General features: G+C 42.3%; 4 protein-coding genes, 2 long non-coding RNA genes and 1 pseudogene across 11 annotated transcripts; 5 read left to right on the forward strand and 2 right to left on the reverse strand.

Moving 5' to 3' along the window:
- Window positions 1-1,777: 1,777 nt before the first annotated feature.
- On the reverse strand, window positions 1,778-25,783 carry ap5z1 (adaptor related protein complex 5 subunit zeta 1). Of its 2 annotated transcripts, none has more exons than XM_010904418.5 (18): window positions 24,981-25,783; window positions 24,393-24,530; window positions 23,702-23,885; window positions 23,456-23,618; window positions 23,206-23,315; window positions 22,936-23,110; window positions 20,108-20,146; window positions 19,409-19,549; window positions 18,037-18,074; window positions 17,637-17,799; window positions 17,331-17,509; window positions 17,092-17,234; window positions 13,551-13,669; window positions 12,953-13,080; window positions 5,619-5,716; window positions 4,758-4,890; window positions 2,247-2,443; window positions 1,778-2,084 (listed from the first exon to the last, which is right to left on the reverse strand). In XM_010904418.5, the coding sequence occupies exons 1-18, from the start codon at window positions 25,028-25,030 to the stop codon at window positions 1,832-1,834; spliced, it is 2,451 nt and encodes an 816-aa protein (XP_010902720.1). In that variant the 5' UTR covers window positions 25,031-25,783; the 3' UTR covers window positions 1,778-1,831. The 2 variants fall into 2 exon arrangements, with proteins under 2 accessions (XP_010902720.1, XP_034151219.1); XM_034295328.1 differs by having other exon boundaries at window positions 24,368-24,530; window positions 24,981-25,778.
- On the reverse strand, window positions 25,491-25,591 carry LOC114840443 (annotated as a pseudogene).
- Window positions 25,784-25,961: 178 nt separating the features above from the next.
- card11 (caspase recruitment domain family, member 11) lies at window positions 25,962-126,302 on the forward strand. 4 transcript variants are annotated; one of them, XM_029123434.2, is made up of 27 exons: window positions 25,962-26,040; window positions 49,531-49,726; window positions 52,192-52,329; window positions 53,390-53,566; window positions 54,061-54,209; window positions 55,871-56,050; window positions 65,349-65,495; window positions 66,557-66,682; window positions 67,453-67,527; window positions 67,832-67,951; window positions 73,058-73,216; window positions 73,589-73,667; window positions 82,201-82,340; window positions 91,916-92,022; window positions 95,031-95,092; window positions 98,206-98,329; window positions 98,408-98,609; window positions 101,325-101,451; window positions 101,704-101,831; window positions 102,733-102,848; window positions 104,915-104,999; window positions 120,617-120,709; window positions 121,140-121,257; window positions 122,215-122,397; window positions 123,964-124,088; window positions 125,086-125,201; window positions 125,281-126,113. In XM_029123434.2, the coding sequence occupies exons 2-27, from the start codon at window positions 49,534-49,536 to the stop codon at window positions 125,483-125,485; spliced, it is 3,474 nt and encodes a 1,157-aa protein (XP_028979267.2). In that variant the 5' UTR covers window positions 25,962-26,040; window positions 49,531-49,533; the 3' UTR covers window positions 125,486-126,113. The 4 variants fall into 4 exon arrangements, with proteins under 4 accessions (XP_028979267.2, XP_034151185.1, XP_028979268.2 ...); XM_029123435.2 differs by lacking the exon at window positions 25,962-26,040 and adding an exon at window positions 48,756-48,775; XM_034295294.1 differs by lacking the exons at window positions 123,964-124,088; window positions 125,086-125,201 and having other exon boundaries at window positions 122,215-122,444; window positions 126,031-126,302.
- A 6,398-nt stretch (window positions 126,303-132,700) lies between these two features.
- LOC105030522 lies at window positions 132,701-135,300 on the forward strand. Its single transcript, XR_829598.4, has 4 exons — window positions 132,701-133,295; window positions 133,871-133,950; window positions 134,469-134,574; window positions 134,933-135,300. It is a non-coding gene; the product is annotated as an uncharacterized LOC105030522 (long non-coding RNA).
- A 2,009-nt stretch (window positions 135,301-137,309) lies between these two features.
- chst12a (carbohydrate (chondroitin 4) sulfotransferase 12a) lies at window positions 137,310-169,881 on the forward strand. The gene is made up of 6 exons (XM_034295432.1): window positions 137,310-137,436; window positions 142,168-142,531; window positions 147,630-147,785; window positions 152,110-152,289; window positions 160,961-161,269; window positions 167,565-169,881. Exons 2-6 carry the CDS (start codon window positions 142,193-142,195, stop codon window positions 167,799-167,801), a joined length of 1,221 nt encoding a protein of 406 aa, XP_034151323.1. The 5' UTR covers window positions 137,310-137,436; window positions 142,168-142,192; the 3' UTR covers window positions 167,802-169,881.
- An 8,819-nt stretch (window positions 169,882-178,700) lies between these two features.
- LOC114839982 lies at window positions 178,701-182,416 on the forward strand. Of its 2 annotated transcripts, none has more exons than XR_004576399.1 (9): window positions 178,701-178,903; window positions 179,621-179,800; window positions 179,896-180,325; window positions 180,418-180,637; window positions 180,723-180,908; window positions 181,022-181,117; window positions 181,301-181,358; window positions 181,570-181,704; window positions 181,900-182,416. It is a non-coding gene; the product is annotated as an uncharacterized LOC114839982 (long non-coding RNA). The 2 variants fall into 2 exon arrangements; XR_004576398.1 differs by having other exon boundaries at window positions 181,304-181,358.
- Window positions 182,417-262,336: 79,920 nt separating this feature from the next.
- LOC105009251 (claudin-23-like) lies at window positions 262,337-265,179 on the forward strand. The gene has a single exon (XM_010868677.4). The coding sequence runs from the start codon at window positions 262,483-262,485 to the stop codon at window positions 263,287-263,289; it is 807 nt and encodes a 268-aa protein (XP_010866979.2). The 5' UTR covers window positions 262,337-262,482; the 3' UTR covers window positions 263,290-265,179.
- The last annotated feature ends 679 nt before the right edge of the window (window positions 265,180-265,858 follow it).

Genomic DNA, 265,858 nt, shown 5'->3' on the forward strand with positions numbered 1-265,858 from the left:
TATGTTACATGTATGAAGGGGGGACTGATAGAATATGGGCATGAGAAACTTAACATAATGCATAAGTGCTGACTAACGCTGAACAAAAGGCAATAGATAAGATGTGGTGGCCATTACTGATAGGCCCCACACACCCTGTCCACACCTCCTACTAGGAACTGTCCATATGACTGTTATAGATTCTATCGATAGACCCATGGACCATAGGGTAGGTTGGAACATACCATACAAGTGTACCATGTACAAGCGTACCATTTCTGATTGGAGGATAATAGACTGTGTAATGGTTGGCTACAAACACTGACCACCTCCTATGTGTATTGGCATAAAAGACTGTTAACTTTATAATTATTGGAGAACATTTAAGAACTATGGAAGATCAACATCTTGGACTCATGCTGAATAAAGATTCTCCCCTGACAACCGATTGCATTAATTTTGTTCATGGATCAAAAGTGGACAGAATCTAACAAGGGTAAGGTCTGACGATGGGTCTGAGGATTTAATCCCAGTACCTAACAGCAGTCAGGGTACCGTTGGCCTAGCAGGTGGAGGTCTGTGTAACCCTCCAAGGATATGCCTCCCCAGACCACCACTGACCCACCACCAAACCGGTCATGCTGGATGATGTTGCAGGCAGCATAACGTTCACCATGTCATCTCCAGGACTTTCACGTCTGTCACATGCTCTGTGTGAACCTGCTCTCATCTGGGAAGAGACCGGGGCACCAGTGACAGACCTGCCAATGGCGGTGTTCTCTGGGGAATGCCAATCGAGATGCAGTGTTGAGCTGTGAGCACAGGGCCCACTAGAGGATGTCAGGCCCTCATGCCACCCTCATGGAGTCTGTTGATGACAGTTTGGTCAGAAACATGCACACCAGTAGCCTGCTGGAGGTCATTTCGTAAGTCTCTGGCAGTGCTCCTTCTGTTCTTCCTCACACGAAGGAGCAGATACTGGTCCTGCTGCTGGGTGTATGCCATTGTACTGCCCTGTTCAGCTTTCCTTGTGTAACGGCCTGTCTTCTGGTATAGAGACTGTACTGGGAGACACAGCAAACCTTCTTGCGAAGTCACATATGGATGTGCCATCCTGAAGGAGCTGGACTACCTGTGCAATCTGAATGGGCTGCAAGTACCACCTCATGCTACCAGTAGTGACAAGGACACTAGCAAAACACAAAATTTAGAGACACAATCAGTCAGGAAGGATAAGGAGAGAGCATTTGTCTGTGGCCACCACCTGCAAAACCATTCCTTTTTTGTTGTCTTGCTGTTGCCTCCCCAGTGCACCTGTTGTCACCTTAATTTACACCAAAACAGGTCACTTTCGCTTCCAAACTGGACAGAGTGATAACCCTAAAGTTTAACTGATTTGGTCTTATACTGTGATTACGTGTTCCCTTAATTGTTTTGAGCAGTGTATATCTAGAGGTCTCAGTCATTCCTGTCTAGAATATATATAAATAAGTGGTTGTCAGTACTTTCTAGAGTAACAATATCTAGATCCTTCTAAAATAATATCTAGGTTTAGTCAGTTCTGTCTCTAATGACTAGATCTATTTTCTTCACTCAGGAAATAAGATTTTTATCAGAGATTATATTTTATATTTAAAAACAAACATCTAAAAAACATTTCTCTCTTTATGATACATAACGTATGCAGGGGTGGTGGTTCAAGTCCCTGTTCCACCACTCAGTTGTTTCTACTAAATCCCTCTACACAATCTGATGTCTGCATTATGATAAAACTTAAAATGCCTTAATAAAAGTCTTATTGAAAGCATACATTTCTTTATTAAGGTCAATGGAACTGTGTACCATGTGTGTTTCAGTTGTGTTTCAGGGGTGTGTGTGTAAGGCTAGTGAGACTTCTGAGTCGAGGTGGCAGAGCTGTGTTGGTATCTCCGTGCCAGCTGGGGGTGGTGACAACAAGAGGCGGGGTTAGAACACTTAACGCCACACTCGGAAGCTTCAGTAGTGACCATAACTCCTCCCCTCTGGTCACTATGGCAACAACATCTTCCTCACTGTGACACCAGGAGATGGCTCCACTACGAAGCTTAGAGAGAAACAGAGACACTCTGCGCGCGCATGCACATCCACACACACACACACACACACACACACACACACACACACACACACACACACACACACACACACAGCGTGTTATTTGGTGTCAGTCAGTCAGTCAGTGTGTGTGTGTGTGTGTGTGTGTGTGTGTGTGTGTGAGAGAGTTTTACCGGGGTATGAGGTCGTGGGAGCGGGAGGCCAGTTTAGCAAGCGTGCTTAGTAGAGAGGTGACGACTCTGGGGGAGGGGCATCCAGAGGAAGTAACCTCAAAGAGAACGGCCTCCAACGCCTCAAAACAGGAAGTAACAAGATCCACGGAACACCGAGGGTCAGATGACACAGACAGGTACTCACCTAGCACCCACACCTAACAAACAAACAAACACACACACAATCAATTACACCTTATTTGAACCAAGCAAAATACATACCCATACCTCAACCCTCACCTGCTATGTTTGTGCCAACTGGTACAGAGGCAGTATTTAGGGTTAGGACGGCTTGCCAAGCTCTTTTGGTTGCCTCAGGGAGTGGAGTGGAGTTGCTAATGCGCCCCAATTAATGGCTTTGATGGTGAATGTCAGAGGCATAAATAAAGACAGTGTAGGCAGTGCAGTCACATTGGGACCTGTAGTGTGGGGGGGCCCGTAGACACCCTGGGCCCTCCAACAACACATAGGGCGGAGAACCGGCTCATTTGCTACCTTGGAAATACGCCTCTATTCAAAGAACTCGCCCTAAATTAATGATGATGCCATTTGCTATATATGCCCTCGAAAAGGCTAACCCTTCTCCATCACAGTTTGCGTTTTCTTGGGTAAAACAGTCACTAGCAATCTAACAAAATGTTATGCTTATTGTACATAAACTTTAAAAACTATAAACAAACGACAAAAACAAATGAATTAAATGAGTCATTTATTTTATTTTTTTAATTTATAGATAGCAGTGATTATTGCTGGGTAAAAGGTACAGTCAGGTCCGGAAATACTTGGACACAATTTGGGCTCCGTACGCCAACACCATTGATTTGGAAAGAAACAACTGGGATGCAATTTAAGTGCAGACTTTCAGCTTGATTTCCAGAGGTTGAAAAAATTATTGTATTAACAAATTAACACAATTATATATTCTCAGGCAATGACTGCTGGAACACATGGACATCAAATGCTGGGTTTCCTCCTTTGTGATGCTTTGCCAGGCTTTTACTGCAGCGGTCTTCAGTTGTTGTTTGTTTGCGGGTCTTTCTGCCTTAAGAGAAATGCATGCTCCATTGGGTTGAGATCAGGGGATTGACTTGGCCATTGCGGAATGTTCCACTTCTTTGCCTTAAAAAACTTCTGGGTTGTTTTCGAAGTATGTTTTGGGTCATTGTCCATATGTAAAGGGAAGCGCCATCCAATCAACTTCACTGAATTTGGCTGAATCTGACCAGAGAATATATCCCTATACGCTTCAGTATTAATCTGGCTGCTTCTGTCACATTGTCAATAAACACTAGTGACCCAGTGCCATTGGAAGCCATGCATGCCTATGCCATTACACTGCCTCCACCGTGTTTTACAAATGATGTGGTATGCTTCAGATCATGAGCTGTTCCAAGCCTTCTCCATACTTTTTTCTTCCCATCATACTGGTACAGGTTGATCTTAGTATCATGTGTCCAATGAATGCTGTTCCAGATCTGGGCTGGCTTCTTCAGATGTTTTTTGCCAAAGTCTAATCTGGCCTTTCTATTCTTGAAGCTTAAGAATGGTTTGCACCTTGTGTTGAACCCTCTGTATTTGCTCTTGTGAAGTCTTCTCTTTATGGTAGACTTGGATAATGATATGCCTACCTCCTGGAGAGTGTTCTTCACTTGGCTGGATGTTGTGAAGGGGTTTTTCTTTACCATGGAAAGGGTCCTATGATCATCCACCACTGTTGTTTTCCTTGGACGTCCAGGCCTTTTTGTGTTGCAGAGTTCACCATTGCGTTCTTTGTATCTCAGAATGTACCATACTGTTGATTTATCTCCCTGATATATTTTCTTTTTTGAAGAGTAAGGATGGCCTGTTTCACTTGCATTGAGAGCTCCTTTGACTGCATGTTGTGGGTTCACACCAACAGCTTCCAAATGTGAATGCCACACCTGGAATCAACTCCAGACCTTTAACCTGCTTAATTTATGAAGTATAACAAAGGAATAGCCCACACCTGTCCATGAAATAGCTTTTGAGTCAACTGTCCAATTACTTTTGGTCTCTTGAAAAAGAGGCTACATGTTAAAGAGCTGTAATTCCTAAACCATTCCTCCAATTTGGATGTGAATACTCTCACATCAAAGCTGAGAGACTGCATTTTAAGCTCATATTCATTATTTAACTGGAATATGTTGAATTATCAAAACTTGTCAGTTTCCAATTATTTCCAGACCTAGCTGTATGTTGCCCAAAAATCAGGTCCAGAGGTGGCCCATCAGGCCTTCTCTGCTGGCCCAGTGCTGTTAGAATCAGAAAATTATATTTTTATAATACATTTTCATGTATTTTCATTAATGCTATATGTATTTTTCCTGCCCATCATGACAATACTGTCAAATTAAGTATATTTAAAGTCGCTCAAATCAGACAGAATTAAAGCACCTGATCCTCCGGAACAGAAAGAGGCTTCCGGTTTGGCTGGTTCCTGTGTGTTCTTACCACATGTGTATATAGTTCCTCCTTGCTATGGACATTAGCTGTGATTCCAGCAAACTCCAGAAGCTCCCGGGATTGGTCCACAACAAGTGAGGGGTGGTGCTTACACAGCCTCAGCAAATGATAGCTGAAAACGCTGGGATGAGCAAGCCAAAGAGAGAAATGTTAGGAAAGAAAGATACTTACAGTGAGGGAAGAAGTATTTGATCCCCTGTGTATTTTTACATTTGCCCACTGACAAAGAAATGATCAGTCTATAATTTTAATGGTATGTTTATTTGAACAGTGAGAGACAGAATAACAACAAAATAATGTCAAAAATGTTATAAATTGATTTGCATTTTAATGAGTGAAATCAAAAAGATTTCTGGCTCCCAGGTGTCTTTTATATAAGCAAGGAGCTGAGATTAGGAGCACATTCTTAAAGGGAGTTCTCCTAATTATAGACTGATAATTTCTTTGACAGTGGGCAAACGTACAAAATCAGCAGGGAATCAATTACTTTCACTGTATTTGTATGTGAATTTTCCTTTTTAACTTTCAGCTTAGAAAGCTAAACTTTCCTTGCTAGCTTCCAGCTGAAGCAAACATCAATTCACTACTTGAGTGTGACTCTAGTGATAGAGAATGGTTCTTGTATTCAACATTATGATTTGCTGTTTATGCAGGCACCCTGAGCCACTGTACACTGATGAAGAGAGCATGACTGTCGAAACGTTGGTCTTATGACATTTTCTTTTTATATGCATTTGAGTTTAGAGTGTGCAGCTTTTTCATTTATTTTATACCCTGAGCCACTAGAACACAAGACCAAAAAATGGTGAAAATGGTGTAATTGGAGACAGCGTGGTACAGTGTACTAACCGGTGTATCTCCTCCGGGTAACTGGGGATGTTGAGCAGCAGACTGCTTCTCTCAAGCAGCACCAAAACCAGCTGGGCCAGCAGCCTCTTATCAGATATCTTCACACACACAAAAAACACAATTAGATTTTACTATAATTTGTCTATGGACTTCCTTGACGTTCATGGCTTGGTGTTGCTCTGAGACAAGTGTCAAGTGTGATTTGAATAAAATATTGAATACATTTTTTTCAATCAATCAATCAAATGTATTTATAAAGCCCTTTTTACAACAGCAGTTGTCACAAAGTGCTTTACAGAGACACCCGGCATTAAACCCCAAGGAGCAAACAACAGTAGTGTTGAATTTCAGTGGCTAGGAAAAACTCCCTAAGAAGGCCGAATTTTAGGAAGAAACCTAGAGAGGACCCAGGCTCAGAGGGGTGACCAGTCCTCTTCTGGCTGTGCCGGGTGAGATATTAAGAGTCCAATTGGAATAATTAATACATTTCTCTGGGCTTAATCCAGAGGCTATTTGATTTTAGACTAGGTGAGAAGTATGACCAGGTGGAAAAGGACAGGGACAGCAACAGGCCCCCCAAACCAGGTAATCCGCAGGTGTGGACCAGGACCTCATCTCCTCCTAAAATTTAAAACTGGAGGAAACTGAGAAAAGTTAGAAGTGCATTCCTCATATCCCCCAGCACAATAATATAGCAGCGTAACACCTTGGAACTGAGACGGGGGGGTACGGCGACACTGTGGCCCTACCCGGGGGAGGCCACAGTACACTTCAACTGTGAGAGACGGAATCTAAAACAAAAATCAAGAATATCACATTGTATGATTTTTAAATAATTAATTTACATTTTATTGCATGACATAAGTATTTGATCACCTACCAACCAGTTCGAATTCTGGCTCTCACAGACCTGTTAGTTTTTCTTTAAGATGCCCTGCTGTTATCCACTCATTACATGTATTAACTGCACCTGTTTGAACTCGTTACCTGTATATAAAGTCCACACACTCAAGCAGACTCCAACCTCTCCACAGTGGCCAAGACCAGAGAGCTGGGTAAAGACATCAGGGATAAAATTGTAGACCTGCACAAGGCTGGGATGGGCTACAGGACAATAGGCAAGCACCTTGGTGAGAAGGCAACAACTGTTGGCGCAATTAGTTCAAGATGACGGTCAATCTCCCTCGGTCTGGGGATCCATGCAAGATCTTACCTTGTGGGGCATCACTGATCATGAGGAAGGTGAGGGATCAGCCCAGAACTACACGGCAGGACCTGGTCAATGACCTGAAGAGAGCTGGGACCACAGTCTCAAAGAAAACCATTAGTAACACACTACGCCATCATGGATTAAAATCCTGCAGCGCACGCAAGGTCCCCCTGCTCAAGCCAGCGCATGTAAAGGCCAGTCTGAAGTTCGCCAATGACCATATGGATGATCCAGAGGAGGAATGGGAGAAGGTCATGTGGTCTGATGAGACAAAAATAGAGCTTTTTGGTCTAAACTCCACTCGCCGTGTTTGGAGGAAGAAGGATGAGTACAACCCCAAGAACACCATCCCAACCGTGAAGCATGGAGGTGGAAACATCATTCTGTGGGGAAGCTTTTCTGCAAAGGGGACAGGACGACTACACCGTATTGAGTGGAGGATGGATGGGGCCATGTAACATGAGATCTTGGCCAACAACCTCCTTCCCTCAGTAAGAGCATCGAAGATGGGTCGTGGCTGGGTCTTCCAGCATGACAACGACCCGGAACACACAGTCAGGGTAACTAAGGAGTGGCTCCGTAAGAAGCATCTCAAGGTCCTGGAGTGGCCTAGCCAGTCTCCAGACCTGAACCCAATAGAAAATCTTTGGAGGGAGCCCCGAAACCTGAAGGATCTGGAGAAGGTCTGTATGGAGGAGTGGGCCAAAATCCCTGCTGCAGTGTGTGCAAACCTGGTCAAGAACTACAGGAAATATATGATCTCTGTAATTGCAAACAAAGGTTTCTGTACCAAATATTAAGTTCTGCTTTTCTGATGTATCAAATACTTATGTCATGCAATAAAATGCAAATTAATTACTTAAAAATCATACAATGTGATTTTCTGGATTTTTCTGTTAGATTCTGTCACTCACAATTGAAGAGTACCAGACTTCTACATGCTTTGTAAGTGGGAAAACCTGCAAAATCGGCTGTGTATCAAATACTTGTTCTCCTCACTGTATGTGCACACACACACATACACTCACCTAAAGGATTATTAGGAACACCATGCTAATACTGTGTTTGACCCCCTTTCGCCTTCAGAACTGCCTTAATTCTACGTGGCATTGATTCAACAAGGTGCTGAAAGCATTCTTTAGAAATGTTGGTCCATATTGATAGGATAGCATCTTGTAGTTGATGGAGATTTGTGGGATGCACATCCCGTTCCACCATATCCCAAAATGCTCTATTGGGTTGAGATCTGGTGACTGTGGGGGCCATTTCAGTACAGTGAAATCATTGCCATGTTCAAGAAACCAATTTGAAATGATTTGAGCTTTGTGACATGGTGCATTATCCTGCTGGAAGTAGCCATCAGAGGATGGGTACATGGTGGTCATAAAGGGATGGCCATGGTCAGAAACAATGCTCAGGTAGGCCGTGACATTTAAACGATGCCCAATTGGCACTAAGGGGCCTAAAGTGTGCCAAGAAAACATCCCCAACACCATTACACCACCACCAGCAGCCTGCACAGTGGTAACAAGGCATGATGGATCCATGTTCTCATTCTGTTTACGCCAAATTCGGACTCTACCATCTGAATGTCTCAACAGAAATCCAGACTCATCAGACCAGGCAACATTCTTCCAGTCTTCAACTGTCCAATTTTGGTGAGCTTGTGCAAATTGTAGCCTCTTTTTCCTATTTGTAGAGGAGATGAGTGGTACCCGGTGAGGTCTTCTGCTGTTGTAGCCCATCCGCCTCAAGGTTGTGCGTGTTGTGGCTTCACAAATGCTTTGCTGCATACCTTGGTTGTATCGAGTGGTTATTTCAGTCAAAGTTGCTCTTCTATCAGCTTGAATCAGTCGGCCCATTCTCCTCGGACCTCTAGCATCAACAAGGCATTTTCGCCCACAGGACTGCCGCATACTGGATGTTTTTCCCTTTTCATACCATTCTTTGTAAACCCTAGAAATGGTTGTGCGTGAAAATCCCAGTAACTGAGCAGATTGTGAAATACTCAGACCGGCCCGTCTGGCACCAACAACCATGCCACTCTCAAAATTGCTTAAATCACCTTTCTTTCCCATTCTGACATTCAGTTTGGAGTTCAGGAGATTGTCTTGACCAGGACCACACCCCTAAATGCATTGAAGCAACTGCCATGTGATTGGTTGATTAGATAATTGCATTAATGAGAAATTTAACAGGTGTTCCTAATAATCCTTTAGGTGAGTGTATATACATATACAGGTGCTGGTCATATAATTAGAATATCATCAAAAAGTTGATTTATGTCAGTAATTCCATTCAAAAAGTGAAACTTGTATATTATATTCATTCATTACACAGACTGATATATTTCAAATGTTTATTTCTTTTAATTGTGATGATTAACTAATGAAAATCCCAAATTCAGTGTCTCAGAAAATTTGAATATCACTTAAGACCAATACAAAAAAAAATATTTTTAAGAAATGTTGGCCAACTGAAAAGTATGAACATGAAAAGTATGAGCATGTACAGCACTCAATACTTAGTTGGGGCTAATTTTGCCTGAATTACTGCAGCAATGCAGCGTGGCATGGAGTTGATCAGTCTGTGGCACTGCTCAGGTGTTATGAGAGCCCAGGTTGCTCTGATAGTAGCCTTCAGCTTTTCTGCGTTGTTGGGTCTGGCATATTGCATCTTCCTCTGCACAATATGCCATAGATTTTCTATAGGGTTAAGGTCAGGCGAGTTTGCTGGCCAATAAAGAACAGGGATACCATGGTCCTTAAACCAGGTACTGGTAGCTTTGGCACTGTGTGCAGGTGGCAAGTCCTGTTGAAAAATGAAATCTGCATCTCCATAAGGTTGGTCAGCAGCAGGAAGCATGAAATGCTCTAAAACTTCCTGGTAGATGGCTGCGTTGACCTTGGACCTCAGAAAACACAGTGAACCAACACCAGCAGATGACATGGCTCCCCAAACCATCACTGACTGTGGAAACTTTACACTGGACTTCAAGCAACAGGGATTATGTGCCTCTCCACTTCCTCCAGACTCTGGGACCTTGATTTCCAAAGGAAATGCTAAATGTATTTTCATCAGAGAACATAACTCAGCAGCAGTCCAGTCCTTTTTGTCTTTAGCCCAGGCGAGACGCTTCTGACACGATCTTGTTCAAGAGAGGCTTGACACAAGGAATGCAACAGCTGAAACCCATGTCTTGCATACGTCTGTGCGTGGTGGTTCTTGAAGCACTGACTCCAGCTGCAGTCCACTCTTTTTGAAACGGTTTTGTTTCACAATCCTCTCCAGGGTGCGGTTATCCCTATTGCTTGTACACTTTTTTCTACCACATCTCTTCTTTCCCTTCGCCTCTCTATTAATGTGCTGGGACACAGAGCTCTGTGAACAGCCAGCCTCTTTTAGTAATGACCTTTTGTGTCTTGCCCTCCTTATGCAAGGTGTCAATGGTCGTCTTTTGGACAGCTGTCAAGTCAGCAGTCTTCTCCATGTAGCTGACAGAACTAGACTGAGAGACCATTTAAAGGCCTTTGCAGGTGTTTTAAGTTAATTAGCTGATTAGAGTGTGGCACCAAGTGTCTTCAATATTGAATCTTTTCACAATATTCAAATTTTCATTAATCTAAATTCATTAGTTGTCAGATATAATCATCAAAATGTGAAGAAATAAACACTCAAAATATATCAGGCTGTGTGGAATGAATTTATTATACAAGTTTCACTTTTTGAATGGAATTACTGAAATAAATCAACTTTTTGATGATATTCTTATTATATGACCAGCACATATATATATACACAGACGCACACACAGACAAAAATTAAGAGACCACTGCAAATTGAATGCTTCTGTTCTTCACTCAAAACTTTACTTATCAAATTTTTTAAGAGCTGTATAAATATGTATTACAACGGGGGCCTTAGGCAGAGACTGGTTGAGGCCCCAACATCATCAATTTTTGACCTTATTGTCCTTGTCAAAGCCATTCTGACAACATTCTGAACATACCTTCCCTACCTATTTATTGTTGAATGGAACTGACACTTCTAAAGACACTTGCATTGTTGCCCCTTCCAGTAGAGTGAATCAATAAATTATTTTGAAACTATCTGAAGGGGACATATATCGCCTGATACGGGTGCATCAAAAACACTTTGAATATCATGGAAAAGTAGATTTTATTTACGGAAATAAGTGACACCTTCATAAAGCACTTTGTGACAACTGCTGTTGTAAAAAGGGCTTTATAAATAAATTTGATTGATTGATTCATATATTCTAGATTCATTACAAACAAAGTGAAACATTTCAAGCCTTTTTTGTACTGGATTTTTTATTTCCATGCACTGTAAGCTATAATCGTCAAGATTGAAACCTCAAAATATTTGAATAAAAAAAATGTACAATACAGAAATGGCACAGCTACAAGTGTCACATTCCTAGTGTCGAGCCACTCCTGAACCAGAGACAAGTGTCACATTCCTAGTGTCGAGCCACTCCTGAACCAGAGACAAGTGTCACATTCCTAGTGTCGAGCCACTCCTGAACCAGAGACAAGTGTCACATTCCTTGTGTCGAGTCACTCCTGAACCAGAGACAAGTGTCACATTTGAGACAAGTCAGAAGCATCTTAACGGGGCAAGAGAGAAAAAGAACGGGACCGTTTCATCTTTAAATTAAAGTACATTTTACATTTCATTTGGAAATTAAGGACCCAGAGTCTGGAGGAAGAGTGGAGAGGCACAGAATCCAAGTTGCTTGAAGTCCAGTGTGAAGTTTCCACAGTCAGTGATGATTTGGGGACCATGTCGGTCCACTGTGTTTTATCAAGTCCAGAGTCAATGCAACCGTCTACCAGGAGATTTTACAGCACTTCATGCTTCCATCTGCTGACAAGCTTTATGGAGATGCTGATTTCCTTTTCCAGCAGGACTTGGCACCTGCCCACAGTGCCAAAACGACTAGTAACTGGTTTGCTGCCCATGTTATTACTGTGCTTGACTGGCCAGCTAACTCGCCTGACTTGAACCCCACAGAAAATCTTCGGGGTATTGTCAAGAGGAAAATGAGATACACCAGACCCAACAACACAGACGAGCTGAAGGCCACTATCAAAGCCACCTGTGCTTCCAGAAGACCTCAGAAGTGCTACAAGCTGATTGCCTCCATGCCACGCCGCATTGATGCAGTAATTCATGCAAAAGGAGCCCCGACCAAGTATTGAGTGCATAAATTAACATACTTAGGAAACCTTTGCTTTGAGTTACTTAGCTGATTAGAGATCTTCTCAGGTTGACATTTCTGTATTATAAATTTTTTTACTGGATTTTTGATTTCCATGAGCTGTATGCCAATACCATCAAGAATAAAACAAAAAGGCTTGAAATATTTCACTTTATGTAATGAATCCAGGGGCAAAAATCTGAAAATCCAACTTTGGAGGGGACAATTACATTACATTTTTTAAAGAGCAATTCTTGAGGGGGACACCAAAAGTAGTGCTGTAATACTGTTTTAGTTTGCACCATCAGTTTGCTTGCTACTGTAGCTCTGCAAATTCAGCTATTGTGTGTGAACCACACAAACATAAAGCAAACTGACTGACTTAACCTCATGTTAGCTACATGCATTGAGGGCCATTCAGACATTAGACATGAACACTGTCACCTTTCCAGCTAAGGAACACTACATACATAGCCCTGCCAGCTTCTCTGACTCCAATTCAAGCAGCTGTGAACACTGGTTGATGTTTCTGTAGCTGGCTAGCAAACGTCAGCTAACCGCTAGATAAAGTGTGACCTGTAATTCAATGCAGCAAGAATAAAGGCTGGTGACAGTTAGAAATGTGTTTTATTTTACTGAGTGGTAGAAGTAAAGAAATGTCTAACATATCCATTGTTTGAAATATTTACTAAAAGTCAACCATCAACGACAGAGTAGAATTCATGCCTCAGCAAACCGGCGCTGTTTTGGCGGCACGTGGACGATCAACAGCATTTTAGGCAGGTGGTCATAATGTTTTGGGTCATCAGAGTATTCATCAACAAGTAGGTGATTTATCTATTCCATCTCTTTTGTGTATTTGACATTATGTGAGCAAAAGTGTGCGTGTGTGTGTGTTACCGTAGTGATAGTGTTGAAGTAGACATGCAGCAGCACTGGAACGCTTTGAGCTGATTGGACAACTCTGGGCCAATCAGCAGCCTCCATCAGGAGGTCATGGAGCACACTCAGTCTGTCAATGGTATCACCTAGGGAGAATATCTGTATCATTATTATTACTAGTAGTAGCCCAGGGTTGGGTTGGTATAATCAGTATTATTACTAGTAGGATTATGAGGTACTGTATAGTTGGGTTGGTTTATTCAGTATTATTACTAGTAGTATTAGTACTTCATAGTTGGGTTGGTTTAGTCAGTATTTCCAGAAGCCCACTATTAAACTGGCTTGTGACAAGTTATCTTTGATGAAATATTAAGATACATACCTAGTATGAAAGGTCAAAGTGAAGATTACTAAACAAGCATTAACTTTCTTCATAGGTCATGTCTTAAAAAAAGGTATACTTCTAATACTTTTCAAGATTGTTGAAGCTTTTTAACATTTGGACAAACTATTTCCAAAAATGCTGACCCCATTTCAAGATTTTGTAGGCTATCCTACTTGTTTCACACTGATAGAGAGACATAAGGACATTATCTACAGATCTCTGGAGTATTACCAGACCCCGCCTCTCGCCGCAGTAGGAATAGAAAAAGGCCTCGATAGGCGGGGCTTCGGAATGCTTCCAGCGATGTCAGACCACGCCCCCCTGGCTCAGACACAGGGAAGCATGCAGACCTGAGAGAGACAGACACAAAACAAATATAATTGTTAATATTATGTTGAAGCATTGTGATTTTACTTTGGCAATATGTACACATGAGCATCATGTCAATCCAAAGTGAATTGAAACCAGGACACAGACAGAAAGACAGACAGAAAAAGAGAAATAGGCAGTTTTCAAAAGAAAGGAAATGTGTTATGCAGAGATTTAAATGCAAGAATGGGTTCTGAATCAGAAACCATAGACCAGCATGGCAATAATCATGTGTTTGGTCAGACCCCTTTATGCATCAGACCACCCCGAAAACAGAAATAATCTTGACTCTGTCACAAATAAAAATGGTAGGTAGCTAGTGAATCTCTGTCAAGCCTCAAATCTGTACTTTCTTAATGGGAGGATCAAAGGTGACTCATATTTTTAGACTCCACAGTCCCTGGGGTCTAGTGTAGTTGACTATGCAATCAATGACATGGACCCCTCCACTTTCAAGGCATTCACTGTCAGGAAACAAACTCCTTTCTGATCATAATCAATCATAATATATTTCTAAAAATGATTGGACAACCACAAACTAAACCACACTAAATGATCCCTGTAAGTGGTCTATAAACTAAACCACAGGTCTTCAACCCTCTCCAGGGGACCTCCCAGTCTACTAGATGCATCCCAGAGCTAGCAAACCGGAATCAACTTATTAACTAATCAACAAGCCCTAACCTGTTGAATGAGGTGAGCTATTTCAGGGCTAAAACTAAACTGTGAAATGGCTGGGGGGCCCAGGAGAGGGTTGACCTATGAACTAAACCATACATACAGATGGGCTCCTGATAGTCGAGAAACATATATTACAGCTCTTAAGACAAAACCACTTACCAACAACATTCTACCGTTTACAAATAAAAATAATCTATATAGTTCAATCAAAGAGGGTGTAAATATGGCTGTAGCTGATATGATAGATGGCCTGGGCCCGGTCTCCCGGTAACGTGGCATTTACGACGGTTGTGCCACGTTATGGATGTTTGGAATGGAATCAGGCCAATTTTGTGGTTTGGAATGGAATTAGCCATGCATACGTTTTGAAAAATAGTCTATTCCTTGCATTTCGATATAGCTTGATTACTTATCAGAAACATAATATCGCAGGCGCTGTATTCTACTACTAAAGTTGTGCTGTGAGGCATGTCAAGGTGTTCTTGGGCATATTGTAAGTAGGCTTTTTTGTGGCATTGGCACAGTAAAGACTTCTTTCTGGCAACTCAGCCATGCAGCTCATTTTTGTTCAAGTATCGTCTTATTGTGCTCCTTGAAACAACCACACCGTGTTTTTTCAGAGCAGCCTGCATTTCTCCTGAGGTGGGTTTTCCTTTGTATCCCGAACAATTCTTGCAGTTTTGCCTGAAATCCTTCTTGGTCTACCTGACCTTGGCTTGGTATCAAGAGATCCCCGGATTTTCCACTTCTTAATACTTGATTGAACACCACTAACTGGCATTTGCAAGGCTTTGGATATCTTTTTATATAACTTTCCATCTTTATAAAGTTCAATTTTCTTGTTATGCAGGTCTCATGACAGTTCTCTTCTGCTCCTCATGGCTCAGTATCCAGCCTGCTCAGGTCATCCATGTAAGAGCTAACAAACTCATTGACTATTTATAGAAAGACACTAATTGCAATGTAAAAAGCCACAGGTGTGGGAATTTCACCTTTAAATGCCATTTTCACCTGTGTGTCACCATGTGTGTCTGTAACATTCTGTCAAACATTCAAGGGTATGTAAACTTTTGATCAGGGCCATTTGGGTGATTTCTGTTATCATTATGATTTAAAAAGGAGCCAAACAACTATGTGATAATAAATGGCTTCATATGATCACTATCCTTAAATAAAAGACAGTTTTGTTGCATGAGCAGTCATATTTTCAAAATCAATGCCATCATTTCACAATTTCTGCCAGGGTATGCAAACTTATGAGCACAACTGTATTTCAGCAACAATAGGAAAATTCAAAACTCAAAGTAGTAGTGAAATTTTGGTTGGACGAAACTGTTGTATTCAACCAATGGAGTGGATTTCAGCCAATCAAAAGCATATCTCTGGAAATCAATCACGTGACACCAAATTATCAGTTCCTTGGCTAGCTATATAGACTATACTTAAGTCACATAGCAATCAACACATGATTGTTTAACTGGGAATATATAAAGGACAGTTGGAAAAATCTATTTTAATTGTTTTGAATAAAAATGGAACGCAAGAGAAAACAAGCATTCAAAGCTGAAGAAATCTTCTTCTTGACGAGGTAGAGGCACCAGCACCTCTCCATCAAATACAGTAGCCTACATCGGGAGGTTTCAGACTTCTTAATTAGTGCATTTCTTGTTTTACGTGTTTATCTTCATTCTCAGTTGACAATTGCATTCACATAATTTTTCTATTGCTTTCAATTAACAGTTTGCAATCACTCCTTGCATGTGGAGGGAGGCACTATTTCACAAAAACACTAAAGTGTCTGTTATGATGGAATAACGAGTGGTCTGGAGCACTTGTTTAACGAACCATGTTACGTGCCACTTGATTATGCTTTTGGGAAACGCACTGATAAAATAACGAGGCACTTACGTGCATCTTATGATCATGTAAGTGCTTTGCTATTAAGAAACAGTCAGACAGGCACCTGGGCTGTTAGGGGCAGCAGTCAGACAGGCACCTGGGCTGTTAGGGGCAGCAGTCAGACAGGCACCTGGGCTGTTAGGGGCAGCAGTCAGACAGGCACCTGGGCTGTTAGGGGCAGCAGTCAGACAGGCACCTGGGCTGTTAGGGGCAGCAGTCAGACAGGCACCTGGGCTGTTAGGGGCAGCAGTCAGACAGGCACCTGGGCTGTTAGGGGCAGCAGTCAGACAGGCACCTGGGCTGTTAGGGGCAGCAGTCAGACAGGCACCTGGGCTGTTAGGGGCAGCAGTCAGACAGGCACCTGGGCTGTTAGGGGCAGCAGTCAGACAGGCACCTGGGCTGTTAGGGGCAGCAGTCAGACAGGCACCTGGGCTGTTAGGGGCAGCAGTCAGACAGGCACCTGGGCTGTTAGGGGCAGCAGTCAGACAGGCACCTGGGCTGTTAGGGGCAGCAGTCAGACAGGCACCTGGGCTGTTAGGGGCAGCAGTCAGACAGGCACCTGGGCTGTTAGGGGCAGCAGTCAGACAGGCACCTGGGCTGTTAGGGGCAGCAGTCAGACAGGCACCTGGGCTGTTAGGGGCAGCAGTCAGACAGGCACCTGGGCTGTTAGGGGCAGCAGTCAGACAGGCACCTGGGCTGTTAGGGGCAGCAGTCAGACAGGCACCTGGGCTGTTAGGGGCAGCAGTCAGACAGGCACCTGGGCTGTTAGGGGCAGCAGTCAGACAGGCACCTGGGCTGTTAGGGGCAGCAGTCAGACACGTACCTGAGCTGCAGGGTGAGGGCAGCAGTCAGACAGGGCAGGTCCAGGAGGGAATGCAGCAGCTCCAAAGCAGTACCAGTTGTCACCAGAGAGGGCAGCACATCCAAATAGTCAGATACCAGACTAGGACTGTCCCACGCTAGAAACTAGAAACCAAGACATGGTCAGACACTAGGCTAGGACTGTGCACTGCTTGGAACTAACAGATACCAGGCAATAGGAACAAAAACAAAGCATGTTACCTTAAGAAGGTTAGGAAAGTAACGGCTGTAGAGCGGTACAGACGTCTTTAGCAGCAGCTGATTGGCTCTGATGAAGGTCAGCATCTCATGGGCCAAAAAGGGCTGGTTGAAACATTCTGCTGGAAGAACACCCCAGACACATCTCCACACACACTCACTGTCCACGGCTGCAGTCTCTCCTACTCACACACAGAAATTAAAATACATTTGTTTAGGTGCCTTAATCTCTCTGTATCAAACAGTCCCCAACTCTTCCTAACAGTGCTACTTTTGCAGCAGCTTGATGGTGTAGTATTGCTCGCTCACCATGGTTGAGGTAAAACTGAGCGATGGGAAGCAGGACTCTGCTGTAGGAGAGGTCAGAGCTCAGACGACCAAAAAGTGCCTTCACACATGGGAAAGCTCGGTACACGAAGCCCGGATCTCCCAGACACACACTGTCCAGGATACACACTGCCTCCACCAGACACTGATATACACACACATCACAGGGTTATTTCAGCATTAACGCTATGTTGTTTGTTTGTTAGAGTTATTAGTGTTCACATTTTAGTCATTTAGCAAATGCTCTCATTCAGAGGGACTTACAGTTAGTGAATATATTTTTACATAGCTAGTTGGGACAACACAACCAGATAGTAGTAAGTACATCATAATCAATACAGTAGCGATCAGCAATAACAAGGTTGTGTGTCTTGTAGCTCACCGCTTTCTGCAGCTCTGTGTCAGCTCTCTTCAGCGCCTCTGAGAAACAGAAAACAAAATGTACACTTAGATGTGTGTGGATGTTAGAAGGTATGGAGTAAAGGTTAGTGGAGGTGGGTGGAAACTAGGGCTCACAGTCTAGGATGCAGGTTGGAGGAGGTCAGGGTTTAGGGGGTCCGCGGTGGGGTCTGATTGTAGGTTGGAGGAGGTCAGGGATAGGGGGTCCGCGGTGGGGTCTGATTGTAGGTTGGAGGAGGTCAGGGATAGGGGGTCCGCGGTGGGGTCTGATTGTAGGTTGGAGGAGGTCAGGGATAGGGGGTCCGCGGTGGGGTCTGATTGTAGGTTGGTGGAGGTCAGGGATAGGGGGTCCGCGGTGGGGTCTGATTGTAGGTTGGAGGAGGTCAGGGATAGGGGGTCCGCGGTGGGGTCTGATTACCAAATTTCCTTAATCGACAGACGACAATGTAAATAATCAATTAATTAATCTTATTTAAATTATGGACATATTTGACACATGGACATATTTGACACTATGCAGACCAAATAATATGAAAACAAGCACAACGGTCATAAACCTGCTTGCTGGATTAGAAATGGAAACAATATATTTTAAAACAAAAATAGTTAAAAGATCAATGAAAAATGTAATTTTAAACCTAGGTCTGTATTTAAAAATAAATATATATATCAATGGGCCTCACCATTTTGGGATGAGTATGCCTACTATATTTAAATGAGGCCGACATCACCCTCTGTGGATATACCATGAATTGTTTATACAACCATGTCAAATATAAAGAAACGATACACAAAAACAAGACTTTTTCAGTTATTAAAAAAACTATTTAAAATGAAGTGTCTTTGGCCTCTTTAGATTACTAAATTACGGCAAGCTGATCTGTTTTCCAAACAAGCCTACTGTTTTTTTCTCTTCTAAAATGCTCAGGGGTAAGTCGAGAGCGCATGGGGGGGTAAGTTTAGTGCAGCAGCTGAAAACACCCGCTTGGACGGCCTATTTATTAGGATCATATTATTATTTATTCATTGATTATTATTTCCAGCCAACATCGATATCATGCATGGTCCTTTGAGAAGATTGTTGGTCAAGTAACCCATCATTGGGGTAGTCGTTGTGTTATTTCAACACAGTATTTGCAGTGAACATTATCATTTTTTAAATCAAAGTGAACACAAGCCACGTTTATTGTTGCTTGCTTAATCTTTTATTGGATTATACCGCTGTAGATTATTCATGGTGTTTCCTTATTTACATCTCGTTCTCAATTAATACTAGTTAATACTTGTTATTGGCGTAATAATTAACATCCCTAGTATGGTGGAGTTTCCAGGTCGTAGGATGTTTGGTCACTTACTACGATCACTCTGCTCTACAAGCCGCTGACAGTACTCAAGGCTCTTCTCTCTCAGACGTTCTTTAGGAGGAAGTACTCTGCTTGAAGAGGACGTGGCTGAAACCATGGAAACCACCGACCCGTCCACCTCAGACCTGTCCTCTGGGGTGAGGGAGAGGTCAGAGCTTAGAGGTCAGGGCTTAAGGTAAGATGCGAGGTGACCTTTGGGTTGACTAGATAAAGGTCTCCATTCAAAACAGTCAACTAATACTGTTCATCCATTACATATAGTAATCCCAGTGTTGCTAATGCTGCTAATGTTAATGGGCTAGCAAAATAAGTGTAAAAAGTACATTGGCAAACACTAGCTAGAAAAACAACCAGCTTGCTAACCAGGAAGATGTTGAAGGAATAAGCAAATTCTTCCTCTGCACACAGTTAACATTCCATGGTAAAATTTGTTTCATATTTCCAGATTGAACAGTAATTCACTAGTAGCTCTGTTCAAGCTCCATTCCCATATTTAGGGACTGGGGTAAAGAAATAAACAGCTAGCTATTTATTCACTTGTTTTTAATCAATAAATCTATTATATTCATTTTTTTCTGTAAGTCTTCTGTAACCATTATAGACAAAGTTAAGCATCATCCAGAGACCCTGTGTATAGAAGATAGTTATTGATTAGGTAAAGAGATTGATCAGTAGAAGACAGCTCAGTACCATGAGAGAGGGAGAGACTGATCAGTCTGTTGTCTGTAGCTGGCAGGAAAGAAGAGAGGACAGATCATTAGTATTTTAATAATAACTAGCTTTGAACTTTACAACTGAAGTTACTGGGGCTTGCTTTTACGCTTTCAAACTAAGTTTCTTTTGTACGGGTCTTTTGTACGGCAAACTTTGAACAATAATATGCTTTTAACCATTCATGGTCCGAAGGGGATTTCGGACGGATTTCACTACTTGGACATTTTGGGTCCTAGATTCATTTCTGTAACAGATACCATGGAGTATTGCATATCTTGGTATTTACACCACCCTCAGCTACAATAATAACACATAAAAACAGACTTCTGGGTCCCCATTTAGAAAACTCATCAGTTGGAAAGGCAAAAAAAGATTCCTGCCAGCATGATAAAATTTGATTTAAAGCATTACGAAGTTTTGTCTCATTGGTATTCCCTGATAGTTCCATGCCTTTACTGTCATATTACATTGCATTGGGTTGAAACTAATGAACAAAATAAATAATAGAAGGTCAAAAATATAGGCACCCCCAAAAATTGGGTTCTTCTACCTAGTAATAAAACATTATAAAAGAAATTAGAAAAAAATAAATAATTTCAGTTGTGTAATGACACCAAACGGCCACCAGCAGCACGAGATCTGTAGTGCAGTTTGGACTTCTATTATTTATAAAATCTGAGTTTTTACAAACTTTTCCCCAAAAACCTCAAAACATCCTCATACTATGTTGACAGATTTTTTTTTTATATATCATATTTATAATACAAACGATGTATTACGGTTCAATACATCATATATAGCAATGTACACCTTTGTGATCCCTACAGTCTTTACACATTAGCCTTTCTAAGATGGATGGTCAATGTTGTTGTCTGGTGACAAGTTTTCCTCCTGCAGGCTGTGGTCCCCATAGCAACCCAAACAATACACGGAACGCTTAACGAAGGTGGCTACATACAATACGCATTGAAACCGGACAATTACAGCGATTAAGTTTTCATAAATTTTTATGCAAACGAGCACAGTGCGGCATCCGCGGATTGAGACCTGGAAGGGTTTAAAGTAGCTACTATGGCGACTAAGTCATATGCAAGTGTTTGAGTACCGTCAACATCCACACAACACATTGTGTAAGGCACCAGGGTTGCTTGTTTCGGGTCTGACTGTAAATGTTGTACTTACAATGAGCCTTATTCTGATTTCTTATCTTGATGGTCCCAGAGATAAAGCCAAGCCTCGTTTTGTTTGATAAAATCAGTATTTATAATAGAAAACTATAAATGTTCAACTCGGAGCAAAACTATTCATGATATTCAAAACCCTTACTAGGTTTAAGACAGCAGTAATTGGTATTTCTGAAAAGAATAGAGTCTCTAGCCTGTAACCAGACAGTTTATCCTTCTGCGTTGCCTATATGCTTCGCACCACGTCAGCAAAGACACCCAGTCTGGCACTGATTACGCACAAGCGCATGTCTTTGTTACCATGTATCTTCCTCAAATGACGATCAATGGATTTGAAACAAACTAGGTTGAGAGCACACAAGCCACACTTTACAGCAATTGTTGAACGATCACTGTTAGATGCACACACAGGACACACCAACAGTGCGCACCACCCCAACTAAATCTTCAACCAAAGACGCATAGCTGTCGCTGCTCACGAAACTATACTCTTCATTCAAATGGCTACGCCTAAGTGGAAAAGCAACATTGGAGACCAATTTGGACTAGATTTTTGATAGAAATCATGGACTGGGAGTCAAGTCTTTTGGTGAGTACATTAAGACAGATTACCACCTCCTTGTGGCGCCTCCTGTTAGTACCTTTATGAAGGGAAGCTCATTTTCCATCATGTATAACATTCCTGGGAGTGTGTAACCCTTATATTAATCACCTTTACACTGTTGTATGTTCTGTGTAGGTATGAACTTAAATTCATAATGTGTCCAAAGTGTCCAATTTGGCACAAAGTGGCCAATCTGTAAAGGACACTTTGGGCTTGCTTTACAAATGAGTAAGTAGATCACTGAATTTTATATGAAACGGCCTGAAACTTCACCCAGATCCTGATGACATCGAGTGGATCAAGTGGAAAATTCCTCCAGATTCCTAATCCTTCCCCAATGGACTTTTTTGGTTTGTTTTATCTTCTGCCAAATCAATTGTGTTATACTTTCCTGCATTAATTTATAATTCCTACAAACTACAGAGTGTTTCCTTTCAAATGGTACATGTTTCTACTATATTCAGGTCATGAGCTACAAGCATTTAGATTTGGGTACATTATTTTAGGCAGACATTTACTTTTTTGCACCTCAACTAACAGGTTAAATCACTAAGTTTTGTTCTGATTTATATACATTTAAAAAAAAAATCAGATTACAATAGGCAAGAATTTTAGGACACCCAGGATCTTTTACATTTTTCGCTAAGTAGTATAGAAAGGTGTTAAGGTAGGTTGTTTGCGACAACTGTGGCTTTTTAAAAAGTCATTAGTGTTAACAATGGAACCTTCAGAATTCCAAAGAATTCCCATTTAAGTCAATGGAGTTAAAAGTTTAATAAAAAAAGTTTCTTTTTTTTAAAAAGTATATTGTATACAAGCCACTTAATCCAGAACAGTCTACATGTTTTGAAGTTTGAATGATGTTTCCAGCTTAAACGGTGTAGGAGGACTAGCTTTCTAAAAAATGATAAGTAGTACGTTGAAGAACTAACCTGGGGCTTTTTGCTGCCCAAGCCCCAGTAACAATCACATCTTCATGAAGCACAGAGGAGACGTCACATTTAAATCTACGTTACCAGTGTCTGTGCTGGTGTTGCCGTCAGTTCCATTATGGTATGTAATCAGCCAATGGCGTAGCAGAGAGAAGCTGTAGAGGTTCATCCATTGGTCTTCTGAGAAGGATGGACTCACACATAACACGGTGAAGAAATCGCCACAAACACACCCATCCAGCTCTGCCACTGTTCCTGGCTACTCACAACCACACACACATTTACCAAAGATTAAGAAAATGTGGATATTTTATCACGGATTTGCACTGATATGGTTGGTTGATTCATGGTCACCTGACGTATTCGTGGGCTTGCAAAAAACCCTCCAGATGAAGACATTCCCTGTTGGAGGCTAGCGTAGCGCAGCCATTCAACAAGCTTCTTACTAAGAAAGATCACATGATCTACAATAACAAAGAAAACAATCAGGGGATGGTTTAGAAAGCAGTTAGGTAAGGTTAGGCAAAGGCTATGTTTAGCGTAAAGGTTAGGTTTATAGGTTCTGAATGAAAAAATTCCTGACAACATGGAGTGTGTCCGCTACCCTCAGTAAGACTGTCAGGGCTGTAGGTGATGACTGTGTTCACAATGGGAAGACAGTGTGTAAGCCCCAGGGTCTGGGTGGGGGAAGGGCTTTCTGCAGCTCGTCCCTCTAGACTTCGAAGGAGGAGTGAGGAGAGGGCTGACAGGTCTTCTTTACACCCTGCCTAAAAGAGAGAGTGTGTTTCAGTTTATTTGGGGTGTGTGTGTGTGTGTGTGTGTGTGTGTGTGTGTGTGTGTGTGTTTCTACCTGTGACAGCACAAGGGCAGCGGTATGGCTGTTTAAAGGGCAGTAGTCCTGTAGGGTGTAGATCTGCCCCGGGCCAGAGGGGGGCAGTGCTTCTCTAAGCACAGCTGAGGTCAACACCGTCATCTGTTCCACAGAAGAAGACACACACAGGGACAGTAGACGACGATGCAGCTCCACTGGCAACCTCAGGAAAACAAACAAGTTACCATATTACCATGACAATACCTTATTGAGACCATTCTTGACCATGACAACATGTTACCATCATAACACCAGACTAGACACTTGCAATCATAGGTACAGCAGTGTGTGGTGAATGCTTTTGTTCTCGCTGAACACCTGAACATTCGAAAATGGTCTTTACCCTCTTCTGTACTAGATAGAAAAGCAGATAGATCGACACACAGACAGGTTGGCAAATAGTCTTAAATGTGGGTATAATTCCTGGTGCTAGGGTTTAGTGTACCTCCTGGTGCAAGGGTTTAGTGTACCTCCTGGTGCAAGGGTTTAGTGTACCTCCTGGTGCTAGGGTTTAGTGTACCTCCTGGTGCTAGGGTTTAGTGTACCTCCTGGTGCTAGGGTTTAGTGTACCTCCTGGTGCTAGGGTTTAGTGTACCTCCTTGTGCTAGGGTTTAGTATACCTCCTGGTGCTAAGGTTTAGTGTACCTCCTGGTGCTAGGGTTTAGTGTACCTCCTGGTGTACTTGGTGGACGCCAATATTAGGTGTAGTCTCTGGAGAGAGTCAATGACATCATGACTGTGTTCTCTAGCAGTCAGCTGCTTGGTGATTCTGCTGTAGAACTTCTGGAGCTCCACCTCTCCAATATCCCTGGCAACAACAAGAGCACAACTGTTACTTCCATAGCTCCAAGCCCTCCATAACAACTGTGGATATGTAGTAAAAATAGTCAGGAACAAAGACAAATGTTATTCGGGGGGAGAGAGTACATAATGTGCTCGTTAAAACATTGCAATGATCAAATTCACATTCTGTGATTATTCTTAACCTTCGATTAGTAATGTAATGCAAGATATACTGACACCTTCATTGTGATAGTAACGGACTGTTCTAGACAGCCAGTCCGTTGTTTCGTTTGTCTGCCCTCAACCCAGACTCTCAAAACAAGCGAGTGTAACTCGGTTTTTCGTAATGCACTGGACAAATGTTTACGCCAAAACAAGTAGACAGGAAGCGAAGGACGACGGCCAAAAGTATGCTGAGGATTGTCCTATCCTCACTGCATTGTGAACATGGCTAGCTACTAGTCCGGGGTCTTACCTTGCCTGTTTGATTAAACTCTCTGTTCCTACGGAATACATAGCAACCATCAGCAACACAGATGATCCGTTCCAGTTTACAACAGTCGGAAAAATATCCGACTGAAAATCACGTGAAGCTTCTTCTTGAATTTTTATATGACCGTTGTCAACCAACGTTTCAGGTGCATTACCGCTACCAACTGGACAGGAGTGTGGACCACAGATTATGCAAGTCTATCTAGCGAACAATCCTATTTCCCTTAAGAAACGGAAAACACAATTAAACACTACATTACCTGAATTTGTTGTCAACAATATTCTTATATCTAACTCTACCAATCCATACCTCCTTAATTATATTAACAATCTCTCCCGTTCCCTACCATACCGCAGTCACTGAAATAGAACATGATCTACGGTTTCTGATTTCTCTACGCAGTGATCGCAATTTCCTGTTTCATGTTTACCTATTCGTTTCAATGTATTATTTGGAATTGTATGTCCCATTCTCATCCTTGCAATTATATTTTAAAATATGGAGCGCTTCACGGATTTGTGTGTTCGCTCATTGAAGGGCCATGCTAATCTACTCTGTATCGATCCAATTTTAGTATACTATGTGTTGCCGAAGCGAGCCCAATTACGTGAGTCCTCTAGTTCCGCTTTTACGATAGGTTGTGAATGAGTCTGTGCAGGCACAACATTGTCACTCATATCTGAAATCTGATAGCTCTGATACAGAATGATGTTTAAAACAAGCGTGTTTACATGCAAACCTGAGAACTAAAGTAGCACATGATTTCTTTCTAGCCTTTTTGACGCCCCAGTGCTCATGCACTTGTTATTTCTATCCTCATCCCGCGTGTGAGTGTGAGAGGTGACATTTTGGGACTATATATTCACTTCTCAGTCCAGCTGATATGAGATCAGATCCCTCCCTCTCTCGCTCTCTCTCGCTCTCTCTCTCTCTCTCTCTCTCTCTCTCTCTCTCTCTCTCTCTCTCGCGCGCTCTCGCTCTGATCTGAAGTTGATGCCTGGAGGACGGAGTTCTACAGAATTTAGTTCATCGCTTCTGTCAGGTAATTTATTTATTTAGTTAAATGTCTTGAATTAATGTAGGTCTTTAAATGGTTTTCAAGGGACACGAATACAAATATTTAAATTGTTTAATTTAGTAATCGCAATTTTTCCGTTTTAAAGAGGAGAGGGGAGAAAACTGAAAGACTAAACTAACCGCGCAGAGTTAGATAAAAAAGAGGATGCCATTTCTGTGGTTTTACACTACTACTACTTATCCCTAATACTTAGTAAGTTTAGAATGATACCTATACTTATACATCCATAGCTTAGTCATTATACAATGGCGCCTACATACTTATACATACATGGCCAGTGATGCAGTCACATATTTTAACGATTGTGATAAATAACAACTCACAGCATGGCTAATTAAACTTCGGTTTAGTTTTAAGGTTAGTTTTATGGTTTCCATTAGGAATTACTAGTTACTCCAGTTAAATCCAGGACTGGTTTCTTGAAGCAATAAAACTAAAGCTAGACGTTACACCATTTATTCTAAAATGTACCCATGATTGGGGACCTACAGCATATTTGTTGTATCACTGGTAAATCCGTACGTTGTAGGCTCAGATTAAGACATACACTGATTAATATCAAGCAGGTCAAAGACGTTCAGTGATGGGTTTTTAATTTCCCCTGATTCGTATTTTATGTCCCAATAATTTTTCAGATATGCCAGAAATCTTTTGCCATTTCTGATGTAGTAAGTGGGGTGTTATGATGGGACTTGCAACTTGTGCAACTAGTTCTCAGTTGCTTAGCTCCAGCCACATCTGGAGATCCTAACATAGGGATGAGTTTAGACAAGTTCCAATATGAGCATGTCAGATACAGAACACAAGCTGTCTTAAAGCTGTTTTTGGCATATGAGCGTTTTAACAATTGCATGTTTTCCAAAATGGCTGAAGCTGTAACATGCATTTCCCGAAACCCATGGCAGAGAGAACATTTGCTATTTACCAGTGCTTGTCTTGAGAAGAAAAAGGTTTCAGTAGCTGACTGATGTAGACCAGATCTGTCTGATGTAGACCAGGATCTGTCTGATGTAGACCAGGATCTGTCTGATGTAGACCAGGATCTGTCTGATATGGTCCAGGATCTGTCTGATGTAGACCAGGATCTGTCTGATGTAGACCAGGATCTGTCTGATGTAGACCAGGATCTGTCTGATGTAGACCAGGATCTGTCTGATGTAGACCAGGATCTGTCTAATGTAGACCAGGATCTGTCTGATGTAGACCAGGGTCTGTCTGATTTAGACCAGGATCTATTTTTACTGTATTATGAATGTGTTGTAGGATAAGGAGCAGGTCCATGTTGACTGGATTATGAATGTGTTGTAGGAAAAGGAGCAGGCCCATGTTTACTGGATTATGAATGTGTTGTAGGATAAGGTGCAGGCCCATGTTTACTGGATTATGAATGTGTTGTAGGATAAGGAGCAGGCCCATGTTTACTGGATTATGAATGTGTTGTAGGATAAGGAGCAGGTCCATGTTTACTGGATTATGAATGTGTTGTAGGAAAAGGAGCAGGCCCATGTTTACTAGATTATGAATGTGTTGTAGGATAAGGTGCAGGCCCATGTTTACTGTATTATGAATGTGTTGTAGGATAAGGTGCTGGCCCATGTTTACTGGATTATGAATGTGTTGTAGGATAAGGTGCAGGCCCATGTTTACTGTATTATGAATGTGTTGTAGGATAAGGTGCTGGCCCATGTTTACTGGATTATGTATGTGTTGTAGGATAAGGTGCTGGCCCATGTTTACTGGATTATGAATGTGTTGTAGAATAAGATGCAGACCCATGTTGACTGGATTATGAATGTGTTGTTGGATAAGGTGCAGGCCCATGTTTACTGGATTATGAATGTGTTGTAGGATAAGGAGCAGGTCCATGTTGACTAGATTATGAATGTGTTGTAGGATAAGGTGCAGGCCCATGTTTACTGGATTATGAATGTGTTGTAGGATAAGATGCAGACCCATGTTTACTGGATTATGAATGTGTTGTAGAATAAGATGCAGACCCATGTTTACTGGATTATGAATGTGTTGTAGGATAAGCTGCAGACCCATGTTTACTGGATTATGAATGTGTTGTAGGATAAGGTGCAGACCCATGTTGACTGGATTATGAATGTGTTGTAGGATAAGGTGCAGACCCATGTTTACTGGATTATGAATGTGTTGTAGGATAAGGTGCAGACCCATGTTGACTGCATCGTCCCCCACTGATAAAGCTTGAATCTATTTCATGACACTTGGATAGTTTGTGGGAGATTGTGGGAAATAAAGTCATGATTATTACTCAAAACACATGTCTACTGGCTACTGGGTGTCTAGACTTGGCCCGTGAATAGATGCTCTTCAAGCCCCCTTCCTGGCTCATCACAGTCACTTCTACCCGCAGGCCGGCTGAACTAGGCTGGCCTAGTTTTTCTTTCTTGTTCTTCTCCTATAGCTGATGTTTAGTCTACAATGAAGTTGGAGTATTCCCAACTTAATCGGTCAAACACCTCCTAACCTCTACTGGCATGCATAGGTCAAATTCAAAGAATTGTGGCAGGTAAATTTGAACAACTAGGAATCATAATATGATTCCCAGTTGTTCAAATTTCTACAATGCTATTCATTGCAGATCTAGCCTTCATTCTGATTTGATTAGAGCTGGGTAATAATTCAGAAAATATTGAGTTTTTAAAATAATTCAATATTGAAAACAACATAATCCTTGATGTAGTGATTTTGTGAATTTTGATTTATGCATATCTGATACGAAAAGCTTTTGTCAACTTAATTGTGTAAGTGTGTTCACATAGTCCCATTTTTAAACATCTGACCAGACAACTAGAGGGCAACTAGAGGGCAACTAGAGGCCTATTAGTGGCTCACCTACAAGGTTACAGACATGGCCATGTAACATGGTTCACACACAGCTATTAGTGAAGGAGTCTGTGGAGAGTTAGTGAAAAAGTTTCTACAGATGAAGAAATTGTCACAGAGATGGGACCTACCACTTCTGTAATATGTTTTTATTTTAGAAAATAAAAATCTGAACAGGAAAAAACCTGAGGCAACTTTCACAAGGGCCAAATTGTTATGGACTGACTACTGGGTCAGAGCATCTCTGAAACAACAAGACTTGTGTTGTGCTCCTGGTCAGCAGTGGTGAGTACCTACCATCAGTGGTCTGAGGAGGGACAAATCACAAACCAACGACAGGGTGTTGGGCACCCAAGGAGCATTGATGCCTCAGGGTAATGAAAGCTATCTTGTCTGGTCCGAACCAACAAAAGGTCTACTGTGACACAAGTCACTGAAAAATGTAATGATGTTCACAGGAGGAATGTGTCACATTACAGTGCATCACACCCTGCTGTGTATGGGGCTGCGTAGCTGCAGATCGGTGCCCATGATGACCTGTGAGTACTGTTGAAAGCGCCTACAATGGGCACACAAGCGTCAGGACTGGAGCTAGTTGGAGCCATGGAAGAAGGTCATCTGGTCCAATGAGTTCCATTTTCTTGTACATCATGTGGACGGCCATGTAGGGGGGCCGTTTTTCCAGGGGGAGCGTTGGCACCAGGATCCACTGTGGGAAGACAACAAGATGGTTGAGGGACTGTGATCCTCCGTGCAATGTTCTGCTGGGAAGCCCTGGGTCCGGGCATTCATGTGGATGTCAATTTGACCTGTGCCACCTGCCTAAACATTGTTGCAGACTAGATGCCCCTTCAGGGCAATGGTAGCAGGCTCTGGTACACCCCTGTTGGCAGTGGCCTCTTTCAGCAGGATAATGCACCCTGCCACACTGCACTCATTGTTCGGGAATGGATTGAGGAACATGAAGGGTTTAAGGTGTTGCCCTGGCCTCCAAATTCCCCAGATCTCAATTTTATTGAGTATAAACTTTGAAACTTGTAGGATGTGCTGGACAAACTACCTCAATCCATGCTGGCTCCACCTCACAACTCACAGGACTTGAATGATCTGCTGCCTGATGCCAGAAACCATAAAACACCTAGTAGAGTCCATGTCTCAGCGTGTTGGCACTGTTTTGGTGGCATGCATAGGACCAACAGCATAAGGCAGGTTGTAGCGGTGATTATTATGAAAAGGAAAACATTTAGTATGTTTTTGTTCAGGTGTTTGTTCACCCTGCTGATAGACAGAGTACACGGTAGAAGGACCATTCCCAGACCAATACATATCAGGAGAAGAGACTGTCTAGAGTGCAGCCTGTTCACCAAACTGTAAGAGAAGAGAACAGCTAATACACTGCCCTACTCACCACTATAACATAAACACATACCTCATACAATAATTGGTTAGATGGTAACACTTCCACAACAGACATCAAATAACCTGGTTAATAAATTGTATTAATTATAAAGCACAGTAACATATAAGGCACAGAAATGGTCTTGATGTATGAGGACTGCAAGTGTCCCAAAGTCTCTTGGCCAATATGATCAATATTCACCCCCCGAATGTATTCACTACATTCAAAGTTATTACCCAAAATAAACCAATAAATTCCTTAAACGTGGATACACATTATTTCCCATCATAAATCAATTAAATCCAATACATCATGAATCAGAGTTGTCCCAGAGCTTCCAACAGTTTGAACCTCTGGAAGAACTACAGTTGTGAGGTTATAATGGCATGTGTATCACACAGAGTGTAAAAAGATAGAAAGAGAGAGAAAAGTGTGAGTCTTTGAAGGTTATCCCGCCTGGCCATAGAGTTCTTTGTCCCTATTATCCCAGTCTTCTGTTGCTTGTTTGTCTCTTTGTTCTCTGGACACCAATCTTCTTTAAATTCTTCATATACTGGTATAGGAAGTCCTTAGCAGAAAAGCTGATCATTCAAAAGATGCCATTATTAGCAACTCCTTAAACTGACTCAGACAAAATTACAAATTATATCTTCATAGTGTTCCCCACACTGGAAAAAGTCACCACATCCAGCAACAGTCCCTACCCTAACCCCTATAAGTCTGATCAGCTGGTGATAACTTATAGGGTTGTTTTTAAAGTAACAGCGCACAGGGAAGGCTCATCAGTGCATATGATAATTATAATAATAATTATATCTAGTGAAATGACAGTCAGATTTTTCACCTTGTTCTAGGATTCATTTTCAATCTTTTGGTTACAGGACAGATTAATTAACCGCTAGACAACTGAAATCTTTAACATGAAGTAAGCGATGAAAGAAACAATACTGAAATTTTTACATTGTCTTAAATGAATCAGCATGGTTTGTGATTTTGGGTGATTTGGAAATGTATATACTTTGTAGCCTGATGAGCCCCAACTCTTTTTTTGAGGTCCTGAAATGTATATGGAACTGGTAATATTGTGTGTATTTTATATGACAGGGCACCTCTAGACCACCTTGAACAACTGACACTGAATTTGTCACTTTGAAAGAAGTCATTGCCCTACAGGTTCACATCCATTTTCCAACTTGTGTTGTTTATGTTTGACCTGTGTATTAAACAAGCTAGTTTATTTATGTAGCACAATTCATACACAGAAGCAATTCAATGGGCTTTAGAAAGAAAACAAGTATAAAAACAGTCAGATTGTTACAATTCTCTAACCATCCTCCAGGGGGACTCTCCACACCGGTATCTCAATCCTTGCACTCCAGTGCTTGGATAAACTCGTCAGTCCTTTTGTGAGATAAAACCCTACATTGATGTTTAAACAGCAGCACAAGAACTTGCATTATCCATCAATACTAGATTGTTACATTTACACAGAGGTTATTCCTCTGATAGGACTTTCAGAACTTGCATTACAGAAAAATAATTTCATGATTGGTTAAACATAGAAAAATAGAAATAGAATAAAAATGAAAAACAAAAAAAACATCATAATAAGAAAATAGAAATAGATAAAAACAAATACTATAATAAAAAAATTAACATGGCATAAGTAAATAGAAATAAAACCAAAATAAAAACATAATTGGTAGATTCCGTAGTAGATTCCATGAAGAAGCTATAAAAGCTGTAAGGCTAAACAGTGTGGTTAAGTTTAAGGGCTCAGTCAAAGATGTGTGAAAAGTCTCCTTCACCATTCATGTCAAAGCGGTCATCAAAACAGCATTATATCATCTTAAAAATATTGCCAAAATCAAGGGCTTGTTGTCCCGTAAAGACCAAGAGAAGCTCATCCATGCTTTTGTCTCTGATAGGGTTGACTACTGTAATGACCTCTTAACTGGTCCGCAATCAGGTGTTGGTTAGTCTCATGTTAGTTGTTAGTTGGTCTTATGTCACTGGTTAGTTGGTCTTTTCATGTCAGTGGTTGGTTGGTCGTATGTTAGTGGTAAATGGTCTTCATATGTCTGTGGTTGGTTGGTCTTATGTTAGTGATTAATGGTCTTAATATGTTAGTGGTTGATCTATGGTCAATGATTGGTTGGTTTTCTGATGTGTGTCTGTGATCATCTGTCCAAAGCTGCAAAGGCCTTTTCTCAGTAAATGTGGTGGTATAATTGGTCATTAGTGATATGCTGTTGGAACATTATGTCGGAGTGCACAGTGAAGAGACTCTATCACTAATCCAGTGGATAATGATCTGATGTTTACTGGTTCTGGGCAGATGAATGGAGTTGATTACTTTTCCTATGGGATTGACCTAAGGGGTTGTTCAGAGCAATGGCTTCATCCACCCTCCCTGTGCTGAGATCACCCATCACTGTATGGACCATCATATGCGATGCAGTTCCTAGTCTTTGTTCTGTTGGAAATCTATGGGAAGACTTAGAAGTTTGGTACAAGATCTTCCTAAATGTCTCCATGGGAATGTACCTGTCTTACAATCTGCTATCAAGTTATTTTCCATTGGAGTCACACAGCATGACAGCATTGTCCTCTATCTGCTGTTCGGTCTGTGCGCTGCGGGAGTCTGGAGTGATGCTATCAACAGGGTAGGAGGAAAGCTTTTGTGTGATGTTTGTATGATACATGAACTTACCCATCTTATCATGTTGAGCTTCTGTTCCGCTATTCTTACTTCATTGATGTGCCAAGCAGTTCAATTAATAAACTGACTCTTCTGCTTGGCACCTTCCTCCACATGACATCTCCCTTCCTCCACATGACATCTCCCTTCCTCCACATGACATCTCCCTTCCTCCACATGACATCTCCCTTCCTCCACATGACATCTCCCTTCCTCCACATGACATCTCCCTTCCTCCACATGACATCTCCCTTCCTCCACATGACATCTCCCTTCCTCCACATGACATCTCCCTTCCTCCACATGACATCTCCCTTCCTCCACATGACATCTCCCTTCCTCCACATGACATCTCCCTTCCTCCACATGACATCTCCCTTCCTCCACACGACATCTCCCTTCCTCCACACGACATCTCCCTTCCTCCACATGACATCTCCCTTCCTCCACACGACATGTCCCTTCCTCCACATGACATCTCCCTTTCTCCACATGACATATCCCTTCCTCCACACGACATCTCCCTTCCTCCACATGACATGTCCCTTCCTCCACACGACATCTCCCTTCCTCCACATGACATCTCCCTTCCTCCAAATGACATCTCCCTTCCTCCACACGACATCTCCCTTCCTCCACACGACATCTCCCTTCCTCCACACGACATCTCCCTTCCTCCACATGACATGTCCCTTCCTCCACACGACATCTCCCTTCCTCCACATGACATCTCCCTTCCTCCAAATGACATCTCCCTTCCTCCACATGACATCTCCCTTCCTCCACACGACATCTCCCTTCCTCCACATGACATCTCCCTTCCTCCACATGACATCTCCCTTCCTCCACACTACATCTCCCTTCCTCCACATGGCATTTGCTTATAGTTTGTAGAAAAGTACTCTTTATTGCACTGTATTTTGTTTAGGGTTGGGTATAATTTCAATTTAATTGATTCCAATTCTGCTTATCGAATCTGGTTCTTATCGAATCATAGTTCTGATTCAAATATTTTTTGAGAGAGAGCAAATACAACATATTTCAAGAAGGAAAATGTCCCTAAATGTTATTCTTTGCACATTAAGGCTGTCAACGGTGACAGGATTCAGGACAGTGTCTTTTTACCTTCATTTATAAAAAAAGAAACCAGGCAAGCCTAGTTCAGTGGGCCCGCAATAGCAAGTGTTGCCCACACAAAGGCCTGTGTCGTTAACCATTACACTACAGAGCTGTACATTTGCTGGGTGTAAGTATAGCCTCTTCTGTCTATCCTGAACAAATCATCTTTTGCCACTGGCCGTTTTAACAGTTAATTGGCCATTCGTGAATTACATTGATAACATTTCTTACTAAGTTTACCTCCACCACAAATAGCGTCTATGTATGGCGTTTGCCACTGGCCGTTTTAACAGCGTATTAGCCAGTAATAAGCTTTACCGGTATCTAAAAACGTACTGGAAAAGTCATAAGAATTTAGCAATTGCTAGCGAGTCTCCCAAAGCTATTTCATTTCATGGCATAATACATTTTTGTTTTCTTTCATGGGATAACAACTTACTTTTTTCTTTAATTCGTGAATGACATTGATACAATCACTATCAATAAAGGAGAAAAATATAACCTAAACGAAGGAGACTCAACTGTGGCAAACAGATGTACAGTAACCCCTTTACCACATATCAACCACTTTCTCCTTCATGGCCCTTCATGTCAGTCAGTCACTCACTCATTCACTCAGTAAGAGACATTCGCTCTTCTTGGCCGGCTCCGCTTACACGGCCTGGCAAAAGAGGAACTGACATAACACCTCATCTGTGAAACATGGCAAAGGGGGTGTTACGTTTTGAGCACTGAAACAGGAACACATCTTCATTAATGAGGTAAGCTCTGACAGCAGCAGCAATGAGAGCAGCAGCACTGACACATCTTTTCTGCTCAGACACGACCAAATTACTATAAACTTGAATGCAGTCGGTCATATAAACACAAACACTGCCATAGTTACCAAGGCATTTTTTACGCCCAAAAAGGTGGACAGCCCAAGTGAATCACCTGATTTGAATCCAGTTAAGTCAATGTCAACTTTATTTGTTAAGCCCATTTAAAACAACTGACGTTGACCAAAGTGCTGTACAGGACAAAATATCAAAGTATACAAAATATGAATAAAAAATTACGTAGATACACATAAGACACAGACAAAATAGCAGCACAGACATTTAATGCCCACTCAGCTAAGATTAAAAGCCAGAGTAAAAAGGTGCGTCTTTAGCAATGACTTAAGTGTTTAGTCTGGGCATTTTGAATATGCAGTGGTAGGCTGTTCCAGATAATGGGACCACCCACCATGAAAGCTTGATCCCCTCTAGTTTTTAGCCTGGCTTTTGGGACAACTAGAAGTAACTGGTTAGCTGACCTCAGTGCTCAGGCTGGAGAATGACAATGTAAAAGCTCAGACAGATATAAAGGGGCCAATCTATTTACATCTTAAAGACATTAAAACTCTTTAAACTCTTAAAACCTGAAACGAACAAGAAGCCAATGGAGGGAGGCCAAAATGTATGTTATGTGCTCCCATTTTCTTTTACCGGTTAAAAGACGAGCGGCGGCATTTTGTACTAACTGGAGCTGATTTAGGCTTTTCCACCCCAAGGTACAAGGAATTACAGTAATCCAGCCAAGACATAATAAATGCATTGATAACTTTCTCAAAATCCCTCAGAGGAAGCTAGATTTCACTAGTGCTCCAGTTAGTACATTTCACTAGAAGCTAGATTTCACAAGTGCTCCGACTGGGGACTCTATCGTTCTACTGGGGGACTTCAACGCCCACGTGGGCAACGACAGTGACACCTGGAGGGGCTTGATTGGGAGGAACGGCCCCCCCATCAGTGCACGTGGCACCAGGACACCCTAGGCCGCAAGTCGATGATCGACTTTGTTGTCGTCTCATCTGACCTGCGGCCGTATGTCTTGGACACTTGGGTGAAGAGAGGGGCGGAGCTGTCAACTGATCACCACCTGGTGGTGAGTTGGATCCGATGGCGGGGGAGGAAGCTGGACAGACTCGGCAGGCCCAAGCGTACTGTAAGGGTCTGCTGGGAACGTCTGGCCGAGTCTCCTGTCAGAGAGATCTTTAACTCCCACCTCTGGCAGAGCTTCGACTGGATCCCGAGGGAGGCTGGAGATATTGAGTCCGAGTGGACCATGTTCTCCACCGCCATTGTCGAAGGGGCCGCTCTGAGCTGTGGCCGTAAGGTCTCCGGTGCCTGTCGAGGCGGCAATCCCCGAACCCGGTGGTGGACACCGGAAGTAAGGGATGCCGTCAAGCTGAAGAAGGAGTCCTATCAGGCCTGGTTGGCTTGTGGGACTCCTGAGGCAGCTGACGGGTACCGACAGGCCAAGCGGGCTGCAGCCCGGGTGGTTGTGGAGGCAAAAACTCGGGCCTGGGAGGAGTTCGGTGAGGCCATGGAGAAGGACTATCGGCTGGCCTCGAAGAGATTCTGGCAAACCATCCGGCGCCTCAGAAGAGGGAAACAGTGCCCTATCAACGCTGTTTACAGTAGAGGTGGGCAGCTGTTGACCTCAACTGAGGATGTCGTCGGGCGGTGGAAGGAGTACTTCGAGGATCTCCTCAATCCCGCTGTCACGTCTTCCATTGAGGAAGCAGAGGATGAGGGCTCAGAGGTGGACTCGTCCATCACCCGGGCTGAAGTCACAGAGGTGGTCAAGAAACTCCTCGGTGGCAAGGCACCGGGGATGGATGAGATCCGCCCTGAGTACCTCAAGTCTCTGGATGTTGTGGGGCTGTCTTGGTTGACACGCCTGTGCAACATCGCGTGGCGGTCGGGGACAGTGCCTCTGGGATGGCAGACCGGGGTGGTGGTCCCTCTTTTTAAGAAGGGGGACCGGAGGGTGTGTTCCAACTATAGGGGGATCACACTTCTCAGTCTCCCCAGGAAAGTCTATGCCAGGGTTCTGGAGAGGAGAATACGGCCGATAGTAGATCCTCGGATTCAGGAGGAACAGTGTGGTTTTCGTCCGGGCCATGGAACACTGGACCAGCTCTATACCCTCTACGGGGTGTTGGAGGGTTCATGGGAGTTTGCCCAACCAATCCACATGTGTTTTGTGGACTTGGAGAAGGCATTCGACTGTGTCCCTCGCGGCATCTTGTGGAGGGTGCTTCGGGAATATGGGGTCCTGGGTCCTTTGCTAAGGGCTGTCAGGTCCCTGTACAACCGAAGCAGGAGCTTGGTCCGCATTGCCGGCAGTAAGTCAGACTTGTTCCCAGTGCATGTTGGACTCCGGCAGGGCTGCCCTTTGTCACCGGTTCTGTTCGTAATTTTTATGGACAGAATTTCTAGGCGCAGCCAGGGGCCAGAGGGTGTCAGGTTTGGGGACCACACAATTTCGTCTCTGCTCTTTGCAGATGATGTTGTCGTGTTGGCCCCTTCTAACCAGTACCTTCAGCATGCACTGGGACGGTTTGCAGTCGAGTGTGAAGCGGTGGGGATGAGAATCAGTACCTCCAAATCCGAGGCCATGGTCCTCAGTCGGAAAAGGGTGGCTTGCCCACTTCAGGTTGGTGGAGAGTGCCTGCCTCAAGTGGAGGAGTTTAAATATCTAGGGGTCTTGTTCACGAGTGAGGGAAGGATGGAACGGGAGATTGACAGACGGATCGGTGCAGCTTCTGCAGTAATGCAGTCAATGTATCGGTCTGTCGTGGTGAAGAAAGAGCTGAGCCGCAAGGCGAAGCTCTCGATTTACCAGTCAATCTTCCTAAAATTCTGCCTTCTTAGGGAATTTTTCCTAGCCACTGAAATTCAACACTACTGTTGTTTGCTCCTTGGGATTTAAGGTCAGGTGTTTTGTAAAAGCAATTTGTGATCTGCTGATGTAAAAAGGGCTTTATAAATACATTTGATTGATGATTGATTGATTAACAAACGCTCTGCTATAAGAGGCTAGAGGGCCTAGGGTACCAAAAGGATCACCCAGCAAGTTACCTCGTCCAAACATAAGAATCTCTGTCTTACTTTCATTTAATTTAAGAAAGTTTAGAGACAACCAGATTTTGATGTCCTTTAAGCAGTCTAAGATAGGCTTTACAGAGTCTTTTGGATGTTGTTTTCATCGTTGGGAAACAATGAAAGGAGATATTGTGTTTCTTAAAAATGGACCTCAAGGGCAACATATATTGTGAAAAAAGAATGGGGCCTAAAATGGAGCCTTGGGGGACCCCACAAGTGAGAGGTGCCGTGGTCAATGAAAAGTGGGCTAAGTGGACCGAAAAACTCCTAACAGTCAGGTATGACTCAAACCATTTCAGGACAGTTCCTTTGATGCCAATGGACTGTTCAAGGCGTTTCAAGAGAATCCTATGATCCACCGTGTCAAAGGCTGCAGACAGGTCCAGAAGCACCAGAATAGCTGGGCTAAATGAGTCAACAATTTCAAGGAGATTGTTAAAAACTCCTAAGAGTTCCGTTTCAGTACTATGAAGTGGCTTGAAGCCAGACTGAAACTTTTCCTGGATATCATGATTTCCTAAAAACATTGTCAATTGGTTAAGAACTACTGTCTCTAGTACTTTCGAGAGAAAAGGTAGCTTAGAGATGGGCCTAAAATTTGAAAGAACATTTGGATCCAGGTTTATTTTTTAAAAAGAAGCTGTACTACAGCATGTTTAAAAGAAACATGGCAAAGGGGTGTTACGCACCCAGAAATAAGGCAAGTATTAATCAGAATTTGAATACTGGGCCCAACCATATCAAAAACATATTTTAAAAGATGGGAGGGAATGGAATCCAAGGGACAGTTTGTGGGGCGCAGGGGACAGTTTGTGGGGCGCATTATTAACAGTTTGTTATAAATGAAAGTGACACAGGCTCAAATTTGTTTAGAGCAGGAATCTTTCCAATAAAAAATGCTTTAAAATCCTCACACAGTTTGGCTGATGGAACAATACAAGCTGCGCTACTGGGGTTTATCAGAGAGTTAAGAGATTTGAAGAGAACCTGAGGCCAATGATTATTGTTGAAAACAAGGTTTGATATAAATTGTGCTTTTGCAGCTTTAACAGCTCTCTGATTGTTATTACAGCAGTCATGTAGCTTTCCTTGGGAAACCTGAAGTTTATCCTTCTTCCATTTTCTTTCAGCTCGTCTAAGTGAATGTCTGAGAGTGCGGGTACTGTCGTTTAGCCAAGGCTCTAAAGATGGCTTTTCGCGTTTAGATTTGAATGGTGCAACAGAGTCTAAGATCAGTGCAAGTGGACTGCATGAGAGTAGTAAAATCATCAGTGCTAAGAGCATAGCTGTCATCTAGATTACACAACATTGAAAAGCATTAGAAAAAAAAAACGCAGTTAAGGTTAATCGCACGCAATTTACATGCAGGAACACAATTTTCAGCCTTAGAGCAGGGAACTATGACAGTGATCAAAACAGGCAGGTGATCTGATATACAAATATCACACATTTCAGTGACGTGGACACATAAACCGTAAGACAACACAAGGTCCAGGGTGTGCCCTTTATCATGTGTCGGACCAGTCACTGACTGAACGAGATTGAAGGAGTCTATAAGACTCATAAAATCCTTGACCAAAGACCTATTTTCACAGCAAACGTATATTAAAATCACCGACAATTAAAAAACTATCGTAATCCAACATAATCGCCGCCAAAAAGTCAGCGAAGTCCGTAAAAAAATCCTTATTGACTAGGTGGACGATATACCACCGCGCACAAAACGGGAAAAAGATGGTTGAACTCAAACAGTTGCGAAACTGTCAGAAGGAGTCTGTCGGCATTTGAAAGTGGAATTTAATACAGATGCTAGCCCTCCACACCTGCCAGTAGTCCTAGGGGAGCTGAGGAAATTACACTCCGGAGGAAGAAGTTCTGAGAGAGGAGAAAACTCACCAGCATGGAGCCAGGTCTCCGTCAAAAACAAAAAGTCCAACTCACGAGTAGTAAAAAAGTCACTGAGTAGGAACGTCTTATTTGCTAGCGATCTAGCATTAATCAGAGCCATGCGCAGCTCACACTCCCCACTGATCAGTGAAGGGGCACGGTTCAGAGGACGAAGGTTCCCGTGATCCACGCCGCCTCTGCTGGCCCGTGTTCGCCGGATTGGGGGAGCCTCGGCCAGTAGACACAGAATGACAGGTCAGATCCAGCGAGGTCTGGAATCCAGTAGACACCTGACTGCAGGAATACGGTACCATCCACCGCCAGGATCAGTCGCATATGAGGATATCGGGTACGTTTTTAGTCTCGCCAGCACACCTCCCCGCTCCCCCCCCGTCTCTTCAGGCGTTTCTTAAAACGCTTTTTACGAGAGTAGACCACACAGGTCTACAGGTAAATTAGATGAGAGGGGCAGGAGATCTGTAATCTGCTCTCCCAAGTCATGCTTTAGCAGCAGCAATTCAACTATGTCTCAGATGCTATAAGAGCTTGGCGATCATAAACAAATAACCAGAGACATTAGAACAACAAATAGTTATAAACAAAGCAACAGCAAACACAATACTAAACCGACAATTCGCCGTCTTTCTTTTTCCTGTGTGTGTTTTAGTGTGCCAGTATGCGTATCACATGCCAAACACAGCACTGAAGACAAACATGCCCTAAAATATTTTTGTATTGTATTGTATTATAATTTTTGCTCAAACAGCAGTCAATCAATCTCAAATATTACAGTACCTGTATAACCAACAAATCAATACATGGACTTCTCCTACTTACCTCGCTGAAATGATCCAGCCATACATACATACACATAATTGTACCTAGAATCTCAAAACAAACAGCCGGAGGCAGGGCTCCACTACTGTGGAATGATCTGCCAATTAAGGTTAGAAATGCAAACTCAGTGCAAACGTTCAAGTGTCTACTAAAGACTCATCTCTACAGCACGGTCTATGATTAAGTGTAGTCTTCTGGTCACCTTTACGCCAGGGGCGTAAAGGTGACCAGAAAGGCTTGATACTGTCCACCCTTGCTGTCTTACCACTGGGATGCCCTCCCTCCAATGCCATTTTGGCGTGCAGTCATTGGCTTGTTGTTGTCTCTCTCTGTTGCGCACTTGTGCAATTGGGCTGTACTCTGCTGGCAATACTCTGCCCTCATTCAGGGTGGTTGCGGTTGTTGGGGGTCCCTTTGATTGATGCCTGGCAATGTAGGTGGATTGATTTCCTGCCTGTTAGGCCCTGTCCGGGGCCTCCCCCAGATAGGACCACAGTGTCACAGGACCCCCCCGTCTCAGCCCTAAGGTTTTACGCAGCTATATTATTGTGCTGGGGGAGTAGGGTCAGTTCTCCTATTCCACTATAAATCCTTGTAGATCTAAGGAATGCATTCTTTATATGTTCCCTGTCTCCTGCCATTTTAAACTTAAGAGGACATGGTTTCTTGGCCATCACCTGAGGAGTACCAGGCTTGAAAGACCTGATGCTGTCCCTGTCCAAAGTCCTTCTGGTTGTGTTGCAGATCAAGACGATACCTGACGATTTCAGCTGCCACTCTGCTGACCCCCCCCCCCCTCCCCGTGTTGTCCCTGTCCTTGTCCATCTGGTCATGCTTCCGACCTAGACTAAGTTTAAATAGACTCTGGATTCAGCCCACATACATTTATTAATTATTACAATTTGTACTCTTAATATCTTCACCCGGGCACAGCCAGAAGATGACTGGTCACCCTCTGAGCCTGGGTCCTCTCTAGGTTTCTTCCTAAATTCCGGCCTTCTTAGGGAGTTTTTCCTAGCCACTGAAATTCAACACTACTGTTGTTTGCTCCTTGGGGTTTAAGGCCAGGTGTTTTGTAAAAGTCACTTTGTGACAACTGCTGATGGAAAAGGGCTTTATAAATACATTTGATTGATGTATACCCACCCAGCAGGACCCCCCCTCCCCAGAACACACAAAAATACATTTATTTGAAGTGTAACTGTAATACTGTCTTAAGTTACACAAATATATTTTTTATTTAAAAGAACTGTAATACTGAAGTAAGTCACACAAATACTTATATTTAAAAGCAGCACCAATGCCATTGCATAACTGTCGCTGTCCTGGTTTTAAGAAGACCAAAGTCTGTCCTTATTGTAGTGATACATACTGGCTGTTCAGTGAGTAGATAAGATCCAAAGTGATTTATTTCCCTCATTGTAAATGTTTCAGTGAACTCTTTTGTATTCCGCCAACAACCTTACCACTGACCTACAAAACTCTCTCTAGAGTATTCTGATATTGCCAGTTGAAAAGACAAACTCAGCAACTACAGGGTTTGGATAGACTCATCAGAAAAGCATTTGTAAAGGGACTGTGAAACCAAATTACTTGACATTTAATAATTTTATGATTAAATTAATCAGGTTTATGTCGTTTATACGTTTTCACACTGTTAGCTCCAAAGATCAACTTATTATTAAATATTGTATTATTAAATATATTAAATATAATTTTAGACAAATAACAAAATGACCAATGCCATGATGATAACAAACAAAAACAATGACTCACAACACAGTGTACTTAGGGGCAACTTAAATAGGATCCCCAATTAGAAGCAATGCCAGGCATCTGCCTCTAACTGGGGACTAACAAAACTAGTGATGGCCTTACGAGGCTTCATTACCGTTCTTCTAGCAGCAGGATATTACACTAGCAGCGCTAACTCAGATTTCCTTTTTCAAAATAAAAGCCATCATTGAAATATATATAAGGCAATATACTTAGCAATCTAGACTGTTTAATGTCCAATATTGTTTGTGTCTGTTATTTCTTACAGACTATATTGTTAACAATATTACCGTCTCAAGTCTCAACAAACATTCCTTTTATTTTTTGTCAACTTTGATGAAATTATTGGCATTTACAGAGATTGATAAATATATATTCTTCAATGTTTAAAGGTGCACTCACATCACATGATCATCTACATAATATGTCGATCCAGCTAAAAAGTATCACCTCACAAACCAATCATTGGTTATGACAAAATAAGATTGACAACTACTAAAAAACAGTTCTTACCCTTCCCTCAACAACCTGCTGCACACCTGAACCTCATTTTGATTGTGATTGGTGGTGAGACAAGGGGAGATTACCCTTTTAGAACAGTGTTTTTGACAAAGCATGGTATTTTAAATGGTGTGATCATGTGACCAGAGTGCACCATTAATATTATTTGTAAAAATTCACTCTGAAGGGAAAAACAACCTACTTAGCTGTACTTAGTGGCTGTTGTTAAACGAGAAAATGAAATAGGCAAGCATATTTCTGCCAGCCCGCGATTAGAAGGGATGAATGTTGTCGCCCCTGGCTGGATTCAATCTGCGATTTCCTATGTGACAGACTGTCTTTAACCACTACTCTATTTAAACAGTGGGTACTGTTGCACGTGGTACGTGTGTAGAGAGATGTCTGTGGTGTCTGTTTACTTCTGCATTGTTAAACCAATTAGTCGAAACTCCATGGTTCTCAGAACTAGTTCCCTACTTTAGCTAACATCCAAACCAACAACAGGTATAACATGATCACTACATTATATTCAACACGTTCAATTAGAAAGTGATTACTGTGGATGGTTAGCTAAAAGCTGTATAGTAATGAAAACAATTACTCCAATCACTCCATGGCTGGTTCCTGTACGCTATGTGGACTATGCTATGTTCGCCAAAATTCAGAAGAATGTGTTCGTTGTCGGGGCAGGTCGTCCATCGCAATATAATCATAAGCAGTTTTACTTAAGGCTTACTATAATTTAGCTACTGAAACTTGTAGCCAGCGACGTTTTAGTCCAGCTATACAGTACCTACAGTGAGGGAAAAAAATATTTTATCCTCTGCTGATTTTGTACGTTTGCCCACTGACAAAGAAATTATCAGTCTATAATTTTAATGGTAGATTTCTGACCAGTGAGAGACAGAATAACAACAAAAACATCCAGAAAAATGCATGTCAGAAATGTTATACATTGATTTGCATTTTATTGAGTGAAATGAGTATTTAACCCCTGTGCAAAACATGACTTACTTTGTGGCAAAACCCTTGTTGGCAATCAAAGAGGTCAGTGGTTTCTTGTAGTTGGCCACCAGGTTTGCACACATCTCAGGAAGGATTTGTCCCACTCCTCTTTGCAGATCTTCTCCAAGTCATTAAGGTTTCGAGGCTGATGTTTTGCAACTCGAACCTTCAGCTCCCGCCACAGATTTTCTATGGGATTAAGATCTGGAGACTGGCAAGGCCTCTCCAGGACCTTAATATGCTTCTACTTGAGCTACTGCTTTTCTGCCTTGGCTGTGTGTTTTGGGTCATTGTCATGCTGGAATACCCATCCACAACCCATTGCCCTGGCTGAGGGAAGGAGGTTCTCACCCAAGGTTTGATGGTACATGGCCCCCGTCCATTGTCCCTTTGATGCAGTGAAGTTGTCCTGTCCCCTTAGCAGAAAAACACCCCCAAAGCATAATGTTTCCACCTCCATGTTTGACAATGGGGATGGTGTTCTTGGGGTCATAAGCAGCATTCCTCCTCCTCCAAACACGGCGAGTTGAGTTGATGCCAAAGAGCTCGATTTTGGTCTCATCTGACCACAACACTTTCACCCTGTTCTCCTCTGAAACATTCAGACGTTCATTGGCAAACTTCAGACGGGCCTGTACAGACGGGACCTTGCGGGCGCAGGATTTCAGTCCTTCATGGCATAGTGTGTTACCAATTGTTTTCTTGGTGACTATGGTCCCAGCTGCCTTGAGATCATTGACAGTATCTTCCTGTGTAGTTCTGGGCTGATTCCTCACCGTTCTCATGATCATTGCAACTCCACGAGGTGAGATCTCGCATGGCGCCCCAGACCGAGCGTAATTGAGAGTTCTTTTGTGTTTCTTCCACTGGCAAATAATCACACCAACTGTTGTCACCTTCTCACCAAGCTGCTTGGCGATGGTCTTGTAGCCCATTCCAGCTTTGTGTAGGTCTACAATCTTGTCCCTGACATCCTTGGACAGCTCTTGGTCTTGGCCATGGTGGAAAGTTTGGAATCTGATTGATTGATTGCTTCTGTGGACAGGTGTCTTTTATACAGGTAACAAGTTGAGATTAAGAGCACTCCCTTTAAGAGTGTGCTCCTAATCTCAGCTCGTTATCTGTATAAGTCACCTGGGAGCCAGATATCCTTCTGATTGCAGAGGGGTCGAATACCTTTTTCACTGATTAAAATAGAAATCAATTTATAACAGGACCACAGTGTCACTGTTGCATTGACATGCATTTTCTGGATTTTTTTGTTGTTATTCTGTCTGTCACTGTTCAAATAAATCTACCATAAAAATTATAGGCTGATCATTTCTTTGTCAGTGGGCAAACGTACAAAATCAGCAGGGGATCAGATAATTTTTTCCTTCAATGTATAATGAAAACAATGACTCCATTCACTCCATGGCTGGTTCAATTCTTTAGAAAACAATGACAGTTGAATAGCCAACCACTATGCTAATCCACCACTTACGTGGTCTAGCAAAAAGAAGCATTTAAGGGCAACTTTATTTACACTGTCTTTCCCTGATTCCATGGGACTTCTTTAGGGGTGAACCTTTTTCTCAGGGGTGAACCTTTTTCTCAGGGGTCAACCTTATTCTTTGCATACTTCAATAATGCACTTGCTGCTGTGGACTCCCTTATCTACCTTTATGCAGACAACACTTGTCATTCTTATCCACTTTTATGCAGACGAAAATGTGTCATAAATGAAGTTATCATTCTTATCTACCTTTATGCAGACGATGTAAATTAAGTTATAATATTCAACATACCAGTATGTTTATATTTGGTCAGACCGTTCATTCTTTCCACACCGGCATCAGCCACCTCCAGACTGAAATCATATCCAGATTTGGTTTCCTGTTTCACAGTAAAGTCTCTTTCACCCACACTGCGAAGTCTGAAATATCATTCTACGGGTCCCGAATAACATAATTTAAAGACTTGGCTTGGATGAACGAGACGTAGTCTTGTGACATCCACTTGGTCTCCATTGCCCCCTAAAACACTCTACTGTCATCTTTCCACTAATAAACTGGAGGCACCAGTGTGAGGTACTTGATCTATCTCAATGCAGCTTTCTATTGGGTTGGGAGATGCTGAGGAGTGAGGTGAGGTAGAGGGGGATTTTCCCTAAGAGGGATTTATAGATAAGTTGGTACCCGTTAGCCTGGCATAGAATGCAGTGAAGGCCTCCATTCCTTTCAGGTTTCTGCAGCCAATGACTGGAATAAACTATTACTTTCAAATTAGACATTTTCCTCCCTCCTGCCTGCTAAACACCTTATCCATCTGTTCTGTATGTAATGTGTCTTCAGATTGAGTTCAAGCCCCTTTAGTTTCTCCACATTTTGTTTGTTTGTAGTAATTTATAGTAGATTGCATTAGTTGTTTGTCCAGAAAGTGAAGGGGTTTGGAGAAAGTGAAGGGGTTTGAATACTTTCCAAATGCACTTTGTATCTATCACAAATATACATATATGGTATAATGTATTGATCTGTTGGGTATTTCCTTGTACTTAGTGTTTTGACTGTATTTATGTGTAAATGACAAATGGTTCACCGTTGACATACCTGGTAAAATACGGGTGAAATAAAACAATCAGCAGAATGTAGTGTTCAATATTGTCCTGTTGTGGGCTGTAGTAGTGGTCAGCAAAATCTGATCTGGGGCACCCTCTCCCTTAGCAGTCGGGGGCTCACTAGTGGTTTTGGGGCTCCGTGTGGTTCACTATTACAGACTATTAGACCATTACAGACACTATAGACTACTGCCGACCACAACAGGCCACTTTAGACCATTACAGACAATAGACTACTGCAGACCACAACAGGCCACTATAGACCATTACAGACACTATAGACTACTGCCGACCACAACAGGCCACTTTAGACCATTACAGACAATAGACTACTGCAGACCACAACAGGCCACTATAGACCATTACAGACACTATAGACTACTGCCGACCACAACAGGCCACTTTAGACCATTACAGACAATAGACTACTGCAGACCACAACAGGCCACTATAGACCATTACAGACACTATAGACTACTGCCGACCACAACAGGCCACTTTAGACCATTACAGACAATAGACTACTGCAGACCACAACAGGCCACTATAGACCATTACAGACACTATAGACTACTGCAGACCACAACAGGCCACTTTAGACCATTACAGACACTATAGACTACTGTAGAACACAAAAGACCACTACTACACACCACTACTACAGACACTGTAGACTACTTCAGACCACTACTACAAACCAGAACAGGCCACTATAGACTAATGGTATGTAGTAGTGGTCTTTGGTGTCTGTAATAGTATGTGGGCATTATGGTTAGCGTAGCCACTGAACAATTAATCATTGTACACACATACACATACACACCTATATACACACACCCATACACATACATACACACACACACACACACACACACACACACAGAGGTGGAATTAAATCCTGGAACTACAGCCTGTGACTCTATTTTAGCAGGGTTACAGGGTTTGAATTAAAGCCTATTACTAGTGTAGGGTTAGAACTAAAGCCTGTATCTAGTGTGGGATTAGAACTAAAGCCTGTATCTAGTGTGGGATTAGAACTAAAGCCTGTATCTAGTGTGGGATTAGAACTAAAGCCTGTAACTAGTGTAGGGTAAGAAATAAAGCCTGTAACTATTGTAGGGTTAGATGTTACTAGGGTAGGGTTAGAACTAAAGCCTGTATCTAGTGTGGGATTAGAACTAAAGCCTGTATCTAGTGTGGGATTAGAACTAAAGCCTGTATCTAGTGTGGGATTAGAACTAAAGCCTGTATCTAGTGTGGGATTAGAACTAAAGCCTGTATCTAGTGTGGGATTAGAACTAAAGCCTGTTACTGGAGCATGGTTAGAACTAAAGCCTGTTACTAGTGCAGGGTTAGAACTAAAGCGTGTAACTAGTGTAGGATTAGAACTAAAACCTGTAACTAGTGCAGGGTTGGAACGAAAGCTTATTACACTGTTGGTGCAGGGTTACAGGCTTAAAACTAAAGAATGCTGCTGGTTTGTGGTTTTGTTGAGATCTAATCTTCTGCCCCTCTGCAAAGTGAGATAGAGAGGATGGGAGGGAAGGAGCGAGAGATAGACAGAAGAGAAAGAGGGAGAGTGAGACATTGAGAGAGAGGCAAAGACAGTGCGAGAGAGAGAGAGAGAAGACAGAGTAAGAGAGAGAGAAAGGGTTAGAAGTTAGAACCATATTTAAGTAGGGGGAGGTAGTCTTGAAATGAAGCAGTAAAAGGAGGAAGTGAGGAGTATCTTTCTGAGTCACACTCCAATTTAAGACAAGAGGAAATGTGTGGGAGGGTTACAGGCAGGGTGTGTGTGTGTGTGTGTCTGGATGTTTTTGTTTGTCTGTCTCTAGGTGTGAATGTGTGTGCCAGTGGACAGTTCAGTGTTGTAAACTGACTTCTCAGTGTTTGTGTCAGTTTGTGTGTGTAGAAAGCTTCAGGGGAACAACTGTTCTTTCCTTTCTCTGACAAACACACCACATAGACCTTTGCATACAGCTGTTATCTGTCCGTGTGTGTGTTAAGGCTGATTTGCATAGCTGTATAGAGCCTAGTTATAAAGCAGCTCTGCTGTGGCCAGCCAGACACTGGGTGTATGCAAACTGCCCCGAGACACAAGGACCTTTGGTGTAATGTTTACTTTTTTCTTTTTAAATTATTTGTATTTATTTAATCTTTTTTACTTTTCATTTGCTTTGGCAATGTCAACAAAAATCTCAAATGGCAATGGCTGACCCTAAACCCCAGAGAAAGTCAGAGAAACAGAGAGGAAATAGAGGGAGATAGGGAGAAAGCTAAAATGTTTCCTTTTGTCTTTTCACTTTTGATATTTATTATATCTTTATTATTTTCCATTTGCTTTTATAAATGTTTTTCTTGCAAATTAAATCCTGGAGTGTTTTGAGGGCAGATCAGCAGATTTTTACAACTGTTTAGGGATTCCTTTCAAATACTGGGCCAACATGCTAACCAATTCAGATACTGGGCCAACATGCTAACCCTTTCAGGTACTGGGCTAACATGCTAACCAACTCAGGTACTGGGCCAACACGTTAACAATTTCAGGTACTGGGCCTACATATTAACCCACTTAGGTACCCCAGAGACACAGCAGACACCGCTTGCGCTGGAGGGAGCTGGGCACCAGTGATGTGCTGGGAGGTTTTCCCTACCCGTTACAGGGCCTTCTGGTCAGCTGTGGAGAAGCTGCTAAACCAAACTATGGCGCAGTTTGTCAGAATATTCTCGATTGTGCAGCAGTATAAGTTCACAAGGATTGCTAGGCTGCTGGACTATCTTTAAACCTTTGTTTGTATTTGTTTGAATCGCTTGAATCTCTCAAGTAATTAATATGATGTGTGTGTGTGTGTGTGTGTGTGTGTAGGTGATGGAGAATGGGGCGGAGGTGGAGGACACAGAGGCTCTGTGGGAATCAGTGGAGAATAACAGGAACCTCCTGAGTCGCTACATCTCCCCTGGGAAACTGACTCCCTACCTGCGCCAATGCAAGGTCTTGGATGAACAGGATGAGGATGAGGTGTTAAACTCCCCCCTGCTGGCATCTAAGGTCAACCGCGCAGGTAGTATTTTATTGTAGATTTATTGAACAATCAAATTATGACATTATTACTTTTGGGCTGTGAATTTAATGAAAGTTCACATTTAAAATATTACTGGGCCCAACATTTTGGGCGGGGAGTAAATTAAATATTTATTCTCTTCCGGATGTCTGTCTTTTTTTGTGTATGCGTGTGTGTACCTCTATGTTTGTGCATGTGTTTGTGTATGCGTGTGTGTACCTCTATGTTTGTGCATGTGTTTGTGTATGTGTGTGTGTACCTCTATGTTTGTGCATGTGTTTGTGTACCTCTATGTTTGTGCATGTGTTTGTGTACCTCTATGTTTGTGCATGTGTTTGTGCATGTGTTTGTGTACCTCTATGTTGGTGCATGTGTTTGTGTACCTCTATGTTGGTGCATGTGTTTGTGTATGCGTGTGTGTACCTCTATGTTGGTGCATGTGTTTGTGTATGTGCGTGTGTGTCCCTATATGTTTGTGCATGTGTTTGTGTATGCATGTGTGTACCTCTATGTTTGTGCATGTGTTTGTGTGTGTCCCTCTATGTTGGTGCATGTGTTTGTGTACCTCTATGTTGGTGCATGTGTGTGTGTACTTCTATGTTTGTGCATGTGTTTGTGCATGTGTTTGTGTACCTCTATGTTGGTGCATGTGTGTGTGTATGCATGTGTGTACCTCTATGTTGGTGCATGTGTTTGTGTATGTGCGTGTGTGTCCCTATATGTTTGTGCATGTGTTTGTGTATGCATGTGTGTACCTCTATGTTTGTGCATGTGTTTGTGTGTGTCCCTCTATGTTGGTGCATGTGTGTGTGTACCTCTATGTTGGTGCATGTGTGTGTGTACTTCTATGTTTGTGCATGTGTTTGTGCATGTGTGTGTGTACCTCTATGTTGGTGCATGTGTTTGTGTATGCATGTGTGTACCTCTATGTTTGTGCATGTGTTTGTGTGTGTCCCTCTATGTTGGTGCATGTGTGTGTGTACCTCTATGTTGGTGCATGTGTGTGTGTACTTCTATGTTTGTGCATGTGTTTGTGCATGTGTTTGTCTACCTCTATGTTGGTGCATGTGTGTGTGTACTTCTATGTTTGTGCATGTGTTTGTGTATGCGTGTGTGTCCCTATATGTTTGTGCATGTGTTTGTGTATGCATGTGTGTACCTCTATGTTTGTGCATGTGTTTGTGTGTGTCCCTCTATGTTGGTGCATGTGTTTGTGTACCTCTATGTTGGTGTATGCGTGTGTGTACCTCTATGTTGGTGCATGTGTTTGTGTATGTGCGTGTGTACCTCTATGTTTGTGCATGTGTGTGTGTACCTCTATGTTGGTGCATGTGTTTGTGTATGCGTGTGTGTACCTCTATGTTGGTGCATGTGTGTGTGTACCTCTATGTTTGTGCATGTGTGTGTGTACCTCTATGTTGGTGCATGTGTTTGTGTATGCGTGTGTGTACCTCTATGTTGGTGCATGTGTGTGTGTACCTCTATGTTGGTGCATGTGTTTGTGTATGCGTGTGTGTACCTCTATGTTGGTGCATGTGCGTGTGTACCTCTATGTTGGTGCATGTGTTTGTGTATGTGCGTGTGTACCTCTATGTTGGTGCATGTGTTTGTGTATGTGTGTGTGTACCTCTATGTTGGTGCATGTGTTTGTGTATGTGTGTGTGTACCTCTATGTTGGTGCATGTGTTTGTGTATGCGTGTGTGTACCTCTATGTTGGTGCATGTGCGTGTGTACCTCTATGTTTGTGCATGTGTTTGTACATGTGTGTGTGTACCTCTATGTTGGTGCATGTGTTTGTGCATGTGTGTGTGTACCTCTATGTTGGTGCATGTGTTTGTGTATGTGCGTGTGTACCTCTATGTTTGTGCATGTGTTTGTGTATGTGCGTGTGTACCTCTATGTTGGTGCATGTGTTTGTGCATGTGTGTGTGTACCTCTATGTTGGTGCATGTGTTTGTGTATGTGCGTGTGTACCTCTATGTTGGTGCATGTGTTTGTGTATGTGCGTGTGTACCTCTATGTTTGTGCATGTGTTTGTGCATGTGTGTGTGTACCTCTATGTTGGTGCATGTGTTTGTGTATGTGTGTGTGTACCTCTATGTTGGTGCATGTGTTTGTGCATGTGTGTGTGTACCTCTATGTTGGTGCATGTGTTTGTGTATGTGCGTGTGTACCTCTATGTTGGTGCATGTGTTTGTGCATGTGTGTGTGTACCTCTATGTTGGTGCATGTGTTTGTGTATGTGCGTGTGTACCTCTATGTTGGTGCATGTGTTTGTGCATGTGTGTGTGTACCTCTGTGTTTGTGTATGTGCGTGTGTACCTCTATGTTGGTGCATGTGTTTGTGTATGTGCGTGTGTACCTCTATGTTTGTGCATGTGTTTGTGCATGTGTGTGTGTACCTCTATGTTGGTGCATGTGTTTGTGTATGTGCGTGTGTACCTCTATGTTGGTGCATGTGTAGGTCGTCTGCTAGACATCCTTCATGGCAAAGGAGAGCGCGGCTATGTGGTGTTTCTGGAAAGTCTGGAGTTCTACTACCCAGACCTCTATAAGCTGGTCACAGGCAATGAACCCACCAGGAGATTCTCCACTATAGTTGGTGAGACACACACAGACAAACACACACTAGGAGATTCTCCACAATTGTTGGTGAGACACACACACCCACACAAACCCACCAGGAGATTCTCCACAATTGTTAGTGAGACACACACACACACACACCATGAGATTCTTCACTATTGTTGGTGAGACACACACACAAACACACACAAACCCACCATGACATTCTCCACTATTGTTGGTGAGACTCACACACACACACACACAAATCCACCATGAGTTTCTCCACTTTTGTTGGTGAGACACACACACCCACACACAAACCCACCAGGAGATTCTCCACTATAGTTGGTGAGACACACACACCCACACAAACCCACCAGGAGATTCTCCACAATTGTTAGTGAGACACACACACACACACCATGAGATTCTTCACTATTGTTGGTGAGACACAATCACAAACACACACAAACCCATGGTGAGATTCTCCACTATTGTGGATGAGAAATACACACACTCACACACACCCACCAGGAGATTCTCCACTATTGTTAGTGAGACGCACACACGCACACACACACACACACACACACACACCATGAGATTCTTCACTATTGTGGATTTGAAACACACACACTCATACACACCCACCAGGAGATTCTCCACTATTGTTAGTGAGACGCACGCACACACACACACACAAACCTACCATGAGATTCTCCACTATTGTTGGTGAGACACACACACACACAATGAGATTATCCACAATTGTTGGTGAGACACACAGGGCCACTTCTATTGATTAAACATAAGCAGTATGAACAACAGATAAACTGGAAATATCCTGCTAGTTTTCAACACTGATAGATCCAATTTCATGTTTCAGTTTCATGTTGTGCACTTGGCTCTTCATTCAATCCTAACAACGCACACGGTCAAGCTATGGCTGGCGGTCTGCACCATACACATTAAATTAAACACACAAGTGCAAACAGCTTTAACCAACAAATCCTTTAGCCAACAGACACTGTGCAGAGTTATGATGTCTCACTTTCTGTTTGTATGTTTGTTTGTGTGTGTGTGTATCTGTGTAGTGGAAGAGGGACATGAAGGGTTAACCCAGTTCCTGATGAATGAGGTTATTAAGCTGCAGAAGATAGCCAAGGCTAAAGACGTCCAGAGAGTGGACATCATCGGCAAACATCGCACCCTAGAGGACGAACACAAGAAACTACGCCTGGCCAATCAGGAGCTGTCAGCCTTCCAGCAAAGTAAACAGAGACCTCTTAATTATTATGATAGTGACTGATGAGGGCTTATTTATCGTATTTGGAACTAAATGTGTTTCAGTACATACTGAGTGTAATTACTTACATGCACACTGTGTTTTGATCGTAAGGAATAAAACACTAAATATCTGTGTCAAAGCAAATGTTCTGTCACAGCAAAAACTAAGAATTAGGTAACCCCAATCGATTGAAGTAAACACCATATACAGTTTGTTATAAAATTTGACCTATTCTAACATCTTCTTAGACGGCTCTTGGGCTTACTGCATAGACTGTCCAATAGTTACTTCAAGCGATTTATGAACGTAGAAATGTTTTAGATTTTCATCATAATTCCCCTGTAACTATCACTAAGCCTTTCTTCAATCACTAGCATTAAATGTGTTTACTCTCACTAATCATCTTTTCAGTATATTACATTTCACTAATTACTGTTCTGTTGTAGTTTATACAGCATATCATTCTTGTGGTTACAGGATATAACAAGATGAAGGAGGAGAGGAATAACTATAATGATGAGCTGTTGAGGGTGAAGGATGAGAACTATAAACTAGCAATGAGGTACGCAACCCTCAGTGAGGAGAAGAACATGGCTGTGATGAGGAGCAGAGACCTGCAGCTGGAGGTACACACACACACACACACGACCATCATCATGTCTTTACTGTAGTAGGCAAGAGCAGCTTGAATAAGTAAAGATTAACGTCAGTCCAGATTAACATCAGTCCAGAATTAACGTCAGTCCATTGTTACTTTTAAGAAATTAAGATCAGTCAATCTGGAAAATGTCAAGAACATTGAAAGTTTCTTCAAGTGCAGTTGCAAAAACCATCAAGTGCTATGAACTGGCTCTCATGAGGACCGCCACAGGATAGGAAGACCCAGATAGGAAGACCAAAAGTGTGCAAAGCTGTCATCAAAGCCAAGGGTGGCTAACTAAACAATATAAAAACTAAATGTACTTTGATGGGTATAACACTTCTATGGTTAGTACAGGATTCCAAATATATTATTTCATATTTCTTTATATATTATTAAATGTCTTCACTAGTATTCTGCAGTCTGGAAAATGTAACATAAGTAAAAATAAAGATCTCCATTCATTCCCTATTGATTTCCATTAATTTCCGATGCAGCCCCATGCATTTCTTGATTATAGCGCCACCATCAGGTCGATCAGCTTGAAACGTTGTGGAGGCCTTCCTGCCATAAACCTGAACCCACATACAAAGTCAGGTTGCAGTAGGCCTCACCATCCTGCATTAATGCGCATTTGAATTGAGTCCACGCCCACAGGAATTTTCATTGGCTCATATCTGTGAAAGATATCAGCGATCCTTGATATCTTTCACAATACATAGATCTTTAGACACTTGTCCCAAGAGGCAACATACTGAGCAGCGTGAAGATCGGTGCAGTGCTCTAGTCATTTTTTTTAGTGTTTTAGATGGTGGATCTTGAGGCAAATTTGTTAATGCGGACCGAATTTCACACCTCTGGGTCATAGAGAATGGAAATGCCAGTGGGGTGTTCCCACAGAAGCTGAATCGGATTAAGATCTGGGGAATTTGGAGGCCTCAAATCATTCCCAATCAATGTGTGCAGTGTGGCAGGGCGCATTATCCTGCTGAAAGTGTCCACTGCCATCAGGGAATACCATTGACATGAAAGGGTGTACCTGGTCTCCAACAATGTTTAGGTAGGTGGCACGTATCAAATTGATGTCTGCATGAATGCCCAGACCCAGGGTTTCTCAGCAGAACATCGCCCAGAGCTTCACACTCCTTCCACTGTGCATCCTGGTGCCGTCACTTCCCCAGGTAAACAGCACACCCATTCACATACGTCCGTGTGATGTGAAAGAAAATGGGACTCATCCGACGAGGTGACCTTCTTCCACTGCCCCAAGGTCCAGTTCTGACCCATTGTAGGCACTTTCAATGGTGGACAGGGGTTATCATGGGCACCCCACATGCAGCAGGGTGTGATGCACAGTGTGTTATGACACATTCCTGTGAGTGGTCATAATGTTTTGGCTCATCAGTGTATGTATACACTAATGCTTGTTACATTCAGCCCTACGGAATCCTAACCCTAATCCTTACTCATCAGTGTGTACAACACACATACACACAGAATCTCTGAATCTTTGTAAAGATGGAGTAGTCTGTGTTGTTCTTTGGCTAGAATATTTCTATTTATTTAACGGTATTTAATATAATTCATTATATTATTATTACTATTATTTGTTTTATTATGAATGCTAATTATTATTGTTATCATTAGATTGACCAGCTGAAACACAGACTCAACAAGCTGGAAGAGGAATGTAAAATGGAAAGAAGACAGAGTCTAAAACTCAAAAACGACATTGAGAACCGCCCAAGAAAAGAACAGTTCCATGAACTGGAGAGAGAGAATGAGGTTCTGAAGATCAAACTACAGGAACTACAGTCTATCGTACAGGTACATAACCCTTAACCCATATCTCTAGTAAGTGAATTACACCATAGCTCACATAATGTACAAATTTCTTGCAGTTTTAACGTTAGTAGCCATATCTAGAGTAGGCTCTGTTTTCGATAAGAAAGACTCAAATCTGGCTATACTTTACAGTAGGCTATACTTTATGCAGTAAGTTAATTCCCTGTTATTTTAACAGAAGCAAAATCAATGAAATGAATGTACCTAATTGCAGTCTTGGTCCTGTTAAACTGATCCATAAGCCGTTAGTAAATACATGCAAAATTTTCACCTGGATATCAGCAGGAAAAACAAGTTAGAATATCCTATTATCAAATTACCAGTCTGTCAGAAAATTGTTCAAAATCATGTAATCATGTAAGATCATGTCCAAACTGACTTCCTACAATTCATATAATATCCCTATCACCTAATTGTTACTCATTTTAAATTTACATTTTAGTCATTTAGCAGATGCTCTTATCCATAGCAATCAGTCAATCTACTCTGAGCTCCTACCGGGTGACCAAGCTTCTCACCCTAAGGGATCGCCCAGCCACCCTGCTGAGAAAGCTCATTTCGGCCTCCTGTATCCAGGATCTTGTCCTTTCGGTCATGACCCAAAGCTCATTACCATAGGTGAGAGTAGGAACGTAGATTGACCGGTAAATCGAGAGCTTCGCCTTGCGGCTCAGCTCTTTCTTCACCACGACAGACCAATACATCGGCCGCATTACTGCAGAAGCTGCACCGATCCGTCTGTCAATCTCCCGTTCCATCTTTCCCTCACTCGTGAACAGGACCCCTAGATACTTAAACTCCTCCACTTGAGGCAGGCACTCTCCACCAACCTGAAGTGGGCAAGCCAGCCTTTTCCGACATGAGGACCATGGCCTCGGATTTGGAGGTACTGATTCTCATCCCCACCGCTTCACACTCGGCTGCAAACCGTCCCAGTGCATGCTGAAGGTCCTGGTTTGAAGGGGCCAACATGACAACATAATCTGCAAAGAGCAGAGACGAAATTGTGTGGTCCCCAAACCTGACCCCTGGCTACGCCTATAAATTCTGTACATAAAAACTATGAACAAAACCGGCGACAAAGGGCAGCCCTGCTGGAGTCCAACATGCACTGGGAACAAGTCTGACTTACTGCCGGCAATGCGGACCAAGCTCCTGCTTCGGTCGTACAGGGACCTGACAGCCCTTAGCAAAGGACCCAGGACCCCATATTCCCGAAGCACTCTCCACAGGATGCCGCGAGGGACACAGTCGAATGCCTTCTCTAAATCCACAAAACACATGTGGACTGGTTGGGCAAACTCCCATGAACCCTCCATCACCCTGTAGAGGGTATAGAGCTGGTCCAGTGTTCCACGGCCCGGACGAAAACCACACTGTTCCTCCTGAATCCGAGGTTCTACTATTGGCCGTATTTTCCTCTCCAGAACCCTGGCATAGACTTTCCCGAGGAGGCTGAGAAGTGTGATCCCCCTATAGTTGGAACACACCCTCCGGTCCCCCTTCTTAAAAAGAGGGACCACCACCCCGGTCTGCTATCCCAAAGGCACTGTCCCCGACCGCCACGCGATGTTGCACAGGCGTGTCAACCAAGACAGCCCCACAACATCCAGAGACTTGAGGTACTCAGGGCGGATCTCATCCACCCCCGGTGCCTTGCCACCGAGGAGTTTCTTGACCACCTCAGTTACTTCAGCCCGGGTGATGGACGAGTCCACCTCTGAGCCCTCATCCTCTGCTTCCTCAATGGAAGACGTGATGGCGTGATTGAGAAGATCCTCGAAGTACTCCTTCCACCGCCCGACGACATCCCCAGTTGAGGTCAACAGCTGCCCACCTCTACTGTAAACAGCGTTGGTAGGGCACTGTTTCCCTCTCCTGAGGCGCCAGATGGTTTGCCAGAATCTCTTCGAGGCCAGATATGATCTTTAAAGTCCTCTTTAAAATCTCCTGACTGACGGGCTGCAGTGTCATTAGAGCCAATGTGTGTTATGATTGTACTCACATTGGGAGTTTTCAGCAGTAGTAGTTTCTTCTAGATATCAGAAATGTGAGCTCCAGGAATACAGTATACCTGTGAGTGACCAACCTCTGGGTGTAGTTCCACATCCCACACAATCAAGTCACCCACAATCATTATCTCTGGCGTTGATGTCACCCTCAGCGCAGGATGGTCATCAAGAGGCTTGATGGGCTCTAAAGAATGTTGGGCCAGAACTTTGAACCGGTTCGACAGATGGAAGTAACAGAGGAAGTAAAACATGCCTGTTGTGCTTCTTCCGTTTGTTATCATAAAATCATCGGGTGGCAGACGGGGGCTGGAGCAAGTCAAAGTAGATGGAAGAGCTAGAGGAGGAAAATGCTCCATTTATGTGTCTGTGTTGGTAGTGTCCTCGGTATGCATCACCAACACCCCCAATTTGGATGTGAAGCAAGTAAGTTTATTTATATAGCACAATTCATCGAAGTATGTGAAAGTACAATAACATAAAAACAAATTCTCAAATGAAAACATCAAAACAGATTAATACATCATAATAATAAAAATGGTAACTGACTAGAAGCCAATGCAAAGATTTAAGAACCGGAGTGATGTGCTCGGTTCTCTTGGTCATGGTTAATATTCTAGCAGCAGCATTCTGAATGAGCTGCAGCTGTTTTACAGTCTTTTTCGGGAGTTCAGTTAAGAGGCCATTAAGGTAGTCAACCCTACTAGAGATAGAAGCATGGGTGAGCTTCTCTTGGTCTTTTTGGGACACTAAGTCTTTGATTCAGGCTATTTTTTTTAGATGATAGAATGCTGTTTTGGTGACTGCTTTGATATGACTGTGAGGTCTGAGTCTATCAGAACACCAAGATTACGCACTTTATCCCTGGTTTTAAGGGCCCGAGAATCCAGCTCTTTACTAATACTTGTTCTTTTATTTTTGTATACAGTGACACAGAGAGTCTATTGAGCGGTTGTCATACGGTTCGAGAGCCATATATATTTGAGTATCAACGGCATAGCTGTGGTAGTTAATGTTGTTGTTATGTAGAATTTGGCCCAGAGGTAGCATATAGAGATTAAACAGAAGCGGTCTGAGAACTGATCCCTGTGGAATTCTACATGTCATAGCCACCCTATCAGATTCATGATTACCAATGGTGACAAAGTAACTCCGGCCATCTAGATAAGTTCTGAACCAATCAAGGATTGTCCCGGAGAGTCCTACCCAATTTTCCACCTTATCTATAAGTATTCTATGATCTACAGTGTTGAATGCTGCACTGAGATCTAATAGAACCAGAACTGTTATTTTATCTGAATCAGTTTTCAGCCGTATATCATTTAAAACTTTAATCAGGGCCGTTTCAGTACTGTGGTGAGGTTGGAAGCCTGACTGAAATTTGGCTAAGAGAACGCTTCAAGTCACAAAATTGCTGAGTTGATTGAAGATAACCGTTTCAATGATCTTGGCTATAAAAGGGTGATTTGATACAGGTCTATAGTTGTTCATTATAGATGCATCCAGTGTTCTTTTTTTAATAGGGGCTTAATGGCAGCTGTTTTTAGAGACGTTGGGAAAATGCCTGATTGCAGAGAACTATTTACTATTTGCTGCAGGTTCATTGTTATAGAGTAAAATTTTTTTTTTTAAAGTCTGATGGCAGTGTGTTGAGACCACATGTAGAAGCTTTAAGATGTCGAACTGTTTCTTCTAGGGATTTTTGATCAATTGTATCAAAATGCGACATAATAACCAAGTTATGTCTTGGTGGTCTTGGTGACGGTACAGAGTCCTTGTTAGACTATGTAGTTGATGTTCCGTCTAATACTTATAATTTTATCACTAAGGAAACACGCAAATTCATTACATTTCACAGTGGACATGAGTTCTGATGCTGTCTGCTTTACTGGGTTTGTAAGCTTGTCGACCATGATAAATAGAGTGTGGGTATTGTTGATATTTCTGTTGATCATTCCCAATAAATGTTGCTGTCTGGCCCTGCATAACTTATTGTTGAAGCTACCAAGGCTTTGTTTATAGACGTCATAGTGAATTTGAAGTTTTTCTCCACTTACGTTCTGCTTTCCTACATTCTGTTTTCAGGGCGCTTACCATCATGGTGGTTCTCCATGGTGTTTTCTGTTTGCTCATAGTTTTATTTACCTTTACCGGTGCAACACAATTCATGACATTCAATATTTTGGCATTAAAATATTCCAGGAGTACATCAACTGACTCATTACTTATTGTTGGAGAGATAGCTATGGCTTCAATAAACTTAGCATTGGTACTCAACAGAAACAGGGTTTACTGGAACATTCAGGCCCGGCCGGGCTCAGCCCGAACGGGTGACGTGGGGCCGCCCTCCCGTGGGCTCACCACCCACAGGAGGGACCATAAGGGGCCGGTGCAAAGAGGATCGGGCGGCAGTCGAAGGCAGGGGCCTAGACAACCCGATCTCTGGACACGGAAACTGGCTCTAGGGACGTGGAATGTCACCTCGCTGGCGGGGAAGGAGCCTGTGTTAGTGCGTGAGGTTGAGAGGTTCCGATTAGAGGTAGTCGGGATCACCTCTACGCCCGGCTTGGGCTCTAGAACCACACTCCTTGAGAGAGGATGGACTCTTCACCACTCTGGAGTTGCCCATGGTGAGAGGCGGCGGGCTGGTGTGGGTTTGCTCATAGCTCCCCAGCTCTGCCGCCATGTGTTGGAGTTTACCCCGGTGAACGAGAGGGTCGTTTCCCTGCGCATACGGGTCGGGGATAGGTCTCTCACTGTTGTTTGTGCCTACGGGCCGAACGGCAGTGCAGAGTACCCGACCTTCTTGGAGTCTCTGGGAGGGGTGCTGGAAAGTGCTCCGACTGGGGACTCTATTGTTCTACTGGGGGACTTCAACGCCCACGTGGGCAACGACAGTGACACCTGGAGGGGCGTGATTGGGAGGAACGGCCCCCCTGATCTGAACCCGAGTGGTATTCAGTTATTGGACTTCTGTGCTAGTCACAGTTTGTCCATAACGAACACCATGTTCAAACATAAGGGTGTCCATCAGTGCACGTGGCACCAGGACACCCTAGGCCGCAGGTCGATGATCGACTTTGTTGTCGTCTCATCTGACCTGCGGCCGTATGTCTTGGACACTCGGGTGAAGAGAGGGGCGGAGCTGTCAACTGATCACCACCTGGTGGTGAGTTGGATCCGATGGCGGGGGAGGAAGCTGGACAGACTCGGCAGGCCCAAGCGTACTGTAAGGGTCTGCTGGGAACGTCTGGCCGAGTCTCCTGTCAGAGAGATCTTTAACTCCCACCTCCGGCAGAGCTTCGACTGGATCCCGAGGGAGGTTGGAGATATTGAGTCCGAGTGGACCATGTTCTCCACCGCCATTGTCGAAGCGGCCGCTCGGGGCTGTGGCCGTAAGGTCTCCGGTGCCTGTCGAGGCGGCAATCCCCGAACCCGGTGGTGGACACCGGAAGTAAGGGATGCCGTCAAGCTGAAGAAGGAGTCCTATCAGGCCTGGTTGGCTTGTGGGACTCCTGAGGCAGCTGACGGGTACCGACAGGCCAAGCGGGCTGCAGCCCGGGTGGTTGTGGAGGCAAAAACTCGGGCCTGGGAGGAGTTCGGTGAGGCCATGGAGAAGGACTATCGGCTGGCCTCGAAGAGATTCTGGCAAACCATCCGGCGCCTCAGGAGAGGGAAACAGTGCCCTACCAACGCTGTTTACAGTAGAGGTGGGCAGCTGTTGACCTCAACTGAGGATGTCGTCGGGCGGTGGAAGGAGTACTTCGAGGATCTCCTCAATCCCGCTGACATGTCTTCCATTGAGGAAGCAGAGGATGAGGGCTCAGAGGTGGGCTCGTCCATCACCCGGGCTGAAGTCACAGAGGTGGTCAAGAAACTCCTCGGTGGCAAGGCACCGGGGGTGGATGAGATCCGCCCTGAGTACCTCAAGTCTCTGGATGTTGTGGGGCTGTCTTGGTTGACACGCCTGTGCAACATCGCGTGGCGGTCGGGGACAGTGCCTCTGGGATGGCAGACCGGGGTGGTGGTCCCTCTTTTTAAGAAGGGGGACCGGAGGGTGTGTTCCAACTATAGGGAGATCACACTTCTCAGCCTGCCCGGGAAAGTCTATGCCAGGGTTCTGGAGAGGAGAATACGGCCGATAGTAGAACCTCGGATTCAGGAGGAACAGTGTGGTTTTCGTCCGGGCCGTGGAACACTGGACCAGCTCTATACCCTCTACGGGGTGTTGGAGGGTTCATGGGAGTTTGCCCAACCAATCCACATGTGTTTTGTGGATTTGGAGAAGGCATTCGACTGTGTCCCTCGCGGCATCTTGTGGAGGGTGCTTGGGGAATATGGGGTCCTGGGTCCTTTGCTAAGGGCTGTCAGGTCCCTATACAACCGAAGCAGGAGCTTGGTCCGCATTGCCGGCAGTAAGTCAGACTTGTTCCCAGTGCATGTTGGACTCCGGCAGGGCTGCCCTTTGTCACCGGTTCTGTTTGTAATTTTTATGGACAGAATTTCTAGGCGCAGCCAGGGGCCGGAGGGTGTCAGGTTTGGGGACCACACGATTTCGTCTCTGCTCTTTGCAGATGATGTTGTCGTGTTGGCCCCTTCTAACCAGGACCTTCAGCATGCACTGGGACGGTTTGCAGCCGAGTGTGAAGCGGTGGGGATGAAAATCAGTACCTCCAAATCCGAGGCCATGGTCCTCAGTCGGAAAAGGGTGGCTTGCCCACTTCAGGTTGGTGGATAGTGCCTGCCTCAAGTGGAGGAGTTTAAGTATCTAGGGGTCTTGTTCACGAGTGAGGGAAGGATGGAACGGGAGATTGACAGACGGATCGGTGCAGCTTCTGCAGTAATGCAGTCGATGTATCGGTCTGTCGTGGTGAAGAAAGAGCTGAGCCGCAAGGCGAAGCTCTCGATTTACCAGTCAATCTACGTTCCTACTCTCACCTATGGTCATGAGCTTTGGGTCATGACCGAAAGGACAAGATCCCGGATACAGGCGGCCGAAATGAGTTTTCTCCGCAGGGTGGCTGGGCGATCCCTTAGAGATGGGGTGAGAAGCTCGGTCACCCGGGAGGAGCTCAGAGTAGAGCCACTGCTCCTCCACATCGAGAGGGGTCAGCTGAGGTGGCTTGGGCATCTTTTTCGGATGCCTCCGGAACGCCTTCCTGGGAAGGTGTTCCGGTCCCGTCCCACTGGGAGGAGACCCCGGGGAAGACCTAGGACATGCTGGAGGGACTATGTCTCCCGGCTGGCCTGGGAACGCCTCGGTGTCCCCCCGGAAGAGCTAGAGGAAGTGTCTGGGGAGAGGGAAGTCTGGGCATCCCTGCTTAGACTGCTGCCCCCGCGACCCGGCCCCGGATAAGCGGAAGAAGATGGATGGATGGAAGTGAATCAAAAAAGACAGATCAGACAGGGCCAAGTCTTTAACCATGACAGAGGAAATATCGAGACCTTTAGAGATAACCAGATCTAGAATGTGGCCTTGAGTGTGTGTACGCTGTTTCACATGTTGAGTGAGATTAAAAGTGTCAAGTAGTGCAAAAGGTTCTTTGGAATTATTGTCTGTACTATTATCTATGTGGATGTTATCCCCTGTAATAATAAACAAGTTATAATCAACTGCTAGTTCATCAAAATCATCAATACAATTTGCAGAATATTGTGGAGGTCTTTAAATGGTTAAAAACTACATTATGGGGGTACCCTTCAATGTAAAACAGAGGTATTCATAAGAAATAAAATTACCTAGTATATTTTCTTTGCACTGGAATGTATCTTTGAATAGGGCAGCCACCCTATGTTGGCACCTAGCAGCTGGCATCCCATGATGTTTGGATGAACCCCATCAGGTCTAAAGCGGTCTTTACAGTTCCAAAAAATGAAACTGTCAATTAACCTTATCCCGTGGTTCAGGCATGCCGATTTCAGCCATGTCTTCAGCCCAAGAAGTCTGCTAAAAGATTAAATTCCTTTCCCCAAGATTGGAATTGGGCCTGAGATGAAAACATGTTGAAAATTATTTTCTACAGTAGCATAGAGAAATCCTTTTTCAGGATCTCAGAGCCAGTTTTCCTTTGTAGAATGTCAAAAGACCCAGTGTGGAATAAGACCCAAGCATGTTGCTTGGATGTGTAGAGAGAATAACTGGCAACATTTCTGTTAGCTCTCTGACCGATGTGTCAGCCATGGTTAGGTTTTCAGTCTTTGCCATTCTGATATGCTTGTTTATGTCGTCCCCAATCAAGGTAGTATCTGGCTTATCAGAAGGCACCAAAGTCACTCTGGTTAACAATGTTGTCTCGAATGCCTCTTGCGTTCGGGTATTGTCTTTTAAAATAGCAAAGCGATCGTTCAATATTTTAATCTCTGAAAGAACTTTAATTATCCGTTCTTTCAGGTGGTTTGTCTGCTGGCTTTTGTCACGCTACCCCAAACATCTTGCAAATTTTGCACTTCATGGCAGTGTCCTTGTGGGTTAAAATCTCCATCTCTGGCTTTTATGCTACACGGGAGGTAGTAGATAGTAGTTAGCTAGTGGTTGATGACTCCATCTCAGACCTTATGCTACACGGGAGGTAGTAGATAGTAGTTAGCTAGTGGTTGATGACTCCATCTCAGGCCTTACGCTACATGGGAGGTAGTAGCTAGTGGTTAATATCTCCATCACGGGCCTTATGCTACATGGGAGGTAGTAGCTAGTGGTTAATATCTCCATCTCTGGCTTTACGCGGTAGGTTGTAGCTAGTGGTTAATGACTCCATTTCGGGCCTTACGCTACATGGGAGGTAGTAGCTAGTGGTTAATGTCTCCATCTTGGGCCTTACACTACATGGGAGGTAGTAGCTAGTGGTTAATGTCTCCATCTCAGGCCTTATGCTACATGGGAGGAATTAGCTAGTGGTCCCAGCCCAAGGGCTAACCACAACTTGAGTGGAGAATAACTTGTTTTAAAGTATAAAATCCACAAATTCAGTTAAGTTATAAAATCCAGAAACTAAAACGATAAAACTTTAAAACTGGTATCAGAAAAAAACTTAAAACCAGGTAACCTACCAATCAATTTTGGTGGGTTACCTGGCAGTGAGACAGCGTACAAACAGGAAATGTATGTTTTATAGAAACCAACAACAGAATACAAAAACCTAACAATACAATAAAAACACCACTGGCAACTTTCTTTAATAATGACACAATGTCACACTTTGGTTAAAACCCGACATCATTTAGGAAATCTAAATGATGCATTCAAGTGTGTGTCTATGTGTGTGTTTGTGTAGCCAGGGCCCCTGCCTGCTTCTGACAAGGCAATCGTGGACATTCTGGAACATGACAGACAGGAGGCACTGGAGGACCGTCAGGATCTGGTGAACCGACTCTACAACCTACATGAAGAAATGAGACAGGCCGAGGAGTTACGAGACAAGGTAACACACACACACCCACAGTACACACACAGTACACACACAGTACGCACACAATGGTGAAATGAGACAGGCCGAGGAGTTACGAGACAAGGTAACACACACACACACACAATACACACACAGTACACACACAGTACGCACACAATGGTGAAATGAGACAGGCCGAGGAGTTACGAGACAAGGTAACACACACACACACACAATACACACGGTACACAAACACACAGCTGTGAAATGAGGCAGGCCACATACCCTTAAAAGACAAGGTCACACACACACAAGCACAGTACACACACATGCACAAACACACATATACATGCACACACAGCGGTGAAAGAAGGCCGATCCCAAAACACCTCTAGGCTCCCTCTTACAGAACAACATTGGTTCAACTCTAACCCAACAGACACTTTTACATTTAACTATATGGGTCATGGTTCAACTCTAACCCAACAGACACTTTTACATTTAACTAAATGGGTCATGGTTCAACTCTAACCCAACAGACACTTTTACATTTAACTAAAAGGTTCATGGTTCAACTCTAACCCAGCAGACTCCATTAGATCTAACTAATTGGGACAGGGTTCAACTCTAACGCAACAGACACTTTTACATTTAACTAAAAGGTTCATGGTATAACTCTAACCCAGCAGACTCCATTAGATCTAACTAATTGGGTCATGGATCAACTCTATCCCAACAGACACTTTTACATTTCATTAAAAAGTTAATGGTTCAAGTCTAACCCAACAGACTCTATTTCATTTAACTAAATGGGTCATACAGGGTACCAGAGTGTTGGATTTTATTTTGTTGGTAGGACCTTGCATTACCACACACACACACACACACACAAACAAGACCTCTGGAAATAAAATCATAATAATACATAATAATACCTTTCTCACTAGATACAAAATCCCAAATAATCTGTTCAGAGATGTGTCTGTGTTGTACATGTGACACATTGTGTTGTACTGTGTAGTACATGTGTTGTACATTGTGCACACGTTTGCAATGTGTCTTTTGTGTACATATGTGTGGTGTGTGTGGTGTAGTACCTGCAGGAGAAAGAGGATCTGGAGTTAAAGAGCTCGACCCTGCAGAAGGACTGTGAGATGTACAGAAACCGCATGAATACCATCACCATCCAGTTAGAAGAAGTGGAGAAGGAGAGAGATCAGGTAACACAGTTAGGGTTAGAGTTAGTCAGATAATGAGGAGACCTGGTAACACAGTTAGGGTTAGAGTTAGTCAGATAATGAGGAGACCTGGTAACACAGTTAGGGTTAGAGTTAGTCACATAATTAGGAGACCTGGTAACACAGTTAGGGTTAGAGTTAGTCACATAATTAGGAGAACTGGTAACACAGTTAGGGTTAGAGTTAGTCAGATAATTAGGAGACCTGGTAACACAGTTAGGGTTAGAGTTAGTCACATAATTAGGAGACCTGGTAACACAGTTAGGGTTAGAGTTAGTCACATAATTAGGAGAACTGGTAACACAGTTAGGGTTAGAGTTAGTCAGATAATTAGGAGACCTGGTAACACAGTTAGGGTTAGAGTTAGTCAGATAATTAGGAGACCTGGTAACACAGTTAGGGTTAGAGTTAGTCAGATAATTAGGAGACCTGGTAACACAGTTAGGGTTAGAGTTAGTCAGATAATTAGGAGACCTGGTAACACAGTTAGGGTTAGAGTTAGTCAGATAATTAGGAGACCTGGTAACACAGTTAGGGTTAGAGTTAGTCACATAATTAGGAGATCAGGTAATGTCACTCTAGAATAAAGAATGTAACGAAATTAATGCTTATGAGAATTAGGGTTACCTATGCCTGTTGATGCAAGTTTAGTGTTCAACTGACAAGTGCTTTAAATAATTTTTAAATAACATTTTTATGTGTGTGCGTATGTGTCTGTGTGTATATGTGTGTGTGTCTGTGTGTGTATACAGGCATTCCGGTCCAGAGATGAAGCACAACATCATTTCTCACAGGGTCTGGTTGATAAAGACAAATACAGGAAACAGGTGATGTAGCGCTTGGGGTTTAGGGTTGGGATTAGACAAGTGTTAGGTTACCATTAGGAGTAGGACAACAATATGATTAGGGTTAGAATTAGATGGTTAGGATTATGATAATACATCTGATTTGTGTTAGGTTTAATAACATTTGTATAAGGATTCAATTTCAGTTAGAGATATGATTTGTTTATTATTGAGATACTAGATTTTTTTCAGGTTTAGGATAACATCAATACTTCTCAAATGTTCCTATTTTGTTTTGACACACCAAGTGTATATGTGTGTGTGTCTGTGTGTGGGGTGGGGGTAGATCAGAGAGTTGGAGGAGAAGAGTGATGAGTTGCAAATAGAGATTGTTCGTAAAGAGGCAAAGATCGTCACTCTGGAATCTCGGCTCCGAAGGCTGTCTAAAGATACTGCTCTATACCAGGTAATACCAACACCGCCAAAAGGTCTGGCTTTAAGTGATGGGAGTTTACAACCCCCACAACCGTGCTTAGAAATTATCAACAATTATCTGACATATTTTTATAAGTGATAGGTTGCATACGGACTTTCCCCTTCGGATGTTAGTGACCATATTCCAGTTGGTACAGTAGAGATGGGAGGATTTACAGGGAAAAAAATTCAGATTATTTAGTAATTTTTATATATAATTTCTATATTTTTATAATAATTATTACATTCTTATAATAAATATAAAAGTATTAAAGTATTTGATACACTGCCGATCTTGCAGGTTTTCCCACTTACAAAGCATGTAGAAGTCTGTAATTTTGATCATAGGTACACTTCAACTGTGAGTGACAGAATCTAAAACAAAAATCAGGAAAATCACATTGTATGATTTTTAAATAATTAATTTGCATTTTATTGCATGACATAAGTATTTGATCACCTACCAACCAGTAAGATTCCCTGCTCTCACAGACCTGTTAGTTTTTCTTTAAGAAGCCCTCCTGTTCTCCACTCATTACCTGTATTAACTGCACCTGTTTGAACGCGTTACCTGTATAAAAGACACCTGTCCACACACTCAATCAAACAGACTCCAACCTCTCCACAATGACCAAGACCAGAGAGCTGTGTAAGGACATCAGGGATAAAATTGTAGACCTGCACAAGGCTGGGATGGGCCCAGAACTACACGGCAGGACCTGGTCAATGACCTGAAGAGAGCTGGGACCACAGTCTCAAAGAAAACCATTAGTAACATACTACGCCGTCATGGATTAAAATCCTGCAGCGCACGCAAGGTCCCCCTGCTCAAGCCAGCGCATGTCCAGGCCCGTCTGAAGTTTGCCAATGACCATCTGGATGATCCAGAGGTGGAATGGGAGAAGGTCATGTGATCTGATGAGACAAAAATAGAGCTTTTTGGTCTAAACTCCACTCACCATGTTTGGAGGAAGAAGAAGGACGAGTACAACCCCAAGAACACCATCCCAACTGTGAAACATGGAGGTGGAAACATCATTCTTTGGGGACAGGACGACTGCACCGTATTGAGTGGAAGATAGATGAGGCCATGTATTGCGAGATCTTGGCCAACAACCTCCTTCCCTCAGTAAGAGCATTGAAGAGGGGTCGTGGCTGGGTCTTCCAGCATGACAACAACCTGAAACACATAGCCAGGGCAACTAAGGAGTGGCTCCGTAAGAAGCATCTCAAGGTCCTGGAGTGGCCTAGCCAGTCTACAGACCTGAACCCAATAGAAAATCTTTGGAGGGAGCTGAAAGTCTGTATTGTCCAGCGACAGCCCCGAAACCTGAAGGATCTGGAGAAGGTCTGTAAGGAGGAGTGGGCCAAAATCCCTGCTGCAGTGTTTGCAAACCTGGTCAAGAAATACAGGAAACGTATGATCTCTGTAATTGCAAACAAATGTTTCTGTACCAAATATTAAGTTCTGCTTTTCTGATGTATCAAATACTTATGTCATGCAATAAAATGCAAATGAATTAATTAAAAATCATACAATGTGATTTTCTGGATTTATGTTTTAGATTCTGTCACTCACAGTTGAAGTGTACCTATGATATAAATGACAGACTTCTACATGCTTTGTAAGTGGGAAAACCTGCAAAATCAGCAGTGTATCAAATTCTTGTTCTCCCCACTGTACATGATTTTTACAATGATGATCTTTATTGTATTTTAGATTTTTACTTTGAATAACTCTAAATTACTTTTAAATAACACAACAAATACACTCAAATGCCAAATTACACCAATATACTATTGATACACATGATAAATGACTTAAACATGCTAAATGACTTAAACATGCTAAATGACACCACTCTGCTACTGATCAGATGGGCATTTTAAAATAAGTATCAAATACCTTAATTTTAAGTGTATCAAAATAAACGACAAAATACAGCAGCCACACTATGTATCAAAATAAACTACTGTATTTGTGTATTTTTTTTTATACAAAAAATACTTTTACAAGGGAGCATGAAATCACTTTTCAAACCTTTCATCTATCAGCCTATTTGATCTGTCCCTTCACCAGGACACTGACACAGTTGATTCCATCTATCAGTCTATTTGATCTGTCCCTTCACCAGTACACTGACACAGTTGATTCCATCTATCAGTCTATTTGATCTGTCCCTTCACCAGTACACTGACTCAGTTGATTCCATCTATCAGTCTATATGATCTATCCCTTCACCAGTACACTGACTCAGTTGATTCCATCTATCAGTCTATTTGATCTGTCCCTTCACCAGTACACTGACTCAGTTGATTCCATCTATCAGTCTATTTGATTCATCCCTTCACCAGTACACTGACTCAGTTGATTAAGTAGACAATGTTTGATAGCAACAGCTTTTCTCTGCTTAACGAGTCATGCGATAAATCTGAAATATGCAACCAGTTAACAGATCAAATATTCACATATCCCTGTGATCACCCAGACGAAAGTTAGTTTTTAAGTAACCAACAGTTTAATGTTTAGGGTTAGGGTGATTAATGTTAAGGATTAGGGTATTTAATGTTAAGGGTCAGGGTGTTTAATGTTTAGGGTCGGGGTGATTAATGTTAAGGGTCAGGGTATTTAATGTTAAGGGTCAGGGTGTTTAATGTTAAGGGTCAAGGTGATTAATGTTAAGGATTAGGGTATTTAATGTTTAGGGTCAGGGTGTTTAATGTTAAGGGTCAGGGTGTTTAATGTTAAGGGTCAGGGTGTTTAATGTTAAGGGTCAGGGTATTTAATGTTAAGGGTCAGGGTGTTTAATGTTAAGGGTCAGGGTATTTAATGTTAAGGGTCAGGGTGTTTAATGTTTAGGGTCAGGGTGTTTCATGTTAAGGGTCAGGGTGTTTCATGTTAAGGGTCAGGGTGTTTCATGTTAAGGGTCAGGTTGTTTAATGTTTAGGGTCAGGGTGTTTAATGTTAAGGGTCAGGGTGTTTAATGTTTAGGGTCAGGGTGTTTAATGTTAAGGGTCAGGGTGTTTAATGTTAAGGGTCAGGGTGTTTAATGTTAAGGGTCAGGGTGTTTAATGTTAAGGGTCAGGGTGTTTAATGTTTAGGGTCAGGGTGATGTGAGCAAGTGGTGGATGGGTTGACTTCAATGGCCATATTGTGGAATTTATATATAATGTTGTACAACAATGGAACACTTTATTATTCTTTTATTCGCGTACAACCGACGAATACTTAACATAGGCTGAAAGTAGCTATCTCTGAATCTGGGGCCTTTTTTCAGAGTATCTAGTATAATCCAGGATTGTAGAGACATATTTTGGAGAATTATTGAATTTCTTTCTTTTCTTTTTTTTAAAGGAAGCCTTTCTCCAGGCTACAATGTAAGTTAACGAGGCAACCGAAATAGCATTAGAAAATAAATGATATATTCTGTTTTCCAAAACTGTAGCTCAAATTAGCTAGTATAGACAACGAGCTCAACAAAAAATGCCAGCAAGTTCTATTAGCTGCTAGTAAACTGACACAAATCTTTCTGTAAGGAGGATTTATCCAGCAACCGGCTTTGTTTACACAACTGTAGCTCACGTTAGTTAGTATATACTACTAGCTCAAACTAAAATGCTAACAAGTTGTATTAGCTGCTGATAAATCAATGCAAATCTGTCTGCGAGGAGGATTTATCCAGCAACCGGCTTTGTTTACAAAACCGTAGCTGAAGTTACGAGTAAGCTTTATTGCTAATGCCATCGAGAACCGTGATGTGTCTGTGGATGAGGCTGAATCGGCTCCAGCATGTGCAACAGATGGCACTGACTTTCAGGCTCGTTCAGTTCCATTTTAGCCCAAAGAGAGACTGCAGGAAAAATCTGAAAAACTGAAATCATTTACGAAAAATCATTTACGAAAAATAAAATGTCTCTGAACTAGCATCATGCTAGATAATCTGTAAATAGGCCCCAGGTTAAGAAATAACCAACTTTTCCTTTAACTGTCAGGGCTGCTACTCCGGTCAAATACTTAGCTAGTACATTAAGTAAACTGGTAAATGATTTAGCCTAGGCTACTAAAACGAACACCAAACTTGGACTGTTAAACATTTTAGCAATTTATGCAAAACATCGATGGAAAGCTGGCAACCTACACGTTTTTCATCATGAACTTGTTCGGGTATGGATCATTTTTAATGCCGGGTGTTTTGTAAAAGCACTTTGTGACAACTGCTGATATAAAAAGGGCTTTATGAATTAATCAGATTTTCTGTTCTGATTACTGAGTAGTCTGGGCAAATTACTGAGTAGTCACCAATAAGAGGCAGCATTTTTCTGATGTCATCATGTAGACTTTTCCAGCATTTTTAAACTACAAAATACAAAAACAAAAGTATTTTTATTTAAATATGAAGCTATTTTCATCAACCCTATCAAATGCAAATTACAAAATTCTATTTTGTATTTGAAATACATATTTCAAATACATGTATCCTAAATACTACCCATCTCTGCTATTGATAAACATCCTAAATGACTTAAAAATGCTAAATTGATACTATTGATAAACATGATCCTTTTTAAAAATGATTCAGCCAATTATTAGCACACCTGTTTCAGCTAATCACTAGCCCACCTGTTTCAGTTAATCACTAGCACACCTGTTTCAGTTAATCACTAGCAAGCCTGTTTCAGCTAATCACTAGCACACCTGTTTCAGCTAATCACTAGCACACCTGTTTCAGTTAATCACTAGCACGCCTGTTTCAGTTAATCACTAGCACGCCTGTTTCAGTTAATCACTAGCACGCCTGTTTCAGCTAATCACTAGCACGCCTGTTTCAGCTAATCACTAGCACACCTGTTTCAGTTAATCACTAGCACACCTGTTTCAGTTAATCACTAGCACACCTGTTTCAGTTAATCACAAGCACACCGGGTTCAGCTTAACATTAAATTACTATGTAAATTAAGTGTCTGAAAACAATTTCTTGAATCTGACCAAGGAACCAGGTTTACTCAAATGGACAGCACCCCACAAGCATACCTGAACCTGAAATATTTTAGTTTTTCTGTGTCTCTTTATCTTCCTGTTTTACCCTTTCACTATCAGAGCCTACCCAGAGACATTCCCCCAACCATCATCTCACAGGGGATGGGGGAGGAGCCTAAATCAATTGGCCAGTCAGATGGTTCCAGTGACGAGTCACCGGAAGAGAAGTTTTTCCTTCAAGAACCACGACTAAAGAGACGACACAACCTAAAAGGAGTGGTCAGCACACGCACACACTCACACCACACACTCTCACCACATACACTCCCACACTCACACCACACACTCTCACCACATACACTCCCACACTCACAACACACTCTCACCGCATACACTTCCACACTCACACCACACACTCACACCACACACACTCCAACATTCACCTCACATGCTCACACCTCACAGACTCCCACACTCACCTCAAAAGCTCACCCCCCCATACTCACCCCACATGCTCACACTCACAAGCACACACTCACACCACACACACTCCCACCAGACACACACACACCATACATACTCACACCAGACACTCACACATCCGACACACACACACATTGACCAAAGCAATTTACTGTGTGTGTTGTGTAGATGACTAGAGTGAAATCTCCAGTCTCCACCCCCAAAGTTCTGGATCTGCCAGTCAACACAGATGACGTCCTCCCTGCAGGTATAAGATATTACTCAATATATTATTATTATTATTAAGATTATAAGATTAGATAATATAATCTTATATTAGATGATATTAAGATTACTTTATTATTTAAACCTTAGTGGTCATGCTCCCACAGCTCCTAAAAAATGACTAAATATATATAATTATAAATGTAAATATTGTTTAATGTTATTCAATTCTTTGAGGTCATTCACTCTATAGGTATAATATGTGACTGAATATACAGTGGGGACAACAAGTATTTGATACACTGCCGATTTTGCAGGTTTTCCTACTTACAAAGCAAGTATAGGTCTGTAATTTTTATCATAGGTAAACTTCAACTGTGAGAGACAGAATCTAAAACAAAAATCCAGAAAATCACATTGTATGGTTTTTAAATAATTAATTATCCCTAATTTTATTGCATTAATTGCATCTCTCTGGCCCCCTCCCAGCTAGGGGTAGTGACGAGCTCTACAGCAGACTTGCGCAACTCGATCGCTAACTCGATCGCTGGCTCGATCGCTGGCTCGATCGCTCGGCTCGATCGCTCGGCTGGATCGCTCGGCTGGATCGCTCGGCTGGATCGCTCGGCTCGATCGCTGGCTCGATCGCTGGCTGAGTTCTGTCAGTTGCAGGAGGTATAGTTTGTAGATAGGGGTGGTGACAAGCTCTACAGCAGACTTGCGCAACTCAATCGCTGGCTGAAAACGGAGTTCTGCCCGTCGCAGGAGGTAGAGTTTGTAGATAACTGGCTCTCTTTTTGGGACTCTCTTTTTGCCAGAAATAGGGCCAGGCTTGATCTGCGGAAGAGCGACTGAATCCATCCTAGATAGAGTAGTGCTCTTCTATTATCTAGGAACATAGACAGGAGTCTCAATTCTATAGCCTAACCATGAGATAGGGTGCAGGACATAGTGGAGTCTGTCGATAGCATAGCCAGAGCAGTTAGCATAGTTCTGCCTACTGCGACTGTGACTCATTCCAGGCTGAGAAAAGTTAAACTAGGTAGTCCTAACAATAGCAATCTTATTAAGATAAAGCCTTCCTCCACTTCGGTCACTAATAAAAATGACTGTATTACCTCGCATCTCAAAATGCCTCCTAAATGTTAGATCCCTTGCTCCATAGCCAATTGCAGTAAATTAATTAATCACTGATCATAAACTAGATGTTATTGGTTGTGTGAAACATGGCTAAAGCCTGAAGAATTTACTGCCCTAAATGAGGCCTCTCCTCCTGGTTATACTAGTGATCATATCCCTCGTGCGTCCCGAAAAGGAGGAGGTTGTTGCTAATATTTATGACAGTAATTACAATTTTACACTTAAACACAACACTGGTTTTCATTCATTTGAAGTTTTACTCATAATAGCTAACCAGGCTGATAAATCGTTTTTTCATAGCTACTATTTAAAGGCCCTCCGGGCCATACACAATGTTCCACAGTGAGTTTCCTGAATTTATGTCTATCCTTGTAGTCATGGCAGATAGTATTCTAATAATTGACTCAGTGGGTTTTGTCCAACATGTCTCAGGTCCAACACATTGCCACAATCATACCGTAGATTTCGACCTGTCACGAGAAATAGATATTGTAGATCTAATGATTTTTCCCCATAATCCTGGAATATCGAAATCCACTTGAGCCCCAAACAATGATTTTGAAAGGCAGTAATATATATTCTTGGACTACAAATAGATTTCTTGATATTCTTCCAGGCTCGCACATCGATGACAGAGTAAATAAATCCCCAAACGATCGATTTGAGGATCTAAACTCAACACTTCGAAAAACTTTAAATATGGTTGCACCACTAAAAACAAAACAAATATGCAACAAGAAACTCGCTCCCTGGTATACAGACCATACTAGAGCACTCAAGCAAGCCTCCAGAAAATTGGAGCGAATGTGGCGCTCCACCAAGTTGGAAGTATTCAGACTAGCCTGGATAGACAGTACACTACTATACCGAAAAGCACTCACATCTGCTCGATCAGTTAATTTCTCCAACCTGATTGAGGTGAACAAAAACAATCCAAAATGTCTCTTTGACACAGTTGCAGAGTTAACAAAAACAATGCTCAATAAGTGAAGTGGGTCTTCACTTCGGCAGTAATGTATAAACTTATATGAATATAAACTTCTTTGATAAAAATGTATCATCACCTTTAGAAAACAAATAACCTCTTTAAATAGGTATATTCCCCAAAATTTCAGTTGTCCTGAGAATGTCCTGAACCTCCCTGACCAGGTGTCAATGGGGACACCTGCATTTTTTTAAATTCTGTATCGCTCGACACATTCACTAAATTAGTAATGAGTTCTAAATCCACAAATTGCCAACTAGACCCAATTCCAACAAAATTACTTAAGGAGCTATTTCCTGTGCTAGGTCAGCCAATGTTGAACATAATAAATTGCTCCCTTTCCTCCGGATGTGTACCAAACTCACAAAAAATTAAGCCTCTTCTGAAAAAATAGAATCTTAACCCGGACTTATTAAACCATTATAGGCCAATATCGAACCTCCCGTTCCTCTCAAAAATCTTAGAAAAATTTGATTCCCAACAACTGAATGCCTTCCTGAAGACAAAAAACATTTATGAAATGCTCCAGTCCAGTTTAAGACCCCCTCATACTACTGAGACTGCACTCGTGAAGGTAACAAATGACCTTCTAATGGCCTCAGACAAAGGTTCTGCATCTGTCCTGTTGCTTCTTGATCTCAGTGCTGCTTTTGACACTATTGATCACTCCCTTCTCTTAGAGAGACTAGAAACCCATATTGGGCTATGTGGACATGTTCTAGCCTGGTTTAAATCTTATTTATCTGAAAGATAATAGTTTGTATGTGTGGATGGTATATCCTCTGACAAATCAAAGGTATATTTTGGTGTTCCTCAAGTCTCAGTTTTGGGCCCATTATTCTTCTCACTTTAATCAATCAAATCAAATGTATTTATAAAGCCCTTTTTACAACAGCAGTTGTCACAAAGTGCTTTACAGAGACACCCGGCATTAAACCCCAAGGAGCAAACAACGGTAGTGTTGAATTTCAGTGGCTAGGAAAAACTCCCTAAGAAGGTCGAATTTTAGGAAGAAACCTAGAGGACCCAGGCTCAGAGGGGTGACCGGTCCTCTTCTGGCTGTGCCGGGTGAGATATTAAGAGTCCAATTGGAATAATTAATACATTTCTCTGGGCTAAATCCAGAGGCTATTTGATTTTAGACTAGGTCAGAAGTATGACCAGGTGGACAAGGACAGGGACAGCAACGGTCCCCCCAAACCAGGTAATCCGCAGGTGTGGATCAGGACCTCATCTCCTCCTAAAATGTAAAACTGGAGGAAACTGAGAAAAGTTTGAAGTGCATTCCTCATATCCCCCAGCACAATAATATAGCAGCTTAACACCTTGGAACTGAGACGGGGGGGTCCGGCGACACTGTGGCCCTACCTGGGGGAGGCCCGGGACAGGGCCCAACAGGCAGGAAATTAATCCACCCACATTGCCAGGCATCAACCAAAGAGACACCTACCAACCGCAACCCCCCTGAATGAGGGCCGATTATTGCCAGCAGCGTACAGGCCAATTGCACAAGTGCGCAACAGAGAGACAACAACAAGCCAGTGACTGTTCCCCCGAAAGGCATTGGAGGGAGGGAATCCCAGTGGCGACGAGAGCCCTCCTGGCAAGACAGCAAGGGTGGACAGTATCAAGCCTACTGGTCACCTTCACGCCCAGCTGTTTGTTTAGAAATTCTAGGTACAATTAAAAGGCCTGCATCTTGCGATCATACGTACTATATATGCTGCCTCTGGGAAAACTGTAAGAAATCTTGGCGTTACCCTGGACCCTGACCTCTCCTTTGATGAACATATAAAATATATGAAGAGTTGCTTCTTTTCATCTTCGTAACATTGCAACAATCAGAAACTTTTTATCAAAAACTGATGCAGAAAAACTAATCTATGCTTTTGTCACTATCAATAAATAAACTTCAGTTAGTGCTGAACATTGCTGCTAGAATCCTAACTAGAACAAAAGAAAATTAACACGTTACTCCAGTACTAGCCTCTTTACACTGGCTGCCTGTAAGGTTTAGGGCTGAATTTAAGGTTCTATTGTTAATTTATAAAGCAATACATGGACTTCTACTTACCTTACAGAAATGATCCAGCCATACATACCTACACATAACCTTAGATCGCAAGATACAGGCACAGGTAATTGTACCTAGAATTTCTAAACAAACAGGTACAGCTTTCTCTCATAGAGCTCCACTACTGTAGAATGATCTGCCAACAAATGTTAGAAATGCAAACTCAGTACAAACTTTCAAATGTCTACTAAAGACCCATCTCTTCAGCATAGTCTATGATTAAGTGCAGTCTGGCCCAGGGTTGTGAAGGTGAACGGAAAGGCATGCTACTGTCCACCCTTGCTGTATTGCCATGTACCAAATACTATTCGTGTGCGGAGTCACTGGCCCCTCATTTCTAGGTGGTTGCTGTTGGTGGGTGTCCCTTTGGTTGATGCTTGGCAATGTGGGTGGATTGATTTCCTACCTGTCGGGCCCTGTCCGGGGCCTCCCCCGGATAGGACCACAGTGTCACTGGACCCCCCTGTCTCAGCCCCAAGGTCTTACGCTGCTATATTATTGCGCTGGGGGAGTATGGTCAGTTCTCCTTCTCCACTGTAAATCCTTGTAGGTCTAAGGAATGCACGTTTTACATGTTCCCTGTCTCCTGCCCTGTTTAAACTTCTGAGAACATGAGGTCTTGGCCCACACCTCCGGAGTACCAGGCTTGAAAGACCCATTACTGTCCCTGTCCAAAGTCCTCCTTGTGTTGCTGATCAAGACGATACCTGAAGATTTGAGCTGCCACTCTGCTGACCCAAATGGGTTGAGTTTTTGTTGGGTTGAGCGGGTTGAGCTGTCATTAGGTTGAGCAGGTTGATCTTTCATCGGGTGACAAACGTGAGCACATGTGACAGTCTGGAGACATTGTGTTGAATGTAATGCTGCCTGCAACATCATCCAGCATGACCTGTTTGGCGGTGGGTCAGTGATGATCTGGGTAGGCATATCCAACAGTTGTTGTCAGGAGTGTATACATCAGTGATGGGATTTTTTTTTTAAATACAAAAAATACTTTTACAAAGGAGCATGAAATCACTTCACAAACTTTCCATCTGTCAGCCTATTTGATCTGTCCCTTCACCAGGACACTGACTCAGTTGATTCCATCTATCAGCCTATTTGATCCGTCCCTTAACCAGGACACTGACTTCAGTTGATTCCATCTATCGGCCTATTTGATCTATCCTTTCACCAGTACACCGACTCAGTTGATTCAATCTATCAGCCTATTTGATCTATCCCTTCATAAATCAGAAAGTAGCAATCAGAAAGTTGCAACAGAACTTGTGAAGGATTATTTACCCAACTCCAACTACTGAATCTATTGATCAATATACTTATCTGTGTATCAATCTGGCTTCAGGAAAATGCATAGCACAGTTACAGCAGCCATGAAGGTCTTAAATGACATCACTACTGCTCTGGATAAGAAACAACATTGTGTCTTACTTTTTATCGATCTTTCAAAGGCTTTTGATACAGTAGATCACACTATACTGGAGCAAAGGCTATCAAGCATAGGTCTTTCTCAGCATACTGTTTCATGGTTCGCCAACCATTTATCAAATCAAACTCAGTGCATGCAATTTAATTGGGCTTGCATCTGATTCATTGTTTGTTCTAAATGGTGTACCCCAGGGCTCTGTACTGGGTCCACTCTTGTTCGCTATTTATAAATGATCTAGATAAAAATGTACAAAATGCTGAATTTTTATGCAGATGACACTGTTATTTATTGTTGTGCTTTGACCTTAGAGAAAGCTTTTCAACATATACAAACTGCTTTTAATGTTGTTAAACATACCTTGTTTCAATTGAAACTTGTTCTCAATGTGGACAAAACAAACAAATGTTGTTCTCTGAAACAAAAAAGAAACCTCTAAATCTTCCATGTATTACTACCTACCAGGGTAATGTGATTGAGACAGTAACTTCATATAAATATCTTTGAATTTTAATTGATGATGACTTGTCCTTCAAACTGCATATACACTCACCTAAAGGATTATTAGGAACACCTGTTCAATTTCTCATTAATGCAATTATCACCCAATCACATGGCAGTTGCTTCAATGCATTTAGGGGTGTGGTCCTGGTCAAGACATTCTCCTGAACTCCAAACTGAATGTCAGAATGGGAAAGAAAGTTGATTTAAGCAATTTTGACCATGGCATGGTTGTTGGTGCCAGACGGGCCGGTCTGAGTATTTCGCAATCTGCTCAGTTCTGGGATTTTCATGCACAAACATTTCTAGGGTTTACAAAGAATGGTGTGAAAAGGGAAAAACATCCAGTATGCGGCAGTCCTGTGGGCGAAAATGACTTGTTGATGCTAGAGGTCAAAGGAGAATGGGCCGACCGATTGAAGCTGATAGAAGAGCAACTTTGACTGAAATAACCACTCGTTACAACTGAGGTATGCAGCAATGCATTTGTGAAGCCACAACACGCACAACCTTGAGGCGGATGGGCTACAACAGCAGAAGACCCCACCGGGTACCACTCATCTCCACTACAAATAGGAAAAAGAGGCTACAATTTGCACGTGCTCACCAAAATTGGACAGTTGAAGACTGGAAGAATGTTGCCTGGTCTGATGAGTCTCGATTTCTGTTGAGACATTCAGATGGTAGAGTCCGGATTTGACGTAAACAGAATGAGAACAAGGATCCATCATGCCTTGTTACCACTGTGCAGGCTGATGGTGGTGGTGTAATGGTGTGGGGGATGTTTTCTTGGTACACTTTAGGCCCCTTAATGCCAATTGGGCATCGTTTAAATGCCATGGCCTACCTGAGCATTGTTTCTGACCATGTCCATCCCTTTATGACCACCATGTACCCATCCTCTGATGGCTACTTCCAGCAGGATAATGCACCATGTCACAAAGCCCGAATCATTTCAAATTGGTTTATTGAACATGAGAATGAGTTCACTGTACCGAAATGGCCCCCACAGTCACCAGATCTGAACCCAATAGAGCATCTTTGGGATGTGGTGGAACGGGAGCTTCGTGCCCTGGATGTGCATCCCACAAATCTCCATCAACTGCAAGATGCTATCCTATCAAGCCACATTTCTAAAGAATGCTTTCAGCACCTTGTTGAATCAATGCCATGTAGAATTAAGGCAGTTCTGAAGGCGAAAGGGGGTCAAACACAGTATTAGTATGGTGTTCCTAATAATCCTTTAGGTGAGTGTACTTCAACTTGCAAAAAAACATAAGTTGAAGTTGGGATTTTATTTGAGGAACAAGGCTTGTTTCTCTTTTAAAGCCAGAAAAAAACTTATTTAAGGAACCTTTATGCCTATACTGGACTATGGTGATATTTTATATATGGATGCCTCTGCTCAGTGTTTTCATGGAGCATTGAGATTTATCTTAAACTGTCAGGCACTTACACACCATTGCACTTTATATGCTGGAGTTGGATGGTCTTCCCTAGCATTCTGTAGACTTAGCCACTTGTATACCTTTGTTTACCAAGCCATATTGGGTTTATTGCTCTTATATATATGTTAATTTATCCGTAAACAATGTGGTGAATACTGTCTCCGCTCACAGGAGGTTATTTTACTTACGGTGCCAACGGTCAGAACAAATTCTGGGAAACGTGCCTTCATGTACTCTGCTCCATCAGCTTGGAACACCTTTCAAAATCGTTTTAAACTACAAGATCTTAGCATTTTTAAATCATTGACGATGGACTTGGAATCTGATTCCCTTACTTGTCATTGTTTTTAATTATGTTCTGTCAACATCTGCAGAATAATGGTGTAATTGTCTTGTGGTTGTATTGATTATACTTCTACTTGTATTTTTTGTATTGTATTCTGAAAACAATTATGTTACGATTTACGGCTGCCTATTCCTGGCCAGGACGCTCTTGGAAAAGAGATTTTTAATCTCAATGAGCCTATCCTGATTAAATAAAGGTTTAATAAAAAAATAATAAAAAGATATTGAGAGCCTCAGAATATAGGTATAGAGGACACCACCATGAATTGTGTAGTAAGAACATTTACTTAAACTCCAATAGACATTTTCTGTTCTGATCTCGACAAGTCTGGGCAAATTCCTGTGTAGGCACCAATCAGAGGCAGCATTTTTATGATGTCATCATGTAGAGTTCTCACAAATTATATTAATATTTTTTTTAAATACAAAACACTAAATAAAATATAATATTTTAATACAAATTAAATACAAATGACAAAATCATACTTTGTATGTTAAATTCTGCCCATCCCTGGGGGCCATACACACTACTGAGTCACATTATGAGTTGTCGTAATGAAACTCACTTTTTTGGAACGGTGTACTACAGAAGAAGGCTAATTACTTATTTATCCTTATTGATTGAATTAATTATTAACCCTATAATGTGTGTTTTAGGAAGCGGAGGAGAGTCTCCAGATGGGATGTCAGACAGCCACTTCAGCAGCACCTGTCCAGCCTCACCCCACCTCCCTACCTCCTTCTCCACCCACCCCCCTCTCTCCCCCAACACAGAACTGCCCAGCCAAACTACCATTGTAAGTCCACACACACATAAAAACACACACAAATATACAACCCTGTTTCCAAAAAAGTTGGGACGCTGTGTAAAATGTGAAGAAAAATTAGCTTAAATGAGCTTGGGCCCAGAGAAGGCACTGGTGTTTCTGGATATTGTTTTACTTTTCCAGTCTTTTGTTCAAGACTTTTCCAGTCTTTTGTTGCCCCTGTTCCAGATTTTTTTAAATGCGTTGCTGGCATCATATTCGAATTAGGCATATATTTTTCAAGGAACAATAAACATTTTCAGTTTCAACATTTGATATGTTGTCTTTGTACTGTTTTCTCTTGAATATAGGATTTAAATGACTTGCACATATTTGCATTCTGTTTTTATAAAAAATGTACACAGCGTCCAAACTTTTTGGGAAAAGTGTATATAAATATGGTCATGAGCTTTGGGTCATGACCGAAAGGACAAGATCCCGGATACAGGCGGCCGAAATGAGTTTTCTCCGCAGGGTGGCTGGGCGATCCCTTAGAGATAGGGTGAGAAGCTCGGTCACCCGGGAGGAGCTCAGAGTAGAGCCACTGCTCCTCCACATCGAGAAGGGTCAGCTGAGGTGGCTTGGGCATCTTTTTCGGATGCCTCCGGAACGCCTTCCTGGGAAGGTGTTCCGGTCCCGTCCCACCGGGAGGAGACCCCAGGGAAGACCTAGGACACGCTGGAGGGACTATGTCTCCCGGCTGGCCTGGGAACGCCTCGGTGTCCCCCCGGAAGAGCTAGAGGAAGTGTCTGGGGAGAGGGAAGTCTGGGCATCCCTGCTTAGACTGCTGCCCCCGCGACCCGGCCCCGGATAAGCAGAAGAAGATGGATGGATGGATGGGTGTATATAAATAGACACTCACCTAAAGGATTATTAGGAACACCTGTTCAATTTCTCATTAATGCAATTATCTAATCAGCCAATCACATGGCAGTTGCTTCAATGCATTTAGGGGTGTGGTCCTGGTTAAGACAATCTCCTGAACTCCAAACTGAATGTAAGAATGGGAAAGAAAGGTGATTTAAGCAATTTTGAGCGTGGCATGGTTGTTGGTGCCAGACGGGCCGGTCTGAGTATTTCACAATCTGCTCAGTTACTAGGATTTTCACGCACAACCATTTCCAGGATTTACAAAGAATGGTGTGAAAAGGGAAACACATCCAGTATGCAGCAGTCCTGTGGGCGAAAATGCCTTGTTGATGCTAGAGGTCAGAGGAGAATGGGCCGGCTGATAGAAGAGCAACTTTGACTGAAATAACCACTCGATACAACCGAGGTATGCAGCAAAGCATTTGTGAAGCCACAACACGCACAACCTTAAGGCGGATGGGCTACAACACCAGAAGACCCCTCCGGGTACCACTCATCTCCACTACAAATAGGAAAAAGAGGCTACAATTTGCACGAGCTCACCAAAATTGGACAGTTGAAGACTGGAAGAATGTTGCCTGGTCTGATGAGTCTGGATTTCTGTTGAGACATTCAGATGGTAGAGTCCGAATTTGGCGTAAACAGAATGAGAACATGGATCCATCATGCCTTGTTACCACTGTGCAGGCTGGTGGTGGTGGTGTAATGGTGTGGGGGATGTTTTCTTGGCACACTTTAGGCCCCTTAGTGTCAATTGGGCATCGTTTAAATGCCACAGCCTACCTGAGCATTGTTTTTGACCATATCCATCCCTTTATGACCACCATGTACCCATCCTCTGAGGGCTACTTCCAGCAGGATAATGCACCATGTCACAAAGCTTGAATCATTGCAAATTGGTTTATTGAACATGAGAATGAGTTCACTGTACTGAAATGGCCCCCACAGTCACTAGATCTCAACCCAATCGAGCATCTTTGGGATGTGGTGGAACAGGAGCTTCGTGCCCTGGATGTGCATCCCACAAATATCCATCAACTGCAAGATGCTATCCTATCAATATGGGCCAACATTTCTAAAGAATGCTTTCAGCACCTTGTTGAATCAATGCCACGCAGAATTAAGGCAGTTCTGAAGGTGAAAGGGGGTCAAACACAGTATTAGTATGGTGTTCCTAATAATCCTTTAGTTGAGTGTATACTGTGCATTCGTAAATTATTCAGACCCCTTCACGTTTTGGAAAACTATGATTTGTCCTCCCCAATATATCACTGTAAACATGATAATGTAATTGAATAATATTAATAAGACTCAATGAAAGCACTCAATGAAAGTGCTGATTATAGACATTTAATAGCATGTTTCTAAGTTTCAAAAGATTGCGACCCCCCACCCTTTGCCTCACAATGGTTTGATCCACTGCCCCCCTAGCCCTCAGCAGTGGCACATCCTGCAGGTGCAGTGCATTAGGGGTGTGTGATACCGCAAAATTTGGGTTTGATCCGATACCAAATAATACAAGGCAAGAATCACTGATATCGATACCAGTACCGATACTTTTTATTATTTAAAGAGGCTTATGTACTTTCATTTAGGGGAGAGCAGTGTGTCATGATTTATGAAGTGAATGCATCATCCATAGGCTAAAACTGAATACATTTTCATGACCACTAAATTATTTGCAATCATTGTCTGTTGAGTGGCATAATTTCTAACTCCCACCTGTGGGACTTCGCTTTCCACTGTTAATTACTTAAAGGTGCCCTATGCAGCATTTTCCATTTCAAAGAACCGATAATAACCCTTACATATCACTATCACTTAAAAACGTCTCTGGCAGAGTGTCAGGACTGACATTACCCCCCCAATGCCATGGTTGTAAGTAAAACATAGAAGGCTGGGACGTTCGCAGGCGTGTACTTCCTTGAAGGAGTGTGAGTTGACGGCCAATGACAGGCATTGTTTGGGTTTATCATGTATGCCTACACCAAGTAAAAAAGTGTGAATTTGGCATTTATTAGATGGAGAGAGCTGACGTTTGTATAAACAGTGATGCAGAGTTGACTACTTTTCTACTTGACAAGTAAGGTTTGTGATGGCAATTCCATCGATCAACACTCTTAAAGGAGAAAGAAACAGAGACAAAATTCACTTGGCACAATTTAACCATTTTATTATTATTTGCAAGTAAGAGAGACGCGTCAAACGCTTACAAAAATAATCGTCTGAGGACTCTAACTTAACACAGGTCATTCATCAGTATTTATTACAGTTAAAAGGGGTGTGGTAAGATGCCCAGTTGTCCTATGTTAATAAAACACATTCCCTTTGTTCTCTTACTACCTAGGCTTCACACAAAGGACAAGCTCTCCTTCCCCCCATAGGTAACTTCTTCAATTCTAAAAGTTCTTACAGCATCTGGACAGACAATAGATGCCCTGATGAGTTATACAGATGCGCAGATAAAGAGTAACCATTTCATCTGCTGATACCAGTCAATGATGCCCCCTAGGCAAATACCTTAACCCCCACTTTCCTTTTCTAATTTGAATAAGGGGCTCTCAGTCCTTTAATCAGTGAGAATACATTGGTAAGAGAGATTTCCACAACAGGTTACACTAGATACCTAATTTATCTAGTTGGCTAGATAGTCAAGGGGAAAGCAAAGTGATTGCCACTAGATTGATGATGATGGAGAAACAAATGTTTGACATAGAAAATCATTGTTTATTTTTTTGTATGAGCGCAGCTACATTTTAGGAAGTTTTCTCCAGTCTTTGGTCAAGATGATAAGCTAACATTAGTTAGATAAGTTATTTGTCCGAACAGACACTCCTTGATTCCATTCGCTGCTGAAAAATAGTGTTACAACCTGGTGTTCTCTGCAAAAAATAAAGAAAAACTAGCATGCGTGGGTTGTTTGACCAAACCTAATACATAAGCGACTATTTCTTGGAAGAAGCAATTACATTGCCTTTTAGCTAGATTTAGCCTTTTGCCAACTGGTCAAAATGCGGGTATAATTGTTCCAGCAAGTTCTAGGGTTTCATATTCACAAGCTAGCCATCAACGAGTCAATGCATCTAACGCAATAGATAGCCCAGATTATGTTTTCATTGGTTTAGCTGTTTACTTTTGTATATTATGTGTTCCGTAGCTATGGAAAGGACCCATCAGCTTCGAACCCATCTAAAACAAATGTATTTGTTCATTGCTCCAGCATCAACAGTTGCAGGTTACACTGCTTCAAACCTGTCAGTATGCTCTTAGTAATGATAGTGTCAGATCCTAATGGAGTTATAGAACCGATATTCAACTCATTGCTAATAGGTGGCATAAACTTGCATAGAGCACCTTTAATCACATGCATGTTAAAATACATTACCATTTTAAAAGTCAAGTACAAAAATATATTTTCTGTTATTGTAATTTGAATGTGCTTAATTCAGGTTTTAGGTAAATTTTTTTAAGAAATATAGTCACGTCAACAATTAAAACAAGTAATTTAGATTCAGTGGGTTAAGTATATTATTTTTATGTCTGAATATTGCCTATATTTAGTCAGCCGGCTAAAGTAACAGCTAATGATGAGACTAATTACAGTTAGTAATTAATGTATGTAACAATAATGTAACATTAACAAATGCTGAAGATCTGATTTGAGTAAAATACCAATTTCACTACTATATACACCAGGATATTCCTTGCCTCTCTGAAAAGACTCTGCTAGTGAACTCTGAGACATTTCCCTACTCTCTTCTTTTCTGTTGCAGCACATAGTTCTTTCTCGTGGGTTTATCATATATTAAAACAAATTGGTGGTGTTGCCAAAGTAGCGAACAACCTTCATACATACATCGTAGTTTGTGATGTTTTCATTTACAGCTGTAAAATGTCTCCACATGCACACGTAGCTCCTCTTTTGTTCAACCACGCCATTCATGCATGCAATGAATGCAGACCTGTATCTCGGGTTGGCGGCATCTCGGGTTGGCGGTATCTCGGGTTGGCGGCATCTCGGGTTGGCGGTATCTCGGGTTGGCGGTATCTCGGGTTGGCGGCATCTCGGGTTGGCGGCATCTCGGGTTGGCGGCATCTCGGGTTGGCGGGATCTCGGGTTGGCGGCATCTCGGGTTGGCGGCATCTCGGGTTGGCGGCATCTCGGGTTGGCGGCATCTCGGGTTGGTGGTGGGCACCGGGAGTCAGCGTGTGCACCGCGGATGTTGGTTGTACGAGGACACAGTCACAAGCAACAGTAGTGAGCGTTGTTTGCACAGAGTAGCAGTCCTACTCTTTAATGCAATGGGTACAACCCGGAAGAAACTGAAAAACTGGTATAGATCTTATTGACGCTAGAATCGATCTTCAAAAAGATAGTCTCGATATTTTGGGATGGAACTGCCCACCGCTACAGTGCATGTGTAGGTATCTGACTGTCTGTTGTTGGTGTCTGTTGTTGAGTTTTAGAAGTGTAAGTGGTTCACATTTCTAACCATCACCAGCCTTAATTTTAGCAGCGTTGAATTACAAGTCACACTTTGGTTTAATTAACCTATGTCATCACTGTAACCTATGGGTAAAACCTGTAACGTGTGGTATAACTTACCTGTTTCATCACTGTAACCATGTGTTAAATCTGTAACCTGTGTGGTAAAACTAACCTGTGTCATCACTGTAACCCATGTGTTAAACCTGTAACGTGTGGTATAACTAACCTGTTTTATCACTGTAACCATGTGTTAAACCTGTAACGTGTGGTAAAACTAACCTGTGTCATCACTGTAACCATGTGTTAAACCTAACCTGTGTCATCACTGTAACCCATGTGTTAAAACGTGTAACTCGATTGGTGGTGCATTGTGGAATTGTTGACGTGCTGTACGCTGCCTGCGGTTACAAACTTTTTCGAATTTACTCTAATTGGTCAAATTCAACTTTAAGAGTTTTACCAACACAATATTTTTTATCTATCAACCTTTTACCCAACTTTACTACACCGGGACTCTTTTTGGACATAACAGAATTACTCACCCCTGAACACCCGAGGCTAAGTATCATTATTATGCCTTATCACTGTAATTGTTGTAGCTACAACACGGAGGAGAACTATGGTAAAGATAGCAGAGTTAGAGGCTCGGCTTCAGACGCAAATGTCAAGCAAGGATTATGTTAGTGTAGAAATGGAAAAAACTGCATCTGTGCCACCAGGATGAAACAATAGTGTTGTTAACCCCCCGGCACAGCTCCTGTAGCCAGGCAAGAACTTTCTCTTGGTCACTGGGAAGAAATGCCGTCGACCAGTTAAACCTGAATCGTTGCTAAATCCAACTGAGACTTTCAACAGGTTTTCCCCACTGGAGTCGGAGTCAAGGCCCGAGCCGTCTTCGGAGGGGAATGATCGGCAGGCATTTTTTACCGGTGTCCTCGAAAAACTGAAAACTTTAGTTATTGGCGATTCCATTACCCGCAGTATTAGACTAAAGAATCAGCCTGTGATCGTACACTGTTTACCGGGGGGGCAGAGCCACCGACGTAGCCGCAAATTTGGGGTTGGTGCTAGCGAAGTCTAAAACTGGCAAGTATAGAGATATTGTTATTCACGTTGGCACCAACGACGTTAGGATGAAACAGTCAGAGGTTACGAAGCAGAACATAGATCAGCGTGTAAATTAGCTAGAAAGATGTGTCGGCATCGAGTAATGGTCTCAGGCCCCTTCCCAGCTAGGGGCAGTGATGAGCTCTACAGCAGACTTACGCAACTCAATCGCAGGCTGAAAACGGAGTTCTGCCCGTCACAGGAGGTAGAGTTTGTAGATAACTGGCTCTGTTTTTGGGACTCTCCCAGAAATATGGCCAGGCCGGATCTGCTGAGTAGCGACGGACTCCATCCTAGCTGGAGTGGTGCTCTTCCTTTATCTAGGAACATTGACAGGAGTCTCACTCCTATAGCCTCACCATGAGATAGGGTGCAGGTCAGGCCACAGGCTGTTAGCCAGCCGGCTAGCATAGTGGAGTCTGTCGATAGAATAGCCAGAGTAGTTAGTACAGTTTTACCTATTGCAACTCTGACTCGTTCCAGGCTGAGAAAAGTTAAACAAGGTAGTGCTAACAATAGCAACCTTATTAAGATTGTTTTTCTCCACCTTGGTCACAAATAAATAGACTGTATCACCTCGCATCCCCAAGTGGGACTCCTAAATGTTAGATCCCTTGCACCAAAGGCATCTCTGATCATAAACTAGATGTTATTGATTTATGTGAAACGTGGCTACAGCCTGATGAAATCATTGCCTTAAATGAGTCCTCTCCTCCTGGTTATACTAGTGATCATATCCCTCCTGCATCCCGAAAAGGAGGGGTTGTTGCTAATATTTATGACAGTAAATATACATTTACTCTCAAACACATCACTGATTTTCATTCTTTTGAAGTTTTACTCATGAAAGTTGTGACGGTAATTTTATCGATCAGAACTCTTTTAGAAGGAAGTACAGAGACGAAATACTCTTGGCACAAATTAACGGTTCATTTATTAAATCATTTGCAAATGAGAGAGACGCGTCAAACGCTTACAGACATAATCATCCGAGGAGTCTCTGACTCAAAACATCATTTCAACAGTATTTATTACATAGAAAAAGGGGTGTGGTAAGATGCTGCCATCTGTCCTGTGTCACATAGGTTTTACCCAAAGGGTGGGCTGTCCCCCCACCTTATCCTTCCTGCCATAATGTTTACTACTGTGTTTACCTAAGCTTCACACAAAGGACAGCTCTCCTTCCCGCCATAAGTAACTTCTTCAATTCTAAGAGTTCTTACAGCATCTGGACAGACAATAGATGCCCCCTATGCAAATACCCACATTCCTTTACCTATCTAAACAATGGGATTCAAGTCCTTTAATCAGTAAGAATACATTGGTTAGAGAAATGTCCACAACAAAGTTAACCAAGCCGATAAATCGTTTTACATAGCTACTATTTATAGGCCCCCCGGGCCATAAACAATGTTCCTCAATGAGTTTCCAGAATTCTTGACTAACCTTGTAGTCATGGCAGAAAGTATTACATTTTTGGGCAATTTCAATATTCATATAGAAAAGTCCAATGATCCTCTTCAAAAAGCCTTTGAAGCAATAATTGACTCAATGAGTTTTATCCAACATGTCTCAGGTCCAACACACTGCCACAATCACACCTTAGATTTAGTCCTGTCACAAGAAATAGATATTGTTGATCTTATAATTTCCCCCAAATCCTGGATTATTGCATCACTGTCTTATTACATTTACCGTTAAAACAAGAAATCCACTTATTCCGCAAACAATGAGTTTCAAAAGACGTACTATAAATTCTCGGACTACAAATAGATTCCTTGATATTCTTACAAGTTCGCTCATCAACGACAGAGTAAATAAATCCGCAAACGATTAAATCGAGGATCTAAACTCAACACTGCGAAATACTTTAGATACGGTTGCACCACTAAAAACAAAACAAATACGCAACAAGAAACTTGCTCCCTGGTATACAGACAATACTAGAGCACTCAAGCAAGCCTCCAGAAAATTGGAGTGAAAGTGGGTCTCCACCAAGTTGGAAGTATTCAGACTAGCCTGGATGGACAGTACGCTACAATACCGAAAATCACTCACATTTGCTCGATTAGCTTATTTCTCCAACCTGATTGAGGCAAACATAAACAATCCAAAATGTATCTTCGATTCAGTTGCAAAGTTAACAAAACAGCAACGCTCAACAAGTGAAGTGGGCCTTCACTTTAAATTGCTCACTTTCCTCCGGATGTGTACCAAACTCACTAAAAATAGTGCAAATTTAGCCTCTTCTTAAAAAAATCTAATCCTGACATATTAAACTGTTATAGGCCAATATCGAACCTCCCGTTCCTCTCAAAAATCTTAGAAAAATGTGATTCCCAACAACTGATTGCCTTCCTGAAGACGAAAAACATTTATGAAATGCTCCAGTCCAGTTTCAGACCCCCTCATAGTACTGAGACTGCACTCATGAAGGTAATAAATGACCTTCTAATGGCCTCAGATAAAGGTTCCACATCCGTCCTGTTGCTTCCTGATCTCAGTGCTGCTTTTGACACTATTGATCACTCCCTTCTCTTAGAGAGACTGGAAACCCATATTGGGCTATGTGGACATGTTCTAGCCTGGTTTAAATCTTATTTATCTGAAAGATATCAGTTTGTTAGTGTGGATGGCATATCCTCTGACAAGTCAAAGTTATGCTTTGGTGTTCCTCAAGGCTCGGTTCTGGGCGCATTATTGTTCTCACTATACTGTATATGCTGCCTCTGGGCTATGTAATCCGAAATCACAATGTAAATTTTCACTGTTATGCTGATGACACACAGTTATATATTTCAATGAAGCATGGAGAAGCCCCAAATTAGCTCCTTTGGAAGCATGCGTTTTTAGGAAGAAACCTCTCTAGGTTTCTTCCTAAAATTCGGCCTTCTTAGGGAGTTTTTCCTAGCCACTGAAATTCAACACTACTGTTGTTTGCCCCTTGGGGTTTAAGGCCAGTGTTTCTGTAAAAGCACATTGTGACAACTGCTGTTGTAAAAAGGGCTTTATAAATAAATTGTATTGATTGATTGTAACCTGTGTGGTAAAACTAACCTGTTTCCTCACTGTAACCATGTGTTAAATCTGTAACCTTCAGGCGCGTAGCCGTAACTGCAGCATAATGTCTACGGTACCTGAGCCTCCAGGAAATGCATCACTGGTCCGCCGTACGAAAGAGGGAGAGACAGACTTCCACCCCCGCAGGTACAAATACTCCCTGAACTATATTGCCTAAACACAGTATACCTCATCCCCAACACTAAACCAAGGTAGACTACACTGAACACTGTACCCTACACCAAGTAAACTACACCCCCAACACTATACCCAGGTAGACTACACTCTGAACACTGTACCCTACACCAGGTAAACTACATCCCCAACACTACACCAAGGTAGACTACACACTGAACACTAGTTACACAACACTCTGAACACTCTGTCGACTACACTCTGAACACAATACCCTACACCAGGTAGACTACACTCTGAACATTGTACCTTACACTAGTTACACAAACTCTGAACACTACACTCTGAACACTATGTATACTACATTCTGAACACTAGACCCTACACCAGGTACACTACACTCTGAACACTATGTATACTACATTCTGAACACTATACCCTACACCACGTAGACTACACTCCGTCTAGCTCAAGAGAATCAATACTCTTTGTTGAGATCCTAAATTAGTGAAACAGGCCTGAGCCAGAGTACGATCGCAGATCACCTGACGGAGAGTGCGTACAATATAGTTTTGAGTACAGAGTGCTTTAAACTGTTTGCTTAATCACGTTTTATGTTTTATAGCCTACGACTTTCTGTTGAGATATTGAACAAATCTTTGCCAATAGCCCACTTCAAAAGCAAATGGTAGGCCAAATATTTACAGAAGTAGATGCTGTGTTTGTTAATTCATTTCTTCCCACTGCAAACATATTTTATGTAATCAAACAAAGTTTAAATGCAACACTGAATTGCATGGTCACATGTGTTTTTCATAGCTAACAGCAAGCCAGCTGAAGAATTAACTATGGAAATAAAGAAATGACAATCAATTGAAAAATCTATTGATATTCAAAAGGCAACCTAATTGTTAATAATGCCTCATTGATCCGCCATCAATCTCAGTCAGCTCAAAAAGCGGGACAAAACAAGAAAAATGCTCGTCACTCTCAACTAGTCCATGAGTCTTCTAGAAGTCGCAGCACCATCACTAACCCTACCTTCTCCAAACAGTCTCAACAATTTTAAGTCAAAGTGCAATTGGATGATACTTAAGTTCTGCTCAAATACGACAGAATGACAAATGCCTTCTGTCTTGATTTCTGAATGCCTGCTGCTAGCCAGCTTCCTATTAACCCCCAAAGGAAAATACTGATACTGGTGTCAGTTTTATTTATTTATTTTATTAAAAATGGATTCTTATATGAGAAATCAGGTTGAGACCAATGTCTCTTTGAAAGTTAATCCCTGTGTTTGCAGCAGTGTAAAAGCAGATATTTATAGAGATAAGAAAAAAATTGCTAGGAAAGGCACAGTTTAGTAAAAATCCTTCTCCCTCCAACCCAAACAGAAGTAATTGAAACAGAAAAACACTACAATTATTAAAATATTTTAATAGTTTTTAATTAGTTTATAAAAGCCCCCAAAAATATATACATTCATATCATTCGTAATGCCTTCTGTAAAGGCCTAGGACACCCTGATGGTGCCCCACAGATTCATGCATACAGTATTTTGATGGAACTGCCTTTTTTCTGCCAGGAAATACATTTTGATTAACAGATGGTGAGATTAAAAAGGGAGGCAGTGAAGTCCTACTCTGTAACGCCTACACTCTAAACACTGCTCTTTAAACACTGTGGAAGTAAAATATTTTTTACTTCTGCCTTCATATATAAGATTTTTACTGTACTGCTTGCATAAATACAGGCAACTGACCAAAAGAAAACATATTTAATCTAATCCTATCCCCCACCCTAAACAACCCTGGACTAGTTAATACTATCCCCCCCCCTAAACCACCCTGGACTAGTTAATACTATCCCCCACCCTAAACCACCCTGGACTAGATAATACTATCCCCCCACCCTAAACCACCCTGGACTAGTTAATACTATCCCCCCACCCTAAACCACCCTGGACTAGTTAATACTATCCCCCACCCTAAACCACCCTGGACTAGATAATACTATCCCCCCACCCTAAACCATCCTGGACTAGATAATACTATCCCCCCACCCTAAACCACCCTGGACTAGATAATACTATCCCCCCACCCTAAACCACCCTGGACTAGTTAATACTATCCCCCCACCCTAAACCACCCTGGACTAGATAATACTATCCCCCCACCCTAAACCACCCTGGACTAGTTAATACTATCCCCCCGCCCTAAACCACCCTGGACTAGTTAATACTATCCCCCCACCCTAAACCACCCTGGACTAACTAATACTACCCCCCACCCTAACCTTAACCTTGGACTAGATAATACTATCCCCCCACCCTAACCATAACCTTGGACTAGATAATACTATCCCCCACTCTAACCTTAACCTTGGACTAGATAATACTATCCCCCCGCCTTAATCACCTTGGACTAGATAATACTATCCCCCCTCCTTAATCACCTTGGACTAGATAATACTATCCCCCCGCCTTAATCACCTTGGACTAGATAATACTATCCCCCACTCTAACCTCAACCTTGGACTAGATAATACTATCCCCCACTCTAACCTTAACCTTGGACTAGATAATACTATCCCCCACTCTAACCTTAACCTTGGACTAGATAATACTATCCCCCCTCCTTAATCACCTTGGACTAGATAATACTATCCCCCCACCTTAATCACCTTGGACTAGATAATACTATCCCCCCACCCTAATATTAACCTTGGACTAGATAATACTATCCCCCCACCCTAATATTAACCTTGGACTAGATAATACTATCCCCCACTCTAACCTTAACCTTGGACTAGATAATACTATCCCCCACTCTAACCTTAACCTTGGACTAGATAATACTATCCCCCACTCTAACCTTAACCTTGGACTAGATAATACTATCCCAGCTTTGTTAGGGGAGATGAGAAGGAGGCATGTCTTGTTGTTGTTTAATGTCTTGTTTACATTAAGGCAGGATTCTACATGATCCCTTTAATGTGACTAAAAGTATGTTTCTCTGTTTCAGCATTTATGATTTTGACTGTGAGAGTGTAGACAACATGGACTATATTAAGGAAGCTGAGACAGGTTAATATCTTCTTTTCTCTTGTGAAAATAAAAATGTTTTTGTCTGGAACAAACTGGTCAAGAATAATCTGTGATTAAAAGAACATGAACAAACTGTTGTTTATTGAAAATATTATTTTCTTTTATGTTTTTATCATAATTTTTTCTAACTGCAAGGTATTTATTTTGTGGCTTTTTTTTAAGGTTAATTGGCCTTATATGTTTCTTGCATAAGTAGGCTACAGTATTGAAAGCCCTCCATAACTATTGGGACAGTAAAGTCAAAATTGCTATTTTTGCTGTACGCACAGAATATGAAAATATTTGTCTGATTTCAGTCTCCTGTTCTGTAAGTGAAATGCATGTTCAATCAGATTTTAGTCAGGAGATTGACTTGGCCAGTCTACACCTTCACACTTATTTCTTTCTTCTTTCCCCTGATGAAGTCCTTGGTTGAGTTAACAGGGTGTTTTGGTTCATTGTCCTTTTGCATTGTGATACGCTGCCCAATAAAGCCTTGATCACACCTGCAGCGTCAATCCGCTGTGATACACCGGAAGTTAATTAATTTCAAATGGAACACTGTGATTGGCTTGCAGCATTGCAGTGCAGAAGCAGCTGCAGAATGTTTGGTTTTGTGTGTGTGTTGGATTTATCCAATGTATGCCTCTGATTGGGTTAGGGCTAGCCCAGGGTGGAAGTAGTAGCAAACAGTGAATGTCAAAAGTTTTTTGCATTTATAGCAACTTTTTCCTATAAATGTTAACGTATATATATTTGTTGACAATTCATTAACTACAACATTAATAGTACATATTTCCGAAAATTTATTGTGCAAGCATATTACGTTTGATAACCTCTAAAAATAAAAGCTTGGAGGTTATTACAATTCTAAATAGTGAAGATAGTATTGATAGGCTCATTCAACAATGAGAACACCTGCTGAGATCGTGAAAATAGGTTGGCGACTTTCACCGACTGATTGACGAGCTTCTGCTTTTAGGAAAGGAATTTCGGAGCTACTTTCATCTGGACCAAGGCCAAAACAATCACCTGTTTTAGATAGTAGGATCACAGACCAAAATGGACACCAAGTAGCGAGATTTCGTTTGTGAAGTTGAATGCCTGGTCATTTGTCTCCATTAAGATTGATTGTATTTAATAACGTAACTGAAATTAGGAATTAAACAATCTAAAGTAGAGGGCTTGTAATAAAGACCATGTTATTTAACCTGCTTTCACAATCTTTATTGCATTGAGTTTTCATGAGAAATGGAACTAATTGATTGATGAAAAGTCTATAAAGTCTTAAACCCATATGTTTATGTTAGCAAATTGCGAGCTAGCCAGTAATTGATAGCTTAAGAAGGTTGCTCCTTGACACACAATATGCTCAGCGAAAAAGATTCTCCATTTTATAAAAAGCAGCATGCAACATCTGTGGAGAATCAATGGGTTCTGAGTAGTTGTGTTGCTGCACAAAATGTTCTGCAAGCTTTCTTGTTTGAAGCTGTAGATGTAATCAAGGTGTTGGTCTGGTGGCATTTTCTTGTACATTGGTAGCCAAGATGCTTCTGTACACTTCTGAATGAATTCTGCTGCAACCATAATATGTTACATCATTAATAAAATAAGTGAGTCCATTCCAGAGGCAGCCATGCATGCCCATGGCATGACACTACCTCCACCCGGACATGACCTCCACCCTGACGCCGCCTCCACCCTGACACCACCTCCACCATGACGCCGCCTCCACCCTGACGCCGCCTCCACCCTGACACCACCTCCACCATGACACTACCTCCACCCGGACATGACCTCCACCCTGACACTGCCTCCACCCGGACAGGACCTCCACCATGACGCCGCCTCCACCCTGACGCCGCCTCCACCATGACACTACCTCCAACCTGATCCTACCTCCACCCTGACACAACCTCCACCCTGACACAACCTCCACCCTGACACTGCCTCCACCCTGACACTACCGCCACCCAGACACTACCTCCACCCTGATACGACCTCCACCCTGACACTACCTCCACCCTGATACGACCTCCACCCTGACACTACCGCCACCCTGACACTGCCTCCACCCTGACACTGCCTCCACCCTGACACTACTGCCACCCTGACACTACCTCCACCCTGACACGACCTCCACCCTGACACTACCTCCACCCTGATACGACCTCCACCCTGACACTACCGCCACCCTGACACTGCCTCCACCCTGACACTGCCTCCACCCTGACACTACCGCCAACGTGCTTCACTGCGGTTCCTTTTTTTCTGCGAACAGTAGATTGTGGCGCTTTTATTTCCAGCATTTTGGAGGTTGTTGGTAATTCTACTGACATTTATTTTAGTGTTGTTTTTCAAAGCTCTGGTCATTTTTCTGTCATCAACTGCTGTTGTTTCTTTTGGCCAACCTGGTTGGTCGATTGCTGAAGACACCAGTCTTCATTTTCCAGGACATTCCAAACTATTGACTTGTCTATGCCTGACTGGTGCTATGGTTCTGCTTTTGTTATTTTCTTTTAGCATCCAAATCACTTTTTTTAATTGACCGCTTCATGTTGGATTATGCAAACTGACACCACATGCAAGACTCCAAAGGCAAAAACAAAGGGTGGAACAGAGAATTTACAGCAAAATTCTCATCATAATTTTTTTTTTTTTCATTTGTGAACAATCAATGGAACAGGAAACATTTGATCAATTAGAAATACCTGTGAACCAAATGTCCCAATATTTAGTCTCACGTAAAAGGGAGAATGGAACTCTGACAGTGCTGTTATTCTTAGCTGGTAAAACATAAAAGTGTTGTAATGGACAGAAATAAAAGGTGACATTCAGTACTTATTTTTATGTTTTTTCATATGCCTTGAGTATACAGACAAAAAAAAGCAATTTTGACTTTACTGTCACAATACTGGCATCATATGTCTGCTTTCTGAACATCTGTAGCCCCCAAGGATGCACCTAATTTAAATTCATATTTATAATGTTTCTAATTAGATTGAAATTAAACACAAGAATGGGATTTTGAGATAATGTAAACCTACCTCTCTCTCTGCCTAATTTTTTTCTGCACTTCTCCCCCTCCTTTTTCTCCCTCCCTTTATGTCCAGATGAGGAAGTGAGTTGTGGTCCTCCCTCACTCCACTCCTCCTCCTCCTCCTATCAATCAGAATGTCTAGACTCCTACGACCTGGAGACAGTCAACAACATCTTCAGAAAACTGTCACTTGACAGGTACATACACTCATAGACATTAATATTCCAACAAATGTGGATGACAACTGTCACAACTGTGTGTGTGTGTTTGTGTAGGCCTTTCCGTCCATCTCTCTCCTCCTTCTCGAGGGTCAGCTGTTCTCTACGACCGGTTCAGGAGCTTACGTTGATCGGCGACCAGCTTCTGGCTGATGCCACACTGGTTGGCGGGAACGACAGTGGAATCTTTGTATCAAATGTCCTATCAGGGTCCGGAGCTGAAAAGGCAGGGCTACGGGAGGGCTACCAGCTCCTGTTGGTGAGAGACATTGTGACATCACTGTTAAAAGTAAAAGCTTGTTATAGCTTGCCCCTAGTCACATATTAAGAGGTCTGTTAAGGTTGGACAATGTTGTTGAATAATTACGATGCATTTAAAGTACACTTTAACTATGGAAGTCATATTAACGCGCCAATACATTGTCTTTTCGGACAGATTCCATAACATCCTGCAATAATACCAAGGGGACATTAATATGTTATGTACATTCATGTACATGTTAATCTGTTCAAATACTTTTGCGACCATACAATGGACGCACTATGCATAAAACGTCCTGTAGGTTTAAAAATATTTACTGTAAATCTGATAAAAATGATGTTTACGGGTGTTTAAAATGATAGTGGCACCTTTTTATTTCATTTAGTAAAAGAGTTTTGCGCTTCAACAAGCAGTAAGATATCTTCATGAGACATGTGTACAGTTGTAGATATCTGCATGACACACATGTACAGTAGTAGATATCTTCATGACACACATGTACAGTAGTAGATATCTGCATGACACACATGTACAGTAGTAGATATCTGCATGACAGACGTGTACAGTTGTAGATATCTGCATGACAGACGTGTACAGTTGTAGATATCTGCATGACACACATGTACAGTAGTAGATATATTCATGAGACACGTGTACAGTTGTAGATATCTGCATGACACACGTGAACAGTTGTAGATATCTGCATGACACGTGTACAGTTGTAGATATCTGCATGAAACGTGTACGATAGTAGATATCTGCATGACACGTGTACAGTAGTAGATATCTGCATGAAACGTGTACGATAGTAGATATCTGCATGACACACGTGTACGATAATAGATATCTGCATGACACGTGTACAGTAGTAGATATCTGCATGACAGACGTGTACAGTTGTAGATATCTGCATGACACACATGTACAGTAGTAGATATATTCATGAGACACGTGTACAGTTGTAGATATCTGCATGACAGACGTGTACAGTTGTAGATATCTGCATGACACGTGTACAGTTGTAGATATCTGCATGACACACGTGTACAGTTGTAGATATCTGCATGACACACGTGTACAGTTGTAGATATCTGCATGACAGACGTGTACAGTTGTAGATATCTGCATGACACACGTGTACAGTTGTAGATATCTGCATGACAGACGTGTACAGTTGTAGATATCTGCATGACACGTGTGTACAGTTGTAGATATCTGCATGACAGACGTGTACAGTTGTAGATATCTGCATCACACATGTGTACAGTAGTAGATATCTGCATGACACACGTGTACAATAATAGCTTGTTAGCTGAGCCAGTCACACATGATCTGATACTGATATTCATATAATTCAGGATTCTTTCCACTTCCAAAAATGTTTACCAAATGTTGCATAAACATGTATAGAGAATAACATTGTACCTGTCTCAATGGCACTGCCTGTGCTCAGTACAGTGAAATTATTCTATAAAAATTGACGTAATATTCACTATTGAATACACACCGATCAGCAATAGCATTATAACCACCTGCCTAATAATGTATAGGTCCCCCTTTTGCCGCCAAAACAGCCCTAAACCGTCGAGGCATGGACTCCACTAGACCCCTTTAAGTCCTGTAAGTTGTGAGGTGGGGCCTCCATGGATCGAACTTGTTGGTCCAGCACATCCCACAGATGTTCAACTCGATTGAGATGTAGGAAATTTGGAGGCCAAATCAACACCTTGAACTCGTTGTGTTCCTCAAATCATTCCTGAACCATTTTTGCTTTGTGGCAGGGCGCATTATCCTGCTGAAAGAGGCCAATGACAGGTAACAAGTTCAAACAGGTGCAGTTAATACAGATAATGAGTGGAGAACAGGAGGGCTTCTTAAAGAAAAACTAACAGGTCTGTGAATGCCGGAATTCTTACTGGTTGGTAGGTGATCAAAAACGTATGTCATGCAATAAAATGCAAATTAATTACTTAAAAATCATACAATGTGATTTTCTGGATTTTTGTTTTAGATTCCGTCACTCACAGTTAAAGAGTACCTATGATACAAATTACAGACTTCTACATGCTTTGTTAGTGGGAAAACCTGCAAAATCGGCAGTGTATCAAATACTTGTTCTCCCCACTGTAGGTCTAAAAAACTATCTCTATATGCACATATTACATAATTGTGTAAACACATTACTTTTATGCCTATATATTTATATGCATTTGCAAGGCTATAATTTGTCTTTTATTTTCGGTTTCACTTTGTGGTGGTGCCACTTTATCTTCCTTAGACCTTTTGATAATTACTGACCACTGCAGACCGGGAACACCCCACAAGGTCTGCAGTTTTGGAGGTGCTCTGACCCAGTCGTCTAGCCATCACAATTTGACCCTTGTCAAAGTTGCTCAGATCCTTACGCTTGCCCATTATTCACTTCACCTGTAAGTGGTCATAATGCTATGGCTGATCGGTGTATAGTGCGTCAATAGGTATTTGATCCCCTAAAATGGGGGTCTGTCTCTAAAGAGGGCTGTAACTCATACATGTTTCAAGGTTTATGGATGAATAAATCTGCCCATTAACCTGTTAGCCATTATTTAATTTAGAATCCAATGTGCTGGAGTACCGTAATTGCTAGGCCATATACTGTGTAACAAAGTAAAAAGCCAAGAGCTGTCTTCTGATTGGCTATTCTCCCTCCTTCTTTCCCATTGGCTGGTCCAGCTTGAGGGATGTATCCGTGGGGAAAACCAGAGCGTTTCATTGGACACCTGCACCCAGGAAGAGGCCCATTGGACATTGCAGCATTGCTCGGGACCAATACAACTGCACTACCGAGCCAATTTTGATGGTAACTCTTTACACTGTAAAAACAACACACACACGTGTCCCTAACACACCCGTATGCTTAATGCACCCCACAGGCAGCAGACCTACATCTGTAGGTATTTGTGTCTATACTTCCCTTCTTTATTCAGGCTTTAAAAACCTCTAACCTCGTCATTTATATCCTTAACCATGATCCCTACCCTTCACCTCTAAACCCTGACCATAATCTCCAACTTCTAACCCTTGGTGCAATCCATGTGTGTATGTGGGTCAGGATACCGGAGACTGCAGAAGGATCTGTCGGACCACAAAGTGACATCAGGAGACTCCTTCTACATCAGAATCAACCTTAACATTTCCAGCCAGGCAGATTCATGCTCTCTGAATGTACTATGTGATGAGGTATCTGCTAACCACTATCATTTATCCCATGATCTGTATCCCCATACCTCTAAACCCTGACCTCTATCATTTATCCCATGACCTGTATCCCCTTACGTCTAAACCCTGACCTCTATCATTTATCCCATGACCTGTATCCCCTTACCTCTAAACCCTGATCTCTATCATTTATCCCATGACCTGTATCCCCATACCTCTAAACCCTGATCTCTATCATTTATCCCATGACCTGTATCCCCATACCTCTAAACCCTGACCTCTATCATTTATCCCATGACCTGTATCCCCTTACCTTTAAACCCTGACCTCTATCATTTATCCCATGACCTGTATCCCCTTACCTCTAAACACTGACCTCTAACCAATAATCTCCATCCTGTAACCGTTGTCAATCTCTGACTTACATCCTAACATTTATCCTCTGACCATTATCCTCTGATATCTATTTCCTGATTTATTGGTTGGTTGATTGGTTAAATGTGTTGATTGATTTATTGGTTGGTTGATTGGTTAAGTGTGTTGATTGATTAATTGGTTGGTTGATTGGTTGTGTGTTGATTGATTTACTGGTTGGTTGGTTGGTTAAATGTGTTGATTGATTTATTGGTTGATTGATTGGTTGTGTGTTTATTAATTTATTGGTTGGTTGGTTAAGTGTGTTGATTGATTTATTGATGGGTTGTTTGTTGGTTAAGTGTGTTGATTGATTTATTGGTTGGTTGGTTGATTGGTTAAGTGTGTTGATTGATTTATTGGTGGGTTGATTGGTTGGTAATGTGTGTTGATTGATTTGTAGGTGGGTTGGTTGATTAGTTAAGTGTGTTGAATGATTTATTTGTTGGTTGATTGGTTGAGTGTGTTGATTGATATATAGGTTGACCAATGTATTGGTTGATTGAAGGTGGTCCATGTCCTGAACACAATGCACCAGGGAAAGGGGGAGTGGCTATGTTCTCGGGTCGACCCCTACTCTGGAACCGACCTACAGGAGAGAGGCACAATCCCCTCCTACGCACGGTAAGTACCATTACAGCCTTCTGCAGAAAAATGCAGACTACTAAATACAATTTCAGACCTCTGCAGACAAATGCAGACTACTAAATACCACTACAGACCTCTGCAGACAAATACAGACTACTAAATACCACTACAGACCTCTGCAGACAAATACAGACTACTAAATACCACTACAGACCTCTGTCAATGGCACTGTCCCGTCCTGTTTTAAACATGCAGTGGTCCAGCCCCTTTTTAAAAATCCTAATCTAGACTTAACTGTTTTTAATAATTTCCATCCCATTTCAAAATGTCCATTCCTATCAAATGTTTCTTTTTAAATGAAAACCATATTCTGGATACATTTCAGTCAGCCTTTTGGGCATGCCATAGCACTGAATCAGGTGTTAAATTATTTTAAGGTGTTAAATTATTTTAATTTGTTCAGGGACAATGGAAATCACACTATTTTAATTCTGCTTGATCTTACTTACTACTTTTGACACAATTGATCATACCATTCATCTAGATCATTGTAAGCTAGAAGCTGGCATTCAGGGTACTGCCCTTAAGCTGTTTACATCATATTTGAGAGGCAGGATTTTTTCAGATATTTTCTGTAAGCATCTGGTATTTCTCCTCCTCCTTTGCAACAATCACCTGTGGGGTACCTCAGGGCTCTGTCCTAGGCCCTATCTTATTCTATCACTTGTGGGGTACCTCAGGACTATGTCCTAGGCCCTATCTTATTCTTGTTATATATATATATGCTTCCCTTGGGCTCCATCTTTCATATGTTGATATGATGATGACACACAATTGTACCTTCCCCTGAAATAAATCTCTGAAATAGCTCTTTGATTGCCTTAGAGACATAAAATGTTGGCTAGCAAAAAACCTCATACAATTAGATACCACAAAGACTTAGGACCTCTATCCATCAATGTACATAGTTATTGTTAATAACATAGCTATGCAAAGAATCTCAGGGTTATTTTTATTCGGACCTCAAATTTGATAAACAACTAAATGCTGTTTTAGAGGTAGCTTTTTCCAGCTCTGGGCCATATTGAAACACATTCTTAAGGGTTTGGAAACAGTTTTTCATGCGTTCAATTCCTCCCGTCTGGACTATTGTAACTCTTTTGTATATGGGAGTCTGTTAGTCCAAAATGCAGCTGCTAGGCTTTTAACAGGTACAAAGAAGAGAGAGAGCATCACTACTGTATTGGTCTCTCCCCAGTGGCTACCTGTTAAATATAGGATTGATTTTAAGGTTATTTTATTTGTTTTTAATGTGCTACAAGGATCAGCCCCCTCGTATATTTTGGACACTCTTCCTCCAAGCCCCTTAGGCCTTCCAACCAAATGCTTTATGCTCCATGACTGGGACTCCAACAGGGCCAGGGACAGAATTGAATGTTTAGGACTCAAACCACAGACCAAAAAATATATATAGTAATTATAATACTGTCAAAAAACAGGTCACAAAAGTTTTATTGTTTAATGTTTTAATTCATAATTAGGCCATATTCAAATCCTTTTGTTATCAAGACCCAATCAGCCATTACTTAATTGCTACACACATTTTGACGTTTTTTTTTGTCCTTCCATTTATGTGCTCCTAGTTTTGGTTGCATGGTGGCAATGTTTTAGCCAGATAGATAGATACATTTATGTTGGTAAAAATCAGTTTATTTTTTAAGCTGCATTAGGTAAGACTTTTTCAGTACAAAAAAACTATTACAGCATTTTGAATTACTCACCAGTCAGAAAATGGTTTAGTTGATATAGAAAGTCTACACACAGTTGTTAGTTAATAGCAAAATGTTACGTTTTTTGGCAGTGAACTTACATTTTTAACTTGAGAGAATTTAGTTCTCCAACTGCTAGAAACAGCCGATAGTAAGGGGGGGCTCTAGCTATATTTAGCAACTACATTTTTGCAGGGTGGGGGGGATTGTGAAATAAATTCACTTTGGATGTGTCAATTACATGCAAAAATGCTTGTTAAATGTATTTATTTGGTATTTGGCATTTATCCCTACAGACTAAAGATTACAACTGGTGTGTGTGTGTGTCTACAGGGCCCAGCAGCTGCTCCTGGTGAAGTTCCAAAAGCTGATGTGTCGAAGGGGAAGAGAGGAGAATGACAGTCTGCGCAACATTATGGTACCAACCAGCCTGTAAAAAAACACCAAACACTAAAACATCTAACTAGCCCCTTACTCACCATATACATAACAACCCCCTAACTAATCATCTAACTAGCCCCAAACTCACCATAGACATAACAAGCCCCTAACTAATCATCTAACTAGCCCCTTACTACTCACCATATACATAACTAGCCCCTAACTAATCATCTAACTAGCCCCAAACTCACCATATACATAACAAGCCCCTAACTAATCATCTAACTAGCCCCTAACTCACCATATACATAACAAGCCCCTAACTAATCATCTAACTAGCCCCTAACTCACCATATACATAACAAGCCCCTAACTAATCATCTAACTAGCCCCTTACTACTCACCATATACATAACTAGCCCCTAACTAATCATCTAACTAGCCCCTTACTCACCATATACATAACTAGCCCCTAACTAATCATCTAACTAGCCCCAAGGAGAAACTTTAGGGCCAGTGGTATGCAGCACTCATTGACTGTTTACCTGGTAACTAACATTGTAGCTCTCCATCAAGCAATGAATCAAGTGATGTTGCTGGTGATAGTAAATGTCACAGCTCATTCCACTCCAATGCACATTGAGGAAAACATATGTCTTTAGACATGTACGTATGTTTTAGTAATTTAGCAGACATTCTTATCCAGGGTGACTTACTTTAAGTGTATACATTTTATGCTGATGCTGCATACTGGGCTGTGTTTAGGTAGAGGAGACAGGAGGGTTTGATGCTGCATCACTGGGCTGTGTTTAGGTAGAGGGGACAGGAGAGTTTGATGATGCCACTTTAAAGGAAAAATAAGTTGATTTTAAATTCCATGGCATCAACACATCTCAAAAAAGTTGGGACAAGGCCATGTTTACCACTGTGTGGCATCCCCACTTCTTTTTATAACAGACTGCAAACATCTGGGGACTGAGGAGACAAGTTGCTCATGTTTATGAATAGGAATGTTGTCCCAATCTTGTCTAATACAGGCTTCTAGTTGCTCAACTCTCTTAGGTCTTCTTTGTCGCACCTTCCTCTTTATGATGTGCCAAATGTTTTCTATGGGTGAAAGATCTGGACTGCAGGATGGCCATTTCAGTACCCGGATCCTTCTTCTATGCAGCCATGACATTGTAATTGATGCAGTATGTGGTCTGGCATTGTCATGTACGAAAATGCATGGTTGTGATGGCAATTTCTAAAATTCCAAAGTTCTATGAAAATGGTAGGTAAGACAGGAAAAATCAATTGCGCAATAAACGGTTTTAATCTTGCTTGCAAGGAGAAAGTATACAGGTTACAAAGTAACGGTGGATAGTTTCTAAATAAAAACATCATTTCGACAGTATTTATTACATAGGAAGAAGGGGTGTGGTAAGATGCTGCCATCTGTTTCATGTCAATCAAACACCTTTCCCTTTGTTCTATCACACACGTCAAATGCTATCTTCCCCCACCTTATCCTTCCTGCAATAATGTTTAGCCAAAGGGGCAAACTGACCTTACTCCCCCTGTTGTATATCTTCTCCTATCCTGTCCTAAAACCCATTGATCTGCATCTGGACAGACAATAGATGTCCCCTATGCAAATACCAGGTCCCACACATTCCTGTACCTATCTTAACAGTGGGACTCAGTCCTTTATACAATCAGAATACATTGTATAAGAAATTTCCACAACAATCCATCCTCTTGATACCATGTCAAACCTTGGTATCAAACCTTAAACAGTTCACTCATTAGGATGTAGACTGCAACAAAACAGTACTCTTTAACAACATGACCCAGTCAATATTATTATCCTTAGTGATTAGAGAACTGAGCAAACTGAAATGTCTGGATCCTCCCTTACATTCTTCTAGATCATTACCTTCCGTATAAACTCCAAGATCACACATTGTCATCATACAGAATCATAACATAGTACAGCAAAACTTATGTTATGTTAAAATCATCATAAACACCTATCACTGAATGCACCCTTCAATTTATCACTGTTACAAAGTTCTCTCATGCCAATTGCTCAATTCGCTGAAAAGTCCTCTCCATGGTTCCATTTGGATGTTCTTCCAAAGTCATCACAAATGTTCTGCTCTTCCAAACGTCAGACAGTCAGTTATGAACCATTTCTTTGACAGGCCGATGTAACATAACGAAAAAGTCAGATGTATATTCCAAGGTGTTGTCTTTTACAGCTCAAATGCAGACACAGCTCTTGTTGTCTCCATTCTAGCTGCTTTATCAGCCAGGCCAGGAGAATCTGTGTGTTCTCCTTTGTGAACTCCAAGATGACCAGTTTTAGCTAAAGGTTCTAGAGCTAAAGGCCATGTAGAAAGTGACTGGTTACTAGCACCAGAAAATTCACTTTCCCTCAGTGACTTCAATTCACTGTGTCTAACCTTCAAACACTGCAATCCTCGTGTAGCGTGTCGTCGACCCCAGGTTCCTCTCTCAGCTACCTGGACAGCAGATGAGATGTACCTGGTATGGACCCAATCAGCGTTGCATGATGTTGTGCAGTAGATCTTTCCTACGCCTCCATCCTCTCGGTCGGAGGTTGCCTTCTCCAACACATTGCAGAATCATCAGGACTCAAATCAGTCCAGCTCACAGGAACTCAGCATCCTGTAGACATGCAGCACCTAGACGTGCAGCGAGCCAGAGTCGACTCCTCTCTCAGCTGTAGGACAGTCTGTCTGTGTGTCTGTGAGATCCATCTCACCTCAGCCACCTCACAGTTGTCCTTTTAAGCCAAGCTCAGTCTCTCTCTGGGCTCCAACAAGTCCTCTGTTGCCGAATCGCTTTCAAGTGTTCTGTATCTGAATGTGTGAATTATCCTTGAGAAGATTAGTTCCAACTGCACAGTACATCATCACATATGTCCATTACGTTAGCTTGTTGCATCTCGCTGATACATTAGAACCACACACTATCAAACACTCAAACCCTATATTTCCAATATCTCTCTACTTCTTTTCTCCAAATAGATTAGAACGGTTGAAATCAATAACAGTATCGTTAAAACATTAACATCTCTGGTGCTTCTGTTCTGCTAGTGTAGCAAAATAACAATTCCACTCCTTTCTATAGTTGGTGTAACAACCAACACAAAGAACAGAAGAACACAATTTCACATATCTCATTACTGTTCCAAAAACTCATCAGTTAAGATAGTTTACTTACATTGAAGTACCACTCTCTAATAGTAGTTCATGAACAATTCTCAGTCCACCTATATGATTTACATCTGATTGTGTTGTATCGGAACTACAATCAAATTCACCCATTGTTTCACATAAAGGACCAAATACCTTATTTCAAATCAAACATTTCACACCAACTTGAAGGTCAGCTAACATAACTGTTATTTAGCCTAATTTCTCTACAAGATGAAACTTAGTGTGAACTTCTCAATCTCTTCTTATTATCCTAGCACATCAAACATACTCTGAAATCCTGTCATAAATCATGACCCCCCCTTTTTACTCCTTTACCACCACAGGGCTCTCCCTGGAGTGGGGGGTGGTTTACTAACCTAAGGATAACAGACCCTGGTCTTGGAGGATTGTCACCTTATCACTAAGGGACACTGTTGTTATCTTGAAACACCCCAGGCATTTGACAATAGTAAAACAACCTTTTTTCTCTTCATTCACCTCAAAGAAACCTCTGTTAACCATTAACTTTCCAATGATTGCTTACTAGGACAGAACTTAAATTAGAATTAGAATACCCAATTTTGATAATGTCTGTTTCTCTTCTAAAGAGTCCAAACAAGTTAAAATCCATCTCAAACTGTTTTTTTTGTGTCAGTGAGTGGAGTGCTCCAGTGGGTCTGTACCTCTCTTTACAATTTAGACTATGTAAGACTTCTCAACTTGTTTACCAGAAATATAACTTGATGCAGAATTATTTTCTCAATATCAATTAAACCATGGCAAAATTTTGTAAACATGTAAGGAATAACAAAATGTGCTCCCTGCACGTTTTTACCCACTTATTACATAATGCATGAGATTAATATGATTACTTCTAATCAAATATTAACTAACTAAACAGTAACACACCCATCAAATTAGTTATTGCTTAGCTAAACCATTTCAAAATGGCAAGATGTATTCTACTCAACCATAACCATGTTAGATTTCACATAAAACATACATTTCAAAAACCCAATTTGACAAACTAGATTATTCACGTAACTTCTTTAAGTACCAATTTAATTTGCTTTGAACTCTAAGTTCAACTCTTTTTCATTTGAACTCTTAAGTTCAACTCTTTTCCACTATAGATAATCATTTCATACAATCCCCCCCTGCTTTCAAGACAGAAAATGACTTCAAGCTTGAAAGCAGAACCATTACAGGACCGAAAATGAAAAGAAAATTCTAACATGCATTCAGTAAATGTCGCAAACTGAATATCCAACCAAAACAACCGAAAATAAGAAAAACAAAGGAAATAAAAACTGTACCACACACACGGTCGCTCGTGTGAAGGAACTCCCAAAGTAGCATATAAAAATTTGCATTTCCCCAAGCAACGGCCAAACTAAGTTGAGACCAACAACATCATGACTCAATTTACCTCCTAAACTCTAGGGAATTTTCTCAATTTTAGATGTAAGTCTACGTCATTCAAAATAGTGGCGGTCACCCAAAATCGCTACTTCCATGCATATCTCATGCAAAGACATCGAATTTGTTCTAGCAATTAACAATGTTGGATGACTTAAGGTCTTCACCCATACTACAATTTGATTTGAAATCATAAATGTAAACATTAAAGCAACCAAAAGGAAAACTTATTCAGCTTTCACTTAATGTTTTATCATCCCAAAACTGAACATGTGTTGGTAAAATTACCACGTGTGAGAACAGGCTGAACACTCGAATTTAACCCTTAGTAATATGCTACCTTGATATAATGTTAAGGGTGGCGGAAGCCATCCCAGTGGACCTGCCCACCCTTCCTGAAGCTCTGAGCTCAACACATATATGGTAAGCCATTAGCAAGGCCAAATGTTCCTTTATGGTCCCCAGACCATCCTCTCAATTTAGCCTACATCGTTCGTTAACTTAAGATTTTAGATTTAGAGTCCAACCTATCTAATATTTACGCAGTTTGTAAAAATGTACTTATCATTATCTATACAACAAGTCAACATTATGGTGGAAATTAAGAAACTCTTAAGAATGGCGCTCCAGGCAGAAAACAGATTTATGACGTCACTATAATCAAGGTACAATGAGAAATCCAAAGGAAACTCAATGTAGCCTTAAACACCTTTACATCAATACCCTATTTGTTCACAAACGTACCATTCCAGAATTTAAATTCCATGAACAAGTATCATGCGTTGGTTTTAAAAACACAAGTATTATCCCAGTTATCGTTAGAAAACACCTTTATTTAACCAAACTCAATTTAGCATTTAAAATAGGACGTCTAATTTTACGGGTTTATTTAAACGGGGAATAAACTGGCTTTGGCTATTTGGGGAATAAACGGGCCGTAGTCATTTCACCCTCTTTTGCAGGCTATGACTATATTTGCTGAATCCAGTCTTCATGGAAAACAGCATGTTATCTTAATACTAAAAACTTTTGCTATCGTCTGCATCCCACTCCATACAAGGAGAGAGAAAACACTATTTTAACCCCTCATTACGAAACCATATTTTACCAAATCACAGAATCATCATTATACCAATTTCTAAGCTATCCCTCTAATTATATTTATGCCATTATTTTCTTAAACTCCTAAGTTAGCAGGCTAACACTCCCACGTGTGCAAGCCATCAGGCAACTTCAATTTCACAATTTCAGCACAAAGGCAAAAGCCAAAAGAGTAGGCCTCGCATAATAACCATGTTAACAACGCAATGTAAGCGTTCGCCCAAACGCACACCAAACAAGAAGAAACATTGCGATTACAAATACTTCCAAGTTAACACCAACCTCGGTAAACGAGATCCGATATTCCATCAAGGAATATACAATGCAGCCAATCGGATCCCTCGTGCACAGGGAATACCAAAATGGACAAATGCATTTACTAGACCGACCACAACCAGACAATGACAAATGCCCTTGACTCGGGCCATAACAAACACAAGTGGCGCGTGCATATACAACTTCTGTAGCATACTGATCCAAACCATAAGCTGACCAACAATTGCGGCAATTTACAGGAGCCTTCTACAGGCACTGAAAGTATGAGATCCAATCTCAATTGCATATTTAAGTCCAACCTAAATTGCAGATGTTCAAGCAGTCCAACCGCTTATAATCCAGCACTAATCGCAACGCAATAGGTTAGCAGCATAGGAATGGTTGTCAGGCCTAACTACAGTCGCTATTAACCAAAACACCACACTTCAACATCCAAACATACAGGAGCACGCTATACTCCATCACGCAGTCCAACTGCTGCACGGGAATTGGTGTCAGGACATGGAACAAAAACGACATGTTTCTAACTACAGCCGCCCTGACTGCAATACTCAAAACTTCTAGTCACAATACTTACTCAAATCCATCTATCAATTTCTACAAAACCATCAAATCATCAACCACATTGTTTACTAAAGCATATGAAAACTGTATTAAGGAACAATCTCACCGGTTGATGCTCCCTCTGGTCCCCTGTCTGACCGTCCGCACCCCTCCCTCAGGCGGTTCAGCGTTCCTGCGTGTTCCCGTTGAATCACTCGCGGCAAGGCCAAAGAGATTACGGGTGTGTACACCTGGTGTGTACAACTCCCCACTTTTGGAACTTTTCTTGAAACTCGTAGACATGCTCAACACTTCCAAAGCGGAGCAGAAAACGGCCTCCAGCGGCCCACAGCATTTCCACGTTCACAACAAAAAAGTCCACAGAGCTTGGCCACGTTATGACTCCAACGATGCAGTGTCCCGATCGGGCCTCCAAAGAGACCCACCTATCGGTCCAGCTGAACTCCGCGGGGTGGGGTGACGGGCGATCAGAGGAGAACGAGCCATCTAACCTGAGCAAAAAAACTACAACACAGATCAATATACTCCACACTGTCTACACACCGTAGCCTACGCTTTCCAAACAACTTTTCATACGTTACCACGGCCATCTACCTCCAATCAGCCCGACAGGCCGCGCATCCATCACCGAATGAAAACGCCAGTCGCCGGAAAACCTAATAACACTCAAAGAAACATTGTTCACATGTCCAAACACCATATACGTCAGTGATAATTTTTGCCGGTCCAGCGTAAACACGAGAGACCGGCAAAGATTTACTGTCGCACGTCCCCATGTTTCAGATTTACCCAGTAAATCTACTTTATACTCAACCAACCAGAAAGCGAAGTCAAGCTCGTCAGCCCACAAATGAGATTTTAAAAGGTCCAACCTTTTACTGCAGATTTTAAACTATAAAGTCCAACTTTAAGTTTTTAGACCGTATTGCGTTCTTGCCTCCAAATTCAATTTCCGCAGGAAACCTGTACTGATCAAGCACGAGTCACAGCTCCCGTCAGGCACTCTTTCTCAGCCCGTCAAAGGATAAGCCTTTTCTGGACGATACTAGAATTCCAGAGCTTTCTCTGGCCGTGCACGGTTAACCTGTTAGGAAAGGACTCGAAACCGATCAGGATTAGGATCCCGGACGTGCCCCCAAATTGTGATGGCAATTTCTAAAATTCCAAAGTTCTATGAAAATGGTAGGTAAGACAGGAAAAATCAATTGCGCAATAAACGGTTTTAATCTTGCTTGCAAGGAGAAAGTATACAGGTTACAAAGTAACGGTGGATAGTTTCTAAATAAAAACATCATTTCGACAGTATTTATTACATAGGAAGAAGGGGTGTGGTAAGATGCTGCCATCTGTTTCATGTCAATCAAACACCTTTCCCTTTGTTCTATCACACACGTCAAATGCTATCTTCCCCCACCTTATCCTTCCTGCAATAATGTTTAGCCAAAGGGGCAAACTGACCTTACTCCCCCTGTTGTATATCTTCTCCTATCCTGTCCTAAAACCCATTGATCTGCATCTGGACAGACAATAGATGTCCCCTATGCAAATACCAGGTCCCACACATTCCTGTACCTATCTTAACAGTGGGACTCAGTCCTTTATACAATCAGAATACATTGTATAAGAAATTTCCACAACAATGGTCTTCCCTGAAAGAGACGACATCTGGATGGGAACATGTTGTTCTAGAACATGGATTTAACTGTCAGCATTGATGGTGCCTTTCCAGATGTGTAGGCTGCCCATGCCACACGCACTCATGCAACCCCATACCATCAGAGATGCAAGCTTCTGAACTGAGCGCTGATAACAACTTGGGTTGTCCTTGTCCTCTTTAGTCTGGATGACATGGTGTCCCAGTTTTCCAAAATGAACTTCAAATGTTTATTCGTCTGACTACTGAACACTTTTCCACTTTGCCACAGTCCATTTTAAATTATCCTTGGCCCAGAGAAAACGCCTGCGCTTCTGGATCCTGTTTAGATATGGCTTCTTTTTTGACTTATAGAGTTTTAGCCGGCAACGGCGAATGGCACGGTGGATTGTGTTCACCGACAATGTTTTCTGGAAGTATTCCTGAGCCCATGTTGTGATTTCCATTACAGTATCATTCCTGTATGTGATACAGTGCCGTCTGAGGGCCCGAAGATCACGGGCATCCAGTATGGTTTTCCGGCCTTGACCCTTACGCACAGAGATTGTTCCAGATTCTCTGAATCTTTGGATGATATTATGCACTGTAGATGAGGATAACTTCTAACTCTTTGCAATTTTTCTCTGAGAAACTCCTTTCTGATATTGCTCTACTATTTTTCTCCGCAGCATTGGGGGACTTGGTGATCCTCTGCCCATCTTGACTTCTGAGAGACACCTGCCACTCTGAGAGGCTCTTTTAATACCCAATCATGTTGCCAATTGACATAATAAGTTGCAAATTGGTCCTCCAGCTTTTCCTTATCTGTACATTTAACTTTTCTGGCCTCTTATTGCTACCTGTCCCAACTTTTTTGGAATGTGTAACTCTCATGAAATCCAAAATGAGGCAATATTTGGCATGACATTACAAAATGTCTCACTTTCAACACATATGTTATCTATATTCTTTTGTGAATTAAATATAAGTTTATGAGGTTTGTAAATTATTCCATTCCTTTTTTACTCACAATTTGTACAGTGTCCCAACTTTTTTGGAATCGGGTTTGTATTAATTACAAAGGGGGATGAGAAAGGAAATGCATTTTTATTTACTTTTACAAGCAGGGCTGACATTGACTAACTAGACTAGCTAAGATGTCAATAAAATGTAGGCCTACGCCTGGTTTCTGGAGGCAGACAATGGCTGAACTAGTCAGATGTTTTGCTCCACAACCACCAACATTGTCAAAACGTTGCAGAAACCCCAGGCAAGCAAGTGCACGTTCACCACCATGAACATCCACACACAAATACGTTTTACCCTTGTGAACGTAACCTGAGATTACTAGGTCCACCAGCGATGGATTTTCAAAACGCAAATTAAGGCCACAGTTAAAAACTTAGATTTTCCATCCATCTGTCAATTTTCAGATTTGGGGATATTTGTTAACTATAACTTCCATACTTTCATAAAATTTACTAATAATTTGAAAATACTTGATTTATGTCACTTTATCCCAACTCTGTCAACTAGACCTAGCAAAAATGTTGTCATTGTTAGCATTTTTCATGTAGACATTCAATCTTGTGTCATTTAGATTTTAAGTGTCATTTTATCTGTAAATATAGGCAAACTATGCATCTGTCATACTTATGAATATCGTTTTTTAGATAAATTCATGAAATCACAATATTTTGATAAACTGTTCTGTAAAAGTCTAACCATTGAGTGTCTGATCAAAACAGAAAAACAACAAACATTCTAGTTTGAAGTAATGTATTGAAAACATATTCTGTCATGTTGCATGGATACAGAGGGCAAATGCAGGGTCAAAGAAGGCCCTTTTAATGTGAACAAAAGGGGAAAAAAACTGAGTGCAGTGCACTAAAGATACAAAATAGACTGAAACATGAAACGCCACAATACAACAATGACCGACCAAGACAGGGAGGAAATGCCTGGACTAAATACACAGACTAACAAGGAGAACAGAAACAGGTGGGGTTTAAACACAGGTGAAAGGAATAGACTGATTGACTGAAACGAGAACAGGAAAGACCAAATAAGGACATGACAAACCAAGGACACACAGAAAACACGAAGCTGAACAGTTCTGTCTGACTGGGACCGTTAAAGAAGTAATGTGTTGAAAAACGTATTCTCATGATGTGTAAATTAGTGAAAATTTAAGGACGTTTGCCTATTTTAATAGTTTTAATAGTTAAATAAATAAAACATGTAATAGAAAAAATAATTGTATTTCCCATACCATACCATCTTCTTCCGCTTATCCGGGGCCGGGTCGCGGGGGCAGCAGTCTAAGCAGGGATGCCCAGACTTCCCTCTCCCCAGACACTTCCTCTAGCTCTTCCGCGGGGCGTTCCCAGGCCAGCCAGGAGACATAGTCCCTCCAGCGTGTCCTAGGTCTTCCCCGGGGTCTCCTCCCGGTGGGACAGGACCGGAACACTTTCCCAGGAAGGCGTTCCGGAGGCATCCGAAAAAGATGCCCAAGCCACCTCAGCTGACCCCTCTCGATGTGGAGGAGCAGCGGCTCTACTCTGAGCTCCTCCCGGGTGACCGAGCTTCTCACCCTATCTCTAAGGGATCGCCCGGCCACCCTGCGGAGAAAGCTCATTTCGGCCGCCTGTATCCGGGATGTTGTCCTTTCGGTCATGACCCAAAGCTCATGACCATAGGTGAGAGTAGGAACGTTGATTGACTGGTAAATCGAGAGCTTCGCCTTGCGGCTCAGCTCTTTCTTCACCACGACAGACCGATACATCGACTGCATTACTGCAGAAGCTGCACCGATCCGTCTGTCAATCTCCCGTTCCATCCTTCCCTCACTCGTGAACAAGACCCCTAGATACTTAAACTCCTCCACTTGAGGCAGGCACTCTCCACCAACCTGAAGTGGGCAAGCCACCCTTTTCCGACTGAGGACCATGGCCTCGGATTTGGAGGTACTGATTTTCATCCCCACCGCTTCACACTCGGCTGCAAACCGTCCCAGTGCATGCTGAAGGTCCTGGTTAGAAGGGGCCAACACGACAACATCATCTGCAAAGAGCAGAGACGAAATCATGTGGTCCCCAAACCTGACACCCTCCGGCCCCTGGCTGCGCCTAGAAATTCTGTCCATAAAAATTACGAACAGAACCGGTGACAAAGGGCAGCCCTGCCGGAGTCCAACATGCACTGGGAACAAGTCTGACTTACTGCCGGCAATGCGGACCAAGCTCCTGCTTCGGTTGTACAGGGACCTGACAGCCCTTAGCAAAGGACCCAGGACCCCATATTCCCCAAGCACCCTCCACAAGATGCCGCGAGGGACACAGTCGATTGCCTTCTCCAAATCCACAAAACACATGTTGATAGGTTGGGCAAACTCCCATGAACCCTCCAACACCCTGTAGAGGGTATAGAGCTGGTCCAGTGTTCCACGGCCCGGACGAAAACCACACTGTTCCTCCTGAATCCGAGGTTCTACTATCGGCCGTATTCTCCTCTCCAGAATCCTGGCATAGACTTTCCCGGGGAGGCTGAGAAGTGTGATCCCCCTATAGTTGGAACACACCCTCCGGTCCCCCTTCTTAAAAAGAGGGACCACCACCCCGGTCTGCCATCCCAGAGGCACTGTCCCCGACCGCCACGCGATGTTGCACAGGCGTGTCAGCCAAGACAGCCCCACAACATCCAGAGACTTGAGGTACTCAGGGCGGATCTCATCCACCCCCAGTGCCTTGCCACCGAGGAGTTTCTTGACCACCTCAGTGACTTCAGCCCGGGTGATGGACGAGTCCACCTCTGAGCCCTCATCCTCTGCTTCCTCAATGGAAGAAGTGACAGCGGGATTGAGGAGATCCTCGAAGTACTCCTTCCACCGCCCGACGACATCCTCAGTTGAGGTCAACAGCTGCCCACCTCTACTGTAAACAGCGTTGGTAGGGCACTGTTTCCCTCTCCTGAGGCGCCGGATGGTTTGCCAGAATCTCTTCGAGGCCAGCCGATAGTCCTTCTCCATGGCCTCACCGAACTCCTCCCAGGCCCGAGTTTTTGCCTCCACAACCACCTGGGCTGCAGCCCGCTTGGCCTGTCGGTACCCGTCAGCTGCGTCAGGAGTCCCACAAGCCAACCAGGCTTGATAGGACTCCTTCTTCAGCTTGACGGCATCCCTTACTTCTGGTGTCCACCACCGGGTTCGGGGGTTGCCGCCTCGACAGGCACCGGAGACCTTACTGCCACAGCTCCGAGCGGCCGCTTCGACAATGGCGGTGGAGAACATGGTCCACTCGGACTCAATATCTCCAGCCTCCCTCGGGAGTTAAAGATCTCTCTGACAGGAGACTCGGCCAGACGTTCCCAGCAGACCCTTACAGTACACTTGGGCCTGCCGAGTCTGTCCAGCTTCCTCCCCCGCCATCGGATCCAACTCACCACCAGGTGGTGATCAGTTGACAGCTCCGCCCCTCTCTTCACCCGAGTGTCCAAGACATACGACCGCAGGTCAGATGAGATGACAACAAAGTCCATCATCGACCTGCGGCCTAGGGTGTCCTGGTGCCACGTGCACTGATGGACACCCTTATGCTTGAACATGGTGTTCGTTATGGACAAACTGCGACTAGCACAGAAGTCCAATAACTGAACACCACTCGGGTTCAGATCAGGGGGGCCGTTCCTCCCAATCACGCCCCTCCAGGTGTCACTGTCGTTGCCCACGTGGGCGTTGAAGTCCCCCAGTAGAACAATAGAGTCCCCAGTCGGAGCACTTTCCAGCACCCCTCCCAGAGACTCCGAGAAGGTCGGGTACTCTGCACTGCCGTTCGGCCTGTAGGCACAAACAACATTGAGAAACCTATCCCCGACCCGTAGGCGCAGGGAAACGACCCTCTCGTTCACCGGGGTAAACTCCAACACATGGCGGCAGAGCTGGGGAGCTATAAGCAAATCCACACCAGCCCGCCGCCTCTCACCATGGGCAACTCCAGAGTGGTGAAGAGTCCATCCTCTCTCAAGGAGTGTGGTTCCAGAGCCCAAGCCGTGCGTAGAGGTGATCCCGACTACCTCTAAACGGAACCTCTCAACCTCACGCACGATCTCAGGCTCCTTCCCCGCCAGCGAGGTGACGTTCCACGTCCCTAGAGCTAGTTTCCGTGTCCAGAGATCGGGTTGTCTAGGCCCCTGCCTTCGACTGCCGCCCGATCCTCTTCGCACCGGCCCCTTATGGTCCCTCCTGTGGGTGGTGAGCCCACGGGAGGGCGGCCCCACGTCGCCCGTTCGGGCTGAGCCCGGCCGGGCCCCATGGGGGAAGGCCCGGCCACCAGGCGCTCGCATACGAGCCCCAACCCCGGGCCTGGCTCCAGGGTGGGGCCCCGGCTGCGCCATACCGGGCGACGTCACGGTACTCATAATTTTAATCATCATTAAGGGGGTTTTGAACCGCTCTTAGTCTGACCCGTCGCCTAAGACCTGTTTGCCTTGGGAGACCCTACCAGGGGCATATAGCCCCAGACAACATAGCTCCTAGGGTCACTCGGGTACTCAAACCCCTCCACCACGTTAAGGTGGCAGTTCTTGGAGGGGATTTGGATTTCTGAATACTTGCAATTCAGACTTATTCAGTCTGATAAGTAAAGGAAAAAAATGACCTATTAGAGGGTGATGTAAACTGTGATTATACACATGCACTCTTAGCTTAAAGTCAATGTCGTCAGCAGCTACTGATTACCAATGAATGTAATTTTATGAGATCCAAAGCAGAATCACATGGCCTATCTCTATGTGCGGAGTTGAGGTGGCTGCATCAAATGTAAATCATCATCCTTTGGCAGAGTGCTTCCTGACACATCTTTTGTCCTCAAATATCGTGATTAATTCCATATAATGTTTTATCTTGAAGGCAAAAAGATATTAGACCAGGTAGGCCTATCACCTATCATTGTTCTGAGAAAGATAACTAAATCACATTTTATATGGGTTGGCTAATATTACAGTAGATATACTCTGTTTTTACCAGCCATCCAACCAACCAAAACCAGAGAAAATTAAACTAGTGCTCAATTGGTCACTTACATGTAACGGATTACTTATAATCTTTTACTCCCCAACTCTGACCACTAGTTCACAACAGTAATGTCACACAGTGTACTGCCATGGCATTGCTGTGCTTATAACTTAAATAATAAATAATAGCATAAATAATAGCATAGAGCATCTATAATTCTATATTTTAAACATAGAAATGTTAAAGGAAAAAACACCTACCCTCCCATGTCTGAATAAAAACATGACCCCCCCCAAAAGCAAAAAAGGTTAGAAAGCCTTCCTCTATATTTAACAATTTTCTTCAGAAATTATCATGATTAAGATATCTTAGTGTTATCACTACCAAAACACTTCTTCCTACTCCGGGGGAACAGTGTCTTAGCTAGCTGTCTTAATGAACCAGTGTCAAACGGGGGAACAGTGTCTTAGCTAGCTGTCTTAATGAATCTGTGTCAAACGGGGGAACAGTGTCTTAGCTAGCTGTCTTAATGAATCTGTGTCAACCTGGGGAACAGTGTCTTAGCTAGCTGTCTTAATGAACCAGTGTCAACCGGGGGAACAGTGTCTTAGCTAACTGTCTTAATGAATCTGTGTCAACCGGGGGAACAGTGTCTTAGCTAACTGTCTTAATGAACCAGTGTCAACCGGGGGAACAGTGTCTTAGCTAACTGTCTTAATGAACCAGTGTCAACCGGGGGAACAGTGTCTTAGCTAGCTGTCTTAATGAACCAGTGTCAACCGGGGGAACAGTGTCTTAGCTAGCTGTCTTAATGAACCAGTGTCAACCGGGGGAACAGTGTCTTAGCTAGCTGTCTTAATGAACCAGTGTCAACCGGGGGAACAGTGTCTTAGCTAGCTGTCTTAATGAACCAGTGTCAACCGGGGGAACAGTGTCTTAGCTAGCTGTCTTAATGAACCAGTGTCAAACGGGGGAACAGTGTCTTAGCTAACTGTCTTAATGAATCTGTGTCAACCGGGGGAACAGTGTCTTAGCTAACTGTCTTAATGAACCAGTGTCAACCGGGGGAACAGTGTCTTAGCTAGCTGTCTTAATGAACCAGTGTCAACCGGGGGAACAGTGTCTTAGCTAGCTGTCTTAATGAACCAGTGTCAACCGGGGGAACAGTGTCTTAGCTAGCTGTCTTAATGAACCAGTGTCAACCGGGGGAACAGTGTCTTAGCTAGCTGTCTTAATGAACCAGTGTCAACCGGGGGAACAGTGTCTTAGCTAGCTGTCTTAATGAACCAGTGTCAACCGGGGGAACAGTGTCTTAGCTAGGTGTCTTAATGAACCAGTGTCAAACGGGGGAACAGTGTCTTAGCTAGCTGTCTTAATGAACATGTGTCAACAGATCTAACGGTGCCTTAGCCAGCTCTGTTAATGAAACCTCTGTTGTTGTTTAGAGCACCTTACCAGAAGAGTCCAGCTCCTCCACAGACCCCAAATCCAGTCCTCGGATATCCAGAGCCAGTGTCTTCATCACTCAGATACTGCAGGTAATACACACCAACCAATAATACACACCAATAGTACACACCAGTAATACACACCAATAAAACACACCAGTAATACACACCAATAATACACACCAATACGTATCCCATCTCAGGAGAGCCTCAAAGTGTTATATAAAGGCAATGTTGAACCTCAGGAGAGCTGGGGATTTGAACTTATTTTAAAGGACTATTTTAGTATCCAGGACCCTAATCCGTATTTTTCATATATGTTGTAGAAGTGTGAATATACATTTTCAAGTAAATAACAACAGCTTGCAATTAACTCAATTAATCTTGTGGATATGGAGGGCTAACAGTTTACCACAGGAGAGATCATGTTAGGGTGATTGCACACATACACACATCTCACAGTTGCACAGTTGAAGTATAGTGTGTGTGTGTGTGTGCGTGTGCGTGTGTTTGTGTTTAGTTTGTCAGCAGGGTGGATAATAAGTATAAGCGTATGAACAGCAGTGAGCGTGTCCGCATCGTAAGCTCTGGAAACCCAGCTTTGCCTAGACCAGGATTTGAAACCCTACGGCCAGATGGTGAGACGCACCCCAAACCCTTCAACTTCATGCATACTAAACCCTCCCGAATACACACCAAACACTGTATATACCCCAAACCCTCCAACTGCATGCACACTCAACCCTCCGAATACACACCAAACACTGTATATACCCCAAACCCTCCAACTGCATGCACACTCAACCCTCCGAATACACAACAAACACTGTATATACCCCAAACCCTCCAACTGCATGCACACTCAACCCTCCGAATACACACCAAACACTGTATATACCCCCAACCCTCAAACTGCCTGCAGACTCAACCCTCCCCAACACAAACCCAATACACACCAAACACTGTATATAACCCAAAACCTCCAACTGCCTGCACACTCAACCCTCCCAATACACACCCAATACACATCAAACAGTGTATATATCCCCAAACCCTCCAACTGCCTGCACACTCAACCCTCCCCAATACACACCCAATACACACCAAACACTGTATATAACTCCAACCCTCATACTGCATGCACACTAAACCCTCCCCAATACACACCAAACACTGTGTATATACCCCAACCCTCCAACTGCATGCACACTAAACCCTTCTCAATACACACCAAACATTGTATATACCTCAAACCATCCAACTGCATGCACACTAAACCCTCCCCAATGCACACCAAACACTGTATATACCCCAAACCCACCAACTGCATGCACACTCAACCCTCCCCAATACACACCAAACACTGTATACACTCCAAACCCTCCAACTGCAGGCACACTAAACCTTCTCCAATACACACCAATAAATAATGTGTGTATATATATGTGTGTGTGTGTGTGTGTGTATGGATCTGTGTGTTTGTGTATATGCATCTGTATGTGTGTGTATGTGTATATGTATCTCTGTGTGTGTGTGTGTATGTGTGTGTGTTTTTGTGTGTGTGTATATATATCTGTGTGTTTGTGTGTATACAGAGTGTATTGATCCAGACAGTGATGTGAGTCGGAGTGTCAGTCTGGTCCCGTACAGCCCAGTTTCCCCCCAGCGTGTTCAGAGGAAGCGTCCAGTTATCTTCAGTCCACCCAGCCTGGCTCGGACCATCATACAAAGGATACTCAACATGGGCGGAGCCATGGACTTCAACATCTGCAAACCAGGTCGGGGGGGGGCCGGGGTTGGACTGGAGAGGGAGAAACCAAGTATGGTACTTGACCAGAATGTTAGATTAGACCAATCATATTTTGGTAAGTGTTTTGAGAGGAGAAAGAGAGAAAGTGAATTAATGGTTTTACCTTGCAACAACAGACTCAGTACAAAACAAGAAACCAGGCAAGCCTAGTTCAGCTGTCATGCAATATAAAGTATTGCTCTCCTGAAATTCGAACCCAGGTCGCCCACGTGTAAGGCTATGTGGCTAACCCCACAGAGCTGTACGTTTGATGGGTGTCAGTATAGCCTCTTGTGTCTATCCTGAACAAATCCACTGGCCGTTTTAACAGCTAATTGGCCATTCGTGAATGATATTGATACAGTTAAACTGACTAGAATAGTCATAGGAATTGAGCAATTGCTAGCGAGTCTGCCAAAGCTATTTCATTTCATAGCATAAGAAAAAATTAATCATGGCATAACAAGGTACTTTTTTCTTTCATTCGTGAATGACATTGATACAATAACTATCAATAAAGGTGACGATAACTAACTTTTTCATCAAGTGAAACGATGAGAGAATCGTGTAAATAAAATTAATATATGTCATTGCTCTCAATAGATTCGATGTTAGGTCTTCTATGTGAGAAGCACTGTCTTTAACCACTACGCCACGGCGTTACACATTTCACCAGTCGCTAGACACCATTGAGCACTGTCTTAAACTGATTAACGTTTCTTATTAAGTTTACCTCCACCACAAATAGCGTCTATTAACTGTTAGCTTTTGCCACTGGCCGTTTGAACAGCTTATTAGCCAGTAATAGGCTTACTAGTATCTACTAGCTTCCTAGGAATAATCATAAGAATTTAGCAATTGCTAGCGAAATTGAAGATTCACTTTTTCATGCCAGAAACAGTCGCAATATAACCGTATACAGTTTTAGTTAAGGCTTACTATACCGTAACTACTGTATGTTGTAGACAGCAAATGTGTTTGTCTATCCTGACCCAAAACACATGCACGGATACGTAGTTGGAAAATCCACCAGAAACAGTCGCAGTATAACCGTAAACTGTTTCATTTCAGGCTTACAATAATGTAGATACTGAAGGTTTTAGACAGCAAAGTTTTTATCTTTACGGAATAATTCATAATGTGTACTTCACTTTGCCTGTGATGAGATACGAACTCCGGACCTATAGTTTACAGATCGGCTTCTCTAACCACTATGCTATTTAACAAGGGTGGGTGGGTCGGTTGGTCACATTTGCTCTTCTTGGCCGGCTCCGCTTACGCAGTCCGGCAGAAATATAAAAATGTACTGCATGCACTCCTTACTGGAAGTCACTATATGGATACGATTGGCTGCTAAATGACTACAAAAGGGAGAGGAGCAAGAACAGGGCCTTGAGGATCACCTGTGTTGGGATACCATTGAGCAGACATTTACGGGTGCCTGGAAAACCATTGAAAACAGCAACCTGTAATATTCTTTTGCCTGGTAATTTCATATGTTCAAGGTTACATTTCTACGATTGTATTTTCTTGTTACTAAAGTAATTTATTTCAGATGTTGTGACCAAAGAAGAGTACCTGATAAGACAGAGTGTGGAGACCATCATCTCTTACAGAGAGAAACAAGGCAACACCTATGAGGTTATCACACCCGAGAACATAGAGGCTGTTGCTGCAAAGGTACACAAACACAAGTTTGGATTTCTGTCCTTGTAGGGACAAGAAAACGGAATAACCTAAACGTATTCTAATCTGTAACCTAACCCCTAATGCGTACAACTAAAAGTAACCCCAATTAATACGTTTTAAAGTAAACCTTACCCAAACTGGAATAAGCCTTTTTCTTGGATGGGATCGGATAAGAAACCTTATATGTACTGATTTGTTAGATTCTAGTATCTCCTGTAAGGACATAAGGTCCCTGCATATATAGTTAAACCTGATCTTTCTCTCTCTCACACATACACACACACACACACCAACACACACACACACCGATCAGCTATAACATTATGACCACCTGCCTAATAATGTGTAGGTCCCCTTTTGCCGCCAGAACAGCCCTGACCCGTCAAGGCATGGACTCCACTAGACCTCTGAAGGTGTGCTGTGGTATCAGGTACAAAGACGTTAGCAGCAGGTTCACCTGTCAGTGGTCATAATGTTATGGCTGATGGGTGTATCAGTGTTATTCACTTCACCTCTCAGTGGTCATAATGTTATGGCTGATCGGTGTATCAGTGTTATTCACTTCACCTGTCAGTGGTTATAATGTTATGGCTGATGGGTGTATCAGTGTTATTCACTTCACCTGTCAGTGGTCATAATGTTATGGCTGATGGGTGTATCAGTGTTATTCACTTCACCTGTCAGTGGTCATAATGTTATGGCTGATGGGTGTATCAGTGTTATTCATTTCACCTGTCAGTGGTCATAATGTTATGGCTGATGGGTGTATCAGTGTTATTCACTTCACCTGTCAGTGGTCATAATGTTATGGCTGATGGGTGTATCAGTGTTATTCACTCCACCTGTCAGTAGTCATAATGTTATGGCTGATGGGTGTATCAGTGTTATTCACTCCACCTGTCAGTGGTCATAATGTTATGGCTGATCGGTGTATATACACACACACAAATAAATAGACAGATCTAAAGGCTTTGCATTGTGTGTGTAGGGTAAGCACTGTCTGTTGGAGGCCGATGTGAGCTGTGTTAAAGACCTGCTGAGAAGAGAGATCTACCCCATCATCATTCACATCAAGATATGTGAAAAGAACATCAAGAAGCTTAGGTACTCTGATATGTGACTCCTAACTTCTAATTCCTGACTGAAGCCCTGATCTCTAACCCTGCACATCTAATACCTACAGGAAGATGCCCCTGCGTGTGGAGTCAGAGGAGGAGCTAATAAGAACGTGTCGAAGCAGAGAGAGGGAGCTGGAGAGCATTCCATGCCTCTATTTGTTTCTGGAACCTGAGGCATGGGCAGGGCCTGAGGACCTCATAAGAGTGGTAAAAGAAAAAATTTTGGAAGAACAGAAGAAGACTGTCTGGGTGGAGCAAGACTTACTGTAACATACACAGTAAACCCCAAAACCTTTTTAACTTAAATGTGTCTAGTAATGTCAATATGAAGTTATTAGTATTCAAATATTTCTGGTAATCAGTCAAAACTTAATGAAAAGTTACATTAGCTTAACTTTAACTTTTTTTCTGTATTCTCAACTGCAAGTAGAATTTGGGGAGTTGTTTATAAAGTATTTTGCAGGTAATCTTTTGCTACTCAACAAAATAAATAACATACATTTTTTTCTAAGCTTTTCTGATTGTTCTATTTTATCTCATGCAGCTGATTTTGAAATGGGGTTAGACAATCTACAGGTAGTAATAGGGTTCGGATATGTGTTAAGGGTAGAGTTAGGATTAGTAGATAGTTGACAGCTTACTACTGTACTTGTCTGTAGTTAGTCTTATGAGCATCTAGACTTTTCAGATTCTCCAAATAAAGTTTTGAAGAGTCTTAGCCCTTGTTCACTCTTAAAGATTATTTACAGGATTTTTGGCATAAGATGTGTGCCGAAGTGTGCGCTGGTGGACTGGAGAGGGAGAAACCAAGTATGGTACTTGACCAGAATGTTAGATTAGACAAATCATATTTGGATAAGTGTTTTCAGAGTAGGAGAAAGAGAGAAAGTGAATTAATGGTTTTACCTTGCGACAACAGACTCAGTACAAAACAAGAAACCAGGCAAGCCTAGTTCAGCCGGCACGCAATAGAAAGTATTGCTCTCCTGAAATAAGAAATCCAGGTCGCCACGTGTAAGGCTATGTGGCTAACCCCACAGAGCAGTACGTTTGATGGGTGTCAGTATAGCCTCTTGTGTCTATCCTGAACAAATCCACTGGCCGTTTTAACAGCTAATTGGCCATTCGTGAATGATATTGATACAGTTAAACTGACTAGAATAGTCATAGGAATTGAGCAATTGCTAGCGAGTCTGCCAAAGCTATTTCATTTCATAGCATAAGAAAAAATAAATCATGGCATAACAAGGTACTTTTTTCTTTTATTCGTGAATGACATTGATACAATAACTATCAATAAAGGTGACGATAACTAACTTTTTCATCAAGTGAAACGATGAGAGAATCGTGTAAATAAAATTAATATATGTCATTGCTCTCAATTGATTCGATGTTAGGTCTTCTATGTGAGAGGCACTGTCTTTAACCACTACGCCACGGCGTTACACATTTCACCAGTCGCTAGACACCATTGAGCACTGTCTTAAACTGATTAACGTTTCTTATTAAGTTTACCTCCACCACAAATAGCGTCTATCCATTGTTAGCTTTTGCCACTGGCCGTTTGAACAGCTTATTAGCCAGTAATAGGCTTACTAGTATCTACTAGCTTCCTAGGAATAATCATAAGAATTGAGCAATTGCTAGTGAAATTGAAGATTCACTTTTCCATGCCAGAAACAGTCGCAATATAAACGTATACAGTTTTAGTTAAGGCTTACTATACCGTAACTACTGAATGTTGTAGCCTGCAAATGTGTTTGTCTTGTTCACCCTTAAAGATGATTTAAAGGATTTTTGGCAAAAGATGTGTGCCAAAGGATGCCCCACATTTTTTCAAACACTTGCTTTCAAACTTCTATTTACAGATGTTATATTAACTACAGATTATGTATTGTATTTAGCCCAAAGTGATGAGTTAAAAAAAATGGTAACCCTAACCTTTATGTGCATATTTAGCCCCTGTCAATTTTACTAATGTAATACACTCGGTGTACATTTTATAGGATGTCAATATCATAAATCATATATACATACAGTGAGGGGAAATCATCAATCAATCAAATGTATTTATAAAGCCTGTTTTACATCAGCAACTGTCACAAAGTGATTTTACAAAACCCCCGGCCTTAAACCCCAAGGAGCAAACAACAGTAGTGTTGAATTTCAGTGGATAGGAAAAACTCAGAAGGAAGGCCAAAATTTAGGAAGAAACCTAGAGAGGACCCAGGCTCAGAGGGGTGACCAGTCCTCTTCTGACTGTGCCAGGTGAGAAATTAAGAGTACAAATTGTAATAATTAATAAATGCATGTGGGCTGAGTCTAGAGTCTATTTAAACTTAGTCCAGGTCGGAAGCATGACCAGATGGACAGGGATAGGGACAACACAGGGAAGGGGGAGGTGTTAGCACAGTGGCAGCTGAAATCGTCAGGTATCGTCTTGATCTGCAACACAACCAGGAGGACTTTGGACAGGGACAGCAATGGGTCTTTCAAGCCAGGTACTCCTCAGGTGTGGACCAGGACCTCATGTCCTCCTAAGTTTAAAACGGCAGGAGACAAGGAACATTTTGAAAATGCATTCTTTATATCTATAAGGATTTATAGTGGAGAAGGAGAACTGACCCTACTCCCCCAGCACAATAATATAGCAGCGTAAGACCTTGGGGCTGAGACAGAGGGGTCCGGTGACACTGTGCCCCTATCTGGGGGAGGCCCCGGACATGGCCCAACAGGCAGGAAATCAATCCACCCACATTGCCAAGCATCAACCAAAGGGACACCCACCAACCGCAACCACCCTGAATGAGGGCTGAGTATTGCCAGCAGAGTACAGCCCAATTGCACAAGTGCGCAACAGAGACAACAACAGGCCAGTTACTCTGCCCCCGAGATGCATTGGAGGGAGGGCATCCCAGTGGCGATGAGAGCCCATCTGGCAAGACAGCAAGGGGGGACAGTATCTAACCTTTTTGGTCACCTTCACGCCCCTGGACCAGACTACACTTAATCATAGACCATGCTGTAGAGATTAGTCTTTAGTAGACACTTGAAAGTTTGCACTGAGTTTGCATTTCTAACCTTAATTGGCAGATCATTCCACAGTAGTGGAGCTCTATGAGAAAAGGCCCTGCCTCCGGCTGTTTGTTTAGAAATTCTAGGTACAATTAAAAGGCCTGCATATTGCGATCGTAGGTTACGTGTAGGTATGTATGGCCGGATCATTTCAGCGAGGTAAGTAGGAACAAGTCCATGTATTGATTTATAGGTTAACAATAAAACCTTAAAATCAGCCCTAACCCTAACAGGCAGCCAGTGTAAAGAGGCTAGGACAGGAGTAATGTGTTAAAATGTTTTTGTTCTAGTTAGGATTCTAGCAGCCGTGTTCAGCACTAATTGAAGTTTATTTATTGATTTATCAGAGTAACCGGAAAGAAGAGCATTGCAGTAATCTAGTCTAGAAGTAATGAAAGCATGGATTAGTTTTTCTGTATCAGTTTTTGATAGAAAGGTTCAGATTTTTGCTATGTTTCGAAGATGAAAATAAGCAACTCTTGAGATATATTTTTTATGTTCTTCAAAGGAGAGGTCAGGGTCAAGGGTAATGCCAAGGTTTTTTACAGTTTTTTGGGATACGACCATGCAGCCGTCGAGGTTCACAGTGAGATCTGCTAACAACGCTATTTGTTTCTTGGGTCCTAAAACGAGCAGTTCTGTTTTTCTTGAGTTTAAGAGCAAGAAGTTCTCTGTCATCCACTTCCTAATATCTGAAACGCATGCTTCCAAAGTAACTCATTTTGGGGCTTCTCCATGCTTCATTGAAATATATAACTGTGTGATATCACCATAACAGTGAAAATGTACATAGTGATTTTGGATTACATCGCCCAGAGGCAGCATATATAGTGAGAACAATAATTGGCCCAGAACCGAGCCTTGAGGAACACCAAAACATACCTTTGACTTGTCAGAGAATATGCCATCCACACTTACAAACTGATATCTTTCAGATAAATAAGATTTAAACCAGGCTAGAACATGTCCACATAGCCCAAAAGGGGTTTCCAGTCTAAGAGAAGGGAGTGATCAATAGTGTCAAAAGCAGCACTAAGATCAAGAAGCAATAGGACAGATGCGGAACCTTTGTCTGAGGCCATTAGAAGGTAATTTGTTACCTTCACGAGTGCAGTCTCAGTACTATGATGGGGTCTGAAAACGGACTGGAGCATTTCATAAATTGTGTTTGTCTTCAGGAAGGCAGTTGTTACGAAACACAGGTTTCTAAGATTTTTGAGAGGAACACATTTCAGTGTGTTGCTGGCATCAAATTCACAACAGCTGGGACATGGTAATATCCATCACTTGTGTTGCATCATCTCTTCTTTTAACAATTCTCTGTAAGCATTTGAGAACTGAGGAGACCAAGTGCTACAGTTTTGAAAGTGAAAAGTTTTCTCATTCTTGCTTGATATAGGATTTCAGCTGCTCAACAATTTAGGTTCTCAGGTTTCATAATGCACAAAATGGTTTCAGTGAGTGATAGGTCTGGACTGAAGCCATGCTGTTGTTATACATTCAGAATGTGGTTTGGCATTGTCTTGTTGAGCAAAGCCCTCCCTGAAAATGACATCTGAATGACAGGCCTTCCCTGAAAAATATGTTTTCTGGATGGCAGCATATGTTGCTCCAAAAGTTGTATATATTGTTCAGGATTAATGGTGCCTTCAAAGATGTGCAAGTCAGCCATGCCATGTGCTCTAATGCACCCCCATACTATCACGGATGCTGGCTTTTGAACTGTGTGCTGATAACAATCCGGAAGGTCCCCCTCTTTAGTCTGGAGGATGTGGCGTTCATGATTCCCAAAAGTAATTTTGATTAGTCAGACTGTTGTGAATTCTTTAAGGTTTATTTCTTTTAGTATTATCTACTGCTTTATTCTATGTGTTTTAAGTGTATATTATGTAGAATACTTAGTACATGGAAGTATTTAGTACGCAATCTCATTGGATGCTGTTTTGGCGTAAGTGATGCGTTCTCCATTATGCATACAGACCTGTCAGGATATGACGTATTTTTCCACCAGTGCAGCATCTCTGAGTGCAGGACAAAATTTATTGACAAAGTTAGTTTATTTCCTAACTTTATGTTCGTAATACTGAATAGTTATGCTGCTGATATTATATTTAACCTTAAGCCTGTAGGTCGTGGGTGTTTCGCAAATAGTTTGTCGGGTTACACACACGTTAAAGTGCCGCTAGCATCGTGGCTTATCTCGCCTGAGGGCCCGAAGATCATTGTTTTCGGCCTTGTCCCTTGTGTACAGAGATTTCTCTGGATTCTGTGAATCTTTTAATGCTATTATGTAGTGTAGATGATGAGATCCCCAATGCAATTTTACGTTATTCTTAAATTGTGGCATTATTTGCCTGCAGAGTCTTTCACATAGTGGTGAGTCCCTTGCCTATGAAGGTAAAACAGCGACATATGTTTTTTATAGTTGAAAATTAGGTTGCATACTTGGAATTACTTTTTTAGTTGTATAAAAATTTGCATAATTGTAACTAACTTGATATTTGGAATCATGCAACTCATTAATAACACTTGCTAATGTAAAATTCTGACGCTGAGTTCTATTACTAAAATGTAGCTAGAACTGTGACAAATTTTTTTGTAAATCAGAGTCTGAGGTAGTATCCCAGCTAACAAGGAACGTAACTGAGACATTTGTGACGTTCCCTTAAGGTCTAATACAAGTACTCAAGGTCACAGCCTGTTCCGGACGTTACAGGTACATTCATAACGTTCCCCTAAGGTCTTTCATAGGTACTGAATGTCACAGACTTTTCTGGACGTTACAGGTACATTCGTAACGTTCCCCTAAGGTCTTTCATAGGTACTGAATGTCACAGACTTTTCTGGACGTTACAGGTACATTCACAACGTTCCCTTAAGGTCTTTCAGAGGTACTGAAGGTCTAAGCCTGTTCCGGACGTTATAGGTACATTCATAACGTTCCCCTAAAGTCTTTCAGAGGTATTGATTGTCACAGCCTTTTCAGGGCATTACAGGTTCATAATGTTCCCTTATGGTCGTATAGAGGTACTGAAGGTCACAGCCTGTTCCGGACATTCTAGGTACATTCATAACGTTCCCCTAAGGTATTTCAGAGGTACTGAATGTTACAGACTTTTCAGGACATTACAGGTACATTCATAACGTTCCCCTAAGGTATTTCAGAGGTACTGAATGTCACAGCCTTTTCGGGATGAAAATGTAGAACAACTTATTTTTACTGAGTACATTCCCCTACAGATTTAGTTTTCTGAAGGGCAGTAGTTCCGCCATATTTTTGGCCAAAATGTCTAGTGTCATTGTAGTTTGTCAGATATTTCAGTTCTAGACACGCAATGAATTAAGTGCTAATTCATTGTTTTAATATCAATAACTATATTGGATATCCACTCAGAACAGGCTTTGCTATGGTCGACCAAAGACGTTGAGTGCACGTGCTCAGATCATATCCAGAAGTTGTCTTTGGGAAATAGACGTATGAGTGCTGCCAGCATTGCTGCAGAGGTTGAAGGGGTGGGGGGTCAGCCTGTCAGTGCTCAGACCATACGCCGCACACTGCATCAAATTGGTCTGAATGGCTGTTGTCCCAGAAGGAAGCCTCTTCCAAAGATGATGCACAAGAAAGCCCGCAAAGAGTTTGCTGAAGACAAGCAGACATGGATTAAGGACATGGATTACTGGAATTCGGGTTCAGATGATGTCAAGTCTGTGTGGCGGCAACCAGGTGAGGAGTACAAAGACAAGTGTGTCTTGCCTACAGTCAAGCATGGTGGTGGGAGTGTCATGGTCTGGGGCTGCACGAGTGCTGCCAGCACTGGGGAGCTTCAGTTCATTGAGGGAACCATGAATGCCAACATGTACTGTGACATACTGACGCAAAGCATGATCCCCTCCCTTCTGAGACTGGGCCGCAGGGCAGTATTCCAACATGATAATAACCCCAAACACACCTCCAAGACGACTGCCTTGCTAAAGAAGCTGATGGTAAAGGTGATGGACTGGCCAAGCATGTCTCCAGACCTAAACCCTATTGAGCATCTGTGGGGCATCCTCAAACAGATGGTGGTGGAGCGCAAGGTTTCTAACATCCACCAGCTCCGTGATGTCGCCATGGAGGCATGGAAGAGGACTCCAGTGGCAACCTGTGAAGCTCTGGTGAACTCCATGCTCAAGAGGATTAAGGCAGTGCTGGAAAATGATGGTGGCCACACAAAGTATTGACACTTTAGACCCAATTTGGACATTTTTTCAATTTGTACTCATTTTTGTTGCCAGCAGTTTAGACATTAATGGCTGTGTGTTGTGTTATTTTAAGGGGACAGCAAATTTACACTGTTATACAAGGCTGTACACTATCTACTTTACATTGTAGCAAAGTGTCATTTCTTCAGTGTTGTTACATGAAAACATATAATCAAATATTTACAAAACTGAGGGGTGTACTCACTTTTGTGAGATACTGTATATTAGGTTAATGTTCATCGTGGACTGAGCTTTTTTTTATTAGGCTGAAGTATTTTGACATATTTATGGATATGTTGTTAGGCTCAATAAAGTTGTGGGTCCACCAGCCCCACAAACATTGGGTGACATGCATTTTATATATGTCTTTCTTGTCTTCTGGAAAGCACTTTGTTGGCTTGTGTATGAAAATGTGCTATGCAAATACATTTGACTTGACTAACTAAAATACTAACACCACGCAAGGGTTAAATATCACGACACTATTCAGATATCCAGGAAACTTCATTGAAACCTGCGCGTAAACGAATTCAAGCGTAAAAAGTGGGGGGGGAATTATATGAATACAACAACCCTTGACGTTTGTGGTAAAGGTAAGGTATTCTGAATTTATCCAGAAAGATCGAGAAGTGGGCGTGGCTAGAACGATTCTGCGCAGTGTTGCACGATGGAAAGGTTCCCGCCGAAGAAGGCCTTTTGAAAAATCCACTGTCTGAACGAGACAGTCAAACACAATCAACGGTTCTGAAAGATTATATGAAAGGTAAGTTGTACAGGTTTGACCAATTTGCCCTTGTTAAAAAAAAAATCTCTTGCTCTTTTTCCATGTCGTCTTGCTCAGAATCAATGGTGCTCTTTATACTATATGAAATGAGGTGGGGGCGACAGTAACACAAAGTCGACAGTAACACAAACAAAATCAGATTTGGAGCGGGCGGACGTATGTACGACACTTTGAAGAGCTAGCTAGCTAACTAGCTGTGTTACACAGTCAGGTAATTTGTATTAATTATTTACGTTTCTAATTATTTGCAAAAGGTTCAGGCAAGAAACAAATGTGCGGTTTAACCTGAAATACTTTACAGTAAACGCAAGCTCTCAGGTAAAAAAAATATGTATTTACGAGCGAAGGGGCAAACCCATAGTCTAGATTGTAGCTAACTACACTAGAGGTGCAGTACACTTCGTTCTAAGTTTTGCAGTTAGCCAATTTTGGTATTTCATAGGATTTGAGTGTTTTAAATACTGAATGGCACGTTTTACCAGTTAACAGTTACAGTTATGAGAGAATGTGATGGAATTATATTTTTCAATGGTTTATGAATTAATTTTATTCAGGAGAATATTGAAGAAAATTGGAACTAAGGAGCTGTGGGCAGGCTACTATTTGAAGGGCAGGATGCAGAATGCTGTCACATGTGAGTAAATGCGCATATGTACAGATGTATAATTTGAAATTATTTTTTGTGGATAGTTTTTTGGGAATATCAACGAAACACTGCCAAAGGTATAGAGGCGTTCCTAGAGTGAGGGAACCTCAACCTAGAGATGTTTAGCCTCAACCTTGTTTGTTCTTCAAAATAGTTGCCTAGTCTAGGGGTTTTCATCCTTTTCTTTTCCCGGGACCCCCACCCAAACCAAGATTCAATTCACTCCATATAATTTTCAAGGAAGTATAATCTTTCTTTTTTTACTATTTACTATTTTTGAGTAGTCTGCAAGTGTTGCTTGGCCACTGTTGTCTACATGTTAGAAGTGTTTCTACTTCTAACGTGTCATTCAGACCTAGATAAACCATGACCCACATACCGCGATACACACCGAACAGTTGGCCCACTGTACCATTGCATCCATAATTTCCATATAACTATGTAACATTGAATGTAAGTTGGTCAATTCATGGCTTTTTAAATAAGATTACCATTTTGAACAATAGAGGTGCTGCCCTGAAAGCCTACCCAAAGCCCACCTACCTAGAGGTAGATGAAAAGATTGCAGACACCCTCAAGCATGCACCTGCTCGGCTGAAGAGTAAGAGAAAGGTATGACTGAAAATTACAATAATTATTTTTTAATGGCTCATTGTGTGCTTGTACCAAAAGATATGTTCTAAAGCAGTGGTCAGAAACCTATATTATTGTCTTTTTTAAGAATTGCATTTCTCATGCTTACAGTAGCTTGACACAAATGCATGTGATTCACTTGCTGGAGGCTATCACCAAGACACTAAATGAAGAAGCGTTTATTGTTGGGGAACAGGTCTTTCATGTTAAGTACTGCCGCATGCTCTGTAGTAACTGAAGACATTCAAAATCAGCGTGGAAGACTGCAATACGTAATAACCAAGCCGGTGTACAACTCAACTTTCCCCCCTAAATGTTTGTTTTTTCTGGTTTCCAGGAGCAGATTGGACAAGATGTTGAGGAGGAGGGCACAGATGAAGAACCAGCACCTGAATAAATTAGACTTTTTTTTTTTTAGCAGTACCAACTTTAGTGTGGTAGGATATTTTAGGTATTGTTTAAATAAATTGCTCAAGCAGTACCAACAAGTTCAATGATTTAAGTCTTTATTCACTGAGGTCAGGGGAGGTTCCAATACACTGTATACAAACCATACATGCAGAGGACTGAATCATTAACTATAGTTTAACATCCTTTCTCATACCATTTCTAGACATTTGTTATAACATGATTGGTTCAAAATATTTTGTATACTCTGATGATTGTGACAACAAAAGAGAAAAAGATTAGGAATAGAATTTCCATTATCGCAGTACTACCTTTTAGTATGTTAAGCATTTAGCATTTTTCTCTGCTGATTTCTAAGATTTGTTTTAGGTCTACAGTTAAAGTATATTTTAACATGTAAAGACAGATGTGGCTTGTAATATAAAGGCTGAGTTTGAGATGTTTGATGCTTTTGTTTCATTAACTTAAAAACCAATCTTCAGGTAATAATTATGTTCTGAAGACAGAGCCTTTATACAGTTTTGATTTGTTGTATATATGTGGATATATCTTTTTTTATTTACCAAATTGGTCAGTTTAATTGGCTTTCCATTGAGAGGATGACTTGTGTTGTTTTGCACCAGAAGTACCAGTAACTTTTCTAATCCTGAACGGGCTGTGACATTCCGTACCTTTGTAAAATCTTAAAGGAATGTTACAAATGTCTCAGTTATGTTTCTTGTACTTCATGAAAACGTCATCCTCATAACGTTACTTACAGTACCAATAAGGGACGTAATCATGTGCACGTTCAGGCAACTTTTATAACGTTACTAAAAAACGTAATTAGGCCTTTCAGAGGCCCCCACATTTCTACGTCCTGAATAGATTTGGGACGTAACTTTCGTAAGCTGACACCACAGGTACGTAACCGTGACTTAGTGTAGAAAAGAATAATGTTGAGGTCTCGTCCTGGAACGCCATTTTATTAGCTGGGACGTTGAGGTCATGTCGAGGAACGTAATTGGCAACATTTTAAGTAATCCCATAACGTTACTAACAGTACCAATAGGGAACGTAATCATTTGCACGTTCAGGCAACTTTTATAACGTTGTTAGGCCTTTTTGGAGGCCCCCACATTTCTAAGTCCTGGACAGACTTGGGACGTAACTTTCGTCAGCTGACACCATAGGTACGTACAGGCGACGTTTCACAAGTACGTAACCGTGACTTCGTGGAGACTAAAATAACTTTGAGGTCACGTCCTGGGACGTTTCACAGCGTTTGCAAGCGGATATATCCATGAGGACTGATTGGCACGGTAAAGCTTTTTTGAGCAATGAATTGAATGCATCATGAACACAACACGTTTTCATCTTTTAAACCAAAAAAAACATGGAGAAGCGCAGTCGGCGTCATAGCTTACCTCAGTTTTAATGGGATAACAAACCTGTTAGATTATTTTTCCACCTAGCTAAATCAATGCACAAAGTTTTACTGGAGTCTACTAGTTAAATTACTCAAATGTAAATCTAGCAACTAGCAAGGAACTACCGTTTTGTCTTTGAAATGGACATGTATTTACCACGGGAATAACAGAATCACTTTGCATGATTCATATTTTGTATTAGAATAGTTTGGGCGTATATATTCCAGTTTAATATGGTTCACATCATAACATGTATTTTTGTTTATCATTTAATGTGTTTGCATTTGTTCAACACATTTGTTTAATCTGCTAGGGCTGTCGCTTCTGTTTGGTAAAAGGTTAAGACTTAATTTGATCCCTCTAAGATATGTTATAGGAATTTCTGCTCCAGAGAACAGAAGTAATTATAAAACTAATTATACGTTTGCAAATATAATTTTTTACAAGTTTGCAAAACGTTTTTACAAGTCTGCAAAACGTTTTTCCAACTACAAAAGTATTTCTTTACATTTGTGCAACCATTCTTACAACTGAAAATCTTGTGTCACTGTTTTACCTTCATACTGGAGAGAACATATTTATGCTCCACACGCATGTTCCCAGTTGGGTATCTTCAGTATCAGTTTCACTCTGACCTAATTATAGTCTACTTTTTCAACTTTACATTGGCGATTTGCACTTTATGTTGTTCTGTGGTTATTATTTTAAGCATTTATAACGAAGAGCCGACACTTACACTAAAATGAGCCGACACTTAAATATGAACGGAAAGACTCGCAATTCCCATTTCTATTTTTAATACGTGTGCTCGTGCATCATACAGCTATGTCAGCGCGCGTGGCTGCCAGCCTGTCTGACCCAGAAAAGCAAGTTTTTACTCATCTCACACTGCAGAAATCGAACACGAACTCTCGCGATATGTCCTTGCTTTGCGCTTTCATCCTAGATGTGGACGTACAAGAACAGGCTGCTTGCATCTCATCTGACGCGCTTTGGACGGGTAGAGCTCCAGCTCTTGGCAGAGGTGAGTTGTGTCTCCTGTAATAGTTCCTAACGTCGTGAGAGATACTGGAGAATGGAGATACAGCTTCACTGGGAATCGGTGTTTTGGGCCGGGTTTAAGTAAGGACGAGAGACCGCTGGTCTCTTTCTGTTCATCCAGCCCAGCCCCAATTTGTCTCAATACGTAGCGTTCCCTAACCTGTCTATTCAAACTTAAAAAGCTACAGACCCATATGTGACTGTACAGAACATAAGATCGATCTGTTTCTAACGAATCATGTTGTAATGCTCGTTCTGTTCGCCCCTCACTTTGCGCCGTGAAAGGCGACATTGTATCCGCGAGACCCAACCGGGCTGCTGCTGCACGTGACTAAACCTGCTGTAAAATAACGGTGTATGAACCGTAGCTGACAGACTCCTGTTCTCTCTTCTCTCACCCCCTCTACTCCTCGCTTGTGTCCAATATATGTAGCTACAGCGCAGCCCAGACGTTTTTAGACAGTGACATGTTTTGTTGTTTTGATCAGGACGTTGGCTTTGAAATGAAAGAATGACGAAGAGGTTTAAGTGCGGACTGTCTGTTTGAATTTAAAGTGTATATACACCCATGAACCTTGAACCATTCAGGTATTACTACCTTTTTATACAAAGTGCTCTAAAATACCGTAACAGTTAAGCGGAATCATTGAAAATAGTCCGTCCCATTCTTTACTGTATAGGTGTTGGAGCACAGAGCCAAAGCATCACAACTTCTGTTACTGTCCAAAAACGTGTAGAATAAACTGCATGTGGGTGTTTGTACAGTAGCCTGTGTGTAGATGTGTAGATTTGTCTGTGTTTGTGTGCACATCTTTTCAGGATAAGGAAGTGACACTAATGCTAAGTTTTGAGAATGTATAGAATGGATGGCTGAAACAGAAATAGAACAGTCGAGTATAAAAGGAAATGTTCGCCTATGTTTTCGTGTTCCCCTAAAGTATACAGCTCCGGAAGAAATTAAGAGAACACTGCACTTTTTTCTTTCCTTTCCAAAAAAGTTGAAAAGGAATGTTTTGAGTGAGGTACAGAAGCGTTAGATTTGCAGTGGTCTCTTAATTTTACTATTCTGTTCCTCACTCAAAACCTTCCTTTTTGACTTCTTTTGGAAAGGAAAGGAAAAAGGTGCAGTGGCCTCTTAATTTTTTTCAGAGCTGTATATTTGTAAATGGTTTGCTAACAGATAGAACTTGAAAATAATTAAGATTTGCCTGAAATGAGGAGGAAAGTGTCTTAAACATGCAGCCACACACATCCCTGGCAAAACAGACTGTTTACAGTTATATTGCAAATATTTCTGGAGGATTTGCATGCATACTTTTTGGGATAATATAGACCACAACCGCATGCGTAGTAGAAGAGGAGGGGTTTCCACGATTCTCCTCTTTTCACTTGACCAAAAAGTAAGTTATTGTCATATTGATAATTATTGTATCAGTGTCATTCACGAATGAAAGGGAAACTAACATTGTAGTGCCATGAAATGGCTGTGTTAAGTTCATTTTCAGTCTCGCTACAAATTGCTCAATTCTTATGACTATTCCAAGTAGTAAGTAGGCCATTTATGGCTAATAAAAGTCGTACAGTTCATAGATGCTATTTGTGGTGGAGGTAAACTTAATAACAAACGTTAGTCAGTTTAACACAAAGGTTAATGGTGTCTAGCGAAATATTTTTTTTTTTTTTATATTAATGCATGACAAAATTATCCAATGTTGAGATGCATCTTTCTGATGAGCTAGGAGGTCCCAATCGGTCCCCATACAGGCATACTAGCTTACTATATACAAAACAGTACATGCTTCACTATCATCCGCAAAGTATGTACTTGTAGTACGTTGTATGCAATTTGACAAGTTGCCTTTCAACTTCCTCGTAGTTCACATAGCGTAGTGGTTAGCTATTCAACTGTTTTGTAGTGTATGGACGACCATCTACAGTAATTTTTGTACCAGAGTACCCTTTAGTTCCGTTAATAAACATTCTGTTGTCCACATTTCAGCAAAAAATGTATTGCTGGGGTAAAAGTTACATTTGGAGACGCTACAGAGCTGAACTGGGTACCAGCAGGCTGTGTGGTCTTGTCTGAACATCTCTGAACTTCAATATTTTACCCCGGTTCAATTCCCCTCTAGACATTCACATTTTTGTCTTTCAGAAAGATTTATCCCCTCAGAACTTTTCAGCCGTCGCACAACAATACATCCACTCTGTTATACCATAAATCTCATATATTAAAAAGAAAAATAACGTGACCCTTTTATATTGTTGTTGTTTTCTAAAGAAATGAACCAGCCATGGAGTGTTTTCATTATAAATACTATATAGCTATTAGCTAGCCATATACAGTAATCTTTTTACAAGAGTACACTATAGTTCTGCTAATAAATGTTCTGTTGTCCACGTTATTTCAGCAAAAATTTTATGGCTAAGGTAAAAGTTGCATTCCCGCTGTTTAAATAGCATAGTGGTTAATGACACAGTCTGCCACATAGAAAACCGAGGATCAAAACCAGCCATGGACAACAACATTCATCCCTTCTAATCGCTGGCTGAACTGGGCCTGCCTGGTTTGTTTTCTGTGTTTTTAAGGTTGCACTGATGCTGACAATACATATTTTTGCAAGACTGTTTAGAACCTGGCATGGGTTTAAGTGCCTGAAGGCATGCTCAAGGGGGTTGACCTGTACAGTAAAGCTGTTCGTGCACCCATCTGTCATTGCATAATGTGTTATCCAAGGGATAATTCACCCAAATTACAAAATGGTACAGTCATTACTGTTAAAGCGGTCTATAGATAAAATATGATGGGAATCCATACTTTGGTTTAGTTTCCCTGGTATTGGGTTTTGATAACCAGAGACTAAAATGTATTGTGAAGGTCAACACAGGCCATTTTCACATTTTTGTTCTTGAGCCCATCAAATGTTGTTTTGGCCATGTATTTGGCATCATTGTGCTTCTAAAGGGTGAATTTCAACCCAAACTTATGTTGTTACTGTTGAAGCAGATTCTCTTGAAGCAATATTTCCATGTGTTTTTCTCCATCCATTCTTCAGTCAATTTTTGACAACATGCCATGTCCTTGCTGATGAGATGTATCCCCACAGCATGATGCTGCTTCCACCACAGTTCATTGTAGGAATGGTTTGTGTTGAGGCATGAGCCTTGTTAGGATTCTGCCATGCAGCGCTTTAAGTCTTCATAAATCAATGGATTTCATTTGATCTGGATCCACTGTCACGCTTTCTGGCAAACCCCAGATGTGATACATTTTTGCCTTGTTTCCACTAGTGCCAAACACTGCTGGTTTACCCTAGCCTCAAGAAATTTTTCTGTTTCAATTGACACTGGCCAGTGCCAATTGGCCCAGCTCTCACTTGGTGCCAAGCCCCAGACTTTAGGACTTAGGGCGGGGTTTGCGGTTTGATGCATTACGCGCCTCAAACGCTGCATGTTGTGCTATTCGGATAGCAATGTGTAGCATATCATTTGCTGAGACTTCAGGATTCTCATAATGGTTTTCATCTGATCTAACAAAATAAATAAAATAAAGCAACAGTAAGTGAGGACTCAAAATGGAAAAGGTTGGAATGACCGAAAATGGTACTGACTCAATAGAAAAACAGAGCTATGAGACTGAGACGTAGCCTGCAGAACCTATAACAACACAATTCTCCCACATCCTTATATTAAAGGTAGATAGTTTCGACAAACTACTTAAACTAAATAATGAATACACAGTGTCACGAGTGTAGGTGGAGAAGGAGCCAGTCACAGGAGTTTGAGGAAGAAATTAGTTTTATTACTCAAGTTCAAACGTCGTATTATAAACTAGCTGTGCATGGAGTTATTGTTTATTTTATTTTACTACCAGAAAAATATCGCCTTTTATTTTTCGTAACCAGAAAACCCAATTGCATTGATAGTTTACTCCTCCCTCCACACCTGAGCCCCTCCTTAATTCCTTGGTGCCAAATGTATGGTCGAAACAGAAAAGTCTAGAGCCAACATTAGTATAAATCCCCGGTGTAGCCCTGGTACCGGGGTAAAGCACCAGTAGAAATGCAGCATTTGAGTAACATCTTCTGTCTTGCCACCCTCCCATACAGGCCATTGTTAAAACTCTTGATATGAAAAACTCTTGATATTGTGGGCTGGTTCACCATTACTCCACTCCCAGCTACTGGACTTTGTGTCTCCTTCTTAGTGATTGTTGGCCTTTCATAGTGATTGTAGAAAATTGCATTGTCTAAACAATTTTTTTAAAGAATCCTGCATAAAATGTTGATTAGCCGAATATATTTTCATCAGATATCTCCATAGTCAGAATTCTCATAAGGAAGCCAGACTCAGCCCCACCGGACCCTTGTTAGGACCCTAAGAGCCCAGACTCAGCCCCACCAGATACTTGTTAGGACCAAAGGAGCCCAGACTCAGCCCCACCTGACCCTTGTTAGGACTATAGGAGTTGTCTCAGCCCAGGCAGGTCACGGACCAATTTAATCCCTTTTAAAGGGTCAGATGAGCTGGTCTACACTTTTTATGCTGGTGTCTGTTTTTTGGCAGCCAAAATTATTTTACCTCGTTGCTCTGCATAATCCCCTGAAGAATGTTAAGACCTCCAGAAATATTACGCTGGTTGTGAGTCTTTGCGATCCCCTTGGTATGTCTTTAACACTGTCTGTAACATTGTGTGTTCTGTGTGTGTTTCAAGGAGCTACCATGGTAACGGTGTCACCATGGGGAAGTCCAGGTTGTTCCGGATCTCTTTGGTTCTGGGTTCTGTCTTCATGATCCTGTTTATTATTCTATACTGGGACGACGTTGGAACCTCACACTTCTCCCTGCCGCCTCCCATCTCACCCCGCCCCGCCCCTCACCAGACACCCCGCCCCCCCTCATTTCTCAATGACATTGACGCCTTTGTAAACCAGTTCCTGGAAGGGACCAATGACCCTACAGAAACCGGTCCTCAAGACGCGGCCAACAAATCCGAGCATGCTGAGGAGCGGTACGTCCCCCGGAGGGAGTGGAAGGTCCATTTGACGCCCATCGACCCTGAGAAACGATTACGACAGGTAACCCTAACCCTGAGAAACGACTACGACCGGTAACCCTAAACCTGAGAAACGACTACGACAGGTAACCCTAACCCTGAGAAACGACTACGACAGGTAACCCTAACCCTGAGAAACGACTACGACAGGTAACCCTAACCCTGAGAAACGACTACGACAGGTAACCCTAACCCTGAGAAACGACTACGACAGGTAACCCTAACCCTGAGAAACGACTACGACAGGTAACCCTAACCCTGAGAAACGACTACGACAGGTAACCCTAACCCTGAGAAACGACTACGACAGGTAACCCTAACCCTGAGAAACGACTACGACAGGTAACCCTAACCCTGAGAAACGACTACGACAGGTAACCCTAACCCTGAGAAACGACTACGACAGGTAACCCTAACCCTGAGAAACGACTACGACAGGTAACCCTAACCCTGAGAAACGACTACGACAGGTAACCCTAACCCTGAGAAACGACTACGACAGGTAACCCTAACCCTGAGAAACGACTACGACAGGTAACCCTAACCCTGAGAAACGACTACGACAGGTAACCCTAACCCTGAGAAACGACTACGACAGGTAACCCTAACCCTGAGAAACGACTACGACAGGTAACCCTAACTAAACCACAGGTTACTCAAACTCTCGGTTTAACCTAATGGGGCAATAAATTATTACTTTTTTACTGTTACTTCACCAGGTAAGTATTCTAAGGACAGGTTCTTATTTACAGCAACAACATGGGAGCAACTAGTGTTGTCTGTCTTACTCAGAGAACGAAAAACAGGGTTTTTCACATTGTCACCTTGTGCTAGCTACCTCTGCTCAGATTGATGTGGATGTTGGGGTGCTCAACACACACTGATCTTTCTTTTTGGAATGAATGTGCCTTGCAAATATGTTAACAGAATGAAGCCTTTAGGTGTGAATGAATTAAAATCAATTTGGGTTATTTAAAGTCTCTGTAAAATGTGTCAACATTTCCTGGTGCCTCATTTCAGGGATTAATTCTGTATTTGGATGGATCACCTAGCCTTGATATGAAGGATAATAATGGATGCATTAACACAGTGTTTCCTCAACTACATTAACACAGTGTTTCCTCAGCTACATTAACACAGTGTTTCCCCTGCTACGTTAACACAGTGTTTCCCCTGCTACGTTAACACAGTGTTTCCCCTGCTACGTTAACACAGTGTTTCCCCTGCTACGTTAACACAGTGTTTCCCCTACTACTTAAAACAAAGTGTTTCCCCTACTTTTTTCCAAACGGTGGGGGGGGGGTTTCTGCCATCAACACAAAAGGCACTATGCGTGAAATGCTAAAACATCCTCCCTGTACACCAGTCTCTACCGTATAGTGTGTTGCTTTGGGGGTAATAGAGGGGGTAGATCATATAATTTTGCTGTATGTGGTACACCGTGCCCCATGATTTCACATTATGTTTGTGACTTTACCAACCCCTGATTATTTCATACAATACATTCACTGTGACACTGAATAATTTTTCCACAAAATTTAATCCTTGTAAATTACAGTGGGGGGGACGGAAAATATAGTGTGGTTGGAATGACAATACAATTCTTCAAAGCTAATGAGAACAAGCAAATTAACAACAATTATTATATCAAAATAGGCTTTTTATATTAGATATGTTCTCTAAATTACTTCTACAGAATATTTAAGTTATAATTGTTCAAGGAGAGATCTACAGAGTATTTAAGTTGTAATGTCTTGTTCAAGGAGAGATCTACAGAATATTTAAGTTATAATGTCTTGTTCAAGGAGAGATCTACAGTGGATATAAAAAGTCTACACACGCCTGTTAAAATGGCAGGTTTTTGTGATGTAAAAGAATGAGACAAAGATAAATCATGTCAGAACTTTTTCCACTTTTAATGTGACCTATAATGAGAACAATTCAGTTGAAAAACAAACTGAAATCTTTGAGGGGGAAAACATTTAAATAAATACCTTACAATAACCTGGTTGCATAAGTGCGCACACCCTCTTATAACTGGGGATGTGGCTGTGTTCAGAATGAACCTATCATATTCATGTTAAATAGAAGTCATTACACACCTGCCATCATTTAAAGTGACTGATTAATCACAAATAAAGTTCTGCTGTTCTTGTAGGATTTTCCTGACATTTTCTTAGTTGCATCTCAGAGCTCTCTGTGGACCATCTCATGGTCCACAGAGAGCTTCCAAAGCATCAGAGGGATCTAATTGTTGAAAGATATCAGTCAGGAGAAAGGTACAAAATAATTTCCAAAGCATTAGATATACCATGGAACACAGTGAAGACAGTCATCATCAAGTGGAGAAAATATGGCACAACAGTGACATTATCAAGAACTGGACATCTCTCCAAAATTGATGAAAAGACTAGAAGAAAACTGGCCAGGGAGGCTTCCAGGCCTACAGCAACAGTAAAGGAACTGCAGGAATTTTTGGCAAGTACTGGCTGTGTGCTACATATGACAACAATCTCCCGTATTCTTCATATGAATGGGGTAAGTTGGCCAGATGGAAGCATTTTCTTACAAAAAAACCCATCCAAACCCGGCTGAAGTTTGTAAAAGGAAAAGGTGTTATGATCTGATGAAACCAAGGTTGAACTTTTTGGCCATAATTCCAAAAGGTATGTTTGGTGCAAAAACAACACTGCACATTACCTAAAGAACACCATACCCACAGTGAAGCATGGTGGTGGCAGCGTCATGCTTTGGGGCTGTTTTTCTTCAGCTGGAACCAGGGCCTTAGTCAGGGTGGAGGGAATTATGAACAGTTCCAAATACCAGGCAATTTTGGCACAAAACCTTCAGGCGTCCATTATAAAGCTGAAGATGAAGTTCACCTTTCAGCACAACAACGACCAAAAGCACACATCCAAATCCACAAAAGCATGGCTTCACCAGAAGAAGATTAGCGTTTTGGAATGGCCCAGCCAGAGCCCAGACCTGAATCCAATTGAACATCTGTGGGGTGATATGAAGAGGGTTGCGCATGGGAGATGTCCTTGCAATGTGACAGATTTGGAGCGCTTTTGCAAAGAAGAATGGGCAAATAATGCCACGTCAAGATGTGCCATGCTTGTAGACTCCTACCCAAAGAACTGAGTGCTGTAATAAAATCAAAAGGCTGCTTCAACAAAGTATTTGTTTAAGGGTGTACACACTTATGCAACCAGGTTATTGTACTTTAATTTTTTTTCTCAAATGTTTCAGTTTGTTATTCAATTGAATTGTTCACGTTATAGGTCACATTAAAGGTGGAAAATGTTCTGAAATGATTTATCTTTGTCTCATCTTTTACATCACAAGAACCTGGCATTTTAACAGGGGTGTGCAGACTTTTTATATCCACTGTACAGAATATTTTACCTTGAATCTAGCAAAGTAGTTTTCTCTGAGGCTGCTAGGCTAACTACAACCCAATCTGACACCCATGTGATTTTCATTAACAAAGTTTCATATTCATTATCCAATTTTATATTTGTTTCAACATAATCTTTATCAATATACAGAACCAGTCAAAAGTTTGAAGTGAAGCGTGTACAAACACTTGACTTGCACTGTATTATTTCGCAAATTTCAATTAAGTTTTCACAAAATGTTCCAAAGTGGGAATAACATTTTGCATCTTTTGTTTTATTAATTTGGAAGTAGAATGTCATTATAAAAAGTTATAATTTTGACTTTCAGTCCTACAAAAATTAAATCCCATGCAGTCACTGACCCCCTAAGCAAGGCGATGGGAATTGAGATGCAGTTTACTACATAAACAAAAGTAGTCTGCAACATCCCACCAGGCCTTGCTCTGCCCTGTTCAGCCACCATGATCGTACTATTGTTACCATTAGGGGTGTAACGGTACATGTATCTGTTCTGTACCGTTACACACCTAGTGGGTATGGAAGTTTTTTCTGATAATTCTTCGACCCCAGTATATAATATCAATCAGGGACCCCTTCATGCTTGATAGCACCACTTTTACAAACACTGGCCAAGAAGTCTCAGAATGCCTCTTTGTCTGAGAGAAAGGGTTTTGATGATCTAACCTCTGTGATCTAACTTCTAGGCTACCTGAGACCTGTCAGTTATTGGTCAGATGATCTAACCTCTAGGCTACCTGAGACCTGTCTGTTACTGGTCAGATCATCTGACCTCTAGGCTACCTGAGACCTTTCAGTTACTGGTGAGATGATCTGACCTCTAGGCTACCTGAGGCCTGTCTTACTGGTCAGATGATCTGACCTCTAGGCTACATGAGACCTGTCAGTTACTGTTCAGATGCTCTAGGCTATTAGCTGTCCCCAGTCTCTCAGGGACAGTTGGCTGCTTGCTGAGGGCAAAAGAAAAAATAAAGAACAGGATATTGTTATTTTAATTTTGGATGAGAATCTTGGAGGGATGTCAGCGCTTGTGTCTTTTCCAGGGATTTCCTCCTCTGGAAAACTGAACCTAAAAATATCCACCATGTCATAAGACATAGGACATGTCATAGGACATAGGACATGTCATAGGACATTTGTAAAATATCCAAAGCAGTGTGATGTAATTTATTTGAAGGATTATTCTCAGAATATTTTGTTGACAAACATTATATCGAAATTTCATCTTAAATGCTGAATATGTATGCAATGTTTGCAGGGCCGTGGGCACGGCCACAACCTAAGCCACTTTTTGATCTAACCCTGTTAAGTGGGATCCATATAGATTTTCTCCAGATAGTAGTATTTCCTGGCTTTTTCTGCTTTGTTTCCCCCTCCCGAATATTTAGAAATCTTCAATCATGTGCAGACATTTTAAATTATTACTCAATTGCCTTTTCAGATTTATCTATTTGCTGTGAGGAAACCTCACTCTGTCCCTCTCACTACCCCCACTGTCTTTATCCCTCTCACTGTATTTCTTCCTCCCTGTCTCTGTCCTTCTCTGTCTTTATCCCTCACTGTCTTTCTTCTTCCCTGTCTCTCTCTTTCTGTCTTTATTCCTCTCACTGTATTTCTTCCTCCCTGACTCTGTCCTTCTCTGTCTTTATCCATCTCACTGTATTTCTTTCTCCCTGTCTCTCTCTGTCTCCGTCTTATCAGGAGAGGCGGCGGCAGCGTCTGCATGACCTCTGTCACCATAGTGATGATCTGGTGTTTCCAGGGAAAAACCGTTCATTTGACGACATCCCCAACAGAGAGCTGGATCACCTAATTGTCGACGACCGCCATGGTGTTATATACTGCTATGTGCCCAAGGTATACAAACACACACGGTTATGTAGTCATATAAGTACGGATAATTAACTTCTGCATGCAATGCAACTTTTTCTTTGTTTAAACAGTTTCAACAAACGCAAATTGATTTACTTTGCTGTTATTCTGTGAAATCAACAAATGTTATTACAATTAGTGCTAAAACTTGGCTTTAATTATGTTTTGCTTTGAAAGGTGTAAGGGGGTTAGTACAGGGATAGCAGACCAAAGCAGTTTTCTCAAATAAACCTGTGGTATCTCTAATAGTCTTGAGAATGGGATTGCTAACTGCTGATTCTCCATATTGTTTTTGAGTTCCAAAATGTTTGCATTAAAGCCTTACATACAGACATCAACCACTGTCTGGTCTGAGCCAACCAATGTGTATACATGACACCAGCCACTGTGGCTAGTGGTTCTCCAAAGTTACTAGCCACTCAGCATGTTCACTAGCCACTCAGCATGTTCACTAGCTGTAGTTTTGTTGTTGGGAAGTCGTTTTATTTGATAAAAGTTGACTATGGTGTGCTACATCATAGCCTGTCTTGTTCACTCTGTTGGTCACTGGTGTGCAAGGCAATAGGCCTGACACAAATGGACCAGAACTAAACACTGTATGCAGATAGTGCTCATGGGAATTGTAGGGACGTAGCTCGTAGTGTTACTCACATTGCAATGAGTTAATTATTTCAGGTGTCTTCTGAGAGGCCTACAAGTAAAAACAAAATGTCAACATATTTGCAGGTTTAATAAACTCTGGACTCGGGGCTTTATAAATACATTTGATTGATTGTATTGCAGTCACATATTGAGTAGTGTTTTAATGTTCGTCTAGATGATGGACGCTAATTCGCTTTCATGGGAAGTCAGACAGCAGAATATCCCTTTTGTAAATGTAAAACCACTGCGATAACAAAGCGTTCACAGAGTATCCCTCAGAGAAATTGCTTTTAAGAGAAATAAATTCTTCCACGAGTAATACCAAGAAAGAGAGCAGCTATTTTCCAGAGTTTACACAGTAAATGCCATGTGAGCGAAATTTTATAGATGATACTCTGACGTTCCAGTTCCAAAGGCAGCACTGAAGAGAAGTAGATTTACGATACACCGTCTCGTCCAGAGTAGAGTTACGATACACCGTCTCGTCCAGAGTAGAGTTACGATAGTAATTAGGTGTAGCCTGGCCCGGGGCCGTGAAGGTGACCAGTAGGCTTGATACTGTCCATCCTTGCTGTCTTGCCAGGTGGGCTCTCGTCGCCACTGGGATGCAATGCCTTTCGGGGGAAGAGTCACTGGCTTGTTGTTGACTCTCTGTTGCGCACTTGTGCAATTGGGCTGTACGCTGCTAGCAATACTCTGCCCTCATTCAGGGGGGTTGCGGTTGGTGGGTGTCCCTTTGGTTGATGCCTGGCAATGGGGGTGGATTGATTTCCTGCCTGTTGGGCCCTGTCCGGGGCCTCCCCCGGGTAGGGCCACAGTGTCACCGGACCCCCCCGTCTCAGTTCCAAGGTGTTACGCTGCTATATTATTGTGCTGGGGGATATGAGGAATGCACTACTAACTTTTTTTTCAGTCTCCTCCAGTTTTAAATTTTAGGAGGAGATGAGGTCCTGGTCCACACCTGCGGAGTACCTGGTTTGGGGGGCCCGTTGCTGTCCCTGTCCACCTGGTCATACTTTTGACCTAGTCTAAAATCAAATAGACTCTGGATTTAGCCCAGAGAAATGTATTTATTATTCCAATTGGACTCTTAATATCTCAACCGGCACAGCCAGAAGAGGACTGGTCACCCCTCTGAGCCTGGGTCCTCTCTAGGTTTCGACCTTCTTAGGGAGTTTTTCCTAGCCACTGAAATTCAACACTACTGTTGTTTGCTCCTTGGGGTTTAAGGCCGGGTGTCTCTGTAAAGCACTTTGTGACAACTGCTGTTGTAAAAAGGGCTTTATAAATACATTTGATTGATTGATCGATACACCGTCTTGTCCAGAGGAGAGTTACGATACACCGTCTCGTCCAGTCGCATTGGCTTAACTGGCAGGTTTTAATGTTGCAGACCAGACTTTTTTTTCATGCAGTTGAAACTTGTATTGTTTTGAATCTTTGGTATAAACTTGCCTTAAAACAAACGTCCCACAAGAGCACCTCAATGCCCCCCTTTCCAAATTATTGATTTCAGCGCCCCCTGTCGTACTCTGAACCTTTGCTGGGGGGTAGTACTGCCCCCATTGAGAAACACTGCAGTAATCCATTGTAGCTATCGAGTTGTTGCAGTTAGCTAGCTAGCTTCTTAACTTGGGTTGTCGCTCAGATGATATGATGGCATCTTTATGTCAGTGTGACAGCCACTTACTGACAGTTCAACACAAACGTGCGCATGCACAGACATAGCCAGTTACCTTTCTCTGACATCACTCCCCAGCTCAATACTCCAAGCATTGTTGCTCTGCTCTGATGCTTGTGTGATAGTAAACTGCGTGCGATGGAAAATTCACTAATTAAAATTAAAGTAAAATGAGCTGAGCTTAGTAAAAAACTAAGTCATTAAAATAATCTGTTTTTCTGTTGCTGCGCATTAGAATTTAGCAGTGCTGCTTTCCTCTGCTCTGATTACAATAAGAGGGAAACATTGGGTGCAAACATTTACCTGCCAGTGTGGCGGATAGCCTTCTGAGATTTACTGGCCAAACATAAACTCTACCTGCATTTGGTGCTTGATGGGTGTTAATTTCGGACCCTGTGTATGCCTCTACCAGCATTGCACACCTGGATTTGGGCAGATCTTCCTTGTTGATCCTCTAATGCCTCGTTTTCACTGGTGTTTCTGTTTCCATTGACACGGGCCAGCGTCAGTAGCCCAGCAGCCTACCTCTCTTGATGCCAAGCCCCGGACTTTAGGACTTAGGGCGGGGTTTGTGGGTTGATGTGTTACATGCTGTGAAAAATGCATTATGTGGTGCTTTTCGAATAGCGATTTGTCATTAGGCTTCTCGTAATGGTTTTCATCATTTCTAATAAATAGATCCCTGATAAAATAAAGAAAATAAAGCAACATTACAGGGAAGCAAAGACTCACAACAGAAAGAGTTGGAAGGACCGAAGGGGGTACGATACCATTGACAATAGAAAAATGGAGCGCTGAGGCCCTGCAGAACACATAACAACACAAAATTACCTCAGAATTCTCCCATATCCTTCTATTAAAGGTAGATAATTTTGAAAAAATTGTTATTGAACTAAATAATGAATACACTGGCTTACAGTTGCATGTGTCACAAGTATAGGTGGAGAAGGAGCCAGTCGCAGGAGTTTGAGGAATAAATTAGTTAAATTTCTCAAGTTCAAATGCTGTATTATAAACAAACTGAGTATGCCGTTATTTTTTTACATTTTACCCAAACCAGAAAAATATTGCCTTTTATTTTTCATAACCGGAAAACCAAATTGCGTTGATAGTTTAGTCTTCCCTCCCCATATGAGCCCCTCCTTAACAAACATATTCGAAACCGGAAGGTTTAGAGCCAACATTAGCATAAATCACTGGTGTAGCCCTGGTACAGGGGTATAGCACCAGTGGAAATGTGGCATAAAGCTCTTTCAGATTGAATGGGGAGTTTCGGTTAACTGCAATGTTCAGGTCTGCCCACAGATGTTCAGGATTCAAATCTGAGCTTTGATTGGGCCACTCAAAGACAAGACATTCACAGGTTTTTCCCAAAGCTACTCCAGTATTTTCTTGGCAGTGTGCTTTGTTGTGCTATATGATGAGTTTTCACTCCATTCTGAGGTCCTGTGTGCTTTGGATCAGGTTTTCTTCAGGGATCTTTCTGTATTTTGCTCTGTTCATCCTTCCCTCAATGCTGAGCCGTCTCCAAGTCCCTGCGGCTGAGAAGCATTCCCATGGCATGATGCTCCTAACACCATGCTTGGGAAGTTTTAATGCTTTAGCATTTTTTTAAATAACCTTCCCCAGATGTCTCGTCAAAAACTTATTCCGGAGGTCTATGGTCTACGTGTGGGACCTATAGACGCATTACTTTCTAAATCAAGTCCAAGCTATTGAATTTGGACTCGAATCTAGCTCTAGAACATCTCAAGAATTTTTTAAAGACAATGCAAAAGACAGCTGAGCTCAATATGGAGTGCCATATTAAAGGGTCTGAATACTTTATTATATTTCAGTTTTTCAATTTTTTATTCTCAAGAAATTGGCAACATTATTTTTGTAATTGTGCCAGATAATAAGACAACACAACAAAATGTTGAGAAAGGTAAGAGGTCTGAATATTTTCTGAAGGCACTGTATTTAATTGTATTATATTGTGTGTAGGTGGCGTGTAGTAACTGGAAAAGGATCATGATTGTCCTGAGTGAGAGCCTACTACAGGACGGAGTTCCATATAGGGAGCCTCTGGCGGTTCCTCGGGAGATGGTCCACAACAGCAGCCTCCACTTCACCTTCAACAAGTTCTGGAAACGCTATGGGAAGTTTTCACGCAACCTGATGAAGGTCAGTTTATAGCTACCTCACAGGCAGCCTTAACAAGTAACCTCTAGAACAAAGTATGCTGCCTAAAATGGATTTGATAGATATTTGTATGCATGCTACATAAACATGGTTTATGTAGCAAATCAGAAACATGGTTACGTTCATTGGTCAATGATGTGGACATTGCCATAACAGGCTATACTATTTTTAGTTGTGATATGATAATGAAAGTTGGAGGAGTAGCCATCTATGCTATGAATTGAAACTTGTAGTACCCCAAGCACTAAATGTTTCTGTACCTCAGCTTTTTGAGCTGTTAAGTATATACACATACAGTACAGGCCAATAGTTTGGACTCACCTTCTCATTCAATGTGTTTCCTATTTACATTGTAGATTCTCACTGAAGGCATCAAAACTATGAATGAACACATGTGGAATTATGTACTTAAGTGTGAAATAACTGAAAACATGTCTTATATTCTAGTTTCTTCAAAGTAGCCACCCTTTGCTCTGATTACTGCTTTGCACACTCTTGGCATTCGCTTGATGAGCTTCACCCGAAATGGTTTTCCAACAATCTTGAAGGAGTTCCCAGAGATGCTTAGCACTTGTAGGCCCTTTTGCCTTCACTCTGCGTTCCAGCTCACCCCAAACCATCTCGATTGGGTTCAGGTCCGGTGACTGTGGAGGCCAGGTCATCTGGCGCAGCACTCCATCACTCTCTTTCTTAGTCAAATAGCCCTTACACAGCCTGGAGGTGTGTTTGGGGTTATTGTCCTGTTGAAAAATAAATGATGGTCCAACTAAACGCAAACCGGATGGGATGGCATGTCGCTGCAGGATGCTGTGGTAGCCATGCTGGTTCAGTATGCCTTCAATTTTTAATAAATTCTCAACAGTGTCACCAGCAAAGCACCCCCACACCTCCTCCTTCTCACTTCACGGTGGGAACCAGGCATGTAGAATCCATCCGTTCACCTTTTCTGCGTCGCACAAAGACACGGCGGATGGAACCAAAGATCTAAAATTTGCACTCATCAGACCTAAGCACAGATTTCCACTGGTCTAATGTCCATTCCTTGTGTTTCTTGGCCCAAACAAATCTCTTCTGCTTGTTGCCTCTCCTTAGCAGTGGTTTCCTAGCAGCTACTTGACCATGAAGGTCTGATTCGCACAGTCTCCTCTTAACAGTTTTTCTAGAGATGTGTCTGCTACTAGAACTCTGTGTGGCATTCAGCTGGACTCTAATCTGAGCTGCTGTTAACCTGTGCTTTCTGAGGCTGGTGACTCGGATGAACTTATCCGAGCCAGTTTCGTTGTAGCGCTTGATGGTTTTTGCGACTGCACTTGGGGACACATTCAAAGTTTTCGCAATTTTGCAGGCTGACTGACCTTAATTTGTTGAAGTAATGACAGCCACTCGTTTCTCTTTATTTGGCTGATTGGTTCTTACCATAATATAAATTCTAACAGTTGTCCAATAGGGCTGTCGGCTGTGTATCAACCAGACTTCTACACAACTGAAAATGCCTTGTCCCTTTATGTCCTCTGAGAGGGTTTTTGTTGATGAACTGACAAGCTTATGTACTGATTTAAATTTGACACTGCTGATTTTAAAGCAGACAGGTGGGTTGCACCAACATGGATTACATTTAAACAGGGTTAAATCAAGGTTTATCTATTAATCTTGTTGCACCAAATGTAAAACCAATATTTATATTGATCCTAGTTTAATGTAATGAACTTCGGGAGTATGGGGTCATGGGTCCTTTGCTAAGGGCTGTCAGGTCCCTGTACGACCGAAGCAGGAGCTTTGTTCGCATTGCCGGCAGTAAGACAGACCTGTTCCTAGTGCATGTTGGACTCCGGCAGGGCTGCCCTTTATCGCCGGTTCTGTTCGTAATTTTTATGGGCAGAATTTCTAGGCGCAGCCAGGGGCCGGAGGGTGTCAGGTTTGGGGACCACACGATTTTGTCTCTGCTCTTTGCGGATTATGTTGTCGTGTGGGCCCCTTCAAACCAGGATCTTCAGCATGCACTGGGACGGTTTGCAGCCAAGTGTGAAGCGGTTGGGATGAAAATCAGTACCTCCAAATCCGAGGCCATGGTCCTCAGTCGGAAAAGGGTGGCTTGCCCACTTCAGGTTGGTGGAGAGTTCACGAGTGAGGGAAGGATGTAACGGGAGATTGACAGACGGATCGGTGCAGCTTCTGCAGTAATGCGGTCGATGTATTGGTCTGTCGTGGTGAAGAAAGAGCTGAGCCGCAAGGCGAAGCTCTCGATTTACCGGTCAATCTACGTCCCTACTCTCACCTATGGTAATGAGTTTTGGGTCATGACCGAAAGGACAAGATCCCGGATACAGGCGGCCAAAATGAGATTTCTACGCAGGGTGGCTGGGCGATCGGCTGGGAGATAGGGTGAGAAGCTCGGTCACCCGGGAGGAGCTCAGAGTAGAGCCACTGCTCCTCCACATCGAGAGGGGTCAGCTAAGGTGGCTTGGGCATCTGTTCCAGATGCCTCCTGGACGCCTTCCCGGGAAGGTGTTCCGGGCCCGTCCCACCGGGAGGAGACCCCGGGGAAGACCTAGGACACGCTGGAGGGACTATGTCTCCCGGCTGGCCTGGGAACGCCTCAGTGTCCCCCCGGAAGAGCTGGAGGAAGTGTTTAGGGAGAGGGAAGTCTGGGCATCTCTGCTTAGACTGCTGCCCCCACGACCCGGCCCCGGATAAGCGGAAGAAGATGGATGGACTGTTGCTCCATAACTCTTTTTGGAATGTAAACTTAGATTAATTCTATACTGCCGCTTGAGGTGGATTAACTTGACAAAGATGGTAGCATATTTGCGGTGGAGAGGGCATATTAATAACAGAGTTCCTCATACAGTATTTGATAGAAATATTGAGTTAGTTGACCATGTACAGCAAAAAACCTGTTCATCCCAGCCACCACAATGCATAGTGAACTCTCTGTCAGCAACCTCTGATTCCTCTGAATCTTTTTCACATCACACATTTTCTGTAGATGACATGTTGGATGCCCTCACTGGGATTGACCATGAGGAGATTCTCTTGACCTCTTTTTCTGCAGTTTGCTACCTTATTGTCCTATTTCTAAACTCTCTTGCTAGATAAAATCGTAGGGTCCCTGGTAAATACAGCTCTAGAAAAAATTAAGAGACCACTGCAAAATTATCAGTTTATTTGGTTTTACTATTCATAGGTATGTGTTTGAGTAAAATGAACAGTATTGTTTTAATCTATAAACTACTGACAACATTACTCCCAAATTCCCAATGAAAATATTGTCAATTAGAGTAGTTATTTGTAGAAAATAACAACTGGTCAAAATAACCCAAAAAATATGCATTGTTTTCAGACCTCAAATAGTAAAGCAAACAAATTCATATACACACACCTAAAGGATTATTAGGAACACCTGTTCAATTTCTCATTAATGCAATTATCTAATCAACCAATCACATGGCCGTTGCTTCAATGCATTTAGGGGTGTGGTCCTGGTCAAGACATTCTCCTGAACTCCAAACTGAATGTCAGAATGGGAAAGAAAGGTGATTTAAGCAATTTTGAGCGTGGCATGGTTGTTGGTGCAAGGCGGGCCGGTCTGAGTATTTCACAATCTGCTCAGTTACTGGGATTTTCACGCACAACCATTTCTAGGGTTTACAAAGAATGGTGTGAAAAGGGAAAACATCCAGTATGCGGCAGTCCTGTGGGCGAAAATGCCTTGTTGATGCTAGAGGTCAGAGGAGAATGGGCCGACTGATTCAAGCTGATAGAAGAGCAACTTTGACTGAAATGACCACTCGTTACAACCGAGGTATGCAGCAAAGCATTTGTGAAGCCACAACACACACAACCTTGAGGCGGATGGGCTACAACAGCAGAAGACCCCACCGGGTACCACTCATCTCCACTACAAATAGGAAAAAAAGAGGCTACAATTTGCTCAAGCTCACCAAAATTGGACAGTTGAAGACTGGAAGAATGTTGCCTGGTCTGATGAGTCACGGTTTCTGTTGAGACATTCAGATGGTAGAGTCAGAATTTGGTGTAAACAGAATGAGAACATGGATCCATCATGCCTTGTTACCACTGTGCAGGCTGGTGGTGGTGGTGTAATGGTGTGGGGGATGTTTTCTTGGCACACTGTAGGCCCCTTAGTGCCAATTGGGCATCGTTTAAATGCCATGGCCTACCTGAGCATTGTTTTTGACCATGTCCATCCCTTTATGACCACCATGTACCCATCCTTTGATGGCTACTTCCAGCAGGATAATGCACCATGTCACAAAGCTCAAATAATTTCAAATTGGTTTCTTGAACATGACAATGAGTTCACTGTACTGAAATGGCCCCCACAGTCACCAGATCTGAACCCAATAGAGCATCTTTGGGATGTGGTGGAACGGGAGCTTCGTGCCCTGGATGTGCATCCCACAAATCTCCATCAACTGCAAGATGTTATCCTATCAATATGGGCCAACATTTCTAAAGAATGCTTTCAGCACCTTGTTGAATCAATGCCATGTAGAATTAAGGCCATTCTGAAGGCAAAAGGGGGTCAAACACAGTATTAGTATGGTGTTCCTAATAATCCTTTAGATTAGTGTACATTTTTCAACAACAAAATACTAATGTTTTAACTTAAGAAGAGTTGTTCATCACAGCTTTCATGCATCTTGGACTCTTGTCATGCTGAATCGTTTTCTTTTTATTTTAATTACCTTTGTGGTACTACTTGCACTGTTTTTGCCATCCAACTGATCCTATTGCAAAGGAATAGTGATGACCACAGCAGTAGTTTTTATATGTTTCCTTGATAAATTAGATTTGGTTCAGGTTAACCGAATCAGTACCTCATTAATTAAAATGAGGTGTGCCTGTGTTAGGATTTAATAGATACTGGAATGGAATGGCTGCCATACATGTAGAGATTCTGATTTAAGAAAAAATAGGAGTGGTCTTCTTCCAGAGCTGTATGTGGCTAAGACAGTTTTTCACCCAAAAAACATATTTTAGATGTCCACCAGTCAGGATCCAGAACATGCATAGCACCATCTCAGCTGCATCCTTGGTTTTATATGATATGATATACAATTAGGTCCGGACACTGCCACAAGTTCACCAAAATGTATTCAAGTTACAGTTAAATAGTGAATAAGTGCAGTCTTTCTGCTTTCAGTCTTTCTGCTTTCATTTTTCATTCACATCCAAATTGGAGGAAGTGATTAGGAATTACAGCTCTTTAATATGTAGCCCCATCTTTTTCAAGGGACCAAATGTAATTGGACAATTGACTCAAAAGCTGATTCATGGACAGGTGTGGGCTATTCGTTCGTTATTTCTTCATCACAACACGTGGTCTAAGGAGCTCTCAATGCAAGTGAAGCAGGCCATCCATCAGAGAGATAGCAGGAACATTAGGAGTGGCCAAATCAACAGTTAGAGATACAAAGATATCATAAAGAGTATATCCAAGTATATCATAAAGAGGAGACTTCACAAGAGCAAATACAGAGGGATCACCACAAGGTGCAAACCATTCATAATCCATAAGAATTGAAAAAAACATCTAAAAAGGCCAGCCCAGTTCTGGAACAGCATTCTTTGGACAGATGAACCTAAGATCAACCTGAACCAGAATGATGGGAAGAAAGATGTATGGGGAAGTCTTGGAATCGCTCATGATTCAAAGCATACAATGGAGGCAGTGTGATATGGGCATGCATGGCTTCCAATGGCACTGGGTCACTAGTGTTCTATTGATGATGTGAGAGAAGATAGAAGCAGCCGGATGAATTCTGAAATGTATAGGGAAATATTGTCTGCTCAGATTCAGACAAACTCAGCAAAGTTGATTGGACGGCGCTTCGCTTTACAGATGGACAGTGACCCAAAACATACTGTGAAAGCAATCCAGGAGTTTTTTTACAGCAAAGAAGTGGAATATTCTGCAATGGTCGAGTCATTCACATGATATCAACTTGATCGAGCATGCATTTCACTTGCTGAAGACAAAACTTAAGGCAGAAAGACCAAATAACAACTGGACACAGCTGCAGTAAAGGCCTGGCAAAGCATACAAAGGAGGAAACCTCAGTGTTTGGTGATGCGTTCTAGACTCCAAGCAGTAATTTCCTGCAAAGTATTCTCAACAAAGGATTAAAAATTCCTGATAGTGTTAATTTGTCCAGTTACATTTGTAGCACTGAAATAAGGGGACTGTGTATGAAAATGTTTGCAATTCCTAAGGTTTCATATGATATTTTAGTTCAACCCCATGTATTAAAGCTGAAAGTCTGCACTTCAATTGCATCTTGGTTGTTTCATTTCAAATCCATTGTGGTGGTGTACAGAGCCAAAATTATGAAAATTGTGTCAGTGTCCAAATATTTCTGGACCTAACTGTACCTATTACCCAGCAATCATCATTGCTATCTATAAATTCAAAAAAGAAAATAAGAAATTATTAATTTAATATATATATATTTTTATAGTTTATTTATAGTTTTTAAAAGTTATGTACAATAAGCATAACATTTTGTTAGATTACTCGTGACTATTTGTGTCAGTGTCCAAGTATTTCCGGACCGGAACTGTATAGTCTCGATCACAGGAAACATTGTGCAGCACTTTTTATTGATCTATCAAAAGCCTTTGACTTTGATCATCGATGGGCATAGATCAGACTGTTTGTTTCTGGTTTGAAAATTACTTATATGACAGATCTCAGTGCGTATCTTACTTTCCCATTGCATAAATGATATTGGTCAATCTGTTGAAGGTTTTAACCTGCATCTCTATGCAGATGACAATGTGATATATACCGATCGGCCATAATATTATGACCACCTGCCTAATATTGTGTAGGTCCCACTTTTGCCGCCAAAACAGCTCTGACTCATCAAGGGATAGACTCCACTAGACCCTTGAAAGTGTGCTGTGGTATCTGGCACCAAGACGTTTGCAGCAGATCCTTTAAGTCCTGTAAGGTGGGTCCCCCATGGATCGGACCTGTTTGTCCAGCACATCCCACAGATGCTCGATTGGATTTGGAGTTTGGAGGCCATGTCAACATCTTAAACTCATTGTTGTGTTCCTCAAACCATTCCTGAACCATTTTTGCTTTGTGGCAGGCCACATTATTCTGCTGAAAGAGGCCAATGCCATCAGGGAATACTGTTGCCATGAAAGGCTTCACATGGTCTGCAACAATGCTCAGGTAGGTGGTACGTGTCAAAGTAACAACCACATGGATGGCATGACCCAAGGTATCCCAGCAGAACATTGCTCAAAACATCACACTGCCTCTGCTGGCTTGGCTCCTTCCCATAGTGCATCCTGGTGCCATTTGTCCTCCAGGTAAGCGACGCACATGCACCCGGCCATCCACGTGATGTAAAAGAAAACATGATTCATCAGACCAGACCACCTTCTTCCATTGCTCCGTTGTCCAGTTCTGATGCTCACATGGCCATTGTAGGAGCTTTCGGCAGTGGACAGGGGTCAGCATGGGCACCCTGACTGGTCTGTGGCTACGCAGCCCCATACGCAACAAACTGTGATGCACTGTGTGTTCTGACACCTTTCTATCAGTACCAGCATTAACTTCTTTAGCAATTTGAGCAACAGTAGCTTGTTTGTTGGATCGGACCACACGGGCCAGCCTTCACTCCCCACGGGCATCAATGAGCCTTGACCCTGTCGCCGGGTCAGTACTTTTTCTTCCTTGGACAACTTTTGAAAGGTACTGACCACTGCAGACCGGGAACACCCCACAAGAGCTGCATTTTTGGAGATGCTCTGATCCATTCGTTTAGCCATCACAATTTGGCCCTTGTCAAAGTCAATCAGATCCTTACGCTTGTCCATTTTTCCTGCTTCTAACACATCAACTTTGAGGACAGAATGTTGACTTGCTGCCTAATATATCCCACCCACTGACAGGTGCCATGATAACGAGATGATCAGTTTTATTCACCTCACCTGTCAGTGGTCATAATGTTATGCTGACCAGTGTATGCTGTTACTCCTACCATTGACCAGGCTGTTTATGGGCTACAGTCTGCATTCAGTTTCCTGCAGAGAGCTCTTTCTGATTTGAATTTGGTGTTAAATTCTGAAAATCACAAATGTATGTTGTTTTCTAAATCTAGACAGGTGCCTGTAAATTTGAGCTTGGTGCTCATATTGAATGTGTTTCTATATAATGTACCAATACCTGGACACATGGATAGATGACAAATACACACTAATACCTGGACACATGGATAGATGACAAATACACACTAATACCTGGACACATGGATAGATGACAAATACACACTAATACCTGGACACATGGATAGATGTTAAATACACACTAATACCTGGACACATGGATAGATGTTAAATACACACTAATACCTGGACACATGGATAGATGACAAATACACACTAATACCTGGACACATGGATAGATGACAAATACACACTAATACCTGGACACATGGATAGATGACAAATACATACTAATTCCTGGACACATGGATAAATGAAAATCTTTCCTTTTAAAAAGTGTGGCCCTGATTAGCTGTGCAAATTCGCCATGAGAATGGTTCAGAATGTAACATTTTAATAAAGTTTGTTTGTTCTGAAGATACTTTAGGTAATGTTATTTGTTTTTAAGGTAAAGCTCCAGAAGTACACCAAGTTCCTGTTTGTCAGAGATCCGTTCGTCCGTCTCATCTCAGCATACAGGAACAAATTTGAGCAGCCCAATGAGGAGTTCTACCGCCGATTCGCTTTGCTCATGCTTCGTCGCTATGGTAACCACTCTGAACCCCCTGCATCAGTGGGTGATGCATTTCCAGCAGGAATTCGCCCCTCTTTCTCAGAATTTGTCCAATACCTACTGGACCCCCAGACGGAGAGCAACGCCCCTTTCAATGAGCACTGGAGACAGGTGTACCGACTCTGCCATCCCTGTCAGATAAAGGTAAATCAAATACATGCACGATTCTCTGCACAATAATGGAATTACATTTTGGTTAGGTTTAGGAGGCCTGAGGATTAGGAGGCAACAGGCATCTGACCTTGAGGTTCAGGCAGAAAGAGGAGGGTCAATAAAATTATTAAGCTGAGGGCTGTGGTACTGGATGCCTTGTTTGAGTGGGCTGCACTACTGTGGCCACCTACATTTGTTCCTGCTAGTCTTTTTGCTGATACCCCTGCCGCCAGTTGCCCCTCTGATACTGTTTGGTCACTGATGGTAGAGTACAGGTTTAGGTTACAGTAGAGGGTTAGGATTACAGTAGAGGTTTAGGGTTACAGTTTTAAAATATATCTTCTTGTACCGAGTAATTATTCGATCAAGTTGTCGATGTTTAGCGATTATTAGTGACATACAAATGTTAGCGAGCATGTCATTAATTATCATTTCTGAAATAGCGACATAGCAAAACAATACAACCCTCTATTATCGTCCACCGTCCAAGATACAGTGAGGAGAACAAGTATTTGATACACTGACGATTTTGCAGGTTTTCCTACTTACAAAGCATGTAGAGGTCTGTAATTTTTATCATTCGTACACTTCAACTGTGAGAGACGGAATAAAATAAAAAAATCAGAAAATCACATTGTCCATCCATCTTCTTCCGCTTATCCGGGGCCGGGTCGCGGGGGCAGCAGTCTAAGCAGAGAGGCCCAGAGTTCCCTCTCCCTAGACACTTCCTCCAGCTCTTCCGGGGGGACAACGAGGCGTTCCCAGGCCAGCCGGGAGACATAGTCCCTCCAGCGTGTCCTAGGTCTTCCCCGGGGTTTCCTCCCGGTGGGACAGGCCCGGAACACCTTCCCGGGAAGGCGTCCAGGAGGCATCCGGAACAGATGCCCAAGCCACCTCAGCTGACCCCTCTCAATGTGGAGGAGCAGCGGCTCTACTCTGAGCTCCTCCCGGGTGACTGAGCTTTTCACCCTATCTCTAAGGGATCGCCCAGCCACCCTGCGGAGAAAGCTCATTTCGGCCGCCTGTATCCGGGATCTTGTCCTTTCGGTCATGACCCAAAGCTCATTACCATAGGTGAGAGTAGGAACGTAGATTGACCGGTAAATCGAGAGCTTCGCTCAGCTCTTTCTTCACCACGACAGACCGATACATTGACCGCATTACTGCAGAAGCTGTACCGATCCGTCTGTCAATCTCCCGTTCCATCCTTCTCTCACTCGTGAACAAGACCCCTAGATACTTAAACTCCTCCACTTGAGGCAGGAACTCACCACCAACCTGAAGTGGGCAAGCCACCCTTTTCCGACTGAGGACCACAGCCTCGGATTTGGAGGTACTGATTTTCATCCCAACCGCTTCACACTCGGCTGCAAACCGTCCCAGTGCATGCTGAAGATCCTGGTTTGAAGGGGCCAACACAACAACATCATCCGCAAAGAGCAGAGACGAAATCATGTGGTCCCCAAACCTGACACCCTCCGGCCCCTGGCTACGCCTAGAAATTCTGTCCATAAAAATTACGAACAGAACCGGCGACAAAGGGCAGCCCTGCAGGAGTCCAACATGCACTGGGAAGAAGTCTGACTTACTGCCGGCAATGCGGACCAAGCTCCTGCTTCGGTCGTACAGGGACACGACAGCCCTTAGCAAAGGACCCAGGACCCCATATTCCCGAAGCACCCTCCACAGTATGCCGCGAGGGACACAGTCGAATGCCTTCTCCAAATCCACAAAACACATGTGGATTGGTTGGGCAAACTCCCATGAACCCTCCATCACCCTGTAGAGGGTATAGAGCTGGTCCAGTGTTCCACGGCCCAGACGAAAACCACACTGTTCCTCCTGAATCCGAGGTTCTACTATCAGCCGTATTCTCCTCTCCAGTACCGTGGCATAGACTTTCCTGGGGAGGCTGAGAAGTGTGATCCCCCTGTAGTTGGAACACACCCTTCGGTCCCCCTTCTTAAAAAGAGGGACCACCACCCCGGTCTGCCATCCCAGAGGTACTGTCCCTGACCGCCATGCGATGTTGCACAGGCGTGTCAACCAAGACAGCCCCACAACATCCAGAGACTTGAAGTACTCAGGGCGGATCTCATCAACCCCGGTGCCATGCCACCGAGGAGTTTCTTGACTACCTCAGTGACTTCAGCCCGGGTGATGGACGAGTCCACCTCTGAGCCTCATCCTCTGCTTCCTCAATGGAAGACATGATGGCGGGATTGAAGAGATCCTTGAAGTACTCCTTCCACTGCCCGACGACATCCCCAGTTGAGGTCAACAGCCGCCCACCTCCACTGTAAACAGCGTTGGTAGGGCACCGTTTCCCTCTCCTAAGGCGCCGGACGGTTTGCCTCTTCGAGGCCAGCCGATAGTCCTTCTCCATGGCCTCACCGAACCTCCCAGGCCCGAGTTTTTGCCTCCACAACCACCCGGACTGCAGTCCGCTTGGCCTGCCGGTACCCGTCAGCTGCCTCAGGACGCCAACCAGGCCTGATAGGACTCCTTCTTCAGCTTGACGGCATCCCTTACTTCTGGTGTCCACCACCGGGTTCGGGGATTGCCGCCTCGACAAGCACCGGAGACCTTACAGCCACAGCTCCGAGCGGCCGCTTCTACAATGGCGGTGGAGAACATGGTCCACTCGTACTCAATATCTCCAGCCTCCCTCGGGATCCGGTCGAAGCACTGCCGGAGGTGGGAGTTAAAGATCTCTCTGAGAGGAGACTCGGCCAGACGTTCCCAGCAGACCCTTACAGTACACTTGGGTCTGCCGAGTCTGTCCAGCTTCCTCCCCCTGCCATTGGATCCAACTCACCACCAGGTGGTGATCCGTTGACAGCTCCGCCCCTCTCGTCACCCGAGTGTCCAAGACATACGGCCGCAGGTCAGATGAAACGACAACAAAGTCGATCATCGACCTACGGCCTAGGGTGTCCTGGTGCCACATGCACTGATGGACACCCTTATGCTTGAACATAGTGTTCGTTATGGACAAACTGTGACTAGCACAGAAGTCCAATAACTGAACACCGCTCGGGTTCAGATCAGGGGGGCCGTTCCTCCCAATCAAGCCCCTCCAGGTGTCACTGTCATTGCCCACGTGGGCGTTGATGTCCCCCAGTAGAACGATGGAGTCCCCAGTCGGAGCACTTTCCAGCACCCCTCCCAGAGACTCCAAGAAGATTGGGTACTCTGCACTGTCGTTCGGCCCGTAGGCACAAACAACGGTCCTCAAAATGTTTTTCATCATTAAAGGGTTTTGAACCGCTCTTAGTCTGACCCGTCGCCTAGGACCTGTTTGCCTTGGGAGACCCTACCAGGGGCATATAGCCCCAGACAACATAGCTCCTAGGGTCACTCTGGTACTCAAACCCCTCCACCACGTTAAGGTGGCAGTTCATGGTGGGGGAAATTATTTTTAAATAATTATTGCATGACAAGTATTTGATCACATACCAACCAGTAAGAATTCCGTCTCTCACAGACCTGTTAGTTTTTCCTTAAGAAGCCCTCCTGTTCTCCACTCATTACCTGTATTAACTGCACCTGTTTGAACTCGTTACCTGTATAAAAGACACCTGTCCACACACTCAATCAAACAAACAGACTCCAACCTCTCCACACTGGCCAAGACCAGAGAACTGTGTAAGGACATCAGGGATAAAATTGTAGACCTGCACAAGGCTGGGATGCGCTACAGGACAATAAGCAAGCAGCTTGGTGAGAAGGCAACAACTGTTGGCACAATTATTAGAAAATGGAAGAAGTTCAAGATGACGGTCAATCTCCCTCGGTCTGGGGCTCCATGAAAGATCTCACCTCGTGGGGCATCAGTGATCATGAGGAAGGTGAAGGATCAGCCCAGAACTACACGGCAGGACCTGGTCAATGACCTGAAGAGAGCTGGGACCACAGTCTCAAAGAAAACCATTAGTAACACACTACGCCATCATGGATTAAAATCCTGCAGCGCACGCAAGGTCCCCCTGCTCAAGCCAGCGCATGTCCAGGCCCGTCTGAAGTTTGCCAATGACATGACAACGACCCGAAACACACAGCCAGGGCAACTAAGGAGTGGCTCTGTAAGAAGCATCTTAAGGTCCTGGAGTGGCCTAACAATAGAAAATCTTTGGAGGGAGCTGAAAATCCATATTGCCCAGCGACAGCCCCGAAACCTGAAGGATCTGGAGAAGGTCTGTATGGAGGAGTGGGCCAAAATCCCTGCTGCAGTGTGTGCAAACTTGGTCAAGAACTACAGGAAACGTATGATCTCTGTAATTACAAACAAAGGTTTCTCTACCAAATATTGAGTTCTGCTTTTCTGATGTATCGCATACTTATGTCATGCAATAAAATGCAAATTCATTTCTTAAAAATCATACAATGTGATTTTCTGGATTTTTGTTTTAGTTTCCGTCACTCACAGTTGAAGAGTACCTTTGATATTGATAAAATTACAGACTTTTACATGCTTTGTAAGTGGGAAAACCTGCGAAATTGGCAGTGTATCAAATACTTGTTCTCCCCACTGTAAATCTGTAAAACCAACTGATACATTTTGGCTGCAGCAATGCGGGGAAAATAATTTGGAATAGTGAATTCATCTGATTTTATGGTCCATACGAGGGCGTTCTGTACTACACAGAGAGAATTTGGTCAGTCTTCATTTCTTCTTAATCCGAAGGTTAGCTTTCAAGTAAACACTTCAGGGAAGGCTATAATGTGTTATTTGTTACAGAAATAAAAAGTAAATGTAACGTTATTGAACAAAATGGTAAGGTGGCCGATAATAGAGGCTTTTAGGTCAATGTGTAACTCTTTAATACAAAACATACAGGTATACAGCAAATCCTAATCATTAAATAATAGATTTAGTGATGAAGATTAGCGTAGACTAAGTCTTAGACAAAGCATTGCAGTGATGCACTTCAGAAATACGCAAGTCATAGGTTTAATAAAAATATATTTCATCATATAAATAGATACAAACAAAACCACTAAATCTCAACATCCATCCCAGTAATTTCACAAAAATAATTAAGAAAACCAAGCTCTACAGCCCCCTCTGGGTCCCACTGTACACACTGACAATGGACTCCACAGCCACCTCTGGGTCCCACTGTATACACTGACAATGGACTCTACAGCCCCCTTTGGGTCCCACTGTACACACTGACAATGGACTCTACAGCCCCCTTTGGGTCCCACTGTACACACTGACAATGGACTCTACAGCCCCCTCTGGGTCCCACTGTACACACTGACAATGGACTCTACAGCCCCCTCTGGGTCCCACTGTACACACTGACAATGGACTCCACAGCCACCTCTGGGTCCCACTGTATACACTGACAATGGACTCTACAGCCCCCTTTGGGTCCCACTGTACACACTGACAATGGACTCTACAGCCCCCTTTGGGTCCCACTGTACACACTGACAATGGACTCTACAGCCCCCTCTGGGTCCCACTGTACACACTGACAATGGACTCTACAGCCCCCTTTGGGTACCACTTTTTTTTGTTAACCATCAGTTTATAAAACAGCAGTACTTTTGAACCACAGTTCCTTTAAAAAAAACTTGTTTACCTCTGGAGGTTGTTTTTTTAGTGGGGGCAGGGACACCTTCAAGCCCCCTTCCTGGCTCATCACAGTCATTTCTACCCGCGGGCCGGCTGAACTAGGCTTGCCTAGATTTTCTTTCTTGTTCTAAAGGTTGAGCTTATTTAACTGATATTATAAAACTGGATTCATTTTGTTTAGGCTAAAAAATAATACATCACCCATCTTGTCTAGGCAAACAAAATCAATCTACATGGCAAGAGGAGCTAGGCCTAACATTGTTTTATTATTGGTTTCATTTGTTTTACTGTATTAGGTAACATAATTGCTCAATGTCATAGATATGTATATACTTTGGGGTCTTGTAACAAGTTATTAAACACTCTTCAGATTACACACCTGCGTTATTTCTGCCAGGTGTGTGTATTAATTGTGGGTTTTTTAGAACGTTTAAGTCCTAGTGCCTAGACTGTCCGCTGCATTCAAGAGAGGTCATTGTTATTGACTCATTTATTTCAGAAACCCTGTACTCTCTCTACATCTCGTGTGTGCACTTCTGCAGTAAGCATGCAAATGGGACATGGGACAGCAGTTAACATTTTGCCTTTATATTTTTGTTTAGTCTGTTATTTTTCTTAATATTAATGATTTTAATTTTAGATTAATGCTTTTGCATTCTACTGTATTTAACTGTCTCCCCCTTCCCTCACTCAACCCAGTATGATTTTGTGGGCCAACTGGAGACAGTGGAGGAAGATGCTGAGCAGCTACTGCGGGTTTTAAAGGTGGACAACGTGGTAGACTTCCCTTCCTCCAACAGGAACCACACCTCGAGTAGCTGGCGGGAAGACTGGTTCAGCAGGGTGCCACTTGAGGCCAGGAGGGAACTCTACAGGCTATATGAACCAGATTTCAGACTGTTTGGCTACCCCAGACCCGATTCTCTGCTTGATTAACCCCAAATCCTAAACACAACCTCTACTCCATAACTGTTAAAACCTACTCCAGGCCAGATTCTCTGCTTGACTGATTGCGATCAGAACGAAACAGAATTCCTGTTATGGACTAGATTAATAGAGACGGTTGTTTGCGTAAAACGTCACAGTAAAGTGCAGAATTGTCTGCTTGACAATTTGTGATGTTTTATTTAAAACAACCTATTCATGTATTGCATGTTTCATCACAATACTTTTTGGAATGTTCCTTTTGTGGCTGTTGTCCAGCTGAGCATTCAACTCAATGCATTGTCAATCAGCTGATGAATATTTGGTCTATGTGCATTGGTAAGGCTTGAAATATGATACCATCTCTAAAGAGAGCAAATAGTAAATAACTCCTTTTGATGTCACCAATCTGATTTTAGAAAAAGTCTAATATTAACTAGTGACTTAATGTTGAGAGGAATTCTTCACTAGCTATCCTTGACTGACTTTTTTCAAGCAAATGACAACATTTGCACCTGTCAAAGTACATTTTAATGATATAATGATGATGGCAATGTTGCTTTCTACAAAATATTAGGCTACTTTAGAAATGTTGTATTTCCAATCTCCTGTAAGGTAATTTGGATGAAACCGCTTTTAACCCATTTAAAGTCATTAGCAACTCTTCAACTTCTGGTCGTCGATATGGCTATGGCATCTATAGAATAGCGACTGGAATGACAGAGGTGCAATCCACAAAGAACGAAACATTTGAATTCCTGTCTTGTGGAACTATGATGCTAAATGGAGCCCATGCGGCTTGATGTTACTGTGGAAGTTTCCTGGCTGTAAGGAGTTGGCATTTTGGGGCATTAGTTTCTAATAATGAATGTTGAGGCATTAGTTGTTTTTTATGATAAGTTATTTTATTGTGCTTCAGTAAAGCATGAAAGGGATTTGTTTTTCTTCTATTGTGGCAGAGGCTGGTGAAAGGAAAAGCCTTTTTCACATTTGTAGACATATAAATAAAGCCATTCTAATTTTTAGGTATAATTCACTGGGTTTTTGGTTATGTTCAACAGGAGTTTAGGGTTATGTTGAAGAGCGTTTAGGGTGATTTTGAACGGAACATGATGTTACATTACACATGCTGTTATTACAGATTACATTAAACCAATATTACACCATGTTGCAATTTTCATGTTAAAAGATCTTACAGGTTGAAAAGAAGTCAGGACATTGCTCAGAGGATTGGGAAGAGACAGTGCCTTGGTTTCAAATGAAAATGAAGATAAAACGTTTACACGGCATAAACTATTTTTGTAAATAATTATTTTCTATCTTTGAAAGTGAATCATGAACATCTGTGTATTTGAGATGCTTAGGTCTTAAACTTATTTGTTCATTGGGATAGTGTCTGTGTTATATCTAACTTGGAGATGCTTTGTTATAGACTTGTAGCGGGTTATGCAATATTATATTTTCTGTTATTGTCATTTGTTATTTCACAATGAGCTATGCCACAAACCTTGTCTGTCAGGTTTGACTACAGACTGGGTTTGAGTGTTTCTGACAGAGCATCAACAGGAAGTGATATTGACAAAACATCTGACAGTTAGAGATTAACCGATATCTTGGCCAGCTATCAGTATTGACAAGTTTTAAGTAATAATTGGTACTGGTGATTTCTTTAAGTTTGGCCGATTATTTCAGACGGATTGTACTTTCATCTGAATTGGGGTCCAATATGCTCTAGTCATTTTAGTAATAATTTTTTCATGTCATGTGTTTTATTGTTATAAATTTGGGTTGCAGTATTGTTGATGAAATCTGATACCTTATTTGCTACCTGTATATCCATGCATTGTGTAATTTACAATTACAAAAATTGAATGTGTAATTATCATAATTTATACATTTTCCATTAATTTGTTATTAAAATAGATAGAAATATTACTTTTTTATGATTGCATTTTCATGGATGAAATTAGAAGCATAATCAGAAGCAACATTTTTATTTGCAACCCTGAATCCAATCATGTTATGGAAATAAAAACAGAATGCATAAATGTGCAAATCATTTAAACCCTGTATTCAATAGCAAATAGTACAATGACAACATATCACATTTTGAAACTGAAAAAGGTTATTGTTATTGCCCAATTTGAATTTAATGCCAGCAACTTACCAGACCAAAAAGGCTGGGACAGAGGCATGAAAATACTGTAAAAGTTGTTTAATGCTAAAAAACCTGATGGAATATCACACAACTAATTAGGTCAACTGGTCTGTAACATGATTGGGTATTAAAAGATTATTCCAGAGGATAGGTTTGTCAGAAGTGAGTATGGGGAAGGTTCACCACTCTGTGGAAGACTGCAGGCAAATAGTGCAACAATATAAGAATAACGTTTCTCAATGTAAAATTGCATCATCTACGGTACACAATATAATTAAAAGATTAAGAGAATCTCTATATGTAAGGGACAAGGCCGGAGTCCAATATTGGAGGGATGTGATCTTAGGGTCATCAGGTAGCACTACATTAAAAACAAACACGATTCTGTAATGGAAATCACTGCATGGCAGGAACACTTCCGAAAACCATGGTCTGTGAACACAATATGCTGTGGCATCCACAAATGCAATTGAAAACACTACCATGCAAAGAGACCATACATAAACAACCAGAAACACTGGCGCATTCTGTGGGCCCAAGCTCATTTTAGATGGACTGAATTGAAGTGAAAAACTGTCCTGTGGTCTGACAAATCATAATTTGAGATTCTTTTTGGGAATAATGGACGCTGTGTCCCCCCGACTAAATATCAGAGAACCCTTCAGGATGATCAGCAAACAGTGCAAAAGCCTGCATCTGTGATGGTATTGGGGTGCATTAGTCCACATGGCATGGGTGACTTGCACTTCTGTGAAGGCACAATAAATGCTGAACTATACAGGTTTTGGAGCAACATATGCTGCCATCCAGGCAAAGTTTTGCTTATTTCAGTAAGACAATGCCAAACCACATTCTGTACATATTACAGCAGCATGGCTCCGTAATAAAAGATTCCAGGTGCTAAACTGGCCTGCCTGCAGTCCAGACCTGTCACCCACTGAAAACATTTGGTGCATTATAAAACTAAATATATAACAGAGGAGACCCCGAACAGTTGAGCAGCTGAAATCCTGTGCTAAGCAAGATTGGGAATACATTTCACTTTGAAAACTACAGTAATTGGTCTCCCCAGTTCCCAAACACAGTGTGTTGTTAATAGAAGAGGTGATGCAACACAGTGGTAAACATGGCCACATATGTTGCTCCAAAACCTGACCCAACTTTTTTGTGTGGGCATTACATTTTTCCAAAATCAATAACATTTCTCAGTTTCAACATTTGATGTGTTGTCTTTGTAGTATTGTCTATTCAATATATGGATAAAATTATATGCACATCATTGCATTCTGTTTTTATTAGCATTTTACGCAGCATTCCAACTTTTTGGGAAATTGTTATAATTTATATTAGGGTATACAGGTACTATAAAGTTTAAAACATCAGTATTGAAATTTTCTGATTGTGTTATATGAATATCAGCTATCAGAATTGGCCAATATTTTTTTTATGTAGGGTGCATCCCTACTGAGGACATAAAAAGACCACAAAATCACAATGTGATCACAATGTGATTCTTTTTGACAGGAAGGCTAGAATGTTTATTACTTATTTTTAGATGTATTTATAAACAGAAAGATTTGGTCTGTCTTGTTTCATTGGGATTTTGTGAGAAAATCGTGAGAAATAAAGAAGCATGAAACAAGTCTGCTCCTGATGTGTGTGTGTAGGTATATTGAGGTGGCTGAGCAAAAGAGAAACGGAACAACTTCTGCCAGACTTTCAAAATTTGGATGCAGAAGTTCATTATTGCACCCCCACTTATAACCACTAAAATATAATTATTAATTAATTAATTTGTAAATTATTATTGTTATGCTAGTTTATATTCAAACAAATGTATCAATTTAATATAAAAAAAACTGTTAACATATAGTATTGAAAACCTATCCCCCATCCCCTCAAGTGATTTTTCCAATTCTACATAGTTACTGGGCTACATGTCTTCATTGATCAGTGTTACCGCTGTAGGCAGCACTGAGGTAATTAAAGTTAGTTGCACCACTACATCAAACTATGACCTTCAAAACAAAACACCAATCCACCACAGCAGGTACATTTTTGATGGCATTGGGATAAACTGTAACATGTTAGATCCAGGAAAGCTCCAGCCTTCTAGCTAGCTACATTAGCTGCTTATGTTTGCTAGTAGTGAAAGCACAAGCCTAGATATTCATAAATAAAATATGTATTTAGCACTGTAAAAGATTTTGATCATATTCATGAATCAATGTTCCCACGGGTCCTTGAAAGTTTTTGAATTTGATTTCATAAATAGACTTTATAATTTATATATTTTGTGTAAGAATAGAAATTGAAGAGACCATGTAGTCTGCCATCACTGTAACACAGCACAATTGAGAAATGTTCATACATTAAAGCATTAAACCTTGATCCATGTCTCGAACTATGTCATGTTGAGTTTGAGGGAACTGAGTTTGAGGGAACTAGGCTTGGAAAGTCCTTGAAAAGTCCTTGATTTGATGGTTTTGAAGGTGTGAGAACCCTGATGAATTCATCAATATAATTTTTCTCTTTATATCCAGCAGCTGAATGACATTATACTTTCAGAATCTCCATGAGCTTACAACTTGAGTGTTTGTACTGAGTTAGTTTGCTGGGTTAGGGTTAACCCTGCACTGAGTTAGTCTGCTGGGTTAGGGTTAACCCTGTACTGAGTTAGTCTGCTGGGTTAGGGTTAGGTTTAACCCTGTACTGAGTTAGTCTGCTATAGCGGAAAATTCATCCTACAATCACCCATCAACATGACTTAATTCATCAGTCTGTATATTTCTACCTGTGGCTCTACTGTCCTGTTGTTGTCTAGTCCCACTCTGTGTGCCAGAAAAGCATTTCTGAATAGAATTTAGTCCTCAAAATAACGGCCAAGACAAGGGATTGCAACACAGAGTCATAGACAATTGCAGCAATCCCTTTCAACTGCTAAGCTTGCGTGCCGAAGAACTCTGCCCTAAATTAAATCCTGTCGGGATACCACACAGGAGGTGAACTGTGGTACAAGACACTGATGACCTGGTGCAAGACATCTGACTGGATTCACCAACCATCAAAATTATGATGAAATCATCATCAAATCTTGCAGCCCTTGAGTCTAACAAGACACTCTGACAATGACAAAAATATTCATGGATGTACACAATTGCTGAGATGGATGTTCTTCATTTACATTGTTTAGCTAACTATTCATGAAAAGACCTGCTCAAATAATTTTTTGGATGATGTAAGCAGGAGACTGAGTAAAACAACCTCTAGGGGAAGCATCTCCATTTCTGATTATTAAAATGGTTCTTTATATACCTGTTTTTGGCAGTTTGAGACCTTGGGACTAGAAGGTTCTATCTGCACAAAGCATAGTTCTGAGATATTGAGCATCAAAGTTTTCACATCCCAGATCTCCGAAAGTTTTTTAAATAATTACTTCTTAGCTAACCCATTAAGACCATCACTTTAAAGATACTTAAAGTGCAGATGATCAAAATCCTGAGACATTAGTAAATCTGTTTTATGAGTGGGGTGCAATTGCAGATAGAATCTTATTGTTCTGAAATGTCTCAATCTAGATTGAGCAATAAGGTTCTATCTGACACTACTGAATCAGAAATGTTATTTGAATACATAAATGATAGAATAACACTATCATGAATCGCAACACATCATGAAATACATTACAGAAATTTTATTTGATAGTAAAATGCTGTATATATCTCAATATACAATAAAATGAGAAAAACAGGATTATGATTTTGTGTTTATTCGTACTGAAACTTTCATTTAGATTTATGATTTATGATCATCTTGAACACAATTTATGATTCCATACTAGATTATTATCTAACTCTTAATTTGATATATCTCATTAACTGTTGTTTTAAAGAATGTTTAATGCCTTACACTGAGCGCACACCGAACAGGAGGACACGTACGCCCTCACATCCTTGGCCAGACCAGGCCACCAGTACTGACCATCGGTAAGGCAGCACACAGTATGGTCTATGCCCGGGTGACCCGTGGAAGGGGACGTGTGGGCCCAGTAGATGAGACGGTCACGGACATCCAGCAGAACGTACTGCCGATCTGCAGGACACTGAGGAGGCCCAGGATCGCTGCGCAACGCTCGCTGAATGTCCGTGTCCACGTCCCACACAACCGGCACCACAATGCATGAGGCGGGCAGAATCTGTGTTTCATCTACCTGCCTTCCACCCGCGTCGCACAACCGAGACAGCGCATCTGGGCGGCGAGGAGACGGAACCCTCGTCAGGCCAGATGGGTGTTGTTTTTTGCCCGGTTTGATTTCACACTTTCATACGTGCGTACATAAATGCCTTGGCATTTTTCAACCACGTACGCACGTATGGACGGTCCAGACTACAAACTGGTGTCTCCAATGTCTCCAAACAGTCAAGGCCCTAAACTCAGCCAACAGCTCCCTATCACCGATGCCATAGTTGCGCTCTGCCTCACTGAGTACCTGACAGTTGGGATAACACAGCACCAATCCCAATCTACGAGGCGTCCACTTCCACTATGAACGGCAGTGACGGATCAAGGTGAGCCAGAACCAGGGCAGAGGTGAACATTCTCTTCAGGGTGTGTCTGCCTCGGCCGTCCAGGTGATCCGGCTCGGCCCACCCTTCAGCAAGGAAGTAATATGAGCTGCTACCTTGCCGAAGCCCCGTATAAACCTACGGTAAAAATTGGCAAACCCAATAAACCACTGCACCGCCTTAACCGTGGTAGGAATGGGCTAATTACGCACGGCTGACACACGATCAACCTCCATTTCCACCCCACCCCAGCATGTCCCTAAACACATTGTTCACAAAGGACTGAAACACTGCCTGGGCATTCATCAACCCATATGGCATCACCAGGTATTTGTAGTGCCGCGTGGTGGTGCTGAAGGCCGTTTTCCACACATCTCCCTCTCGGATTCTCACCAAATTGTACCTGCTCCTGAGGTCCAGTTTCAGAAACGCGCCCCACACATTGACTCGATGTATTGGGAAATCAGGGGGATAGGATATGAATACTGGACTGTCAGTTTATTTAACGCCCTGTAGTCATCCTTCTTAATCACGAAAAATAAACTTGAGGAAACAGGCGAGGTGGAACGGCAGATCTGCCCCTGCCACAGGGATTCGACCACATAAGTTTCCATCGCTGCTGTCTCTGCCTGCAACAGGGGATACACATGACAATAAGGCAGCACAGCATCTCCCTTTAGGTTTATCGCACAATCCCCGGGCCGATGTGGTGGTAAACGACTAGCCATGGTCTTAGAAAATGCCAGCGCCAAATCGGCATATTCCGGGGGAATGCGCACTGCGTAGACATTGTCTGGACTTTCCACCGAGATCGCACCTACGGAAACACCTAGACACCTCTCCTGACATCCCTGAGACCACCCTGTCAACACTCTCTGCGACCAGGAAATAGTTGGGTTGTGTCCCGACAACCACGGAAGACCCAGCACCACAGGGAAAGCAGGAGAATGGATGACGTGAAATTCAATTTGTTCTGTATGGGCGTGCTGTACAGTCATAGTGAGGGGCACCGTGACGTTCTCAACTAGACCGGTACCCAGAGGTTTGCTGTCCAAGCCCGTAATGGACCTAGGCCAGAGTTTTTTTAGAATGCTTCTGGGCGTAACCACTGTCCATAAAATTCCCAGCTGCGCCTGAGTCTACGAGTGCCTTACACTGAGAATTAGCAAGGAAATCGGGGAAGGCCACCAAAAGTGTCATGTGAGACAGTGGGAGAAACAGTGGGAGGCAGAGTGCCTCTTCCTCCCACAAAAGGAGCACTCCCTAGACCGCATCGTCTCCCTTTGTGCAGCACCTCCCACTTCCATGGGTTCAGGTCTGATGACGGGGTGTACCAGAGGGGGCAGATCATTCCTGGTGTGCCCGCGGGTGCCTAGCAGGTTGTCCAGCCATATCGCCATGTCGACGAGTTGGTCAAACGTCAACATGGCGTCCCAGCATGCCAGCTCCTTACGGACGTCAGGCTGTAAATGGCACCGGAAATTATCTATAAGTGCCCTCTCGTTCCAGCCCGACCCCGCCGTCAGGGTCCTGAACTCCAGGGCGAAGGCCTGTACGCTCCTTGTCCCCTGCCTGAGGTGCACGAGATGCTCGCCGACTCCCTGCCATCGGGCGGATGATCGAAAACGGCCCGAAAGACGCAGACGAACGCCTACATGTCTCACTAGCTTCTTTACATACACTTCTACCGATGTCACACACACACACACAACTCCAGATTTACTGCTCAATCAATCAATCAAATGTATTTATAAATCCCTTTTTACAACAGCAGTTGTCACAAAGTGCTTTACATAGACATCCGGCCTTAAACCCCAAGCAGCAAACATCAGTAGTGTTGGATTTCAGTGGCTAGGAAAAACTCCCTAAGAAGGCTGAATTTTAGGAATAAACCTAGAGAGGACCCAGGCTCAGAGGGGTGACCAGTCTTCTTCTGGCTGTGCCGTGTGAGATATTAAGAGTCCAATTGGAATAATTAATACATTTCTCTGGGCTAAATCCAGAGTCTATTTGATTCTAGACTAGGTCAAAAGTATGACCAGAAGGACAGGGACAGCAACGGGCCCCCCAAACCAGGTACTCCGCAGGTGTGGACCAGGACCTCATCTCCTCCTAAAATGTAAAACCGGAGGAGACTGAGAAAAGTTAGAAGTGCATTCCTCATATCCCCCAGCACAATAATATAGTACAGCGTACTATATATATAATACAGCGTAACACCTTATAATAATACACTATAATAATACAGCGTAACACCTTGGTACTGAGACGGGGGGTCCGGCGACACTGTGGCCCTACCCGGGGGAGGCCCTGGACAGGGCCCAACAGGCAGGAAATCAATCCCCCCACATTGCCAGGCATCAACCAAAGGGACACCCACCAACCGCAACCCCCCTGAATGAGGGCTGAGTATTGCCAGCAGTGTACAGCTCAATTGCACAAGTGCGCAACAGAGAGTCAACAACAAGCCAGTGACTCTTCCCCCGAAAGGCATTGGAGGGAGGGCATCCCAGTGGCGACGAGAGACCACCTGGCAAGACAGCAAGGGTGGACCGTATCAAGCCTACTGGTCACCTTCACACCCCCGGGCCAGGCTACACCTAATTATAAACCATGCTGTAGAGATGAGTTTTTTGTAGACACTTGAAAGTTTGCAATGGGTTTGCATTTCTAATTTTAATTGGCAGATCATTCCACAGTAACATTGACAGGAGTCTCACTCCTATAGCTTTAACATGAGATATGGTGCAGGTCAGGCAATAGCACAGCCAGAGTAGTTAGTACAGCTTTACCTATTGCCACTGTGACTCGTTCCAGGCTGAGAAAAGTTAAACAAGGTAGTGCTAACAAAAACAACCTTATTAAGATAAAGCCTTCTTTCACCTCGGTCAAAAATAAAAATGATTGTATCACTTCGCATCTCAAAATGGGACTCCTAAATATTAGATCTCTTGCTCCAAAGGCATTTGCAGTAAATTAATCTCTGATCATAAACTAGATGCTATTGGTTTATGTGAAACGTGGCTAAAGCCTAATGAATTCATTGCCTTAAATGAGGTCTCTCCTCCTGGTTATACTAGTGATCATATCCCTCGTGCTTCCCGAAAAGGAGGGGGTGTTGCTAATATTTATGACAGTAAATATACATTTACTCTCAAACATATCAGAGTTTCATTCTTTCAAAGTTTTACTCATGAAAGTTAACCAGGCCGATAAATCGTTTTACATAGCTACTATTTATAGGCCCCCCGGGCCATACACAATGTTCCTCACTGAGTTTACAGAATTCTTGTCTAACCTTGTAGTCATGGCAGATAGTATTCAAATTTTTGGCGATTTCAATATTCATATGGAAAAGTCCAATGATCCTCTTCAAAAAGCCTTTGAAGCCATAATTGACTCAATGGGTTTTATCCAACATGTCTCAGGTCCAACACATTGCCACAATCATACCTTAGATTTAGTCCTGTCACGAGAAATAGATATTGTAGATCTAATAATTTACCTCCAAAATCCTGGATTATCGGATCACTGTCTTATTACATTTACCGTTAAAACAAGAAATCCACCTGCCCCCCAAACAATGAGTTTCAAAAGCCGTACTATAAATTTTCGGACTACAAATAAATTCCTTGATATTCTTACAAGTTCGCTCATTAACAACAGAGTAAATAAATCTGTAAAAGATCAAATCGAGGATCTAAACTCAATACTGCGAAATACATTAGACACAGTTGCACCACTAAAAACAAAAGAAATACGCAACAAGAAACTTGCTCCCTGGTACACAGACAATACTAGAGCACTTAAGCAAACCTGCGTGAAGTTGGCCCCCCCACCAACGCAAAACGTTGTCAAACTATGCTCGTTCGTTTGTGCTCCGTTTGTGCTGGTTTGTGCTGTAAAAAGTTTTGTTTGTGCTGCTTCCGTTTTTTAGATATTAACATAATATTTTTAGGTCAATCTGAGGTCAAACCCGCCCCCCCACATGCTCCAAATTCACCCAAAATAGTCTTGATCGTTTCGTTTGTGCTGGTTTGTGCCGGTAAAAGTTTCGTTTGTGCTGCTTTGGGTTTTAAAATATTCGACATTGAATTATAGAAGATGACGTCACCAGCCCCCACATGCTCCAAATTCTCGTTCGTTTGTGCTCCTTTTGTGCACAACTAACTGAATGGGAAATACACTGAATGAGAGAGAATTATAGACGGTGCACCAGCCCACTTTTTTTTAACAGTAGGCTAGTTAAAAAAGTAACAAGGTAAGACCTAAAGAATCGGCAAACCAAATGACAATATTCACTTATAGGTTACTGTTATGCTGTGCGTTTTCAACTTTTAACGAACACTGATGCGGATCACAGGATGTGTGGATGAAACATAAACTTCAAGGTAAGTGTTTTTACTTACTGTATGCTGTGTTTTGTTAATAATATAAAAATTGTCACAAATACACGCACCATAATCTGTTTATACACGTGTGTATTGTAAAGGCCTATAGGCCTATATGTCTCTTAAGCACACTATGGCTTTTTTTTTTTTATTAAACATTACAAGCTATTTGCTGCGTAACCGTGCCATTTTTTCACAAGTTCCCATATTCTCACGAACACATCCCGGACTGTCACATGTTTTCAATCCTCCACACCAGGTCCCAATTTGAATCGTTTGTATGTATGTTTCCCCTCAGCTCCCCACATTGTGGCTCATTGTTCTTGTCGTGTTTGGATGTCGTGTGTGTTGCCGGTATTTGTAAGTAGTTGTGTCATTTCTTATTGTCGTTTTTGCTGCTTTAGTCAGCCCTTTGCTTTGTGTGTTTTGTGCTCGGTGTTTTGTTTATTTCTTATGAATTAAAATGTCAACACCGACTACCCCTGCCTGCACCTGGTTCCTTGTCCATGCAACACTGCACTACACCACTGCTTGTGACAAAAATAGCACACTACTTCTCCTAACAGGAGTAGGAAAACAAGGGTGTGTGGCATACAAAAAAGTTCAACAAAAATAATTAAACTTGTGAAATTAAATAGTGCAATCAGTCTTTTGTGTATAATACAGCATGTGGGCATATTTTGCTTTATCTGATGCTCCTGTCACTCCACTTCTCAGGTGGTCATAAATCTCCCAGACACATGGAGACCTCCTGCAATAGGCCACATAATGTCCAAGAGCATCCTGGGTTAAGCCTCCTCTAAAAGCAATGACTGCCCGTAAAGTAAATCTCTTTCCCTGGAGCATCAGATTGGAGGGAAATTCACTCAAAGGAAATTCTGTGGAGTTGCTTCCCAGGTCAGTGTCAATCCACATAAGTTCTCCCAGACTGTAACTGTGAGAAACTTTCCCTGCACAGAGCACTTTTTCTGAGGTATCTGGCTTGATTGCAGAGGGACACTGTGACAGACTTTGGATCGGCCTGAGGCAGGGGGACTCGGGAAGGTCAAGGCCTTCTTCCACCGCGGTCTGAAGATGAGCCATGCCAGAAGCCTGCAGTACAGCAACAGAAATACAAACAAATGCAATTTCCCTTCTGACTTGTTTGCTGAGACCACAATTCTGTGAAGAGCACTGTTTTGTTAATGAAACACAAGTGCGTTTTGTCATTGACTTTTCAATGATAGTGGAGATGTGGCATTGTGCATCAATTTGGAGAGCACCAGACTTCAGTCGGACAGCTTTGAATATTTCGCTCATCAGTTCTGCCCTCTGTATGTAGGCCTGTGCATTCAGACCCTTTGTGGTGATGGATTTCACTAGCTGGAGGAGGTTGTTGGAATCCTCATTGCAAACAATATTTTCAAAAGTTACACTATCACAGTAAGCACAACATAAGCATTGACAAAAAGCATCAAATGCACATGTGTTCAGCACAGAGATTCTTGATTTCCTGAGTTTCCATTTTTCAACAGGCCCACTTTGAGTCTTTTCCCTCGAACAGATGGATCTGCATGGAGCCATTCAGGACAAGGAGAGAGGTATGAACTCCTCTTCCTCTTTTTGGGTGGAACTGCTAAGCCTCTCCAGTTTTCAACAGCTTCTTCATCTGTTGGATGGATGTTTGTGACAGTGTCAGACTTCCCAGAGCAGGAAGCATCCATCTCTGGCCTTCCATCAATCCTGCAGGTTGTGGTGGGTAGTGGACTGACTCCTGTGTCGATCTCTGTTGCAACAGCCTCATCCTCTTCACCTTTTTCCACACTCTTTTGTTTTGCAGAAAAAACACGCATGTTGCCTTCAATGAAGGACAGATGTCGAGCAATGAATCGATCCACTCGATTAGGCAAGTGTTCATGCTTGAAAAGGCCGTGTTTGATGTTTTTAAACTCGGCTTCGACATTGGCTGAACTTGCAGTGATTTTGGAGCTCCGGAAGTGAGGGATCATTACCCCTGTCCAGAGAGGTAAGTCATTTGCAAGCCAGATTATATTTGGAATAGTGCATATTTTCATGATCACCATTAGATGTGGCAAATGACCTGCTCTCCTCACATATATCTGTTACCCACTGCTGCAGGTCTGTCTGTGTTTGGTCACATGGATCCACTTCTTCCAGGTCCGCACCCTCTACATCTGGAATGATGACACACTCTTCTGCAATTCTGGCTTTTAGGTATTTCTTGCACCTTTCTGAAATGAGGGGGGCTCCAGAGCTGTCACTGCCCTCTGTTTCGCTAAGAGCCACAATAGTAATGCATCTTAGTAGCTCTCTTGCATCGTCCATGGATTGTGAAATGAGAAGCTGAGCTATTGACCTAACAAAGAAATCTTTAATGCAATGTGTTTTTTTCTCAAGCAGTCCCACCGGCTGATCATCTTGATGCAGTGAGCAACATCAACCCGCACGAAACAAGGTGGGACTTTTGCTGACTGTCTACCGAGTAAGACACCACAACATTCATTGATGTAGGTCTAAAGATCAGGATGAGAAGTAAAAGCCTTGACCAAAGCTCAGAGCAAAGCCAGAGAAAAGTCACTCACAACCTCTTTTGGAGTAGGTGCACCTGCGCGTATCCATTCTGTCAGCCAATGTGTTATGGCATTAACATCATGTCTCTCTGACAGCATTTGCACTACTGGGACACTTGAGCTCTCACCCCCTGCCACAACACCCTGATAAAGGAATATATGGCCAGACTTGCCATTTGGTCTCTGTAGTTTCCTCACCACTGAGCCAGTTGCATCAAAACTCACAGTGGGGTTAGTAGATGTCTTTAATAATGTCTTGTACATATACATTTGTGTTTGGCTCCAATAGTGACAAAAAAACGTGTCTAGTCCAATGTCTTTAATGCTACCACTGTGAGGGGCACTGTATTTTAGCATCTGCAATGACAGAATAGAATCCTTGTCGCCTAATTCCAAATCATTTCTCTCCTGCTTTGCTTTGCGCAGGGTGGCCAAATTAGGCAGATGACTTGGCTCAGGATCTCCAAAATCCATCAGCTTTATTGCCTCTGATGCCCTCCATACATGGGGTTCCTTTCTACCTTCACACAGTTCTTTGGATATCTGCACACGCAAGTTACCAGACATCGGACGTTTGGAACAGCCAGTGTGCAGGGAGTCATCAGTGTTTTTAAGCGAACACCTGAACATCATTGTGCTGTTTATTTCAGGCTTTTTGTCACATTTTATGTGAATTTGGCCACGACACTCCTTACAGTTGCCTCTGATTAAAATATATTGGTCTGTGACTGATGGATAGACCTTGGCTCTTTTAAAAGTAAATGTGCAGGGGCATTTCACTTCTTGCCAAATATGATGATTTATCACATGCGTCCAGATACCAGGCTTCAAAATTGTGTATTCCTTTTTTTTTGTTTTAGAGAACTTGTTTTTGTATGTCACTGTTTCAGGCATAAATTCAATCCATTTCTGAAATGCATCGCATCATCTTCCGCTTAATCCGGGGCCGGGTCGCGGGGGCAGCAGTCTAAGCAGGGATGCCCAGACTTCCCTCTCCCCAGACACTTCCTCCAGCTCTTCCGGGGGGACACCGAGGCGTTCCCAGGCCAGCCGGGAGACATAGTCCCTCCAGCATGTCCTAGGTCTTCCCCGGGGTCTCTTCCCGGTGGGACGGGACATCTTGGGCATCTGAAACAGATGCCCAAGCCACCTCAGCTGACCCCTCTCGATGTGGAGGAGCAGCGGCTCTACTCTGAGCTCCTCCCGGGTGACCGAGCTTCTCACCCTATCTCTAAGGGATCGCCCAGCCACCCTGCGGAGAAAGCTCATTTCGGCCGCCTGTATCCGGGATCTTGTCCTTTCGGTCATGACCCAAAGCTCATGACCATAGGTGAGAGTAGGAACGTAGATTGACCGGTATATCGAGAGCTTCTTCTTACGGCTCAGCTCTTTCTTCACCACGACAGACCGATACATCGACCGCATTACTGCAGAAGCTGCACCGATCCGTCTGTCAATCTCCCGTTCCATCCTTCCCTCACTCGTGAACAGGACCCCTAGATACTTAAACTCCTCCACTTGAGGCAGGCACTCTCCACCAACCTGAAGTGGGCAAGCCACCCTTTTCCGACTGAGGACCATGGCCTCGGATTTGGAGGTACTGATTCTCATCCCCACCGCTTCACACTCGGCTGCAAACCGTCCCAGTGCATGCTGAAGGTCCTGGTTTGAAGGGGCCAACATGACAACATCATCATCAAAGAGCAGAGACGAAATTGTGTGGTCCCCAAACCTGACACCCTCCGGCCCCTGGCTGTGCCTAGAAATTCTGTCCATAAAAATTACGAACAGAACCGGTGACAAAGGGCAGCCCTGCCGGAGTCCAACATGCACAGGGAACAAGTCTGACTTACTGCCGGCAATGCGGACCAAGCTCCTGCTTCGGTCGTACAGGGACCTGACAGCCCTTAGCAAAGGACCCAGGACCCCATATTCCCGAAGCACTCTCCACAGGATGCCACGAGGGACACAGTCGAATGCCTTCTCCAAATCCACAAAACACATGTGGACTGGTTGGGCAAACTCCCATGAACCCTCCATCACCCTGTAGAGGGTATAGAGCTGGTCCAGTGTTCCGCGGCCTGGACGAAAACCACACTGTTCCTCCTGAATCCGAGGTTCTACTATCGGCCGTATTCTCCTCTCCAGAACCCTGGCATAGACTTTCCCGGGGAGGCTGAGAAGTGTGATCCCCCTATAGTTGGAACACACCCTCCGGTCCCCCTTCTTATAAAGAGGGACCACCACCCCGGTCTGCCATCCCAGAGGCACTGTCCCTGACTGCCACGCGATGTTGCACAGGCGTGTCAGCCAAGACAGCCCCACAACATCCAGAGACTTGAGGTATTCAGGGCGGATCTCATCCACCCCCGGTGCCTTGCCACCGAGGAGTTTCTTAACCACCTCGGTGACTTCAGCCCGGGTGATGGACGAGTCCACCTCTGAGCCCTCATCCTCTGCTTCCTCAATGGAAGACGTGACGGCGGGATTGAGGAGATCCTCGAAGTACTCCTTCCACCGCCCGACGACATCCCCAGTTGAGGTCAACAGCTGCCCACCTCTACTGTAAACAGCGTTGGTAGGGCACTGTTTCCCTCTCCTGAGGCGCCGGATGGTTTGCCAGAATCTCTTCGAGGCCAGCCGATAGTCCTTCTCCATGGCCTCACCGAACTCCTCCCAGGCCCGAGTTTTTGCCTCCACAACCACCCGGGCTGCAGTCCGCTTTGCCTGTCGGTACCCGTCAGCTGCCTCTGGAGTCCCACAAGCCAACCAGGCCTGATAGGACTCCTTCTTCAGCTTGACAGCATCCCTTACTTCCGGTGTCCACCACCGGGTTCGGGGATTGCCGCCTCGACAGGCACCGGAGACCTTACGGCCACAGCTCCGAGCGGCCGCTTCGACAATGGCGGTGGAGAACATGGTCCACTCGTACTCAATATCTCCAGCCTCCGTCGGGATCCAGTCAAAGCTCTGCCGGAGGTGGGAGTTAAAGATCTCTCTGACAGGAGACTCGGCCAGATGTTCCCAGCAGACCCTTACAGTACGCTTGGGCCTGCCGAGTCTGTCCAGCTTCCTCCCCCGCCATCGGATCCAACTCACAACCAGGTGGTGATCAGTTGACAGCTCCGCCCCTCTCTTCACCCGAGTGTCCAAGACATGTGGCCGCAGGTCAGATGAAACGACAACAAAGTCGATCATCGACCTGCGGCCTAGGGTGTCCTGGTGCCACGTGCACTGATGGACACCCTTATGCTTGAACATGGTGTTCGTTATGGACAAACTGTGACTAGCACAGAAGTCCAATAACTGAACACCGCTTGGGTTCAGATCAGGGGGGCCGTTCCTCCCAATCACGCCCCTCCAGGTGTCACTGTCGTTGCCCACGTGGGCGTTGAAGTCCCCCAGTAGAACGATAGAGTCCCCAGTCGGAGCACTTTCCAGCACCCCTCCCAGAGACTCCAAGAAGGTCGGGTACTCTGCACTGCCGTTCGGCCCGTAGGCACAAACAACAGTGAGAGACCTATCCCCGACCCGTAGGCGCAGGGAAACGACCCTCTCGTTCACCGGGGTAAACTCCAACACATGGCGGCAGAGCTGGGGAGCTATAAGCAAACTCACACCAGCCTGCCGCCTCTCACCATGGGCAACTCCAGAGTGGTGAAGAGTCCATCCTCTCTCAAGGAGTGTGGTTCCAGAGCCCAAGCCGTGCGTAGAGGTGATCCCGACTACCTCTAGTCGGAACCTCTAAACCTCACGCACCATCTCAGGCTCCTTCCCCGCCAGCGAGGTGACATTCCACGTCCCTAGAGCTAGTTTCCGTGTCCGGGGATCGGGTTGTCTAGGCCCCCGCCTTCGACTGCCGCCCGATCCTCTCTGCACCGGCCCCTTATGGTCCCTCCTGTGGGTGGTGAGCCCACTGGAGGGCGGCCCCATGTCGCTCGTTCGGGCTGGGCCCGGCCGGGCCCCATGGGGAAAGGCCCGGCCACCAGGCGCTCGCGAACGAGCCCCAACCCCGGGCCTGGCTCCAGGGTGGGGCCCCGGCTGCGCCATGCCGGGCGACGTCACAGAACACATGATTTTTTTCTTCATTAAGGGGTTTTTGAACCCATTTCTGAAATGGAACTTCAAAATCAAAAGTGCAGAAATCTTTTGGACTGGAGGAAAGGGACCCTGGCTCAAAATCAGTGGCATCACTACTGCCACTTGTTTCATGATTACTTTCATGAGTAAACCCTAAAGCCTTCCAGATGTTGTCTGTTTAATTTAACAAAAGTGTATAGTGCCTTTGCAGTGATCTTGTTGTCTAGCTGTTTACTAAGCTCTGTCCAGATGCTCTCATTAGGAGTAGCTATGTTGCCATTTTGGATTATGGCCTCTTTTGATGAACACAGGACTGTGAAAATGGAATCCCTGTCGACTGCTGGTTTCTTGGGCATCTGGCATAAGCAAAACATAATTACCCTCAATTATTCTGATTCCAAAAAATATCATGTACAGCATAAATTTGTTTTAATATATTACTGTATTGGTCTGAATATAATGATCATATAATATAGTAAGGATAATGTAGATGGATAATATATCTTATATTAGGACCAATATGGTAATGTTGACCCCTAGATTGTCATTTTTTATTGAACTGAAAATTCATTGCTAACACTATCACTAATTTAGCTATGAAATGTTAAATACAGTTGCACCATGGTCGTTTTTTTAATACTAAAATGCAACTTTGTGCAACTGTAAATAGCATTTCATAGCTAAATTAGTAACAGAAGTGTTATTATTGAGGTTTCTGTTCAATAACAAGGTTAGCTCTCTTGAATGTTGTACACTATTCTTGCAGCTACTAGTATTGTAACAGACAGTTTTAAAATAATGTATACTTGCATTGTTCAGAAATTTGGATTAATAATGACTTTTGTAGTTTGATTTATATCGACCTTTTCTCCACTAACTCTACACAATTTTATACAAGAGCATTCTTGAATGGAAGTGTCACTTGCCCCTAGTGGTGGGAGTGGAGTGTAGCAGATGAGACTCGTAAAAATGAAATACAATCACAAGACACTGAAGTGAGGATAATTGTTTATTGAACAAATTATTTGATGACAGAACGTCTTCGTCAATTCTACTTTAAAAGTGTGCTCACCTCGAGGATAGTTTAGCTGTTTTCTTGCCCAAAAATGGTGAAGTTACATTTAAACTAAGACTTGATGGCACACGCGCACAAATCCATTTTGCTCATAGAGTAGCAGAAGATAAGAGTGACATAGGCCTAATAAAAGAAAAACATCACGTTTTTATTAAACACTACAGGACTACAAAAAACCTGCTAAGAAATTGCATGATGTTCTATTAAATCATCTTTATTACCATCTAACATTTTAGAGATTGAATAGACAAAACCGAAATAAATGCTCATAGGCTATAGGCTACTGACTAACTACAAACCAAAATACAGAGCTGTCTGACTATTTTTGATCTTGTGACCATTGATTTATCTATTTTATTTAATGAGCCTTGTTTGTAGCCTATAGGCCTAAATATTAATTTGATTACATTTCTGATATTTTAAAACCCAACGCGGCACTAACGAAAATTTTACCAGCACAAACAAACGAGATTATTTTGTGTGAATTTGGAGCATGTGGGGGGGCTGGTGACGTCATCGTCTATAATTCAATGTCTAATATTTTAAAACCCAAAGCAGCACAAACAAAACTTTTACCGGCACAAACCAGCACAAACTAAGCACAAACGATCAAGACTATTTTGGGTGAATTTGGAGAATGTGGGGGGGCTGGTTGACCTCAGATTGACCTACAAATATTATTTAAATATCTAAAAAACGGAAGCAGCACAAACAAAACTTTTTACAGCACAAACCAGCACAAACGGAGCACAAATGAACGAGCATAGTTTGACGACGTTTTGCGTTGGTGGGGGGGCCAACTTCACGCAGGTCTTAAGCAAGCCTCCAGAAAATTGGAGCGAAAGTGGCACTCCACCAAGTTGGAAGTATTTAGACCAGCCTGGATAGACAGTACAGTACAATACCGAAAATCACTCACGTCTGCTCGATCAGCTTATTTCTCCAACCTGATTGAGGCGAACAAAAACATTCCAAAATTTCTCTTTGATACAGTTGCAAAGTTAACAAAAAAGCAAAGCTTAGCAAGTGAAGTGGGTCTTTACTTTAGTTGTAATGAATACATGAACTTCTTTGATGAAAAGATCATCACCATTAGAAAACAAATAACTGACTCCTTAAATAGTTATGGTCTTCAAAATCTCAGTTGTCCAAAACATTTCCTGAACCTCCCTGACCAGGTGTCAATGGGGACACTTGAATTTTTTGATACCGTATCGCTCGACACATTTACAAAATTTGTAATGAGTTCTAAACCCACAAACTCTCAGCTAAACCCGATTCCATCAAAATTACTCAAGGAGCTATTTCCTGTGCTAGGTCAGCCAATGCTGAACATAATAAATTGCTCCCTTTCCTCTGGATGTGTACCAAACTCACAAAAAAAAGAGTTTAAGAGCAAGAAATTCTCTGTCATCCACTTCCTAATATCTAAAACGCATGCTTCCAAAGTAGCTAATTTAGGGGCTTCTCCATGCTTCATTGAAATATATAACTGTATGATATCACCATAACAGTGAAAATTTACATAGTGATTTTGGATTAGATAAATAAGATTTAAACCAGGCTAGAACATGTCCATGTAGCCCAATATGGGTTTCCAGTCTCTCTAATAGAAGGGAGTGATGATCTATCTTGTCAAAAGCAGCACTAAGATCAAGAAGCAACAGGACGGATGTGGAACCTTCGTCTGAGGCCATTAGAATAATGGGCTGCTACTTGCAATTTTTAAAATGTCTTCTTGTCTGTAATTCTTTAGCTCCTATATCTAGTACCCTGCACATTCTACTGTACCACAACTTAATTCTGTTCTTATTTTTACTTCTTGTTATTTTTATATATTTTTTTTCTTTTCATCAAATCACCACCAATAGCACAGTTGAAAAAGGACTTGTCACTTAGCATTTCACTGTAAAGGGTTCACCTGTGGTATCGGGCACATTTAATTAGTTGTTTCCCCGTTAAGAATTTCGGCATGGACAACAAATTTAAATACTATTAATATATGGAGGCTAGTATGTCAGGAGGTCAAAAGACCTCAACCCACAGCAGCTTTATCACACATTTCATGGTCCAATTATAGAGGACATGTGCATTTAGTTCACCACAGAGATGTGGATCATTAAACCATAATGTAAATATACATTATATAGTGCAGCAAGCGATAGAGAGGAGGGTATTGTGGTACAATGGTGTGACATAAAGTATCTACTTATGAACTTCTAACTAGTTCACATTCACATTAAGAGTCTACTTGCTACAGGGAAAGCTTCAGTTCAGCTCAGTCATGGAGGACTTTGATTGTATGTTTGAGATGACAGATTTTGATGTAGCTGACATAGGTATGGACGAGTATTGTGATGTACTAGAGGTGGAAGATTTTACAGAGGAGATGGAAGATTTTACAGTGGAGATGGAAGATTTTACAGAGGAGATGGAAGATTTTACAGAGGCGATGGAAGATTTTACAGAGGAGATGGAAGATTTTACAGAGGAGATGGAAGATTGTACAGTGGAGTGGGAAGATTGTACAGTGGAGGATGAAGAAGAGGCCAAAAAGGAAGATCGTAAAAGACGCCAGCAGCGTTCCCGGCAACCACGCCAGCAGTGTTCCCAGCAGCGTTCCCTGATTAATGACTATTTTTGTTGGTCTGCATTCAACACCATTCTTTGCAACTGTCTTCTGCTGGGAACAATGGCCGTGGTCTTCTCTCATGAGGTATGACGGCTGATATTGGATCATAACAGAGTACAGAAATATTATGGTTTACTCTGTGAGCAGAGCCTGTGGAAGAACACCAGTCTACCAAGGCATTTTGTTATAGGCTAAGTGGTTTAAGGCATTCAATATCCATTCCTGCACATAATGTAATGTGTGAATATATTATCATTTATAAACAGTTTTATTGAAATATATGAAAATACATTGGGAACATTTATTAATGAAATTTAAAAACAAACACAGTTAATCCTGAAATATTTGGACACCGACATAATTTTAGAGATGATGTGGTATGATTCAGATCATGAGCTGTTCCAAGCCTTCTCCATCCATTTTATCTTCCCATCATTCTGTTACAGGATGATCTTAGTTTCATCGGTCCATAGAATACTGTTCTAGAACTGGGATGGCATTTTTAGATGTTTTTTGGCAAAGTCTAATCTGGCCTTTCTATTCTAATGGATAATGAATGATTTGCACCTTGTGGTGAACCCTCTGTATTTGCTCTTGTGAAGTCTCCTCTTTATGATATACTTGGATAACGATATGCCTACCTCCTGGAGAGTGTTTTTCCCTTAGCTGGATGTTGTGAAGGGGTTTTTCTTAACCATGGAAAGGATCCTACGATCATCCATCTTCCATGGATGTCCAGGCACACCACTGCTTTCTTTTCTTTTCAGAATGTACCAAACTGTTGATTTCTCTCTGATAGATTGTTTTTTGTTGCAGCCTAAGGATGGCCTATTTCACTTGCATTGAGAGCTCCTTCGACCGCATGTTGTGCTTTTGAGTCAGTTATCCAATTACTTTTGGTCCCTTGAAAACTGATCACCACCTGGTGGTGAGTTGGATCCGATGGCGGGGGAGGAAGCTGGACAGACTCGGCAGGCCCAAGCGTACTGTAAGGGTCTGCTTGGAACGTCTGGCCGAGTCTCCTGTCAGAGAGATCTTTAACTCCCACCTCCGGCAGAGCTTCGACTGGATCCCGAGGGAGGTTGGAGATATTGAGTCCGAGTGGACCATGTTCTCCACTGCCATTGTCGAAGCGGCCGCTCGGAGCTGTGGCCGTAAAATCCCCGAACCCGGTGGTGGACACCAGAAGTAAGGGATGCCGTCAAGCTGAAGAAGGAGTCCTATCAGGCCTGGTTGGCTTGTGGGACTCCTGAGGCAGCTGACGGGTACCGACAGGCCAAGCGGGCTGCAGCACGGGTGGTTGTGGAGGCAAAAACTCGGGCCTGGGAGGAGTTCGGTGAGGCCATGGAGAAGGACTATCGGCTGGCCTCGAAGAGATTCTGGCAAACCATCCGGCGTCTCAGGAGAGGGAAACAGTGCCCTACCAACGCTGTTTACAGCAGAGGTGGGCAGCTGTTGACCTCAACTGAGGATGTCGTCGGGCGGTGGAAGGAGTACTTCGAGGATCTCCTCAATCCCGCCGTCACGTCTTCCATTGAGGAAGCAGAGGATGAGGGCTCAGAGGTGGACTCGTCCATCACCCGGGCTGAAGTCACTGAGGTGGTCAAGAAACTCCTCGGTGGCAAGGCACCGGGGGTGGATGAGATCCGCCCTGAGTACCTCAAGTCTCTGGATGTTGTGGGGCTGTCTTGGTTGATACGCCTGTGCAACATCGCGTGGCGGTCGGGGACAGTGCCTCTGGGATGGCAGACCGGGGTGGTGGTCCCTCTTTTTAAGAAGGGGGACCGGAGGGTGTGTTCCAACTATAGGGGGATCACACTTCTCAGCCTCCCCGGGAAAGTCTATGCCAGGGTTCTGGAGTGGAGAATACGGCCGATAGTAGAACCTCGGATTCAGGAGGAACAGTGTGGTTTTCGTCCGGGCCGTGGAACACTGGACCAGCTCTATACCCTCTACGGGGTGTTGGAGGGTTCATGGGAGTTTGCCCAACCAATCCACATGTGTTTTGTGGATTTGGAGAAGGCATTCGACTGTGTCCCTCGCGGCATCTTGTGGAGGGTGCTTGGGGAATATGGGGTCCTGGGTCCTTTGCTAAGGGCTGTCAGGTCCCTGTACAACCGAAGCAGGAGCTTGGTCAGCATTGCCGGCAGTAAGTCAGACTTGTTCCCAGTGCATGTTGGACTCCGGCAGGGCTGCCCTTTGTCACCGGTTCTGTTCGTAATTTTTATGGACAGAATTTCTAGGCGCAGCCAGGGGCCGGAGGGTGTCAGGTTTGAGGACCACACAATTTCGTCTCTGCTCTTTGATGATGATGTTGTCATGTTGGCCCCTTCTAACCAGGACCTTCAGCATGCACTGGGACGGTTTGCAGCCGAGTGTGAAGCGGTGGGGATGAGAATCAGTACCTCCAAATCCGAGGCCATGGTCCTCAGTCGGAAAAGGGTGGCTTGCCCACTTCAGGTTGGTGGAGAGTGCCTGCCTCAAGTGGAGGAGTTTAAGTATCTAGGGGTCTTGTGGATGGAACGGGAGATTGACAGACGGATCGGTGCAGCTTCTGCAGTAATGCGGTCGATGTATCGGTCTGTCGTGGTGAAGAAAGAGCTGAGCCGCAAGGCGAAGCTCTCGATTTACCAGTCAATCTACGTTCCTACTCTCACCTATGGTCATGAGCTTTGGGTCATGACCGAAAGGACAAGATCCCGGATACAGGCGGCCGAAATGAGTTTTCTCCGCAGGGTGGCCGGGCGATCCCTTAGAGATAGGGCGAGAAGCTCGGTCACCCGGGAGGAGCTCAGAGTAGAGCCGCTGCTCCTCCACATCGAGAGGGGTCAGCTGAGGTGGCTTGGGCATCTTTTTCGGATGCCTCCGGATGCCTCCGGAACGCCTTAGTTCCAATTATTTCTGGAACTAACTGTAGATATTGCATACCTGTAAAAATATACAGGTTTTAAATACACATCGCCCACTTAACCTTCGTGAGCCTTAGAATCTCTGGAATCCCTGGTACAGTTTTCATCAGAAAATTTAAGGCTGGTTTCGACTCCCATGAATAAAATATTCTTTGATAAAAAAAACATAGATCTTGCTCTACTCCAGGAAAAAATTTGCCAAAGAGGTAATATCTGTGATTAAAAAGAAACTTGGAGAAGATTGGAATTGTGGGGGATATACTTGTTGTAGGTCTCCTCAATATATGACCCCGTATATAGTTGCATGGGTAATACACTTTCTGAAGTGCGAGCTGCCCAAGTCGTATTTGAGTCCTGTGTGTCAGGCCCGTGTTATGCACTTCATTTAAAACCTTTTTTTGATGGCAGTGTTGATTTTCATTATTTTCCTATAGTTTGCTTTTGGTTTTTAAGTTCTGTCTGTGTGTATTTTGTTTTAGATTTATACTTATCTCAGGCTGTTAGTAGACATCACAATATATACTGTATGTGCCCTCTCCTTAGCACAGACTGTTAGTGAACATCACAATATATATGTGCCCTCTCCTTATCACAGACTGTTAGTGAACATCACAATATATATGTGCCCTCTCCTTAGTGCAGACTGTTAGTGGACATCACAATATATATGTGCCCTCTCCTTAGTGCAGACTGTTAGTGGACATCACAATATATATGTGCCCTCTCCTTAGTGCAGACTGTTAGTGGACATCACAATATATATGTGCCCTCTCCTTAGCGCAGGGTGTTAGTAGACATCACAATATACAGTATCTCACAAAAGTGAGTACACCCCTCACATTTTCTCAGGTGTGAATTGGGAGCAGGTGTGTTAAACTGGGTGTTATCGATCTCAAACTCCCTCATACTGGTCACTGGAAGTTTAAAATAGCACCTCATGGTAAAGAACTGTCTGAGGATCTGAAAAAAAGAATTGTTGCTCTACATAAAGATGGCCCAGGCTATAAGAAGATTTCCAAGACCTTGAAAATGAACAGCAGCACGGTGGCCAAGACCATACAGCGATTTAACAGGACAGGTTCCACTCAAAACAGGCCTTACCATGGTCGACCAAAGAAGTTGAGTGCACATGCTCAGCGTCATATCCAGAGGTTGTCTTTGGGAAATAGACGTATGAGTGCTGCCAGCATTGCTGCAGAGGTTGAAGGAGTTGAGGGTCAGCCTGTCAGTGCTCAGGCCATACGCCGTACACTGCATCAAATTGGTCTGGATGGCCAAGAAGGAACTCTCTTCTAAAGATGATGCACAAGAAAGCCCGCAAACAGTTTGCTGAAGACAAGCAGACTAAGGACATGGATTACTGGAACCATGTTCTGTGGTCTGATGAGACCAAGATAAACTTATTTGGTTCAGATGGTGTCAAGTGTGTATGGCAGCAACCAGGTGAGGAGTACAAAGACAAGTGTGATTTGCCTGCAGTCAAGCATGGTGGTGGGAGTGTCATGGTCTGGGGCTGCATTGGTGCTGCTGGCACTAGGGTGCTACTGTTCATTGAGGGAACCATGTACTGTGACATACGGAAGCAGAGCATGATCCCCTCCTTTCAGAGACTGGGCTGCAGGGCTATATTCCAACATAACGACCCCAAACACACCTCCAAGACGACCACTGCCTTACAAAAGAAGCTGAGGGTAAAGGTGATGGACTGGCCAAGCAGGTCTCCAGACCTAAACCCTATTGAGCATCTGTGGGGCATCTTCAAATGGAAGGTGGAGGAGCGCAAGGTCTCTAACATCCACCAGCTCCATGATGTCGTCATGAAGGAGTGGAGGAGGACTCCAGTGGTAACCTGTGAAGCTCTGGTGAACTCCATGCCCAAGAGGGTTAAAGCAGTGCTGGAAAATAATGGTGGCCACACAAAATATTGAAATTTTGGGCCCAATTTGTACATTTTCACTTAGGGGTGTATTCACTTTTGTTGCCAGCGATATAGACATTAATGGCTGTGTGTTGTGTTATTTTGAGGGGAAATCTAATTTACACTGTTATACAAGCTGTACACTCACTAGTTTACATTGTAGCGAAGTGTCATTTCTTCAGTGATGTCACATGAAAATATATAATCAAATATTAGCAAAAATATTTCCTCACTTTTGTGAGATACTGTATATGTGCCCTCTCGTTAGTGCAGAGTGTTAGTGGACATCAAAATATATATGTGCCCTCTCTTTATCGCAGGCTGTTAGTGGACATCACAATATACAGTGGGGAGAACAAGTATTTGATACACTGCCAATTTTGCAGGTTTTCCCACTTACAAAGCATTTAGAAGTCTGTCATTTTTATCATAGGTACTCTTCAACAGTGAGTGACGTAATCTAAAACAAAAATCCAGAAAATCACATTGTATGATTGTTAAGTAATTAATTAGCATTTTATTGCATCACAATATACAGGGGGGAGAACAAGTATTTGATACACTGCCGATTATGCAGGTTATCCTACTTACAAAGCATGTAGAGGTCTGTTATTTTTTTTTATCATAGGTACACTTCAACTGTGAGAGACGGAATCTAAAACATAAATCCAAAAAATCACAGTATGTTTTTTTAATAAGTAATTTGCATTTTATTGCATGACATAAGTATTTGATTACCTACTAACCAGTAAGAATTCCGGGTCTCACAGACCTGTTAGTTTTTTTTTAAGAAGCCCTCCTGTTCTCCACTCATTATCTGTGTTAACTGCACCTGTTTGAACTCATTACCTGTATAAAAGACACCTGTCCACACACTCAATCAAACAGACTCCAACCTCTCCACAATGGCCAAGACCAGAGAACTGTGTAAGGACATCAGGACCTGCACAAGGCTGGGATGGGCTACAGGACAATAGGCAAGCAGCTTGGTGAGAAGGCAACAACTGTTGGCGCAATTATTAGAAAATGGAAGAAGTTCAAGATGACGGTCAATCTCCCTCTGTCTGGGGCTCAATGCAAGATCTCACCTTGTGGGGCATCAATGATCATGAGGAAGGTGAGGGATCAGCCCAGAACTACACGGCCGAACCTGGTGAATGACCCGTCTGAACTTTGCCAATGAGCATCTGGATGATCCAGAGGTGGAATGGGAGAAGGTCATGTGATCTGATGAGACAAGAATTTTGCTTTTTGGGGAAAAAAGCAAAATTCTTCCTCCAAACACTCACCGTGTTTGGAGGAAGAAGAAGGATGAATACAACCCCAAGAACACCACCCCAACCGTGAAGCCTGGAGGTGGAAACATCATTCTTTGGGGATGCTTTTCTGCAAAGGGAACAGGACGACTGCACCGTATTGAGTGGAGGATGGATGGGGCCATGTATTGTGAGATCTTGGCCAACAACCTCCTTCCCTCAGTAAGAGCATTGAAGATGGGTCGTGGCAGGGTCTTCCAGCATGACCATGACCCGAAACACACAGCCAGGGTAACTAAGGAGTGGCTCCGTAAGAAGCATCTCAAGGTCCTGGAGTGGCCTAGCCAGTCTCCAGACCTGAACCCAATAGAAAATCTTTGAAGGGAGCTGAAAGTCCGTATTGCCCAGCGACAGCCCCAAAACCTGAAGGATCTGGAGAAGGTCAGTATGGAGGAGTGGGGCAAAATCCCTGCTGCAGTGTGTGCAAACCTAGTCAAGAAATACAGGAAATGTATTATCTCTGTAAATGCAAACAAAGGTTTCTGGACCAAATATTAAGTTCTTCTTTTCGGATGTATCAAATACTTATGTCATGCAATAAAATGCAAATTAATTACTTAAAAATCATACAATGTGATTTTCTGGATTTATGTTTTAGATTCTGTCACTCACAGTTGAAGAGTACCTTTGATATTGATAAAATTACAGACTTTTACATGCTTTGTAAATGGCAAAATTGGCAGTGTATCAAATACTTGTTTTCCCCACTGTATATGTGCCCTCTCTTTAGTACAGACTGTTAGTGGACATCACAATATATATGTGCCCTCTCCTTAGTACAGACTGTTAGTGGACATCACAATATATCACCTATTGTGTCCCTCAAGTCCTTGGCCTCTGACAGACTCCAGCAAGCAGCACCATCGAAGGAATAGATTGAAATGTGCCCATTGTTAATGTAACTGGCTAAACGGTTGGAAAATTATTTTAGGATCCTTGTTAAAATGATGATCAGTCACAAGGTGTCTGATTAGGGACTTTCAGATAAAAGGTGTCTGAGGCTCAAAATAGTGGACAGCACAATATGTCCACTATTGGACATATTATTGTAAGAGGAAATTGGTTTTATGTTGGGAAATATTTGTGAGAAAAAAGATTGAAATATGTTGCATGCTCAAGTATTTAACACCTATACTGTAGACGTTCCTAGTTTCAACATTCCATTTCTAATTCATTATTATGAGATAATTGGTTAGATGTACAGAATATTAATAGGTATCTAAATAAAGAAACACAAAAGCATGGTAAGAAATGCAATTTTAAAGCTCAAAGGCTCACAGACAACAACACATGTACAATGACTGACAAACACAATGGGAGCCAGGGGGAGCTATATACACATGATGCTTAATGTATGTTTTTGTATGTTTGCCCACTGACAAAGAAATGATTAGTCTATATTTTTAATGGTAGGTTTATTTAAACAATGAGAGACAGAATAACAACAAAAGAATCCAGAAAAAAACCACAAATGTCATACATTTATTAGCATTTTAATGAGTGAAATAAGTATTCGACCCCTCTGCAAGACATGACTTGCAAATCTTCTCCAAGTCTTTAAGGTTTCGAAGCTGACATTTGGCAATTCGAACCTTCAGCCTCCTCCCCAGAATTTCTATGGGATTAAAGTCCGGAGACTGGCTAGGCCACTCATTATCATGCTGGAATACCCATCAACAACCCATTTTCAATGTCCTGGCTGAGGGAGTTCTCTGAATCATTCAGATGTTCATTGGCAAACTTCAGACAGACCTGTACCTGTGCTTTCTTGAGCAGGGGGACCTTGCAGGCGCTGCAGGATTTCAGTCCTTCACGGCCTAGTGTGTTACCAATTGTTTTCTTGGTGACTATGGTCCCAGCTGCCTTGAGATCATTGACAAGATCCTCCTGTGTAGTTCTGGGCTAATTCCTCACTGTTCTCATGATCATTGCAACTCCACAAGGTGAGATCTTCCATGGAGCCCTTTTGTGTTTCTTCCATTTGCAAATAATCGCACCAACTGTTGTCACCTTCTCACCAAGCTGCTTGGCGATGGCCTTGTAGTCCATTCCAGCCTAGTGTAGGTCTACAATCTTGTTCCTGACATCCTTGGACAGCTCTTTGATCTTGGCCATGGTGGAGAGTTTGGAATCTGATTGATTGCTTCTGTGGACAGGTGTCTCCCTTTAAGAGTGTGCTTCTAATATCAATATCAAATTAAAATATTGTGTAACATTTATGATGTGTATTTTACTGGATTTTTCTGCTGTTATTCTGTTCAAATAAACCTACCATTAAAATTGGCTGATTGACTGTTATTGACTGATTACTTCTTTGTCAGTGGGCAAACATACAAAATCAGCAGGGGATCCAAAAAAAATTTACCTCACTGTATATACACATGATGATTAGGGAATAATATCAGTGCCTTACTCTGAGAAAACAGACACCTTTCAAGTATGATCTTCTTTGTTCTTGTTCCACACTCTCAGGTGAACAGGAGGATTGCGAGAAAGGACATGAAGGGGGCACGGCAGTGCAGTGGTCATGCTTTCAGGACCAACGTAGCTGCTTTGCTGTTGACAGTCTGTGGATTGGTCTTGTTCGTGGTCTTTATCCTAAAACACTCCTAAAAAACAGTGTAACGCAAGGTCCTCTCCGTTACCTAGAATCCCTGGCTAATTTTGCATATTGTTATGTTACATGCATGAAGTTATATCATTCACAATATTTATAGCATATAGTGATAACTACTAATGATAAATAATGTTCAGACTAAGAACACAATATGGATTTAGATTCTTTACTGTATTTCCAATCTGTAATGTTTTGGTGTTGCAATGTGTCCACATTGGTTGGTGGATCAGCCTGCAAGGAGTGTGTTGTTATGCCATATTGTAATGTATAGCATTCCCATTGTGCCGATGTGTCATATGCATGGCGTATGGATATTTAGAAGAGTCGTTGGACTAAATGTTAAATGCATGTACAGTTATGCTCAAAAGTTTGCATACCCTTGGAGAATTGATAATATATGTACCATTTATAAAGTAACATGAGTGAGCAGTCTTTTATTTCTTATGGGATACACATTCAATTGTAGGTCATAAAAGAATGGCACAATAATAAAACAAAACATGGCAGCCAAGAAATAAAATAACTGACCCCTGTTCAAAAGTCTGCATACCCTTAGTTCTTAATGCTGTGTATTGTTGCCTTTAGCTTTAATGACAGTGTGCAGTCTTTTGTAATAGTTGTCTATGAGGCCCTGAATTCTTGCAGGTGGTATAGCTGCCCATTCATCTTGGCAAAATGCCTCCAGGTCATGCAAAGTCTCTGGTCGTCTTGCATGAACCGCATGTTTGAGATCTCCCCAGAGTGGCTCGATGATATTAAAGTCAGGAGACTGTGATAGCCACTGCAGAACCTTCACCTTTTTCTGCTGTAACCACTGGAGGGTCATCTTGGCCTTGTGCTTAGGGTCATTGTCATGCTGGAAAATCCAATAGGGTCCCATGCGCAACTTTCGTGCAGAAGAATGCAAATTGTCTGCCAGTATTTTCTGATAACAGGCTGCATTCATCTTGCCATCACAAGATTCCCTGTGCCTTTAGAACTCACACACCCCGAAAACATCAGTGAGCCACCACCATGCTTCACAGTGGGGATGGTATTCTGTTCACTATAGGTCTTGTTGATCCCTCTCCAAACATAGCACTTTTGGTTGTGACCATAAAGCTCTATTTTGGTCTTGTCACTCCAAATTACAGTGTGCCAGAAGCTGTGAGGCGTGTCAAGTTGTTGTCGGGTATATTGTAACCAAGCTTTTTTGTGGCCTTGGCGCAGTAAAGGCTTCTTTCTGGCAACTCAACCATGCAGCTCATTATTGTTCAAGTATTGTCGTATTGTGCTCCTTGAAACAACCACACCATATTTTTCCAAAGCAGCCTGTATTTCTCCTGAGGATACCTGTGGGTTTTTCTTTGTATCCAGATCAATTCTTCTGGCAGTTTTAGCTGAAATCTTTCTTGGTCTACCTGACCTTGGCTTGGTATCAAGAGATCCCAGAATGTTCCTCTTCTTAATACGTGATTGAACAGTACTGACTGGAATTTGCAAGGTTTTGGACATCTTTTTATATCCTTTTCCATCTTTATAAAGTTCCATTACCTTGTTACACAGGACATTATACAGTTATTTTCTGCTTCCCATGGCTCAGTATTTAGCCTGATCAGTGCATCCACGTGAGAGCTAACAAACTAATTGACTATTTCTACACAGACACTAATTGCAATTTAAAAAGAGGTGTGGGAAATTCACCTTTAATTGCCATTTTCACCTGTGTGTGTCACATTGTCTATACCAAGGCCAAACATTCAAGAGGATGTAAACTTTTGATGAGGGCCATTTGGGTGAATTCTGTTATCATTACGATTAAAAAAGGAGCCAAATCACTATGTGATAATAAATGGCTTGTTGTCATATTTGTCATATTTTCAAAATTCATGCTAAATTTCACAATTTCTTCCAGGGTATGCAAACTTATGAGCATAATTGTATAAAAGACAGAGAAGTCCAGCCCACATTTTGATATAAACTACAGTGCTGAGTAAATAAATGTTACTCTTATTTTCAAATGCATTCACATTTTGAGCTTAAGAGGATTTCGTTTTCCAGTGGCTTGAAACAGCCCATAATAGAGTGTGGGCTTAAGTCAGGATGTCAAGTTACCTACCTGGCTACCTGCCAAACAAACTAACTAAACTAATTGGTTAAAATCTACTTTAAGAGTTTACCAATGCAATATTTTTATCTGTTGACTTTTTACCCAACTTTTCTACACCGGGACTCTATTTGGACATAATTAACAGAACTACTCAACCCTGAACACCCGACGCTAAGTACCATTATCATGCCTAATCACTATAATTGTTGTAGCTACAACACGGAGGAGAACTTCAGGAGGTCTTCAGGTAAAGATTGCAGAGTTAGAGGTTTGGCTTCAGACGCAAATGTCAAGCAAGGATTATGCTAGTGTAGGAATAGAACTGTCTGTGCCACCAAGAATAAACTACAGTGTTGTTAGCCCACCGGCACAGCTCCTGCAGCTGGGCAAAAACTTTCTCTTGGTCACTGGGAAGAAGTACCATCAACCAGTTAAACCTTTGTTGCTGCTAGAGCCAACTGAGATTTTCAACAGGTTTTCCCCACTAGAGTCGGGAGTCAAGAACCGAGCCGCCTTCGTTGGCACCAACGACGTTAGGATGAAATAGTCAAAGGTTACGAAGCAGAACATAGCATCAGCGTGTAAACTAGCTAGAAAGATGTGTCGGCATCGAGTAATTGTCTCAGGCCCCTTTCCAGCTAGGGGTAGTGACGAGCTCTACAGCAGACTTGCGCAACTCAATCGCTGGCTGAAAACAGAGTTCTGCCCGTCGCAGGAGGTAGAGTTTGTAGATAACTGGCTCTGTTTTTGGGATTCTCCCAGAAGTAGGGCCAGGCCGGATCTGCTGAGGAGCGACGGACTCCATCATAGCTGGAGTGGTGCTCTTCTTTTATCTAGAAACATTGACAGGAGTCTCACTTCTATGGCCTCACCATGAGATAGGGTGCAGGTCAGGCCGCAGGCTTTTAGCCAGCCTGCTAGCATAGTGGTGTCTGTCGATAGCATAGCCAGAGTAGTTAGTACAGTTTTACCTATTGCATCTGTAACTCGTTCCAGGAAGAGAAAAGTTAAACAAGGTAATGCTAACAAAACCAAACTTATTAAGATAAAGCCTTCCTCCACCTCGTTCACAAATAAAAATGACTGTATCCCCTCCCATCTCAAAATGGGACTCATCAATGTTTGATCCCTTGCACCAAAGGCAGGTGCAGTAAATTAATTAATTTCTAATCATAAACTAGATTGAACATAATATGTTAACCCTAACCCTAACTATGTTGAACATAATAAATTGCTCCCTTTCCAACCTCACTAAAAAAACTGTTCTAAACTCACTAAAAACTGCGGAAATTAAGCCTCTTCTAAAAAATAAAAGTCTGCATCCAGACATATTAAACAATTATAGGCCAATATCGAACCTCCCATTCCTCTCAAAAATCTTACAAAAATGTGTTTCTCAACAACTGAATGCCTTCCTGAAGACAAATAACATTTATGAAATGCTCCAGTCTGGTTTCAGACCCCATCATAGTACTGAGACTGCACTCGTGAAAGGAAACAAATTACCTTCTAATGGCCTCGGACAAAGGTTCCACATCTGTTCTGTTGCTTCTAGATCTTAGTGCTGCTTTTGACACTATTGATCACTCCCTTCTCTTAGAGAGACTGGAAACCCATATTGGGCTATATGGACATGTTCTAGCCTGGTTTAAATGTTATTTATCTGAAAGATATCAGTTTGTATGTGTGGATGGCATATCCTCTGACAAATCAAAGGTATGTTTTGGTGTTCCTCAAGGCTCAGTTCTGGGCCCATTATTGTTCCCACTATATATGCTGCCTCTGGGCAGTTTCAGATATTAGGAAATATCTGCGTTTCAGATATTAGGAAGTGGATGACAGAGAACTTCTTGCTTTTACGCTGATGACACCCAGCTCTATATCAGCACAAAACCCTCCTCCCAGCTTCCACCCACACAACTTGTCAACTGCCTGCAGGAACTCAAATCATGGATGACCACAAACCTACTCAAACTCAACAGTAACAAGACAGAACTCATGGTGGTGGCGGCTCCTGCACCACTGCTCAGGAAAGTTGGAGACCTGGCCCTGGTTGTGGATGGTTGCTCCATTTCCCCATCAGCGGAGGTGCGCAACTTGGGTGTCATCCTGGACTCCACTCTCTCCTTCCGGTCCCACATCAACAAAATCACCAAGTCTGCCTTCTACCACCTCAGAAATATTTCACGACTCCGGCCTTCACTCACACATTCAGTAACCGAGACACTCATCCACGCATTTATCACCTCCCGTCTGGATTACTGCAATGGTGTCCTGTCCGGACTGACCAACAAGACCCTCAGCAGACTCCAGTATGTACAGAACTCTGCTGCCAGGGTTCTAACCCACACAAAGCCCTGGTAGCATATTACTCCCCTTTTCAAACAGCTCCACTGGCTGCCAGTCAAGTCTCGCATCACCTATAAGATCCTCCTGCTCACCTACAAATCTCTCCATGGACTTTCACCTAAATACCTCACAGAACTACTCCACCCCTACACACAGTCACGCTCCTTGCGGTTCTCTTATAAAGACCTACTGGACAGCTCCGTACCAAGTTGCAAACTTTTGGAGACAGGGCTTTCTCTGCCAATGCTCCAAAACTGTGGAACAGTCTACCACTCCACATCCGCTTTGCCCCATACCCTAACCCCCAAGTCCCCCCTCCCCCCTCATTTGTTAAGTGACCTTGGGTATTATGAAAGGCGCTATATAAGTATAAGTTATTATTATTATGAACTCAAGAGAAACAGAAATGCTTGTTTTAGGACCCAAGAAACAAAGAGCTTTGTTGGCAGATCTCACTGTGAACCTTGACGGCTGCATGGTCGTATCCCAAAAAACTGTAAGAAACCTTGTTGTTACTCTCATCCCTGACCTCTCATTTGATGAACATATAAAATATGTCTCAAGAGTTGCTTATTTTCATCTTTGAAGCAAAAATCAGAAACTTTCTACCAAAAACGGATGCAGAAAAACGAATCCATGCTTTTGTTACTTCTAAATTAGATTACTGCAATGCTCTTCTTTCCCGTTGCCAGAGGCGTCACTAGGATCACAATACATTAGCCCCCCCTTCCCTGACAGGAAGTTTGTAGACGCAGAACATTTTGATGTACACGCTAGCGGCCTACACATCTACATTGTCATAATGCACATCGGAATTATAGATGAATAGATCAGGGGCAATGATTTATTTTTTGGGTCAATTTGAGATCCGGGGCTAATTATACCACTGATGGTTACCCTGATAAATCTCTAAATAAACTTCAATTAGTGCAGCACACGGCTGCTAGAATCCTAAAAATTAAGCCGCAAGCAGCGTTTCAGGGGGCCAAGCGGGGTATAGGAAGCATCTCAATGCATGCTCTCAATAGAGAAATGTTTTGCAATTTAAAAATGCACAATGCTGCTAGTAGGAGAGGAAATCAAAACAAAACAAAAAGACCTTGAAACCAGAAAAGGAACCAGGCAATCTTAGTTCAGGCGATTAGGAAGGATGAATATTGTTGTGGCAGTCAGGTTTCAATCCCTGGTTTTCTATGTGGCAGACTGTCTTTAATCATTATGCTATTTAAACAGCAGAATGCAACTTTTACCTCAGCCATTACATTTTTGTTGAAATAACATGGACAAAATAACATTTATTAACGGAACTAAAGAGTAGTCTTGCACAAAGTCTATATAGCTTATAGCTACACATCCTACTTATAACGAAAACAGTGACTCCAATCACTTCATGGCTAATTTGTGTCTTTGAAAAACAATAACAGTAAATGAGGGTCACGTAAAACAAATCTTCTCCTAAACATATGAGAATCATGGTATTACAGAGGGGATATATATTGTTGTGTGAAGGGTGAAAAGTACCAAGTGGATATACATTTCAGATATACAATATTTGGAACATCTCAGAGGGGAATTGAACCAGGGTCAGAATATTGAAGAACAGGGATGTCCCCACTACACAAGAGGGGCTAGAGGTTGTCCCTACAGCTCTCTATCATCTCCAAATGTACATTTTACCCCAGCCATTACAATTTTGCTGAGATAAAGTTGTCAACAAAACATTTGTAACAGAAAGATTATTATAGATGGCTAGCTAATACGGCGCTGGGACGGTTTGCAGCCGAGTGTGAAGCGGTGGGGATGAAAATCAGTACCTCCAAATCCGAGGCCATGGTCCTCAGTCGGAAAAGGGTGGCTTGCCCACTTCAGGTTGGTGGAGAGTGCCTGCCTCAAGTGGAGGAGTTTAAGTATCTAGGGGTCTTGTTCACGAGTGAGGGAAGGATGGAACAGGAGATTGACAGACGGATCGGTGCAGCTTCTGCAGTAATGCAGTCGATGTATCGGTCTGTCGTGGTGAAGAAAGAGCTGAGCCGCAAGGCGAAGCTCTCGATTTACCGGTCAATCTACGTTCCTACTCTCACCTATGGTCATGAGCTTTGGGTCATGACCGAAAGGACAAGATCCCGGATACAGGCGGCCGAAATGAGCTTTCTCCGCAGGGTGGCCGGGCGATCCCTTAGTGATAGGGTGAGAAGCTCGGTCACCCGGGAGGAGCTCAGAGTAGAGCCGCTGCTCCTCCACATCGAGAGGGGTCAGCTGAGGTGGCTTGGGCATCTTTTTCGGATGCCTCCGGAACGCCTTCCTGGGAAGGTGTTCCGGTCCCGTCCCACCGGGAGGAGACCCCGGGGAAGACCTAGGACACGCTGGAGGGACTATGTCTCCCGGCTGGCCTGGGAACGCCTCGGTGTCCCCCCGGAAGAGCTAGAGGAAGTGTCTGGGGATAGGGAAGTCTGGGCATCCCTGCTTAGACTGCTGCCCCCGCGACCCGGCCCCGGATAAGCGGAAGAAGATGGTATGGTATGGCTAGCTAATAGCTATACATCCTACTTATAACGAAATCATTGACTCCAAGGGTCACGTAATACATTTATTCTCGCAAATGAATGAAAATCATGGTATTTCACATATGTATTGTGGTGTGAAGGCTGAAAGCACCTATTGGAAATGCATTCATGAGATACAGAATTTGGAATGTCTGAGAAGGGAATCGAAATGGGATCACAATATTGAAGGACCGGGATGTTCCCACTACACCACAGGGCAGGCTGACAGGCTGAATAGTCTCACTGGGTTGTGATCTATAATAACCAAAATAGCACACATAGATGCATATTTTGAAAATCCACCCGAAACATTTACAATAATATAACTTTTAAAGACAATGGCCCAGTTGTCCTTTACACCAATTGTCATCCAAATCCATTCAGCTGTTTCGGAGGAAATGTCGTTTTGGAGAAAAAGTGTGTTTTGATCAACGACAAAATCGTGAGAAACATCGGCTATGTTTATAGCGCCCCCAAGCAGTATTTCTGTATGGGAGTTTTCCTGTCCATTCCTAGCAGACACATTTATGTTTCGTTTCGTAGCTGTTTGATATGGGACTTTTTCTTTCTGGTAGACACATTTACAAGTATGTTTTGTTTGGTAGCTGTTTGATGTTCCATTTGGGATTAATGGAGTTCTAAAGTCATAGACCCGCCCAGCTCAATTTCATTCACTGATTTCGGCCATACTATTTGAGATATCAACTTTCCTTATATAACTTTAAAAAATAATGGTTCAAAGGTCCTTCACATCAAACGGCATGCAAATCCATTCAGCGGTCTCAGAAGAGATGTCGTTAACAAGTTTTTCACAGAAGTCAAAATGGAGGAAAATCCAAGGGGTGAATTTGAAAGACCCCAGATACTTTTTTAGTCAGCATGAGAAGGGGTATATCTGGAACTTGGTTGCATGTCTCTACGACATTCGGTTCATGAGATCTGAGCTTCCCTTTTTCCATTTTCGACTGAGTGCTACAGCGCCACCATGAGGAGTATGGGTACCATGATGGCCAAGGTCCTTCAGACCTTGGCTGTCTACAATCAGGCAAAGTTTTGAGCCAAAGGGGCCGAGCTATGGACCTCTGAAAATGGCCCTGGAGAATAATAATAATAATAATAAAACGTACAAACATAAAAGGGTTCCAGCAACTTCGTTGCTTGGCCCCCTAATTAACACATTACTCCTGTACTAGCCTCTTTACACTGGCTGCCTGTTAGGATTAGGGCTGATTTTAAGGTTTTACTGTTGGGGCTCGTATGCGAGCGCCTGGTGGCCGGGCCTTCCCCCATGGGGCCCGGCCGGGCTCAGCCCGAACGGGCGACGTGGGGCCGCCCTCCCGTGGGCTCACCACCCACAGGAGGGACCATAAGGGGCCGGTGCGAAGAGGATCCCGATCTCTGGACACGGAAACTGTAAACCTATAAATCAATACATGGACTTGCTTCTACTTACCTCGCTGAAATGATCCAGCCATACATACCTACATGTAACCTTAGATTGCAAAATGCAGGCCTTTTAATTGTACCTAGAATTTCTAAACAAACAGCCGGAGGCAGGGCCTTCTCTCATAGAGCTCCACTACTGTGGAATGATTTGCCAATTAAGGTTAGAAACTCAGACTGACTGCAAACTTTCAAGTGTCTACTAAAGACTCATCTCTACAGCATGGTGTATGATTAAGTGTAGTCTGGCCCAGGGCATGACTTGAAAGCCTTAATACTGTCCCCCCTTGCTGTCTTGCCAGGTGGGCTCTCATCGCCACAGGGATGCCCTCCCTCCAATCCCATTTGGGGGTGGAGTCACTGGCTTGTTGTTGTCTCTTTGTTGTGTACTTGGGCTGTACTCTGCTGGCTATACTCAATTGTGCTGTACTCTGCCCTTATTCCTCAGGTGTGGGCCAAGACCTCATGTCCTCCTAAGTTTAAAATGCATTCCTTAGATCTACAAGGATTTATAGTGGAGAAGGAGAACTGAACCTACTCCCCCAGCACAATAATATAGCAGCGTAAGACCTTGGGGCTGAGACAGGGGGGTCCAGTGACACTGTGGCCCCATAGACGACCTACCCAGACGACTGAACGCACGTGTATACGCGTGTAGATATTATTCTATACAGCAGAGGGCGACTACACTGTAAAATAACGGTATGTTTTGCTATTTAATAAATAATTTTAGGCAGTTCACTGTCTTAAAAAATTTCTTCTGATTTCCAAAAATAAGGTGCAGTATTTGAACCGTTTTAGACAAGTTCTAATTCGTGAAATTTGACTTGGGCGACAGACCAGACATGTAATTTGTAACTGGTTGGAAAGCTAACAGTACAAATGTCTATTTAACTCTTCAGAGAAGACTGTCTTTGAACCCAAATAAAAATGAAATGTAATCTTACAGTAAAGGTTCCGATAACTGAGGTGGCTGGTAGGCTAACTCAAGGTTTTATTATTATTTTTAGCTATGTGGCTAACTTACTATTTGAAAATTACAATATTTACAAAATAAGTTCCGAAATGCTACACATAACGCATTAGCTATAATTTTCATATCGCCAATAATCACTAAACATTGACGACTAAATGAAATGATTACACTGTAAAATAAGATAAATTTCAGAACTGCTGTTGGAGTGGTAAATTGAAAGATCAGGGCGTACAGATGGTTAAATACTGGTTTTATTGCCGGAGAGAATCACAGAATGTTAATATTGCCATGGTTGTATAACCAAAAATATCTAAGCATTGAAATAGGGGGCATTTCACGCATGGATTGTCGATATGACATGTGAAGTAAATCAATGTGTATCTGCCACAGCATTCCAAATAAATAAAATATGCAGTGTAAAATTATGTATAATGTTTTTAGCAAAGGTTAGATCAACAGAAATGTAGGATAGGCTGATGGCTCTGCTCTTCCACAAGATGATCAGGTACCCGGTGTCATGTAAAAGATCACCATTCCAGAAGACCTCTGTTACCTGACATTATGAATGTAGTTGTCATCTGGGTACTTCTAAACCAATGAAAAAAGCTATGCATGCTGACTGTGAAACACTTCCAACTGCCAAGATAGCTAACGTTCCCCTATTATTGGCCGTTTCTAGCGGTTTGAAAAAGTTCATCATTTAAATGCACTGGAAAACAGCGGTAGGTTTTGTTATTAAATATACCCTTTAAGCTAGCCAACCACCATTTCTTTATAGAGATGTATGGAGCATAAATACTTTAGATTTCAAAAATGTCCTTATTTTAGAAAAGTTGCAAATCGTGAATTTCAACTTGTGCGAATTTCAACTTGTGATCAATCTTTTTTTCTTCTTCACCAAGCGACATGAAAGGTAGATAAAACTTTCTAGTAAGCACTTAAGACAAGACTGTGATCAGTCATTTATTTTAACACAAATAAAAAGGAAATAAAACGTTATTGAACAAAATAGTAAGGTGGCTGACTATAGGAAACGGTCACCTAACCAACCGAAAATAGCAATATTTCCAAAAGAAATTTCAGAAATGATGATTAATAACATGCTAGTTAACATTTGTATGTCTCGAATAATCACTAAACATTGACAACTTGAATTATTCAAATGATTCCTGGTACAAGAAGATATATTTCAAAACTGCTGTTGGCTGTGCCGATAATATGGGATTCTACGCTACGCCCAGCACTAAACCAAAAGATGCAGCGTGAAGGAACTTTGGTACAATTGTGTGCTTATCAGCTGGGTGTTATTACAGACGCAAAAGCAGGATATAATACCGTAGTTTATACTAGTTTGACAGGCTATAGCTTTGCACCTGCACAACTAGTGAAGTTGTCAATTGAATGTCAATAGTTATGTGTCATTTTGGTTTTTATATTATAACAATTGTTGAAGTCAACACTTCCCCGAGTTGGTTTGTTGGAAAGGAGAATAAAACACCAGGAGTCAGGTCAATTACCGTATCGTATATCCATTTATTACAGAAGCTTCCGGAGACAAGTGACGCCGCACAATGTCTAAGGATCAACAGTCAAAACAGCATTTATACTTCAACTACGCCCAAAAGATAGAGGCGTTAAGTTAACAAAGCAAGTGTGCCATTGGCCCAATCCCAGTTCTATTCCTTATAAGGATAACTGCAAGTATCCCCTTGCCCCCCTTGTGGTTTCTGTGTTGTCTGTCCGACTATGTGTGTGTGCCTCTAACCTGCTTCCTGTTTCTCAAAAGACAGACATGCTAAATCTTTCTCTCCCCGGCAACCGCTTGAACAGGGTGTCCTGTTCTCCTACTTGCACCTTCCGTTTTAGCTCATATTACAAACAATTAATATTTTGCTTCATCGCTTACAACAGCTTACAACAGTTCACTAACTTATACAATCAATATATCTACAATTCCCCCTTTTGATCTCTCCCCAGAGAGATCATCCCTATTCGCCAAGCTCCAGTTCTCCCGGGTCATGCTGCTCCAGTACAGGCATCAGCATCCCTGGTGGCGGTCCTGGAGCCATCTCAATGGCTGTAGAGATCACTCTCATGGCAAGCCCTCTTATGCATGGGATACAACAACACCCACAAGTAACCATTATAGCACCAAATGTAGCAAGAGATAAAAGAACAGACATTATCAAACCTTTCCACTGGCCGAACATCGAGGTCAGCCATTCCTCCAGCGGATTATCTATCCCAGAATGCTCGTGCATAGTTCGCGAGAGAGTCCTAAGGCCCGGCAGCGCCTTAGCAACCGACCCGTCCGGAGCTGTATTGTTAGGAATGAAAGTACAACACATGTCCCCAAACATCGCACAAACCCCGCCCTTCTCTGCCAATAACATATCGAGGGCTATGTGATTCTGCACCGCCATCAACGAGGTGGGGCCCAACTGTTCTGACAGGACCTCAACTGCATCACGGGTCAAATTAGAGAGACGTAAGACATTATAATGTACATAGTTAATGCGGTCTACATTCTTGTTTGGAGTGACGGGGAACAAAGCAGACAGAATAGGAATATTTTCAAATCCTTCCGCGACTTGGTCTGCGAGTTTGAATTCTTTGGGGACCCCTCTAGGGACTGTGATGGCAATTTCTAAAATTCCAAAGTTCTATGAAAATGGTAGGTAAGACAGGAGAAATCAATTGCGCAATAAACGGTTTTAATCTTGCTTGCAAGGAGAAAGTATACAGGTTACAAAGTAACGGTGGATAGTTTCTAAATAAAAACATCATTTCGACAGTATTTATTACATAGGAAGAAGGGGTGTGGTAAGATGCTGCCATCTGTTTCATGTCAATCAAACACCTTTCCCTTTGTTCTATCACACACGTCAAATGCTATCTTCCCCCACCTTATCCTTCCTGCAATAATGTTTACCCAAAGGGGCCAACTGACCTTACTGCCCCCTTGCTGTATCTTCTCCTATCCTGTCCTAAAACCCATTGATCTGCATCTGGACAGACAATAGATGTCTCCTATGCAAATACCAGGTCCCACACATTCCTGTACCTATCTTAACAGTGGGACTCCATCCTTTATACAGTCAGAATACATTGTATAAGAAATTTCCACAACAATCCATCCTCTTGATACCATGTCAAACCTTGGTATCAAACCTTAGACAGTTCACTCATTAGGATGTAGACTGCAACAAAACAGTACTCTTTAACAACATGACCCAGTCAATATTATTATCCTTAGTGATTAGAGAACTGAGCAAACTGAAATGTCTGAGTCCTCCTTTACATTCTTCTAGATCATTACCTTCCTATTAACTCCAAGATCACACATTGTCATCATACAGAATCATAACATAGTACAGCAAAACTTTTTTCTTTATGTTAAAATCATCATAAACACCTATCACTGAATGCATCCTTCAATTTATCACTGTTACAAAGTTCTCTCATGCCAATTGCTCAATTCGCTGAAAAGTCCTCTCCATGGTTCCATTTGGATGTTCTTCCAAAGTCATCACAACTGTTCTGCTCTTCCAAACGTCAGACAGTCAGTTATGAACCATTTCTTTGACAGGTCGATGTAACAGAACGAAAAAGTCAGATGTGTATTCCAAGGTGTTGTCCTTCACAGCTCAAATGCAGACACAGCTCTTGTTGTCTCCATTCTAGCTGCTTTATCAGCCAGGCCAGGAGAATCTGTGTGTTCTCCCTGGTGAACTCCAAGATGACCAGTTTTAGCTAAAGGTTCTAGAGCTAAAGGCCATGTAGAAAGTGACTGGTTACTAGCACCAGAAAATTCACTTTTCCCTCAGTGACTTCAAACACTGCAATCCTCGTGTAGCGTGTCGTCGACCCCAGGTTCCTCTCTCAGCTACCTGGACAGCAGATGAGATGTACCTGGTATGGGCCCAATCAGCGTAGCATGATGTTGTGCAGTAGATCTTTCCTACGCCTCCATCCTCTCGGTCGGATGTTGTCTTCTCCATCACATTGCAGAACCAGCAGGACTCAAATCAGTTCAGCTCACAGGAACTCAGCATCCTGTAGACGTGCAGCACCTAGACGTGCAGCGAGCCAGAGTCGACTCCTCTCTCAGCTGTAGGACAGTCTGTCTGTGTGTCTGTGAGATCCATCTCACCTCAGCCACCCCACAGTTGTCCTTTTAAGCCAAGCTCAGTCTCTCCCAGGGCTCCAACAAGTCCTCTCTTGTTGAATCGCTTTCAAGTGTTCTGTATCTGAATGTGTGAATTATCCTTGAGAAGATTAGTTCCAACTGCATAGTACATCATCACATATGTCCATCACGTTAGCTTGTTGCATCTCGCTGATACATTAGAGTCACACACTATCAAACACTCAAACCCTATATTTCTAATATCTCTCTACTTCTTTTTGTCCAAATAGATTAGAACAGTTGAAATCAATAACAGTATCGTTAAAACATTAACATCTCTGGTGCTTCTGTTCTGCTAGTGTAGCAAAATAACAATTCCACTCTCTTATATAGTTGGTGTAACAACCAACACAAAGAACAGAAGAACACAATTTCACATATCTCATTACTGTTCCAAAAACTCATCAGTTAAGATAGTTTGCTTACATTGAGGTACCACTCTCTAAGAGCAGTTCATGAACAATTCTCAGTTCACCTATATAATTTACATCTGATTGTGTTGTATCGGAACTACAATCAAATTCACCCATTGTTTCACATATAGGATCAAATACATCATTTCAAATCAAACATTTCACACCATCTTGAAGGTCAGCTAACATAACTGTTATTTAGCCTAATTTCTCTACAAGATGAAACTCAGTGTGAATGTCTCCAAGTCTCTTCTTATTATCCTAGCACATCAAACACACTCTGAAATCCTGTCATAAATCATGACCCCCCCCTTTTTACTCCTTTATCACCACAGGGCTCTCCCTGGAGTGGGGGGTGGTCTACTAACCTAAGGATAACGGACCCTGGTCTTGAAGGATTGTCACCTTATCACTAAGGGACACTGTTGTTATCTTGAAACACCCCAGGCATTGACAATAGTAAAACAAACTTTTTTCCTCATCATTCACCTCAAAGAAACCTCTGTTAACCATTAACTTTCCAATCATTGCTTACTAGGACTGAACTTAAATTAGTATTAGAATACCCAATTTTGATAATGTCTGTTTCTCTTCTAAAGAGTCCAAACAAGTTAAAATCCATCTCAAACTGTTTTTTGTGTCAGTGAGTGGAGTGCTCCAGGGGGTCTGTACCTCTCTTTATGCAATTTAGACTATGTAAGACTTCTCAACTTGGTTTTCCCGAAATATAAATTGATGCAGAATTATTTTCTCAATATCAAATTAAAACATGGCAACATTTTGTAAACATGTAAGGAATAACAAAATGTGCTCCCTGCACGTTTCTACCCACTTATTCCATAATGCATGAGATTAATATGATTACTTCTAATCAAATATTAACTAACTAAACAGTAACACACCCATCAAATTAGTTATTGCTTAGCTAAACCATTTCAAAATGGTAAGATGTATTCTACTCAACCATACCCATGTTAGATTTCAAATAAAACATACATTTCAAAAACCCAATTTGACAAACTAGATTATTCATGTAACTTCTTTAAGTACCTATTTAATTTGCTTTGAACTCTAAGTTCAACTCTTTTTTATTTGAACTCTAAGTTCAACTCTTTTCCACTATAGATAATCATTTCATACAATCCCCCCTTGCTTTCAAGACAGAAAATGACTTCAAGCTTGAAAGCAGAACCATTACAGGACCAAAATTAAAAAGAAAATCGATAGTTGGGAGGAATCTAACATACATCCAGTAAGCGTAGCAAACTGAATATCCAACCAAAACAACCGAAAATAAGAAAAACAAAGGAAATAAAAACTGTACCACACACACGGTCGCTCGTGTGAAGGAACTCCCAAAGTAGCTAATCAAAATTTGCATTTCCACAGGGAACGGCCAAACTAGTTTGAGACCAACAAACATCATGACTCAATTTACCTCCTAAACTCTAGGGAATTTTCTCAATTTTAGATGTAAGTCTACGTCATTCAAAATAGTGGCGGTCAGCCAAAATCGCTACTTCCATGCATATCTCATGCAAAGACATCGAATTTGTTCTAGCAATTAACAATGTTGGATGATTCAAGGTCTCCACCCTTACTACAATTTGATTCGAAATCATAAATGTAAACATTAAAGCAACCAAAAGGAAAACTTATTCAGCTTTCACTTAATGTTTTATCATCCCAAAACTGAACATGTGTTGGTAAAATTACCACGTGTGAGAACAGGCTGAACACTCGAATTTAACCCTTAGTAATATGCTACCTTGATATAATGTTAAGGGTGGCGGAAGCCATCCCAGTGGACCTGCCCACCCTTCCTGAAGCTCTGAGCTCCACACATATATGGTAAGCCATTAGCAAGGCCAAATGTTCCTTTATGGTCCCCAGACCATCCTCTCAATTTAGCCTACATCGTTCGTTAACTGAAGATTTTAGATTTAGAGTCCAACCTATCTAATATTTTCACAGTTTGTAAAAATGTGCTTATCATTATCTATACAGAAACTCAACATTATGGTGGAAATTAAGAATGGCGATCCAGGCAGAAAACAGATTTATGACGTCACTATAATCAAGGTAGAATAAGTAATCCAAAGGAAACTCAATGTAGCCTTAAACACCTTTACATCAATACCCTATTTGTTCACAAACGTACCATTCCAGAATTCAAATTCCATGAACGAGTATCATGCGTTGGTTTTAAAAACACGAGTATTATCCCAGTTATCGTTGGAAAATACTTAAGAGAACTCCATTATTTAACCAAACTCAATTTAGCATTTAAAATAGGACGTCTAATTTTAGGTTAATTTAAACGGGGAATAAACTGGCTTTGACTATTTGGGGAATAAACAGGCCGTAGTCATTTTACACTCTTTTGCAGGCTATGACTATATTGGCTGAATCCAGTCTTCATGGAAAACAGCCTGTTACCTTAATACTAAACACTTCCGCTATCGTCTGCTTCCCACTCCATACAAGGAGAGAGAAAACACTATTTTAACCCCTCATTACGAAACCACATTTTACCAAATCACAGAATCATCATTATACCAATTTCTAAGCTATCCCTCTAATTATATTTATGCCATTATTTTCTTAAACTCCTAAGTTAGCAGGCTAACACTCCCACGTGTGCAAGCCATCAGGCAAATTCAATTTCAACACAAAGGCAAAGGCCAAAAGAGTAGGCCTCGCATAATAACCATGTTAACAACGCAATGTAAGCGTTCGCCCAAACGCACTCCAAACAAGAAGAAACATTGCGATTACAAAACTTCCAAGTTAACACAAATCTCGGTAAACGAGATCCAATATTCTATCAAGAAATATACAATGCAGCCAATCGGATCCCTCGTGCACAGGGAATACCAAAATGGACAAATGCATTTACTAGACCGACCACAACCAGACAATGACAAATGCCCTTGACTCAGGCCATAACCACATTCAGAACAAACACAAGTGGCGCATGCATATACAACTTCTGTAGCATACTGACCCAAACCATAAGCTGACCAACAATTGCGGCAATTTACAGGAAAGTATGAGATCCAATCTCAATTGCATATTTAAGTCCAACCTAAATTGCAGACGTTCAAGCAGTCCAACCGCTTATAATCCAGCACTAATCGCAACGCAATAGGTTAGCAGCATAGGAATGGTTGTCAGGCCTAACTACAGTCGCTATTAACCAAAACACCACACTTCAACATCCAAACATACAGGAGCACGCTATACTCCATCACGCAGTCCAACTGCTGCACGGGAATTGGTGTCGGGACATGGAACAAAAACGACATGTTTCTAACTACAGCCGCCCTGACTGCAATACTCAAAAAAACTTCTAGTCACCATACTTACTCAAATCCATCTATCAATTTCTACAAAACCATCAAATCATCAACCACATTGTTTACTAAAGCATATGAAAACTGTATTAAGGAACAATCTCACCGGTTGATGCCCCCTCTGGTCCCCTGTCTGACCGTCCGCACCCCTCCCTCAGGCGGTTCAGCGTTCCTGCGTGTTCCCGTTGAATCACTCGCGGCAAGGCCAAAGAGATTACGGGTGTGTACACCTGGTGTGTACAACTCCCCACTTTTGGAACTTTTCTTGAAACTCGTAGACATACTCAACACTTCCAAAGCGGAGCAGAAAACGGCCTCCAGCGGCCCACAGCATTTCCACGTTCACAACGAAAAGGTCCACAGAGCTTATGACTCCAACGATGCAGTGTCCCGATCGGGCCTCCAAGGAGACCCACCTATCGGTCCAACTGAACTCCGCGGGGTGGGGTGACGGGCGATCAGAGGAGAACGAGCCATCTAACCTGAGCAAAAAAAACTACAACACAGATCAATATACTCCACACTGTCTACACACCGTAGCCTACGCTTTCCAAACACCTTTTCATACGTTACCACGGCCATCTACCTCCAATCAGCCCGACAGGCCGCGCATCCATCACCGAATGAAAAAGCCAGTCGCCGGAAAACCTAATAACGCTCAAAGAAACATTGTTCACATGTCCAAACACCATATACGTCAGTGATAATTTTTGCCGGTCCAGCGTAAACACGAGAGACCGGCAAAGATTTATTGTCGCACGTCCCCATGTTTCAGATTTACCCAGTAAATCTACTTTATACTCAACCAACCAAAAAGCGAAGTCAAGCTCGTCAGCCCACAAATGAGATTTTAAAAGGTCCAACCTTTTACTGCAGATTTTAAACTATAAAGTCCAACTTTAAGTTTTTAGACCGTATTGCGTTCTTGCCTCCAAATTCAATTTCCGCAGGAAACCTGTACTGATCAAGCACGAGTCACAGCTCCCGTCAGGCACTCTTTCTCAGCCCGTCAAAGGATAAGCCTTTTCTGGACAATACTAGAATTCCAGAGCTTTCTCTGGCCGTGCACGGTTAACCTGTTAGGAAAGGGACTCAAACCGATCAGGATTAGGATCCCGGACGTGCCCCCAAATTGTGATGGCAATTTCTAAAATTCCAAAGTTCTATGAAAATGGTAGGTAAGACAGGAGAAATCAATTGCGCAATAAACGGTTTTAATCTTGCTTGCAAGGAGAAAGTATACAGGTTACAAAGTAACGGTGGATAGTTTCTAAATAAAAACATCATTTCGACAGTATTTATTACATAGGAAGAAGGGGTGTGGTAAGATGCTGCCATCTGTTTCATGTCAATCAAACACCTTTCCCTTTGTTCTATCACACACGTCAAATGCTATCTTCCCCCACCTTATCCTTCCTGCAATAATGTTTACCCAAAGGGGCCAACTGACCTTACTGCCCCCTTGCTGTATCTTCTCCTATCCTGTCCTAAAACCCATTGATCTGCATCTGGACAGACAATAGATGTCCCCTATGCAAATACCAGGTCCCACACATTCCTGTACCTATCTTAACAGTGGGACTCCATCCTTTATACAGTCAGAATACATTGTATAAGAAATTTCCACAACAGGACCCCTATCGCATCTATATATGTTGGGGAGTCCACAGTGAGGTCGAATGTATCACTTGAGCGACGGCCTACTACATATCTACGGTTCATCTCCTCTGGTAAGAGCGTCTCTCTTTTTTGCCTGGAGTGATTTAACTCGGTCACCTATCAGCACTAAGGGTGCTGCTAACCGTACCATCACACATACCCCCTGGGTGCCTTTTGGGATTCTTACCAAGAGTTGGGTGCCCCCACAATAGTAATACAGGCCAGACCAGGCCCAGGGTCCGATAATAGATCTGCTCTGGATCGTAACATTACACCACTGCGAGGGGATTTCTCCAACGTTCACCACGGGTTTCTGACTGGTGAAGTGGAAACAGGTATATCCCTGGGCGGACATGGCTTGTGCGGCTACTGCCCTCCAGTCCCCCAGTGCCAACATTTGACCGGCTGTGAGTTTATCAAATTGTGACAACCATAGTCCACCTCCCTCTCCCATCGGGGGTAATTTATCTACCAGTGCCTGTACGTCTCCCAGCCCCAATGGTTTATATCGCGGTTCACCGCCTCCCACTCTAAAGAGAGGCACCTGAAACCCAGCACAACTAGCTTCCCCTGCTTGTGACCGCGTATACATTTTATTTTTAGTCCTTTGAACCGATTCTAATGCGTCATGGTGTAGTTCTTGTTCTGGTGGGGGCAAATGCGACAGAGGGTATACATCTGCGTCTCCCTTACTCCCATCTCCACTACTGTCTGCGTCGGGGTCTTCGTCTGAGTCAGTCCATCTCACTACTTCTTGCCCCGTGAGTAACACCCGTCCTCTATGTGAATTTCCTTTTTTCTGTCTATTTTTTGTCCTTCTCACTGTGTCACTATCGTCCGACCCCGACTTTGAGTCCTCACCTAACCTGCCTTTAGTACTGCCTGACCTTTTCTTTCTGGCCCCTGTAATCTCATCCTGTTTATCCTCTCCTAGTTGTCTCCCCTTCTCGCTCCTCTCATCGTACCTCCCGTTCTCTCTCTCTGCCCTTGCCTTGAACGGTTTCACCTCCCCCTCAGTGTCTGTCTCGCTCTCTGACTCCGCCTTCCTACTCAACTTTCTCTTATCTTGCTTTCCTGTGAATTGAGTTACGGGCTTGGTGTTCTGTGGGTCTAAAGACAATATCCCACTCTCTAAACGTAACACTGGATACAATGGTACACACGGTGTACCAGGCACCACCGGGTCATCTTCATATGCTGGGGGTTCTATCTCTCCTCCCTTTTTCTCCTCCTTAATTTTCTGTTCCTTTTTCTCTTTGTTCAAATGGTCTACACCCTGACACCACACTGCTAATTTACACCATTCTTTTCTGTGCTTTTCCCATTCCTTCTCCTGTTCTATATATCTCCCTCTCTTGACCAAATTTGCTGTTTCCTTCTTGACTCTAACTCTAACTAGATTTTTGCCACAATCCTTATCCTTATTCCACAAAATAACATGTAATGGTTTCCTTTCCTCCAACCTTAATCCTGCCTCACTCACCACTTGTCGCAATTTCTCTTCTCTCTTCTTTTTCTTTCTGAATTGGGTCTATCCTGCCTATAACTGCCATTATATTTGCCACCTGTATCCCCAATTGTTTCCACTTTTCCGTGCCTGGACCCCACCCATCGTAATCTACTTCTCTCTCAAACACCCCGTCCATTTCTCCCTGACTTATGTTACTGTGAGTCCCAGACTCAGAATGATTAACAAATGATTAACGGGTCCCTGACCCAACACTTTTGGGACATGAACCCAGTTCTCTTATAAAAATTTGGGGAGTTCCAAACTCCCTGGGACTCTAATCCTGCTGTACACACAATGAATATTTTGAGGTGCCCCTAAGTCCTCGGGCCTTTAACCCGACTGATTGTCAAGTTTCTTACTTACAATCTCCTTCGTCCCCGTCGGGAAGTGGTCTGGGGTAGTCAACACAAGAACAAATACCAATTGCCTCGCCCTCCTGAATTTAAACCAGTACCACTACGTTCTCCACAGGTTCACAATTTAGTTCACAGCCAATATGCAGATTTAGATATAACAGGCTCTGCTTACCTTTATCATGAGCCGGCTCGGAACCTGTGAATCTCATATAGGTTAACTGGACCGGATCGAATTCCTTCTCCTTTTTCCAATCCCGGATGAGCCCCCAAAATTACTGAAGTCAACACTTCCCCAAGTTGGTTTGTTGGAAAGGAGAATAAAACACCAGGAGTCAGGTCAATTACCGTATCGTATATCTATTTATTACAGAAGCTTCCGGAGACAAGTGACGCCGCACAATGTCTAAGGATCAACAGTCAAAACAGCATTTATACTTCAACTACACCCAAAAGATAGAGGCGTTAAGTTAACAAAGCAAGTGTGCCATTGGCCCAATCCCAGTTCTATTCCTTATAAGGATAACTGCAAGTATCCCCTTGCCCCCCTTGTGGTTTCTGTGTTGTCTGTCCGACTATGTGTGTGTGCCTCTAACCTGCTTCCTGTTTCGCAAAAGACAGACATGCTAAATCTATCTCTCCCCGGCAACCGCTTGAACAGGGTGTCCTGTTCTCCTACTTGCACCTTCCGTTTTAGCTCATATTACAAACAATTAATATTTTGCTTCATTGCTTACAACAGCTTACAACAGTTCACTAACTTATACAATCAATATATCTACATAATATAGCCTAACAGACCTATAACAAGAATAATATTGCACACAGATTAGAATTGCAAATAATCTGCTTACCCAGGCGATTACATTACCTATTTAAAATGAACACTGAAAATGCTTGGCTCTGTAAAGTAGGCTAACTTCTAGACGACAAACCAAAACCTACTATGGTAACCAACGCAAACTCAGCCACTGTAGCTGTCATGTGTACGCCCCTGCATGGGTATATATACAGCAGGCGGATTTTTCTTGCGGTGCAGTTGTCGCTTACAGTCGCAGCCCGTCTGCATGATGCCTAAATCCTACTGCTAACAATAACTATACTGACTGTACTCCGCGGAATTCTCGTCTGGGATACGACCAAACCGAACAGAAAAATCCAGGGATAGAAATCCCGTGGTACCATGGTAATGCTCAGACTGAGAAGGATGAAGGAGTGTGCTAAGTGAAAGGCGTAGCTCCACATATTGAGCTCTATCTTCTTTAGTAAAGTCAGGAAATGTTGGGCCTTCTATATTGGGGGGTGCATGCTGATACCCGATGAATGGATAATGGGTCAGCATGGCTGGGTTCCCTTGGTAGAGAGGTTGGGGTAAATAAGCAGGCTGTTGTACTGGCGGGTGCATGGGTGGAGGCACGGATAAAGGCTGGGGCGCTGTCTGGTGCTCGGGTAGAGGCATCAGATGGGGGTTTCCTAACCAAGGCTCCCTACCTTTATCGTGTTGGCTGCCGGGTGCGGCTGCATTGGGCTCACAATTACCTGTTATGGGGTAGGACAAGAGTGAGCTATGTGATGAGGCAAATCTCAGCAAGCCTACTGGCTGCTGTAGACTCTGTGATGACCCATTGGGATGACCGGACCGAAGATGAGCGGCTGTATCATGTTCAGTCTCCTGCCTGATTGAATGCCATAGCGTGGATCAAGCCTGTGCTGAGGGGGTTGAGTGATTCGGCTGAGAAAGTGTCACTTATCTAGCTGGTGGGTTAGTTATGCAGCTACACTTAGGTGATCCTCAGTTCTATGGGGGTGAGTGGCACGGACTGGGGAAGGCTGTGGTTCATCTCCTCTGTCTGGGTAGAGTCGTACTGGGGTCTGATGCCGTGATGATCTCCTTGACCCTTGAGCTGAGGACCGAGGGGAAGGGTGTTGCAGGACAAGCTCCAAAAGCTCTATTTGTTTCTTGGCCGTTTCACTCTGTTGCCGCGCTGTCTCCAAAGCTTGATGAACAATGGCTTAATTTGCATTCTGCATTAGTGAAATTGAGGATGTGCTTCTAGCAGGACTAAGTAGCTCTCTGTCCTCTTTGTGCCTGTGCATCTGCGCTAAGCTATGTTGGCCGACTAAATAATCCTCCAGATATCTTGGGCGTTGCACCTGGCGTTTGGGGCGCACAGGTGAAACAGGGAGGCTGATTCCTTCTTTACTGGTTGCCATATCATTGACTCTGATCCGTCTCGAAGGACCATAAATTGTAATGGTTATGAAAATTAGTCACAGATATGGTGTGTCTAGTCAGGACACGGAAGGCAGGGATATTCTTTGAAGGGTTTAATATATTCTTTCAAATACAGATGCACAGGCACTATCTCTTAAACGCTTTACAGTGTAGGTGTGGTTCTAAAGGAAACAGAAATAAACATCAATGTTAACTAACATAAACACAATTGAGGCTAATAACTCCCTAGTTACTAAATATATAGTGGTAAACATGTCCTGAAAATGGAAACTAGAATAAGAATGCAATGAAATCTATACAATGGAGATAAAGGCTGTCACTTACTGCAAACTCGGTAATAAATTGCTAATGTTAACTTTTCTATATAATATAACTTGTGGTCACAAACGCACACGAACACCACCTGAAACTTAGCTAATGAACTGAAACGGAGGCCAGGGCATGTCTCAACATGTTGGAGAAAGGGGGCGTGGCCTGAGAGAACACTCGCTGTACATGCTTTGTCCACTTGAGCCTTTTGCACACATTCATATGAATTGAATAGAAGTATCTTCGATCTATTTAAAAAGGTTAATCTGATTCATCTTGCGAGTGCATTTTGCCCCCACAGAGAGTAGGATCGTTTGGGAGGAAATACATCTATCCAAGAATCACAGTTGGAGAATTGCAATAGCTAGAGAATTATCAAAACTACAAGCAGATGCCACCTGAATGCCAACGAGCTATTATGACTTCTAGCCAAAGGAAAACTTCTATTCTCATCAAGACCTAGACATCCATAAACACCAGATTCAGGTTTTATATAAAAAGAGGGATGGTCATGCAGAAACGAATTACAGCTGTGATGTACGAGGATGGATATGCAATGTTGTGGGGCTGTTTTAGTCCTGAACACCCTGGCAGCCATATACTGAGAATTCAGCCTCTACCCGAGGCTTGAACCGGGTGGTCATTGGGTCTTCCGGCAGGACAAGGTTCATATAGTTCATATCTATCGCATGAACACGGTTTTGGGAGAAAAGCAGCCAACCTTCACATGTCTTGCTGATACCTAACAATCTTCCTGAAATCGTTCTTCCTCTCTGCGTACAGAGTTAAAATGCCTTGTTTTGCATCACATATTCACAATACTTAGACATGTTTTCACCTCTCTATAACGGCTCATCCCTTGTAGTGGTAATTCAAAATGTACAGTGAAAAAATCTTAGCAAGACAAACTGCCAAAATGATACTTTTGAGGAAAGGAAAAGCTGATGCACTAAGAAAAATGCATGTTTTTCAGCTACATTTATTTATAGGCTAGTTAACTGATGTTTCCACACCAAACTGGCATTTTTCTCAGTTTGTCGTAAAAACGCCAAACACTTTTCGTCTATTGAAGCCAACTGAACTTTTATTTAAATATTTACAGTGCACTCAAAGATTTAAAATACAATAAGATTTCTTAATGTATCTAGCGATTGAGCTTTCAAATACAAACACACTTAAAACTAGAGACCAAACCAACTTGTTTCACATTTTTAGGCAATTTCAAGTTAAAGGGGAATAGCGACGAGTATCTACTACTTGTCTAACATCCTAAATCTGTTGGACTGTCTATGCATGAAACTGTCTCACTTAAGCAGAACAAAAACTAGGTAGCATAATCTGGATACATTGCCTTACCCCTATTAATCCGATTTTATATAACTAACTTCGAAAAGATCTATATATAACAGAAACAGATTAACGGCCGTTATTTTCCTCACATTGTACCCAGTCGGGAGCATCTAAAGTATTCCAAATGTAGTTTCATTAAATGCATTGATTAACTTTCATTGTAAATAAGACAACGACATGGTTTATGTGGATGCAAACATGATTACAGATAATTATGAATTAATATTAAATGCTAACAAGTTATTTGCAGACGGATGAAAATCTATATTCCCCAAACCCAGTGTTTCTCAACAGTTCTCTTGGGCACCCCCCTGTCCCACACGTTTTAGATCTCTCCATGCCCTAACATACTTGATTGAAATGATCAGCTCATTATCAAGTCCTTCATGAGCTACATCAGGTATGTTAGGACAGGGAGAAATCTAAAACATGTAGGGCAGGGGATGTCCAGGAGCAGGGTTGAGAAACACTGACTTCATCTTTAATCAAAGACGGGAGGTTTAACAATTAACAGGGATATTGAATTCCACTCTCCTGCAACTAATCATTACTCACTATTTATTCATGACAATACATAGTCATGGTGAAATCCACATTTGAAACTCATTACAAACATGTCCTTTCTCATCAAAAGTTACACAATGCATTTAACGCAAGTGCAGGTGTTTATTTTATGCTACCCCATAATTTTTAGGTAGGTGACTGGATTATGCCAGAGGACATCCATTTTGTGAATTGTTCATAGCTGTCATGAATGGGTAGGTGTATAATTATTGCACAAGAATTGGATTCTGGGTATTTCTTTTTCACCCCCCCCGAAAACTGCTGGGTGAAGAAAGCTCAAACTTGGCATTTCGTCAAAACCAAAGGGTGGGATCTTGGATGCCCCAGTGGCAAATACCAGGACATCTTCCAGGCTGAGTGTAATTTTTTCTCCCTCCTCGTCCTCTGGCTGGATATATGCTTCTCCCGCTGAGGAATACAAATAACATAAATCAATTTTGCATTAAGTTTATATAACAGACCAGCGTAAATGCAGAACTATATAGTTACATTCTCTCATCAACTACAACTTACAGTAAAGTAGTTCAAAGGCACCATTCAATAAATTAAAGCACTGTCTTTATGTGACTAGTCCTTTGTTAATTGAATAGTCATTCTATAGAAACATGCAGGTTAACACAGAATTAGTAAAATCCTATACCGGTGTCCCTGACCATCTTACGAACAAATCAAAAACCTTAACTCTTTGATTATATAATGTAATGAGTGCAAATCCCGTCTGAACCTTGAAACTCCCGTCTGAATCTCTATAAATCGGAACAAAAATAACTAAACTCATTTGACTATTAAAACATTCCTTGTAGTGTTCTCTTGTAATGTCAAATTTTACAGTAACATTTTACAATTAAAAAAACACCACCAAAAAGCAAAGTGGTTTGCCATTTATGATTTAAATTAATCTAATCTGATCAATTCCATTAAGCATATATTTTATATTTCTTTAATCAATAATGTCAGATCTGGTATATGGCCAATATACTGCAGCTTATGGCTGTTCTTTGGCACTCTGCTATTTCGTCTTGCATGGATACAGCCCCTAGCTGGGGTATAATGCACATATAACCAGACATGGAAGTGTCTTATTACTATTGTTAACTTCTTAGAAACGTAATTCAAACGTGAAAAACACTCTAAGCCAATAAGCTTTCACAGGGATTTCCCCAAAATCTTCCACCACCTCTGTGTCAGCATGGTAAAACATGCCTACCAGCGATATACTGCAATGAATGAGACCATAAACATAAACATTTGTCATATTGGCAGTGTTGCCAGATGGGTAGTTTCCCCCAACAATTGGACAATTTTTAATTGGGCGGATTGATTTACAGATAGGGGAGTAAAGAAGATATAGCTTTTTGCAGATTTCATGGTTTACTCATTGAGTCAATAATCTGGCAGCCATGTATACAGGACCTTACCAGTCCGGACATCGCGGACATGAGTAACATCTGAAAAACAAGTGGATCCTAGTTTTCTTTTACATCCAAGTCAAAATATTTTAATAAAACATTATAATGCCTAAACTACATCCAATCTTTATAACATTTGCTAACGTTTCAGATGACGTCTAGTAGAATTACAGATTTATTTCAATAGAGTTCGTGAGACAGACAAAGATGACTGGTGAAAAGACGAGGGTATGTAGGCTACAACATTTTGTATGCAAAAATATGCAATTAACATATTTAAGTCAATAACAATAGAAATATATGAACGTAAAAACGCTGGATTAGCGCAAGCAGCAGAGCCAAGTAGCCTACATCTGAAGGAAGTCTAGAGAGGTGGATAAATTATGTGCCTTTACAGCAAGGATGGAGGAAAAAAGAACGCAACAAGGCTGTAACATATGGGCCTACGGCTCTAATGCATTTTTAATGCAAGTCAAATTACCAAGAAAATAGACAACAACAATATTGACTGTGATTAATTATAAAGCTTGAGTGATTTCATATTTTTTATGTGATTCCTTGTTCTAATAAACAGTTTTGATGCTCAATAGCAAAATTTTTCGGGTGGCTCAGACATGATGAAGAGGGAATGCTATGCTCTGTATGCTAGAAGCATTGTGGAGCAAATTTGTTTGGGGGCTTAGGAAAATAGCCAAGCAGAAACTACAGGCTGGATTCACTTAAATCCAAAAAAAGGTATACAAATCCAGGACAGGCAGTGAACAAAAAACACACATTAGTGTAAATCCCTACATAAACCCAATATATATCAAATATGTAACATTAATATGTAAAGACTGGATTATTTCTTTTATTTTGTTTTCTATTAGGGAGGACATTGTAGTGTGCATTAAATGCTCAAGTTGACAACAGGACAGATATAACACTATAATATTCGTAAATCACATAGGGGAGTCTGGTGGACTGCGGTGTAGCGGCGGTTGGGGTACCATCATTGCATAATTTTCAAACTACCTAGTTCATAAGTTAATAAATAAGTAACAAGCGGGGGTGGTATATTGACAATATATTACAAAGCCCAGAGAGGCCTTATTGCTGTTATAAACTGGTTAGGAATACAATTTAAGCAGTAAAAGGTGATGTGATATCATACCACGCCTATAATAATTTCGGATTCAAAAGACACAGTTCCAAAAAAATTTCAAACAACAATAAAGAATCTCAGGAATTCGTAATACATTGCTGTGTCTACACACTCTAATGTGTCATGCCCAAGAACAGCTTTTACCTGTGGTGTATACACCCCCTTGTGTAATTGTTTATATATATTTTACATTTAAATGTATATTTTTTTTGTTTATAGAAATTATGACTATAGTTGGATGTTAAAATGTATGATTTCAAACAAGACAATTGACTGCTACACAAACAAATACATTAATGTACAATCACCTGCCACATCATTCAGCCAGTCTCTCCAAAAGCCAACTGTCACTTCCTCTTCCGCCCTCCTATTGCTTCCCTCAAGTGAGTACTTGCATGTGAAAAGGCTGGTTATGTCGTTTACAGACAGCTACTCTCTCCCACAGACAAACATATTTCTGAACGTTACTGCATTTGACTGCATCATTTTAAGGACACCCAGTGTCTCCAGTCCTTCCTTCAACCTTTTAGAAAAAGAAATGATGTAATTGAAAAAGATATGTACATATATTTGTGTTTTTCTCTTAACTGCATACAACTTCAACTGTTCTCTATCTTTTTTTCTATTTAAACTAGGGTAATCTACCATCCAACCTGCATGTTTTTGATGTTTCCAGGATGTTCCTTTGTCCCAAATATTTATAAAAAACGGATCCCTGGTTTAAACTGTCATTACCTATTTTACTGTATTTTAGATATTTGAAATAACAATTCAAAGAAATTCTAGTTGGTTTAATCATATTGACTGTTAGCAAATCAAAAACAATGTTTCTGAGCACAAAAGGCAGGAAGATTTTGTTTTGGTTCAATAATCATTGCTTGCATTATGAACTAGTCCATAGCTAGCATCTGATCAGTGCCTCACATCATTTGGATCCAGTAAACCAAGCAAATGCAGATGATTTTTGATGATGCCAATGGTGAGCATTTGTTAATACATTCAAGTAAGCAGTGGCCATTTCCTATCAATACAGTTTGTCTAATTAGTTCTATACAAACACTTACTGGTTTACTGTGGTCTGCATTCTGTCATACACGTAGTATGAGACGATGGAATCAACCAGTGTCTCGACCCCTTAATGACTTCACTGGCGGCAGGCCACCAACCATGCTTAATTTTGGGGATGCCTCGAGAACTGCAGCCTGTGCGTCTTTAATTGTTCTTGCTTTTTTTATCTAAACAATTAAATAAAAAAACTGTTGATAATCACACCAGTATAACTTGATTTATCCAATGTGTGTTATAAAAATACACATCCAAAACTGTTACAAGTTTTTCAGAACATACTGGTCAGGCTGCAGGCTGTTAGCCAGCTGCTAGCATAGTGGAGTCTGTCAATAGCATAGCCAGAGTAGTTAGTACAGCTTTACCTATTACCACTGTGACTCGTTCCAGGCTGAGAAAAGTTAAACAAGGTAGTGCTAACAAAAACAACCTTATTAAGATAAAGCCTTCTTTCACCTCGGTCAAAAATAAAAATGATTGTATCACTTCGCATCTCAAAATGGGACTCCTAAATATTAGATCTCTTGCTCCAAAGGCAGTTGCAGTAAATGAATTAATCTCTGATCATAAACTAGATGCTATTGGTTTATGTGAAACGTGGCTAAAGCCTAATGAATTCACTGCCTTAAATGAGGCCTCTCCTCCTGGCTATACTAGTGATCATATCCCTCGTGCGTCCCGAAAAGGAGGGTGTGTCGCTAATATTTATGACAGTAAATATAAACTTACTCTCAAACATATCAGAGTTTCATTCTTTCGAAGTTTTACTCATGAAAGTTAACCAGGCCGATAAATTATTTTACATAGCTACTATTTATAGGCCCCCCGGGCCATACACATTGTTCCTCAATGAGTTTCCAGAATTCTTGTCTAACCTTGTAGTCATGGCAGATAGTATTCTAATTTTTGGCGATTTCAATATTCATATGGAAAACTCCAATGATCCTCTTCAAAAAGCCTTTCAAGCCATAATCGACTCAATGGGTTTCATACAACATGTCTCAGGTCCAACACATTGCCACAATCATACCTTAGATTTAGTCCTGTCACGGGAAATAGATATTGTAGATCTAATAATTTACCCCCAAAATCCTGGATTATCGGATCACTGTCTTATTACATTTACCGTTAAACAAGAAATCCATTTGCCCCCCAAACAATGAGTTTCAAAAGCCGTACTATAAACTCTCGGACTACAAATAAATTCCTTGATATTCTTACAAGTTCGCTCATTAACGACAGAGTAAATAAATCTGTACACGATCAAATCGAGGATCTAAACTCAATACTGCGAAATACATTAGACATAGTTGCACCACTAAAAACTAAAGAAATACACTACAAGAAACTTGCTCCCTGGTACACCGACAATACTAGAGCACTTAAGCAAGCCTACTGTAACGAGGACGCGCATGGAGGACGCGCGCCACCCCTCCCGACGTGGTGTTCGGTGTGCGTCATCGCCGGCCTTCTAGCCACGCCGCTCCTCCTCCCACGGCACTGTCCTGTCTTGTTATTGCACACACCTGGTGTCCATTCCCTCATTAGGTTGCCTATATTAGTTCCCTTGTTTCTGGGCATCTTTGTGTGGTATTGTTCTATGTTCAGTGTTCTGTATTTGCCTTGTGCTGTGGGTTATGCGCTTGTGCGTTATTTGAGTTTTGCGTGCCTTGTTTTCTGAAGAACGCAATACAAATCTTTCCCTGCATCCCTGCATTCGACTCCTTTTTTCAACACACCTCTAGACACACGCTCCACCAAGTTGGAAGTATTTAGACTAGCCTGGATAGACAGTACAGTACAATACCGAAAATCACTCACGTCTGCTCGATCAGCTTATTTCTCCAACCTGATTGAGGCGAACAAAAACAATCAAAAATTTCTCTTTGATACAGTTGCAAAGTTAACAAAAAAGCAAAGCTTAGCAAGTGAAGTGGGTCTTCACTTTAGTTGTAATGAATACATGAACTACTTTGATGAAAAGATCGTCACCATTAGAAAACAAATAACTGACTCCTTAAATAGTTATGGTCCTCAAAATCTCAGTTGTCCAAAAAATTTCCTGAACCTCCCTGACCAGGTGTCAATGGGGACACTTGAATTTTTTGATACCGTATCGCTCGACACATTTACAAAATTTGTGTTCTAAACCCACAAACTCTCAGCTAGACCTGATTCCTACAAAATTACTTAAGGAGTTATTTCCTGTGCTAGGTCAGCCAATGCTGAACATAATAAATTGCTCCCTTTCCTCCGGATGCGTACCAAACTCACAAAAAATTGCGGAAATTAAGCCTCTTCTAAAAAAATCTAATCTAGATCCCGACATATTAAGCAATTATAGGCCAATATCGAACCTCCCGTTCCCCTCAAAAATCTTAGAAAAATGTGTTTCCCAACAACTGAATGCCTTCCTAAAGACAAAAAACATTTATGAAATATTCCAGTCCGGTTTTAGATCCCATCATAGTACTGAGACTGCACTCATGAAGGTAACAAATGACCTTCTAATGGCCTCAGACAAAGGTTCCGCATCCGTCCTGTTGCTTCTTGATCTTAGTGCTGCTTTTAACACTATTGATCACTCCCTTCTCTTAGAGAGACTGGAAACCAATATTGGGCTACGTGGACATGTTCTAGCCTGGTTTAAATCTTATTTATCTGAAAAATATCAGTTCGTTAGTGTGGATGGCATATCCTCTGACAAGTCAAAGGTATGCTTTGGAGTTCCTCAAGGCTCGGTTCTGGGCCCATTATTGTTCTCACTATACATGCTCCCTCTGGGCGATGTAATCCGAAATCACAATATTAACTTTCACTGTTATGCTGATGACACACAGTTATATATTTCAATGAAGCATGGAGAAGCCCCTAAATTAGCTATTTTGGAAGCATGCGTTTCAGATATTAGGAAGTGGATGACAGAGAATTTCTTGCTCTTAAACTCAAATAAAACAGAAATGCTCCTTTTAGGACCCAAAAAACAAAGAGCGTTGTTAGCAGATCTCACTGTGAACCTCGACGGCTGCATGGTCGTATCCCAAAAAACTGTAAAAAACCTTGGCGTTACCCTTGACCCTGACCTCTCCTTTGAAGAACATATAAAATATGTCTCAAGAGTTGCTTATTTTCATCTTCGAAACATCGCAAAAATTAGAAACTTTCTATCAAAAACTGATGCAGAAAAATTTATCCATGCTTTCGTTACTTCTAGATTAGATTACTGCAATGCTCTTTTCTCTGGTTATCCAGACAAATTAATAAATAAACTTCAATTAGTGCTGCACACGGCTCCTAGAATCCTAACTAGAACAAAAAAAAATTCTAAACAAACAGTTGGCAGCAGGGCCTTTTCTCATAGAGCTCCACTCCTGTGGAATGATCTGCCAATTAAAGTTAGAAATGCAAACTCAGTGCAAACTTTCAAGTGTCTACTAAAAACTAATCTCTACAGCATGGTTTATAATTAGGTGTAGCCTGGCCCGGGGGCGTGAAGGTGACCAGTAGGCTTGATACTGTCCACCCTTGCTGTCTTGCCAGGTGGGCTCTCGTCGCCACTGGGATGCCCTCCCTCCAATGCCTTTCGGGGGAAGAGTCACTGGCTTGTTGTTGACTCTCTGATGCGCACTTGTGCAATTGGGCTGTACGCCGCTAGCAATACTCGGCCCTCATTCAGGGGGGTTGCGGTTGGTGGGTGTCCCTTTGGTTGATGCCTGGCAATGTGGGTGGATTGATTTCCTGCCTGTTGGGCCCTGTCCGGGGCCTCCCCCGGGTAGGGCCACAGTGTCACCGGACCTCCCCCCGTCTCAGTTCCAAGGTGTTACGCTGCTATATTATTGTGCTGGGGGATATGAGGGATGTACTACTAACTTTTCTCAGTGTCCTCCAGTTTTAAATTTTAGAAGGAGATGAGGTCCTGGTCCACAACTGCGGATTACCTGGTTTGGGGGGCCTGTTGCTGTCCCTGTCCTTGTCCACCTGGTCATACTTCTGACCTAGTCTAAAATCAAATAGACTCTGGATTTAGGCCAGAGAAATTTATTTATTATTCCAATTAATATCTTTAATATCTTAATATATTAATATCTTAATATCTCCCCCGGCACAGCCAGAAGAGGACTGGTCACCCCTCTGAGCCTGGGTCCTCTCTAGGTTTCTTCCTAAAATTCGACCTTCTTAAGGAGTTTTTCCTAGCCACTGAAATTCAACACTACTGTTGTTTGCTCCTTGGGGTTTAAGGCCAGGTGTCTCTGTAAAGCACTTTGTGACAACTGCTGTTGTAAAAAGGGCTTTATAAATCAATTTGATTGATTGACTGGACACATGAATATGGCTGACACTTACTTTTCATGAAATATTACTATGATTAGAAACATTTGGTATGAATGCACTGAATACCCAAAACTCTCTTAATTGCAGCTTACATTTTCCAGCATTTGCTGAAGGTCCTCGTTATCAACGTACGCAATAGATGGTACACCACTGATTTGACCAGATAATTGGACATACAGCTTTTCGGAAAATGAGCATTGTCCCATCCCTGCATGCACCAAGGCCACAGCTATCATCTTCCCCAGTGTATTGTATATTCCTTGTGATAGTTGTGATGGCAATTAATAGTTCTATGAAAATGGTAGGTAAGACAGGAGAAATCAATTGCGCAATAAACGGTTTTAATCTTGCTTGCAAGGAGAAAGTATACAGGTTACAAAGTAACGGTGGATAGTTTCTAAATAAAACAGGCAATCGACAGTATTTATTACATAGGAAAAAAGGGTGTGTTAAGATGCTGCCATCTGTCTAAACACCTTTCCCTTTGTTCTATCACTCAAGTCAAATGCTATCTTCCCCCACCTTATCCTTCCTGCCATAATGTTTACTGTAGTGTTTACCCAAAGCGGCAAACTGACCTTACTCCCCCTGTTGTATATCTTCTCCTATCTTGTCCTAAAACCCATTGATCTCCATCTGGACAGACAATAGATGTCCCCTATGCAAATACCAGATCCCACACATTCCTGTACCTATCTTAACAGTGGGACTCAGTCCTTTATACAATTAGAATACATTGTATATAGAAATTTCCACAACATAGTCCTTCAAATTTTAACATATCAGGTTACAATAATAAAACATTTTAATTGTTAAAGTTAAATAAATTACAGAATAATAAATTGCAAACATTCAATTATTTTGTAAATTAAAGCACACTCAAGCCTTCACTATCCAAACATTTCCCTGACCTCCATGTGTAACCAATGTAAGAACGATGAAGGCACTCTAGTATGGTTTCAGAACTGTCCTATGGACCCCTAGCCATTCTATATATGTCACGCTGTTAGGTATGGAGACGGAGGCAAATGCAGAAGTCCATAGGGTTTCCCCTTTTTTTTAAACAAACGAAGGAATAACGTAAATGAGTGCCGGGCACTACAAAAAGTCCAATGGCGCAGGAGCACAGCAGGAGCACAGCAGGAGCACAGCAGGAGCACAGCAGGAGCACAGCAGGAGCACAGCAGGAGCACAGCAGGAGCACAGCAGGAGCACAGCAGGAGCACAGCAGGAGCACAGCAGGAGCACACACAATGACCCACAAGGACAAGGAGAAAAGGGCTGAACTAAATACACTGAGAAAACGAGGAAAACAGAAACAGGTGGGGGCTAAAACACAGGTGAACTGAATATAACGTTGAACAGAAACAAGAACAGGAAAGACCATACAAGGACAAGACAAGGAAACACAGAAAACACGAAGCGGAATGGCCCCTTAAGGAAGGGACCATTACACATACAAGGACAAGACAAGGAAACACAGAAGACATGCAGCGGAATGGCCCCTTAAGGAAGGGACCATCACAATATATTTCAATTATTCCTGGAGTTGCAAACCTGAATCAAGGTGTTGACATGCACTTGACACTAAACTTCATTAAGCCAGTTTATGGAATTTTAACACACAATTGTGAGATGTCTGCAGGTCCGTGTTAGAAGAAAAAGATCTTTACTTACTGAGTACAACATTGTTACTACTACTTACTACATTGTTTCAACTATATCCTATCTTCCACTCAAAGGTGGTAGAAGACTGGACTAGTCTAGTTTACCCAATCATTTAATGTACTTGATAGATAAAAAACAAAAAAAGTGTAAATCTTAACTGGATAAGCCTTAATTAACGCTGTTATATCAATTGAAATTTAATTCTGGTGTAATCATCTGTGGTGACACAAATACTCATGAATCACTTCAGCGCCTTAACTTAACCCTTAAAATGGCGTAAGCAACTAGGAACATTTCAAATTATTCTCCATAATTCCAATGTATGTCAACAGACAAACCAAGTACAAACCTAAAAATAGTTACATTACGTAGTATTTCACTTTACTACAGTATATGTATAACAAAAACTCTGCAGGTGATAAGACATTCTATGTTGACACATATGCAAACAAGAAACCAGGCAAGCCTAGTTCAGCCGGCCTGCAATAGAAAGTGTTGCCATCTCGAGTTTGGAACCCGGGTCACCCACGTGAAAGGCTGTGTCATTAACCACTACACAATGGAGCTGTAGATATGTTGAGTGTCAGTATAGCCTCTTGTCTCTATTCTTAACAAATCATATTTTGCCACTGGCCGTTTTAATAGTTAATTGTCTATTTGTGAATGAAATTGATACAGTTAAACTTACTAAGTTTATCTCCACCACAAATAGCAGCTATGTATTATGTTTTCCATTGGCCGTTTTAACAGCATATTAGCCAGTAATAAGCCTAATTTACTGGAATAGTCATAAGTATTGGGCAATTGCTAGCTAGTCTGCCAAAGATATTTCATGGCATAGGAACATATTTTTTTCTTTCATGGCAAAACAACATACTTTTTTCTTTCAACCATGAATGACATTTATACAATAACTACCAATAAAGGCAACGCTGACTAACTTTTTCATCAAGTGAAAAGACGAGAGAATCGTGGAATCTACCAGAAATAATTAATAAATGTTGTTGCTCTCAATAGATTCTAACATAGGTCTTCCATATGAGAGACACTGTTGTTAACCACTACGCCACAGCATTACAAGTTTCAGCAGTCGCTAGACTCCATTGAGGATTGTGTTAAATGCTCTTACTAGTATCTACTAACTTCCTAGGATTAATCATAAACATTTTGCAATTTCTAGCGAGACTGAAGATAAACTATTCCATGACAGAAAGTCGCAATATAACCATATACAGTTTCAGTTAAGGCTTAAGATATCGTAACTACGTTGTTAAGCCAGCAAATGTGTTTGACTGTACTGACACAAAACACATGCACGGATGTGTAGTTCGAAAATCCACCAGAAACAGTCACAATATAACCATAAACTGTTTTATTTCAGGCTTACTATAATGTAGATACTAACGGTTTAAGCCAGTGAAGTTTTCGTCTATACGGAATCATTTATAATGTGTACTAAGCTTCACCTGCGAGGAGATACGAACTCGGGACTTATAGTTCACAAGTCCACGTCTCTAACCAATACGCTATTTAACAAGGGTCAGTCAGTCAATCACTCACTCAGTCAGTCAGTAAGAGACATTCGCTCTTAGCCGGCTCCGCTTACGTGGTCTGGCAATAAACTTACTATAAACATTGTCTAAAAATGATCTTAAATGCATAGCTGGGCAGTTAATAAAAAAAAGTTAACTTGGTAAATCATTCATCCGTTAACTAAAAAGTAGACTTTGATAATCATTTATCAATTAAATCATAAAAAATATAACAGAAGTAAGTTTTTTTTAATCGCTTTGGTACTATTTTCACAAGTAAGGTGTACATTTTCAAAACTCTTAGTACAAATATCCAAACTGATCACACTTGTAACGCAGCTAGTCATTCTTTCAAAACCTGATGTAATGTTTTCAGTCCACATGATCATCGTTTCAAACACAAGATTATTGTAATATGTAATGAGAACATTTGGTTTAATCACCGAAACACAACAGTATGATCTTCTTTCAGTTTAGTACTTTTAACAGTCAGTTCATCCAACAGCAAACAATGCAATATACATGTTTCAAATCAGCCTTAGAAGTGCTGAAATTAATATACTATAGTACTATAAAATACATATTACACAGTTACACATTAGGCAATACACTTACATTACTTACATTTACATAATCTATAATTTCCAAAATATCTCTCCTATGTGTAATCAAGTGAAAGACATCCTCAATCATTTGGGCAAATTAGTTTTTATTTTTCAGATATAAATTGTAACAGTTATATTTTCTATAATGTAAATATAATCTAAATGAGAACAAAACATAACAATTAGTGCACACATTACATAAATTTGGCTCAAGCCTGTCTTGAGCATTTGGCCATAGATTCTCGTCCACATCACAATGAATGTTTTCATTGTTCAAGCACCTTGGAAAAAATCTTTTGGCATGACGAATCCATGCTTGACATTGGTCTACATTGATGTCTTCACATGCATCATCCATGGCCTGAAGGAGGGTGGCACGCTCAAGGGGATGGCGATCATAGACCTTCCACCTCCATGCTGAAAAAAATCCCTCAATAGGGTTGAGGAAAGGAGAGTATGGAGGCAGGTAGAGGGTCATGAATCGAGGATGGGTCTGAAACCATGCTTGAACTACCTCTGCGTGGTGAAAACTGACATTGTCCCACACAATTACATATGTGACCCCTTCACCTTGACAGGCCAGCTCAATTTCATTGAGAAACTCAATAAGATGTGTAGCATTATAGGAGCCAAGTAATGGCCTATGTCCTAGGACACCATCTTCAGAGATAGCTGCGCACATAGAGATGTTTCCTCCACGTTGTCCAGGCACTTGGACAGTGGCCCGTTGGCCGATAATGTTACGTCCACGGCGACGAGTTTTGGCAAGGTTAAAGCCCGCTTCATCAACAAAAACGTACTTGTGATGGTTCACATCAGCGTCAAGCACCATAACCCTCTAAAAAATATAATTTGGTTAGTTCTTTTTACAGTGTTGTTCCAATATACATATGATGCAAGTGATGCTTCAAATAGTAACAGCAAAACAATATACAGTATAGTGCTGTACCTGAACATACTCAGCCCTTAGTTGTTTCACCCGGTCATTGTTTCTCTCAAAAGGCACCAGGTAAATGTGTTTCATTGATACCTGGTGCCGCTTTAAAAGGCGGGCTACTGTTGGTAGGCTGATGGATGCCACATTGGCAAAGGTGTCATTGTTCTCCTCAATTGCCTGCTTTATTTCTGACTGCCGTATATCATTCCTGGCCCTCACCATTTCCACCACTGCCAACGCTTGCTGGTCGGTCAGCACACGGCCACGACCACCACTATGGGGTTTTCTGTTAATTCTAAGCATAGAACAGAGAATACTATCAAGAGATCATGCTGTACAAATACTGTAACATGTTACTAACATGCATTACAATTTACTGTGAATGTAATAGTATACATCTTCCACACGTTTTCTTGGCGAAAGTTTCGGATGATAGAATTGACAGTTGATCTTTTTAGATTTGGCTCAACTAATCTGGCAGCTTCTGCCATAGTAAGGCCTTGGTTCACCACATGATCAACGATGATGGCCCGGACTTCATTAGAGACAACAGTTCTGCCTCCCCCTCTCCGATGACCAACCCTTTGATGGGCCCCATGCCCACCTCTCTGACAGATCCCATGCCCACCTCTCTGACGGATCCCATGCCCACCTCTCTGACGGATCCCTCGTCCAGGAGCTCTTCCAATTCCTTGCTGTCTATCCTGGTCCATGTTGAAAGAAATTGCCAGTGTTTAGACCCTCACTTTTATATCTAATGACCAATTGTGGTTACCCCATCTGAAATCAATTAGCAATAACGAGTTTTCATCAGGTGTGGTTATTTTATATGTTCTTACAAACACATATTTCATTTCTATAGTTCTCAAAATCCATATACTGTATTGTTGAAATGGAAATATATAGGTTTACCAAATGGTTAAGTGATTAACCATTAAGATCAGTTGGATTAAGTGTTGGTCAAATGTATTTGCACAAATCAGATGAGAAGCATATCAAAAGTATTGTGAGCATTGCATTGTGAAAGACAATTACTTCATATGAAAGGTAAGTCTTGATGACACACTGATTAGGTGTGGTGAAAGAGTGAATGTGTAATTTTGTGCGTTGTACTTAGTCAATTGAACATGTGATTACATGTTTGGAAAAAAAAACTTTTTGATGATCTGCTTTGAGTTTTGTACTAACAGTTGTGAGGTTTTACCACATACTTGCGATAATAGTACCAGAGCGAATAAAAAAAACTGTAGTGATAAACGTTAATGTTAATATTTATTCCAAAAAGATTGTCTAAAAACACATTTACTAGCGAGCCATTCTTGGTTGGCCAATCACGGATTATGTTTAACACTCACGAACAGCTGCTCAAAAGTAATTCCTACGTGTTTTTTTCACTGTTGTCCCTAAATACTGAAGCCTTGAGACTATCGTGCAATCTTACTCCAGAGAAATAGATTTCTGATTTAGAAAATAGCATCCAGTTATTCAGCACAGCACAGCACATTTATGAAGTTTTTGTGTTAGTGGACTTGAGCCAACGATAGTTCAAAGTAACTGAAGTTAATTAGTCCGATGATGATTTTCACAGTTCAACGTTAAATTGTTAACTGAAATGTTCATGATAAACAGATTAATGGTTTGGTGCACAGCTCAAACCATTAATCTTCATCAATCTAAAATTATTTTTAAGCAAGAACAACAATGACCTCATGCACTATGCCTTCTTCAATCTTCATTAATTAACAATAAAACACATAGACTATTTAGCCCAATGTTATATTAACATTTACCAATATCTACAATTACATACTTTTCATCATTGTTCTGAGGAGAATTTCTGGCAAGGGAGGGACTGTGGCTTTGTCCAAAGTAGACAGGAGTAGAGGACCTGCTGGCAGGGGAGGTACTGTGGCTTTGTCCAATGTAGACAGGAGTAGAGGACCTGCTGGCAGGGGAGGGACTGTGGCTTTGTCCAAAGTAGACAGGAGTAGAGGACCTGCTGGCAGGGGAGGGACTGTGGCTTTGTCCAATGTAGACAGGAGTAGAGGACCTGCTGGCAGGGGAGGGACTGTGGCTTTGTCCAATGTAGACCGGAGTAGAGGACCTGCTGGCAGGGGAGGGACTGTGGCTTTGTCCAATGTAGACAGGAGTAGAGGACCTGCTGGCAGGGGAGGGACTGTGGCTTTGTCCAATGTAGACAGGAGTAGAGGACCTGCTGGCAGGGGAGGGACTGCAGCTCTGGCCAATGTGTAAATGAGATGATCGGTGGAGAGGGGAGGGACTGCGGCTAGGGACAATGTGGATAGGACTAGTGCACCTCTGGATAGGGGAGGGACTGCAGCTTTGGCTGCTGTGGACATTATTTGACCTTCTGGCAGGGGAGGGAATGCAGCTTTGGTTGTTCCAAACAGTATTTGACCTTCTGGAAGGGGAGGGACTGCGGCTTTGGTTGTTCAGGACAGTATTTGAACTTCTGGCAGGGGAGGGACTGCGGCTTTGGTTGTTCCAAACAGTATTTGACCTTCTGGAAGGGGAGGTACTGCGGCTTTGGTTGTTCCGGACAGTATTTGAACTTCTGGCAGGGGAGGGACTGCGGCTTTGGTTGTTCCGGACAGTATTTGAACTTCTGGCAGGGGAGGGACTGCGGCTTTGGCTATTCCGAATAGTAGCTGACCTGGTACGCAACGGGGAGCAACTATGGCTCATGTCATTAATTTCTGAACCGGATGTTATTGTTTCCTGTAAAAAAATAAAATAAAAAGTCTAATCCAGAAATGGTCATCTGTCTATATGCCATGTATCTCCTAATTGTCAATTAAAGTATTACATTAGCCATGAAAATAGTATCCAAGTCCTCCTGTGAAATACACCGACAAATTATTTACAATTTTTTATTATTATTAAAAAGTAACAAATGTAAGTTGTATATCACAAATATACCTTAGGCCTGATATATACTGAAGACCGCCCCAACAATCCATTCATCTTGATTGCGATAGAACTTGACACTGGTAGGTTCAACCTGATGATGTCTTTATTGCTGTCCACCCTGCATAAGTCAAATGGTGTATTCTTCAACTGGGGAAATGCTTCTTTTATATGTCTCCTTAGGTCATCCGGTGAGTTGTTTAAGGATACTACCACTCTCCTGCTCTTTAGAGCTGAAATATAAGCTAATTACAGGGAAATACTAAGAATATTTCATTGTTATACCTTTGAAATTACATAATGCAATTGATACCACTATCATAGTGTTACAATTACAATGGATAGTTACAGTTAACAGCAAAATGTTGTGCGGTGTAATTAAATGTATAATTGTACTAACAATTGTACATTAAAATGATGTATTAACAAGAGCAGACCTGCCAACCCTGTCCAAATTCTTACAGTACCAGGCATTTGTAACATTACATTTTCAAACAGTTACCTCCAGCAATTACAATTAAATGATACATACATACAGGTGTCAAATGAAAAACCAGCATATCTTCTAAGTAAGGTGTTTGCCCACCACTAGTACATCATCAATACGCATTCTCACAGATTCTACAGTTTTTGAAAATGGACTGGAGTGATGGAATACCATTCTTCCATTGATCCAAAAATAAGGTAAACTTGACCTGTTTAAGATTTTTAAGATGACACAGAGCATGACAGGATGTTATTTTCCAAATTATGTCGTACATTTCACCTGCATGAATATGATACATTTCTCCACTGGCTTACTCCAGTTTGGCCTTCATTTTGACAAACATTTGTATATCTCTTATGCCAATATAAGCTATTGTCATACGAAATCTGTAATTGTAACCAGTACATATACACTGCTCCAGTACATATACACTATCACAGTATAACACCAATTCAATTAAACATCAGGGATATCAATCGGTCCAGTCCTTTTTTGAATCAATGTCACATGTTTTGTTGCAATTGAAAGTGACAACTGGTGCACTGGTGAGGCAACAGCAAGACAACCCTCAAAAAGTAAATGGTTTTGTAGGTGGTGGCCACAGACAATTGCTCTCTCCTTATCCTTCATGACTGATTCTTCTCTAGTTTAGTGTTTTGCTAGTCTCACTACTGATAGCATGAGGCAGTACCTGCAGCCCGTTCAGGTTGCACAAGCAGTCCAGCTCCTCGAGGATGGCCCATCCATGCATGCTGTCGCAAGAAGGTTTGCTGTGTCTCCCAGTACAGTCTCAAGAGATACCAGGAGACAGGCCATTACACGAGGAGAGCTGGACAAAAAGAAAGAGCTGGCAATGCCATATCCCTACAAAATTACCTCCAACAGGCTAATGGTGTGCATGTTTCTGACCAAACTGTCAGAAACAGACTCCATAAGGGTGGAATGATGGCCTGACGTCCTCTAGTGGGACCTGTGCTCACAGCACAGCACTGTGCAGCTTGATTGGCATTTGCCAGAGAACAACAGAATTAGCATGTCTGCCATTGGCGCCCCGTTCTCTTCACAGATGAGAGCAGATTCACACTGGGCACGTGACAAACATGAGAGTCTGTAGACATCGTGATGAAAGTTATGCTGCCTGCAATATCATCCAGCATAACCGTTTTGGTGGTCTGGGGAGGCATATCCACGGAGAGTCGCCCAGACCTCCACATCATATACAACGGTACCCTCAATGCTGTTAGGTACCGGGATGAAACCCCATCGTAAGACTTTATGCTAGTGCTGTGGGCCAATGGTTCCTCCTGGTGCAGGACAATGCCCGGCCTCATGTGGCCAGAGTGTGTAGGCAGTTCTTGGATGACGAAGGCATTGATGCCATTGACTGACCATCACGTTCCGCAGATCTGAATCCAATTTAGTACCTCTGGGACGTTATGTATCATGCCATCCAACGCCACCAAGTAGCCCCACAGACTGTTCAGGAGCTCCCTGATGCCCTGACAAAATTTGCCCTCTCATCAGGAGCCTACCCAGACATTGTTGGGAGTGCATACAGGCACATCGGGGCCATACGCACTACTGAGTTACATTATGAGTTGCCGTGATGAAATTCACGCAATTTGGAACAGCCTGTGATTTCAGTTGTTTATTTTATTGTTTTTTTGTTAGAATCCATCCCTCAAACACTTTTTATCTTGGTTTCCATTGACCATTGTTACGTCATTTAGTTTTCTAACAATTACAAACTGAATTTTTTTTTTCTTTAATATATATTTAGTTCAGCAAGACCAAATCTGTGAGTTAAGTGTTCACTTAATTTTTTATAGTGTATATAAAATAACCATGTGTGAAATGTGTATACTTACAATTTCATGTCAGATGTAAAAAAATACATCTTGATCAATTAGCGGCACTTATGGAACCAACTCATATATCAAACATTACAGTGACTTGTAGTTTATACCTTGCAACACATGCAGTCAAGTGGTCCTCAAGAACATGCAGTGGCACCTCTTCATTACAGTGGAGGCACTTCTCTTTAACCACCTTAACAGAAAACAAGAAATTAATAAACATACTTTATATTAACTTACCAAAATATACCAAAGTACATTACTTAATAATAGCAATTTTTTGAGTACTTACATAGCATGACTACTTAGAAAAATACAAGTTTTTGTCATGTCATTATTTTTAAATAAAATTTGATGGATACATTTAATGTAATTTTGTCCAATTTTTTGGAGTGTCCTATGAGTTTGTCCTTTAAACAAATACAATTATGCCTATCAAATACTATTGTTTTTATATCATTTAATTACAACTATTGGGTCAACATTTCTTACCGCTGTCTGGTAGACCGTAGTGGAGGTTGCCATATTAGTGCGAAGGCATTTCTGTATAGGGACTAGGTATGCCACACCTCTCTTAAGGCCACTTTCTTCCCTTAAAAAACAAATGGTATATCCTTCAGGAGGAATTTGAATTTCAACCAATTTAAAATCCCGGCTACAACGACACACCCTGAGACCACCTGCCTCACTTAACTTAAGGGAAGACCTCTATCACTTTATCAACAAAGTCTCTATGTGTGTCGTTTTTGTTGTTGAACTTCACCCTTCTTTTTCCTAGTCCACAGCACTGAAGGGCAAACTTTTCTGTTACGGTAGGAAAATGGGTAGTGTCACAAAAAAAATCGTTCTCCCATTCATTTGTCGTATTTGGACTATTTCTGATAGAAAATCCATTCACTCTCCTGTAGGGTTGAAATAGTCTTGCAAGGGTGGCTTGGGTTACACTTGTCCTTGGTGCCAGTAGGTTATTGATGCCAGAGCTGATGTGTATGTTTTCTAGGAGATTAAAGGTAGGTGTGTGGGATGGATTCTGCATGGGCATATGTTGGGGAATACCTGTCGTAGTGTGTATGTGGTTTAGTGTAGGGCTATTGTTTGTGAAAATGTCTGAGGTGTGAGGAGCAGTGTTGATTGTGTTGGTTGTAGATGCAATTGCAGCCATAACATTCCTTGGTAGCCTCTGGCGTAGCAACTCCTCTACCTCATGGACCAGTGCTGCTGCCTCCATTGTGCTTTAGAATCTGTGAATAGGTGTTACAAATCAAAAGTAACTCTACATGCATATGTATTCTAAATAGTAATGCAAACTTGTCAACATGTATGACTAGGTTATTGTAGATTAGAAGAAAAAAAAATTCTGGGACTTCTAGAGATATATCCAATTAAATCAAGCCATTTGAAGCGGAAGATAACTGTTAGTAAGCTAGCAACATTAGCTTGCAATATTCTATGTCCAAAAAAGTAATGTAGAGTCAAGCTAACTTAAGAAGCTAAATGTAGGGCGCGACATATTTGGCGCCAGTAAATTCTACCTTACTAGCACTTTGCCGCATAAATGTAGCTAGCTAGCTTGCAACTTAACCTTGCTTGCTAGCTCGATAACAACAATAATGAAAGTGTGTAATAATATACTGTAATCAGAACTTATATTAAAAAGTGGTGTTTAACCTTTTCATCATTGTGGTTAGTGTGTTAGCTTCCGTTAGGAATGATATAGCTACCACAGTGTACTGTAGTAATTCATCTTTCAAAAAATCTGGACATTGCATTGGATGCTATATCTTAGTCTTGGCTAACTGGTTTGAACAAGTTATCAATTTAACACTAATGTTCTTCGTTAGTTTGAATACGTAGCTACGTGTTTGTAAGACCACAATATCCTAGTTGTAAATTAATGACATTGTCTACCAAAATCTGTCGTGGAAAGCAAACCTTTACATTCAGCTAGCAAAAAAGCTACTCAGTCAGGTATGCCTGCACATTTGCACTTAACATATTGTAGCCAGATAATGAAAGACCAAAAAGTATTTGACACAAATAACACATACAGTATTGCATACATAAACTATACAATTATTTAAAGAAACATATAGCTAAGTACCTTGGGTCTACAGTACCGGTTTCAGAGTGCTTCACTACCATTTCGAAGCATTACAGTGCAGTTGCTGAAGCTCTGGCATCAAGGGAGCAGCATTGCTTTTGTAGCTCTGTTATGGCGCGAGGAAATGTAGAAACCATCAGGCAATTGGTCGAGACCTCTTGGGCACTACGTAACAGGCGCAGTGGTGGACCGTGGTCTCCGAAAAAGAATCAAATAGGCCTAATCAAAGCCTTGTTGCTCGACTACCATTGTCCAATCCCAGTTTTGGTTGTCTAATGTCCATTCCAAAGGAAATGGTCTCCCTAAAAGTATTTTGGAATTGCTATCTCAAAACAGAAACAAAGCTTTTTTTGCGTCATTTGCAAATTGTGCAGTTCTGAAACTATGGTTGAAATGTTTGCAGATGTCATTTTCATTTGTATTTGAGGTGGTCCTGATTAAGTTTTACTAAGCTCTGGTTTTCGTAAATAGTTTTCATGGCCCTTGATAAATTAGCAAAGAATAGCTAAGCAAAAATCTCTGGCCATCTTTTTTTAGACAAGTGAAGGTGATCTTTATAAATATATATTGTTTCCTTAGAGAGACAACACTAGCAAGCAAGCACGTTTCTTTATATATTACAATTCATATATCGAAGCAATTCAATGTGCTTTACAAATAAAAAAATACAAAAATACAAATACTATAACATAAAAAAAACACACACAAATGAAAACATGAAAACAACATCTTAATACAAAAAAATAGAAGAAGAAAATATTTTAAATAATTAAAATGGGATAAAACATAGGACGCTGTAACGTTAATCAGTGTGGGACACGTCTAAGACCTGGTATAGTTTATTCCAGTTGTGTACAGCAAAAGTGCTAAATGCAGCTTCTCCATGTTTAGTTTGGACTCCAGCCTCTACTAGTTGACATGTGTTCATGGATCTAAGAGCCCTGCTCGGTTAATATTCTTAAAACATATCAGAAATGTATTCGGGTCCTAAACCATTCAGAGATTTATAAACTAAAAGCATCACTTTAAAATGTATTCTGTAACTGACTGGAAGCCAATGCAAATACTTAAGAACTGGAGTGATGTGCTCTGTTCTCTTGGTCCTGGTTAACATTCTAGCAGTAGCGTTCTGAATGAGTTGCAGCTGTTTTACAATCTTTTTGGGGAGTCCAGTTAAGAGTCCATTACAGAAGTCAACCCTACTAGAGATAAAAGCATGGATGAGCTTCTCTTGGTCTTTTTGGGACACCAAGCCTTTGATTCTGGCTATATTTTTAAGATGATAGAATGCTGTTTTGGTGACCGCTATTGATATGACTGTTTAATGTGAGGTCTGAGTCTATCAGAACACCGAGATTACACAGTTGATCCCTGGTTTTAAGGGCCAGAGAATCCTGCTCTTTTTTTTTTTTTTTGCCAAACACAATAATCTTTGTTTTATCTTAGTTTCATTGCAGAAAATTCGAAACCCCCTCAATGATGCGTACAATTTTGAGTTTGGTGACGTCGCCCGGTATGGCGCAGCCGGGACCCCACCCTGAAGCCAGGCCCGGGGTTGGGGCTCGTATGCGAGCGCCTGGTGGCCAGTCCTTTCCCCATGGGGCCCGGCCGGGCTCAGCCTGAACGGGCGACGTGGGGCCGCCTTCCTGTGGGCTCACCACCCACAGGAGGGACCATAAGGGGCCGGTGCGGAGAGGATCGGGCGGCAGTCGAAGGCAGGGGCCTAGACAACCAGATCTCTGGACACGGAAACTAGCTCTAGGGACGTGGAACGTCACCTCGCTGGCGGGGAAGGAGCCTGAGATCGTGCGTGAGGTTGAGAGGTTCCGTTTAGAGGTAGTCGGGATCACCTCTACGCACGGCTTGGGCTCTGGAACCACACTCCTTGAGAGAGGATGGACTCTTCACCACTCTGGAGTTGCCCATGGTGAGAGGCGGTGGGCTGGTGTGGATTTGCTTATAGCTCCCCAGCTCTGCCGCCATGTGTTGGAGTTTACCCCGGTGAACGAGAGGGTCGTTTCCCTGCGCCTACGGGTCGGGGATAGGTTTCTCACTGTTGTTTGTGCCTACAGGCCGAACGGCAGTGCAGAGTACCCGACCTTCTCGGAGTCTCTGGGAGGGGTGCTGGAAAGTGCTCCGACTGGGGACTCTATCGTTCTACTGGGGGACTTCAACGCCCACGTGGGCAACGACAGTGACACCTGGAGGGGCGTGATTGGGAGGAACGGCCCCCCTGATCTGAACCCGAGTGGTGTTCAGTTATTGGACTTCTGTGCTAGTCACAGTTTGTCCATAACGAACACCATGTTCAAGCATAAGGGTGTCCATCAGTGCACGTGGCACCAGGACACCCTAGGCCGTAGGTCGATGATGGACTTTGTTGTCGTCTCATCCGACCTGCGGCCGTATGTCTTGGACACTCGGGTGAAGAGAGGGGCGGAGCTGTCAACTGATCACCACCTGGTGGTGAGTTGGATCCGATGGCGGGGGAGGAAGATGGACAGACTCGGCAGGCCCAAGCGTACTGTAAGGGTCTGCTGGGAACGTCTGGCCGAGTCTCCTGTCAGAGAGATCTTTAACTCCCACCTCCGGCAGAGCTTCGACTGGATCCCGAGGGAGGCTGGAGATATTGAGTCCGAGTGGACCATGTTCTCCACCGCCATTGTCGAAGCGGCCGCTCGGAGCTGTGGCCGTAAGGTCTCTCGAGGCGGCAATCCCCGAACCCGGTGGTGGACACCGGAAGGAAGGGATGCCGTCAAGCTGAAGAAGGAGTCCTATCAGGCCTGGTTGGCTTGTGGGACTCCTGAGGCAGCTGACGGGTACCGACAGGCCAAGCGGGCTGCAGCCCAGGTGGTTGTGGAGGCAAAAACTTGGGCCTGGGAGGAGTTCGGTGAGTCCATGGAGAAGGACTACCGGCTGGCCTCAAAGAGATTCTGGCGCCTCAGGAGAGGGAAACAGTGCCCTACCAACGCTGTTTACAGTAGAGGTGGGCAGCTATTGACCTCAACTGGGGATGTCGTTGGGCGGTGGAAGGAGTACTTCGAGGATCTCCTCAATCCCGCTGTCACGTCTCCCATTGAGGAAGCAGAGGATGAGGGCTCAGAGGTGGACTCATCCATCACCCGGGCTGAAGTCACAGAGGTGGTCAAGAAACTCCTCGGTGGCAAGGCACCGGGGGTGGATGAGATCCGCCCTGAGTACCTCAAGTCTCTGGATGTTGTGGGGCTGTCTTGGTTGACACGCCTGTGCAACATCACGTGGCGGTCGGGGACAGTGCCTCTGGGATGGCAGACCGGGGTGGTGGTCCCTCTTTTTAAGAAGAGGGACCGGAGGGTGTGTTCCAACTATAGGGGTATCACACTTCTCAGCCTCCCCGGGAAAGTCTATGCCAGGGTTCTGGAGAGGAGAATACGGCCGATAGTAGAACCTCGGATTCAGGAGGAACAGTGTGGTTTTCGTCCGGGCCTTTGAACACTGGGCCAGCTCTATACCCTCTACGGGGTGTTGGAGGGTTCATGGGAGTTTGCCCAACCAATCCACATTTGTTTTGTGGATTTGGAGAAGGCATTCGATTGTGTCCCTCGCGGCATCCTGTGGAGAGTGCTTGGGGAATATGGGGTCCTGGGTCCTTTGCTAAGGGCTGTCAGGTCCCTGTACGACCAAAGCATGAGCTTGGTCCGCATTGCCGGCAGTTAGTCAGACTTGTTCCCAGTGCATGTTGGACTCCGGCAGGGCTGCCCTTTGTCGCCGGTTCTGTTCGTAATTTTTATGGACAGAATTTCCAGGCGCAGCCAGGGGCCGGAGGGTGTCAGGTTTGGGGACCACACAATTTCGTCTCTGCTCTTCGCGGATGATGTTGTCGTGTTGGCCCCTTCAAACCAGGACCTTCAGCATGCACTGGGACGGTTTGCAGCCGAGTGTGAAGCGGTGGGGATGACAATCAGTACCTCCAAATCCGAGGCCATGGTCCTCAGTCGGAAAAGGGTGGCTTGCCCACTTCAGGTTGGTGGAAAGTGCCTGCCTCAAGTGAAGGAGTTTAAGTATCTAGGGGTCTTGTTCACGAGTGAGGGAAGGATGGAACGGGAGATTGACAGACGGATCGGTGCAGCTTCTGCAGTAATGCGATCGATGTATCGGTCTGTCGTGGTGAAGAAAGAGCTGAGCCGCAAGGCGAAGCTCTCGATTTACCGGTCAATCTACGTTCCTACTCTCACCTATGGTCATGAGCTTTGGGTCATGACCGAAAGGACAAGATCCCGGATACAAGCGGCCTAAATGAGCTTTCTCCGCAGGGTGGCTGGGCGATCCCTTAGAGATAGGGTGAGAAGCTCGGTCACCCGGGAGGAGCTCGGAGTAGAGCCGCTGCTCCTCCACATCGAGAGGGGTCAGCTGAGGTGGCTTGGGCATCTGTTTCGGATGCCTCCGGAACGCCTTCCTGGGAGGAGACCCCGGGGGAAGACCTAGGACACGCTGGAGGGACTATGTCTCCCGGCTGGCCTGGGAACGCCTAGGTGTTCCCCTGGAAGAGCTAGAGGAAGTGTCTGGGCATCCCTGCTTAGACTGCTGCCCCCGCAACCCGGCCCTGGATAAGCGGAAGATGATGGATGGATGGAAATGTAGAAAATGTTGGTTCATCCAGGTATTTCTGTGCTTTATACAGTGACAGAGTTTATTGAGCTGTTGTCATACGGATATAGAGCCATATATGTGAGTATCATCGGCATAACTGTGCTAGTTAATGTTGTTGTTCTGTAGAATACTACAGAGAATTTAAATCGTAACTTTCTCTGGTCCACATTCTAGTCCAGGCGGTGGCTGTAAAGCACATTTAAAGTTGTTTACCAACCCTCCCTTAGAAAACAAATTGACAGGTATTTCGAGGCTTTGCAGATACAAACCATAATGTTGATTGTCAATCCGAACGGAATCATTTTACACAGGGCATACAGAGGAATCGTATATGTGAATCTTCACCAGTAGTAAAGCCCTACACAAAGTTCTCTGAAAACATTCGTTAAAATCGATCGAATCTTTCATCATTAACATCATTTCACTTCGAAGCAGCCATGGCTCAAGTTGACATAGAAATACCTCAAGAAGGAACCATTAAGGGAAGAAATCTGTCAAATTACCGCTTCAGTAGACTCTGATCACATATACCATAAGCTTGAGAACATTCTACATGTGTTGTCGAGGTTCTCGGAGCACGCCAACTTGCGAAATGGTCAAAACATCTTGGAAAAATTGGAAAAAGCACTACAGCTTCTAAATAACAATGCTGTTCCACTCAACGGGTTTAGAAGTGTTACTATTCACACGGGAATGCAAGGTCGTCCATCTTTTAACATTCCTAAAGAACAGCTCCAATATTTGTTGGAATTCAATTTCACTATTCCTGAAATTGCCAGAATTCTTTCAGTGAATGTGCGAACCATCCGGAGGAGAATGAAAGTGAATGGTTTATCAGTCCGCGAAACCTACAGCGACATAACCAACGAGGATTTAAGGAGACTGGTTTCCAACTTCTTAGAGAACAGCCCTAACACCGGCTACACGATCACAAGTGGATTTCTGCGATCCAAAGGATTACGGTTAGTATTGTCATGTTGTATAACAGTGTGCCCTGGGTTAAATTAGGCTGGAGCCAGCAAAAGCTGAGATCCTGCGCATAAAAACTTAGGGGGAGCTGAGGTCCTCTATTTCCACCGGACAGTATTTTACATTTGAAATAGCATACAACAGGAAAGTAGAAAGTAGTGCTCCCACACCTCACCAATCACGATTTAACCCCTGAGTATGCCTATTCTAAAAGTATGTTGCTTAGATAGTAGTATAGATTTAAAATACAAGATTTGTAAAGACTAGCCCTATGCACCCATTTTTTGCTAAATGTAGGATATTTATTTCAGTATTTACACTATCGTTTAACAATATATAATTATTGGATAGTGAGTTAAACAAACTTTTTTTACTGGTGGTGTAATGAAATCCTCAGATGTAATTATGTTTTAAAGGCTTTATTCTATTATGTTTTAAAGGCTACAAAAATACAGGATAAGAGAAGCACTGAGAGCTGTGGATCCAATTGGTACAGTGCTGCGTGGTCTGGAAGTGAAAACCATTCCTCGTCGTCCATATTCAGTTGCTACTCCTCTTTCACTGTGGCACATGGATGGCAACCATAAACTGAAAAGGCAAGTAATTATTCAGGCTTGATGACAGCAAAGCGTATCTCTAGATTAGTCATAAAAATATTTATTTCAGCAGCACTAACCTTACTGTAAATGTTATAAATACTGACATCAATTGAGTTTGTGTATGTAAATTACATATGAATGCATTTATTTGTTGGATATACAGATTTTTTTTCCAGAGCTATATTTGTGTTTTTGAGGAAAAAGAAAATGTGTTAATCCACCAAAGGATTGATGGATTAACAAATGTTTTATGTAAAGAGCTTAATTTTATATTTATCTGAATGATCTGCTATAAATAAGTTACAAATGTTTTATATTCAAAGGTGGCGAATCATCATTCATGGAGGGATTGATGGATTCAGCAGGAAAATAATGTATCTTACAGCAAGGGATAACAACAGGTAATTTGCCAACATGGTTATTATAACGAGGACGCGTACCACCCCTCCCGACGTTGTGTTCGGCGCGCGTCATCGCCGACCTTCTAGCCACGCCGCTTCTCCTCCCACGGCACTGTCATGTCTTGTTATTGCACACACCTGGTGTCCATTCCCTCATTATGTTGCCTATATTAGTTCCTGTGTTTCTGGGTGTCTTTGTGTGGTATTGTTCTATGTCTTGCATTACTGGAGATAGGCACATTTGTTTTAGTGCTTATGCGCAGTTTTACGAAGTTACATTTATCGCCTGCCTGCGTTTGACTCAAGTTTCTCTTCTACACACTCCACTACACCTGCATCGTGACAGTTATAATGTAGTTTATTCATTATATTATTTTTCAATTGTAATTTTATGTGAAATTATAATTAAGGAGAAATCCATGATTCATCTTCTTCCGCGGGGGCAGCAGAGATGCCCAGACTTCCCTCTCCCCAGACACTTCCTCCGGCTCTTCCGGGGGGACACCGAGGCGTTCCCAGGCCAGCCGGGAGACATAGTCCCTCCAGCGTGTCCTAGGTCTTCCCCGGGGTCTCCTCCCGGTGGGACGGGACCGGAACACCTTCCCAGGAAGGCGTTCCGGAGGCATCCGAAACAGATGCCCAAGCCACCTCAGCTGACCCCTCTCGATGTGGAGGAGCAGCGGCTCTCCTCCGAGCTCCTCCCGGGTGACCGAGCTTCTCATCTCTAAGGGATCGCCCAGCCACCCCTAGATACTTAAACTCCTCCACTTGAGGCAAGCACTCTCTACCAACCTGAAGTGGGCAAGCCACCCTTTTCCGACTGAGGACCATGGCCTCGGATTTGGAGGTACTGATTCTCATCCCCACCGCTTCACACTCGGCTGCAAACCGTCTCAGCGCATGCTGAAGGTCCTGGTTTGAAGGGGCCAACATGACAACATCATCCGCAAAGAGCAAAGACGAAATCGTGTGGTCCCCAAACCTGACACCCTCTGGCCCCTGGCTGTGCCTAGAAATTCTGTCCATAAAAATTATGAACAGAACCGGTGACAAAGGGCAGCCCTGCCGGAGTCCAACATGCACTGGGAACAAGTCTGACTTACTGCCGGCAATGCGGACCAAGCTCCTACTTCGGTCGTATAGGGACCTGACAGCCCTTAGCAAAGGACCCAGGACCCCATATTCCCGAAGCACCCTCCACAGGACGCCGCGAGGGACACAGTCGAATGCCTTCTCTAAATCCACAAAACACATGTGGACTGGTTGGGCAAACTCCCATGAACCCTCCAACACCCCGTAGAGGGTATAGAGCTGGTCCAGTGTTCCACGGCCCGGACGAAAACCACACTGTTCCTCTTGAATCCGAGGTTCTACTATCGGCCGTATTCTCCTCTCCAGAACCCTGGCATAGACTTTCCCGGGGAGGCTGAGAAGTGTGATCCCCCTATAGTTGGAACACACCCTCCGGTCCCCCTTTTTAAAAAGAGGGACCACCACCCCGGTCTGCCATCCCAGAGGCACTGTCCCCGACCGCCATGCGATGTTGCACAGGCGTGTCAACCAAGACAGCCCCACAACATCCAGAGACTTGAGGTACTCAGGGCGGATCTCATCCACCCCCGGTGCCTTGCCACCGAGGAGTTTCTTGACCACCTCAGTGACTTCAGCCATGGTGATGGACGAGTCCACCTCTGAGCCCTCATCCTCTGCTTCCTCAATGGAAGACGTGACAGCGGGATTGAGGATATCCTCGAAGTACTCCTTCCACCGCCCGACGACATCCCCAGTTGAGGTCAACAGCTGCCCACCTCTACTGTAAACAGCGTTGGTAGGGCACTGTTTCCCTCTCCTGAGGCGCCGGACGGTTTGCCAGAATCTCTTCGAGGCCAGCCGATAGTCCTTCTCCATGGCCTCACCGAACTCCTCCCAGGCCGGGTGGTTGTGGAGGCAAAAACTCAGAAATCCTTGACTGAAACATAAATATTTTATGTACACCATTTACGTCAGTGCCTATATTTATATATTGTTACTTTGTTTACAAAGGGCCTCTACAGTGCTACGTTTCACACAAGCTGTCCAGCGTTTTGGGCTGCCACAAAGAGTACGAAGTGACAAAGGACTGGAAAATGTTGATGTTGCAAGGTTCATGCTAGAACATCCAGAGAGAGGAGCAGGTATGGATGATAATATATATATATTTTTGGTCTTTATTGGGTCAGTTTATTGTTATATACTGATAATTGTTTAGTTTTTTTTGTGTCGAGGTTAGATGGAGCATATAAGGGATTACTAGTTATGGGGAGTAATAATACATTGATATAATGTGAAATTAGCCTTTCATTTTCTTTGTGATAAAGATGTGTATGGTAATAAATGTATATTGTTTATATAAACTGTATACAGCTCCAGAAATAATTAATTGACCACTACACCTTTTTCTTTACTTTCCAAAAATTTCAAAAAGGAAGGTTTTTAGTGAGGAACAGAAGGGTTAACATTAAGACACCACTGCAAATTGAACGCTTCTGTTAAAATCATTAACATCTGTAACATTTCCTAAACAGTTTCAAATACTAAACATTTCTAAATCACTTCTTTACAGATAGAAAATGAAGACTTTGGTATCGACTGGGTGGGACCTGTTGCTGCAGCAGATCCGGAGCTTCCAGTTACTGTACCTGAAACTCCACCTGCACTGAAGGATGCAATCGAAGCTAAACTAAGGGAGACCATCGACCCCTTGATGTCCAGCAACAACTTTGGGATGGACACTTACATTGGTGCTTTGAGACAGGCACAGGCCCTGTTTAGTACTACTGTTTGAAGTGACAATGCACCACCTTGTCTGTTGACTTGAGGACTGAAATGACCAGTGTAAGAAGACAGTCTCCATTTTTGCAAGATAGTTAATCATAATCTGAGAAATTATGTCCATGGTGAAAAATCCATAAATGCCACTGACTTCAAAGCAGTCAAAATTACTCAAGGTTGCTGTGATAGATTAAACATTATAAACAATTAAGTGTTTATTATGTCTGTATGTCTTTACATAATATCAGGCAAGTTTGACCTTAATGGGCTAATCCCATCGTTTGCAGTGAGGTAATACCAAAATAATAATAGAATGTTCTAAAATGGGTGCTGTGTTCATTCCAGATGTTACTGTGTTTAGTGACATTGTCATATGGTGTGGTGCATTAATCGTGTTTGTCCTTAGTGGTGCCCTGGTAAAAACTGTATAGGCTGGCCTGGTTATTCATCCACACTGTCATTTAAATTATAATTTGTAATAAATATAATTTATTCTGTATGTGTGTTTGGTTAGGTGTGTCCACATTCTATGTGAACGACTATATGATTTAAACAAATGTGGTGGCACCTGCTGGAAATTCCATTTCATGGAAACGTGACCATATTGAGGTAAAGTTCTGAGTCAAGTGAATCTCAAATCGCATACTACCTATTAATATTATGTACTACAAGTATGTATTGTTTAGTAGATGGTAAGGTAGTATGCCAGTATTGGGACCGTTTGGGATATAGAGTACTACCTTGTCATTAAATTGGATGATTTTGTGACATATTAAAATCACACCAAATATGAATATTTACCTAGACACCGTTAAGCATTGTTAAACAAACTAACGTCTCTTATGGAGTTTACTTCCACCAGAAATAGCATATACAGTGGATATAAAAAGTCTACACACCCCTGTTAAAATGCCAAGTTCTTGTGATGTAAAAGAATGAGACAAAGATAAATCATTTCAGAACTTTTTCCACCATTAATGTGACCCATAACGTGAAGAATTCAATTGAAAAACAAACGTAAATCTTTGAGGGGTAAAAATAAAAAACTCACAATAACCTTGTTGCAGAAGTGTGCACACCCTCAACTGAATACTTTGTTGAAGCAGCATTTGATTTTATTACAGCACTCAGTCTTTTTGGGTAGGAGTCTATTAGTCTTTTTGGGTAGGAGTCTATTAGCATGGCGCATCTTGACGTGGCAATATTTGCCCACTCTTCTTTGCAAAAGCGCTCCAGATCTGTCAGATTGCAAGGACATCTCCAGTGCACAGCCCTCTTCAGATCACCCTACAGATGTTCAATTGGATTCAGGTCTAGGCTCTGGCTGGGCCATTCCAAAACGTTTATCTTCTGGTGAAGCCATGGTTTTGTGGATTTAGGTGTGTGCTTTGGGTCGTTGTCGAGCTGAAAGGTGAACGTCCTCTTCATCTTCATCTTTCTAATGGACGGCTGATGGTGTTTTGCCAAAATTGCCTGGTATTTGGAACTGTTCATAATTCCCTCCACCTTTACTAAGGCCCCAGTTCCAGCTGAAGAAAAAGAGCCCCAAAGCATGATGCTGCCACCACCATCATTCACTGTGGGTATGGTGTTCCTTTGGTGATGTGCAGTGTTGTTTTTGCGCCAAACATACCTTTGGAATTATGGCCAAAATGTTAAACCTTGGTTTCATCAGACCATAACACATTTTCACACGTGGTTTTGGGGCTTGATGTTTGATTTTAAAAACTTCAGCCGGGCTTTGTAAGAAAAGGCTTCCGTATTGCCACCCTACCCCATAGCCCATTCATATGAATAATATGGGAGATTGTTGTCACATGTAGCACACAGCCAGTACTTGCCAGAAATTCATGCAGTTCCTTTAATGTTGATGTAGGCCTCTTGGAAGCCTCCCTGACCAGTTTTCTTCTCGTCTTTTCATCAATTTTGGAGGAAAGTTCTTGGTCATATCTCTGTTGTGCCATATTTTCTTCACTTGATTATGACTGTGTTCCATGGTATATCTAATAATATTCAGGAACCCCCATATTAAGTAACGTTGCAGTCTGCAGATATACCTGATTACTTCCCTTCCCAAATCAAAGTTCATGCCCATTACTAAATCAAAGTTGTTGTTTCCAAATGTTATGTAGTGCTATAACCACAAAATCGGCTTATAATTTTTAGTTGACCATTTTTTAATTATTGGATTTGCTATGCTGCTTTCTTTGCATAAGTTTTAACACAAGCGAGACTGGGTGGCTAGTTAAATGAATCACCCTTGTCTGTAAACAGGACTTCTTTCTCTTACATTTTTCTTCACAGAAAACTGATTGGCCTTCCTGTAATTTGTAGCCTATATACCTTATTTTTCAGTGTTGTAGATATCATTTAAATGTAAATTCTAAATATGGAAATAAATGCTTTAACGACTACTGCTTATTATTCAATAAATGTACTATATACATATTCTAATATTTCAGTTTGGCCGTGTCTTTAGAATTTTCATTTTTTTCAATATTTAAGAATACTATATATGTCAAATTCACTCCAAATAGTCTAAATCATTTGTGCTCCGTTTGTGCCGATAAAGGTTTGTTTTAGCGACTGCCTTTCTTACTGATAATGACAGAGCTATAGTGGAAAGAGAGTAAAGCCAGTGCGCTATCCATTTATTTCCATATTTAGAATGTACATTTAAATGATATCTACAATACTGAAAGATAAGGTATATAGGCTACACATTACAGGTAGGCCTATCAGTTTTCTGTGAAGAAAAATGTAAGAGAAAGAAGTCCTGTTTACAGACAAGGGTGAAATAAAATAGATTATTCATGGGAAACCTGTAAGAGAGATGCAAAATCGTAAATATACTACAAAAAAATATGTTCATGTCTGCGATTAGAATTTGTTGTCTGTGGTTTTAACAAGCCACCCAGTCTCACTTGTGTTAAAACTTATACAGAGAAACATAGCATAGCAAAGACAATAATACAAAAAAATGGTCAACCAAAAATGTAGCCTAAAAAAGATGTTGCGGTTATAGGGCTACACAACATTAAGCAACAACATGCTTGATTGAGCAATGGACATGAACTTCGGTTTGGGAAGGGAGGACGTACAGGCTACAGCTAACGGCCAACGGTTTACGGTCACATTGATGAAATGTTCGAGAGTGAAAAAATTATTACAATGTCACTAGCAAACCGAAGCAACAAAACTCACTGGTAACTAGCTATATTGCATAACCAAGCACCTCCACATGCCTGGTGGTTTTCGCTAGATGAATGACTACCTTAACTCACCTGTAGAAAAACTAACCTATGCCTCATTTCTTCTGCAGTGTTTAATTTCTTCTGCGGGTTTCTGCGCCCTCTACTGTACGGGATAATATCTACACGCGTATACACGTGTGTTCAGTCGTCAGGGTAGGTCGTCTATGACAGTCGACTGAACGTGTATACGGACGCGACGTGTATACGGGTATAGGAACGCGTATACATGGGTGCATACACGTATAGATGTATAGACGGTCGCATACGCGGTGGTATGCACATTAGGTCGTTTCAATAGATTATTAAAGTCCCTTTTCATCTGCTATATACACACGCACACGCACACATAATGCACACACATGCACAGACCCACGCACACACACGTGCACGCACACACGTGCACACATATGCAAACACATGCACAGACATGGACAGACATGCACACACACACACACACATGCACGGACCTATGCACATACACACGCGCACGTACGGACACACAGACAGACTCACGGACCCACGCACACCAACACATATACACAGATGTATACATTTCTAATCTAAAACCAAAATCACACTGTTTTCAAAAGCACTTAATTTTCTCTTACATTGAGAGAGTGGTTTTCTCCCCTTTGTCCCCCCCCGTCCCACACACATAGAGGTGCTATATTCTTACAGAGATCAGAGGAGATAGCAATTGCAGTAGGCCTGTGCAATCCAGGGTTCATAACCAACCCAAACATATATACTTTTAAACTTGACCCCTAACCCTAAACATTTCCCTCACCTTCCCCTTTTAGGGATATTCCCCTGCCCCTAATCTTAACCCTGACCTCAGTGACACTGGTGTCTAAACTTAACCTCAGTGGCTCCGGTGCCTAAACTCTAACCCTAAACCTCCCCCCATCCCCTTTTTGGGATATTCTCTTGCCCCTCACCGTAATCCTAACCTCAGTGACACTGGTGCCTAAAACTGAACCCTATTGACTGTTGCAAGATTATGATGGTGTGAAGAGAAATGAAGACAGTGTTGACTATTGCTTGTCTACCCTGTCTGTGTGCTGATTATTTCCATTCTGTCTCTCCTGGATGAAAAAGGCGCTGCTTGATGGATAGGCGATATTTAACAGTGAGACTACACTGCATTCACAATTATTAGGCAAGTGAGTATTCTGATCGGATTATTATTTCTATGCACATTTTCCAACTCCAAACCATATAAACTTGAATGCTCATTGGATTGAATCATTTTCAGGTGATATGTATTTGTGTAATGAGGGAGGGTGTGGCAACAGTGAATAACATCTTACAAACCCAATTCCAAAAAAGTTGTACAAATTGTGAGTAAAAAGGGAATGGAATAATTTACAAATCTCATAACATATCGAATGTTGAAAGTAAAACATTTTGTAATATCATGCCAAATATTGGCTCATTTTGGATTTCATGAGAGCTACACATTTCAAAAAAGTTGGGACAGGTAACAATAAGAGGCCAGAAAAGTTAAATGTACAGATAAGGAACAGCTGGAGGACCAATTTGCTACTTATTATGTCAATTGGCAACATGATTGGGTATAAAAAGAGCCTCTCAGAGTGGCAGTGTAAAATGCCTTTCAGACAGATGCAACACTTGAAAGAGCAAAACGATTGAGGTGTGACCACTGGACAATCAAAAGTTTTGTTGCGAATAGTCAACTAGGGTTTAAAAAATGCATGGAGATGAAAAGACGCAAATTAACTACAAAATACTTGAGAATAATTACATGTGAAGCTACCAGGAACCCATTATCCTCCAGTGCCATCATATTCCAGAACTGCAAACCTACCTGGAGTGTCAAGAAGGCTGAAACACGACCACCACTGAATAAGATTTTAAATGTACTGTATAGACTGAGCAAAGAAATACCTGAAGACAGATTTTTCAAAGGTTTTATGGACAGATGAAAGGAGAGTGACTCTTGATGGACCAGATGGATGGGCCCGTGGCTGAATCACAAATGGACACGGCACCTCTTCAGTCAGGAGCCAGCCAGGTGGAGGAGGGGTACTGGTATGGGCTGCTATCATTAAGGATGAGGTAGTTGGACCTTTACGGGTTGAAGATGGACTAAACTCAACTCCCATACCTACTGCCCGTTTCTGGAACATACTGTCTTCAAACAGTGGTACAGGAAAAGGTCCTCAGCGTTCAAGAAGGCCATGTTCTTTATGCAGGACAATGCCCTATCACATGCAAGTACTCCACTGCATGGCTAGCCAGCAAGTGCCACAAAGATGCCCGAATAATGACCCGGAATAATGACCCCCCCTTCCTCTCCTGACTTAAATCCTATTGAATATTTATGGGCCCTCCTCAAACATGAGATTTACAGTCAGGGAAGACAATACACCTCTTTGAACAACATTTGGGAGGCTGTGGTTGCTGCTTCAGCAAAAGTTGATTGTGAACAGATCAAGAAACTGACAGACTCCATGGATGGAAGGCTCATGGCAGTTATTGAAAAGATTGGTGGTTATATTGGTCACTGAATATTTTTGAAAGGACAAATATTTTAATTTATTTAAATGTTGTTGTACTTATTTGTACGACAACATTTAAATAAATTAAAATATGTGTCCTTTCAAAAATATTTATTGAACAAATTATTAAGGAATACCATCAATTATTATTGAAATTATTGTTTTAATTAGTTGCCTAATAATTCTGCCCTTTTATGTATTCCCCTGACAAAGATCAAAACTCACTTTTTCTTTGTTAAACGTTCAGGCTAGAGGTTCAATTATATTTTGGATTGACTGAGAGCATTGTGTTTGTTCAAAAATAAAATCTTGAGGAATACGATTGGCCAAATAATTATGCACAAAGTGTAAATTAATCTGGACTTTTTCCATTTGTCTTCATTGGGGACCATCCAAATAACACCATTCAAATGATGTGACACTCTTTGAGGTCTCCCCATTAGAATGAGACCATCCCCAAGGCTGTGTTACGGATGGTTGATATTTTAGAGTGGATACTATCTTGATCTGTGGACATTTATGGCACTTGCAGTGACAGTTGTCTGCCAATGAACTTCATGACACAGTATGTCGCCCTCTACTGGTGGGGTTTGGGAAAAACTTCATTTCCACTAATGACCAGGAAGACATTTACACCAGAGGGTGTCTCAGAGTCAGTTTAGCTGAGTAGGTAAAAATGCTCATACTAAGCCTAATATTGATATTTTGTTGAATTAACATTTTCATGAATATTTCATCCATAGTTGTGCCCCTACCATTACACTGGACCAATACACTGGTTTTGAAATCAAGCTGCTAACCCCAAAACAACCCCCTGGAGAGACCTGAAAAGACACCCTGTTGTTGTAGCCTATTTATTTGGAGAAATGGACCTTGTCTTTTTCTAAAATCTCCTTTAGCTTACTTGTCACCTAAAGTCAAACAATGTGTGTGCTTAAACCGGGAGTCTGGAACTATACACTGGCAGTGAAATTAACTTGTTAAGGACACCAGAAATCCCAAGAGTGAGCAACCAAAAATAATTGATATTGGAGCCTTTTCACAGGCAGCTCAATGGAGTGACAATATGGGTTAGGATTAGGAGTTAGGGTTATGGAATCTTACAGCAAATGAATATTGGCCACTCCTCACCAAAAATATGGCATTGGCCCATAAACAGTTGCTCTTCAAACCCCCTCCCTTGTTCACCACAATCACTACTCGCAGTGGCTGAACAAGGCTTGTCTTGTTTTTGTCTAGTTTTTCATTTCTTGTTTCAAAATGTAAATATAATCCAATGTCAACATTTTTGCTTGTAACACAATCCACTTCTCTCCTCAAACCTAACAACAAAATAAGTAATTCAGGTTCTTACAAGTGTAGTTGGCTACAGATATATTAAGAGGAGCAGAGCCGGCCTGTCCATTAGGCAATATAGGCGGTCGCCTAGGGCAGTGGTTCCCAACTATGGTCCTCAAGTACCCCCAACATTACACATATTCATTGTTGTCCCAGCCAAGCAGAGCTGATTCAACTTGTCAACTAATTATCAGGCTCTCACTGAGTTGAATTGGGTGTGCTTGTCCAGGGCTACAACAAAAACATATGCTGTTGGGGGTACTCGAGGACCGGAGTTGGGAACCACTGGCCTAGGGCCCCACCTTTCAAGGGGGGCCCCCAATCTTATGACGTTCATAATAAATATTTTATTAATAATGTTACTAAAAGCTCGGGTGAGCACTTGTAGACAAATCATTGCGTGGACCTTACTAAACATGATAGTTAACAAAGATGGTAGCTACAAAAATACCCAGACCTACTACATACATTAAAAGGATAGCTCTGTAGGCTATAGTTCATACATGACAAATTTCAGAAAAAGATGATAAATACATAAGAATAGAATGAATAAAATACGAAAACATAAGAAATATACACAGTAGCGCGTCACACACTAATTTGCATAATGCCGCCCGTGATATAGTGGGAGACCTCGAGTACCGTAATTATCACAGTATTCACACACACAGACTCCACCACACTCCAAAATGCTCACTTTTTAGAAACGAGACAATTATTTATTTTATTGTGGCGCTCTAAACTTTAGTAATGCTTAGTTGCTTAGGCCTATATATTAGGCATTTTGCATGACAAAAATGTGCTTTCAAAAATAAAATACCAAATATTATAATCTCTATAGTAATATCGACTTCACATATTTGGATTGCCTCTTGTCTGTCATAACGTCACAAAGTCTCGTCAGAGTTGAAGTCATGTCAGCAACTCAGCTATGCTTTTTAGTTAATTGAATTGAAATCAGAATTTTAATAGAAATGGCATCCCAACGCCATCTGTCTGGAGCTGAAAAGAGGAAGAGGAAAATGTTTGAGGAAGAAAGACAAGCTCAAAGTAAAGGTTTTTTCTTCTGACTTCTATAAATAATGCGTTATTTTTTGCTGTATTAGTTTTAATAAAAATAAATGTAACAATACAATGATCGCAGACAGACAGACATGGAAAAATTGGGCCACATTCAGCGTGTTAAGAATTATCTCCCCATGCATTTTGTATAGATGTTTACCCTCTGATGAAGTTATAGTACGTTAGTTGTTTAAATTAAGGCGGGCCGTCTCAGGCCTAGCCTAGGGAAAGGGTAATTAGGTTGTAAAGAGTACGCAAAATGGCCGTTTTACCCCTTTTGATTAGTTAATTATGCAATTATTTTCCTTAACTGTCTCTTTCTCTGCAATTTCTCAACTGAGAATAATGGTCATTACTAATCACGATTATAATTTTGAGCAAAATCAAATTTCATTATTATCATGCAGTCCTAACCCACCCCACCCATTCTTCCTCCCCGCTAAAAATATTCTCCCTCTTTCCAAATTGATATTTAACCCACCATAAAATGTCTAAATAATGCAAAGAAAAAAAAGTGTTATTGTGATCATAAACATAAAGGTCTTAAGCTGAAATGTAGTAATTTATCCTTATTTTATATGCTTAATTTTTACATGTGTGCTTTCTGTCTTTTATGTACTAGGGGCTATGCTAAAATTCCTTAAAGTACACACAGCTGCAGCGACAGTCACAGACTCAGTCCATGATACCGCAACATCAGAATGTAGTGCTGGTGAGGATTATAATTTTTAGTTGCACTCTGATATAAGACACTACTTGTATTAATTTATATTGTACAACACAACATTGTGCCTACTTTATTTAAATCAGCCTTTACACTGTCCATTCATTTGTGTTAATGTATATTTAATATTTAAAGGTCATCTGCTGATCCTGAGTTTCATGTGTAAATATTTTTTCATATGTAGGCTGTTGCTACACTTAATACACATTTATAAACTTGAATATTGAAATAAACGTCTCATGTGCTTTCTCTTCCTTCATAAAAGTGTAATGAGTTTTTTACTCAAGTGGGGCCAATTTTCATGATCTTGCCTAGGGTCCCATAACCCCACGGGCCGGCACTGAAGACGAGGCCAGTGACATTGAAACTTGAAATTATCCCTGCTGAAAGTGGAGATGACTATTTGTTTCATGAGGCCAACTCCCATTATGGTAAAAAAAAGTATTCAAATAAAGGAATGTATCAACCAATCTAAAAATAGGGTTAGGTCGGAGTGTGACATCCCACAATTCCGCCCTGTGGACAAGGAATACCATTTTTATTAAATCCAGTATCTGTGGTTGGACCAGCTTCCCTCCGCGACAGGTGAACTTTCAGTGAAACCACACCCAGATGTTTGTAAATCGAGCAACCAGCTCGCAGTACCCGTCAGGCAAGTTTTTGAGATTAGACTGTCAACTCTGGTTTTACTTTGACTACGACGGTGCTGTTGCATCTCTTTAACAAACTAGTAACCACAATTTACCAACCATGCCGGGAAATACAGAGGAGTGGATCCGGACCTCGAGGCGTACACCCGGCATATTTATTTTCGGAATGGTCCTTAGCCCATGTGGCTTGCTCCTGGACCTTATTGCAACAGTGGCTCCTAACTGGAGAACCATAAACACAATTGCCGGGAGGCCAACTGATACGTACCTTGAACAAGGCATCTGGGACATGTGCCAGGCGTCCGCCTCATCCCAGACGGTTCAATGTAACCAACCGGACACGATCTACTTCCAGAACCAGATTATACCGATTGCCCAGGGCTTGATGGTGGCGTCTCTGATAGTGACTCTGATCGGACTGGGCACAGCGATCCCTGGGGTAAGGTGCTGGAGAGACCATCCTAACTGGGTAGTTGCCGGGCTAGGGGGACTAATCATCTTTCTGTCGGGAGTCTTGACGATTATCCCTATTGCATGGTACACTAATATCCTCCAGAACATCACAGCAACGACCACCAGCAACGATATTCGCGTGGGCTATTGTATTGTTTTGGGATACATCGGTGGTATTTTCGAGGTACTGGGAGGCATCGTCATGGTTGTCGGGATGTGTCGTTGTTGTGGCGGTAAAAACCGCGGAGAGACTCACGTCGTGGAGAACACTGCGCACTTCAGACACACGAAACCCCCTCCTCGACGCATCGAGGTGCCCAGCATCAGCCGGACACGGAGCACTGCCAGCAGCGTTCCCTACTCTCAAGACTCCATGGCGGAAGAGGTAGACTTTCCTCGGGCTAAGACCACCTCATATGGGGGTAGAAAACCGGCTTATGATGCTGATTTGTGAGGACATAACATGCCTTCGACATAAAGACATATCATGATGTTTTTACCAGGAAATTAACCTCTACATGTATGCCAGTGTTTTTAACTAATCAAAGCACATTTAATTTAATCTAAACTTGTTTGGATTTGATAAAACGAAAGTGTGGCATTGTCCACTGCAACAGCACGAGATTTGGGCGATTCTGAAAAGACTACAAAGCCTATGCAACGTAAACAATTTGTCTAAAAATAAATACAATTTTCAATGGAAATTGAATGTGAGGTTTATTTTGTCATCCTACACGTTACTTTATTCTAGGGCAACTTGAATAAACAATCGTTGGGTTTTCTGTACATTACAGAGTATTCAATTTTGTCTTTTGATGTCACTTAAAGACATAAGGGTTAGAGATTGTTTGTCAATTATATTTTATTGCTTTCTTTAGCAAGATCCACATAAACCATATAGACACTTGTTTTTTGTATTTTTTTTCTAGTGTTTCAATAAATCTTTGTTCCATAAGTTTTACTTGCCGCATCTTGATTGTAGCTTGAGCTGATTGCAATGATAACCCACCAGGTTGAATTGAAAAGAATATAACATCCAGTTGTAGACTAAATCTAGCTTTGGATTAAGCAGTTAAGAGACTAATTCGATCCCCATCACAGTTACATCAAGTCATCATCACATTTCATGATGAAAATATTTGAAACTTTACTTTTGGGATGTGACATGTCACTTCTAGGAAGGAGTTTTAGGCACTGCCATGTTTTAACTGTAGGGAATGCCAGCTACATTGTGTGCAATTAATTTGTCCTACTTCCAATCACCGGTTATTTCCAACTTTCACAATGGCTAAAGTTAACATAACAGACTATTTTGTGCAAGTCCTTTTTAGGAACACAAAAATAAAGAACAATTGGCACATCTCATACATTGCCTGGCCACTGAGCTTTCTCTTTCTATTGGGAGCCCGAACAACAACCAGATGAAGATAGATAGATCTGTGGTTCTACTATGCCTAATGATCTCGTTAGTTGGTACTCAATCAAATGTATTTATAAAGCCCTTTTTACATCAGCAGTTGTCACAAAGTGCTTTTACAAAACACCCAGCCTGAAACACGAAGGAGCAAGCAACAACACTGTTGAAGCACAGTGGCTTGGAAAAACTCCCTACAAGGGGCTAAAAGTAACCTAGAGGAACCAGTACTACAGTATAATTGAAAGGATCTGTTAAAAACCACATCACAAGAAGACATTCGCCCAGGTGTAGTTACTTCGGATATAATTACAAAGACTTAAACATGCTTGCAATGCTGATATCTAATTTTATTCAGAACAAAATATCATTTTATTCAAATGGTATTATGAAGGTGGTGATGTCTTCTATAATATACATTGAGAGTTGATATGTAATTCAAACATTTTTTTTTTTTTTTATTTCACAGAAGAATTTGCAAAAGTTAAATGAAAACATTGTACATTGAGATGAACAGACTTATTTTCACTTTTTATCAAAGCACAGTCATAGAGCAAAATAAGCTAAATAATTTCAAATTCACACCCTCACTGTCTAGTAGAACAAGGAATAGCAACAGCTGACCCTAGTCATCCTTTGTGCTGCCAGTTTAAGCTACTTCCCTCAGGCCGTAGGTACTCCATGCCCAGATGCAGGTCAAATAGATTTAGAAACTCTGTTATCCCGACTTCTATCTCGATTTTAAACAAATTGTCAGAACTGTTTTAAGATGTTTTTTATTGTATTGTTTTCTAAATAGTGTGTTTAGAGGCTTAGAGATTATGTGTGCTTCTACACTATGGTGTATGTGTGTTGTGTTTTTGTGTTTTTTTTTCTGCTGGCTGTACAAATAATTGCCCCTCGGGGACAATAAAGTATCCTTGACTTGACTGTCATGTTTTGGAGCATTTTAATGTTTTCATTCCTTAGGTGTGGCATCAGTCATTGCCCATGAGTCACAGAGAGAGCTCTGAAACAACACAAACCAGTCATACAGCATAACCTGTAAGGCACCATTACCTAGTCAGGAAAAAGAAGACATTACCATATAAACCAAACAGCCAAGGATTAGTGAGAGAACAATGTAACAACATAACCAAAAAACAGCATGTCATAACAGTGGTATTGGAAATAATATTATCTGATGGACATAAAATTCTAACAAACACAAAACCCACTTAAACAGTGTATAATCCATATATAAACAGCTGGCACTCCAAACACAAATTTACTTGCAATTACACCTGGTGAAATATTTGCAGTTATGTGGCTGCTTCTAGTTCAGATCTCACATTTCCACCCATTTATTGCAGATAAGGTTGTGGTCACAATTCAAGTAAATAAAATTTGAACCAATTTTGTACTTTACGCCTGTTGTACGGCGTATGCTACAAGGGCACGCAGACTTCAGAATCATAAGTCCCCTGACTTACAGACCAATCAGACAGCACACAGACCAGACATTCAATTTAATTATACATTGTAAAATACATTTTGAACAACTATGCAAATAGTTTTTACTAAATAACAGTATATCACAGTTTATCATGAGTGATATTTTGTTTGAGCT

This window comes from Esox lucius, chromosome 11 (genome assembly GCF_011004845.1).
Source record: "Esox lucius isolate fEsoLuc1 chromosome 11, fEsoLuc1.pri, whole genome shotgun sequence".
Classification (NCBI taxonomy): Eukaryota; Metazoa; Chordata; class Actinopteri; order Esociformes; family Esocidae; genus Esox; species Esox lucius.

Coding starts and splice junctions, on each gene's coding strand:
- ap5z1 (XM_010904418.5), bottom strand. CDS start 25,030: ATGGTTGCTATGTATTCCGTAGGAACAGAGAGTTTAATCAAACAGGCA. Junction 4,891..5,618: donor TACCCGGAGGAGATACACCG/GTTAGTACACTG, acceptor TGCTCATCCCAG/CGTTTTCAGCTATCATTTGC. Junction 2,444..4,757: donor AGGAACTATATACACATGTG/GTAAGAACACAC, acceptor TTTGTTTGTTAG/GTGTGGGTGCTAGGTGAGTA.
- card11 (XM_029123434.2), top strand. CDS start 49,534: ATGGAGAATGGGGCGGAGGTGGAGGACACAGAGGCTCTGTGGGAATCA. Junction 82,341..91,915: donor TGCCCAGCCAAACTACCATT/GTAAGTCCACAC, acceptor TGTAACCTTCAG/GCGCGTAGCCGTAACTGCAG. Junction 105,000..120,616: donor ACAGTCTGCGCAACATTATG/GTACCAACCAGC, acceptor GTTGTTGTTTAG/AGCACCTTACCAGAAGAGTC.
- chst12a (XM_034295432.1), top strand. CDS start 142,193: ATGGGGAAGTCCAGGTTGTTCCGGATCTCTTTGGTTCTGGGTTCTGTC. Junction 142,532..147,629: donor CTGAGAAACGATTACGACAG/GTAACCCTAACC, acceptor CCGTCTTATCAG/GAGAGGCGGCGGCAGCGTCT. Junction 152,290..160,960: donor TTTCACGCAACCTGATGAAG/GTCAGTTTATAG, acceptor TTTGTTTTTAAG/GTAAAGCTCCAGAAGTACAC.
- LOC105009251 (XM_010868677.4), top strand. CDS start 262,483: ATGCCGGGAAATACAGAGGAGTGGATCCGGACCTCGAGGCGTACACCC.